This window comes from Zalophus californianus, chromosome 5 (genome assembly GCF_009762305.2).
Source record: "Zalophus californianus isolate mZalCal1 chromosome 5, mZalCal1.pri.v2, whole genome shotgun sequence".
In the NCBI taxonomy this organism is placed as follows: Eukaryota; Metazoa; Chordata; class Mammalia; order Carnivora; family Otariidae; genus Zalophus; species Zalophus californianus.
In genome coordinates this window covers 52,184,518-52,472,875 of record NC_045599.1, presented here as the reverse complement: position 1 = coordinate 52,472,875, position 288,358 = coordinate 52,184,518, and the positions used below count along the sequence as shown (strand labels likewise).

General features: G+C 40.2%; 1 long non-coding RNA gene across 1 annotated transcript; it reads left to right on the top strand.

The window, feature by feature from the left end:
- The first annotated feature begins 103,512 nt into the window (after positions 1 to 103,512).
- Positions 103,513 to 276,550, top strand: LOC113929337. Its single transcript, XR_003522166.2, has 5 exons — positions 103,513 to 103,576; positions 184,858 to 185,035; positions 185,370 to 185,502; positions 267,920 to 268,056; positions 276,202 to 276,550. It is a non-coding gene; the product is annotated as an uncharacterized LOC113929337 (long non-coding RNA).
- Positions 276,551 to 288,358: the final 11,808 nt, after the last annotated feature.

Sequence of the window (288,358 nt, the reverse complement as noted above, 5' to 3'; positions counted from 1 at the left end):
CAGATCTTGGGCACCATCTCAATAAAGGGAAAGCTCTAGATACCACGATTTCTTTCCTTTCTACCCTTTGCTTATGCTGTTAGATACTTTGCTCCCCTTCTGGCATATTTTTATGGAATTACATCTAAAATTGGAAGACATTTAAAGAGTAATCATTCACCCTATTTGTGATTATACTGCACAGGTCCCTTTTTAGAAATCTGACAAATTTATTGTCTGCAGGGAAGACCTAAATTTAATCTCCAGTTTCCCAATTTGTAAACATTGCTTAGGTCTTTAGAGTTTTGCTTAGGTCTTTAGATTTATACCTAAACTCTTATTTCAACCTTTCTATGTGCTTATGACTGTAAGATTTCCCTGCTTTGAAATCAATAGCAGTTAAGTATGTATGGGCCAGACACTGATTGTCTATCTTAAGAATGCCTAATACTAACCCATGCTAGAGTTCATTCATGTGAAAACTGTGTTAGTGTAGTGCTTCCAAACTGATGATCTCAAGGAACGGTGCTGTTACATAAGCTGGACCATTGGTTCATGGAGAAGTCAAACAATAGTGATTGTTTTTCTACTTTTTTAGGAAAAGTAAATTAGTGAATGGAATATTTTCTCAATTAAAAAACTTCTTGCATTTGATTATATTGCTTTACTGGCAGTGAGGGCTGGCTGGTGAGTAAACTATGAATAAGTAGAGTAGAAAGCAAATACCTGAAAAGTAACTCCTTAAAATTTCAGTGTGTTATTATATCTTGAATGCAGAAATATAAAATATATTTCTAGCCATATTTTACTGCTAGTAAAATTGTTTATAATTTGTGTGGTGGAATTAAATGTATCAACATTACATGGTATTTTGCCATAACTCTATTACAGGTTTCCCCATGAATAAATTTGAGGATTACTGTAATCATAGTCGAATGCTCAATATGAGTTTTTGTCCAGTGAATTTCCTAAAAAAGTGATCTGAGTGCTTCCTATATGGCAGAAGCTGTGCTACATCTGGGTATATGTAGTGTAATGTGACTAAGAATCTCCTTAACGAGCCGACGATATTGATTATGCTTTCTTTCAAGCAGAGGATGGGAGTTAATCTACGTTTGATGCTGTTTATCTTAGTGGGGGAAAGATCAAGCAGTTCAAACCAATCAATTGTCATGAATGTGTTTACAGATACCCAGAGATGCTTTCAGGGGGCAAGATTTGAGAGGACAGCAGTCAACTCATTTCTCCTCCCCTCCTCTGGTTCTGTAGCCTAGTTGGGGGCCAGCACTCACTGCCCTTCTTGGAGTCTAGAGACCCAGATTCATTAAAAAGCTTTGCTGTCAATGATATGACCTTGGGAAAACACCTGGTCTTACCTTAAGTTCCTTTATCTGTATACTAAGAGATAGATCTTAAAGGTCTCTTCCAGCTTTAGGTTATATGGGATGACTTTTACTATCTAAAAGGGTGCTAACGTAGTAGGAAGCTGGAGGTGGGGTTGCTGTTGCTATTGTGACAGTTTTAGGGCCAAGGAACCAGGATTACCTAAGTCACTTACCACTTCTCCCCTCTCCAGTTTTCTATCTGAGGTTACTGTTTAAGAACAGTAGCTAAATGGATCTCAAAGTCCTGCCGTTTTAAGAGCTGACCAATGATTAGTCATCTCCAAAGTGTGGTTCTGGTAGAAGCTGAATAGGAGGATCCAGCTATGGCTTGAAGACTTACATGAGACTTCTACTTCCTCCTTTTTTTTTTTTTAAAGATTTTATTTATTTATTTGACAGAGAGAGACACAGCGAGAGAGGGAACACAAGCAGGGGGAATAGGAGAGGGAGAAGCAGTACTCTCGCCGAGCAGGGATCTTGATGCGGGGCTTGATCACGGGACCCTGGGACCATTTCCTGAGCCAAAGGCAGATGCTTAACGACTGAGCCACCCAGGAGCCCCAGCTTCCTCCTTGAAATTAAGATGACCATCACCTCTGTGGAGCAGGCCCTGACCTAACATACTTGCTGGTGAAGAGGGGGCCAAATAGAAAGAGAAAATCTCTTCAGATAGGCCTAGATGGGCAAGAGAGAGAGAGCTTAGGTCATGTTCCCAGAAGCAGACCCTGAGGCTAGGAGACAGGTCAAGTGATTGCTTCTGGAAGTGCCCCAGGCGGGGTGGTGGAGTGGGGGTACTGCAAGGGAGTGGGCAGAGAGAACAGGTAAGGTGAAGCTGAGCATGGGTTCCATTCCAGGAGAACTGCCGGATGCCAGTTGGGGGGGCTCCGAGTATAACTGACACCTCAGAATTCATTTCAGCTGAGGTGAGGGAGCTGGGTTTCACACTCCTGCACATCCCGTCACTGGGTAGGAGCTGGCCCAGGGTGGTGTGGGGGTGGTACACGAACTTCTGAGCACTTATGGCTCTAAGTATGTCCAGGTGAAGGGGCTCCTGGTTAGTCCTCTGAAGAAGGTGGCCGATTCCGCAGAAGCAACGCAGCACACAGAAGCTGGAGGGTGGTACACAGAAGTGGGAGGAGGGAACCTAGAGGATCCAGGTGGGGGTGCAGAGGAGCTCTCATAGCCCTTCCTCAGAGAACAACAGAGAAGAGGATGCCTTAGCTGGGCGCCCCACGTGACTTTCACTGGAAGTGAAAGGTCTTATGGCCCTGACCTTCCACTGCCTACTAGTGAAACATCCCCAGTGACTGCTCTGAGCTCTGACCTCCATGGAGGGGAGAGAAAGAAGGAAAGTAGGCAGAGGGTAGAAGCACGAGGAAGGGGAAGGGAAGAGCCCCTTCTCCAACAGCCATTTCTACCTTCCTCAGAGACTGGGTGTTAGCCTGCTCTGGAGAGCATAAAATCCTAACTAACGTAAGCTATTGTGAATCAGTGATTTGTCTAAATTACATAATTTTGGCAGAGCAGAGGTCAGATTTTGTGGCTGAAAGTTTAAGGATGTTTTCCTTGGATTATGTGATCTCCTTGTAGTTAGCCCAGTTCTTTGTAAATTAGGATAAGGAATATAAACCTCGTAGTGTTTTTTTTTTTTAAAGATTTTATTTGTTTATTTGTCAGAGTGAGAGAGAGAGAGCACAAGCAGGAAGAGTGGCAGGCAGAGGCAGAGGGAGAAGCAGGCTCTCTGCCTAGCAAGGAGCCTGATGTGGGACTCGATTCCAGGCCCCTGGGATCACGACCTGAGCCGAAGGCAGACGCCCAACCAACTGAGCCACCCAGGCGCTCCTGTAGTGGTTATTTTATGATTTGATTCTATAGCTCCTCCCACCCCTTTACCCCCCTCCCCCCGCCCAAGACTAAGGAGTCTCTCAAAAGCTTTAGGTTTCACTGCTTATGGTGTAATAGTTTTGCCAGACTATAAACAGCTGTATTTTTTTTTATTAATTCTGGCACCATGTGGTTTGGGACCGTTGAGCGTAAGAACCAGCACTATCCCACAGACTGGGTGACCAAGGCAGAAGATCTCTGGTTTATGACTGGTGGCAAGGGTGGGGTCATTAGTGACACTGGAATATATGACACAGAGACCACATTTCCTGAGCAAAACATTAGATCATATGGCCTGATGGTTATCAGGGCAATTGCGTAGAATATTTGAAATTGGAACTAACCTAGGGGTAGATATCATGTATAACATCCTTAAGTTGGTATTTATAAAACTTAAAAAAAAAACCCAACTAAAACCTATAGCAAGAAATAAATTTAGAAGAGGCAGGCTAGTATAGTGTTAAGACCATAGTCTCTAGGGCCAGATTGCCCAGGTCCAAATCCTGTCTCTGCCACTTGCTAGTTGGACCATCATGGGTGTGTTACTTAAATTCCCTGAGCCTTAGTTATTCAACTGTAAAACTGGGGTAAGAAATAGTTTCATCTCATCGGATGATCTTGAAGATTAAATGAGTCAATGCATGTAAATGCCCCTGGCTCAGTGCCTGGCCCATGGTAAGCATTAGGTGAGTGTTCGCTGGTAGTAACTTTGTATTTGACCCAGTACACATAAACTTCCACACACATAATATCTGAAGCAGAAATTGATTAGTGTAATATACTTTGATGTTTTCTATTTTATACTATTCTACTTTATTTCATTAAAAACATATAATTCACCATCTCTAATAGGGTTTGAATTACACTTTTAGCCGCAGTGTCTTATGGACCATTGTGAGCATCTCTCCAAGCAGCAGTACTACGAAATAGGGGACTTGGTTCAAATGTCTATGATATGATTTACTTTTCCTCCTTTGATAAATTAATTCACTCTCAAGATTTCTAGAATCAAAGGAGGAGGTAGACTAAGGCTTAAGGACTTGGCTTGGAACTTTGGGTATCTGAGAGCTGGAAAATGATGGGCCTCGGTTATTGGAACTTTGGATTGAGTAATTCTGAGGGACTTGAGGGGAGAGGAAGAAAGTTGAGACTTTCCAAGATTCCTGCTGTGTCCCTTGAACTCCTGCTCTCAGAAAGTACAGTTAATAATATCACTCTCCAGCCCCTCTGTCTCCTGTCCTTTCCTGAGGAAATACATTGTTGGCTGGACCTCAGTGAGTTGAAATAGCAGATAAATGAAGACCTTGTTCCTGTCCCCCCCACCCCCCAGGTAAATCATCTAAGTGCAAATAAATGCCTTTGCGTTTGTTGGGGTTGGGTGATTTGTTTCCAAGTGGGAAAGAGGTTATGCCTTCATTTGTGAAATATCTTTCTTCTCTCCTGATGATGATGAAAAGTGCATCTAGAGTTGATGTGAGGCCTATAAACCGAATTCATAAACAGTGCGAATCCACAATCAAATTATGTGCATCTTTAAAAATGGCCTCTCTTCCTATAATTGCCCTGATGCAATGCTGTAAACTTCTGACTTGAGGTATTAAACGGGTAAAAAGGAAACCACATCACACTAATTCAGACGTGTTGGAATGATTAAAAATGAATTTCTAATGAAGAGGTATGTCAGTAAAATCACAATTAAAATGGTGCTTCAAATGATCAGGACTTGCTTTTATTTTATATTTTGTGGCACAGTATTTCCCAGAAGGTTATGACTGCATATGGCAGAGATGGAAAATGGAGACATGAAAATGAGGTCATGTCCAAGTGGGTGAGAGGCGATCACCATCAGCAGCCAAGCCAAATCTGCTTCCTATGCAAATGATGGCCCAGGGGCTGGCAGGAGAGCCATTAAAGTCTTTGTTAAGCCCTGACTCACCGCCATCTGCTCTCAAGTCCCGCTGTCCTAAATGGGCAATGTTGTAACTAACATCTGGGGTAGAGATTTTCTTCAGTGCATTCTGATTTCAGATGGTCAAACAGGTTCTGTCTGATTAAATGATGGTTTAAAGCTTGTTCATTTTTTTCAATCATTTGCCCTCCCCACCTTGTTTTTATACCCAGTTTTAAAAAGTGTTGCCTAATAAACTTCTGTTTATTTTTCAAGGGAAAAGGATGACGTTTGGGATGGTGGTTATCAGAACTGAGGTAGGGAGTAGTACACAATTTCTGTTTCTTCTTGTTTCTGTCGTGAATCTAGAGATTCTCTCGGGATCCCTTGTGCATTCATTCACTCATTCACTCATTGTTGGTTTATTTAACAAATATTTATTGAGCGTCTACTTATGTGCCAGAGATTGTGATAGGACTTTGGAATCATTGGTGAACAGAATCGAAGAGGCACTGACCCCCATGAGGATATTCTAAGTGGGCACATGGAAAACATGATTACGTTTGGTTTTGCCAGAACTATGAACAAATGAAACCAAGTGATCTGAGAGACAAATTTGGTGGAGTTGAGATCATGGGTAGGGTAATGGCAGACTTAGTTTAGATGGGCTGGTCAGGACAGCTGTATGTCAGGTTACTAAAAGTCAATTAATTTAAAACCAGTTTGCTGAATAAATTGAGGGTTGCTGGAGTGGTGGGGGGTGGGAGAGATGGGGTGGCTGGGTGATAGACATTGGGGAGGGCATGTGCTATGGTGAGCATTGTGAATTGTGCAAGACTGTTGAATCACAGACCTATACCTCTGAAGAAAATAATACATTATATGTTTAAAAAAAAAAAAGATAGTAGGAAGGGAAAAATGAAGGGGGGAAGATTGGAGGGGGAGACGAACCATGAGAGACTATGGACCCTGAGAAACAAACTGAGGGTTCTAGAGGGGAGGGGGGGTGGGGGGATGAGTTAGCCTGGTGATGGGTATTAAGGAGGGCATGTACTGCATGGAGCACTGGGTGTTATACACAAACAGTGAATCATGGAACACTACATCAAAAACTAATGATGTAATGTATGGTGATTAACATAACATAATAAAATTAAAAAAAAACCAGTTTGCTGAAAGCTAATTCATTGCATGGCCAAATTCATCGAAGGACTAACTCACTAAGCTTATTTATGTCATCTATACTATTTAGTTTTGGTTTTCATTTTGATTTTCTACCAACATTTTAAGGACTTTCCAACTGTTTTTTCCCTAGTCAGGCTTAAGAGCTTGGGGAGTACAGAGGACCACAAAAAATACATTCATAAGGATATATTCTTGAATGGGAAGAATTTTTATAAATATATTTTTCATTAAGTTATCTTTATTCATAAGGATAATACATTTTTATGAACTCTTCACATTTAAGAGTATATACAAGAAGGGCGCCTGGGTGGCTCAGTTGGTTAAGTGACTGCCTTCGGCTCAGGTCATGATCCTGGAGTCCTGGGATCGAGTCCCACATGGGGCTCCCTGCTCAGCAGGGAGTCTGTTTCTCCCTCTGACCCTCTTCCCTCTCGTGCTCTCTATCTCTCATTCTCTCTCTCTCAAATAAATAAATAAAAATCTTTAAAAAAAAAGAATATATGCAAGAAGACACTATTTATAAGGAATATATTCATAAAAAGAATACTTTCTTTGAATATATTCAGAAAACAATGTATTTATGAGGCGAATATATTCATAAGAATACTTTCAACTTTCTTCTGCTTCAGCTTCTTGCTGTTGCTACTGGAGACTGAGAGACAGAATTAGAGGCAGAAGGGGGAAACTGAGGCACAGATGGAAAGGAACTTGTTTCCAGCTCAAGTGCTGGGGAGCTGGGGAAGAAAGAAAACATTTCTTAAGATGATATTATGAAAGCAAAATGAAAACCAATCAACTGAACTAGAAAGTTAAAAGACATCATTATCTTAGGCAAACTGATTATTTGGGGAAGGGGTCATTTAAGTAATTGGTATTTGGGGGATTAGTAGATTGTATGATTTATCACCTAAACTGGGATGCTTTTGAGAGTGAAAGGGGTACTGTTAATAATCATGCTGGGACAGTAGGTATAAATTAGAACTGTCCTGGGCAAATTGAGATGTAGGGTCATCCTATATCCCTGCCTTCTGGTCCAAACCGGTCTCTGGTGCCCATATTTGAGTAAGGTTGGGCATGCACAAACCCGAGGAACAGTCTGGATCTGCTTGGTTTTGCAATATGGCTACATGGCTGAATGTGAGATTGAATATGTGGATTGTTTTCAACATGAATACCATCTTCTGTTTGAAAGATCTAAAGCTGTTGGGTATTAGGATAAGTTTTAAGGAGAGCTGTGATTTCTTGGATGGCATCCATGGCAGTTATTACCTTTCAGTGGATGACTTCCAATTCTAGATCTTCTAGGCCAAGCTCCAAACTGAAATTTCCAAACACAAGCTGGACATCTCCCACAGGCACCTCAAATCCAACATGTCCCAAGTCGAACTCCTAGGAAGAGAATGTAGAGAGATTAAAAACCAGACCTTTGAGAAGGCTTTCTCGCTGCCATTTTTTCATGCTATGCTTAATTATATTTTGGACAACCTGAGAGGACTTTCTTCCTCCTCTTTAGTCCTCAATATCTGTCTTTTAGAGACCAGCTCAAATCTCATTTTTTGGTGGCATTGTCTTTATGAATCGCCACATTCCTCTCTCCCTTATCAAAATTACCAGTTGTTTATGATAGCAACCCAGGGTGGTCACAAGTAAGGCCCGTGGTTAGTACCATTTAGTTTGGAATGGCATTGTTTTCTAAGTGTTTCAGATGTGCCAGATTTTTTTTTTTTTTTAAGATTTTATTTATTTATTTGACAGAGAGAGAGACAGAGAGGGAACACAAGCTAGGGGAAGCGGGAGAGGGAGAAGCAGGCTTCCCGCTGAGCAGGGAGCCTGATGCGGGGCTCGATCCCAGGACCCTGGGATCATGACCTGAGCCGAAGGCAGACGCTTAACCGACTGAGCCACCCAGGCACCCCTGTGCCAGATATTTTTACCATAGCAGTTAGCACATCGCTAAGCAGATAACAGGGGATCATTTAATTCACACAATGAATATTTACTGAGGACAGTATTATACACCAGGTACTATTCTAGTTTCTGGAGATAGAGCAATCAACAAAAGAGAGGGTGTCATGGCCAGAAGCTTACATTTTAGTGGAGAAGATGGACAATGAAAAAACTAGGAACTCATTTTTAAGATGAGGAGAATTAGGCCATGAGAAATGAAGGGATGTGCCTAAGGAAATAAAGAATCTAGTGTAGGAACCAGGGCTTGAATTTGATGTGCCTTCTAGGACAGCATTATTTCCCAGCACACCAAACTAAGTGCTCTGCATAGCATTCTGGAGGAGGCTCTCCATGTGCTGCGTCCTAAGGGGGTGTTTGCCTGTCCTTCCGTAGCTGCATCTCTGGGTGTTCAAGAGGGAACCCAAGAGTCCCAGCTGCTTCTGGTAAGAAGATGATCCTTTGTCTTTCTGCACTTCCATCTGCAGGAGCTGAGAGAGAGGCTAGGAGCTGTGAGTTCTCCAGGTTACACCCCAGGAGCAGGAGTGATAGGGGTCCTAGAATTCTGTGGACTCCTGGTAAACCCCCTCAGTCCACCCTCCCCTCAACACTCAAATCTTCACCACTTTTTATCTTGAGACCCTCAGGACTAGTCTCATTGTGTACTTCATTGCAATTTCTATTAGTCACCTCGAGAAGTCCTGAACTGGACAAACATTGTATGATTCCACTTATCTGAGGTATCTAGAACAGTCAGATTCATAGAAGCAAAAGGTAGAAGGGTGGTCACCAGGAGCTGGGAGGATGGAGGTATGGGAGTTGTTTGATGGACAGTTTCCATTTTGCAAGATGAGAAGAATTTTGGAGGTTGGTTGGACAACAGTGTGAATGTCCTCAACACTACTGATCTGTACACTTAAAAATGGTAGATTTTATGTTATGTGTGTTTGCCACAATTAAAAAAATAAAATAAAAGAAATCTAGGACCCAAGCTCATCTTTCAGCCCCTAGTGGCTCATCCCCATTCGTGTGTATGACTGTAAAGCTACTCCTTCTTCCTACAGTCCTGACTTTTGCAGGAGTGCAAATGTCACTCATTTATTTGCCTGTCTTTCTCTCTCCCTTCAACTAGGATATTTGGTCCATTGGAGCAGAGAGTTCTGTTGGTTTCATTTACTGTTATAATCACAGCACCTGTAAGAGTGCCTGACACACAGTAGGTATCAGTACATATTTGTTGACTGTCTGCTGACTTCTTTGTGAATCTGCACAGGGGAATGAGCAACTTATTAGGGATGTAGCAAAAGAAAGGTAGAGAAAAGCAGTGGCAGTCACACTGCCATCTCTGCCTCTTCACGTAATTAGTCATTGCCACAGAAAATATCTTCGTGTGACATGTTTCATTAAAAAAAATAGAATTAACTATTTCAAAGCATTTTGTTTTGAATCATAGCTGGGGAAGGATGGGGGAATGCTTTTCTGTTTTATGAACCAGCCTATTTATTGCCACATGGAGTATTTCCTTTCGGGGCGGCAGGGTGCCTCTTCTGCCACCCAATTTTTTATTTAGTGACATTATTTCATGGCTGGTTTCCACCTTCATTTTTCACTAAAAATATATTACAGATTTTTTTCTTCATTCACCCCCTTGAACTATCACTCACTTGTCTTAAGGATGATGTTCTAATGCTTCGAAAATTGCTGCAATCATAGGTAATCCAAAGAATTCTACCTTATTAACAGCACAGCCAGGAGCTAATCAGAAGTCTTCATTTGCCCGACACAATTCACAGCCCGTGAGGGGTGATTGCTCCAACACTTGCCTTTTTCCTTTTTCTCTGCATTGTTTTTCACTCTGAATTCATTTGGTAACCACTACTCTTTGGATCTTTTCCCTTGAGCTTTCTTGCTGCATCTACACACACATGTGTTTGGACTATTTTGTGTGGCTGGACCATCTCTTTAATTAATTATCTGGTCACTTCTGTAAAAAACATTAAATCCTTTTTTTTTGATAACTTTGAACTATTTGATCGATTTGATGAATGAACTCAGTCCAAATGGTTTCAACAGCCATCAGTGGTGACTTGCTATCTGTCTCAAAGAAGCTGACCTTTTTTCCCCAGCCTTCATTTTCTTTTTATTCAATGCCTTCTCTTTCTGTTAGTTTTAAAGTGATCTCAGAGCTTCTTTTGAGGTATCGGCTTTTCTTGAATACCGGAGCAGCTTATTTGCCTTAGATCGCATTATAGACTGTTATTGCTTCTTATTGCTTGAGGGGACAGCAAGGGTTTTCTTGTTTCTAGACCTCTGTCTAGTAGAAATGAATGTGGTAAAACAAAAAAAGTATGTGTTTATTAATATATGCTATATACATGTATGTCCATAAAACTTAAGGCTTATTTATTTATTTATTTTTGTATCCTTAACTCCAGGTGTTTTGATATAATCAAGTCTGGGTCAATGGTCCAGTTGGTCTTACATAATTTACTGTTGGTAAATTTTTTTTCTCACTTTCTTTTTAAAAACTGGGTATACATGGTAATAAGAGACCTGCTATAATCTTTTTCCCAACCCCCATCCTACTCTAGCCTTTATATTAGTTATCAGTAATTACAAGTCACAGTGTGGTATCACTTCAGAGTTTGAATTTGGAAATTTTGGCAATCCTTCACATGACCTCAAATCAGTGATGGGGGTGTTCATGGCTGTTTTTTGCTTCGGTTTCTTACACCTTCCCTCTCCTACCCCCACTTCCTGCTTCCCATGCAGAGACACAGATATGCAAAATGCATGCCACATATATATTTTCTCGGTGTTTCTAAGCACTTCTTTCATATGGAATATGTGTTGTACACTGTATTATTATACATCATATCATAGTAATACCTCAAGAGGCTGGCATAAAGTGTTTGGATGATTTTTGTTTTGGTTAACTTGATTTGAGTAACACACTTTTTTGTTCGAAATGGAAAATTTCTCAAATAAAGTCTATACTCTATATCCTAGTAATTGTAATATATAAAATATAACCAAACCTTTTCTTAATGAGGTAGGTCATCCATTAAAGAATGTTAGTGGGTTGTATAGGCAGGTGCTTTCAGAGCTGGGTTTTGATTCAGTCAGAATTCTTGGTTGTAAGCAACAGTTAATGGACTTTGGTTTATTAGGGACAGAGGGCACTCAAACTGGAGACATTCAGTTTTGGGGCTAAGCTTCTAGAAATGATACCCAAATATAGGCCAAAGACCTGGTTCTATAAGGGAAGTCCTATCCCTGCAGCCACTGACTACTTGGAAGCATAGTTTTAAATGCAGCTTCTCTGCTGGCAGCTTCCCCTTACAGCCCCTGCTGTGGCCACTAGTATGAGAGAGGGTGAAGGAAAGGAGAAGGGCAGAGAGAGAGAATTTCTGCAGCATTCAGTGTCAGTGTGCTTTCTGTACCAAGACTGGTGTGATGTTATCAAACTTGGCTTCATGGATGCACCCTTGTGGTGAGGGGATAGCTAACATTTTCAGCTCCTCTAGGGGGAGACTGTCTACCCTCCACCCAAACTCATAAAGTGAAAGGAGTTCATATAGGGAAGCCAAGATGACCATCGGATGCCCACTTTAGGTTAAATATATAATATTCCGGGGCAATTCCTGGCACTCACTTCTTTGCCTATGTCCTGATACGAGCACAGTTCCTTGTTTCAGGCAAGTGGGAAACAGCCTGTGCAATTGCAAGTGGAATCTCATTGCCCTTCTGTGGGGTCAGAATCAGAATCTCTGAGGGTTTTTTTTTTTTTGTCTTCAGTAAAGTTCTTTAATATTTTTATCTTTGAAGTTTGACTTCTTTGACAATGTTAAAAACATCTTATTTTAGCATCCAGAGCTATTTTACCTTTATGGGCTCCCCCCCCCCCCCCCCCACCGCCATCTTGTAGAATTTCAGGATTTTTACTCCTAGTAGTCTATTAAAGACAGGTGGTGGTGTTTCAACTGCCGACATAATTGGGCATCCTGTGTTCTCTATTTCCTTAGTGCCAGGTAATTGTGAAATTTGTTCTGGATATAGGTTGATTCAGGTTTACCATTGTCTAGTTCTGAAGAAGTTGGGATAAAAATTCATTGTGTGAATGTGGATGGTTGTCTCAGTTTACTTTTGTGTGGTTGGAAGTGATCCTGCTATAGCTGGACTCCTGGGTACTGGGAGAGGGGTCGAGATGGTAGAGAAAGAGGAAAGGCAGAAATGGGGCAGGCATCCTGACTCCAGGGCACTGGCACTGTGGCCATGTTTCTTACTTCCAAAAGGATCATCCAGAAATCCGACCACCTATGCTCTTGACCTTTAAGCATTGTCAGTATTTATTGCACCTGCCCATCAGCTATTTTTGTGATTTTTATTTTTTAAATTTATTAAATTTATTTTTAAATTTTATTTGAGAGAGAGCGAGAGTGAGCGAGAGAGAGAGAGCACATGAGCAGGAGCAAAGGGAGAGGGAGAAGCAGACTCCCCGCTGAGCAGGGAGCCTGATGTGGTGCTCAGTCCCAGGACTCTGGGATCATGACCTGAGCTGAAGGCAGACGCTTAACCGACTGAGCCACCCAGGCGCCCTATTTTTATGATTTTTAGAAGCACTGGTAGTAGATATTGATGAGAAGGAAGAGAATGTTCAAAAGTATGATCTAAAATTATAATGCTGTATTTTAATGAAATTTGGTTCAGATCCAGGTTTTACCAATAACTGTGTGAACTTGGGCACATTATAATCAACCTCTCTGACCTCCAATGTCTTTCTCTGCAAAGTGCGATAAGGCTTGTTTTGTATAGCCTTTGAAGATTAAATGAGGTAAATAGGTAAGTTGCCAGTTATAGAGAAAGTATTCAGTAAATGTTGGGTCCCTTCTCTGGAGTTTATTCATGTATGCTGACCCTATCCCCCCCTTGTGATGACTTTAATATCTGCTTACAGTATGGCTGATGGAGAGTAGTGTCAATCCAGAGTTTGACAGCTTCTCACTCCTATGTAAGTCCAGTGTCACTCCTGGAATCACAGTGAACTTTCTAACTTTTTTTCTGCATAACTTGATGGGGTTAGGAAATCATGGCTATTTTGGAAACATTCCAGCATAGAAGCTATATACCAGAAAAATGAAATTCTAGCAAAACACCTCCTCCAAGGAATAATTCTGTTGTTGGAGGACTACCATGTATATTTTGCTTTATGTCGTATTTCTTAAAATGGATTTATTTATTTATTTCTAAGTAATGCAATAATTTAAAAGAAAGCACCATCTTGGCTTATATTTCCCCCCAAAGACGATAGCTTTCTTCATTAGGATGCCTAATTAAAAAGTAGCATTTGTGCTTCTTCTGCCAACCTTCCAAAAAATTCACTGCTGGGCAGAGGAAGAAGTTGATAAATAAAAGTAATTTGTTCATAAAATTTATAAGCTGCTGCAAATAAGGGCCCAGGAAGAAAGTGCCAAGTCAGCTTGAAATGGGAGATGATAATCACAACAGCAAATGTATAAATGTATTATGGTAAGGATAAATCAACTGGCAAGGCTCGATGTGAATAATACGGAAAAAACAACTACGTGGAGAAATGTCAAATGAAGGATTGTCTTTACTTGTGAAGAATCTATTTAAATTTTAAGTCCAGCGCAGGATTTCTGCTTCCCCAAACCTTAAGGGCTTCTACTGACTAACAGCAGCCCCAGCACCCGCAACAATAAACCTTTTATTTTCCTCCTAGTGCCTAAGAGTTCTGGGTCTAAGAGACAGAGTCTTTCAGTGGACTGTGTCTTTAAGTGCAGATTTAACCCTAAAAGAAGGGTTCCTGCAAGCTCTGTTTGGGGCAGGAGATGTATATCATCCAGCGGACAGAAGTTTGCTTCTTAACTGGCCTTTGCCGTCAAGAGCATTTGTAGAGCATTTTAGTCTTGACCTCCTAAATAATGTTTCATTGAACAAGCATGACTCTATAACCATAAAATAACTTTAGTATTATTATTTTCTTCCTTGTCCCTTTCCATTTATTGCGTGGAGCTAGTTCTTCCCTGCGCCCAGAGGAAAGATAAAATTTACTGTACACTGTAGCTACTATCTGGCCACTCAACAGTCGGTCATCCTGGTAGTATGTCCAGGCCAGTGCGGTCTTAGAATGCGTATATTTCATTAAAGGTTAGTGCTTTTCCTCCTCCTCCAGCTCAGGCCTTCTGAAGGCTGGCCATAAGCACTGGGCGAAAGGGGATCTGGTCAGTTTCTTTTCTTTTCCCTCAAGGTGCATCATACCCCCCTTCCCTCATTTTGAGAGAAAGGCCACTATTTCAGATCACCTTCACCGTAGTAGGTAGGAGGGGCTGGGGAGACAGGGATGCAGCCAGGAAAGATGTCCCCTTTCCTACTGCTGTCATCACATGGCAGCTGACTCCACAGGTGGGCTGACTTGATTGTGGGGCACATTGATGTATTATCTGCGTATTCTCACCTCTGGGGAGTTGTCACTTGCAATCCATCACCAAATCTGTTAGTTCTGTCTTCAAAAAATAGGCCACATCTAACCATTTTGTATCTTGTCCACTGCACCCCATGCTCCAAGCCACCACCAGTTCTATCCTGGATTTTTGCAGTGGCCTTCTCTTAGCTGGTTTTCCTGCTTCTGCCTGTGTGTTTCTTACATATAGTAGTGAGAGGGATCCTTTAACATATCGTTCAGATTATGTTATTCCTTTGTTCAAACCATCTGGTGGTTCCTATCTCACTCAAAGGCCTTTGACATACTACATGGTCGTCCCTTCCCCAACTGTACTTTTTGGGCCTCATCTTCCACCAGTTGCCTCACTTTTCCAGAACACTGCAGATGTGACTCCACCTCAGGGCCTTTGCATTTGCTGTTCCCTCTACCCATGATGATTTCCCTCAGATACCCACATAGTTTACTCCCTCATCTCCTTAAAATCTTTGTGCAAATGTCTCTTTCTTAGTAAACATTTCACTGATTGTTTCATTGAAATCTGCAAACCCTCCTTCCCCTGAGCACCCTCCCAATTTCTCCCAGGCTTTATTTTTCTCCATAATGATTTTTTTTTTTACCAACTATATATTTTACTTATATATACTTTTTTCTTCCTTTACTATAAACTTAACAAAGGCAGGATTTTTATCAGTTTGTTCCCAGTTGTATCCCTATCATGTAGAACAGTGCTTGGCATGTAGTAGGTGCTCCATAATATTTTTGAAACAATGAATGAATGATTGTTTACACTTACCATGTTTTATTGTAACTCACGTGTTCACACGACTCTGTCTCTCTTTAGGCTCTTGAGAGTAAGGTCGAGGTCTTAGTCATTTTGTTCCCTGCGGATCTAGCTTAATGCCTGGCAGAGGATAAGTTCTCAACAAGTATTTCTTGATTAAATTAAAGAATGACTGAATCAAGGGAGACTGTTGGAGAGGGTGGAAAAAAGAAACGGAGGAGTCAACTCTCATGGAAGATTGGGAAGGAGAAAGTTACAAGGTAAAGTAAAATGGTCAAATATTCAAGGGAGAAGAAGTGATGAAATTTGGGATGGGAAGAGGCTGGGGCATTGGAGGTAGGGTAGGGTTGCCAGGCCAGTTGAAGAAGGATGAGGGGTGCGGTGGAGGTGACCGAGCAGAGAACGCCCCGGAGAAATTTGTGAGGGGACTGCATGGAATTCAGCCTGAGGGGAAGTTGGTTGGGGGAATATATGTGTGTATATTAGCCAAGGGAGGATTGAAGATGTCTGTAATGTCCAGTGGAGAAAGAGACTAAAGATTCAGCAGAGAGGGGATAGATGTTGCCGCAGATTTGGGAGAGGGCAGAAGGAGGTGGGACTGAGGACAGGAGAAGACCCAGTCCTGGGAAGAAGTAACCTTATAACTTCTCTGAGGAAGGGGGAATCACTGGTCCTGGCTTGGATACACAGGTGTGGAGGGAGGGAGGGAGGAAGCTACCTACCTACCTATTTATTTATCTTTATCATTTATCTTTCTATTTGCCTCCTCATCTATCCATCTGTTCATCCATCTATCCATCTTTCCACCTGTCTATCTATTGAATATTCCATTTTTCTTAGAACCCAGCCTAATTTTCCTCATCCTTCTGATGGCTTGTCCCCATTGATGCAGGGCGGGGGGTGGGGGGCAGACTGTGGCATTCTGAGGTGAAGCTAGGGAATAGAGAACTTTTTCAAGGTATGTGCAGCCCCCACGGCAAATGAGGGGTTTTGAATTACCCTACCCTGTACAATGATTTCTCTGGTCTGAAGATCACTTTGAGGTCAGATAGATACAGTGCAAGATAAAAAACAACAGCTTACTAATATTTAGAATGCTATACTTTTCAAAGTACTTAAAATCCAAAATCTTCCAGCTAATTGCTAATTTCTACTTAGTTCTCTGCAGACTTGGCAAGATGATTGTAGGTAAATAATTCCTACCTTTCCCTATAATATCCAGCAAAAGAATTGAGAAATGCTTTCTTCTTCTTCTTTTTTTAAATTTTTTATTGTTATGTTAATCATCATACATTACATCATTAGTTCTTGATGTAGTGTTCCATGATTCATTGTTTCTGCATAACACCCAGTGCTCCACGCAGAACGTGCCCTCCTTAATACCCATCACCAGGCTAACCCATCCCCCCACCCCCTCCCCTCTAGAACCCTCAGTTTGTTTTTCAGAGTCCATCGTCTCTCATGGTTCATCTCCCCCTCCGACTTACTCCCCTTCATTCTTCCCCTCCTGCTATCTTCTTCTTTTTCTTTTTTCTTAACATATCTTGCATTATTTGTTTCAGAAGTACAGATCTGTGATTCAACAGTCTTGCACAATTCACAGCATTCACCATGAGAAATGCTTTCTTCTTCTAATAATAATTACCACTTCTATTTATGAACAATGGAAGGGAACAAAATAGAGTAAATGGAAGAAATGAAAAAATAAATCCACCCTGCCTTGACACTCTGTCCAGTTAATGAACCCTACAGAGGAACCACATTAACACTGCCACCCTTTTTAATGATGGAATAACTCAATATGTGCACTCATTCGGGACATTTATAGATTATTAATTACCCACACACGGTATTCAAGCTATGAATGTAATTACCCAGAGACTCTCTTTCCTCCTTCGCCCAGTATCTTGACTTGTTTCCCGAATCCCCCTCGGGTGTGTGGAGCCCCAGACATACTCTGCGCTCCTTGGAATCATTTTGGCAGTCCACCCCAGTCTCTGCTTGGATTGACCTGGCGGATATCATGTGCTAGGTGCCTGCTTTGAAGTATTGATTCTCAGGGCAAAGGTGTTAGGATGATTATGACACCCCCAGTCACACTCATGTTCATAGAGGGGACATGGGAAGCAGATTACGGGGACTGATTTATTTCGGAGACTTAGGGGACATTCTTGTTGCCCTTGCCTCTGAATCTGTGCTTAAAGACAGTTTGAAAATAACGAGGGCTGTTAACTAGAGAAAGAGACATGCTGAGCAGATGGTCCATCAGAGGCCAGGAGCCTAAACTGATGGTAAACCCAGGTGGAGATTTGGAAACAGAGGTTTCCTTGGGGAAATTATTTTGTGTTCCCAGATGTGCAATAGTTATTTCAGTAGCAATAAGGGTGACCTTAAAGAGGGGCCGATTTCTGATGTGACTCAAGCCTCAGGCTTGTGGAGATTTACAAAACAAGATTTTCACAGGGCTGATAGAATTTTTGCCCAATCCCAGTGGCCTGGCCTTGGATGCTTCTTGAGGAGCCCACTGAGATGGGTCATGGACTTTAGCTTCACTGGGGTGGAGGGAACACAGGGTCCCTCTCTCTCCCCCAGATATACTATTATTATTATTATACTATTATTATTTTTTCTGATTGTAACATAATATGTGCTGACTATAAAATGCTAAAACTTTTAGACATAAGTGAAATTGAAAGCGAAATTCTCCTTAATTCAATACTGTAGACATAACCATTGTTAGAATTTGTTGTATACCTTTCTAGAAGTTTTCTATACATCTATAAGCACATGTGTCAGCACATATATGTCTTTTAGATAAATAAAATAATATCAAACCTACTTTTCTATAAAAATTTTTAACAAAATATTTCATGGATATCTTTTTTTGCAAATACATATAAATTTTCTTGTTCTTTTCCAGTGCTTAAGAGTCTGTGGTTATATGGCTATAGTACAATTTATTTAATTGGTCATTTAAATGTAATTAAAAATTTTTTATAAGTCATGCTGCAAAAAGAAATTGTGTACATTAGTTTTTGTCCATTTGTTTATTTCTTTTGGGTAGATTCTACAAGCTTAACAGCTAGTGTCAACAGGAATACTTACTGGTCTATATTGTCTCATTTGGTACCTCCCTAAAGTTGAACTGATTTATACTTCACCAGTGAGTATTTATGCTTTCACCAACTTTGAATATTATAAGTCTCTTTAATCTTTGCTAATCTTAAGGTGGGACATGATAGATCATTGTTATTTTAATTTATGTTTCTTTGATTACTAAGCAGGGTGAATAACTTTTCATATGTTTTTTAGCAATTTGTGTTTCTTCTTTTGAAATTGCCCTGTTCATGAGTCTTCACTTATTTTGGAGGAAGGTGACAACACTTGTCTTGTTTTTAACTGATGAGGAAGAAGTCTTCAGAAAAGAGAGATACTAACATTTTTACTGCTCTACATGATACGTATTTTCTTCACAAAATATATTTTATTGCTGCTTTTATTTATAATTGTTTTTTAAACTAAGAATGTAATAAAGGTTCACTCATTGTATTTAGCTGTTAGGTCCCTTTAGTTTCTTTTTAATAGAGAACAGTCACTCAAAATTTGTTTCCAGATAATATTCACTTATTGAAAGACGGTTATTGATGTTTTATTAAAATGTTCTGTATCATATTACATAAGTACTTCTATTCTTAGTTTACCAATGGATTTAACCTGAAATGAATATAGAATTTTATCAACTGCATTTATTAAAATGATAATTTGGTCTTTTATTTTAGTCTATTAATCTAATGAATGAGACTAATAGATTTTCTAATGTTGATCCATCCTTGAATTCCTGAAATAAATCCTAGTTAGAGATTCTATGTTGTTCTTTTAATGTGTTGTTCGTTCTATTTGTTAATAGTATTTTTAGGTGTGTGTGTGTGTGTGTGTGTGTGTGTGCATGTGTTTGTGTAGGTATGTATATATGTGCCTGTATATATATTTTCGTAAGTAAATTTGACTTACAGTTTACTTCTTTTTTCCATTATCTTGGTCATTTTTTTTTAAGATTTTATTTATTTATTTGACAGAGAGAGACACAGTGAGAGAGGGAACACAGACAGGGAGAGTGGGAGAGGGAGAGGCAGGCTTCCTGCGGAGCAGGGAGGCCGATGTGGGACTCGATCCCAGGACCCTGGGATCATGACCTGAGCCGAAGGCAGACACTTAACGACTGAGCCACCCAGGTGTCCCTATCTTGGTCATTTTTGATATCAGAATTATATTAGCCTTGAGAAATGGGTTCTTTAAAGCTTTATAGAACTTTCTTAAGCCAACATTTGGAACTTTTTGGCAGAGTTGTATTTGCTAATTATTCCAATTTCTGTTCTTTTAAAAATAATTCAAGTAGTTTCTTAGAAAAATTGTTTATCTTTATTTGGCTTCCACATTATTGGTGTAAGGTTATAAGTAGCATTATTTTATTAAAAATAGTCTCTTCTCTATCTGTAGTTATATTTAATTTTTCATTGCTGGTGTCATATATGTGTTCTCAAACCTTTTTTCCTTTTACCAGACTTGTAAAACATCTTTTAAAACTGGTCTTAGTTTTACTCGACCGTTCTAGTTGTTCTAAACTTTCTAATTCATTGGTTTCCTTTGTTTATTTTGTTGTTCTTTTTCTAGCTTCTGAGTCTAATGTTCCAAAAATATTTATTCTAGACATTTCTTGTTTTAGGAAAAAACTTATTTAAGGATATAATTTTCTCCTGAGTAAGGTTTGGCTACATCCCATAGAATTTTCCATGTAGTGTTTCAACATATGTTAGTTTCCAAGTAATTTATAAGTTAAGTTTTTATTTATTCCTTGACATGAGAGTTATTTAGGAGAGTGAGGTTTTAGATTTAATTACATTTTAATCAGTGAGTTGGTCCTATAAGAGTTCTTTTAGAAACTTATTGAGAAATTTTTTATGGCTTATTAAATGATATTTCTATATATTTTAAATGAATGTTCCATGGGCATTTGAAAGTAAAGTGACCTCTTCCCTTTTTAGAGAGATCATGATTTTCTATGAAGTAAGGCTTGTGATATGTATTATTCACATCTTTGTATATTTATTTTTTGTCATCTTGACATGACAAATTTTGGGAATGGTTTGTTAACCTTTCCCACTATACCTATGGGTTTGGCATTTTTTTTTTCCTATTTCTAACACTTTTTTTACTTTTTGGAGAAAGTATAGTAAAAAGGTTAAGACCCCTGATGCTGGTTCATCTGCCTGGTTTGAATATCAGCCCCACCCTCACAAGCTGACAGACTTTGACAGGTTGCCTCAACTGTAAAATCACATCACCTGCTTTATTGGGCTCCTGGGAAGATTATATAAATTACTGTGTGTAAAGAGCTTAGAACTGTGCCTGACGTATTGTGAGAGCTCTGTTACTCTTTAATGTATCTGCCGCCATGATTATTGAGAGTGAAAAGTTTCACAGTTGCTATATATTTTGATGTATCTATTAGTTATTGATATAAAACAGCTTTCTTTGTCCCATATAGAGCTTTTTGCCTTGAATTCTGTATGAGCTAATGTTGATATTACTGTAGTGCTTTCTTTTTGTTTGTATTTGTCTGGTCTGTCTTTGGGCATCTGCATATTTTCAACCTTTCTATTACTTTGTAGCATTATTCGTGTTTGATGTATCTCTTGTAAACAGCATACAGTTGGAGCTTTCTTTAATTTCTTTAATTTTTAAAGATTTTCAGTTTGAAAGTTGTTATCTTTTAATAATGGAACTTAACCTATTAACAGTTGTTGGGATTATGGATATTACTGGTATTCCAGTCACCTTTATGTTTATTGTTGGGTATGCTTCTAGATTTCTTGTCAAGTTTGGATTGTTGTCCTGGGGGCCTTCTGGTGCTGGTAGCTAAGTTTAGATCTTTCTAGGCTGGTGTGGCTAGAAAAATGTCTGCTTCTCCTGCCTCAAAGCAGGAAAAACCAGAAGGTAGTCAGGGGACATAGCATCTGTGGTCACACTCCTTTTGGTATGGTATTTCAGATGATGTGAGGTTTCTTATAGGTGTCATTTAGTGAGTATGTCATAGAAGCCGGGTACTTTTATAGCAATGGCAATATATCTCTGTCTCTGTCTCTTATCTCTGTCTCTGTCTCTTCACTTAACTCTCACTACCACCCCATGATGCATTATTTTATTTATAGAGAGGGAGACTAATTAAAGAAAGTAGGGAGTGTTACTGAGGAGTTAAGGAATAAATGATTTATAATGTGTAAACTTAATCCCTTTCTCACTATCCATGCAAGGGATATGGAGAGGCTAACACTTGGGTCTTGGATTGGCTTTCATTGAGTTTCCAACCAAACAGGCTGCCAGTGCTGCGGCCGATGGCGGGGCTTCTTATTCCGCTTCACCCATTTTTCATACTAGTTTAAGTTTCTACTCTACATTGATTGTTCTGGACTGGATAATCCAGAGACTAGTCATTTTTTTTTCCCTGCTAGAGGAAAGAAAAGTGCTAGGTGCCACATCCTGTTTGTCTTTTTTCAGGAACTGGGTCTGATGTTGGTGGGATCTGTGCTTGCTGGTCTCACAGGATCCTGGAAAAGAGAAGGCTCATGTTTTATCCATCCTTTATCTTCAGTGTCCACAAGAATGCCTGGTCCATAGTAGGTGCTGTTTCCTAAAATGACCTGAGAAGATGGAAAGTTATTTGACATTAACATTTGAATTATGAGGTTTTCAAAGAAAGGACCATAGGATACAAATGTGTTCTCTTCAAATTATGCCTTTTATAACTTCTACACTACTGTGTATAATGCAATAAGAATACAGTGTGTTTATAAGTCTTTCAAGAGCTTACTCTGGACAAAAGCAGTGCATGCTTTCAGTAGGAAAAGGTCTGAGTTACCCCTGGAGGGTGGAATGACATTGACATATGAATGACTGTTTGCATTGGTGATGCAAGTGAGGACATCCAACTAATAAAAGTGCTCCTGAGCCAGCTGCTGGGGAGACATATAGCCCTGATCTCAAAGGGATTCCAGAGTTGAAAAAAAAAAAAAAAGGCTACCCAAACGAAAACTCCCAGCTTACATCAGGGAAATACTGCTGTAGAGCTTTAATGAGATCCCTAGGTGAATCGGTTTTTTATACGGGCCTGTTTGACTTCCAAAGATATCTGGCTAGACCTTGATTGATTGTCAGGCTTTTTAAGTAGCATTGATTTTTACTGCTGCAACACTGAGATGATGAGGTCATTGTATTTTGCCACGTTATTGAAGTTCTTGTTAAAGCGACCTGGAGGTTATAAGCGCATCTAGCCACTGGCTCCTTGCTTGTGCTAAATTCGAGAGATGGGAAAGTTGAGGTAAGTAAAATGATAAAGGCAAAAAGATCCTCCTCTCGGATGAGGAGGGTATTTCAGAGTTTTATGAATTATAATAATACTTGGTAGCTATTAATCATAGATGATCATTTCTTTTCATTATTAGCTCTCATTTATCGAGTATGTAAGTACATAGGCCCAGGGACTGTCATAAGCATGAGCCTTTTATCCTGACTGCGCTTCCATGAGGTAGGTGTTTTTATGTCCACTGTGTAGACGGGGAAGCTGAGAGTCAGACAGGTAGGGTTGGTTTCTCCGGGTGAACTAGTCAATAGAAGAGTCAGGTTTTAGATAAGTTGTGTCTCACTCCAAAGCCCATGATTTTAAGTGCTGCTTTTCTATACGAAGGGCGTGTGAGTAGTTAGAAATTCCCTTTGGGTAAGATCAGAGAGCAGAAGTTGAGGCTGCTGCCTAAGCGATGACCCCTCTCTCCCGTGTGGACCGAGATCCTGGGAAAAATGAAAATCACCCAGTGCCTTAGGACACACCAGCCTGACTTTCCCCTCTTGCACCAGGCGACCACCTGAACTCCCTTCTGCTTGAGGAAGGCCATGGCTCTGAAGGGGCATACGAGGGCTTTGCACATTTTGGGATTCCTCCAGCTATCATATATTGATCAGTGGCTGCCAGGAGCTTTAATCCGATTAGAGTCTGTAAAACTGGCTTCCATCTCTGGCGCCTGACTCAGGTTTCAGAGCGAGGGGAAAAAGTATGACATCACCCCTGCTTACATCTGTGCTGGGTGGCAAATGAAATTACATGATGGATTTGAGGACCATTAAAGTCAATGTTGATCCTTATTATTATTAAGAGTACTTTCAAATTTATTGCACCATGGGGCAGGCTCAAAAGCATCATTTTTCATAGGTGTGTTCATTGCTCTGGATTTCAGCGTACAACTCCGTGGGATGTGGAGAATGCTAGCAGCACAGAGAATCAATTCTGAAATCTGCAGGATGAAAGTGCATGTAGCTTTTTTGCTGGAGGGAGAAGGTTCTGGGATTTTTCCATAATGAGGCATCGCCATGACCTCGGATTGAAAAAGCCTAAAATGAGACAAGACATGTTTGTCAAAGAAATAAGAAGTACCACTGTTGCTATTAGCATAAGCACTAGTATTTTTTTAAAAAAGTTTAAATGGTTAATGTGCAAAAAGAGTGCTCAGTTTAGGTTGCCAACAATTTACTGAACATAGATACTGAGCTAGCCGCAGAGATCCACCATACTAAGGGGAAAGACATGCCTGTTTCATTCATTGGTATATCTCCAGGGCCCAGCTAAATGTCAGACATGGAGAAATTATTCTCTCTTCAAAACAAACCAACTACATATATTGTATAACATACGGATCTTAACTGTGCAACTCACTGAATTTATACACATACACATGGCCACACTCAGCTGTGGACATGACCCAAATTAAGATATAGAACATTTCCCATAGGCTAGACGGCTCTCTTTTGCCCTCTCTTGTTCTCCCAACTGAGATAACCACTATTTTGACTTCTATATCCACAGATTAGTTTTGTCTGTAACTAACAGACCTTATATAAGTTCATTTAAGTTGAATCTTCCTATCAATGGAATCATACACTATGTTATCTTTTCATCTGGCTGCTTTTGCTTATCTCTGTGGCTGTGAGATTCATCCATGTTGCTGCAGGTAAGAGTATGTAAAACTAGTTTGTTCTTTTTTTATTGCGGTGCAGTACTCCATTGCATAACTATTTCACCATTTATTTATTCCTCTATGATGGATGTTTGAATTGTTTCCAATTTTTCGCTATTATAAACAAAGCCAATGTGAACATTCTTGTACATGTCTTTTGATTGACTTTTAGGCATATACGTAGAACTGGAACTGCTGGGTCATTTAAAATATTTTTGAGTTGTTGAAGGGAGCCATGGTCACTTATCCCATGTGTTCTGAGTGAAAAATAATTCAGTAATAGCAAAGAATTAAATTAGAATATATACAAACCACTCATTATTTACTTAATATAATGACAATATGAACTTTAACGTGGTTTTAGGTATAAAACGATGCCCAAAAAGTTGGTAATCTAGTAATTTTATTACATCAAACTCAATATTATATTGCAGGTTATATAGTATAAATTCATAGTTAGCATATTAGTTCATTAAAAAAAATTGTTGAGAGCTCATTGTATGCTAAGCATGTTCTAGGTATTGAGGCTGTAGTCGAGAACTCACAGATAAGGAGAGGCTTCTGCCCTTAGGAAGTTTTAAGTTCCAGTGGAGAAGATAGATAATAGATACCAAACCAATAAATATGAGCTATCAAGCATCACCAGTGAAACATACAATGTGAACAAATTTTGGAGAGGATTACCAATAACATCTGCATTAGCAACACATTTATGGATGATTTGTATTTGAACTGCATTTATATATATATATATATATTATGTGTGTGTGTGTGTGTGTGTGTATATATATCTATATATATATATAACCATTTATAAATGGTTATTGGAAAACTAGAGGCCACAAGTCCTATTCATGTGCCTAGGAATAATAAAATAATAATAGCTAATTATATGGTCTAAGTACTTTACATGGATTACCTCATTTAATCTTCTCAGTTCACAATGATGTAGGTACTATTCTACATTTTAATGGTGAGGAAACTGAGCCAAAAGGTTGCACAGCTTACACAAAGTGACACAGCTAGTGTGTGGTGATATTGAGACAAAAACCAGGCAACTGACTCGAGAGCCCATACTCTCAGTGCCTACTCTACCCTATCCTTGTCCTCCACGTGGACAAATACGCATGACTATACACTGTAAGGTTATCCAGTGACGTGTAATAAACTACACTGATAAAGATATTACACTAATGGTAATTTAGAAGGTAAAAGCAAAACTCGAATAGCAGTGATTGAAAACCATGACCGATTGAAGATCTCATCACTGATAGATTATTCACAAATTGTCTTTCCTGAAGACTACTGAAATTCTGTCTCGTAGGCTCATGCCCAATACAAGTTTTGCAGTATTTCCAAGAGAGTAGCTGCCAGGCTTAACAGAATACTGCATTAAAGATTCAGTAAACTCTATTCATACATTCAACTTAGAAACTACTGCTAATTCACTTCGGAGGTTATTAGGAAGTAACATTCGGTTGTAGGTAAAAGTAAAAGCTAATGGGAAGTGTGTCATTTGCTCTCAGTCTGAAAGAAAGACTTGCATTTCTGGGTCTGTTGATGGCAATTGGAAGGGCTCTCTAGGGGACCAAGGTCTACTCTGAGAATCACTGACCAAAGCGAAAGTACACAAAGAACATTTCTACGCAACATGCTGAGTGCTATGGCTAGCGGTGTGTGTTAGGCTTCAGTGGGGCCTAATAAATAGCTCCCCTGTTTCCCTCTAGAGTTCTGAAGCAATTAAGAGATAATCAAGAAATAAGATAGAGATAAAAATATCACTGTTGTTACCAATTAAACTGATAGTGGGGAACTCTGGAATGGGACAGATTTATGTCCCCGGACCCAGGTGGCACCGGATAGACAGGTCTTTCCAGTAGTGACAGTGTGGCCCATACGGTGCCAGGAAAGCTGGAGGAATTACCTGTTCTTTGTGGGCAGTGTGTGTCCCGCTCCCACTCCAAGCTGCTCCATCTCCCACGGGAGGAGGAAGTGGGAGTATAGAGAAGCCCACGCTGTCATTATAGCAGAACTCCATTACATGGAAGGAAGCATCGGACTTGGGGAAGAAGCTCTACCTGTCCCCATAAAATACATTTGGTATATATACTACGGGGGTACCAAGAAAGGGTGCACCTAACCAGGAATAGGAGAAAGCACTCTCAGGAAGATAACTTGGGCTGAGTCTTGTAGGAAAACCAGGAGCTAGCAAGGTGGAGGTTGGAAGGGATGATGCTTTAGATCAAGCTTCAGCCTGCAGACCAAATCTGGTCCGTTGCCTGTTTTTCGAAATAAGGATTTACTGAAACACAGCCACACCCATTCATTTGCGTGTTGCCTATGCATTTGTGCTATAATGGCACAGTCACGCAAGGACAGAGACCATACGGCCCCCAAAGCCTAAAATATTTACTACTGGGCCCTTTACAGAGAAAGCTCGCCAACCTCTGCTTTACGCAGTGGGGAATGGTCGGGGCAAATGAAGGAGGATGGTCGTGTGCTGGGGACATGGCGCTGGGCACTGTGAGTGGTTTGATGACCTTGGGACATGAAGAGGAGGAGTGTGGAGGGGTGGGAGGATGGAGTCAAGTGGTGAACGATACTCGATACGCCCATGTTCCGCAGGGCAGTGTCGTAGCCGACCATGAGAAGAAGGCTGGAAGAAGTGATTACACAGATGGATCCCTGGTTCTCTAGAACTTTACAGACTCTAGAGAGAGCAGTGATGCAGGCAGTCAGGTTAGCCGTGTCAGTTATATGCAGAAAAATGGGCAAGTATTTAACAAATAGAGACTTTAAATTCATAAAGAATTTGCATTCTATACGCCAAAAGACACGTTAGAAGGAGCTGTGACAGTAACATGTTTAGAAAGGGTGAAATCAGTCATTTCTTTTTGAGTGGTTTGGGGGAGGGCTCAGAGAAGAGGCAAGCTAGACACAGGGAATGGGAAGGCTGGGTTAGGAGGGGGGCGAAGTATCCTGTCCAGGGATGCAATTTAGGGTCAGAATGGAAGACTGATTGAAGCCAATCTGAGTGTCTTTGCCTGGGAGAATGAGTTGGGATGTGGAACTAGGAGTGGAGCTTTGCATAGAGAGGGGTCCAGATCTTGGGGTCCAATCTTTTCTTTTTGAAATAAGATGTTCTCCACCTCCAGTTGTTAGGGTTAAGAAATTATTAGTGTATGAGCATGCCTCTCTGTCCCTACTTTTTCTCCTCCCACACAGGATTATTTTTACTTTTTGGCTTCTGGGATTTGAGTTATGCTGCTTAGGATAATAGAAAAATGCTGAATTAGAAGGAATAGGAGGTCAGAGTTGAGAAGAAGTAAAAGTACTTGGGGAGGGCAGAGTGACCGGAGAATATATCTGGGCAGGTAGGGGAAGAACGGAGAAAGATCATAGACAGTTTCTTGGGCAGGGCTTGAGGACAAGAAGATTTGGGGAGTTTAGAGAAACAAGGAAAGAGTCCCTGGGGCTGCTCTGAGCAGCTGTAGAAGGTAAATAAAACAGTGGGGATGATGTATTGAAGGTGTGCTATCAATTCTAAAATGGGTTCCATCTGATGTTTTTCAACGGGCTCCATAAAGATTAAGACTGTTGCCGCTTAATTCTTGGCTGCCGAACAGTTGTTTAAATATGTCACTGTGCAGACACTAGACCAAATAAGATTAATTCTTCTTCCTAAATAATTCTTTAAAAAATTTTTAGTTTCATTCATACAGATTGATCAAAGTATAATTGACATACAAAAAACTCACATAAAGTGGTCAATTTTGTGTGTTTTGACGTGTATACACCTGCGAAGCCATCACCATAACCAAGATGGTGAACATATCATCCCTCTCAAAAGTTTTCTCACATCCTTTTGTAATCCTTCCTATTCCACTGTCTGCAGGCAACCACTCATCTGCCTTCTGTCATATAGATTAGTTAGCATTTTCTAGAATTTTATGTAAATGGAATCATACAGTATCTACTCTCTTTTTGGGGGAGAAAAGTTCTGGCTCCTTTCACTCAGATTAATTATTTTGTTTTTGTTTTTAAAGATTTTTATTTATTTATTTGAGATAGAGAATGAGAGAGAGAGAGAGAGAGAGAGCGCGCGCGCGCACATGAGGGGGGGAGGGGCAGAGGGAAAAGCAGACTCCCTGCTGAGCAGGGAGCCCGATGCAGGACTCGATCCTGGGACTCCAGGATTGTGACCTGAGCCGAAGGCAGTTGCTTAACCAACTAAGCCACCCAGGCGCCCCCAGATTAATTATTTTGAAATGTATTCTTGTTTTTGCATGTACTAATGTTCATTCTTTTTTACTGCGGAGTGGTACTCCATTTATATGGCTATCCCACAGAGTGTTTACTTACCTGCTGATGGATATTTGAGTGGTTTCCAGTTTTTGGCTATTGCAGTGAAACTGCTATAAACATTTGTGTTCGTGTCTTTGCATGGACATGCTTTTAGTTCTATTGGACAAATACTTGGAAATGTAATGGCTAGATCACACAGTAGGTATATGTTTACTTAAGAAACTGCTAAAATGTTTTCCAAAGCAATTGTACCATTTTCCATTCCCACCAAAAATAGTCCAGTTTCCCCACATCCTCATTACCACCTGATTTGCTCAGTCTTTTTAATTTCAGCTATTTAAATAAGTATGTAGTAGCATCTCATTACGGTTTAATTTTTCATTTCCTTAATGATTAATGATGTTGAACATCTTTTCAGGTGCTTATTTGCCATCCGTATCTCTTTGGTGAAGGATTTGCTCAAATCTTTTGACCATTTTATACTGAGTTGTTTTAATTCCTATTGATTTTAAGAGTTATTTATATATTCTTTATATTAGATATTTATACAAGTTCTTTATCAGGTATTCGATTTATAAATATTTTCTTTCAGTCTATGGCCTGTCTTTTAATTACCCTAAGAGTGTATTTCAAAGAGCAGATGTCTTTAATTTTGAGGAAGTTCCATTTATCGATTTTCTTTTTCTTCTGTGGATTGTGCTTTTGGTGTTATGTCTAAGGAATATCTAACCCAAGACCACAAAGATTTTATCATACGTTTTCTTCTAGAAGTTTTATAGTTTTAGGTTTAGTTTCATATTGTTTTAGGTCTACGAACCATTCTGAGTTAACTATTGTGTAAGTGTGAAGCATGGATTAAAGTTCTACCCCTTCTTCTCCTTCTCCTCCTCCTTCTTTGCATATTGCAATACAATTATTTCAGCACCATTTGTTGCAAAGATTATTCTTTTTCCTCTGTGTTACCTTTTCACCTTTTTCAGAAATCCATATATCTATATGTCTGTTCCTGGAATCTTTATTCTGTTCCATTGATCTGTTTGTCTACTTTTACACCAATATCCTAGCTTCTTGATTATTGTGGCTTTATAAGAAGTTTTGAGATGAGGTGTGGTTAGTCCTCCAAATTCGGGTTTCTTTTTGGGTCACGGTTCTTTTGGTTCTTCTGTCCTTAGCATTTTCGTCTGAATTTTAAAATCAGTTGGCTAATTTTTTTGGTTTTCGATTGGAGGTGCATTGACTCTCTAGATCAATTAGGAGAGAATTAGCATCTTAACAATATTGAGTCTTCCAACTCATGAATATGATTTTAATTAGGTCTTTTGAAATTGGTCTCAGCAATGTTCTGTTAATTTACCACATTACATTTAGGAGCTTTTTTTTTTTATCTGAGTAACTTTTAATGAGCAAAATGAACAGGCACATGTCTATAGGTGAAAGATAAGCTACAGAATTGGTCTGAAGTTGGCTTTTTAAAAAGATTTTATTTTTAAGTAATCTTTACACCTAACAGGGGGCTTGAAATTACATCCCTTGAGATCAAGAGTCACATGCTCTCCCAACTGAGCCAGTCAGGTGCCCCTGAAGTTGGCTTTTTAGGATGGTTATGGATGTTCTCCATGTGCTCTGGGAAAGGCTCTGTGGTGCTTCTTCCAAAACATACGGTCTTTTGTAGAGAATGGGCCGGAGTAAAATCATAATGAGTGATTACTCCCAGACAGGGGTCAGGGGAAGTACATTCAAGGTACTCTGTTGTAGGTAAGAATAATGAGGATTTGAATAGACAAGAAAAGTATGTCCAAAGCCATTCCTCACATACCAGATGGAGGTAGGTCTGCAGGAGATGGCATGCCACCCTTGTAAATGGTCATAGGAATGAGTGAGGGAAAAGACTTCTACATGACAGCAGTGTTTCTTGTCTCCTATGATGAGAACATTTTTTTGAACCAACCCTGAGGGAAAGGGCTGAAGTGGGAAGAGTGTTGGCTATTTCTACGTGATAGCAAATATCTGGATGATAGCTGGATATTTTAGCATTTGGAAGTTTATTTCCATTCCTGCATTACTGCTCTCAGGTGGATTAGATAAATGGTGGAGGTGAATTTGTCTGGTTTTAGGTGATTCTTTCTTTCTTTTTTTATAGATTTTTATTTATTTATTTGAGAGAGAGAGTGAGAGAGAGAGCCCAAGAGGGGGTAGGGTCAGAGGGAGAAGCAGACTCCCCGCTGAGCAGGGAGCCCGATGTGGGACTCGATTCCGGGACTCCGGGATCATGACTTGAGCCAAAGGCAGTCGCTTAACCAACTGAGCCACCCAGGCACCCTAGGTGCTTATTTCATGTCACAGGCACAATTGCTGTAAAATAAAAAACAGCTTGTAGATTGGTTCTGGCAAAAGGAGGATTGAAACGAGTCAAATAGGACTCGAGTGTATTTTTTTTGTGGGAGTTTGACGATATTGTCTGCAGTGAGAAGTAACTCTGGCTTGGGAAAGGAGATGTACAGATAAGACCTACATCAAGTTGATCTGGGCACTCAGTTTTAAATAAGACTTGGTGGGACTCACCAAATGATTGTTGTTCTATATCTGTTCTCTAGAGTCCCTTTGTGCCAAGGGGATTCTTTGGGGATACTGTAAGGGCAAAGAGGATGGGTAAGCCAAGTGGGCAGAGATGTAGACTCTCCATCTTCCTCCATCCTACCCCTAACTTCCCCATTCAACCAAAGAACATTCTCCTCCTTTTAGAAAAAAAAGTCTGCAGGGCACCTGGGTGGCTCAGTTGGTTAAGTGACTGCCTTTGGCTCAGGTCATGATCCTGGAGTCCTGGGATCGAGTCCCGCATCGGGCTCCCTGCTCAGCAGGGAGTCTGCTTCTCCCTCTGACCCTCCCCCGTCTCATGCTCTCTCTCTGTCTCATTTTTTCTCTCTCAAATAAATTAAAAAAAGAAAGAAAAAAAGTCTGTATTATGTATTAGGATTCCACATCAAAAGTTGTTTTCTAAAGGTGTGTGTGTATGTGTGTGTGTGTCTGTCTGAAAACCACTGGAGTAGACTAGATCAGTGACAGTGATCAATGATGAATGCCTTCCTCAGAAATAAGGAGAAAAATGCCACAGAAAACGTGTGCTCTTTTTTTAAAAAAATATTTTATTTATTTGTTTGACAGAGAGATAGAACCAGAGAGATCCTGAGGCAGGACTCCATCCCAGGACCCTGGGATCACGACCTGAGCCAAAGGCAGACACGTAACGGACTGAGTCACCCAGGTGCCCCAAAACGTGTGCTCTTTGCCAAAATTGAAGGGAGTCACTCCCTTCCTCGTAGGAGGTTCTGCTAAAGTGATAAGTTATTGATAGCTCAATGTTAGGGTTGCCATAGATTGCATGGGACATACTTATGCTAAAAATTATTCCCTGTTTACCTGAAATGTAAATTTAATTGAATACCCTGTATTTTTATTTTCTAAATCTGGCAGTCGTAATCAGTGCATACTTCATCACAAAGTAGTGAATGGATCCAATGTAATAATTTTCTTAAAGACTTACCAAAAAATTCTCACATCTTGGCTACATACATCACAATACATTAATCCTTTGACCTGCCATGCACAGCTTTCCCGGCAGCCAGAAGTTTTTCCTTGCTGCAATATGGATAAGGGAACAGGTGTCGTCAGTGTTTTTAGGACAGAAGGGCCTCACTCTCCCCCAGGACATTGAAGACAAATTCATCCAAATTCTGCCATTGAACTGATTTTTCCATTTTTTTGGTTTTTGTTCTTAAGTATCTTTCCGTCTTTGAAATTTCAAGTTGCAATTTTTAATCAGAATATTGAAGGTGTCTTGTAGTATTTAATCAATATCATATGCTTTTTCCTCAATGAGATAACTTTAAAAATTATTTCTGTTGTCTTTGTCACTTTTTCTTTGCAAACCTCGGTTCATTTTGCATGTTATCTTGCCAAGAACTTGGTTAATGCTGCTAAAAACAGTTTGCTCTGCTTCTGTATCCTTGCCTTCTCTTAAATGGCCATTAGAGAGAGATCTGAGCTTATCAGAGAACCCCCTGGTTAGCTGCACTGGCATCTTAGATGTCTTTTGCTTGTCTTTCTCATTTAAATATCATTACAATAAATACCATTATGAGAAAGCTTTGTAGACAATAAAATTAAATCCATGTTTTATGGATTTTCATTATATGAATGGTTAATAGCTACTTTTCAGTATGCAGTAAGTACTGTATGTTTATTATCATATTCAATTCTCATAACCCTATCAGATAGATGTTATATCTTTATTTTCTAGAAGTGGAGATTAAGACACAGAGAAACAAAGCAACTTGCCCAAGGTCACACAGCTGGAAATTTGTAGAGCTAGGATATGGGCCTGTATCTCTGTCTAATTTCAAAATGATTACTTATGGTTGTATTATACTCTGCATACTGGGCTTTGTTGTTGTGGCTTTAGTCAATTATGTGCAATAATAATTTGATAGCGTGACTGTCCAGATTACAGTCACTCAAATAATAAGAGAAATTGATTGTGTGCTTCCTGCTTTGTGAATGAGAAAAGTTAGCTGAGCTCTTCCTAGTAGGTTTGTTCTTCCGGTAGAAGTGGTTTTTCTTCAGTAATTCATATTCTTTGCTTAGAAGAACTAGCCGTCTAATTGGGTGCCATCACCCATATTCCAAATAATTAATTACAAAAAAACACATACGACAAAAGCCCAGCAATCTAATGAGTGAACAGGGGGTATATATGTGTTTTTGCATTCCTGACATTTCTTTCCCCTGCTGGGTTTAATTCCCTTTGCTTGTGGATTTGTTAAGCGGAAGCTGGATGTTGGCATTCTTTCTTCTCCCGATCCCTCAACCTGGAACCTGGTTTCTAGCAATGTGTTAATTTTAGCACCAATTTAGTTAGTTAAAATAATTGGCAAGTTCCTTGAGTTCATCACAATGGGAGTGTACCTATTTTTAACTGTCTAAAACTTAATGTGGTGGTGCTATTTTTACTCAGAAAATAATTCTTCCTAAGTTATTTCTGAATTTTTTCTCCATAAAGGAGATCCATTTAACCATTTCTGATTCATAGTGAAGAGGAGGTCTCTGAGAAATGAAATAATCTGTAAGGGCTTTCCCAGAAAGGCTTCAGCTGAGTGTCAGGGCCTGCTGCAGTCATTCTGTCCTTGGCAACAAAAATGGTTCAACCTGTAACATCTGTAGCTCTCAGCCCTGCATTCCACTTTAGCCAGTTGTTGCCCTTTATAGCATGAAGGGCATAATCATCACTACTTGGCACATGAGCAGACTCTGTCCCTCTTCAGGATGCGCCCCTCATGAGAAAGTTTGCTCAACTGCTGACTTGGTTTGCCTCTACTTCTCTCCTTTTACACACTCCACGCTGGGATGGCCTAGTGAGTGATGTCTAGGAAAGACCCACGAGGTGTCCCACCTCTCCTACTCAACCACCACACAGTGACAGGGCTCCTTGTTCTCTGGGGTGCTTTCTTTGACCCCTTCACCATTCTTCTTGCTGGAGTGGCTTCTTTAAAAGGCCTCTGGTTGCTGAGGTTGGTGAACAGGCTGCTGCTTCCCTAAGCAGGAAGGAGAGGCTCATTGACATTCTACCAGTGAATTGTCCTTCAGTTGTTGTTGAAGGAGAGTAAGAGACACTATCTGTGGAGAGTCTAAGTGAAAGTGCAAATGTGATGTTTAGAAAGGGCAACGCAAGTTTGAACTTGGACTCAGTCCTGGGTACTCTTCTCTGTCTGCCCTACCATCTTGTCCTATGACTCAAAATGCCACCTCTGTGCAGATGACCCCATTCTCTTCTGAACTCCACACCTCTGCGTCCAGCTGCCTGCAGGACATCCCACTTCTGTTTGTTAGAGGCACATCTCTACTGGCATTTCAAAAAGACTCTTGACTTTTCTCCCCAGAGCTGTTCTTCTCTCATTCTTCTTTCTTGGTAAATGTCTACTTCAACTTTCAGTTACTTAGGCCAGAAACCTGGGCCTCAACTGTAGGTTCCTTCTTTTTCTCACATTTCACATCCGGTCAATCCTCAAATCCTGTCAGCGGTACTGTCACAATATGTTCAGGATCTGACTGACCACTTTTCATTGCCTCATGTCTATCACGCTAGTCCAAACTGCCCCCCTCTCTTTCCTAGAAGATTCTACTAGCTCCCTCCTTGCTTCTTCCCTTGCTCCGCCAAGTCTCTTCTCCACATACTAGCTGTACTGATAGTTTAAAAACATAGATTATAGTCCTCTTCTGTTGAAGCCCTTCAGTAATTTTCCATCTTAAAATACTACATGAAGTGCTTCCCAACCCCCAAATCTGTCGTCTCATTGCCAGCCTCTTGACCCTTGTTCCCCATCCAGGGCACTCACAACAGCCTTCTCCCCTGGAATGTGCCAAGGACACGCTGCTCTGCTTCCTGCATCTGCTTGGAACACTTGTTGTAGGGACCCACGTGGCTCCTTCTTCCCTTTACGTCTCTGCTCAAACATTATCTTATAAGAAAGTCTTCCCTGACCTAGAGAAGATGCTCCCCTCGTCTACTACAGGGTTTTACATTTGTTTGTTTGTTTTGTTTACTCTGTATCCCCATTACCTGCCACAAGGTAGACACCCAGTAAATATCTGCATTTGTTAAGTACAAATAACTTTATTAGTTCCCAGGCAAGATGAGAGTTTTGTTGTTTTTCCTTGAGTGTCTTTGATTTACTTTGGGGTTCCAATACCACCTTGATTAGTATCTTGTGTGATCATGGGAAGATCACATATTCTGATTTCTTCGTTTGCAAAATTCCTGGTTGGGCTATGTGGGGTGTAAGGCGAGTTTAGCTACATTTAGTTGGTTTTGTACACGTGTGATCTCTCTCAAGATCCAGCAATAGCGTATTGGGATTGGGGTTTCTTCTGTGGTCCTATACCTGTGTCTGAAATGATGGCAACAGCCCATTCTTCCACGATTTCTATTCGCTTTCTAAGTCTGTTCTCCTTTTTGCCATGACGCAGATTATGCACTGGTGCTGTTATGACACAGAGCGTACAGGAGTTGTGAGACTTGCCAGACACCAGTTAATAGTAACAGATCATCAAAGTGTACATATAATTTACATCCAAAAGTCAGAGGGGCCTCAAGATATTCTGTAAAATAATCTGACCTCACTCATCTATATTCTGCTATGCTTTCTCAAGTGGTAGAGAAATGGCAGAGCATGGTGGGAATTATGTGTAATCCAGTGAATGCCTTTGGGGAATGTCTTGTATGTGAATGTCACTGATTTTTTGTAGTGGAAAAACAAGTTTCAGAACCCCTGGAGTTGCAGTGCTTGTGATATAGAGGTAAGAGAGGTCTCTGCTTTCACAGATTTTATGGTCTAGATGAAAAGACAGGACATATTTGTACTGTAAAAATGTGCATAAGAAAGCGAGTTAGTATGTATATGTGCCAGATGTGTGGTGCAGTGTGTTTTAGGGCTTTAGGGTGGCATCCTCTGGGCCAGACTGTTTGTGGGGATTGGTTCATAAGAGAGGGTAGATTTGAACTATGTCATGAGGAGTCTTCTCCCCTCAAGGAGCAGCTCTACAAGATGCTCTCCCTCCCCACTTCCCGTAGCCGATGGTGATAACAGCTTGGTTCCTGTACTATTCCTTGTGGTCCTGCTTCATTCACACCGTCATAAATAAACTCTCTGCATTATTCTAGTTCAGGTGGGTCATCTCTTTCCTGGTGAGATCCTGACTGATACAGTCAGATAACAAATTTTCCTTTTAATGGGAACAGATGAGACCTTCAGATTATGGCTGTTTTCTTCAGCGATATGCAGCCTTACAGAAAGATAAGCTCGCTATCTGCACCAAAGGAGGAGGAGTACTATTTCTAAATCCCTAACCTGCTGCTTCAAGTCTCTGGACTTAGGCACCCTGTTTGTCCTTGTTGATGCAGGTGCTACCTTGGATGAATTACGGAGGAATTTGTCCTTGGTATCCTGAGTAAGTAGGTCGACCATATAATTTATTTTCCAAAGTGGAACACTTTTGAGAGTACAAGGGTGTGCTCTAAATAACTACTCAGGGACAATAGTTGTAAACCAGGATTGTTGGAGGCAAACATGACTGAATCGTCATTCTACAGATAAAGGGTTGTAATCGGCTTTCCTTAATCTGAAGTCACAATTCTGCTCCAGAGAAAATAAAGAGGACCCCTTCTGCTTGCTAGAGTGGCCTTCTGGTCATCTTCAGGGGCCCTATTCTGGCCTGCAGGGAAGAGCCATTTGTTGTTCATCCCGGTTGTTGAGCGAAGAGGCCAGCTCGGGAACTCAGGACCATTTGGATGATGGAAGATTCACACTGCTGGGCAGAGGCCAGGTGGCAGTATGGGTAATATCTGAGCTCTTCCTAGCATTGCTTCTGATAGGGAATTAAGGTCATGTGACACTTTTTGAGAGGTCTGTCTCTCAGTGTCTTCAAATTCTATGTCATTGTGATCAAAAGAATTGAAGCATGGTCTGGCAGGCAAGAAAATGATTCTAAGTCTGGCAGACGCACAGTAGATGAGAAGGATGCAGATCCTCAGCGAGAAGGGCAAGAGCACTTCAATCGGGACTAGGCTTGTAAGCAAAGGCTAACCACCAGGGTGCTAGCTGCAGCACAAAGCGGATTACAGACCTGAACCACATCCCCAATGCACCCGTGGGTTTTCAGGGCAAGGCTTATTTACAGGGACACATTTTCTTCATAAACCTTTCATCGACTAAAACTGTGAAGAGATGCTTCAAAGCATCAGACTTCCCCAGTAGCCTGGTGTGTGCGTAGAAGCTGATGCTCCTCATTTGGCTTTCTGCTCTTAGCTCGGATGCAGTATTTGGGATTATCTAGCCAATTACCACACTTGTTCTCTGTCTGCCTCTCAAGGGATTTCCCGTTAGACTCTCTAATAGAAACATTTTGTTTTCCCTAGAAGAGCAGTTTGGTCACCCTTTGGGTAACCATCTCTTGCAATCTGTGCCAGAGTTTGTGTTTACTTCCACAGCGTGAACATACCCTTTTCTTCTCATTGTCTCAGTACTTGGTGTTCTTGCTGGTAATATATGGAGAGCACCTTGCATCATGCTTTCCAGTCTGGTGATCATTGTTTCTGTTTTTTGAAAAACAGAGGTGTTTCTTACAGTGGATAATTCTTCATGTGCATTCATAAATTTGTATATGTGTATTTTAATTTTGTGAAAGAGCAGGAAGCTATTGTGGTTTGTTGGAAAACCTCTTCCAGGATTAAGTGATGGTCTTATAACATCAAATCAGAAGCTTCTAGCATTTGGGGCCCATTTATTATTTATTATGACTCAGATTGACACTTAGCTGAGTTGGGATTTCAAGTATGCAACATAGATAATGGTTAATTACCTCAGCAATAAATTATGCCTAGAATTCTAATAGCTGCCATAAGGTGAATCACTGTGGTTGAGATTATAGGCCTAGTGGCTTGGCTCTTCCTAAGTATGGTTGACTTACAGAGGCTAGATAGGAGAGCACATGCTTTTAGTTCCATCATGCACTATTTGTGAGGCCTACCTTTGGAGGTAGTACGCGGATCAAGACTAAATTGAACACAATCACCTGTACGTAAATTGGTATCTCTTTGATTTTCTGTCAATTACCACTGCAGACTTTGTTTTTGACTGTCTTCCTACATTTAGAAAGCTTCCCAGGGCGCCTTTATTTATTTATTTATTTGTCTGTGTTTCTGGACCCTTCACTGAAATATTCCTGCAGGTGAACCTTTGGCTAGCTGCCTGCCCTCAGCCAACAAAAGCATTAGTTTGCCTCCGTAAGCCTTGTAATTCACTCTAAGGTGCAAAGACAGCTTGTTGCTTCTTTCCTGGTCACAATAACAAAGCCTCCCTGTGCAGTCTCTTCTCTTAGCTCAAATGAAAAGAGGAACTCAAGAACTTTCCAAGGCACTCTACTACAGCTCACTCAGGAAGATCCTTCACTATTCGGAACATATTTCCTATGGCCATCAGACTTATTCATCTTCTATTTGACTCTTTTGGAAACTGATGTGGTTTCTAGCAAAGACCTGGGTGTGGCCTTCCAAAGGAAGATCAGGAATTCATTGGAAAGAACCTTAAATGCTCCATGTGAATAACCTCTGACCCACTTCATGTGTTCATTCATTAATTCATTTGTTCATTCTTAAAGCATTTATGAAGTGTTTGCTAAGTACCAGACACTACTTGGTGCTACAAAAATTGAGATGACTGATGCTACCTTTTTTTTCCTTCCCTTTTGCTGATGTAATGGTATACTCAGAAAACCTAGTAGGCTCTAGTAAAAACTCACAAGAATTAATACAGTTTTTGTAAGTGACTGGATTCAATAATAAATGAAAGCAAAGCTTTTTTCCGCCCCCTCTGCACTAATAATAACACCTAGGAATGGAAGTGGGAAAAGTATTTCACTCAAAATAGTGACATAAAATTACAAAATATTTAAAAAGATTACAAACTATTTATAAATACATTTGGCATGAAAAGTAAAGGACCTATGTGAAGAAATATGAAATAAATCTGAACAAATAGAAGTGTATAACCACATTCTTGGATGGGGAGAAATTATATCCTAAAATGTCAAATCATCCCAAATGATTATATGAATTTAGTATAATTTCAGTAGACTCTCAACCCATTTTTAACTGAATAAAAACATGTCAAATTTCATATAGAAAAGTAAATGTCCAAGAAATGGTAAGAAAAGTATGAAAAAGAATGGTTAAAAGGGATACTTTTCTTATTAGATATCAGTACATTTGACAAAACTACCATATTAAAAATCAATATGGTATTGGCAAAGAATAAATTAATCAGTAGACTAGAATAGAGAATCACGAATATATTCTGGCATATGTGAAAAATTACCATATGATAAAGCTGGTACTTCAATTCAGGAGGAAAGGAATGATTCATTTAACAGATAGTGCTGATATAGCTATCCTTCTAGAAAAAAATAAAGTTGGACCTTATAACACAAAGTATGCAAATATAAATTCCAGATGGCCTGAAGATTTCAATAAACAATAAAATGTCATCATTTTAGAAGACAACCTAAGAGATTATGTGCAACCAAGGAATAAAAGAGACCTCTATAACCAATTCCAGAAACCCTGAGACCATGTTATATACCATTGTAGATGATTTAAATACAAAAAACTACAAACACAGTCAGGAGAAATATGATAGATTTGGAAGAAGTATTTGCAATAAGCATAACAAAGGGTAATTATTTATGATGTGCAAGTAGGGTTGAGAATCAATGAGAAGAAAAACGAATGACCTCCCCTCAACATTTGATCAAGAATATGAATAGGCAACTCACAGAAGAGCAAAATCTAAGTCTAGTTAATTAATCAGTGAAAAATGCTCAAATTTACTAGTGGTTGCAGAGAAGAAAATTAAGGTTGAGTTTAAGTTTAAGTATCTTACCCTTCAGACTGGCAGAAGTTAAAAAGAGCAATAATATTGGCAATAATATTGTTGCAAAGTAGGCAGGGAGAAGGGGTTCTCAAACTCTGCTGGTGGAAATGTGAGTTGTTACAGGCTTTCTGGAAGCATCCTGACAGCACCTATGAAAATTAAAAAAAAAATGTATATGTATATAAGTGTGCCTTTTCAACCACCAGTCCAGGTACGGGGGATCTTATGGATGATTAGCATCGAGATATAGGTAAAAAATGTTGATTGCAGTATCATTCATATTGCTGCAAGCAGAAGAAAACAGAAAACAAACTGAATGGACATCAAAGGGGAAATGTTCAATTTATACTGATATATCTCCACTGGGAAATATCACACAGCTATTAAACATATTTAGAGCTAACCAGGTTGATTTTGGGAGGGATGGCTATGAAGTATAAAGTAGGAAGAACAAGATTCAGAGAGGTTTACCTAACATGGAGAATTTGGAGTGAGTCGTAGGGATGAGGATGGAAGGTGCGGAAGAGAAGAGGCAGGCAAGGAAGGAGAATACCATGCACAAAGACCATCCATGGGATGTGTGCTTGGTATGTGTGTAGAAGGAATTGGAAAAAAATGTAGCTTTTGATCTGCATGAACTGACTTGCTGGTAGGCACTTTGGAATTTCAGGCTTTGGAGATGGAGTAGTTCCACATGAGGACAAGGAACAAGATGTGGCCATGGTCCAGGGTCACTAAAGGGATGCAGAAGTGGAAGCCCGTGGACGCCAGGAGGTGAAGAAAGGCACTGAGCCTCACCATCTGTGTGGATGTTAGAAGCTGCCTGGGGTGGAAGCCTGATCTGAGCCAGAGCTGAGATTGTGAGTCAGATAGAGGGCAGATTTGGAGGGGCCTGAAGCTGATGCTATTCTTCAAGAGAATGGGAATCATGAATACTAAATTAAGTATAAGAGAACATTTATTTAGAACGAGAAAAGAATCATAACCAATTACGTATTTGAAAAAGCTGACAAATAGCACAAATAGCAAAAATACATTCCTGGCTCATAATCTTGGCCTCTTCATAGGACACCAATTTAGTAAAATCCTTTTCATAGAGGGAATAGAAAGGTAACTCATTTTTTGTTTTTTTTTTTGTAGCAGGGTCGAAGTTTTTAAAAAAATTATTGATAGATTAGAAAAGTATTTTTTTTCAGTGTTACAACTTATTAGGTTCATATCACATAAATTTTTAGAGTTGTTATCCAATTTGGAAAAATCTCTGTCAAGGAGAAAACTTGTGTTTTGATGAGGATCAATGATATCTGAGTCCTCTACTTATCTTTTAGTAGATCTGATGGTGAGAAGAATTGTCCGTAGATTAGCTTTTGGTACTGTACATTTCAAACTTGGCTTCTTCTGGACTACCCAACACACTCCTGGTCCTGAAATACATGTTTATTTTGAGGTGAAATCTCTTACCCTGTACCTATATGTTGCTCAGGGGCTAGCTGAGTGCTCCTGGAAGGCTTTGCTCTATCAGGATGCTAGCAATCACATAACTGACACAGGAGTGACTGAGAACCATCTAAATCCATTTTATCCTTGTCCTAAACACAGATGAAACATATCCTCAACTCAGCTTTCTCTTAGCTGGATCCCCCACATGCTCATGACCGATCTAATGCCTTCCCATACAGAAAGGAAAATTGGAGTGAAGAAAGACAGCAATCTTAACCATTTTGGTTAAAATAGCTGTTTTACAAATTTTACAAAAAAACCTCTGACCTTCTAGGGCCTTGGAACTTAAGCTTCATTAGTTTACTATTATGTTATATTCCCTCTTTTATTGGCAACCTGCTTGGTATTCTATTGGATATATTTTTTTAAAATTTTATTTATTTATTTGACAGAGAGAGACACAGCAAGAGAGGGAACACAAGCAGCGGGGAGTGGGAGAGGGAGAAGCAGGCTTCCCGCCGAGCAGGGAGCCCAGTGCGGGGCTCCATCCCAGGACACTGGGATCCTGACCTGAGCCGAAGGCAGACGCTTAATGACTAAGCCACCCAGGCGCCCCTCTGCTGGATATAGTATTAAACTCACTTTAAGTCTCTGTGTGTGTGAGTGAGAGAGAGAGAGAGAGAGGGAGAATATGTGTATGTTTATAGCATTTCTTATTTTCTTGCAATTTTTTTTTTTTTTTGGTCACACCATAGCACAGGTCCAAATAAGTCAGTCTTGCTTTTCTGGCTTCAGATCATTTTTTTTTAAACCCTGGAATCCCAATACAGGAACATTAAACACTATGACTGCAGTAATTTTAGAGTCAATGTCCTGAAAATGAGAAATTCAGATGAAATGATGTACTGCACAACATCATTTCCAGCCCCCTGCACTACTACTGAAGCTTTGCATACATTTTCCTCCTTCATTTTCATACATATTATATTTACCATCAATCTTGTGGCAAGTTGCAGAACAGGGAGATTGGGTGACATGGTTCTCTGATGGGGAGATCAATCCATAAATGGTCCTTTCCTGCTCAGGGTGAAAAAACTTGAGAACACAGCATTGCTGCTCATGGTTCTTTCTTTTAACCCCACTAGGAACTTCAATCCTGCTAACAGTAGCAAAACAGTCAGCCAAAGGTCGGAAGAGAAAAAACTAATCAAAAGGAAAGAAGAAAAACCACAAGAAGTGATTGTGTGGTCACTTGGGGATAATTTTTGATGAGTTTGAATATAAATGTAAGAATCCCGGAAATGTCAAAAGAAGGCCTTGGATAAAGCGCTCAAAGCCTGATTTATCTGTGGGAAAAATATTTTTATTTATTAGTGGCCTATTTTTTAAAATTTTCCTGCTCCTTATAAGGTTTTTGTCCCCTGCACAGAAGGGTTTAATGCAACTGGTTTTGAAAGAGTTCCCATTTTGAAATTCGAAGGCTTATACTTCAGACCCAGGCTTTTCCTTTCTGTTCCTCCTTTCCAAGAGATGTCATTGTCCTTCTGCCCAAACACTGCATTACCCAGAAGAGAAGTGTGTGTCCATGTGTGCCTGTGTGTGTGTTTAAGCCCACTCTTATCATGCTTTGGAGTAGAATGCATTGCAAACACACACACATGGTTTTGACATTACTGGTTTAACCACACTGCAATTGCAATAATAAAAAGCAGAATGGGCAGAAGCCCAGGGCCTCTGGGTGTGTTTTCCAGAATGGATTACAAAAATTGGTGGGAAAGCAATAGCTTCATGTACAGAGAAGGGTTTGGAAATATGGGCATTGAGTGCTTTCTGGGAAGAAATCTAAACCAGATGGAGGAACCCCAAATTAAGGGTGATGATCAAAGGCAAGAAGTAGCTGTTTCTTAGAAGCAGTGGGGGGAATGGGTCAATTCTCTGTTACCTAGTTGTCAAGATAATAGTGTGGGAGGAAGGGTGGTGCAGTGCAGACATCATATTTGGGGCTGTGAGGTCCAAGTTAATGCACCTCTTCAGATGTGCCTGGCTCTACCCTCTGGGCCCATGCTACTTGCTCAGCAGAAACCATTGGCCACTACCTTTCCCTATCTCTTAACACTGTCAGCTCTCCTAGCCTTCCCAGGGCGATGGCCCTGCTTGTGCTTGGCTCCACTATGCTTACTAGGCAGGAATTGCAGGAACCCCACCCTCTTGGCTTTCTACCATGTCCATGCTTGGAAGACTTGTTGGAAGGTGACATGGGACCTGACTATCCCAGGGGCTGACTCCCAGAAGTATAGAGGGGTTCTTTGACCAGTGAAGTACAGGAGACAGAAAGGAACTGGCAGATAATTTCTGCTCCCTCTCTCCCCCACAAGACTATGTTGAGCTGCAGGGTTCCATATGGTCTTTCTGGAGAAGTCCTGCATGAGGAAGAAACCAGCTTTATTTTCTTGTGAGGCCAGCTCAGTAATAGACTATCTTATATTTGTTTTTCTTCCCTTCTTGCCTCCTTTCAGGAACTACTTGTTGATTATTTTAAATATTGTGCCATTAATTTAGGTGTGAGACATCTATATGGTAGTTTAAATAGAACACCATAGGGAATGATCAGATTGGTTATAAATAGTTACAGTTTTTTTTTTTTAAGCGAGAGTCGGGGTGGGGAGCTGCAGAGGGAGAGGCGGAGAGAGAATCCCTAGCAGGCTCTGTGCCTGGCTTGGAGCCTGACGTGGGGCTTGATCTCACGACCTCGAGATCATGAACCGAGCTGAAATCAGGAGTCGGATGCTCAACTGGCTGAGCCACCCAGGCTCCCCTAAATAGTTATATTTTAAGGTAAGAGATCACTCTGAAATTTTCAGCCACTACGTTGTACAATAATTGGTATAATTTGCTAATAAAACACTTGAACATATTCGTTTAATAATATCAAGGCAAACTTGATAATAATAGAGCTTTTGTAATTACTTTATTGAACATTCTGAACTTGGTAGAAATACAAACACAATGGTTTGCTTTTCCCAATTACTGCTATCAAATATGTGCTGTTGAATCTCCTTGTATTAGTTTTCTATTGCTATGTTACAAATGACCACAATCTTATTGGCTTAAAACAACACTCATTTATTTTATCATTGTTTCTTTAGGTCAGAAGTCAGGCATGGCCTACCTGGATTCTCTGCTTAGGGTCTTGTGCTTAAGGAATGGGATTCCTGGGCACTTATCTAGAGGATCTTGGAAGAGCCCACTTTCATGTTCATTCAGGCTGTTGGCAAGATAACCTTGTGGTTGTAGGCCTGAGGTCCCATCTCCCTGGCTGTCAGCTTGGGACTGCTCTCATCTTCTCAGTTCCTTTCCAGGGGCCTTCTCCCAGGCTTTCCCCAGGCCCTTACACAACTGTGAAGCTGGTGGCAGGGACCCCTACTTTGGATTCTCATCACCTTGAAATCTGAGTAAATCTGAGTTTAGATCTATTGGATGGGTACAAGCAACACCATTCAAATCCATCTACATGCTGCAGTATTCACTTAACCCATGAGAAACTCATACCAACTGGTGGGAGAGTAGATGGTTCACAGGCTACCCATTTTTGGGGGGTTTCCCAAATCTTTGTAGTTTTCTTCTCCTGATGCTAAAATGGGTATTGAAGCCTGATCAGTACGTCTGCTGCATAAACAGATTTCCTACTGGGATATAGGATTGCCAATCCACCCTTATAGCTAGCACCCCCAGTCTCTGTGAACGGGTCTGTTAATGGATTCTGTAGGTGGGTGAATGGATGTAGGAGTACCCCTGTGTCAGTCCAGGTCCAGAGAAGCAGATGCCAAGATGGGATGAGATGTATTTCCTTTTAGGTCTTTTTTCCCCTATACAGTTTTGTAATCTGCTCCTCCCTCTCCCCAACACCATGGCATAAAAACTTCTAAATTTTCTTAAAAAATAACTTTTTTTGTGATTGTAAAAGTAGTACTGGTTCAATGTAGAAAGTTTGTAACACAACCTTTGATTCCACAGTGGAATGATAATCACTAGCAATGTTGTATTTCCTTCTAAAATATATATATACAAACTAACTTAAAGTAATTCTACTTCTATTTTACATCCTTTCTTTTCACTTAATATATTATGAGTGTGTTTTCATGTTACTAATCTTAAAGGTACAATTTAAATAATTGCATAATTTTCTATAGTATGGATTGTTCCATTGTATATTTAGATGTCTAATTTTTCACCATTATAGATAATTCTGTGGCACGCATATTTCTCCACCTTATTATTTTCTTAGGGTAGATGGTTGGAAGTAGGGTTACTAAGTCAAAGGTAATACTTATTTTGAAGGGCTTTGAAAGGTATGTTGCCAAACTGCTTTCCAGAAATGTACCAATTTACACTCCTATCACAGTGAATGAGGTAATTTTCTCTCCTTAAATCCCCTCCCTTCTTATCTTGGTCTCAACTTCCTGGTAGTTTCTCTCAGGTACTTCTCTCAGGAAGGTCTCTTCCTTTATTAATGTGAGGACGTCATGAACTTGTTTTGAGGGAGATCATTTTCAGTGAGAAAAGATTTAGCTTCACCTACCATCTTTAGCATCACCTCCAGCAATTGCCTTTGATATATGTGTAATTCAGTTTCTCATCCCTGAATTTAGAAGCTACCCAGAAGCACCTCAATTTTCCTTTGCATCTATAGAACAGACAGACATGAATACACCCATGTCTGGCTTGCTCTAACCATAGGAGGCTTTTCAGCTTTTAATTTTTTTGCTTTCTTAGAAGAAATCTTTTTCTGTCTTATGCTTCATAGATAGCCTCTGGCTACTTTGTTCCAGCAACTGACTTCTTTAGAGATTGGTTCTGACACAGAATTTAAAGGGACAGTATCTTTTCTAACACAGTAGATAATTGAACACAAAATTGACTTCATTATGTTCGTAGTTGCAACATGTCTGGCTAGGCTTAAAGGTTTAGTCTCTGACTACAGGGTAGAATTTTCTCCTGTGAGAAACTAGCTCATGTATTGCCCAAGCTTTGGATTCATTGGCATCTGTTCTAACCAACAGAAAGCACTAGCTTTGCCTGGAAAAAACATTCACGGTTTTCTGTGAGATTTGGTTCTATACCTGGGCTTTCCAGACTTGGGTCAGTGAATCATGGTAGGGGTGGCAGTGGAAACTCTTGTGAGCAGGAGGCAGATGTCAGTGCAACAGTCTAAATCACCCTCCACTGAAGTCTCATGCCCACCAAGAGAGGCACTTGGGCTTTCCAGACTATCCAGGCCACATAACCAGAGCTCTTGATTCTGGACCCAGCTTCTCTGTGACGTCAGAGCTTTTCTGTTTTTCCACAGGCCTTCCTTTGCTTCCATAAGGCAGAGGGAAAAACAGTTTGTTGGAGATTTTAATCTCAAGTTGCTATTTGTCTGATACCCCAGGCTGAGAATGCTTTGCACCGCATTATAATTAGCTGAGTAACACTTCGGTTCTTTATAACTGAGGCTACGGAGCTCATTTTGGGAGCAAGAGTCACTTTGCTTATGACTGTAGCGATGGATCTCACAAGTGGTGGGTAGCTCAGAGAGGACCATGGCAGGGGTGGGCTTTAGTCCATCCTGCTCACTGTGGTAGACCACTGGACCTATACCCACTCTCATATTCCATGGGATGGACTCTCACCCCTGTTTGTTCTCTTGTGAGCACCTGACTGACACAGCTGGTCTCAGACGCACATCCATGTTGCTTATAAGGATATGTTCAAATAACCAATCTGTGGTTTGGAGATGTAATTAATTCTATAAAACAACCTATCTCCTGCTCTTTGCACCATGGCTTTCTGTGAGTTAAGAATGTTTAGAAGACCTTGCCCTTGTGACAAGACTGTAATGTCATCTGGGAAAAATCTGCAGAGCCTGGCTAGACCATCCTCTGTTTTGCTTATGTTAATTAGGCTGGAGGAGAAGGTAAAAGGGAACTTCTTTCTTTTGGCCCCCAAAAAGAGTAGGTTTGGACCTAATGTTTGCTAGGTAAGAGGCAGGGGAAAAGTTTAGGGCAAGGAGCCATAAGCCTTGAGTCAGGGCCCTTAGGACTTCTAGTTCTATTTTGAGTCTGCTCTGCATAAGTCAATACAGGCAAAACAGCAGGAGGGATAAATAAGGGCCCAGAGAACCCCAGCAGTGTGCATAGCCGGTAGGGACTATTTGCTTTCAAGACTGAAACAATTATTATTTTCAGTTTCTCTACTCCCCTCCCCTCTCTTTTTTTTTCAAGTTAATTAGGACAAAACTCACTTCAAAATCACCTGAATAAACACCAGTGGTAAGGCCTCTGGTGAAACAAGCCTGTGGGTAGCTGGATTGTAATTAGAAACAAAACGACTCTAATAGGAGGGAAAAGAAGAAAAAGTTGAAATTTGGAATGGGGCAAAGTTTGGATCAGAGGATAATGCTCTGGTGGATATCAGATTGGATAATACAGAAAAGAGGACAGAGGGAAAGAAAGAAAATGTTTAAAAATAAATTAACTGCAGTCACATACAGATCCTTCAGCAAAATTGGAAGCAGCCTAGACCAAGACAGCATAACACAACTCTAAATTAATAGACTATATTCCACTTAATGGCTGTGCAAGCCAGGGAAGCAATACAATGGTGAGTCATTTAAAATGAAGTATTTTTTTTTTTTTGAAACAAAGGAAGGAGAACAAAAGAAAGACTAATATGAAGATAAAAGTTTAAATATGTAGATCCAAAGTCCAGAGGAGACGAGAAGCATTCAAAAGCAGGACAAAATGAACAGTGAGAAACGAGAAGATTATACTTAACAAAGAAATGGGGTTTGGTTTGTTCTATTTTAGGCTTCACAAAGGAACGTAAAAGACAAATGCTAGGAAAAGACGTGATTCTATGGAAGAAAAAAGATGAAAACCAACATGACCCAAATGAAAATAAATGGAAGTAAAGATCATTTCTCAAACAATACCTTCACATCACAGTTGAAAGGGGAAGTGGAAAGAGACAGAAAACTGGTAATTATTGCCAAGAGACTTAAAACATCTATCTAGGCCATGATTATTGTTAAATTTGCAAATAATCTCATGTATACATTTTTGTTATAATTGTAATGATACAGTCAAAGGAAAGGTCCCCTGTTAGCCCCACCCAATCTCACTTTTCTTCCCCCCAAATTTCCTAGAAAATGTAAGAGAGATAACAAATCTAAGTTATCATGATTTTCTCAATAAGAAAAATGTATTCTAGCTACTCTTTGCTACTCTTATTATGCTCACTTTTGATCATCAGGCAACTTTGCTTGAAGTATAAAATTTCTAGTATTTCTATTTCCCTTCTGATTTTTGTGGTGCTAAAATGTTCTTGAAATTAAAATGTTCCACCCCCTCCCACTCTTCAAATCCCCATCTGTTCTTTTCTGAGCACAAGACCCACACAGCTGGTCTCAGAAATGGTCACATCCATGTTGATTTAAGAATATGTTCAAATAAGCAATTTGCAGTTTGGGGATTTAATTCCACAAAACACCTAAAAAGTGCCAGGTAGTATTTCTAGGAGCTGGAGGGACAAAGATAAATAAGACAGGGTCCCAGGCTTTAAGAAAATCTTGGCATAGCACTAGAGAAAACTCATCATATTTTAATCCAGCAGAAGCTGGAATTGAAGTGGTTAATGTCTAAGCCCCAGAGTCATCCAGATCTGGGTTTGAATCCCAGCTCTGCTACCTATTATCTGTGTGGCTTTTAGAAATTGATGATATTAATACTTAAGGTTTTTGTTATGCTTTGCCTTTTCATACCATTCTACCCACATTTTATGGCAACAGATTCTATCCCTTTGGACACAGAGATAGACACAAGATAGATCAATCCTAGGGTTTATTACTCCTGGCCACAGTGATTGGTTCAGGGTTGGGCACATGATCTAATCGAGGCCAATCAGAGTCCTTCCCTGAGAATTTTTTTAAATTTTGGAGCTACAAGGGTAGAACTTTTTTTCCAATGATGAGGCTGTAAGAATGTAATTTTAAAGGTGTCATTATTAGTGTTGTGGGAACAGAAAATAAAGCAACTAAAATATTATTCTATTATGTGCCATTTGAAATAATAAAAAAATCAATATGTGTATTATACATATATTGTATGCACATTATATATGTATGTATTATATAAATATAATAATCCCAATTTTCTGCCTCTTTTTAAAGGTAAATCACAATCCTGAATTTTGTAGTTGTCATTCCTTTGTTTTCAATATAGTTTTATCACAAGTATATATACACCTAAAAGTTTATTACTCGGTATTATTTGTTTTTGAACTTTATAAAAGTGATGATATACTGTATGTCATTTACTTCATCCTGCTAGATAGACAAAAATTAGAAAATCTGACGATTTCAAGTAATCGGTGAAGTTTGAAGTAATGGGCACTCATATATCTCCTATTAGAATGTAAACTGGCACAAGCCCTGGCGTTATCTTGTGAAGCTGAATGTGACTGTAGTCTAAGACTCTGCAATTCCACTTCGGGGTATAGACTCCAGAAAAATGTTTGCGTGTGTGCTCTAGCAGACATGTATAAGGATTTATCGAACCTCTGTTCATAACAGAATATAATTAAAGAAATAAAGGAACTCAAACAAATGATTATTTATGGGAGCATAGGTGGAGAAATTGTGGTGCCTTCACATGGCAGAGAACAGTTATGCAGGAGTGAATATGAATGAACTGCAGGTACACGCAACAATGGGGATGGATCTTAGAAGCAATAATGAATGACAATAAAACCACTTTAAGGAGAGAGTTGGGCTCTGTGAAGAGTTCCAGATGCCATCCTCCTGGTCCTCAGTTCGATGACTGGCCTTGACAAGATCCCACTTTCAGGCTGTGGTAGAAGCAGGGAGCCAAGGCAGTGAGGTTGAGATTACCCTTTGTCTGGACTTGGGCTGCGTTGCTTCAGGGATCAAGGAGTAGACAGTGAGGAATCTTTCTTCTGCTCCAGGGTCAGAAACCTGTGACAAGTTCTCTGCAGGTCTTATCTGGGTAGTCTGTATGGCCTGATCCAAGAGGCTTTTCATGACTGACTTGCTGTCATTGATGTCATCTTTGAGGTAAGTTAATGTGGTTTCTGACAGTTTCTGGTATTAGCCCCAGCTACTGGGTCCTCCCTCTGGGGCCTTAGTAGTAAACTAGTCATTTTGGGCTTTTCCCTGGAAGATGGCATAAACAACTTCTTTTGAGATCGTAGGTGCTATACAAAGGCAGCTTATACTTCATTTTCTATATAACATTTCATCAAGAATCATTGTTTTACATTTTAACATCTCTAAAAATAAGGGTGTCTTAAAATTGACAGCTTCTTTAAAATGACCAAAGGTAACATTTTTTTCTTTCTTGATGATACAGATAAAATGGAGGTGAATCTCACAATCAATGGAATTTTAGTCTTGATTAATTAGGGTATGTTCACCCAATACAATCTACTTTTGCACTTTCTTTTTTTTTTTTTTTAAAGATTTATTTATTTATTTATTTGACAGAGACACAGCGAGAGAGGGAACACAAGCAGAGAGAGTGGGAGAGGGAGAAGCAGTACTCTCGCCGAGCAGGGAGCCCCATGAGGGGTTCTATCCCAGGACCCTGGGATCATGACCTGAACCGAAGGCAGATGCTTAATGACTGAGCCACCCAGGCACCCCTAATTTTGCTCTTTTTCAAAATAACATTTTTTGTACGTAATGATCTGCATGCCAAAATAATATTCACTCAACAGTACTAAATAAACATGGAGTCATTTAAATAGCTCTCTAGTGGCCAGTGGCAGGGAAAAGGAAGATCTTCATTAACTCTCTCCAGTGTAGCCCCCAGCAACCAGGAAGAAGCACTGCTAAATGAGGGGTGGGGGAGAGATTGAGAGAGATGGAGATGATAGAGATATAGAGATAGAGAAAAAGAGACAGAGAGGGAAAGAGAGAGAGCACGAGGGCGCAAGTGAGAGAATGTGCAAGCCCTTCCCTGATTTCTGGTCACTTTCCAGTCCCTCTAGAAGTCTGATTGTATATCTTGTCCTGAGTTTCTTTATGTGTAATAATAAATCCCCCTTTTCTTGGTTCCAGCAAGTTTCTCTTTCCCATAACCAAAGGATCTCTAATTAAGATGAGCACTCAGCTCCATACCCTGTATTTAATGACTGCTCCATGAGTGCTTATTGTTTTATTAGTGTGCTGAAAGATTTATTGAGGTCCACCTAAAGTACTTTAAGAATAGAAAGGGAAAGAAGACCAAGTTGGTTATTGAGTCCCAACTGGGGAAATTGGTCTTAAAGAAGGGTGGGTGATATTTGGGCAAGTGGAAGTGGGAAGCCAAAGACTATATACAGGGCAGATGGTCAGTAAAGACAAGGGGAGGGGTTCTTTGAGGAGATAAGAACTTGGGAGGTGGGATATTAATGTGAGTCTTGGAGGAGATGCTGGGCCTCTTTGGAAGGACCTTGTATGCTGTGTGATGGGATTTGTGCTCTATTCGGAAAGGCTTGGCGAGGAAGCAGTAGGGACCAAAACACGCCATTTTTTGTTTGTTTGTTTCAACGTAATCACTCATATACCCATATGTAAGATGAAGTGGTGAGAAATGGAACTGTATCAGAAGGCTGTGGTAAAATTGGGTGAGAAGAAATGAAGGTGAAGTGAGGTATCATTATTCTTCTGTGTGACATTAGATGGTGCGCACACAGGAGTGCGCTTGTGCTGGCCTGTGTGAGCCGTCTCATGCTGACTATCTTTAAAAAAAAAAAAAGAATGTGCCACCAGCCTCACCTTCTCCGCAGGAGCTGCTTGATTAGCAGCTGAGTTGTATCCTTTGACATCTTCCTTCAACCCTCTTCCTGTTTGTCTACTACATGGTCTTGCCCTGTTTCCTCCGCACTCCCAGGCTCTTTTATCCAAAGTCAAACAGTAGACTTTCTTTTTCTCCCTGGTGGCTTTGCACATGGATGAGACCATTTCAGACATTTTGTGTGTATGTGTGTGCACACGTTCACATCCCTCCCCCAGGCCCCAAGTAATTTAGGAAGAGCCTAAAACTAACAATTTACACAGGCTGAGTTTGGACCTTTTCCCTTTACTATGGCATTTTGACAGCAAGAAAAATGACACTAGGATAGCACTTATTGATTCACAAAAGGCCTTCCTTGTGAATTTAGATACAGATCCATCTGTGCAGTCTAGAGATATCTATGTCTATTTGGGAGGTAAAAAGCTATAGTGTTATAGATGTTGTCACTGAAATTGACCCTAAAGAGAGATTTTTGCTTTCCCAGTGGATAGTGCAGAAGTAATCCATAAACATTTGGCTCAATAAATATTCTTATGAATTATATTGAGGATGATATTTTACATTTGGGGGAATTATTCTTATATATTGAAAGTAAGGGAAAAATAAATTGGGAGTGCAGATTTTCCTTAACTTACGATGGGGTTGTGTCCTGACAAATGCATTGAAAGGTGAAAATATCTTAAGTTGAAATGCATTTAATACACCTGACCTCCCCAACGTCATAGCTTAATCTGTCTGCCTTAAATGTGCTCAGAACACTTAGATTAGCCTACAGTTGGGCAAATCATCCAACACAAAACCCATTTTATAATAAAGTGTTGAATCTCATGTAATTTATTGAATACTGTGTTGAATGTGGGGAACAGAACAGTTGTTAGTGTATGGCTTATTTACCCGCATGCTTGCGTGGCTGACTTGAGAGCTGACTGGGAGCTGATGGGAGCTGTGGCTTGCTGTCAGTGCCCAGCTTCACGAAGAGAGAGGATTGTACCAAATACAGGAAAAGATCAAAATTCAAAATTGGAAGTACAGTTTCTACTGAACGCTTACGGCTTTCACACCATTGTAAAGTTGAAAATTGTGAGCTAAATCATCATAAGTCAGGGACTGTCCTTAAACTGCTAATTTCTGGCCATGTGGTCATTTTAATCCTGCAGTAAAAACAGAGATGGGGCGAGCGAGTGCTTCTTTATGAGGATGAGCTGGCTACTTAATGTTCTCCATCTGGGAAGATGAAACTGGAGTAGGATATGATAAAAGATGTATAGTGTCATGAAGGGAAAGAATCAGGTGAATAACAATTCAGAAGAGTAAGGAACATATGCTAATGGTAGTTTAAAGACAAAAGAAAGTGTAAAAGTTTTGCACATTCATAGTAAAATACTGAAATTCTTCATTCTAAGAAGTACTTAGGTCACAGCATGGTAGTAGTCAAGAAGGGCTCAGAAAAACTCAAGGATATATGGTCTACAGTGGGTATATTTAAAAATATACCCACGCTGTTTTAAATCACAAAAATGACATATGTCTATTGGAGAAAAATAGAAAAATCATATATACAAAATTTTTAAAAATTAAAAAAACCCTATAATCTCTTAGAATAACTACTGATATTTTGGTGAGTTGCTTTGATACTTTTTTTTCTGTTTATTTATTTAATTTATCCAAGTGGACTCAAACTACGTATGCTGTCGTGCAGTTTGCTTTTTCAACAGACATGGAAGCTGCAAGACTCCTTATGAGCTAACCACAGAAGCTCTGTGGTTCTGTTGGTCAGGCAAGTTGCTAAGGTCAGCCCAGATTCAAATGGAAGGGAATTAGGCTCCACTTCCTAATGAGAGGAATAGCAAAGAATTTGGAGTCATCTTTAATCTATCGCTGTTGTTGGCTTATTGTTTTTAAAATATGTTGCTGATTTGATTTGCTAATATTTCTTAAAATATTTGCATGAGCATTCCTAAGTGATGTTGGTCTATAGATTTCTGTGCTGTATTTGCCAGATTTTTCGTGCCAGGGTTATACTAGTTGGTTTTTAAAATTGAATTGGAAAATTTTGATCTTTTTTCCTAGTCTCTTTAACAGATTAAATAGCATTAGAATGTCCTTTATGATTTGACAATTTCTCAGTGGTATTTTTAGTATCTTTGATGGTGTTAGCTTATTTATATTTCTTATCTCTTCTTGAGTCAATTTTGTTATTTTATATTTTCCTAGTAAAAAACGTCACAACGATTTTTTTGGTCAAATATTTGTCACAACTTTCCCTGTTTTCCAGGGTTGACATAGATCTTTTCTCCCTCATTTTAAGTTTCTTTGGCTATTTTAGTGGGAATATAGGAAAGAAGGGAAGTTAATGCATGGGTTCAAACTGGCATCTTATGAATGTTCTTATATTATAGTCCTTTTTTTGAGGTAGGAATATCTTAGCATATGCCTGTAGTGTTGTTATCATAAGCAGAGCATTAGGCAGAATGATCCATAAATCTGCCTTCTGTGGCATTTAAAATTTGTGTTTTGAACTAAAACTAAATGGGTGTTAAATATGATCTTATACTGTACTCATCGAGATGCCAAGACTGTCCCTACTCAAGTAGTGAGGGCTTTCATCCAGCTGTGTCAGCTCACAACAGAGAGAAGGATGACTCCTAGATAACTGAACTCACACATCCGACTACTGAGCATCAAGACCAATAGGAAGACCGCGAGGATCACATGGATTGTGGGATCATTACTGGTTAATTTTCACTAATGCGCTCCCAGTGTGAATCTACGTGTTCTGTGTATGTGCTTGTGCAAGGCTCAGAAATTCCTTTTGGGCAGGATGATTAGATTGTGGGTAAGGTAAGCAACATAGGCAACTAGGAGAAGAGATGCAGGTGACTGGCCATTGGTACAGTCTCACTCGTAGCATGAGTTTCCCATTCTTGGGAACATTTTCTAATAAGGGAATGTGCTCCCTCGCTTTAACACCAAGAGGAGATAATAGAACTCTGGATAAGCCCGACCAGAAGCAAATGGGTGGGTGGATCAGTCATCATGAAGACTTTGAGTTTGTGCTTCAAGGACAGGTTACAGAAACCATCGATTCTGGTAAAGCATTTCACTGTTGAGAAAGTAAATTTTACTTAAAAAGAAGTTATGGGTAGACCATGCAAAATGAGACCCAGAAATAATTGGAGAGGCAGCAGAAGAAAGATGAGAGAGTTTGAATGAGTCCTGAAAGCCCAAAGGCTAAGAATACCAGGATAATTTAAAAATACAGGGCAGATTTGAAAACACATGTAGCTGCAGGGAGGGTTGGCCCAAGAACAGAAACAGAGAAAAATCATAGGAAATGGAAAAGAGGGGAAATGGAAGAGAACGAAGATGTTACCCTTACAGGAATGCAGACGCACGTGGAAAGATGCCAAACAAGCCAGGCGAGTAAGTGCTCTGGATGGAATTTAGTGTATGTCTCTGAGGAATGAAAGCAAAACCCACCACTACGCTAGCAATAGAGGGTGGGAAGACTACCGAAACGCAGGGGGAGGACAATGTGGGTTTCGACGGGAGGTGATATATTGTATGCAGAGGCACTTGGGCATCCAGCATAACAATTAGACATTTGATCTAGAGAATATGAGTGCAAAGGGCAGAAGAAGGAAAAGAATGTCTGGCCACTCTATATATAAACCAGTAAGTCTGAGCTCAATTTTTCTTTGTCTCCTCTGGTTACTGTTTGCGCCTTTGTTGACATGCAAAACATTTCCACAAGGTGATTTGGGACATTTTAATGAAATGAGGCTCAGGGTAGAAAACAGAAGACTTTGAGAGGATTTTATGATATTTGATAGTTGCTTTATAATATCAAAACAGATTTGTTTCTTTTTTTGGTTGTTTCTGTGTGCTTTGCAGAATCAATCTCATGGTTTCATAACTTCACACCTTGGGCACCTCTGAATTTTGGGCTTCCATGCAAGTAATTTAAGCAAGAGCTTTATTGTCTCTTCTTGGAGCAGCCTGGGATCCCCTTTGAGGAACTACGTCTTCCAAGAACTCGGCCGACCACATAGTCCTACGCCTAATGTTTTGGGGAAAAGATTTGGTTTGTAGCTGCATATTTGTGTTTTTGTTCCAGCGGAGTTAGAATTTGCCCTGCCAGGAGTAAATACTCGTCCTTTGGGTTTGCCTTTTCGGTGAACAGAAAAGGGGTACAAGAATCTTTTACCATTCTGCCTGCAATTCCATCTCCCTCCTCTCTATCAAATACAATACAATAAAAAAAATATGATAAACGCTACCACTTAATATGGTAAGTGAGGTTCAAACTGACACAAGGAAAGAAAAATATCTTTAAGTTAAGGAAACTCATAAACTAAATTACTGATTTTTGTGGTGACCCGTTGTCTGCTGGGACAAGACAGTTCTCTGGGAAGAAAAGTGTGAAGAGGTGGGAAGGAAAAAAAAAGATGGAAGAGTATCTTCTTAGTCATTTAACAAATATTTCGAGACATTAAACTGTGTTCTAGATACTTTTCACAGTGACATTTTTGGGCTCCTCAACTAGAGTAAAAGTTTTCGGAGAAAAGGGATCATGTCCTTTCAGTTTCTTAACGCCAGCCACACAAAGTCAAATGGCTAAATTCAAAAAATCTTATTCTTTAACTTCATGACAGCCTTTGAGTATGTTGAACAGTTTTCTTTTCAGATATTCTCTTTTTCTGTCTCCTCTGTGGCCACTGCTGTGGTTGGGCTGTCACCTTCTCTCATCTGGTGTCCCACCTGTAGTCCTATGTCCCCACTCCTCCCTTCTCATCCCTCACATGGCCATCAAAGTTAGCTTTGATTAATCCACATTCCTGCTTAAAAACTGGTGACAGCTCCCCATGACTGACAGGAAATTTACACAAATCCTTTGTCTTATATCCAACTACAAACCCAGTGGATGGAGGATGATCAGTTCTGCCCTTCCAGTTGGGCCCAGTTGCATTTCTCCTCCCCAGAACCTTCTCTACAGTCACACAAGACAACGTGTGGCTGTCCAAGTGCTTCTTGTTACTGACTTGGGTTGGGGAAAGAGACGAGAGTGGTGAAGACCCGAATATCCTTTGTAATGGAGAACAGATGAAAGATAGAAAACCAAAGGGTCTTTCTCCACGAAGGCGATCTCAGATGTCTGGGCCAAGTGGGTTACCATGCTGCAAATAACTCTTACTTGCGTGTGGTGACCATAGTGGAGATGGTCCATGGCTTGAGAGCAGAGGGGAGGGCATTGTTTGTGTTCAGCATGTTTGCTGTGTTGTTTCGAGGTGAAACAGAGGTGATTGTTGGATATGGGGGGGGGCCAGAAGGATGAAAGTGCAAAGGAAGTGACAAATGCCCCCATTTGTCTGAACTTAACTCTGAACCACGCTGATCGCAGGAATCAAGTTTCCTGGAGAACAGGTTCATGGGTTAAAGAGCGGCTTCTGAGAGACTATTTTTGGCTACTATTGTGGATGCTGTTACTCCTAGAGTGCCTCTGTATGTATCATAACCCATGGTGACCGTATGCTTTCCAGGTTAGCACATGTCAAGGTGGTAAGTTATAATATTTACTTGGGGAGATATGCCCACTGTAGCTATGGAGTACAACGAAGATGATTCTTAAATGACCAGTCTATGGGATGCCTTATGGGGCAGGCAATTAAGGAAAAATTAACATGTTGAATAAAAGCAGGGCAAAGCATGGAGAGTCTAAATTAATTAGAGTCTGATTTCTACTGCTCTACCTTCTCTTCCTTGGAGCAGTTTAGTAAATTTTGTCTTTTTATTAATAAGAGAGTGGGCCAGTTTTGGAGCTGAACCAATAAGGTGTAGATGTGGGCTAGCTTTGAAATCCAGGACATGAAATTTTGAATTTTTATGATTAAATTGCTGTAGAGAATGAGCCGTCAAGTCTGTATGTAATCTTGAGTTTAAAAAGGCTATGATACTTCCCATTGTTACCATTAGTATTTGGACACACCTTCTTTTTTGGAGCCATACACAGTGCTCACTCTTCAGATTCCTTGTAATACAAGCAGAAGCCAAAACCCAGACTGTTTGACAGAGTCTCCAAAATCACGTAGGATAGATGCTATAATCATTAGTGCCTCCCCACACCCTCCCCACCCCCCGCCAAAGGTGCTGTTGCCTCTATATCCTCCTGTACATCCAGTTTCAAACACCTGCTCCCCCAGCTCCACCAGAATGGGGACCACTAGTCTTGTAGATTTTCCTACAAGTTTGTTGTCCTCAGTGCAAAGGACAACAAACTTCAGAATAATGGGGCTTCCCTTTACCCTTTCCTTTCTAAATAGGTAACCATGCAAATGTTCCACATAAAGTGGGTATATCAGGGTGCTCATGATTTCCTTTTGAGCAGGAAGAGCATAAAATGCAAGCCCGGTGTGATTCAAGTCTGACATGTACCAGTGAAGAGGGCTAGGATGCTTGTGTCTGTGCTCTCAGTGTCACAATCTGTGTCCTTGCAGAAGTCAGGCTTCTACTTGTCTTTGTGCTCCCTTTCAACCTGTGGACACTGTTGTCCCCGCGTTGGCTGGCATCTGGGAGGGCTCAGATGTATCTCTGTCATGGGATATCTCAGCTGCTTGAGTGTGTAACACAGGGTACTTTATGTCTTTACCTGCCCTCCCAGGTTCTTTTTCCCCACTTCACCTTGTTTTGTGCCCCAAGAGGCTGACCTGTGTGGGCTGCATCAGTGAGCTACTGTGCCCTCAGCTTCTAGTTGGGCTTGGCAGTGGGGGCTCTGGCAGCAGATGGAAACGAGAGAGGAGAAAGAGGTCCGGATATGCACTTCCTTGGCCCTCTAGCTGTGTGCTCCTGGTGTGCTGGCTTTCTCCCTCAGCCGAAGATCTCAGCTCTGGTCAACCCCACACAGCTTCATCTCTGGATTCTGCCGTTCAGGGGGTAACAGTGTCCTACCATTCTTGGTTCTGAGGTTGCAACCGTCTGTTGTGGTTTGTCCTACCCTCTGTCCATATCTTTGTCAATAGTCCCTTAATGAAACTCCTCAAATTACCCAATTTGAGTGTGTTGTCTGTTTCCTGCTGGGACCCTAACTGATGCTGGGGGTTATTCTTGAATCAATCATGTGGTAGAAGGGTCCTGAAGGACTTCATCTATGACCCCTAGGGCCTGGCTTAAGCAGTGTAGAGTGCACAGATGTTGAGTTGCACCGGGATCCTACAGGTGGGAGGGAAACCCACTGTGTGTGAATTCTGTTGCTGCTTTCTGAGATGCTGCCTAGGGTACCAGCTCCCTTGTCTGGGGGGCAGTTGCACCACAGCTCTGGATTTTATTTGCCATCTGGGAGGAAGGAGGAAGGCAGCCTTCTCCATTAATGCTGCTGGCACAGAAGGAGGCTTCTGAGTCAACAAGTGAGAAGAGACCATTCTGAAGCACCGCCTGGTCTCTGGTGCCACTGGTTTGTCTCTCCTCTGGCACTGGCAGCCCAGGTCCATCCTGGTATCAAGCATCAGCCAGGGGAGCTGCCCTGAAGCCTAGCGCCTGGTGCCTCCCTCCTGCAGTCTCCTTTTGCATCCCTGGCCCGTTGCAAAGCAGAGCCCCATTAGCAAGTGAAATGTCATCATTTCAAACAGGCTCTGCAGTCTGCCAAGTCTGGGTGAAATTACAAAGAAATCTTAGTGTCCTATGACTCCTTTGGGCCTCCTCTCAGAGCATTCAGGGAATTCTTACGTGGCTAGAGCAGGACTCACTTTCTCCCCGCTTGCTAGCAGGTGGCCATCTGCAGCCGCGATGCCTTTCTACCAGTGCGCCTGCCTGGCCAAACCTAGTGAAGTCCCAAGATGCTGGGTTCTCCTTTATCCACTGCTGATTTAGGCTAATTGGTCGCTGTTTGGGGTTTAATCGATTCCTCGCTTGCATTTTTCCCCTAGTCACAGGTTCCCTGAGGGAAGCCTTCCCCTCCACTCGCCGTTTCTTGGTGAGCTCACTGGGAAAAAAAACCCAGGGACTGCTCCAAATGGAGTTGAAAGAGGTCAGGGTCACTATCTCTGCCCAAAACAGCAAAGCTAACTTGATCGAATTCGGGGAGCGCAGGAGCAGGAGTAAGGATGATGCAACTCGAGTTGAGTTCTCTGGCAAAGAAATAGTAAACAGCAAAAACAGTCATTTCAGAGGGCAAACTGGTTGCCTCTCTAATAAAGCATGGTTCGCGATGGAAAATAACTCAGAAGAAAGTAGGGAGCAAATGGATTTAGTTGCTATGGGAACGCAGTTGGAAAAAAACACGAAATATGTAAATACTGTAATTTGGTATTTTAATATACTTCTCTTCCATGAAGAAAATTCCCTGACAACTAAAACTAACAACTCATTCCTCTGCTATACACAGCATTGATTGACAGAGGCTGGGCAAGTGGGTTTCCGAATTCAATGTGCCCCTAGGAGCAAATTCATCTACATTCTCAGGCATGAAAACCAAACATCTGGAGCAGTGGTTCTCAACTCTGGCTGCACATTAGAATTTTTCAGGGAACTTTCAAAAACTTGGCCACACCCAGGCTGATTAAATCCCGTTCCCTGGGAGAGGGGGCTGGGCAGTGATTTTTTTTTTTTTTTAAAAGATCCCCAGTCTTTTCTAATGGGCAGCCGGTGTGGTGGACCACTGACCTAAAAATCCTGATTTGGTCGACTTGGTGAAAACAGATCACTTTTTTGGCTCTATGCCTTTACTAGATTTTATTTCACTGGATTTTTGGTGATTTGGGTATTTGAATACTAATAATGGGAAGTGATTAGCAGTCGTCACTCTTCCATTATTAGTGTTACTAGTTTCACCGTAATAGATTAGTGCTCCTCTTATTGTTTAGAGCAAACATGTGATACCATATTACAAATCATTATCATTTAACCATAATAATAATGATTAATTGCTGTTATTTTAAAAAGTATAAATTGATAATAATTTGGGAGGTTTAGTTGTTGCTCTAAATGTTGTGATCAATCTATATTTTAACAATTACCATCATAAATTATCATTAGCTATAGAATAAATCAATAGAAAGCACTTATATAGACATCATTGTTTAACTTGCTTAATAATAGTCCACACTAGAGTTGGTAAGTGGCGTAATTTCTGTGTAGCATTTTGCTAGCTGAGGAAAATGTTACACACAAAAGGCATGTAATTTTCATTAATTTATGTGTTGTAACCAAAGCACACTTGAGCACATAATTCCAAAATTTCAATCTTTTCTTATTGCCTCACTCCTGTTTGTTTGTTTGTTTGTTTTTAGCTCTAACATGAAGTCTCAATCCTTCTCTGGGATTAAAGGAACATTCTCCAGGAACAAAACTATAAATTAAACCAGAGTTTACTGGTATCTAAGAGAATTTGAATGTGTAGGGAAGGAGGGTTCATGAAAAGTTAATATTTATAGAAAGCAAGAATGAGTTGTGAAAATCTCACCTTGTTGTACAAGTTAAATTCAGGTGGTCAGAAGTCTAAGAGGTTACTTGGGATTCCAACCTATGGAAAGCTTGCTTGCTTTTGAAACATTCTTTTTATCTTTAACATTATCATTATTATGTCCACCCTTGGAGGCCAGCACTTGTATCCAGTCTAACACCAGGTTTCATTGTTGATCCACACTGTTGGGTCTCCTGGAGACAGGCACAGCCAAGGGGTTCCTCCTGCATCATTTTTTTCTGATAGTCTTTGAGGTGACCTCCTCTGACCCTCCAGACCAGGTTAGGTTCTCTATTCTGTTATCTGCTCCCACAGCACCATCAAAAAAAAAAAATCATCTTTCTAGCCCCTAGCACAAGTAATTAGTTCATAATTACTTATTTAATGCCAGCATTTCCCAAGCTCCATGAGGGTAGGAAACAATAGTCTTCATCCTTTTATTCCAAATAGCACAGTCCTTGGCATATATTAGACATTTAGTAAATATTGACTAATGACTGATTTTTTTTCCTCCCCAGCCTATTAATTAAAGCTGACCTATTTCAGATGCTTAGCAATAATTTTTATTAAAAACAAACTTGTTATGGAAATTTTCAAACACACTTAAAAGTAGAGATTTTATAAAGAACCCTTATAAATTTGTCTTGAGCTTTAACAATTACCACATTTTGCCTATCTTGCTTAAATTTTTTTCTAATTGAAATGGATAATTTTTAGATTTTCAGTTTCAGCTTTGAAACCTATTTAGTTTAGAAGTCATCACTCCTGTTCTTACAAGAAAAAACCGACCAGAGTGAATATCAGTGACTTCTCTCATACCCACCACAGGAATGAAGTTGCCAGGCAAATCACCACCCTGAAAGCTGGAGAGACAGGTGGATCCAAACAGCCACACCTGAGAACTATATATGTGGAGTAGAAGCTGCTGGAAATTTTGGTAATTAAGTGGTAATTGATGAATTACTGGAAGCTGAGTGTGGGCTAGCCTGAGAGTGAGAAACTCCTAGTGCTGCAGTCTTAGGGAGACTCTCACACTTTTGTGGGTTTTACCTTCAGGAATACCACCAGGTTCTCATGGTGAAGATCCAAGAAAAATCCTTCATGGCTTTGGCAGAAGGAGGGGGGCGGGAGTGACCATTGTGATATGCCAAGAGTATGTCCTCTAACACAGGCCTACTCTCCATGGGAAAATACTTTGCCAAAGCCTTATCTCCTTGGGGAAAAGACATTCTTTTTTCCTCCAGCTCCCTCCAGCCATCCTTTCTGGAGGGAGAGTGGAGGGAAGCTAGAAGAATTTGTGAAGGTCACAATCCAGAGACACAGGCCCATTAACAGATGGGATTTAATCATATGATGATAGGATGCTATTTTTCTCTCACGCTTTGCCACAAGGCTTTCCAAAGGCAAGAACAAAATAGCGTGAAGAGACAGAGCAAGCATCAGGACCAGACTCAGATATGACACAGGTGTTGGAATCATCAGGTACAGATTTTAAAGTAATAACCATGATTTATAAGTTAAGAGCTCTAATGGAAAAAGTACAAAGCATGCAAAAACATGTGAATAATGTAAGCAGAAAAAGGAAAATTCTAGGAGAGGATTAAAGGAAACGGTAGAAATAAAAAAAAACACTGTAGCAGAGATGAAGAAAGTCTTTGATGGCCTCTTTAGTATACTGGACACAACCAAAGAAAGAATCATTGAGCTTGAAGATAGGTCAACAAAAACTTCCCAAACTGAAATGCAAATTAAGAAAGAATGGAAAAAGCTGCCACAAGAAATAGGACTGATCACCTGGAAATTGTAGGCATAATTTCAAAAGGTGTAACATAAGTATAATTGGAATCAGAAGAAATAATGTCCAAGAACTTTCCAAACTTAATGACAGGCATCAAAGAACAGATCCAGGAAGCTCAGAAAACACCAAGCAGGAAAAATACCTGCTTGACATATCATATTCAAACTGCAGAACATCAAAGAGAAAGATAACATCTTAAAAGAAGCCAGAAGAAAAAACATCTTGTTTGAGAGGAATAAGGATAAGAAAGAACTACATGAACTTCTCATCAGTAACTATGGAAGCAAGAAGAGAGTGGAATGAAATATCTAAAGTGTAAACAACAGCCCTACCAACCTAGAGTTCTATATGCACTGAAATTATCCTTCAAAAGTGAAGAAGAAATAAAGATATCTTTTGTTTAAAAAAAAAACTAAAGAAATTTATCACCACCAGATCTTTGTAAGAAGTGTTAAAAGAAGTTCTTCAAGTAGAAAGAAAATGAAAAAATGAGAAACTCAGCTCTTTATAAAGGAAGAGTGTTGGAAAAGGAATAAAGAATATTTTTTACTTATCTTATTCTTAGTGGATCTAAAAGATACCCATTTATTTAAAAAATTAACAGCAACAGTGTATTGGGTGATTATAGCATGTGGATAAATGAAATGAATGATAGCACTGTCTTAAGAGATAGGAGGGATGAATTAGGGATACTCTATATAAGTTACCTGCGTACCTATATGCATGGGAACAATTTGAATTTGAAATTATAAATACTATTTATAGCAGCAAAAAATGAGTAGGCATAAATCCAATAAAATATATAGGAACTATATTCAGAACACAATAAAACTAATTAAAAAACAAAGATCTAAATAAATGGAGAGATAGTCTGTGTTCATGGAAGATTCAATATTGTGAAGACATCAGTTTTTTCCAGTTTGATTTATAGATTAAAAATAATTTCAATCAAAATCCCAGCAAGTTATTTTGTAAATATTAACAAACTGATTCTAAAGTTTATATGGAATCGCCAACACAATACTGAAGAATAGACACAATGGAACAGACAAGAGCCCAGAAATAGATCAATACAAATATAATCAACTGATCTTCAATAAAGAAACAAAGGCAATTTAATGTAGAAAATATAGTATTTGCAACAGATGGTGTTGGAACAATTGGATGTCCATATGTAAAGCCATGAAGCTACACACAGATCTTATACCTTTCACAAAAATTAACTCAAAATGTGTCATAGACCTAAGTTTAAATTGCAGTGCTATAAAACTTCTGGAAGAAAAATGTGAGAAAAATCTAGGTAACCTTGTGTTTGGTTCATAGTTTTTAGCTACAACACAAAGCACAATCCATGAAAGAAAAGAAATGGCAAATTGAACTTCATTAAAATCAGCAATTCTGCTTTTTGAAAGATGCTAGTAAGAGAATGAAAAGATAAGCCATAGATTGGCAGAAAATATTTACAAAACCCATATCTTATAAAGGACTTGTATCTGAAATATGCAAAACTCTTAAAACTCAACAGTAAGAAAACAATCTAATTAAAAAAAATGGAAGTAAGATCTGAACACATACTTTACCAAAAAAGTTGTATAGATTTCAAGCCGATAGAAGGTGCTAAATATCATTTGTTATTAGGAAATTGTAAATTAAAACAACACTGAGATACCATCCCACACCTATTAGAATGGTCAAAATCTAAAAAACTAACAATACCAGTTGCTGACAAGGATGTAGAGCACAAGGAACTCTTATTCATTGCAAAATGATATAGCCACTTTGGAAATGAGAATGACAATTTCCATACAAATTTAATTATAGTTTGCCATTGTATCCAACAAGCATGCTTGTAGGTATTCACCGAAATCATTTAAACCTTATGCCCTCAAAAAAACCCGCGCATGAATGTTTATAACAGCTTTATTCACAATTGCCCCAAATTGGAAATAACCAAGGTGTCCTTCAGAAGGTGAATGGGTTATATTCATACAATGGAATATTATTCAGTGATTAAAAGCAATGAGCTATCAAGTTCTGAAAAGATGTGTATGAATTGTAATGTATATTGCTAATGAAATAAGTCAGTCTGAAAAGGCTATATACTGTATGATTCCAATTACATGATATTCTGGAAAAGGCAAAACTATAGCGTTGGTAAAAACATCAGTGGTGGCCAGGGCTTTAGTGGTGGGAGGGTTGAATAGGTGCATCATAGAGGAATTCTTTTAGGGTGATCCAGCTGTTCATAGGTTACTGTGATACTGGATACATGACAATATGCATTTGTCAAAACCTATAGAACTTTAGAGTACAAAGAGTGAACCTTAATGTAGTCAAATAAAAAAAATAATTTAGGACTACAGGAGATCCTAGGATGGAACAGAGAATGTGACAAAACAATCTAGCTACACTACAAATGTATGAGAGAACCTCACTGAATGGGGTGGAGGAGAAGGTGCTGACGTAAGTAAGTTTGGAAATGGTGCCGTCTGTGGGACTAAAGGCAAATGAAAATGTACATAAGCATTGTATTTAGTTTAAGAAACTTTCCCATGAGAGCATGAATTAACAATTTTGATACTGCTGTAATATATACTGGAATTACATGATTAAGTAAATGGATGGTGGATGGTGGGAGCCAGGTTTCTCAGTGTTGGAGTGGTGGCTACAGGTAAGCAAGGAGAGAACGTTAGACTGGTCCTTATAGGAGGAGATTTGGAGATACCAGTATGAACTCATAGCCTAACATATATTAGGCTAATACAGATACAGATGAATGTGTAGAAATATTTATAGATAAATAATTGTATACCTGCATTACTATATGCACATGTATTTCCTTGCTGTCCGCTGAGGCTGGAAGCATTACCCCTGTAGCAAGCTGTGCATCTTGCTTGTAACATTATTCTTCGATTCTCCACAAAAAGAAGTGAAGAAATAGCTGATTCTAGGAGTGGTTGCAGGATACACACAAGATGATCCTGGAGCATCTTGTAGTACCAGCAAGTAAGGACATTAAAAAAAAAATCCAACCCCCATGCCCCAAATCCCCCCACAATAAGCAGGGTATGTAAAGAGGACATAGGAGACAATGGACAATGCTTCCAATGGCAAAAGCTGGAACAATTTGAGAAACAAGATAAATAAAATATTTTTGGATCATACCCCAAAATATGAAATAAATATCCATGAGCTCATACTGATATAAATAAATATTGAATATATAAATAAATGGGAGAGAGTGGAAATTTTCCATGTAGAAGAATTCCAAATAATTTATGTAGGTACTCTGTCCTCAAGGTGGGTGAGCCTAACTCCCCACTTAAGTGTGAGCTGTGCATTCCAAAAAGTACAGTATAAAAAGGGAGAATAAGTAGTAATTCCACAGTGGAGAGATCTGACAGATATGACCTAAGCCAGGTGATCAAGATTAACATAAACAGTGATAAGTCCTGTTGATAGCAGTCACCCTTGATATGATGTGATTAAAATGGTACTTTATCTGTGGAGTCTTCCTCCTAAGAACGTATCAGTACAGTCTATGAGACAGATTTCAAGTGAAGGACATTCTATGAAATACCTACTAGGACTCTGCAAAGCTGTTAACGTTATCAAAACCAAGGAAAATCTGAAAAACTGTCACAGCTAAGAGGAGCCTAAGGAGATATGACTATTAGATATAATGTATCTTAGATGGGATCCTAGAACAGAAAAAGGACATTAGGTAAAAACTAAGGAAATCTGAATAAAGTATGAACTTTAGTTAATAATAATAATAATGTATAGTATTGTAAAATTATGTATGAATATTGTATATATCAATGTTGGTTCACTGATTGTAACAAATGTACCATACTAATGTACGGTGTTAATAATAGGGAAAACTTGGTGTAGGGTATATGGAACTATCTTTACAAGCTTTGTTCTGTCAATTTAAAACTGTTCTAAAACAGTTTATTTTTTTTAAAGATAAATTTTTGGAAATGTCTTCGAGGGTAAATGGTAATTCAGCCCCATAGCCACTGTCTAACTTACGCTGGAGCCTGAGGGGAGGCACTTTACCTGCAGGAAAAGAGTATGTACTGAAAGGTTTCAGAGCCCATGGCATATTATTCAGGTTCTTGATGTTCACATGAAATGAAATGGCCTCCTTATTGCCTCTGCCATCTGCACTCAGTGGTATTGAACTGGGGTGAAGCCACCATGTTGGGAGTGTTTTGATTTTGTTACAATAATTGGAGGATGCACAACTGGCACTTAGTGGGCAGGAAATAGTAAATGTTTAATGTCCTGAAATGTGTAGAACAGCCTCATACAGTGAAGAATTGTCTCACATCCTGCATGATTTTCTAAAGTGTCTTCATCTTTTAATATACACTGAATTTTGAGGAATGTCATATAATGTAAATCCAAGGAGACTGTATCTTGTTTTGTCCAAGAGTTGTTCACCTCTTTGGAAAAATTATATCTCTGAATGTAATGTGGCTTTTGATATTTGAGTCATAGAATGCTTGTAAAAAAAACTTTTGCTTTTATGGTGTTTTACATATAAGTAGAGTAACAGTACAATTTATTATCCATACCGGACACTTTTGAGTGTAGAAGGGGGTGCTCTTAATAGTTACGCAAGGAAATGGGCATAGACCAGGATTATACCAGAAAACTGGGTCATACATGCGAACCTGGGAAATATAGTTTTAGAGTTCTAGCTTCACAGTATAGGAAGATATACTAAAGCAAGATTAGAATAGTTGTTAAGTGGGAAAATCCACATATCATTTATCGATATATTTGTCTGATCTATCATTCACTAAGAGAGGTATATACAGTTTCCCTCTATAATAGTGAAATTGTCAATTCTTGTCGTTTCTTTAGCTTTTGCCTTATATCCTTAAAGCCCTACTTCTTAGGGGCTTATGGGTTCAGAGTGTTATACCTTCCGAGTGAATAATAATTTTTTTTTTGCCTTAAAATGAATTTTGTCTGATAAGAATATCTCAGCTTTCTTTTAATTAGTATTTACTTGGCATATTTCCTCTTTTACTTTCACCATTTCTGTATTCTTATTCTTTATTGTTTTCTGTTTCTTATAGTTAGCATACAGCTGGATTAAAAAATGACCATCTTTTCTTCTAATTGGAGAGCTTAATCTGTTTACGTTATAGCATGATTCCCGTTTGATTTGGGTTTGTTTTTTATCTTATTGCATGCTTTCCTCCCATGTTGTCAATGTTTATTTCCTTTTGTGTTGATCAAGACCAGTAGTTTGGAAATTATATACTTTATTTCAATTGCTTTAATGGTTGCCCTAGAAATTTTAACAGATATATTTAATAGTGTCTAAAGATAATTACTATCTTTATTCCCCTTATGTATGAGAAATCAAATGCCATAACTTCAGTCTTCTTTTCTTTATTTTATTATAAATTGTTGTTGCCATGACTTATTGTTTTAGTTCTACGTTGATCTTTTAGCCTCTCAATGACCATAATTGTTATTATTTATATAGTCAAAGTTTATTTATGTTTACTTTATGTTTACTAACATTTATTTTGTTCTCCAGTCCTTCTTGCATCTAAGACCTACTTTTTAGGATGATTTTCTTTTCTCTTTTAAAGATTTTGTTTATTTATTTGAGAGAGTGAGAGTGCAAGCAGGAGCAGGGGGAAGAAGGGGCAGAGGGAGACGCAGACTCCCTGCAGCAGGGAGTCTGATGTGGGGCTCGATCCCAGGACTCTGAGATCATGCCCTGAGCTGAAGGCAGATGCTTAACCAACTGAGCCACCTGGGCGCTCCAGTATAATTTTCTTTTTTAAATGCATCTTTTAGAAGTTTCTTTAGTGAATTTCTGCTAGTAGCATACTCTTTTAGTTTTGATGCTTTTTGAAAATATCTTTATTTCACTCTTGGTCTTTAAAGTAAATTTCATTTGGTAGAGAATACTAGTTTGACATTTATTTTCTTTCAGCACTTTAAGGTTATCATTTTTACTGGTTTCTGGCTTATATTGTTGCAATTGAGAAATCAGCTGTCAGTCTGATTTAAATTATTTATGGATAATCTTTTTCCTCTCTGCTTGTTTTAAAGATCTCTTTGCTTTTGATGTTTACAGATTCACTATAATGAGTCAAGCCTTGTTTTTTTTTTTTTCTTTTTTTTCTTTCTTATATTCATTGGGCTTTACTGTGCTACTTGAATCTGTTGATTTTTCCCTGGAAAAACAATCATATTGCTTCTGCCTCATTCTGTTGTCTCTTTTTAGAATTCAGATTAGACATATGTTGGACCTTCTCATTCTATCCTCCATTATCTTTTAACCTCTTGCAATATTTTCATCTCTGTATTTCCACGTTGTATTTTGTGTATTTTTCCAACCTATTTTTTAAATATACTCCTTTTTCCATTTTATATAGTTTCATTCATCAACCAAATTTATAATTTCCATTCTTGCATTCTTTTATTTGCTGGGATTCTACTTTGGTATTTTTCCAGTCTAAATTATTGGTTTTGATAAGCTTTCTTTTTCCTTTGTCATATTCTCAAAAACGAAAAATTTCTTTAAACACATTTGTTGTACTTATTTGGTATTTTGTGTGTGATAATTATGATATCTGAGATCTATATGGTTCTGATTCAGCAATTTTTTCTTTCTTCTAATTCTTGATCATGGTAGCTTATTTCCTTGTATGTTTGATGATTTTTGATTTTGAGCTGATGTTTCTGGAAACTTTGTGATAAATCCTGAGGCTTAAACTTAAAGTGTGTTCCTCCAGAGAGGATGTGCTTTGGTTTTGTATAACTAACTAAAGACCATTTAAAATGAAGATTTCAACTTAAGTTTTTCAGCCTACATATGTAGTGTGAATATTTTTTCAAAGAATGTGAACTTGTGTTTCGGGATTTATTGGGGAAGTAATTTTTTCCCTGTTCCATCCAGAATCTAGTTTGAATCACACAATATCTTTTTGGTATACCAACTTCTGTCATTCTTTTCTTTATTCTGAGGACTACCCTTTTGGAATCCTGACTTTATGCAGTGATCCCAGATCTGACCTCTAACCCAGCACAAGCCCAGCCTTACCCATTTGTCCCCAGGCTCTAAGCTGTCAGGAACTGGCAATCTCCCCCAGGATTCTAGCACTTGCTTTCCCTATGTATCTGAACTGTTTTATGTGCCTCGTGCAGAAACCTTTGTTGATTTGAATTGCATGAGAGAGACATGAGATTTTTTTTCCCCATATAACTTTCTAAAGTGTAACAGGGGAAGGAAAGCCTATAGGAAGGGATTCAGGTCAGTATAAGGAAGACTGCTCAAATAAAGTGAGCTGTTTCATGAGGTAGTGAGCTTCCTGGTCCCCAGAAGGATTCAAGGATAGGCTAGACAATCCCTTACTGGGGATATGGTAAAGGGGACTTAGGTATGGAGGGATGCACTGGATTGGGCAAGTGTGCTGCTATCCTCTCTTTCTATGCTTGATGCTGGTTTGCATGCCAGAACCAAAGCTATGATACACTCAGGAAGAAGACTCTTTTGGCTGGCCATCTGAAAGTTTAAAATAATGGCTTGCCAGGTCTGCTGTCTGCCTGTAAATGGCTCTTGGACACCTGGCAGCAGAGCTGTCTGGGCCTGACAGGCTTTGCCAGAGCATGCGATGCCTGGGCTGTGTGCATCTACTGTTCACGTGGCCACATCTCTGGGCTCAGTCAGGTGGCCATGGTTTGTGCTGGTCACGGTGATGTCCAGGGGGAGGTGGACTGGGGGGTAGGATGAGTGAGCAACTGGTGTTAGAAGAAGTCTAGACAGGAAAGTATCCTTATACCCACAGGAACATTTGTTTAAAATAGCTCTTTCCCCAAATATTCTTCTGATGGCACCAGGCCCGTCTGTGCTGTGGTTTAAGATCATTTGGCAACTCTCATTCTTGCAATCAGAGAACGGCTTCTGGGGCTATAAAATCATCAGTGAGCTAAGCCAATTAGCTCAGCCAGGAGAGGATTATACGCACCAGCTCTGGTAGCAGGGCTACTTGACACGAGCTGATTTTACAAAGTTTCAGTGTTTTTGTTTGCCCTGTTTTCTCCCAGGGCAGTCATAGTTCAACTGGGACTAGGCCCCGGCAGGTGATGCCTTTGGGTGCTTTTTTCATTGCCAGTGGAGAAACGGGGTGAGAAGTTTCACACTCTCACGCTTGGGGTAGTAAGGACAGAAGGACTGTCCTGCAAACATGGGCAATCTGTTTCTATGAAGAGAGTAGTAAAATGTCCCTTTCCCAGTCGGAGGGGGAATTGGATGCTTCTGCAGAACTCAGTCATGAGGGACTAGAATGGGGTCGATCAAGAGTGATGGGGGTCCTGTGGGCACTAGATGGAACCCAGGCTGATAATGAGGTTAAAGCCAAGGGGACTGTTCTGTGTTAGTATAAATTAGCTTTCCAGGTTACATGTGGGATTGTGGATAGATAATATAGTGTTACTCTGGCAAGCAAAGCATAGGTGAATTTGAGAAGCAAGAGCTCAGTTTGTAATTGAATCTTCCCTTTGATCCCCCACCCCCAATAGTTTCTTTTTTTGTTTTGGTCCATGTTATGATAGAGCCTTGAGCTGTGCACAGGAAAAAAAAAGATAAAAATAAAAGAGTATTGGGGTGCCTGGGTGGCTCAGTCGGTTAAACATCTGACTCTTGGTTTCTGCTCAGGTCATGACCTCAGGGTCATGGGATTAAGTCCCATGTCAGGCTCTGTGCTCAGCGTGGAATCTGAGATTCTCTCTCTCCCTCTGCTCCTCCCCCTGCTCATGCGCTCTCTTTCTCTCTCTCACACACGTAAATAAAATCTTTAAAATAAAGTGAAAATAGTATAGAAAAGTCCACCCACCTAGAGAAAACTACTGATAACATTTTGATGCATATTCTTCCAGATCCTTTTGTACATATATATGTGTAGTGCTTCTTTTTACAGAAATGGAACCATGCTCTTGTGTTATCTGCTTTTCCTACTTCTTATATGATTCAATCAGCAGATATTTAATGAGTGTTACTATATGCCTCGCCCTGTTCTAGACATTAGGAGTAACTTGATGCACAAAACAAAGCCCTTGCCCTCATGGAGCTTATGTTCTAGTAAGCATTCTGTAGTGAGCATCTTTTCATATCCATGGATCCATTTATGGAACAACATTTTGGGGAGCTACATAGTATTCCATGTTATAGATAGGCTTTAATCTATTTTTATACTATTGTTGGAAATTCAGACGGTTTGCAACTTTTTGACATGATAAACAATGACTTGAACATTCTTATAGCTAATATATGTATATATCCTTATGAGAAATAAAGGCTGTAGTGAAAAACTAATTAAGACTAAATGTTCCCTCAGGTAGAGGGAATAAATGTGCACTCCCTGGCTGTGACTTGCAGGCAATTAGTCCCAAAGACACTTGAGCCCAGAAGGTATTGCTGACAGACTTGGCTGACTGTGTGGCTTGGGTTGAGGCAGGTGAGTCTGTGTGGATGTCTTTCAGCTGACCCAGATGGACTGCCTGGCAGTGCTAGGACCCCTAGATTAATTAAGGACATATATGAATTTCAGGAGTCTTTAGAGGCCCAGCTATGCTCATTGTGGTTTTAAAAGATAAAGGTGTGCTGCTCCATGTGATAAGCTAGTGATATGTTAGCAACCCAAAGAAGGGGCTTCCACAAATGAGTTGGGTACAGCCTGCATCTGGGCCTAGACAGCAGGGTGTGCAGAAGGACCAACTTTCATGGAGGTCTTTTTTTTTTTTTTTTTTTGTACTGAGCCCTCGTGAGCAGAATGGGAGATGAAGCAATGAGAGGGAGTGGATCATAGGAACTAAGGATTTCTTTCACCGGGCTCCCTTACTTAGTAGATAGGTATTCATGGGCTTTAGATTATCCACATGCTTCCATAGTATGCTCTTAAGCTCACTGAAGGGAGGGTGTCCATCTCTTTGTTGAATAGCTGGCTGCTGTCCTATAAAAAAAGCCCAAAATACAGGAATAATTTTTTTTAAAGATTTTATTTATTTATTTGAGAGAAAGAATGAGAGAGAGAGCACATGAGAGGGGGGAGGGTCAGAGGGAGAAGCAGACTCCCTGCCGAGCAGGGAGCCCGACGCGGGCCTCGATCCCGGGACTCCAGGATCATGACCTGAGCCGAAGGCAGCCGCCTAACCAACTGAGCCACCCAGGTGCCCCCAAAATACAGGAATAATTTTAAATCTTTCCTCTGTTATACCCCTTCTCTTCACCAAATTCTGTGTAATCTCCCAGACAAAATCTCTTGAATCTGTTGTTCATGCCCCAGTTATCTCTCCCTTGAACAACTGCATGAGCTCTCAGGTGTGTCCTCGTTCCCACTGCCCTCCCATCCGTTTCCCACACACTGACCTAAGTTATCTTATTGACATGAACTTTGCTCTCATCACCACCAAGTAAAGAACTTGAATGGCTTCCTGTTACCTGCAGGGTGAAATCCAAACTCTTGAGAGACCGACAGGCTGTCTCAGCAGCCCTAGGCTACCTGACCAGTTGCGTCCCCAGCCACACCTCACACCTGTTTTCCAGTCATGAACCACATGCAGCGACGTGGGGGTGACATGTTCCTTCTGGCCCCTATATCCTTGCACACACTCTTCCCTTCTGCTAGGGCTTTTTTCCCTCTTTTGTTCCTCGGTGTATTCCTGTTCCTCTCAAGGCACCCTCTTCATTGTGACCCCACTCTGTTGTGTCCGTCTTTGTATTCTAACCTGTCATGCTGCTCATTCACTTGTCTACTTGGCTATATCGTTTCCTGGACTGTGAACTATTGAAGATGAGGACGGGATCTTACTCATTTTTGTATCTCCTGTCCCACAGCAGGGCTCCACATGTGTTTGTTGCTGAAGGTGGGAGGAGCTGGTACAATCTGGACTGCAAAATGCTTTCTTTGATGTAGATCTAACCAGATAGAATGTGTTCCCAGGACTTAGTTCTGACTTAAATTTTCAAACATCTTTTTTTTTTTAAAGATTTTATTTATTTATTTGACAGAGAGAGACACAGCGAGAGAGGGAACACAAGCAGGGGGAGAGGGAGAGGGAGAAGCAGGCCTCCCGCTGAGCAGGGAGCCCAATGCAGGGCTCGATCCCAGGACCCTGGGATCCTGACCTGAGCCGAAGGCAGACGCTTAATGACTGAGCCGCCCAGGAGCCCTTCAGACATCTTTTTAAAGATTTTTATTCTAAAGGCAATTAATTTTGTTACATAAAGGATGTTTATTAGATAGGGTGGTTGGTTCTTAGGCAGGCTCTCTCAGACACATAATTTGATGCTGCAAGCACACATATACTGGTTTTTCAACTAGTAAGTGATGAGTTCAAACACAGGGACTCTCGGACTCTAGAGTGTGCTCCTGGCTTCTATACTCTAATGCCTGGGGGTGCTGGTATTTTGGGTCCAAGAGAGGGAGTTGTAAATGGAGACAAAGGGAAATGTGGAAAAGAAAAAACCCAAAAAGCCCCCGCATGACCACCCGCGTGTTTATATAAAAGTTAAAAAACAGGCAATTCCTTTCTCTTTCAAAGTCTCAGTTTCCATATTTGTCACATGTGAGTAATAATATTCTCCTTATAAGACAGTGGTAAAGACTGATAGGATAATGTGTTATGTGTAGTAAATGCCTAAAAAGCTCACACACACACACACACACACACACATATATATATATATATATATATATTTTTTTTTTTTTTAGAATTCCTGGCTTTCTGTTCTCTGTGCTTAGGAATCTGTGAGTGGGCCCTAACAGAAATCTTTGCGGAGGAAAACTCACGACTGTTTGTGATTTCAATAGGCCACTATTGAATACTCCTTCAGCAGTTTCTGAAGATCTCCACACCCCTTATGCCCTGTCACTCCCCTTATTTCCTCCATGAAATCCCACAGTCAGATTTTACCTAAAGCCATGTTTGCAGATAAGATCTGTGAGCTGATAACCCTTGCTAGAGTTAACACGTTAAAACTTTTACTTTATACCTCCATGGGATTGAGTTTTGGGTTCCTCCTGGAAGAGGGTTTTTTTCTTGAGTAGGCGACCCTAAGGCTGGGTTTGGGGAAGAAGTATCTGGTGAGGAAAAGACTGGAGAAAGGAAATAATAGAATGAGAGATTCTGCAGAAAACTACACTGGATATAGATGTATCATCCAGGGTTGGCTACTTTCTTCTTCCTGATACCTGTTCACGATTGTCTCTTGAACTGTTTCTTTAATATTTTAGCTCAATCCTTTGATATAATTCTATTGGTCAATTTATGACTCTGGTAGTATGTAGAGAGGAGGTATGTCGGGGAAAGGATGAGGAAGAAAGGCCCTTATCCCGAATACACATTCTGGAGATGAATTGCTGAGCTCACTGGTCGTTGTGGGTCAGGGCACAGCCCAAGGGCAGAACTGATGGAAGATAAAGTGACTTCACAGTGTGGGGGATATGGTTGGTTGAGAACTTCACTTTCCTCAGCTGCTTTTTTTCATTTAAAAATTGTGGTAAAATATACAAAACATAAAATTTACCATTTTTAAAACATATGGGTCAGTGGTGTTAAGTACATTCATGTTGTTGTTCAACCAACACCACCTTCCATGTCTAGACTTTTTTCATTTTCCCTCTTTACTCTTGAAACAATAATTTCCCACCCCTCCCATTTCCCCCAACCCAGCCCCTGGCGACCACCATTCTATTATCTGCCTCTACGAATGTGACTACTTTAGGTATGCCATCTAGGTGGAATCATACAGTCTTTGTCCTTTCGTGACCGGCTTATTTCACTTAGCATTATGTCTTCTAGATTCATCCATGTGGTAGCCCCCAGCTGCTTTTAGAAACTGCTTTGGAAACAGGAAAAGGAACAAATTGACCACTGGCAAGCGGGCCTCAGGCCCTAGGTCTGAGTTCAGAAAGGGGTCTCTGGATGACCGTTTCCCTTTCAAGGAGATTGGTGCTGGCCTTGTTAGCATTTCTTGGATACTCAGGAAAAAAATCTGCTGACCATTCTCGTTGCCTGCTGCCTTCCCCTTTTCAGGGGCCATTAAAATCCAAAGCAGCCAAGTCTTCCCACTCAAAAGCCTCTGCAGGCTTGGCAGTGAGGCTGGGCACTGTTGGTAGCCAGGACAGACTCTGCTCCTGTTTAGGAACTAGGCCACAATTTACCACGTTTGGTTCCAATTCACATTTTGGAATGGCCTTTCCCTGCCTCTAGCGGCTCCTGCCCCACCATACAATGAGTGACTTCTGTGGTGGGCTGTAGGGAGACTGTCACTTTCTGTGCTGGTCACGCTGACAGCCACGTGGGGGGATTGGCAGAACCCGCCAGTGACTGCCAGTCTCCTGGACTGTTGCCTTGTCTACTGCTTGGAAGTCTTGTCATGTCTGATATGGCAGGGTCTGGTTTCTAGAGGAAAGGTTCCTCTGGGATTTGGATGAAATCTGGGCTGTCTTGTCCTATCCCCAGAAAAATCTGAGCAAGCAGCAAATGTAATTAATACTTGGTGAATCATGCCCACTGCAGGGTTATCTCCTGACAGCCCAATGTTCTGAATGGGTAGAACACATGATGTCCGTTGGGTGCTGGCCATGCTTGCTAATGAAGAATTCACTTTACTTATTTTAGCCTTGGGGTTAGTCAAGGATAGAAGCCTGGAAATAAGGTAGTGCCCTAAAAGCTGCCCCCTGCATCTCTGATTGCTTTTCTTCCTCCTCCCCCAGGGGATTCCTCTCAATTCTAACTTGCTTTGATATATTTTAACTTCTGAGTAAGACAATTCTTAACATTTTTTTAAATTAAAGGATAACACATATGAAAAGAGTACACAGATCATAAGCAAACAGCTTAATGAATTTTCCCATGTAGAACCCACATAACATATAGATCAAGACATAGAATATTCTCAGCGCCCCAGAAACCTCCTCCTGTCCCCTTCTCAGGAAGGGAAACCACTACCTGACTTTTAATATCCAAATTAGTCTTGCCTGTTTTTTGAATTTGAACTTTGCCTGCTTTTGAAATCACCAGTGTGCTACATTTTTGTGTCTGGCTCGTTTTACTTAACATCATGCCTGTGAGATTCATCTGTGTTCTTGTATATAGTTGTAGCTCATTCATTCTCATTGCTGTATAGAATTCCACAATTCATTTGTCCATTCTATCAGCTCTGTGCTGAGCCATATTGGAGCCCATGACAAAGGGAAAATTCAGTAATAGAGATCCTACCTCTCTCTCTCTCTTTTTTTTTTAAGATTGTATTTGCTTGTTTGTTTTTTAATTCATTTATATAGAGAGCACTAGCAGGGGAAGGGGCAGAGGGAGAGAGAGGATCTCAAGCAGACTCCCCGCTGAGCAGGGAGCCCGATGCAGGGCTTGATCCCAGGACCCTGAGATTGTGACCTGAGCCTAACTCAAGAATCGGGTGTTCAACCAACTGAGCCACTCAGGTGCCCCATTTTGTATTAATTTTGATTGAAAAAAGATTGCATTAAAATATTGTTTATCTTGACTATGAGCTTTTTTGGCATCCCTTTAAATTTTGCTCCTGAGGTGAATGCTTCACTGACCTCACTCTGGTCCCAGCCCTGTCTGCTATCGATGGACATAGCAGACTATGAATAATGTTGGCAACTATGAATTTCTTGGCAACTATGAATAGTGTTGCTCTATTCCTGGACATGTTTCAGGGTAAACATATGTACGCATTTCTGTTAAGTATATACCTAGGAGAGAAATTTCTATAGGCAACTTTTTTTTTGATGGGAGGATTGAATGGAGGGCCAGGGGGCCTTTGTTTTCCCTTCCACACACCAGCTTTTCCTTGCAAAGTTGTTTTGAGAATGTATTCAGCCTTAGTACGTATGTAAGGCTGAATGTGTCAGTACATGGGGTTGAGTGTTGGCAAGAGAGGATAAGCATGAGGCATTGGCATGTGCATCCATCAGAGTGGAGGAAGCCAGAGAACCTATGATGTGTGAGTATTTTGGAGAGCACAGTGCGGGCCCCTTCCTAGGGAGAGTCCCTCAGAAAGAAGGTTCCCTGAGGCTAATTGGTTAAGTTTTGGTCTCAGTTAGCTAGTTCCAAGCCTTAAATTGGGTATCTTTCCATTTTGTCATATTTTCTACAAGTTACTGTTTCTTGAAAGTTTGAGAGAACTTACTAATAAACCATTTTTAGAAATGTAATCATTGAATATACATCTTTAAACATTTTCCCATGGATATTGGCCTATTCGTATTTTCTGCTTTTTTGTGAGATGACTTTTTTGCAGAAAAGGTCCATTTCATTAAGATTTTCAAATGTGTTAGTACATTAATTTCTTCCCCCTTAAAAACATTCTTCTCTCTGATATTATAGTCCTTTTTTTCATTCTGATGATTGTGTGTGTGTGTGTGTGTGTGTGTGTGTGTGTGTCTATGGAGTTTTTTCCCCCCTTATTCGTGAGTTAATAAAGGATATTAATCCTTTGCAAGTATTTCTCAGGGTTTTTGTTATTTTTAAAAATATGTTTTTGACCAACAAAATATAGAACTTTTATTTGATGAAGGGTTTTAATTTTTTCCTTTGTGACTACTTCCACTGTGTTTTGAAATTCTATCCCATTTCAACATTAATATTTATTTTAAAATTTTCTAATATTTTTATTGTTTTATACTTAATTATTTGGAAGTTTCTTCATCTAAGGTAAGTATTTAACTAGTTTTTCCACCAAGACACTGGCCATCTTTAACATTATTACTATTTTTTACATTCCATACTTTTTCTATTGGTTTATATAATTCCTTTATTATATACTACATCTTACATATACAGGTATTTATGATTTAATGCAGTATATGTGTTCCTGAAAGACCTCTCAATCTACAAAATGGTGCACTAAAAATAAAAGGATTTATAAGGAAAATCGGTTTAGAGGCTAGCCACTAAAAGCCTAGGCTACTTCATAACAATATCATTATAATTATCATAAAAATTCTAGCATAGTTAAACCAAGCTGGCATTTGTATCCATTGTCATGGGCTGTATCCATCACTGTTCAGCTGTAAACCTCAGGGCTTTTGAGACACATGTCTTTGGGATATTTACTACAATAGAGACAAATTTTATCAAAATTAAAATCTGATAAAGGGTATAGCCTTGAAAAATCAGTATTATTGCTTCTTTTTTAAACACAAGGGAAATTACATTGAGTTTTTGCAGCCTCACCAAAATTGTGGTGTTGAAGACATGATAGTTCTGGAAGCCATTAAAGCAACCAAGAATCTCAATAAAAGAAGACATTTCTGCCGAATTTTCAACTGTTTTCTTATGTTCTATGTATATTACTAAGACTTTCCCCTTTGCAATTTGTTTTATCTGAAGATGTCTATTTTATTGTCCTCCTTACTCTAACGACCAGCTCCTAAATTTTTGAGTTGTACTGATCTTCTCTTTTGTTGGTTCTTTGATTACTGTTCTTTACCTTCATTTTAGTTTATTTATTAGGTGGCTGTGGCATTTAAAACATTTTAAATTACTCATCTTAATGCTTAATTCATTTATTTTCAAGCTGTTTTGTTTAATTAGTATTATACTTAAGGCTGTGGATTTGCCTTTGAGCACAGCTTTGGCTATAATAATTTTTGATATTTAGTATTCTCACTATTTAAAAAATAGTCATGCTCTCCCATTTTGACTTTATATTACTTAGGAAAGTTTTTTTTTTCTTTTTTTTTCAATTTGTAAGTGTATAATGGCATTTTACATTGAATTTTTTGGTTCATTTTGGGCATTACTGCTTTCTAGATTTTATGGAGTTAGTCTTTGTATGCTAATTATGCCTTCATTTTATTAAGCAAAATTGGACAAAAAATTTGAGCAAATCTTTACTTTTATGTATGCTTACAAAAGCATAGAATGTATTCCAGAACTGTCCTACTGAGGCATGAACAAATTATCCAGCCATTCCTAACTCACTGGTTGAGGATCAGTCCTGGGCATTAACACCCTGACTGATGGGTGGAGCACCATCCCCTGGCCTACATATGCCTGTACATGGGGAGATGCAGGAAACTGTTGGGATATATGGGGACAGTCCTTAGAAGGCCGAGGGCATATTGTAAAGGTACTGATGGGGTCTTGTAGGCTTCCCAGTGGTCCTCAAGGTTAAGTAAGAGGCAGTGGTTGGAAGTGGCAGCAAAGAGGTAGGACTTTCCAGACAAAATGGACAGAATGTACAAAGGTTCTGGGGTAAAAAGAAAGTATGATAAATTCAGTAACTTATGATGAAGCTTTTAAATGTGAATGGGTGTTTGTGGGACAGAGAGGGCAAAGGGGAGAGTGTTTAGAGAGAGGTTGGGGAGCGGGCACAGGCCAGGATATAAAAGTTTTATCTGCCACATTAGCCATTTTGAACTTCATTCTGATGGCAAAAGGGAATAGCTGAAGAGTTTGTAAATCTAATCATATCACTCTTCTATTTAATTTTTAGGAAGATTACTCTGAATGCCATGTGGAAAATAGATTGGAGGGTGGGAAGATTAACATCATGAAAGCCACTTAGGAGAATGTGGAAGTAACCCAGGTGAGAAATGATGATGGCTAAACTCAGGTAGTGCTAGGCAGGATGGAGAGAAGTGCTCAGTAGACATAATGAACAGCGCTTGGATGGGAATGGAGAGGTGGAAGGTGGGGGAAGGCAGAATATGAATGGACAGGATGATGAAGGAGAGAAGAAAATAAGGAATATGATTTCCAAGTGTCTGACTTGGGGATCTGTCATTCCTTAGGATGGGAATATAGTAGGATGATAGATGTGGGAGTTTTGGACATTTTAAGATTGAGGGATCAGTAGATGATTCAAGGGGGTGATATTTAATAAACAATAGGATCAAAAGGTCTTGAGTTATTTTGATAGATCTGAGCTGCAAGTTTAGATTTAGGGGTGGTCAGCCTAAAGACAATAGTTGAAACAATAAGATCGAGTGTGATGGCCCTGGGAGAATATATAGAATGAGATTTATGAGAGGAACAGGAAAAAAGCTGTGGAAACATGAATCCTACCAGGGCTGCCATTTAAAGTGTGTATTGCTTTTTCATCTGGCCATGAATGAACCTCCTGTCTCCTGTCAGAAAATGGCACACAGAAAGGCGGGTGGCAAGCTGCATGCACGTGCGTGCCTGAGGCCAGGTTTTCCTGATTAAAGCTCTCCTTGGGTTTGCGGTGTTGCATCTGTGGCTTTCCTTGGCATGACCTTTTATTTTGAGAGAACGTTTTTGGAGTGACTGATCTTTTCTTCTCGTTTCTCCTCTAGTTCAGCCTTATGCTGTAATATTTATATTGGCCACTTGCCTTTCTTTTACCAGTTGGGACTAGTTGTATCCCCATAACCATCTTTCCCCCTCTGTTTTAGAGAAATAAAAAGTGAAAAAGCCAGGTTTAAAGCAGAGAGTTTGCCAAAGATGTGTCTTTCTTTTGCTGACACGAGAGAGAAAGCGTACCTATGACAGATCAGCCCATTTCTAAATCTCCTTGCACCTTGGCCGTCTTGGCTATGGGGGAGTGAGGATGGCTCCCTGCCCCCACTTGTGCTTCAGTAATACCATTTTAGCCCTTCTCTTTGGTCAGTGAAATTCATTTTCCAACATGAACTGCAAATCGTGAATTATTAATAGCCTCCCCAAGGTATTCCACTGGCTTAATCTGGTCCTGCCCTGTGTAAATTTGTTTTGATTCTTCTCATTTAGAAGAAACTTTTGCCATCATTGAGACCAATACATATTTGCATTAATGCATGGATCTCTTTCCCAACACATCCTAAGCTGCTCATTCAATCTTTAGAGGAGACTGCTTGTTGAAAATCCTCCATTTTCCCCTGACTATGCTTTTGTTTTGTACTTCAGAGTCATGCAGAGTAATTCTCATGCCTACTCCAAAAGACAGGCTTTCAAATATCTAAATTCAAATATTTAAACTCCTTTATGGTGGTGCCCTCCCATTTTCCCTCCCCTTTCCTCCCTCAAATTACCCTGCTCTTCTCTCCTACAAGATTTACATGCGGCATGTGCAACTTAGTCACTGTCTTTTTGGAGTTAATCAAACCAATTTTAAGTCTTTCCATTTAAGTTCTACAATTTAAGGGGGAATTTAATAAGTTAAAGTGATCACACTTAAAACTCTATTTGGGGCACCACATTTCTATGAATGTAGCATGAGATCGATTTGTTTTATTTGCAACCGATTCACACTCTTGCCTTATATTCTGTTGCCTATCAAATAAAACTTCATATTCATGAGAACTACCATCTTCCTTATCCAGCAGTTGTGTGGAGGACCTTTTATTTCTTCTAGCTAAGTGACATCTTGCTAGACCTAGCCCATTGTTTCAGTTTGTTTATCCTTTTTTGAATCTTGATTCTGTCCCACAAACCATTAGCAATTAACCTCAGGATCTTTTCATATGCACACTTGCACATTATTTCCTCTTTCAAATCATTCGTTACAATAGAAGCTGTTTAGAAAAATGCCAAGGAAGGAAAACAGCAGCAAATTGCCAGACGTCTTTGTCTACATTGACATTCCTCTATTAGTCAATACACTTTGGTTAATATATAACTTAGCTAAAGCTTAGTTAGGTTAGGTTGCATTAATAAACAACCCTGAAATCTTAGTACCTTCCGACAAGAAGAGTTTATTCCTCACTCACAATTTATGCTGACTATTGTTCAGCCCCGTGGCTCTGCTCCATTTGTCTTCATTTGCAAGGCCAGGAAGAAGGAGAAGTACCAATCTGTGATATACTTTTTCATGTCAAAGGGAGAAAAAGAGATATTGCTAATCCACACACAGTGGTTCTTAAAGCTACTGCTCCAGTGTGGATGTGCCACATTCCCTCACATGCTATTGGCCAGAGCAAGTCACATGACCAAGCCCAACATCAATAGGATGAGGGTACGTACTCCTTTTATAGGAATGTTCTAGAAATATGGCAATGAGTGGCAGTGAATAATTAGAAATAATTAACAATCATTTGGTAAAAATATTTAATACTTATGTCAGTTCCAAAATGTTTTTTTAATCTTTTTTCTTTTTCCCTTCCTTCCTTCCTTCCTTCCTTCCTTCCTTCCTTCCTTCCTTCCTTCCTTCCTTTCTTTTTTCTTTCTTTCTTTCTTTCTTTCTTTCTTTCTTTCTTTCTTTCTTTCTTTCTTTCTTTCTTTCTTTCTTTCTTTCTTTCCTTCTTTCTTTCTTTCTTTCCTTTCTCTTTCTCTTTCTCTTTCTCTTTCTTTCTTTCTTTCTTTCTTTCTTTCTTTCTTTCTTTCTTTCTTTCTCTCTCTCTCTCTCTTTCTTTCTTTCTTTCTTTTTTCTTTCTTTCTTCCTTTCTTTCTTTCTCTCTCTCTCTCTCTTTCTAAAGATTTTATATTTTTGACAGAGAGAGAGAGAGCACAGTAGGGAGGGGCAGAGGGAGAGGGAGAGAGAGTCTCAAGCAGATTCCCCACTGAGTGAGGAGCCGACATGGGGCTGAATCTCACGACCCTGGGATTCTGGGTTGACCTGAGCCGAAACCAAGAGTTAGTTGCTTAACCGACTGAGCCCCCCAGGCACCTCTGATAGATGTTTCTAAGGGCTAAGATGGGAATTGGCTCATACGTATCTCTCCCACTCACATCCCATTAGCCTGTATTATCATCTGGACCCATGAGAGCTGGAAATTAAGCAGAGCACTAGATATTTACTGAACATTAATAGTCTCTGTCACAAAGTTAAAATTATTATCACCCCCGTTTTTGTAGATGAGAAAACTGAGGTGGAGAAAATTTAATGACTGTCCCTTGGGCACCTCTATAGTAGTGAAATAGATGGAATTTGAACCTAGACAGTCAGGTTTCAGGTCTGGCTCTTAGCAACTGACCTAGACTGCCTCTCATCTTTTATCATAATTAGCTAGGTTATGATATATTGACTATGCTGGCATCCTGCCACATTTATCCATTTTATCAAAAACATCATAAAAAGCTTTTAGACTCTTCTATTGAAATCCTGATACACTGGAAATACCGTGATCGTAATCCTATGAAAAAAACATGCAATAAACCTGGTACAGCAGGATTAATTATCAGTGATTACTGTTTCTGTTTGTTTGTTTGTTTGTTTCCTGAGAGATTGGTACTTGTGGACCCCAAAGGTCCACAAGGACAGGGGTCAATGGATATCTCTGAGGAAACTAGAAGATCAGATTTCCCACCTGTACCCCAATGCCCTACTCTACTTGTCTCACATCTTGGTTCTATAAATGACCCAGGGATCGTGGAGTAATCTCAGGAAGCACTGAAGTTAAATTTTTCCATTAGCCTGGAAGTGAAGGCTCAGACTGAGAAATTCAGGAATTGTGAAAAATCAAGAAAGTTAAATTTCTGGAGTTTGTGGACTGAGATGAATAGCTATTACATACAAAAAAAATATCTGGAATATTGCCCATGTGGTGCTCAAATCCACCATTCTCATGTTTGTGGATTCTCTTTCTTTTCTGTGCTTAAAAATGGCACTGGCTTATCCAACACCCCTCCTGTGGTTTTCTGTGGATCATCACTAATTACTGATTATGACCCAGCCATTTCATCTGCAGATTTTCACAAAGAAGTATGTGGTGTGTCAGAGCCAGGGTACGTAACTGTTCTGTCTATCTAGGTAATATCTCATGACTCTTCATTTACTGTGGGTTTTAATTCCTTCTTGGTCACCATTTCCAGATGATCTGTTTTGATAAGTTGGAAGCAAAATTGAAGCTGAAGAGTCATGGTTTCTGACTGTCCTTCATTATCCCAGCAATAATCTCAGCTTTAGCCTAAAGAGTAGTCATCCTAGAAGTTAGATATGAGCTTGCATGCCCAAAATCTTGTGGAGCCAGTGTGATGGTGTTCTTTATTTGAGGATCTGAGGATCTTCCAGGGATAGAATTAACAGAAGTAAGAGGGACATGACAGTGGAGGCCAGGAAGTTGGTCCAAGGAGAATGGGCCAGTTATCAAAAGGAGAGGAGATTCTGAGCATGGTTCCCATGTGTCATTACAGTTGTCCTCTGGCCTAGCTCTCCCCCCAAATTGTGCCCACACCCAGGGTGAGAAGGCTGTCACAAAAGCAAGCAAAGCTGAAAGGGTCATTTCTTAGTAGCTCTTGTGGGCCTTTGAGAGTGTAAGCTCTGAGCACGGATGTTGTCAGCAGTAGAGATGTTGACAGAAGTGATGGTTTTTTAAGCAACATCAGTCACTGCTGCCTCTGGTTCTGACCATGACGGAGAAGTCTCTGCAGAGAACCAGAGCAGGAAAAGAGAAAAATGGCAGTTACAGCAGTGAATACTGGATAACTTTGGGTCATATGAAAGGAACTTCCCGGGGGCATGTGTGTCTGTTAGCTGTCCTGCACAATGGGTGGGGTTGAAGCCAGAGAAAGAGTGTGTCCATTATTACTATCCTATTGTATTCCCATGTGTGCATGTGCTGGGAAATACAAGTTATATTAGTTTTAATCCATTTGCCTCAAATAACATATACACCTTTCTTGAGCTTCTCAGTGTAAACATGAGGAAAATGGTTCTTTTCCTTGTCCTTCCATACAGTGCAGGCCTCAGGTCACTTTGGGTTCCACTTCCTGACCAGAGACTGGAGCCTCTTTGCCAGTCTTTCTTATTCATCTTTGGGTGTGTCTTCCACCTTCTGAATGATCTCTGATGGCCCCAGTGTATTAGCAAGTTCCTTTTGTACCCATATTGTCCTTGGAAGTCATCTTTTTTTTTTATTTTACATTTTTTAAATTTTATTATGTTCATCACCATACATTACATCCTTAGTTTTTGATGTAGTGTTCCATGATTCATTGTTTGCATATAACACCCAGTGCTCCACGCAGAACGTGCCCTCTTTAATACCCATCACCAGGCTAACCCATCCCCCCACCTCCCTCCCCTCTAGAACCCTCAGTTTGTTTCTCAGAGTCCATCGTCTCCCATGGTTTGTCTCCCCCTCCGATTTACCCCCCTTCATTCTTCCCCTCCTGCTATCTTCTTCTTCTTCTTCTTTTTTTTTTTTTTTAACGTATAACGTATTATTTGTTTCAGGGGTACAGGTCTGTGATTCAACAGTCTTGCACAATTCACAGCGCTCACCATAGCACATACCCTCCCCAATGTCTATCACCCAGCCACCCCATCCCATCATCTTTTTTCCCTTTTTTTCTCTCTCAGGCTGTGAACTTGATTTTCTTGCTCCATCTTCTTTTTTTAAAATTTACCATTGAAGTATAATTGATATACAATGTTGTATTAGTTTCAGGTGTATAACATGTTGATTCAAAAATTCTGTACATTACTCTGTGCTCACCACGATAAATCTAGTCACCCTCTGTCACCATACAGCGTTATAAAAATATTACTGACTCTATTCCCTATGCTGTACCTTTCATCTCTGTGACTTATGTATTTATTTATTTTAGAGGGAGAGAGAGAGAGACAGAGCGAGAGCATGAGAGGGAGGGGCAGAGGGAGAGGAAGAGAGACTCCCAAGGAGACTCCCTACTGAGTGCAGAGCCTGATGTAAGGCTCAGTCTCGTGACTCGGAGATCACAACCTGAGCCAAAATCAAGACACTTAAGTGACTGCGCCACCCAGGTGCCCCATCTGTGACTTATTTATTTTATAACTAGAAATGTGTACTTCTTAATCCCCTTCACTTACTTCACTCTACCCACCCACAACCATTAGTTCGTTCTCTGTATTTATGAGTCTGTTTGCTTTTTTGTTTTTTTGTTTGTTTTGTTTTTTAGATTCCTCCTATAAGTGAGACCATATGGTATTTGTCTTTCTCTGCCTCACTTATTTCACTTATATTGCTCCATCTTTTAAAAGAATTAACTTTTAAAATGTTTCCCTCTAATTATGAAAGAATTAACTTTACATTGTAGAAAATGTGAAAGTAGAGAGAATCATAAATAAGGAAAAATTACCATAATGCCCAGAGATAATTAGTGTTAACACTTTGATGTCTTTTTAGGCATTTTTCTATGCATAGCTATACAAAGAGTAGATATGTGTGTGTGTGTGTGTGTGTGTGTGTGTGTGTGTGTATGTAAATACATGCCTATAGTGACAAAATTGGTATCACACCACACAGGACATTTTGTATACTTTAACCTGCCAATATATCATGATTCTTTTTCCATGGCATTTATTCTTCCAAAAAATTATTCTTAATGATTACACATGTTTTAAACTTTTGATTCGTATGGTTAATTTGCTTTCTGAAAAGGAGATGATAATGCATACTCTCTCCAGTCATCTTTAACATTACCGGTTTTCCTGCATTCTTACTAACACAACAATTTTTAAAATTTCTGCTAATTGTCTAGGTAAAACCTGGAGCCCTATTGTTATAATTTGCATTCCTTCCATCACTAGTAACACTGAACATTTTTCCTGTCTGTGACTATTTTTATTTTTCTGTCCCAAGTTGGTTGTTTGTGTCTTGTCATGCATTTGTAATGGTCCTGTTGGAATTTAATTTTTCAGACATTTCCTAATCCTCTTGCTCTCTCTTCTCTACCAAGAATCTCAGACAATGTGATCATGCTGGTATCTTCTTATCTGAGGATTTGGAAATCTGCCTTCCTAAAGCCTGTGGCACATATCTGACTGTACCTAGCCACTGCCTCCCTGACAATCACACAGTTAAGTGGCCTGGCCACTTCCCTTAAGTTTAATGTGCCTCCTGACTGATCATGTCAGAGTGGTTTGCCCCACGCTCAATGTCACAGTTAGTGTGGGGTTGACATCATTGTCCCAGCAATGCCAGTAACCTGAATAAAGGAGAGGAAGGGAAAAATCCTTGAAGGAGGGTGGATGTGGGGCAGTGGGCTACATCTCAGCAGAGTACAGGAAAGATCATAATTGGTGACCCTTTGGGTGTATACGGGGTCACGCACAGAGTCCTAAGGATGTATTTGCAGACAGTCAGCTGAGTCAGGCCTCTGTTAAGTTGAACATGGTACTGTGCTTCAGGGAATTTTGATCAGAGACCAGAATCTTATTCCAGAGGTGAGGAATCATAAATAAGGAAAAATTACCATAATGCCCAGAGATAATTAGTGTTAACACTTTAATGTCTTTTTAGACATTTTTCTATGCATAGCTATAAAAAAGAGTAGATATGTGTGTGTGTCTGTGTGTGTGTGTGTGTGTGCGTGTGTGTGTATGTGTATGTAAATATATGCCTATAGTGACAAAATTGGTATCACACCACACAGGACATTTTGTATACTTTAACCTGATAGAGTTCAGAGCTTTGGTCATGATGAAAAGTTAGTCCAGGAAAGATGGTGGACAAAGAACAGGACCTGGATCCTGGGTTAGAAATAGGGCATCCTGGCAGACTAAGGTGGGGCTGGGTCTCTTCCTGTAAGCAGCCAGGAACGTGTTGAAAAAAAGTTCTTCTTAGTAAGCTAGGAAGCCATGATCTGTCATGTTGAAGGGGCAATGGTGGGGGAAGGCTGAGTCTGAGAGGAGGAACACCATAAGGTTAGAAGTTGGCTGGAATTGAATGGAGTGGGGACTAAGAGCAAGAAAGTCCTTTTGAACTTGCACCATCCTCCCCACTGCCATGGACTCCCTCCTCACTGACCTAGCCCCATCGCTTACTCCTGTCTCACCGTCTACTGTGCCCTCTAAACCTGATTTTATTTTAAATGAACTTTTCTAAATCCTAGACTTCTTACAGAACATTCTCTTCACCTTTTTCTTTAACTGAAATTTATTCTTCCCTAGAACCCGCTTCCTCAGTGGCCCTTTTGAGGAAATACTTTATATTCCACACATCAGTAGGCCAGGGGACGTGTTTGTGTTTCTTCATGTCCCACGAAACCATTTCTCTTGGATCTTCATGCAAAAGTCTCTTTTCCTTTGAAATTTATGTGGTCTAGCTATGCTGCTTCCCCTGCTCCTTGTCATGAATGTTGGCTTAGCCAACATTTATGAGGGTTTTGGAACCTAGCTGATAGGTTTATTTTTCATTCCATTTCCTGATTGACTTTAATTTCCATTTCCACCAGAAATTATTTAGCCTCTTTGACTCTCATGACCTTCACCTCTACTGTACTTAAGGTGCCCACTCTCGTGGTCTTTTCTACTTCTGTTGCCAGGGTACCGAGTGCTGCTGGAGAGAATTGCACAATTTTGCAGTTGGTCCGACTCAAGGTGTCTGACATTAACCAGGCCTCACCTCGGCTCGTCAGTCTTTCCACTTGCCCCTGGTCAGCTTTCTCTCCCACATCCTATAATGGCTATTTCAAGTCCTCTCATCTCCTCAAGCTGTCTGCTCTAAGCCTTCCACCTTCTATCTAAAGAAGATAGAAGGTGGAAGGGAATTTTCTATCTCAGAGGGAACACTGGGGTCATCAGTTGTGACCTTACTCATTCTCTCATTCTTCTCTTTCCTTTCTCACCTGTGAACTTATCCTTTACTCTAGTATCCAAATAAGGTGTTCCTCTGAACATCTGTTCTCCTGTTTAAAGGCAATTCTCCCTCAGTGCTTTATATCACACATTCTCTTCTTTTCCCTGGAGTTGGTCCATACATTATCCTCATTCCATTCTGTATCTTTATTCTTTCTCTCTGTGTTTTCTTGGTACATAAATAAATACCTGCCTCTTTCTTCTTAAACATCCCTCTCTGCATACCACAACTTCTTACTTCCCAGCCAAATGTTTTTAAGCTATTGTCCCTGTTAGCTTGACTTCCTCATCCTCCTTTGCTCCTCAGATCTCTGCAATCTGGCTTCCTACCACAGTATTCTATGGAAGCATCTCTTACAGAGATTACCAGTGATCCAGTTAGCAAATTCACTGGGTACTTTCTGAACTTAGATTACAGGCTTTCTTCCGTATTTGACAGCGTATTGGTCATTCCTTTTTCTTGATGTTTTTTCCTTTGGTTTCCATCACATCACTCTCTCAGCTCTCTTTGTACTTTCTGGACCATCATTATCCTTTATTCTATCCTGAGGAATTTTCTTTCAGATGCTCCCAAAGTTTTTGTGCTTATTCTTCTTTTGCCATTCTACTCACTTTATTTATTTATTTTTAAAGATTTTATTTATTTGAGAGAGAGACACACACACACACACACAACATGAGTCGGGGGAGAGGCTGAGGGAGAGGGAAAAGCAGGCTCTCCGCTGAGCAGGGAGCCCGATGTGGGGCTCGATTCCAGGACCCTGGGATCATGACCTGAGCCGAAGGCAGACGCTTAACCATATGAGCCACCCAGGCACCCCTTGTTTTTAGTTTTTATGTGCATGAAATGACCATTTATTTCTTATAGTAAAAGGAAGTGAGACTTTCTGTGCCTGATGAAGTCCCCCTCTGCTTTATTGAAGGGAGAGGAAAAGGTAAAATGAGGTGTCTGTAAGCTGTAGTTTTGATTATTCTATAGAGATAGTTCCCTTTTTGTTTCCACCAGAGTGGCAGTTTGTTTTTACTATTGTCTACGTCTTGTTCTACATCATGTAGTTGTGAGAAGCCTAGGTTCCTTGTCCTTAGCAGGTGGCTTCATTTCTATAATCAGTGGTTCTCAAATGTTAGAACGTAAAATAGTCACCTGAGAAGGGTTTTTGGTTTGTTTGTTTATTTTTGTTTTTGTAGAGTAACGGACCCAATCCATGAAATTCTAGGCTTCACGTGGGGCTTAGAAATCTGTGTTTTCAGAAGCTTCCAAGGTATTCGTGATGAAAGTGGTTCTTAGACCACATTTTGAGAGACACTATTCTCTAGCATGTTGGAGCTGCCAATGGCTCTTTGCCACCTTCCGCTATGGAAGATCTCTATCACTGAAAGACCCATTTAATTGAGATGCCAGTGTATTTTGGGGCTTGATCCTGTAAGATTTGCATGTGTAAATAATACTGGTGACCATATTTACATGTGTCCAAAATAGCCTTCTATTGAGCTATGTTTTTCTTATAGGAGACCCAGTTTGACTCCTTGGAGATGGAATTATTTACAAATTTTCAATGAATTGACTGCTAAAGACAAAACCATAGTTCTTAACTTGTTCACTGGGAGAATGGAACAGTGCTGTTTGGATTTTGAGCACAAGCAAACTATTATTTTCCCATTCCATTGTAGAAGAGCAACACAGAAATGTAGACGTTTTCCTTGCTGAGTGATTTCAGCCTAGGTTTCAAAGGCGTATTCCTCAGAACAGGCAGATGATTGGTTAATCAATAACAGGTGCTTGCTTATTCTGTGATTTGCTCTTCTAAGGCCAGTGCCATATATTATTAGTATCCTGGCCAAGACAGTGTTTATATTTCTCCCTCTCTTCCTCTGAACCTTTGTGTCTAAAAGGTTTTTCCTGCTTGCCAGTGGTAGAACTTATATCTAAAAACAAAGGAATTATTCACAACTTCTTGTATTTTTGCGGGTTTTACAGGCAAGAACTTTACAAATGCCGAAGAACTCACTAACAACAACAACATTAAGGCAGGCAATGCTCATAAACTTTACATAACCTCCCCAATGACAACACAGCGAGCCGTTAATCAGCCTCTGAGATTTCACTGTTTCTTTTTAGTTGCTTCTCTCTCCTTCTCCAAATGTAATAAGACCTTCCTTGCGACTACTTCTCATGACTTTGCTGATATTCAAATGACAACCAGTCACTTCTTTTGTTTAGTAATTGTGAATAATTCTGAACTTCACCAGGGATGTTCAAAGTGGGGCTGCATGGCTCCAGAATGTCTTCTGTTTTCTGCCTCCAGCAAAGACCTTTCAAGGGTCAGCAGGAGGGGACTGCAGGAGATAAATGTGCAATAGCGTAGATTAGTGAGGCTTCCCATTCATTATAGGATTTCCCATTAGTGATGTTTCAGGCAATGTAGAATTGAAAGGTCGAACATGATTGTTGTTTGAAGCATGTAATTAGGAGCCAGGCAGGAGTTGTATGTGTGTGACTCTGGTCAAGGGAATATACTGCCCTAGAATAGCCTAGTGGTTGAGAGAACAGAGTTTGGAGTGGAAAAAAAGGATGGGTTTCCTATCTTAGCTCTGCCATTTATTAGCAGGAAACTTCGAGCACACTGTTGAAGTGCTCTGAAAAAGCTACAAAGCGGGGTTAGCAATTCTTATAGCCACCCTATGAGAGAGAAATATTATCAGTCTCCTCTGGCAAGGAGTTGTTGTGAGGGTCAACAGCAACCAGCAGCTAACACTCTTGTATTCATATTTTCATCCAACAAATTTGTAGCAGCCCACCACTGTGCTAGGGGCTGGAACCGGAGCAGTGAGCATGAAAAAGAAAATCACCAGCCCCCTGGAGTTTACATGCTAGTTGGGGCGAAACAGACCATACACGAACTAATATTCAAGGTAATTACAAATTGTGATTTATGTTATAAAGGGATGAACCAGCTGATGTGGCAGACATGGAACAGAGCAGGAAGGTCCATGTAACCTGTTCGGCAGCCTGAGCTTGGAACAAAGGCTGAGAATACCTGGGGAGCTGAGAATACCACGTCTGATAGAGCATCCCCTATGCTGAGTCCTTAGAGCAGTCTCCTAGTTCTCACAAACCCCTGTGAGGCAGGTAGAATTAGTAGCAGGGTCTCAAGGATCGGCTGTATCACTGCTGCTCTTCTTGCTGATGTTTAAACCCATAGAGAACGAGAGGTGGAAAAGATCTGAAAAAACATGGAATCCAGTGACTTCCCAAGTGTTCTCCTTGGGGAGGGATGGTGGTCCATCGGAGGTGCCTCAGCAGTTTCTGAGGGGGGTACTGACGGTCATGACCTTCATTGGGCAATGGTGGGGGCGGGGTCAAGTTCTGGGCTACTTAGTTTCATTTTAACCAGAAAGATTTTGATACAGTTTGTATTATTGGACTTTGGTGTAATATTATTTTTAAAAAGCCGTCTGTTGCCTAAGGAAAAAAAATGTTTAAAAAACCCCCACCAGTTAGTTGTATTCCCTCTTTTAGATGTAAGGAAACTGGTCTGGGAAAGAAAGGTAACTTATCTGAGGTCATTCAGATATTTCAATGATGAAGGAGGGATTTGAACTCTACAGATTTCCAGTTTGGTGTCCCTTTTGCTGTACAGCATGAGCCAAATAAGAGCTTGTACCTCAAACCTAGACCCCCCTCTTAAACCATTCAGTGACCGAGAGGCCTAAATCTCTAGTTTAAACTTAAACCAAACCTTTGTTGAAATTTCTTCACTCCTTAAAAATGTAATTTTCACTTTTGCACTGAGCCCATCTGGGAATAAATGTGTCGAAAGACTCTCAGAAAAGCTGTTCTCACTGTACATATTTCTTTCTATCTAGAAATTCCAGAAGGACTTGCCATATAGTGTATCTCAGGAGAAAACTGTTAAGATATATTTTCTGGCTATATTCAGCTGACTTCACCCATCTCCCCTCCAGAGAGCTTGGAGAAGACTGAGAAGCACTGAGGTCTGTTCCAGAACTTACTTCAGGTCTGTTTGAGGCATAGAAGTCACTCATATGGAAGGATTCTCTGTTTGGTATTTTATTCCTAAAGTCACCATTCCTGAGCTTATTTGTTCATCTTGACAAATGATGCACACCTGCAGGCCTCCAGGACCACCAGCCCAGGCCATTTCCAAATCATGCCACAAGGAGTACATGCAAGAAACAGAAAATAGACACAAGAGGCAACACTTAAGCTTATAGTTCCAAGTGGAAGTAAGCACATCTGAGAAATGGATTAGGAGTGGAAACATACAAATTGTAGGGAGAGTAGAAGCTTTAGTTTAGAAGTTGTATTGATACCAATTTCCTCTATAGCATAGCCTTTGCTGAAGGCGGAATTTTTTCAAGAGTTCAGATTTTCCTTTGCTTTCCTCAGTCTTTCCTAGTTACAACCACTTGAACCATCTTTTAAAAAAAGTCCCTCTTTGTGGTGTTTGGTTACACCCTTCAAATGCTCCTTGGTATTTATTTCTTCCTTCACGCGTCATTTGGCCAAGTTCTGCATATTTAATTCTTTTACTTTTCCCCATAAATGAATATTTCTGGCCCTTTGATCCTCCTGTTTCCATTCAGGAACAAACTGAACTGAGCTATTGATGGGCTGAGGCCTCCTTCCCTTCAGATGATGGGAGGAGTGAGGGCAGGTACTTAGGTCACTGCTTATGCCAGTACAAGTGCATAGATTTTCTTATTGCAAGACACAGAGGAAGCTGTGGTTTTGAAAGTTATTTGGACGGAGTAATGAGAGATTTGCATGGGGAAGCAAGGAGCGACAGAAAGTTATATCAAAGGCTTGGCTCCTCATATGGGGCCTTCTGGAATTTCCTTGCTTTGGAATCTCTCCCTATTCCAAATAGGACTGGATAAATAGATCTTGAAAATCACATAGCCTGTGCTTGTTTACTCTGGCTGCTTTGATTTGATCACTTGGATATTGGAAGTATGGTGGGATTTGGTGTGGGTCACTGTCAGAGCATGGTTTGATCTTCTCCCTTCATGGGAGCATCAGAAGGACTAGTGAATCCATCCTGGTGAAGGGCATTCAAAGTACAAGTGCAAAGGCACACCTTGATGATTCTCATTTAGATTTGGTCTTTCAAGTGTATGTTCACATGAAAAACCCATACTTCTCTTTTATTACTGTAGCTGAATTGGGTGTATTTATGGAAGCACACTGTTTATTGAGAATCTTGGAGCTCACAGATACAGGGTCTAATTCAGGAATTCTTCTGGGGCATTAGGATAGATGATAAATGCAATTTCCCTACTTAATTACAATGGAGGATTTTCAGCATGAGTAAACAAAGTCTTGTTGTTGAAGGAGCTGAGTGGGAGCGCCTGGGTGGCCTAAGTGACGCTTGATTTCGGCTCAGGTCATAATCTCAGGGTCTTGACATGGAGCCCAGCATTGGGCTGTGCACTGAGCTTGGAGCCTGCTTAAGATTCTCTCTCTCCCTTCCCCCTGATTGAGGGCTTGTGTGTTCTCTCGCTCTCTTTAAAAAAAAAAAAAAAAAAAGAGCTGAGGTATACAGACAAATGCTGCTTATTGCTGGAACAGCAGCAGTGTGGACTTGACCTGGGTCTCTGGGCTGCTGTGCTGTGGAAAGTTCTTAGTGTGCTGATTGGAGTGGGGAGTGAGACTATGTCAGCTTTTCCTTCTACTGTCAAGTGTTGTGATGTAGCAAGGCCTGGACCAAGGTTAAAGGAGAACATTTAGGAGTAGAACAAAGAGTCACACCAGACCGAGGCAAATAAAGGAAGACTCAGGAACCAGAATCTCTTATCAACCAGAGATAACCAGTTTTAAGTCCAGAGATTTTTTTTTTTCCATCTGGAATATTTTCTGTGTTTTCTCTGGTCTTCTTCCTGGGGATTAAGTTGAGGCCAGAACTATTTAAGGAAGATGGGGAGAACTCCTGGGCCATTGTGGGATTTTATTCCAAAATGTCTAACATGAGGAAGGTATGTTTAGTTGACATAGCCTTGGTTTCCTCCCTGTGTTCATTCATTCTGTAAGCTTCTGGGCAAGTATGTGCTGATATGCTCTCTGTAACTGTTACACACGAATGTGCATGTCTCCTCAGCCTGTCTCTTCTGTAGTTGTGGTCACGCTCTTTCACTTTTACACTTTTTGGGTATTCATTCATTCACTCATTCATCTATTCAATCAGTCAACAGATATTGACTGGGCACCTAATATGTGCTTGGGAAAGATTCTAGCAAAGGCAGGTGTGACCAGTCTCTAGGCCTTTACAATCCAGGAAGTGGAGGCCTAGCTCTTGAATGGTCCCTTTCAAGTCTGTTCTCTAGGGTTTGGGGTGGGGTTGTACGTGCACAGGGCATTGGTAACTATCTCCAAAGAAATCCTCTCTCCTGACTCCCCAACTTAAACTTCTTAAATGGGCTAGAGGTAGGTTTAGGGGCCAATCCCCACCTCCTTGTAAGTCTTGCAAGAATGGTCCAGCATCTTTAAAATTATGGTTTTGTTTTTTGGGGGACTCTTCCGAAAGTCTGAGGCAGCAGGAAGAGAGGAAGAGTTGCAGTCAGCATGAGCCCTGGTTGTGACTCTGTGGTGCTAGAGAGGTCAGGGGGTAGCTTTCAAAGAGAACAAAGAAGGAAGAGAGCCGGGAGGGACAGGGACATGGCAAAAGGGCATAAAGGTGAGAGACTCAGTCACAAGGGCCACCAAATCCTAAGTGAAACTGGATGCTGTTTTATTACTTTTCTTTTCTGTACATTCTTTATCTTGCCCTATCCCATGTGGGTCAAGTAACTTCCCTTTCCATTGGCTCTTCTGGTAGTGTCTTCCACGTGCCTCTCAGGGCACAAGAGCCTTTCTTCAGGCTCCAAGAAGATGCCTGCCCTCTCCATGGGCAGCCTGACATGGAGGCAGGCTGTGCAAGTCAAGCCCAGATGTCGTGGCTTGTCTCTTGTGGATCTTTGGGCAAGTCACTTAGTATTTCTGACCCTCAGTTTTTCATCTGTAACAAAGGGCATGATAAAGAGGCCCACTGAGCATGGTGACTGGGAAAATTAAATAAATAATGCAAGTGAAGGCATGTGTTAAAAGTTCTACACAAATGTTAGGTTTCCCCCCGCTTTTTTATTCTACTATGTCATTTCCAACATAATTTGTGTGTGCATTGTCATGTATTTACCTCATTAAATGGGAGATGGTCAACTATCATCCTCAAAGTAATTTTCCTTTCATCTCCTCCAACCACAATTCCCTCTTTCTCTCAGAGTTTGAATAAATTCATGTGCTGGTCTTTGGCGATACATCACAAGTTCCCGAAGAGATGGGCCCGCCTTTGCCATATTCAGCTGAGTGCCTTGCCAGTTGTTGAGAACGTGCCCCTCCCCCCAGCACCCCCCTCCCCCCCACTCAGTATCTCTGCATACAAGAAATAGAATTGATTGGAAGCCACCGTGGGACAGTCACTTCAGTGAGGCCCAGGGCCTGGGAGCCTCTATGCTAGGATTTGCTTCCCCAGACCATTTGGATTTGGTTTTTGCCCTCAGGCCCTTCTGTTGTCAGGAGGATATACATGAACAAACAGAAAACAGACATGTGAGAAGGTGCCAATGAGGGACACTGAAGAGGTGCCAACACTGGTATCATGAAGGCCAGGCTCTGAATTGGCCTCGAAACAGAATCAAAACATAGCCCTTGGTCTTTTCAGGGCCACAGCTGTTTTGGATCCGAAAAACTCTCAGTATGCGTAATGGATAATGGAAACTCTTCCATGCTTGCCTGTTCGGGGAAAGAAAACACTTTTCCATGTTATGTCTTAATGGACATTGTTATCAGCTCTGTACATGCAAGGAAATCAACTGCTAAGATCAGGGCTGACTGGATATGGCCCTATAAGAGGAGATTGATGTCTTAGCACAGGAATTTTTTAGTGTTGTAGTGGAAAATGCCTGGTGAGTCTGTTACCTATGACCGGCAAGCTATACATGGTGAAGATTGTTTAATCATGTGGGGTTTTTCAGCTCTGGGTTGATTTCTTCACAAAGGATAGGGTTTGTAACTTGTTTGTTGGGGTCCTCACTTGTGCCTAGCATGGCCCCCAAATGGTAGTAGTTGCTCAATAAGTATCTTTGGAATCAAGTAGAGAAAAGAAGTGTTAACGACATTAATTAGTAATAAATATTAATGAAACAGAGGAAAGTTCGAGAAAAATCCAGAATGTTAAAAAACTTTTTTTTTCTTTTCTTCCCCCCACTAGATTAGTGCAATTGGATGCATTTTACCAAAATTGCTTCTGCCCTGGGGCTTGGAAAAAGCAGATGAAATTTTATTAGACCAACGGGAATAGGCATTTTCTGTTTGAAGTAGAGTTGGGTAAACAGTCAACTGAGAGGTGGTGAGCCCAAGCAGCCAGCTGGGAGGGAAGGACATTAAGGCAGATGAGGCCTAGACAGGAGCATTGTTTTTGACTTGGCTGGGGCTCCAGAGTGGTCTCAACAGGTCTTATTTCCATGGGAGTAGCTGGCAAGTGTTTCCGTCCCAGCAGCAGCTTGTGGCCTGTGTCGGCTTGGGTGCAGGTAGAAGGAAAAAACAAGGTCAGGTTAAAATGGCGCTGGTGGGCAAGGTCTTGGTGGCCAGGATCGTGGTGGCCTGGCCTATTCGAACCTTCTCCCCAGTATTATGTTGATGTGGATTAAGGGAGGGGAAAGGACAACAAACTGTTTTCTTTCCTGAGGTTAGGGATAGTGAGGAGTTTAAGGAGGCTCTTCATCGCTGCTCAAGGGTAACCCAGTTTCGAAGGGAATTAACGCCAAATAACATCACTGTCCATTAAAAGCAGGACCCCAAAGACAACAAGCAAACAAAAAAATATGTGAGGAAAGGACAAAACAAAACAAGAAAGTCAAGAAAAAAAAATTCAGCCCCCCTTCCTTCCAACTTTCTAAAACTGCTTCTGTTTCTGAGGGAACACACAGATTCCCACAACGTCTGTTCACTTGGAGGAGAAGGGAAACCAGCCCAGAGGTCTGAGCCCGCCAGGCATCAAGTAAAGGCTGGAAGTCCATGAGCAAGGGCTGGATGTGGCCCGTGCTTGCCTTCAGCCTGTATCTCCCCAGGCCAGTTTTGATTTCTGTTCCAAAGTACATGGGTCTTTACGTGTCATATTTCATTGTTGAGATCCAAGCGCCACATTTAAAATTTAGGCATATCTGTTGAAATAATACTCCAGCTAGAGTGAGAAGAAGAAAGCTGGGCTGTTTGCTTGGGAGCACTCACCCTTTTCTCACTGAATAGCAAAAATTCTAGGAGACCATGCAGGATTAGCAAGGGCTGTCCTTGGCAGGGGTGGGGTAGATTTAATGGAAAAGCGTAATATAATGGAAAGGAATGTGGGCTTTGGAGTCAGGCCTGGGTTCAAATCTCAGCTCTATCCCTTACTTAGGGAGGGATAGCAGGCTAGTTACTTGCCTTATTGTGTTCTAAATTCCCTTAATGGTAAAATGGGTTATAATTACCTCATGGCATTGTTGTGAAATTAATGTAAGTAAGCATTTAGGAAGCGCCTAGAATGTATAAGTGTTGGGCTTGCTATGCCCTTGCTACTGTGTTGGTTAAAAATGATATAATGACATATTTGCATAGAATTATAAATACATAAGGGAAGACAGAGAGGAAAGAGTGACTAGACCCTTTGCAGGTGGCAGCCCCGAGTGGCCAGAGTAGATCTTTTGAAGGGCTCTCCCTCCTTTGCCACACTCTTACTCTCATCCGCCAAATCCAAATTCTCCTTCAGGCTCCCTGGAATCACACAAATGGCACCACAGTGGCAATAATGGCCCAAAGAGTTCTGCCCTGCAGAGGCCTAGTAAGTGGACTTTTTGCTACCCAGGCACCCATGACCTCTTCTGAAGGTCAAGGAGACTTAGTTGCTCTTCTTCTTGGTCTGAGAAGAGGGACACTGGGAGAGCAGGCATCACCAGTCCTGTCCTTCACCCACAGATGTGATAGGACAGAAGCCCAAGGTCACCCCTGCTGCTTCAAAAAAAAAGATGGAGGGGCGCCTGGGTGGCTCAGTTGGTTGAGTGTCTGACTCTTGGTTTCAGCGCAGGTCATGATTTCAGGGTTGTGGGATCAAGCCCCACACTGGGCTCTGTGCTCGGCATGGAGTCTGCTTATCCCTCTCCCTCTGCTCCACCACCCCAAATGAATAAATAAAATCTTAAAAGAAATGGAACCTTGCTAGAGTCTGAGACAACTAGTATGATTTCCCTCAAGCCAAGTTTAATCAAAAATTTCCATGGCCAAGTGACTCTCTGCCAGGACATTATGCCAAGGACATTCCATATGTGAGATCTCATCCTTATAAAGGTCTTGCGAGGTCATAATCACTCCCATTTTGCAGCTGAGGAAATCAAGTCTCAAGCTAGAAAGTGGCAGATCCAAAACTTGCACTTAAAAGTATCCAGTGAAGCCCTACTGAGTGCCCCAGAATTATCCTTTCTCATTTCTTTTCGTGAAATATTCCCATCTTCTCAAAGCTCCTATTTCAGCTAGCTATTCTAACTAAAAGGTGGCTGACGGCCACTTCTTAGCCAAGTGATAAAGACTGTAAATCACAAGTCAATCCCCTCACTGCAACTCTAGACAAGGGCCTTGGAGGAAGCTAGAAGGTGACCCAAGAAAGTGAATCTCAAACGGTGGGATTTCACTGATTGTGGAAAAGAATGGGAGGGGGCAGAGTGTAATATTGAGCTGTAGTTTCTTCCTGCTGCCCATTTAATATGCAGTTGTAGTGCTGTAACTTGCCTATTTGTAAGGTCATTCTGAATTCCTAGAATTATTCAAACATGAGTGTAGCTCATTTAGTTTCTGATCCTGTTTTTCAAGTATCTTAGCAAGAAGTCGCCTTTACTTGTTCCACTTTAGAGTTGACAGGGAGCTTTGCTCTCACTTGATCTTCCTGCACTCCATTCCACAAGCAGGCCAACTGAGAATGTATGCTCAGACATGGCCTCTGGTTCTTGGGGTACAGGATCCTTGATGTCTTGCCCTCTCTTCCACCTCCATCCACTGATGTGAATTATCATCCAGGTGTTACACTGTGAGAATCAGAAGGTATGGCAGATAGAAGACAAGTTTTTCAGGAGCAAAACGGTTAGGGTTTTGCTCAGGGATTAGACAGGGTACAGGATTTGGTTAATGCAGGGAGTACCCACCGGGGCCAGTCAGAACCCACAGTAGGGCTTTTAGCAGAGAAGCCTGAAGCTAGGGAATTGGTTAAACATGTTTTAGAAAAAGCAAAAAGGGAGCACCGAGGTAACACAGAGGTAAGAATTGCATGAAGCAGCGGCCAATCCCAGGGCTGGGGAACAAAGGGAAGGGGTGAGGTTGATCCGAACCCTGAGCCTCGGAGGAGGTCTCCCTGAGCTGGGACTCAGACCTCTGAGGAGGGGGCTACCACCAGCTACAGATACCTCAGCAGCTCAGGGCTGAGGCTCTGGGGCTGGGAGGGATAAGACTGCTTCTGAATGGGGCACAAAGAGGCAGGAGATTGGAACCAGGTGCCCCCTTCTGGGATGAGGGGCCAGCCAATGTTGGGTTGATGCTAACAGGAACAAGAAGCTAATAGGAAAGAGAGTGTGGCATCTCCTGACTTCTACCTTGCAGTTTCCTTCTAGTGCCCCCTATTGGTAGAGTTGAATATAGAGCCACTGGCAAAGGACAAATGGGGTTGGCAGTGCTCCAGCCCCAGCATCATTGAGCAGAATCTAAGGGGCTAAACTGGGTTTTGGAGCTGAGAAACAATGTCTAAAAGACTGGCACATGGGGCGAATAATTATGTATGGTCGCCAGTAAATCACTAACTTAAAGGAGCTTCACACATGGTGTTTGAAGAGTAAGAGACTGTCTAGTGCAGTGTTGCTACCTCCATGTATCTGGGTACTTTCACTGTTGTGAATATTAACCATGGTGTGTGTGTGTGCATGTGTGTGTGTGTGTTTAAGGATTAGGAAGGGGTCTTGGCCTTTTTCACGTCTGCAGGAGTCCACTCCATCATGCTGGGAATAAACACTATCACTCTCCTCTGAATTAATGAGACTCCAAAATAAATGTTTTCCTTTAGATTACACCTTGTAATTTATGATTCAGCCCCAGAAAAGAAACTTTAGTGTATTGGGAAATGGGAAAAGAAGAGGGTGTACTCAAAAAACTTAATGGGGGCCAGAGCTGGAAGGATTTGGAATAAGGACAAACCCAATTGCCAGTAAACCTCAGCTAAGCTTCATGTCTCCAAATCTTAGAGGCAAGCTAATGGCTTACAGTTTTCTAGTCTTGCTTACATAGTTCCAGGAAGACAGGCAGCTCACAGCCCAGAAAGCTTAGTAACTGAACTTTACATAACACCTGGGAACATAAGAGAATATGTGTGGGGAAGTGATGATGGGGCCATTTGCAGGTTGAAGTTAGCGCCTGGAAATTGTTCATCACCTGCTCAGCAGGCAGAACCACTGGAAACTAAATTGATGGTGATTATGCAAGAGAGGTAAATGGGAGCAGAATAAACACCACGTGAAAGGCATTATGACTGTTGAATGAATTAAAACTGTGGGGCAACTTCGTGTTCCTTGCCTGGGTCTTGTTCAGCTCTCCCTCATCAAACCCTGGTTAAATGGGAGCCCACCACAAGAAGAACAAAGTGTAAAATTGCAAGTGCACTGTTTGATACACTCCCACATGGCACCAAAATAGATAAGTGTTGATCTCATCAACAACATTATCTGCTGGCTGTGTTGTCCCCTGGTATCGAAAATTATCACCAATAGAGGGAAATCAGAGTAGCCAAAAAGTTTTCCAAAGAGTACACTGTTCATCTCATTCTGTCTGAGGGATTCCTGTTGGCAGCACCTAAGGGTTAAAATAGGTGAAGTCATAATGAAATTCATTTAACAGAAAGACTAAAGAGCTTGGGCTCTGGAGTCAGATGAACCTGGTTTCATTCTCTTTTTCCCTGCACTTACTGTGTGTCTGTGATCTTGAGCAAATGACTTATCTAAACCTCAGTGTCTTCATCTCTAAAGTGGGGATCATTCTGTTCCTTCTCTTGCAGTGCATTTGTGAATGCCAAATGAGATGATGCAAATAACATGTTCAACAGAGTTCTTGGCGCGAAGTAAGTGCTCAAGAGATGTTGCTGTTCTATAATTATTATTATTGCTATTAATATTAGTACTCAATGAAAACTTACTATATACTAAGTGGAAGGCTCTACAGATAGATGAATTAGACCTAGTCTCTGCTGCTAGAGAGCTTGCAACCTCCTGCAAAAAGGTGTTTGAGAGCCTTTATTGAGGGAAAATGGCCCAGCTCAGGTGGTGGTGTGGGGATTGGCCCTGGGAGATTTTCATGTAAGACAAACAGCAGGGTATGGGGAAGGAGAACTGTGGATGTAAGGAGAAGGCTGAAAGCAGGGAGGGAGCCTGTGTGTGCAAGGGCTGACTGGGAGTGACCGAGGAAGTAGGAAGAGCTGATTTAGAGAGAACATGCTCTTCCTCTACCTTTGGCTCCCAGTCTTAGGAACCCACAGGACTGGATGAGTGTAAGGGACGTTCTGCCTCTAACTCCTGACTTGGATAAATGGTGCAGTGCTATTGAGCAAACGACAGGGGCCCTGTTAGATGTCATTATGAAATGTGGTGAATTTGTGTCATATTGACAACCCTCTTGCTGTTAAATGGCTATCCACTTGTTACTGAAATTGATGATCGAGGAAAAAGTGTGAGATGGGTTGATTGCAAAATTGTTGGAAAGACCACGACCGGCAGAAACTACTCAATCCTTGGGTTAGGAATGAGCAGGTGGGCCTCCTCTGGGCCTGTCAGCAGACCTTGCTAGGTTCCTTATTGCTCATGACAAATAGGCTCTCAGTATCTCCCGTGAAGAGAAACAGGGTGGCCTGGTTCTAAAAGGCCCCTTGAAAGATTTAAATGTGCTGCCTTGTAGGAGATGAAGGGTGGCGGGACCCTGAAGGCCACAGAGGAAACAGTTGCATGCTGCCAAGATTTAATACACATACAGGTTATTTTGGGGACCATCTAGACCTTCCCTGATAAAAGGAAATAAAGAATCTGTCAATTAAAAGAGTTATTATTTTTTCCGTCCTGCGACAGAATATTAAATCTCAGTTAACATATGTGTTTACCTGAATGGGTTTCTGTGCAATTGCTAGTGTTCAGCTCTCAGCACTCCCTTATCTTTAGTGAGTCCCTTGCAAATTTTGTGAGAACTTTTAGGGTTGATAGGCAATCACTATTCTCTTCCATGTTACTACAGAAATTTGATAAGCCACCGGATTTAAAAACCCCATGAAATGCCACCCCAGCAAAAGGGAGACCATGGCTTTTGGGGTATACATTTTCTTTTTTGTACACATTTTTTTTTCTTACATGGAGGCTGCTATTTTGGGTTGACATGTGCAAACAGACGAAAAAAAGCTTAATCTTAGGTTTAAAAAAAAAAAGCCACTAAATGGTTTATATTTTAGTGAGCCAGTAAAATCCAGAAGTTTTCCTTCTGGATAAAAACTCTTTCCACATAGCATATATTTCCAGAAATAAAAAAATTGGATCATTTTCCTTGTGTTCTCTCTAAATTGGTTTGGCTCTTGGAAAAGGAGTGGCATTTGTGAGGTTTATAGTAAATTCATTCATGGGACACTGGAGCCTGCTGTAAGATATCCTGGAGTCCATGCCATGAGGAAGCTATGGATGAAATACCTTATAATTCAGTCATTTTCAGATCTCATTTTAGTGCTGTGGTGACCAAAGCCCACTGAAGGGAGTTCATTAAGAGGCTTTTATAAACATATATGCTCCAGTGGCAGGTTTGCCCACAAAATGGAGAGATGCATCACAGAAAGTCAAGTTCTAGGATGACATTAAAATTCATTCAGCACATCACACAATTTTATCAAATATTTCCATTGGCCCTGTTTTGGATAACTTTGGATTCATTTATTTATTTATGGTGTAATTAGGCTTAATTGCAAATGTTTAAATACTAATTAAAAATTTAAAAAATTGTTTCCAGAAAGCAGTAGTTGATCTAAAAGAGGATGCTATCTCTAACATTAAGGAAAATGACTATGTTGGCTAGAACATCAAAAATTCACCCACTGCCAAGTATGCCTGGCTTAGAGCAGAGCTTTTTTAGGAAACTTACTGTCTCTGACTCTTCTGATCTGATCATCTTCTCTCTCCTTTTTCTCCTCAAATGTCCTTTCTCTCCTGTCTAGAATGCCCTGTTGTGTCTCTCCTGAGGGTCTGGGTCCCTGGACTTGTCTGTTTAAGTTAGTTTATTTTCCCTCAAATTTCTTCTGCTTAAAATCCTTTATTATGATAATCTGCTTCTCCATTGTTGGTCTATAAAAGTTGTGTTCCTTGGTATTGATGAGGGAGGGGATGGGCCTAGGTTGGACTTGGGAATGTAAAGATATGGATATGATAATAACAAAATCATGGTTATGACTACTACTTATTACTTCATTAATAGCAGCTTTATGGCAGCATTTGGGCAATGGCAACTGAAAATACTCTGTATGTACATCAGTAGTGGGAATGATGAATATATTGGGGTGCACTTATACTGTGGAATGTGGTATGCTATTAAAATTAAAAGTTAGATATACATGTATTGACTAGAAAAGATGGCCAGATTTTTTTAGTTTTTTTTTGAAGGTAAATTTCAACATCATGTGTGTAGTATATATTAGAGTAAAAGAAAAGAAGATATCTTTAAATATGCATTTTTGTTTTATGAATTTGTATAAGTGCAGAGAATGGTGTGAAAATATGCACACCACCCTTCATATTGGCAACATCTGGGAATGAATAGAGGGCTGAGAGGAAGATTATGAACTTAAAAACTCATCTCTGTATTTTTTACTGGTTACAATAAGTGTGTAATTTTGTAATTAAAAATCCAATCAGGTTTAAGATGAAATCTAATATTTAACGAGTTCTTCCTATGGGCAATCACTTCACTAGACTAATAGATTCTAAGAATCCTGATAACTCTATAGGTAGGTATTGATGCAGTTTCTACCTTATAGGTGAGGAAATTGAAGGCTAGAGAAGTGCCCTGTCCAAGTTCACTGAGTGACAGAAGATAATTTGTCATATAGCCACATGTCTGGAAACTGGAGATCTTCTGAGGAGAGTTTAGGGGAAAGCATCAACAGACATGAAATTTTAATTTTCTCTTTAAAAATTTTAAAAATTATTTTAAATAAATGAAATTTTATTTTTAAATAAAAATTTATTTAAAATTTTATTAAAAATTTAAAGAAAATAAATAAAATACAATTTTAATTTAAAAATGTTTATTTCTTACTAATGCATAATTGATGTACAGTATCCTATTAGTTTCAGGTATATATCATAGTGATTTGATATTTATGTATATTATAAAACAATACCCATAAGTCTAGTTACCATCTGTCACCATACAAAGTTATAGAATATTACTGACTACATTTCCTATGCTGTATATTACTTCCCCATGACTTTTTTATTGTATAGCTGAAAGTTAGCTTCCATGTGGAGTATCCATACAAAAGAATGTTATTAGGCACTAAAAAGGACTACAGTACTGATACCATGGTACAACATGGTTCAAGCTTGAAAACATTATTCTAAGTGAAGGAGGTCAGACACAAGGACACAGGAGACCACATGTTATATGATTGCATATATCTGAAATGCCCAGAATGAGCAAATCTATGGAGACAGAAAGTAGACTTATGGCTACCTAGGCCCCAGGGGACAAGGGATCTGGGAATGACTGCAAATGGGTAGAGTTTCTTTTTGCAGGGACAGAAATGTTCTAAAATTAAATTGTGGGAATGGTTGCACAACCCTGTGAATATACTAAAACCCATTGAATTGCACACTTTAAGTGGTTGAATTGGATTGTATGTGAGTTACATCTCAATAAAGTTATTATAAAAAATAGCTCCCTTTATAAACATCTTTTAATGGACAGAACATTCTTGTAGACCCTTCTGCCTAGACTGTCCTGGGTTCTCTTGGCAGAGGACAAGACTCATTTATAATCTGATTTATAAATCAGATTGCTCTGATTTATAGACGTTCAAGGAAACCTGCAAGAAAATGGTAATAGAACAAATGCTCCCAAGGTCTTAATTTTTTTTTTTTTTTTTTTTGTGGCTTTGGTGTCATGTTCAAGAAGCTTGCATAGATCTCTCTACTTCCTTATAATGATCTCCTCAGTAGCCTCTTTTTAAGTCAAAGGCTGCTTCAATTTTGATGAGGTTGTCAAATCCCACCTGGAGTTTTAAGAAGTCCTGGCTCTGGGGTTTATCATTATTTCTTCTTTCAGCCAGATTTTTTTGCCCAACAACTTCAAACAAATTCAATTTCTCAGTTACTGTCTTTTAAGCTTGTCATTCTTTTCACTTACTCTTTCCTCTATACAGGTTCAGTTGTGAGTTTTCAGTTGCCCAAACACTATTAACAACAGCTATTTTATTTTATTAGTAAAATAGTTATAACTACAATGGCTTTTAAAAATTAAAAATAAATTACTACTAGCAACAGGTTAAAATTACTCTCAGAAACTTTCTGTTATGTCTGTTATCATAGTCACTCTTACCATTTGGGTAACAACTCACAGTGCCACTACTGAGATGACTGGAAAAAATAAAAACCTTAATATGCTAATGAGGATGACTTGTCAAAAAGTCCAACGAATATTTATTGAGTGTAGATTATGTTTAGGACACTGGAATTTTTATGGGAGATAGAAAAAACCTGTTGGGGAGATCAGGCTTGCAAGACTATAAGGTTGAGAAACAATGGAAGAGTTAGCAATAAATACCCCCAATGCTAGAATTATTTTTTTTAATTTTTAAATTTTTAAATATTTGTTTATTTTAAAGATTTTATTTATTTATTTGACAGAGAGAGACAGCCAGAGAGAGAACACAAGCAGGATAAGTGGGAGAGAGAGAAGCAGGCCTCCCGCCGAGCAGGGAGCCCGATGTGGGGCTCGATCCCAGGATCCTGGGATCGTGACCTGAGCCGAAGGCAGACACTAAATGACTGAGTCACCCAGGCTCCCCCCTAATGCTAGAATTGTTAATTGTTCTAAGTATAAAAGGGGCCTTTGTTAATTCATTTACGAAACAACTGTTTATTCAGCACCCCTGTTTAAAATTTTTATTTTAATTTATTTTAAATTTAATTTAATTTTATTATGTTATGTTAGTCACCATACAATACATCATTAGTTTTTGACGTAGTGTTCCATGATTCATCGTTTTCGTATAACACCCAGTGCTCCATGCAGTACGTGCCCTCCTTAATACCCATCACCGGGCTAACCCATCCCCCCACCCCCCTCCCCTCTAAAACCGTCAGTTTGTTTCTTGGAGTCCATAGTCTCTCATGGTTCGTCTCCCCCTCCAATATCCCCCCTTTCATTTTTCCCTTCCTTCTCCTAATGTCCTCCCTGCTATTCCTTATGTTCCACAAATAAGTGAAGCCATATGATAATTGACTTTTTCTGCTTGACTTAATTCACTTAGCATAATCTCCTCCAGTCCCATCCATGTTGATGTAAAAGTTGGGTATTCATCCTTTCTGATGGCTGAGTAATATTCCATTGTATATATGGACTACATCTTCTTTATCCATTCATCTGTTGAAGGGCATCTTGGCTCTTTCCACAGTTTGGCTATTGCAGACATTGCTGTTATGAACATTGGGGTGCATATGGCCCTTCTTTTCACTACATCTGTGTCTTTGGGGTAAATACCCACTAGTGCAATTGCTGGGTTCAGCATTTCTTTTATGCAAGCTCTTAGGGGTGAAGCTGATCCTTTGTGGGGTTGGAAGCTTGATGAGGGTGCCCTCTCTCTCCTTTTCCAGGAAGTAGCATGGAAAACTTCTAAGCCTCAGTGGGTTTCCAGTCCATGAGAGGACAGGCATGGGTGCAGTGACTCCACTATGACTCTACTCCAGTCCCTTAGACCCAGGCATGAGGTCTCCTGCCCTGGGCCCTGCCTTTCAAAGACCCCATATTAGCTGCCTCTGTGGAGGGAGGAGCCAGTGGGGCCATGGGGAGGTGCCCACCCAGCATCCACACCATCTTGCTCTAGACACTGTGAGTACTGGGGCCCTGGACTTCCCTGCCCAGATGGCTCAAGTCAGCTTCCAGGACCTGTGCAGGTCTCTAGCCTGGGTCCATCTATGCTGCTGGTGTGAGCATCTCTGGGCAAGAGAAGGAGGGGCGGTGTCAAAGGGCAGCTCTTTGTAAGTAAGTGAATGTGGACAGAGCTTGGAAGTGCAGGTTGGGGTGCTTATAAGCATGTGTATAAGGTGCGTCGTGATATAAGAAAAGAAGGGGAGTGGGCCACAGGCCAGAAGCTGACTCTTCCCACCCACCTGGTTCTGCACTAGAACTTGGAGGAGTTAGAGAATTTTAAATTTATAGAATTTAAAATTAGTGTTATGATAGAGGGAGGAGCAACACCTTATGATGAGGCAGCTTCATAGGAGGGCTGACATTTGCCTTGGGCTTTGAAAGATCTGTTTAATCAGTATTTTCCAGCACTTACATTGCAGTAGGCACGTTCCTAGGCACTGAGATACCTAGAGAGATCTGCTTTGTCCTTGCCAGCAGGGAATGTGCAATCTAATAAAGGATTGAGATTTGGAAACAAAAACTGCCATGAAGTAAGTTAGGCCCCAAAGTGGAGATTCTACAGCATGTACTGGGGACATATAGCTCTTCCTGGGAGGTAATCTGTCAAGGCTTCACAGAAGTCTTTGATTTGCATCCAGATTTGGGTCTTTGATTTGGTTCCAGAAGACTGAGTAGGAGTTTTCAAGTAGATAGGAGGATAACTGAAAACCATTCTGGGCAGAAGAGAATAGCATCCCTTTCTGGTGTGGTATGATTGAGGAACTGCACATAGTTTGGGATGGGTTATAGTGTAGTCTTTCTCTATGGAGAGAGTGATCAATGATATTTGTTCTTCAGTGTATTAAGCAGCTACTTTGGTCAGGCACTAAGAGGTCTAGACTAAGCCTGGGTAGAGGTTAGAGAGGATGGATGGTTTGATATTTGATATCGTTTGATATGATAAAGCGTTTGCAATTTATCCAGAACGCTATGGGAACTATTATAGTTATTTAAGTAAGAAACTAGAGGAAAGACAAGATAGGAGACTACTGCAATGGTCCAGGCAAAAGTTGAGGATGGCAGTGTCAATGGGGGCTAGGAGGGGAGGGAAGATAATACACATGACTTATCCAGTTGATATAGTAAAAAGAGGAAAGGCTAGAATTAGTATTTTCAGGTTGTAAGGACCAGCATTGTGTGTGGTGATGGCTATTTATTAGGCTAGGATGAACAACGTATTTAGTTAGAGCGAGAATGGTGAGTATTAGATTCTGTTTTGGATATACTGAGTCACTGAGGTCAGATAACCATATAGAAATGTCTAATGGGCATTTGGAACTATGAATCCAAACTCAGATAAGAATTGTGAACTAAGTATGTAGATTTGTGAACATAGACACAATAGAAAAAAACCCTACGGGACTAGATGGAATTGTGCATTTATTAAATACCCAGTGCATACCAGGAATTATATGAGGTTCTGGGGGTATGCCAGTTAAATAAGGTACTATTTCTTTTAAGTATCTTATGGTTTATGTGGAATTCAGAGGGTTGGATAGAGCCAAAATTATATTCTGTAGGGAAGGATGAATCTTAAATAAGTGTTTTATTTTTTGTTTGTTTTCCAGATTCAAAGAAGTTGGATATATAAAGAGAAAGGAGGATTTTATGAGCTAGAGAAGAATGTTTAGATGGAATGACTATTAATACTGGTAGGATAGATGGTGGTGTTTAGAGAAGGGGGCATCAGGTTTTATCATTTAGGACATGGAGCTAAGGCCCTGTGTGAACCGTGGGAATGGCTGCTGATGGGCTGAGCGAGAGGGAGTGATGGTCCCAGAAGGCTTAGGAACTGTGAGATCAGGAGTTGGGTGACCCAAAGTCCTAGAAGATGGCACAGGTTGTGGTGCATTCATCCTCACTGGATATCATTGGAGAGCCCCTGGAGGTGAATGGGAGATGACGTCAAGGAAAGGTAGAGGTGGCAAAGCTAATAACCTCCATGAGTTTCCAAGGCAGAGTGGGTTTCATTTAAGGCAGGAAGGATCAGTGATGACTTGGGAAGAAGCTTACATTACTATTTGTTTTCATAGTATCTGTTGGAGATGGTTATATGGACTTGGGGTTAACATTCCATAATGTGATTCCATGGTGATGAGGACATTTGTTTGCCAAGGAAATTGCATAGGGATTGGTGGAAAGAATTGGGAAGTAGGTCAACTTTAGTGGCTAGGTCATTGGACAGGAGACTCAGAGCAATATTGGGAGAGGGTTTGGCAATGGCCTTGAATTTCAGGTGGTGACAGGTAAGGAGGAATGCATAGTTTCATCCTGGTTCTGAAACATTCAGAACACTGGCACAAAGTGATAAAACACAAATATAGCATTTTGGAATGGGATTTTGTGTTGAAATTTTTCAGTGATAAAACTCAGGTAATGGAGTGCCATTGTTGCCACAAGTCTGTTTCTCTTGCTTGTCTGTGTGAATCTGGGTAGAACCCCCTTGAAAATAAATGCTATTTTGGGAATGTTGAGGGTATCATTTTCTCCTCTCCATCCAAAAGGACATAGAGCATTCCAGGAAGAGGGATTGCCAGAAGTGCAAGCATAGAGATGTGAAAGTGTGTGGGAGTTTGGGAATTGATGAGACACAGGGCTCAGAGATTGAAGAGATGAAGAGTGAAACTGAAGGAGGTAGAGGGTTCTGGAAGGGCCTTGAATGTCACGCAGAGGAATTGGTTTTATTCTGCAGTAAAAGAGGACTGACATGAACAGCAGTTCTGTGGTTTGTAAATGTAGAGAAATGGGAACAATGTAAGGGTGGGACAGCCAAGAATAGACAGAGCTGTCAAGAGGCCAGTCGATGCTATTGGCCGCTCAATAATGAAGAACACATGGTACTTGCCTTTGAGGTGATTTTAAACTAGTCAAATGGAACAAAGAGTATAACTAGTTACAAGGTAGAATGTGATAATGTGAAAAGAGAGATTTAAAATACCATCCTGATCAGAGGAAGGGGATCAGGAAATTCTTCATGAAGGAGGTGGCCTATGGTCTACACATGACGGGGAGGCAGGGTTTTGATTTGTGGTAATGAAAGGCGGAAAGAAGGTATTTTGGCCCAAAGTATAGAATGTATTTGAGGGAAGAAAGACAGGTCCATTTAGTTCGTAGCAGGCATTCTTTTTTTTTAAGATTTTATTTATTTATTTGACAGAGAGAGACACAGCGAGAGAGGGAACACAAGCAGGGGGGAGTGGGAGAGGGAGAAGCAGGCTACCCACCAAGCTGGGAGCCCGATGCGGGGCTCGATCCCAGGGCTTTGGGATCATGACCTGAGTCGAAGGCAGACGCTTAATGACTGAGCCACCTAGGTGCCCCTGTAGCAGGCATTCTTTACTGTTTTTTGTGCCATCGATCTGTGTGACAGTCTGGTGAAGTCTATGGCCTCCTTAGTATAATATTTTATAAGTATAAATTAAAATAATAAGATTGCAAAGGAAAACAATTGTATTAAAGTCATCAATAAAGTAAATACATTTGTATTTAGTAATATATACATTTTATATAGCAATAGTAATAGTAATATATAGTATAATATATACATTTTATTAACAATATAATAAATAAGCTCTAGCAGCAATCTAATAATGACTATAATTCCAAGTTGATGAGCTTAGGTGATATTTTGGGATATCTGCAACAACTGCAATGTGATATGAGAATATCTGAGATCTCAATTGTTGACAAAAATTACTGGTGCTGCTAATAAATACTGGTGGTTTGGTGCCTACAGTCATAGTTGAAGAAAGTACAAAGTTTGAGTGATTATTGAAAATAAAGATGAATGTCTTCCCCATACAAGTTCATATACTCTGTAAATTCTATCCATAGATACCTGGGGAATCATGGTCCCCAGTTAAGAACTCCTATAGAAAATGGGATTCAGCAAAGTAATACACCACAGTGTTGTTCTAAGTTGTGAGTTCTTCCAGGACTTTAAGATAGTATTTGATTTACAAGATCAAGATTTATTCAACACCTCATTCAAGGACCATGCTTACTGAGTAAACCAAGAACACCCACGATGTTGCAGTTTTTTAGGCCACCGATATGTTTTGCCCTCTGTTGCCTAAGAAGACCTCTTGACTATATTTGCAGAACGCGGAGAGTGATCTTCCCAAATTTGCAGAAGGGCATCAAGTGCAAGGTGTAGAACAGAGGTCTGAGTAGCCTACGCAGAGAGTGGCACAGTGTGGTCTTTGTCTTCCAAACCTGGGGGAGGAGGTGGAGAATAGGAGAGATGCTGCTTGTTGTCCTGGACCAAGGGGCTAGTCCTTGACTTTTTTGTTTGGCGCTGCTTAGCTATTTGTTAGTTGGAAAAATCTTAGTAAAACACAAATGGAGCAGTTAGATGGACAGATGGAAGGACAAAATAAGCAGAAGGAAAAAGTGAGCCGGGCATTGGAAAGGCTTTTTTGGTGGAAGGTGTGTCCAAAGGCCCCAGTCTTCAGCAATGAGATTTTCCTCTGTGCCTGGGGCTCAGTGTGGATGGCTGTCTTTTGGTTTTGGAATATGACAAAAGCTGCGGATATGGCTGCTTACTTTAGAGACAAATAAGGGCCCCTTTGTTTTCAGCCAAGTGGGAACAAAAGGGCTTTACGTACGTGGCTTTAGTCATAGCCTGACCACACAGAACGGGAAACCCTGGACACTGGGAGCTCCTGAGACACAGAGAAAACAGACCTTTTTAGCCTTCTACTTCATCCTTTCTTCCCTGGGCAGTGTGAGTCGACAGCAATGTGGTCAGCATTGTGCTCGTGAAATTCACTCTTTATTCACTTTATGACTGCTGTTCCTTGTACCTCCTGGCCCCTGGGGACACCTAGCATGGCTTTGATTTCAAAGGCCTCAGGGCATCCCAGATAGGCTGCTTCATGGTTCTTGTCATCCCCCATATGATGCCCATGCTCACAAATAATGTCAATTGTACCAATCACTGCACAAAGGATTGATTCTCTCTGCAAAGGCAGTATGGAAACATCTGATGTTGTAGCCAGCCATCTGGCTACCTTTGGGGACTGAACATGCATATTAATTTAATCTTTTGTTTATTACCTAGTTCCCTCTCAAACATGTAGGTGGTGTTAATTGCAATGTATGTTAAGCAGCCTCCCCACTGCAATCCATCCTTTCAATCCCAATCGTTGGGCAATTACTGCTACTAATATACTTCTAGTTGAGTGTACCAACAAGCAGGGTGGACTGCCTGTGCCTGTTTCTCTTGGAGGATGATCAGTCAGTCAGCTTTTCTGGCTCTTTATGATGTAAAGAGGAACTATATTATTAAAATGTTTAATTTTCTAAAGTGAAGAAATTCAAAAGGAGTTTCTTGGGAAAGTGGAGTGCATTGAAGGAATAGTACCGTCTGCAACTCATTTACATAAAAGGTATAAAAGATTTGGGTAGGTCAGATTTTCACTGGACTTATAGCCAAAATAAAGTCCTAAGACAGATAGTTTGGCCTGTCTTAAATGGATTCTAGTCACTAGTTTGCAACATCAGTACACTCAAAGACCACATGGCCCATAAATATCCTTTTTCTGCTTGCCAAGGAAATGAACAAGCCAGACCGACAATCTAGTCTTGACAGGGGCACCTGTGTTATATTGACTTCTCCTTTTTCTTCTTCTAATAACACATGAACTACCAACTACAAAGGAAAGTAGCATCTGATTCTACAAAGCAGGAAGTCAAGGAGAGAGATAGTGGCTGGTTAACCAGATCACCATATACTCTACATTGGTCCCTAATTCCTCTTTCAACCAGGACAGGAAGTTGTCCCTGCAAATCCGAGGTAGAAAGATTTTTCCATCTCAGAAAGTGACTTGGAAGAAGGTACAGAGATAGGAATGGAAAAGAAATATAAAGAAGCAAAATTTTAGGGTAAAACTCATATGTGATATTCTTTCATGATTTTTCTTTAACTGACCTTTCAATGATATGTGATAGAGAAATCTATTTGTAATTCCCAATCCTAATCTTTCAGGGTATAGAGTTGGGCAAGAGTAGAAAAAGCTTATGACCCAGAATGGGAAGGGAAAAGAAAATGGGAAAATTTAGGGATTTTTAGAACTCCTTAAGGAACATACAGTTTGAATCTCTCCCAGAACCAACATTTTGAAAAATAATCAGAGCTTTAAGCTTAGCATCTTTTTTTTTTAAAGAAAATAAAAGAAAATATATATACACAAATACATCTTCTATTTTATTTGTTTGTAATGTCACAAAGATAGGTAGCTGGGTAGCCATTTGTCTTTCCATGGGTCTGCAGTCAATGCAAATTTCTGGGTCTCAGAAATAAAACACTGCTTTTCTTATCCTTACTCTCTGTGTCATGCAGGCTACACTGAGACATACATACTTTGAGTGGCTTAAAGGGAAACCAGGCTGGCAAAAATGTAATCTGTTGACTTAACATTGTTTTCATGTTTTGTAAGGACAAATTGAGTAAAAAAACCTAAGACAAGTAATATACAAACATGGATTCACTCTCTACAACAGGGATTGCTGGAGATGACTTTTTTATTTTTTAAGATTTTATTTATTTGACAGAGAGAGCATAAGCAGAGGGAGAGAGAGGGAGAAGCAGGCTCCCTGCTGAGCAAAAAGCCCGATGTGGGACTTGATCCCAGGACCCTGGGATCATGACCCAGGCCGAAGGCAGCTGCTTAACCAACTGAGCCACCCAGGTGTCCCTGGAGATGACTTTTAGAATAAAGATGTAGATTGATTATTTAACAATTTTTGGCTATTTTACATTTTGTTCCTAAATCCCCTAAATTGTGACTTGCTAATAATTTTTATCAGATTAGTTTGGAAATTAAAACTATTCATTTTTTTCTTTTTTTTTTGCCAAGTAGAAAATCTGAAGCATGTAGCATGTTATATTGCAAATAATGGACATCTAATAAATGCTTGTTGCATAAATGTCAAGCTCAGCACTGAAATCTTGTGACTTTCTCCTGATTCTGGGCATGTTTATAAGCACACCATATATTTTTAATAATAATTACCTTTCTCACAAAGTGCATTCACATATATTCCTTATAGCATTATTATTATTTCTTTTTACTGAGAAGACCCCTTTCAATATTTCTTATAGGGCTGGTTTGGTGTTCGCAATTCTTTTAGTTTTTATTTGTCCTGGAAGCTTTTTATCTCTCCTTCTATTTTCAGTGACAGCCTAGCTGGATATAGTATTCTTGGCTGCATATTTTTCTCATTTAGTGCTCTGAATATATCATGCCAGTCCTTTCTGGCCTGCCAGGTCTCTGTGGATAGGTCTGCTGCCAGTCTAACATTTCTGCCATTGTAGGTTACAGACCTCTTGTCCCGAGCTGCTTTCAGGATTTTCTCTTTGTCTCTGAGACTTGTGAATTTTACTATTAGATGTCGGGGTGTTGACCTATTTTTATTGATTTTGATGGGGGTTCTCTGTGCCTCCTGGATTTTGATGCCTGTTTCCTTCCCCACATTAGGGAAGCTCTCTGCTATAATTTGCTCCAATATACCTTCTGCCCTCCTCTCTCTTTCTTCTTCTTCTGGGATCCCAATTATTCTAATATTGTTTCATCTTATGGTATCACTTACCTCTCGAATTCTCCCCTTGTGATCCAGTAGTTGTTTATCTCTCTTTTTCTCAGTTTTTTAATTCTCCATCATTTGGTCTTCTATATCACTAATTCTCTCTTCTGCCTAATTTATCCTAGCAATTAGAGCCTCCATTTTTGATTGTACCTCATTAATAGCCTTTTTGATTTCAACTTGGTTAGATTTTAGTTCCTTTATTTCTCAAGAAAGGGATTCTCTAGTATCTTCTATGCTTTTTCCAAGCCCAGCTAGTATCTTTATAATTATCATTCTGAGCTCTGGTTCCGACATCTTACTAATGTCTGTATTGATTAGGTCCCTGGCAGTCGGTACTGCCTCTTGTTCTTTTTTTTTGAGGTGAATTTTTCTGTTTTGTCATTTTGTCCAGAGAAGAATAGTTGAATGAGAGAACAAAATGCTAAAAGGGTAACAATGACCCTAGAAAAATATGCACTAAACAAATCAGAAGAGATCCAAAACCCGGGGGAAAAGAAAGGGGAAAAAAAAAAGAATATAATCAGGCTGGTGAACAGAACAGAGCCACACACTAGATTTTGGGTGTATTTTGGTATGTTAGAAGAAACTGGCTTCCAAAATTTTAAAGAAAGAAAAACTTATATATATACAAAAATAAGGTAAATATGATGAAGGGATGGAATATGACTGTAAAAGTGAAAATTAAAAAAGATTTTAAAAAGGAATTGATAAAATAATATGTTGGTTGAAAAGGAAAGAAGAAAAATTCAAAAAAAAAAGAAAAAGAAAAAACAAAGAGAATTAAAAAAATTAACTTTGAAAGACTAAAGAATCATGGGAAAAAAGCCATGAATTCTCTGTGCTATATTCCCCTAGTGTTGGAGTTTGCCGTTCTCATTGATCTGTAAACTTGGTGTTGGCTGGATGTTCTTGTGGATCTTTTGGGGGAGGGGCCTGTTGCAGTGATTCTCAAATGTCTTTGGCCGGAGGTGGAATTGCCCCACCCTTGCTGGGTCCAGGCTAAGTAATCTGCTTGGGTTTGCTCTCGGGAGCTTTTGTTCCCTGCAAGCTTTCCACACAGCTTTGGAGGATGAGAGTGAAAATGGTGGCCTCCCAATTTCCACCCCAGAGGAGCCAAGAACTTGGGCCCCACTCTTCAGTGGGCCCCAGAGAAAAGCAGTCAGTCTCTCCTGTCTTCCCGGTCTCCGGCCACACTCTGTGCTCACCCGGCCTGTGACTGAGCGTGTCTATCTCTGGCACCCGACTCAGTGTGGAGTCTCCAAACCCAGCAGATCCTCGTGGTGCCTCCCGCACTGCTCCTCCTGGGGGAGAAAGGGGAGTCTCCCTGGCTCTGCTGCTTGTTGGGTCCCTGCTGGAAGAGCAGTGGCCCAACTGTGCCGTGGATCATGGTTTATGGCAACCTCAAGCTGAGAGCCCACTCTCCTGCTCTGTCTTTGCAGCCGGCTTCCCCACTCCCATACCTGGGAGCTCTGCCACACTCAGGCGCCCTGGTCTTTCTGTGACCGCAAGGGTCCTGAGACCATACTATCCCAGCGAGTGTTCCATCCCCTGCTTAGCCACTGGAGCGATATCCCTCAGTGGAGCAGACTTCTAAAAGTTTCGATTTTGTGCTCCACTGCTCTATCACTTGCCGGTAGCTGGCTGGCAGAGGCTCCCTCCCCCTGTGGTCTATCTTCCCAAATATCGCCTCGGATTCACTTCTCTGCAAGTCCGACCTTCCAGAAAGTGGTTGCTTTTCTGTTCATAGAATTACTGCTATTCTTTTCTTTGATCTCCTTTTGAGTTTGTTGGTGTTCAGAATGGTTTGATACCTATCTAGCCAAATTCCTGGGACCAGATGAAATTTAGGTCTCCTACTCCTCAGCCATCTTGCTCCTCCCCCCTATTTTTTTCTTTTAGAGTAGGATACTGGGATTCATAAGGTTTCAGTGGCTTATACTTTTAAATTATTTTTTTGTCCATCATTTCATCATGAAAATTTCAAGCCATTTCTAATGTTCTTCTTTCTCTTCTGATGATCCAAGTTTCCATCAAGACTGAAGAACTTCCTTCTGAATGGTTTTGGATGCATTGTCAGTGTTGAGCTATCTTGGTGACAATCCTGGACATTGGTGAAATTGGAGGATGAGAGTATTTAAGCTTAAAAGAACTTTGAAAGAAGTAGTGGTCAGGAAATTATACAACTCTGTGTATAACATTTCTTATCATACAGGGCTACTGTGGTAAATTCTGTATTCTGTTTGTCTGAAAATGTCTTTATTTTACTTTTTTTTTTACTTTCATTTTTGAAGGATATTTTCACTGAATCTAAAATTCTGGGTTTAGAATTATTTTTTTTTTAGAACTTTAAATATGTTGTTCTTCTGTTTTCTGGTTTGTTTGTGATGAGAAGCTAACTATCATTTGAATCATTCTTTCCCTATATGTAATGATTTTTCTAGATATTTTTCTTTATCTTTGTATTTTTAGCAGTTTATGATGTGTTCAGTCACGGTTTTATATTTGTATTCATTCTGCTTGGGGTTCATTAAGCTTCTTGAACTTGTAAATTTATGTCTTTCACTGAATTTGTGGAATTTTTGGCTCTTAATTTTTAAACATTTTTCTGTTCATTCTCTCTTTCCTGTCCTCTAGAACTCCAGTTGTGGTAACTTTTACTTTGATATTTTCCCATAACTCTTCATTCATTTTTTCCCCCCAATCTTTTCTTTGCTTTTACATTAGAGAATTTCGCTGGTGTATTTCTAAATTCACTGATTCTTTTCTCTATGTCACCTCCATCCTGTTATCAAGGTGAATTTTTTTATTTTAACCCAGTAAAATTAGGTAAATTTTTTTTTTTCACCCAGTGGGAAAAAAATTTTTTTTTTGTTACCTGGTGAAACTTTTTTCCCCAGATATTTTATTTTTCATTTTTAGAATTTTTATGTGGATTTCTAAAAATAGTTACTGGTTATCTGTTGACCTGCCTTTCTTTTCATCTATGAAAAGCATACTCTTCTTTCTGTCAATGAGCATAGTTAAAATAGATCCTTTAACACATCTGGGCCATCTCATGGTTGGTTTCTTGAGATTGTCTTTTCTCTTGAGAATGGCTTGCTTTTTCTATATGTGGAGTATATCACTTATTCTGCTATTGTTTTTGACTTGTTCTGTTGTTATAGGTGAAAATATGAATATGAAAATTAAAGTTTTTTTTAATTCTTTTTTTAAAGATTTTATTTATTTGAGATAGCATGAGCTGAGGGCGGGGGAGGAGCAGCAGAGGGAGAGGGAGAAGCAGGAGGCTCCCTGCTGAGTAGGGAGTCTGAACCCTGAGATCATGACCTGAGCCGAAGGCAGACGCTCAACCAACTGAGCCACCCAGGTGCCACTGAAAGTTTAATCATAGTCTCTCCAAGACCTTTCAAAAGATGGGAACCAGTGTAATTGAAGTAGAAGTTCCGGTGTGAATGCACCTTTCCATAAATAGGCTGACCTATTATGTAGGAAATGTAGTTTCTGGAATTTACATTTTGACTTTGTGTCTAGTATATGATACAAGTTTCTTCTCCTTTGGAAAAAAGCTAAGTCAAAAATTTTTTTTTGTTGTTTTATTCTCATGGTGATATTCAGACTCATTTATTCAAAGCATAAATAGTACTCTGTACGTTCCATTGGCTAAACTGGTTATTATAGTGTTATTCTTTAAGGATAGAAATGACTGCTTTCTCCAGTAATTTTGTGCCCTACACATAGTAGGTATTTAGACAGGATATGTTTAACTTGTATCTAGTAGGATGGAAAAAATCCTAAATAGTGTTCTTTGGCAATATATTACTTTCGTTTGAGAGTTTATTGAATTCATTTCCCTCAAGTTTTTTGGTTTTAGGATAATTAAATATTGATAGACATGTTATGACAAGTAATATTGCTCCTTTATTTAATGGTCTTTTTTATTTAGTGTAAAGATGGAAGACTTTTAAAAAAATATTCTCAGTCACTTTCCAAGTGAGGGGGAAAAACCCCTAAAACTTTATATAAACTAATAAAATCCTTCTAATTCAAAATGCCACTTGAAATGGAAACTGTTAAACTTAGATAAGGATATTGGGAAATAGTATTCATGCCATCAGTGCCTACCAAGTTGAACTGTGTGGTTTCAGATGCATTATTAGCATTGAGCTATCTTAGTGACATCCTAGATATTGGTGAAATTGGGGGATGAGGATACTTAAGCTTAAAAGAACTTTGAGAGAAGTGATGGACAGGAAATTAGACAACTCTGTGTATGAAAGCTCTTTTTCTCTTTGGTTTCAGCCCACTAAATTGGATATTTTTGGGGAAAATATTTGCTTTGTAATCTGTATAAAAGAGCTGTGATGTGCCCTGGGTGTTATATGTAACTAATGAATCATTGAACACTACATCAAAAAATAATGATGTACTATATAGTGGCTAACTAACTGAACACAATAAAAAAAAAAGAGTTTATACTTTTCATTGCTGTGACTGTCATTTTCATATTTATAAATCAATGAGCAATATTACATTTCCCCCTATTCAACTAAATGTTCTTCCTTCTGTCTAAATAAGGGTATGATTGGACATTGACAGAATCTGGTGGTTTGCATTTGCATTATGGTGCTGTGGAAATCTCAAGGCTGCCTAATTACATTTTCAGTCTACACTAGCCACTGTCACCCTCCCCTCTCCTTTCCCTTATTCCCACTCACTACCTTATAGTTACTTAGGTACAAGGAGTTGCTAGCTTTTTGGAAGCAAGAGCTGAACTTTAGTCATCTTATCCTAAGGCCTAGCTCAGGACCTGGTACAGGGTAATGATTGTTATAAATAAATAAATAAATCACCACAGTTGTGAAAGAAACAACAGTTGATATTTTCATTGTCGTTGACCAAATGAGTGAACTGATGTAAAAAGTAATGATATATGGGATCTTCCTTAACAAGATTGTGTAACTCACTGGGGGGAGTCTTACCCAGGATCGAGGATTGGAAACCCCATGCCAGGCACCAGCAACCTAAGCATTGTACTTCTCAGGCTGCTGTCAGTCTGAGACTGGTCATATCCTTCATAGATACCAATAAACATAAGCTAACACATATTACTCTTGAGACTTGGATTACTCAGTGTAATTCTATGCATAAATTAAATTCTCCAAATGTTTGCAAGATTGAGAGGAAGAAATGAAAACTCTTCTGGTGTTAATGAAGTATGACAAAGAAATATGTTTATGTATAATGGTCAGTCTGCCTGTCTGTTGTTTGGTCTGCCTAGAGTAGCAAGCCTGATTGTGATTTGGCTAAATTGAATCTAAGACTAAACCTTTTAGCGCTGTGTGTGGAATGTCAGCAGGGGTGAATTTTTCAGAATTATTCATGAAAAAAATCACATCATATTCAGCATTCTAGAACAAAAGGAACAAAATTATCAAGCAAGAATTACTGCTATCTTTATAATCTGCCAACGTCTTTAAGCAACACTATAGCAAATGTGTGAAGTAGGTCTAAAATTATTGACATTAACACCAAAGAAATGGTGAAGTAGGCATTAATAATCTTTAAATAACATCAGGACATTTGTAGAGAGGGCAGAAACTTGTTTCCTGAGCTCTGCCTTTATGTTTGGCCAGGAACCCCCTTCTGATTGACCTGCTTTTGAAGCAGTAGTTTCTTACTGAGGTTGTGGTCTGTACTGATGGCAGTTGCTTCACAATCCTTGAAAAATAATGTCCACTGTGAAAATGGAGCTGCCATAAAAAAAGAATGTGTTGATCTTTATTTCTAATGGAGATACAAAGGACTAAAGAGAATGAATTAGGGATGGGGGTGGTAAATGGAACACCCCCAAGATAAGTCCATCTTAGAAGGAGAGAGAGAGAGGAAAAAATGATGATCAGAATTATAGAATTGTGGAATTTTAGAGCTAGGAAATACCTGAGATTTGGATTGGTATAAATATGGGCAGTAGAATTGTTAGACTTTCAAAATTCTCTGGTAATGAGGATCAATTAGATATTAGAACTTCACTCTGAGGTATATGTAAATCTGAGTCTCTATCCTGAAACATCTAGTCATGTTTGGAAAAGTGTTCTAGAGGATTTGTGCTATACTTTTAGTTACACTACTTTGGGACAGTTCATAAAGTAAAAAGAAAACCCTATTACACCTTTATTATAGGGCCAACTCATCCCTAATTCGTCAATAACCTTTGGATCTCAGAGCAAGTTAATTGATGCTGACATCTTGTTCTAGGCAATGAAAAACAACACTAAAACAAGAGTGAACATGGAACAATGAATAGGGGCAGTAAACCTAAGGTCTTAAAAATGACTTTCAGGAAGTCTCCGGGAAGTTATGTAATTATCTACTTCTACTAGTTCACACAGAAGAAACTATGAATAAGCCACATTTCTAAAGCACACATCTGTATGTTCTATTCTAAACCTCAATCTTCTCATCTTTTGAACTTGCTCTTGTTATGTGTTCCTAATGATTCTTACATGAATGGGGTAGTTTTTCTGTACTCCTCCCCACCATTCATTTCACATATCTCATTAGGAATTACAATATCAAGTTGAAGTCAGATGTCTGTCTTTTCCCTTTTTATCTATTTTGAGGTATTACCTTACCCTAAGACCCAAGTGGTTACTTGGAATACAGCATTTTGCATTTTAGTGCTGGGTATCATACCCAGCATTTTACCAAATAGCTCTAAATAGCCATGGTGTCATTATAAAATCCATTGGTTTAACTTCCTGTTGTGTGACTAACTCCTAAGAAGGGATTGCATTTTGATGTATGGACTTTAAGTCATCTATGACTTTTGTGAGAAGTTTTTCAAAAAATTTTTGGTCCGTTTCCATGTGGTCTGCTCTCAGAGTACCAAGAGTTCAAGGCTTGAGTTTTGTATTGGGAGTTGTCATTAACCTGAATATGTGTGGGGAAATTTTTCTCCATGAAAATATTCCTCAGTTCTTTTCACTTAAATACGTCAATTGAGGAAGACAGTGGCATGAGTAAAAGATAGATGTGGACAGGTAACTTGTAATGAGAAACTTAGGTTAAGTGTGGACCCCCCCCAGGCACACCTTTGCTCAGTGGTTCCCCTCAGGAGGTGTGTCCTGTTATGGATAAAGCTGAATTGCATTTCTCTACTTGACCCAAACACTGATGCTGTGCCTCATATTCTGCCAAGGTAGCTGCATACTACTTGGCAGCAAGAAAACCTAGCCCTTCTCTGAAAGTCAAGTGCAATTCTCTAATGTGTCAAATGGCAGTAATTGCAGGCTCTCCTGGAGGAATCAGAAAGTCTTTATCTGAATGTGGGTGTTGGACCTGGCCTCAGGCACAGTGAAAACCCAGACGCTTACAGCCAGGAGGGACCATGAAGAGCTAGGGTTGTGACGTGTGTGTGGAGATTTGGCTTTGGCTATAGTCTGTTTGGACTGATTTAACATTGGGACAGAAAAAACACTCAATTTCTTCCCACCTTGGTCTCATTTTTTTGTACATATATTTCTCTCTTCCTTAAGGAGAATTCTTCTCCAGGGCTAATTTAAGCAACACCAAGTGCACTGAGCATAATTCTTTATTCTAAAGCAAAGCTCTTCAATTGAAGAATGGCTCATTTAACTTCTGAATACCCTTTTGTACCTGTATTTGCTAAACTTATCTAATTACTATGAAGGCTTTTAGTATGAATCCTTCTTGGGCAGATGAAAGGCTTGTGGAAACAGCCAAAGCTGGCTTGACATTTTTGCTTCCCCTGTTTAAACAGGATAACCTTCCAATCTGTGGAGTTGAAATTCATGATACGGCATTAACTTTTCTGAACAGAGTAGGGTAGGGATGGTGCTTAAAAAAAATTTTTTTTTAATGCCAACTAACTGCTATGCAGCTGGACCAGGAAGCTTCCTGGTAGTATAATGGTCCTGAGGAGAAATGTGGTCACTGATCAATAAAACCCCAATGTGGGGAAAATAACAGGAGGCCAGTTATAATATTGGGAATGCTCTTTTCAGTTCTTTCTCATGTCTTCTAAGTCTATATGTTTGTGTGTGGCAGCTCTCTATTTTCTCACACAAAAGTTCAGTAAGAGTAACTGTTCTCACTAATTGCTGATGGGCCAAATTGCTGGTGCTCACAAGGAGATTCTGGTGACAGATAATTAAGTATCTAAGTAGTTGAAAGTGTCAGGAGAGAAAAATGACATCTTCACCTAACCAGGTTCATTTTTTAAACTGTATTAGTTGGAATTGTTCTTTTTACCCTTGTTCACATCAATGAGAAAAATCTAGAGAAACTGAAAAGAAAATTTCCCTTGACTCCAGACTTCCTTTGCCCTTGACTTAGTTCTTAGATAAAAAGGGTGCAGAGATGCTCTGGGGAAGCTACCAGTGCAGGAATCCCTAAGACTTTTTCTCTCTAGGACTGCCCATAGCCTCTGCTGAGCAGTTTTTTTCATAATAAGTGGTGCTTTCTTAGGCCACTTCTTTTATGCAGTGGAAGTGGTGATTAGGGGGATGTATGTACTCTGGAACAGTGAAGGAACACACTAACAATGCAGTCCTCAAAAATTCAGAATAAATAAAATGACTTGGTGGGGGTGCTATGGGAGTTTTAGATTTAAAGGGAATCCTTCTGTGATTTTTTTTTTAGTAAAATATTGAATCTTTTTTTGAAGCAAATTATCACATCCCAATTTATACTGTTTAAATCTGGAGTGCCACATGGAGATTTGACTTTAACTGGAACATGCCTTCATTAAGCTTGTTCAAGCCAATTCCTCTCCTTCCCTGGTTAGAAAGGAAACTCCATGAAAGCAAAGTCCTTGCTGTTTTATGGACTTCACTGATGCTTGAGAACACATCGTAGGTACCCTCTAAATATTTGTTGAATCAATGGGACAAGTGGGGAGCCAGACACAGAGCTAATATTCTAAAATGTGATCAAAGAAATAACATCCAGAATTCCTTGTTAGTGCTAATTTTTAAAAGAGACCTCTTTGGGTTAAAATGAAAGAATTTGGTTGGAGATCTTAACATAAGAGCTGAGTACGAATTTTACCTTAATGTAATTTCTCTAGATCAGTGGAATCCTTTATACATTTATGTAGGCCACAAACAGTATCTACACAGAGAACTGGCCTGTGGCTGGCTACCTGGGGATGTTGGATCACTCATTCTGGTTGGCTTCCTTTTTCTGTGTCAGGACATGGTTGTAAATTCATGCACAGGTCATGAACTGTCAGCATGTGCATTTATAGCACTTCTCGTTCCATGCCATGACCTTTCCTTGAGAAAGTTTAAATGGGAACTGATATGGGGTAGGGGTGGGTGGAACACCATTAAATGGAAACATAGTCCTGCCATATCTGTTACTTACAGTAAAGCTGGGGATGCACGCCCCCATAACATGACTTTCTTGTTCATGTTATATTTGGGGAAAACCAGAGCCACATGTTTGAGTGGCACCTTCTGAGCTCCTGTTTCCAAATTCAAACTGAGCTGACACGTGGTATACATGATTTCAACTCAGGAGCAGATTTCACTTAATCCACAGGGCATCTGAGTTACATGAGTACAAAATGAGAAACAGACGTGGCTGCAGGTGCTTTTTGCCTGCTGTTGTATAACTAACTCAAAGGTGTCTTTGATTTCAATAAGAAATTTGGCAGGGAGCTTGTCCATAAAGCAGTTAAATTGCATTGGTTTTTGGTAAAAGGGCTTCTCTCTCCTCTCACCTCACTCTTACCACACACGTTCAAACACACATATAATTCCCATTAGAAAGAGCAGAATGACTGTGTTAAAAATAAAATTTAAATTAAAGGCCAACCTCAGTAACCTGTAAATTTTCCATTTTCCCTGTAAATGGTCATTGGTTTTCTTGCTCTGGATAGCCTGATGTTAAATAGGTAATAATTACTCAATAGTCCGGAATGGTTCCAAATCTATCGTGTAAATAATATGGCTTTTAAATATATTAATGAATAAATATTTAACCAAAAAACCAAAGCAACTTCAAAGAAGTCAGTCAACTCCAACGGGGACATAACACATTTTAAAAAAATTGCCTAAATAAGGATTTGTTCAATAGACCATAACCATCTATGGCTCAGTAAAGAGTGTGCTACCTTTGTGCTTGGAAATATTTCTAGCAAAATCCTCATTTCCTGGACCAAAGTTCTATGTGATGATACGAAACTCTGCCCTGTTGTTGCCTCATAGCCTGTGACCTTGGGAAAGACTCTTCTTGTGTTCTCGAGCTTTAGCATTTAGAAGGTGCTCAGTAAATGTTTAATAGTGATATTGATGAAGAAGGCTCAGTTTGGGGTTTGGGTGGGCTAAATATCATTCACAGCAATGTGGCCTATTTTGGCTATCTGTGGGAAGCTGAGAAATCTGTTTCACCTTTTTAGCATAGACTTGTTGACCTTGGGCAAGACACATTATGTCTCTGGCCTTCAGTTTCCTTGTCTGCAAAATGGGGGGATGGTTTGTTTGACCTCCAAGGTCCCCACCCCCTACCCCAGTTATAATTTAGGGTATGATTCTGTGGGAAGTTTGGGTTTTCCTGTGTGCATTAAGAATTTTATACAGAGTAATCTGCAACAACTTAAATTTTTCCATAGCTTAAAGCTGCTACGCTTATTATAGATACTTTTCTGACTTAGATACCCTGAATCAACTTTGTCTAAGTTTGGTTTCACCAGTTGCGCACTGCACAACTCCAGGGGGCACCATTCACATAGACTATGAAGTGAATGGCACCCCACCCCCCCCAAGTTATGCAACGTTGCTCTTCTGCCTTAAATATACAATATATTTTCTTTCTGGCTAGTGAACAGATTCATGTTGTTAGATTTTTTTTTTTAACGCCTATGTTTGTTGGAATTCTGCCAACTTCTTCCTTCTGACTCCTTTTCCAAGAAGATGTTCTGCCTGATTCTCTTTGCAAGCCTTGATTAGAATGAAACCAACATCTAGTTTAAAAGGTAATCATTCTCGGTCAGATGGGCTCTCAGAAAAGATCCAGGATTGGGACACCAATTTTTTGCCTCCTTTCTGGCATTGTGCATGTAGAGTAGGACAGTATCAGATGGCAATAGAACATAGGTTTTTGGCAGCTTGGGAGGTAGGTAGCTTTTATATTTTGTATGTTTTCAGTATAAAAAGGAGTCAGCATAGATTTTTGTTTTTTGAAACTCTGCCCAGTGATTTCGCTAATGGGACTTTTCTGTCTTGCATTGTGAAGAGAGTTTGATCTTGAACCAGGGATGATCCCATTCCTAAGAGGGCTTCAGCTTGGTGGCCTGGGGAAGGCACAAGTAGAATAATTGCTTCTCTGCTGCTGCACTCAAAAGAGGGAAAGATCACTGGGTTTGCTCAAGCCCGTCCTCTCCCTTGTGGGGAGCAGAACTGGACTCTTTAAAAAAACATTATTGCTTAAAAATAACAAGTAGGACCTGAAGTTGTTTTCAGCTAATGGGTAAAAACTAGCTCTTTCTTACTGAAGGCAAATTAATATTTAAAGCCTGGATTCTGGGCTTCAAAATGTTCTTACTAACTTACTGGAGTTTTTACCACCTGCTACTCATGAGAGTTCCTTTTTGCCAACTGTATTCCCCTCTTAGAACGTGCTTTACTTTGCTGGCAGGACTTCCAGCTCTAGACATGTAGCTCTAGGGTGTGCCGTGTGCAGAAGACACAGTTGATTTCCCCCTGCCTGTTCAGACCGTTTAACTCGAATGATGAGAGTATGTGGGGTTGAAAGTTAGACCTGTCTTACAAGCCGGCTGTATACACAAACTTCTAAGAAGTGAGTAGGCCAGTGCCTAGTGGTCCACATCATCATTGCAATACTTATTCCAAAGCATGGAGACAGAATTCTGACTAGTTAATCTCTTCTGACATTTACATGTTGCCCTTGACTAATGTATCAGTAATAATAATGGAATTTTATAACCCCAGCAACGATACCTTTTATTGAGACCCTGTTTTGTATGGGCCACTTTGGATACATTATCACTAATCCCTACCCAGACCTGAGAGGTCCTGACATTATTATCCTACTTTATAGAAGAAGATGTTGAATCTCAGAGAGGGAGAAGGCATTTGATCAAGGCAGGGTCAGGCTTCAAGGCCAAGAGTAGAGCCTGCCTCCATCCTTCAAGCCATGTTGTGATCCCATCCCTCATCCCAGTTGGAAATGCAAGCTTTCCTGCCACCTTCTCCCATGTGACCTCTTCTTGGCCCAGCCCCATTCTCTAGTCTCAGGCCATTTTGTAGGTATGCTGTTGGCCTCTTCCAATCGCCTTGAGGATTCTTCCTTCTTTCCACAAGGTTCCTTTCCTTGGCCTCTTTCTGGTTATGTGATCTTGAGAAAGTTACTTAGTTCTCTGGCCTGAAGTTTCCTCATCTATGGAATGTATACAGAATTGTATATATCTCATTATAGGTTTTTTCAAGGCTTAAATGTGATAAAGTCTGGGACACCTTTAGCACAGTGCTCGACACATAGTAGGGCCCCAGGCACTCAAATCTCGTAGAACTGGTGCCACATACATTCCAATGCCTGCCACTTAGTGTCTCCCCCGCTGTACTACCGCCCCTCTGCACTGCTCATGCACTAATTCACATTTTCATGACTTAGTGCTTCCGTGTATTGCAGCTGGTCCTCACTTTTCCTTTTACAATCTATCCCACACACTTCAGAAAAATTAACTTTACCAAAGCAAAGCTCTGATCACATCACTTTTCTTCTCTGAAACCTTTGATGACATCCACCTGACCATTAACTTAGGCAAACATCGTGTGGTAACATCCTATCTGAAATGTCAAGATGTGTCTCTTCTTACTGCCTAAATGGACCCTCACTAGATTCAAGTTTATCCTAGAGCTATGATCACATCTTCCCTGCCATGTCTTCTTTCCATGGAAGCTGCCACACCCACAGCCCTTGCTGAGTGACACATATGAGCACAGCTGGTTGGATCGGAGTCAGGCTCCTGATCTGAAGGCTGCCAATTCGTGAACTCTTTAGTGATCTATAATGTCTGACCCAGTTCTAAAAGATGGACTGGTCCAGTTAGATTTTGTCTTGGCAATATCAAATAAAACCTAGGAAGAATTGTTCAGCTGACAGAAGGAACCGAAACCAAAAAATCATGAGAAAGACCTGTGGGAACATGCAAAACTAAAGCCATGTAAATACAGATGAAATAAAGGGGAAGCAGAAATGATAAGCAAATAAAGTTAGCATGATTTAGCACATGTTGACCCTCAATAAATATTTGATGAAGGAATGAATATAAGTGCCATTTGGAACAGGAGAGGAAGAAGCAGATATACAGAGTGTATTTTAATAGTGTTAATGGCAGACCAAATGGAGGACCCCCTAAAGGGAGCTCTTCAGGTCCACATTGGATCCAGACCCTCCTTCAGTTTTGGTCTCTGTGAGGCTCACGCCCTACCATGGTTTATGTTTTTGGATTTCAGAGACATTGTCCTTTGTCACTCCATATGTGTCCCCACAAAAATTTCCTTACTTGAACTGGCCTGAGTTGATTTCTGTTTCTAATAAGCCAAAAGGCAGGAATGAAACACCACTGGAATGGGAAAAGCATAGATTCTACTAATGGCTCTACTGCTGTTTCTTAGCATCCGTTAGTCTGTGTGTATTAATTGAGTGCCTGTTCTGGGGTGCGTGGGTGGCTCAGGTGGTTAGGCCTCTGCCTTGGGCTCAGGTCGTTGATCTCAGGGTCTTGGGATCGAGCCCAGCATCGGGCTCCCAGCTCAGTGGGAAGCTTGCTTCTCCCTCTCCCTCTGCTTGCCACTCCCCTTGCTTGTATTCTCTCTCTGCATCAAATAAATAAATAAAATCTTAAAAAAAATTGAATTCCTGATCCGAGTCTGGCATTTTTCGGGAGTAGGGGATATGGTGGTGACCAAGAAAATCTGCTCTCTAGATGTTTACATTCTGTAAGGGTGATAGGCAGTAAGCAGGCAGACCAAAGAGTGAAATAATTTCAGCTACAGATAAGTGCTGTGAAGAACAGGGGAATGTCAGGGAGAGTGACTGTGGGGCTGCTCTAGCCAGTGATTGGCTTTCTAAGCTGAGACCTAACAGAGGACAGAGGAGAAAGTGGTAACCATGTAAAGGTCTGTGGGGAGAACAATCTGAGCAGAAGGAATTACAGAGCAGAGAGAGAGAGCCAGGAATGTGAACAGTCTATTCAGGGAACAAAGATGGCCAGTCTGACTGGATTGAGTGAAAAAGGAGCGGAGGGAGCAGGAGGTGGGGATGGGTTGGGAGGGTTGGATTGCATGAAAGCATGGGGAGGAGTTTAGGCTTCATTTTAAGTGGAAAGGGGTATGAGATGATGTGTTTATGCATTAGAAAATGATTCTGATTACTATTTTAGTATATCTACTGGAAAGGGAAAGAGTACAAGGAGGGAGGACAATTCAGAGCTATTAAAATAAAATAAGCAGGAGTTGACTATAGGGTCAACTAGGGCCATAGTTGTGGACGTTATGGAAAAGAGAAAAGAGTTGAATTAGTGTTTTATTTTTGGAGATTGAGCTAGTACCTCCATTTAGGATGAATGCTGACTTAGATATGGGGTATATGAGAGGAGCACTGAAGGATCATGGCCAGGTTTTGGACCCGAGCAACTCTGGGGTGCTGGTACAATACCCTGAGCTGGAGAAAGTGTCGGGCAGGGAGATAGGATGGGGGAGGTTTGTGGTAGAAATGCAACAGTGTGGTGGAGAGGTCTGGACTGAGAGCTGCTAACATGCAGTGGCAGTTAAACTCGTAAGACTGGGTGAGCTTTCTTGAGAGAAAAAATGTGGGATAAAGAGAAGAGGAGGGCCACAGACAGAGTGCTGGGCATTCTGGCTGACCTCAGGCTGGTCACTTCGTGGTTTTGGATCTTAATTTCCTCTTAACATGAGGGACATGGACTAGATCTCTAAGCTGCCCCCTCGCACTGTAACATTCCTAGGCTCTATAGTGGAAACAAGGATGAATACATAGATCATCTGAATTTGAACTTAAAAATTACATATTGTTAAAGGCAAACACATTTGACAATGGCTTCTCTAGCCAAACAGCATCCTGCCATAAGGTCAGGCTCACTTGGTTGTGAGAAGCTGATTATTATTATGTTCTTTGCTCAGGCAACGGCATGAAAAAGTTACTTACGGCAAGTCACTAGTTTTGTGCTGAAATCAGTTATTGAGTGTGGGGGGCAAAGGTTGCCGTTCTAAAGTGGAGACTCTTCCCACCTGTTACCTTGGGGTCTCAGCTGCCTAATTATTTGCATATTATCTGTGTTTCATAAAGGGAGTCTGCCCAGCAAGAACAGCTTGTGCTGACTGTAGCACCATTTGTTGATCTGGCTTGTTGGCCTGTGCTGAACAAATGCCAAAGAACTAGCAGCAGAGGAATTCCAGTTCAAAGGTATCTGTTATGAGGAGCAGAGTTGCTGATAGGATGCGTGCCTTCTTGCTTCTCCACAGAGAGAGCTCTAGCTCTGGCTTTGTGATCTGCGAGTGGCGTATGGACACCAGCTTAAATGGACATAGAGCACAACTTGGGTTGAGGAGTGAGGGTGAGAGGAGCAATTAATCTTGGAACTGGTGCAAAAACTAATAACACCAGGCCCTGACACTCTGCAATTACTCAAAGAGCCCAAAGCACTCCATAAACATGGAATCATTTATTCATGTCTCCCAATTTTTCCTGCAAGACAGCTCAGCGTTGTCTTCCCTTCCTCCTACTTCTGTGACTGGGCGGGCGGGGTGGGGGGCACACTGAATCACAGAGCTTAACTTACCTCCAATTCCACCGCACATTGGTTACCATTTACAGGATATGAACGTCTCAGGGCAAGTGTTGTCAGCTACCTTGCTCAGTATTTCCCAATCTACTAAAAATTGTCCCAGTTACCTAGAAGACTTGGTGGAACTTGGTAGATAGGCAAAAAGCATTTATGAGCTACAAAATTGTTCGGCTGTCAGCCTGATTTTCCACCCTAGCTAAGACTTACTGGAGTCGCTTACATGGCTAAGTTGGAGTTACATGACAGGTGACTTCTAGCATTGTGCTAACGATGAAAACTGTAAGGCATTTCTTTTTTCAGGATCCATATGATTTCCATTTCAACATGATGTAGCCCACTGATCCTCTTACCAAAAAAATCTGGGACCCACTCCTGACCAGTTAAGTCAGACTATCTGGGGATGGGACTTGGTCCCCCACCGTCTTTAAAAGTTTCCCGGTTGGCTCTCCTGTGCGGCCAGGGCTGACAACCATAGCTGGAGAAGAACGGACATGGATTCTCCACTTGTTTGCTGCAAGCATGCCAGGCAACTTCTCTGTACTTCGTTTTCCTCATAAATTGAAGATAATAATACTTACCGCATGGGGTTGTTGGCAAGATTGAGTGCAATTAAGTAAAACAAAGTACCTTATGGTGGGTACATAGGGTTTACTCAGAAAAGTCAACTCCCTGCTTTCCTTTACCTCGGCCATTGTGGAAACAGTTTCCAGCTGTAGTGTGACCAGAATGTTTTTTGTTTTTTAAATTGAGGTATAATTGACATATGACATTGTATTAATTTCAGGGGTACAACATAATGATTTGATATTTTATATATTATGAAATGATCCCCACAATAAGTGTAGTTAAACAGATTTCTGTAATAGGATAGAAATTCTATATGCCATTGTCAGTTAAAACACTAGAACACAAGGGGACCCAAACCTCTAGCTTTGGTTTACTTGAAATTAGTAAAGCCAAGTGGGTAGTTGGTATTGCCAGGAAGTCTCAGGTTTAGCTATTGTAAAAGGCAGGTTCTTTTGTTTCTAACTGGTTCTTGATTGTCCATTTCATGAAGCAGAAGCCAGGATGAAAGCCCACAGCAGAAGGGATGTGCCCTCTCCTAGATGGACGGGGCCAGTAGGGTACGTACGTCCCTGGAGGGCTCACTGACGAGGGTGGTCCAGGGCGGGTGAAGGGGAAATGATGGCTCTTGTCTTCTCCGAAGCTGGGTCTGAACAGAGGCAGAACTCTGTCCAGGAGGTAGTAAAATCTTACTCCAGCCTGACTTTTCCTTTGCTTAACTTTATTCCCGCCTCTTAATGATTCTGGTGCTCGTACCTTTCCCTTCCTGGTCAGAAGAGAACTGCCCAGACTCCCAGGGCCTGAGGAACTCAGCTGTCTCTACTTGATAACAAGGCTCTGCCTGGCTGGAAATAAAGCAGAGCCAGTGAAATAGCATTTCCATAAAACCAACTATCTTCCATTCAAAGGCATATAGCCATTTAGGCTTCGTCTAGGGGAAGAACAGAAACATTGCTGTCCAGTGCAGATGAACAGGCTGCTTTGGGCTCCAGGCCCTCCTCAGCCTCATCTGGGATGAACAGAAAGTTGGGGCCCCTGCCCTGCTTTCCTGACCAGGCTGGGGGCCCGGGAGAGGCTATACCTCCATGACCCTCTCCTCACAGACGGGAGCAGCAGGCACAGAAATGGGAAGCCTGCCTTGGGTTGTGTTAGTGAGGGTCACTGTGTTCCACACGTGATCCTAATACAGTTCCCTCCTGCACCCGCTGTGTGTGTGTGTGGGGGGGCAAGTGGATTTAGTTTTGGCAGGAGCCATGGCACTGTCATGGTTTTACTTGGAGATCCTAGAGTTCTGCACGGGTTCCGGGATCATGCCTCAAGTAGCAAGGCACAGCTATAGTCAAGCTCTTCAAGCTGTCTACCAAGTGCAATGCTAAGGCAATTCCCCATCCCTCCATCCCTCCATCCCTCCATCCCTCCATCCCTCCATCCCTCCATCCCTCCATCCCTCCATCTATCCCTCCATCCATCCCTCCATCCCTCCATCCCTCCATCCCTCCATCCATCCATCCATCCCTCCATCCCTCCATCCCTCCATCCCTCCATCTATCCCTCCATCCATCCCTCCATCCCTCCATCCCTCCATCTATCCCTCCACCTATCCCTCCATCCCTCACTCCATCCTTCCCGCCAACCCTCCAGCATGTATTGGGCATCTGCTATGTGCCTGGCACTGCTGAAGATCCATGGATGGGAAGACACAGCACTGCTGTCAAAGATCTCAGGGTTGTTGAGAGAGACTAACCATAGGCAGATGCTGGTTGGTTAGTGGACTACCATCTGGTGAGATAAGAATGATCACAGTTAGGAACAGGGTATGTTGCGATTCTGAATTTTTTGGCTGGAGCCCTGGGTCAGGGTGGGGGGAAAGGCGCACTTCTGAGGATTTTCCCCGAGGCTAATCAATGCCCTGGGACAACTGACTCACCTCAGGGACCAGTTGCTTTGAGAGGGACCCAGTGGGGGCTTGGAGGGTTGGGGCTTGTGGCAACTCCTGGGTGGAGGACTGCTGTTGTCCACCTGTCCTCCCAGGGAAGGGCTGGAGTGACAGCAGAAGGTTGCTGTCTTGTGTCTCATTACCCAGGCTGCCCTCCCAGGGAAAAAGCCAGAAGACTCACCCATGCCATTTTACTATTTTGAAAAGAGAGAGGCTAGAAGTGCAGGGACGATGGCGGAGGCTGCTTTCAGGGTTATATTTAGAGACTGACTCCTACATTCAAATGGAATCCTAAGCAGCCTTTCAGGTGGGTGGAGCAGTTGCTTGGCTGGGCAGTCTTTCTTCAGATACTGGGAACAAGACCTAAACCTTGGTCAAGGAGGATCTTTAGTTTGTCAGCAGAAGGAAATGCAAGAAGGTATACTTTCTGAGCTTAAATAAGCCCCCAGCCTCCACTCCAGCTGGAGCAGATTAAAATTTGTGGCCCCTTGGCATTTCCTGAGGAAACAGAATATTTTTCTTTCTCCCCAAAATGACAGGTTTCTGGTTCTGTAATGAGGCATTAAGATTTGAGAATGAAGAAAGATGGACTTAAAATTCATTTTGATTGAAGCCAAACTTGGTCTGATGCCTATTTACAATGACCTTAGATAATTTTTCCTCATTACTCAGTGTATTATGTTTGCATGGTGTAGGGGTTCTGGAAAAAAAAATTACTTGCTCAAGATATGACTGAGATATGGTCACTTGTCATTGTAGTTTGGGCTAGTTCAACTTCTCTCGAGTATAGAAATACAGATGGGGATGGGTACGAGATGAGAGGCAAAGTAAGGTGAGAGCCTGCATTCCACTTTCCTCTTGTAAGGGGGCTCCAGAGTGATCCAGCACCCCTTTTTCCTCCTGTTACCTGGGCCCTTGTTCCTCTTTGGTCTGAAGACTCGTGGCTCATGCAGTCCCATTACCCATCCCCTCATGCACATCTTCACTGATCAGCACCAAGCAGAAAAATTAATTTATGTTGTTTGTGTGTGGCTGCTCCTCTTGTCCTTGGCAGAGATTCTCTGGGAGAAAATGCAGAGAGGGGAATGCTTCCTTAGAACCACCATCTCATTTAGTGAACAGCCCCCGCCAGGGATCTGTGCAACCCCACACTCCTTCCTTAAAGTCATCTTGTGAGAGTTTCTAGTTGTTGTACCCTAAAAGCAATTTTGCTGTTAACATAAGAGCCCCCAATGTATTCTGTATTCTGTTATGTAGAAGTCGGACAACCTATATCAAGAAACAAAGATAACATGAAAGCCAAATATTTCTGGCACATGGCTGGTCACAAATGCCTTGTTTCTCTCCATGTCCCTAGTTCCTGTCTTCTGTCCCACCAGTTAAACAGAATTCATCTGCTTTTCCTCGACAGAGCTAGTGCTGCCAACACCATTTCTTCCACATTGAATTATTTATTCATTCAACAAACATTTAAACCAATACTTCCTATGTATCAGGGATATGAGGATGGAAGAGATCTGGCTCTGTTTTCAAGAAGCCTCTAGTCTCTTGGAAATACACACATGCAGAACTGGTATATCTTGCAGGGGCTGGTGTGGGTGCTGGCGTAGGTGTATACAACATGGTGGTAACAAGGAGTGAAGTGAGTATGAGTTGCTGGGAATATGGGAGCCAGGGAGGTTACCCTGAGGATTAAGGAATAACGAGGGGTTTTCTAGAAAGATGAGAGAGAACAGAAGGAACAGTATGTACGAGGGCTTAGAGCCACAAAAGAGGATGGCAATTTCTGGGACTGGTGAGTAGCTACATGTGGCTGGAGCCTAGGTTCCATGGGGGAAATGGCACATGGGGTTTGGCCTCTAGAGCCCCTGGGCTTGCTTAGGAAGCTGAGGAATTTCAGAGAGATTTTGACTGATGTACATAGACTGATAGAAGAGTTGACATCCTCCTACTACTCTGTAGTAGATGCTGTAGAGTGTCCCCTGATCCTGGGCACTTGCTCTCCCAACCCCCAACTCCAACAAGCTGTTGGGTGTATTATTGCCTGTGGATGTCTCACAGCTGAGTCCTTCCCAGAAAAGTGGCTGAAGAGTGCTGCTTGTATAAGACCCCGAGGGCACATAAAGGCTTAGCTTCAGCTTGGGACCGCTCGGAAGGGGCATCCCGGGCCCATGGGGATCCACTGACACCTTTGTTGTGACCACATCATAGCTCAGCTCCTCCTTTTCCTAATTTTACTTCCTTTCCTCCCTGCCTGCCAAAGTCCGAAGAGCCCCATTCGGTGAGCCACCTGCTGACAGATCCCCATTTCAGAGTCTGGTTGCAGGGATCTCAGACTGCAACATTCTTCACCCATTTGGGTGAAGTGAGTTAGTGGCTTCTCTCTCCTCTCTTGGGTCACCCTCCAAGTCTTCATGGCAGAACAGTGGTTGGGACTTTGGCACACCATGTTTTGCAAAGCTTCTGATTCTTATTGTACCCCAAAATCTTTCTCTGGGCACTTAGATTTTTTTATTTTTATTTTTTAAATTCCAATATAATTAACATACAGGGTTGTATTAGTCTCAGGTGTACAACATAGTGATTCAACAATTCTCTGCATCATTCCTCAGTGCTTATCAAGGCAAGTCTACTCTAAATCCTCTTTACCTGTTTTACCTAGCCCCCTCCCCAGGCTCTTTTGAAGACGTGTGAAAGCACAGGTGGACTTTCACTGACCACCCCTTTGTTCCAGTGTATGGCAAGAACGTATGGAGGCTCTTCCCACATGAAAAAGAGAACCTTTGCTGCAGTGACCAGTCAGATCTATGGCTTTGTGGGATTCCGCTGGGAAATTGTGACCTGGTTTATTTGCTTAGCATCTTTCTTTGCTTTTAACCAATTCAAAGGGAATATCTGACTTCATATTTACAAAAGGTCATACAACTTAGAATTTAAAAAAAATAGGCAGTAAATGCATATAACACAAAATTCATAGATTTAAAAAAATTTTTTGGAGTCAGTAATAAATGCATATAGCAAAATATTCAAAAGGTACATAATGGTATAATGTCACTATGTTACTTTTTTCCTTCTCTAACCCTCTCTCCTTATCTCTTACCCTGCACCCCAGACAACCGCTGAGAGTAGTTTCTTTGCACCTTGTAAAGGTAAGAGATTTATCTCTTCCATTCTCTTAGGTGAATTGATCTCCATTGACAGGTCCTTAATATGTAAAGGCTGGGAACCAGGTGTGTTGTATAATTGAACTATTCTATTTCTCAGGCTGTATCTAATTTATAGATTTTCAGTGTTGGAGGGGTCATTAATAGATGCTTAGTTTGAGAAACCTTTCCTAATTTCCCTCAGGAAAACTTTAACCACTTTGGGATGCTATGCCTTTGTATTTACATCTCAAGACATACTTTCCTTTTCCATGTTAACCATAGCTTTTATCTTTTAATTATAAAATCATATCACTTCACATCAGGCAATGTAGATAACCCATACCTATACTACCACCATCCAGAGTAAACACCTATACCTTGCTATACATGCTTCTAGAACTTTCTCTCTGTGTGTCTATGTACATTTATATACATATTCTTTTAAGAAGTAATGTCACACTCTAATAACAGTTTTTCAGCTTATTCTAGTACACACTGTGAATATCTTTCCATTTCAATAAATCATTTCAACATTTATATTAATTAGAGCAACCTAGCTGCTGTTATAAATAGACCTGATCATGTGATGGATGCCCACAGTAGAAGTTTATTTCTTGCTCTTGTACCAGACCTGAACATGAATAGGCCACAAGGGCAGCTTTCCTTTAAGTGGGCAATCAGGGACTCAGGCTGCCTGAGGCCTTGCCATTTCAACCCGTGACTTCTGGGGTTTGGTGATCTTGGCATTTTAACCAACCAGACAGAGGAAAGGGCATGCAGGATCTCACAGGTGCATCATTGGAAGTGGTGCACATCATTTCCATCCACTTTTTATTGACTAGGACTCAGGCACATGGCCTCACTTAACAGTAGAGGAGGTTGGGAAGCATACCTGGCTGTGTAGTCAGGAATAAGAGGAGGAATTTGGTGAAAAGCTGTCAGCCACTGTCACATATTTATTAATATAGCTTGTCTGTGGTCTCATCCCTACAACACTTTGCATAGTAATTGCTGCTGCTCAATAGGTATTTGCTTTCTAGTCCTATTGTTCAGGTTTAATGAGAATATAGTATTTTTGTTAAGGAGTAAGCAAGAGACACTTCTCAGTTCATGAAGGAAATATGAAGTAGAAACCTGCCACCTGAGAAGGAAAAGCCTCAAGGGAAAGGCAGGGTACTTAGCCTGGACTGGGAATAGAGGTGAAGAGAATACAAACTTTCTGGAAGTTAAGAAGGATCCTGACCAAAAATAGTCTGCATTTGCATTGTTAGGGAAACTGTATTTTTTTTGGGGGGGGTGCAAAGCTGGATAAAGCATATCTCTATAACCTTAATGGATCTGAATTGTAATCCTTGATGTTTTTTGTAGTCTGTATATTCATACATGCTTACCTTTGCAGAGGTTTTGTGTTGCTGTTCCTGAGAAGACGGATCGGAAGATGCATTGTTGAGGGCTTACTCTGAGAAGTAGGGAAGGCTTGCAGCCTAGAAAATGCCATAAGCCCCCAGGGGACCAGCAGTGGAGCTCTGGGGTGGTACCCAGAGAGCAACTGGTTAGGACAGCTGGTATCCTGGCATTGCTGGTAGACAGCAGGATCAGAACTTTCCTTGATAAAATAGATGTCAATTTTTCCATGTATTAGGTGATCTTGATAGTGATTCTGGGCAGGTGGGGACAAGGGGAGCTATGCCAATTCTCCACATGCCCTCTGTCCAGGAGAGCCTGGAAGGTTCATAGTATTTTGTTGCCCTTCTGCTAACCTCCAAAGTATAGTGACTGGTGCCAAGGCAGCTGGCAAAGACAGCTGAAGCTGGGCTCCGAATTCCCTCCTCACCTCAAGCCTGGGTTTACTGTCATGTCAGGAGCCAGTGAGTTCGGTGCATGAGCTCCCATTCTGCCTTGACCACCCATGCCCTTCATCTTTATTTTGGGAGATCCATTAGGGAATGGTTGATTTCTCACTGTGTAATCTGATCTCCCCCAATATATACTTAATTCTTAGAAACTACCTTGATTCAGGGCTAGGTTTCCTCTTCCCTGTAAGAGGGTGGAAGAGCTCCTCTCCTAGATGTTCATTGCTAGTGGCTGTTCTGTTACAAGACCAAGAGCACAATGGCTCTGTTCTGTAGTTGGCCTGGTCAGGGAGTGGACTGAGGACTTCTGGGCATCCTAAAAGCCTTTTATTTTTTTTTGGTAGGATTGGTCACAACTGTCTGGGACATATAGGGCAATGGGGGGTTAGGGAGAAGTAACACTTCGCCCCCTCCCCCACTGTGTCTTCAGAGCTGGTGGCTAGCCAGCCAATATCTTGAGGCAGGTATATATCCTTTAGGACTTAGGAATCTACCTTCTTGCCTCCTGCAAAGGGAAAGGGGGTTGGTTGAGCCAGGTAATTTCATTATTGGATAGAAGTTCTGGTCATTTAATATTTTACAACTTACGCGAAATCAGCTTAATATGTGGGAGGCTACTTGCTTTTTCAGTGGAATGTTTAAATGGTGCAGCAGTTACTTCGGCTGCAGTAAAAGCTTGGAATGAGTCAGGTAAAGAGTATATATAGTTTCCTTTCAGTATTCCAAGTGGCCCATGTAGTTATTAAGATTTAAAGCATTTTGGCCTTCAGATCATAAAATTCTTAGAGCTAGGGGGGTGGGTGGAGATGAAGGGACAAAAGAAAGGAAGGAGAATGGTAAGAGGATTCTTGTAAATGTCCTTAGCTGTTAAATAACACTATTTTATAGAGCACCCTCCATCTGAAAGCCTTGGAGCCCTTCGTGGGATCATACCATCAATCCTCATACCATCCCCTCTAGGAGAAAAGAGGCAAATAGCAATGGACATAAAATAAGAAAGAACAAGAGGTGCTAAAGATGGAGATTTTAGTTGATTGTCACCAGGAAGTTTCTCCATCACACGTGTGGGGCCAGGTGTTCCATTTCCTTTTCGAATGTTCAACTGTTCACATGGCCTTGCTCTGAGCTCAGTAAAGGATGAAGGCTGCCATCTTGCTTTATGGTCCATTGACAGTGGGGAGAAGGCACTAGAAAAGAACATGAAAAATCATTGAGGGTAGGAGTAGGAGCAAGGCTCTTGGGCTGGGCCAAATGATAGCTTTACTTGCCTCTATTTTAATTATGAAGTTGTTTGGACGTGGCTACCATTTGAGAGCCACAAACAGCAACTGAGAGCATAAACATAAACATATTCACTATTAAAAAAATCAGTGGAAAAAAATGCAGCAAGGGTGGGTGGGGGAAGGAGATATCATAACCTCTCTTATAACCCCTCCCCCAGCACTTACTCCCATCTAGTGAATCTCATTAGTTGCTGTATAAGGAGGGAATTGTAATTGAGTCATGGTTGAATGTATCCCATTTCCTTTCAGTATTTAGAGACTTTTTTTTTTTTCATAATTATGCTCTTGTGATAAGAGAGGTACTGGGATTCTCTGGGGTTTGGGAATATCTTTGCTTTATCCTGAAAGCACCTGTCTATTCCCTCTGTGCAATGGTTTCTAATCCTGCCTGGGATGGAGAGATACAAAATGGGCTTCTAATTTCATGGTTGAAGTGAGAAGAGATAATATCAGCTCAGTTCCCCGCATAAAAAATTATTTCTAATACAAACCTTCTAGAAGTTTCCTTTTGTGGCCACAACATGGTCAGGAGGATAAGCATGTATGTGCATGTAGTTTTCATCCATATATATTTATAAACATATCATGAGAAGAAATTCTTTTCTTAACCCAAGAACTAAGGCAGGGTGCTCTCTGTTATCAATGTGAGCATGCAAGGTGATTTTTTCCAAGCATTTGTAAAATGCCTTAAGATAGAATCATGACAAGTGTCAGGTATATCTGCTTTGATATGGGGACTGATATTTCAGGCACCCCTAACCACTGCTAACAGTGGTTATCTCAAGATGATTGTCCCTGCACAGGCTCCACACATGGATCATTGGCATTTGCTGCAGTGTGATCTAAAAGGAGCTAGGAGAGGAGAGGGTTAAAGAAAATAAATGGGGTCCGATGTGAACATCTTTCCCCTTTTTCAGCTTTTTAGAAGATAAATGTTTCAGATTTCAATCTGTGGTTCCCAGCAGTTCTTTGGGAACACTGCAGTCGGCCCACAAAAAATCACTACTGCTGAGCCAACCCTAGATAATGCGTCTCAGCAGGGATGACATAATGTGCTAAAAGAAGACTATGATGTAATGCCCATCTCAGAAATCAGAGCCAATTTCCGTTACAAAGCCTTGGAGTGTAGCAGGAGGTAATGAGCTAGCATAAATTGTGCAGCACAGAAAACTTCTAGGTCTGATATTACAATCTGCATGTTTAAAGGCCAAAAAAAAAAAAAAAGAAGAAGAAATAAGAAATAAAATAGAGTTCCTAGATCTGCTGGGCTCAAGAGCACCTGCTCAGCGAGAAGCTCTGCTCCCTTCCAATGTGGACAGACTGCTGCCCCGGGCTGCCCGGATCACCTTGGCCCATGTGGGAGATAGTTGTCTGGGTCCATAATCTGCAACAAGGTGGTGATGTAATGCCTAATGCTAAATTTGTTTCAGCAGATACTGTTTGAGAAGCGGGCGTGGTATTTGAAGGAGATCGTGCCTTCCCTGGAATGTGGGGGTAACTAGGCTAGAAATGCCTAGCAGGAAGTTGGGGGTGAGGAGCATTGAGCAAAGTCAGATTCACCTTGAAAACTTTACCAGGTGCAACGTGCTGTGGCTTGGAGAAGTACACGTATGGGGGTGTCTCAAGCACCCAGATAACCGATCTCTGCAGCCTCATCTTAATTAATGATGCATCCCAGCCTCCTGGGGTGTAGCCTGCCCGGCAACCAGAGTCCAGCTCTTTGTTGTGCTTCCTATAAATGATGAAAACAGTTATAAATTCATCTAAGTGATGATCCCGAGTCTCAGAGAACAAGGAAAGGAAAGCACGATCTTTGATTTAAAAAGCGTTCCACCCCATACCCGCTACAATTTTCTATTTTCGCTCATTCTTTCCTTCATTTTATTTTTAATTGCTCTGAGTGTTTGCATGAGGAACACATTTCTATTTCGTTTGCCTTCTCTGTTTTCTGTTGCTTATCCCTCAGTGGGGGCTTGATCCTGTAACCCACCCTGCATACCCCAGCTCCCTCTGGATGGAACAGCAGTGCTTTTGTGTCACTTCTTGCTGCAGATTGGGCCTTCAGCACCACAGACCTAGGTAGTGACAGCACTGGCAGAGAAGTGCTGGCTTCACAAATGGAGTGCTGTCTTTAAATAGGGAATGAACATCGGGAGCAGATGAAATTTTTCTGGTATAAGAAAATGAGAGAAATAAAACAGAAAACATGACATTTGGCTAAAGAAGAATTGCTCCTGTGACATGCAAACTGAAATGGGCATTGCTTTCTAGACTTTTCCGTGAAGTGCTAGCAAGTCTTTTAAGTGTATGCTTCCCTGCTGAAAAGACAGGCAGTGGCCCAGCCACCGGTGGTCATTTGCAGACTGTCATGGGTCAGATAGTAATCCTACTAATGATCATTTTTATCCAGTGTTTTTAGTGTACAGTAGGAGCTGTCCTAAACTCCTTGCATTAATTATCTCATTAAATTCTTAACAGAACCCACCCATGGGTTAGGTGCTGGTATTATTACATCCATTTTACAGAGGAGGAAACTGAGGCTCAGAGGGTTTCAGTAATTCACCAGTTTCATAGGTAGCATTTGGCCCACCTGGCGCTGGCATCCCTCCTATCATTAGGATTCTGCAGTCCACAGGCTCCATCGCTGTGCAGCACTGATGCTCAGATGACATTGGGTTTAGGTAGAGATGGTTCCTGTCTTCAGGGTGAGGGATCCCACGGGGCAGATGAATTCTTTACATTAATATTTGCACAAAGCAAAGGATTGTTGCCTTTTATCTTTTGATCTGCATCACTGGGCCCGATGCTGGGCATATACCAAGTGCTCACTAAATGTTTGCTAAAGGTGTGTGTGTGTGGGGAGGGGGTGGGAGTTGGTCAGGCCAAAGAATGAGTGCATGAAAGAACAAAATCCAAATCAGATCGAGGGCTGTCTGAGAAGGACGTCAGAGAAGAGAATCAGGTTGCTTCTCGTTTCTCAGAGAAAACCGCCTGAAGAAGATGGTCAACAATGTGCCCGCATTAGCACCTAAGTAAGACCAAAGGGCTAGTATTATTTGTCACCAAATCTTTTAGCATCTGACTAGGTGATTGAGGCTGCCCAGTGGATAAGTGGTAGAGAAATGTTATGTGCAGATTGTACTCTTAACTGAGGACTCTCCATAAGTGGGTTCTTACCGGTTCTGTAATGTCCATTTTTAAAAGGAATCTCTGATATAAAAACAAATGGGAATAGGAGCATAATCTAACACATAGGAAGGACAAGGTAAAGCGGACTATTGATTCAGACAGTCTGTAAGAGACCTTCTTCTTCTTTATATTCAGCAGCCGTGGGTCTACCGCTATATAGTTTCTGTTGTTTTTATACAACAGAAAAGAAATGATGAGACTTCTTTGCTCTTCTTTAGTTTGAGATATGTGATATCTCATGTCTGTTTGTTTATTCGGGTCTTTCTAGACTATAAAAAAGACATAGAAGGAAGAATACCATTAAAAAAAAATCTCGCAAATATCCTTAACCTACAAAAATAATTCAATCAACAAACATTGGGCAACAATGAGACCATCTCAGTGGTAGGTTCAAAATATCATGCTTTCAGGTATCCATTTGATATGGCAGAATTTTGTTTTCATCACAAGTATCCTAGGAAATGGTCTTTGGCCTTCACACCAATTTATTCCTGCCCTTTCTGCATCCTGAATGTCTTGTGAATCTGCTTCTTTTCCATTCTCACTGTGTGCTCTTTTCCTCTCATTTAGGTCATTGTAAGGAGCTGATCCCTTCCTCTAGCGTCTCTCGCACCAGATCACTGTAGCCCAATTAATTTGCCTAAAGCCCAGCCCTCTGAAAAATTTTCCATGTCTGTCTGTAACCAAAAGAATTTAGACCAAGCTTTCTAGGTCGTTCTTTTAGATACTCTGCAGTTTGGCTTCCAACAATATTTTCCAGCTGTGTATCTCTCTTCATTTATCTATCCTATGCTTTGGCCAAATCAGTCCACTTGCTGTTTCCCAAACAGATCTTTTGTTCTTGTGGCTTTGTGCCATTTCCTTTCTTTTCCAGGAAGCCCACTCTTCAGTGTCTTCTTACTGTTTAAGTCTTTTGGGTCCTTCAAGCTCCAGCTCAAGATGCTACCTCTTCAATGAAGATTTCTGGCTCCTGCCACCTGGTGATGATATACGGCTTTTCTGGAATCCCATAATATTCAGGTCAAATCTCTCAGGGCACCTATCTGTTTCTTCCCTGTGTTGTAATTGTTAGTGTGAAATGTCACAGTCTTAGAATTCTGCAGCCAAGAGGAATATTTTTCTTCCCTGTCTTGTTAAATTGTAAATTTCTAGAGGCAAGACTATGTCTTCTTCATATTCATATCCCTTAGAATGTGCAGCAGAGTTCTTAGCACATGGCAGATGTTCAGTGGATGTATGTCAAATGAATGGGATGAAAATTTAGAATCCCCAGTTGCAATATTAATCATTGAGGCATATGCAGTCCCAAAGCTAGAAAAATGGGGCTCACTTAGATATCCTTGTGTTTCTGCCACTTTTTGTCCCTTGGATATGGGGAACCACAGAATTCCACTGAGACTTGCTAATATCTGGTTTATCCGAGGAGGCCAAAGAGAACACAAAAATTGGTTGGGAAGGAAAGAGTGATGACAAGGAGATGACAGGAAGATACTGACTAATTGACCTCGTTTTTCTCATCTGATTTTTTTTCACCCTTTGCTTGTCTCTTTTCGACCCTCCTTGTCTTCCTTCTGTTCTCCAGGTATTTGACCCACGGTAAGGACCAGGGGTGATTGATAAAGTTTAGAAAGATAATATTAGATTACTTGCTCCGTAGAAATTTTCTGGTCTGCTGGATTACTATGTCCGTTGAGAAAATTTAAGTCCTGCTTTCCATTCTATAAAATGAAAGGGTGATAAAAGATTAGCTCTGTTTCTATATCATATAGCATCAGAATTTGTTGAAATCTAGTAAGAGGCAGTACTAAAGACATTTTCCCTGTCGGTTGGGCTGTTGAGTTCTTGAGTGGAATATTGACATTTTCTTTGCTACAGATAGCTTTATGGAGCATATACAGAGCAGAAGCACACACTGCACCAAATAAAATCCATTCATGTTAAGCCTTGAGAAGGTGGAAAGGATTTGAGTTGATTGGTACAAAAACTCATAGGGCTAAAGAAATTCTCTGTAATGAATATTAGGGCAATTAAATGCCCCTGTAAAATCTAACAAAGTAGATAAAAGAGTGTATATTATTGTGGAGAAACTAATATTAACCAGAGGGATAGCTAAGTGTAATGATGCCTCTTCTGGAAGCTGGCGTAGGCACACATTTCTCTGAATCCAAGACAAATGGATACTTTTCTGGTCCGTGTTCAAGCACCTGTTAAAAGACCTGTCAGTGAGCCTCTACCCCTGAATAGCTATGATGCAGATCCACCTCTGACATCCTTAAAGCATTTCCTTTGACTGAAGATCACAACCTCAGCCTATCCAGGTTGACTTGAAGCTAGCCATTTCCTGCCCAAACCAAAATAACTATGAGCTAAGCCAAAGATTAAGACAGTTTGAATGGATCAGTACAAAAGACGATAATGAGACAAGGATCATCAAGATGTTGTTGCATCCACTGATGGTTCCCAAGGTCTCCTGTCCATGTTGGGTAAATAGGAAGGAGAGAAGAGACCTCCCGGGAGATGTATGTGTATCATGAACAGTCCCTTGTGACTACTTATTGACACCCTCCTTCCAGGAATGAACTCACCAGCTGACTTCAAAAGGAGCTCAGCCCACGCCTCCCATTGACCACAGGCTTGTCACCAACACCTTATGGTTAGCTGAATCAAAAGCTTCCGACAGGTCTAAAATTAGCCTGGCTAAACATATCATTAAGGAGTTAGGGAGGAGTGTGAATGACCTTTCTCAGCCCTGGTCTCCCAGATCCAGTCAGCTGTGGGGGCTCACAGGAGTGCTAAATTGGACTTTTAGGTTCTTGAAATAAATGACCCTTTAGATTGATTTTTTTAATTGCCTGAAGGTAGATACTTTTAGAAAGTTTGGAAGCATTCTGTTCATCTATTTTGAATCATTTGAGTATAAAAATGTGGCATTTTCACACTTTGGGATATTCAAGTCCCCTATTCCTTTTTTTAAAGTCTCTAATATTTTTTTAAACCTTTCAAATTAGTTTATTTAAAGGCCAAATTTGATTTCCTCAGTTTCTGAGGTAAGAATGTAACTTTACCAGCTTCGAGGGAAAAGAAAATCATGGTAGCTCATTGTAAAGAAGTTATAAATATACGGGAATACTATTCTAAGCATTATATTTCTGGTTGGAATTTAAATACCCATGAAGAAGAGTGACAAGGCAGGGCCTGTGTTTTTACTCCTTTACACCAACCTTTAATGGCAAATTAAAGTAAAAGATTTATTCTCTTTATCTTTGTTACTCAAGGAACTCAAGGACACCCTTATCCTCCATTTCTTTCCAAGTTCCAAGTGCAAAAGACCCAGGGGAAGAAAATGAAGATGACATGGTGCCATTTCTGAACTCTTGGTTGACATGAGCCAGACTGTTTCAATTTCTTTACTTTCCAGCCCAATTATTTTGAAATTCATTTCTCTTCTCACTAAGCCAGCACGTCCCAATGTATGTTTCCTAGAACACCGAGTCCGTAGGATGTTAATAGATGTGACTTGAAAAAAGAGTTTTGAGTTAAACAGATTTCTTTACTGCTGGTCTTCTTTCTCAGATTCCCTAGTGTGTGATGTGAATCTCCAAAAAGGGAATATGGTATGTAGTATTTCTGATGCCTATGTGTCCTGGATGAACCTACTTTCTCTCTCTCTGTCTCTGTCTCTCTCCCTATCTGTCTCTGTCTCTCTCCCTCTCTGCCCCACTCTGCCCTTTTCTCTGTTTATTAAACCAAGTAGCTAGAAGACTGATGTTTTCAGGAGCACAATCTGGGAAGTAATAGAGGATGGTATTTGTAATTTCAAAAGCGTAATTCTCTTTCAGTTGACTGAGCGGCTCATTTTCCTGAGTAGTGATTATCTAGAGGTATGTCCCACCTTTCCTACCACTGGGCGGTGGCCCTGGACAGTCATTTGTCTTCTCTGGGCCTCTATCCCTTTGTCTGTAAAATGAGAGCCTGGGCCAGATGGTCTTTTAGACCATTACCGTGCCTCCTCCCCAAATTCCTGCATGGTTCCACAACTGCTTGGACCAGGTAGGGGTAGAATTGCGTTATCTTTTCAGGTGTGGGTGATGTACTTTTGGCTTCTTGTTTTTCACATATTGCCAAAGAGTCATTAGTGTCGGAGAATAAGCCTAAGACATTTCAGGCTAAAAGAAATTCTTAAACAAAGGGCAGGCATCTGAAAATAGGAGCCTGGTTAGAAAGTAGCTCCTCAGCCAGAATTTTAATATAGGCCTCACAGCACAGCTAAGGTCATTTTTATGATTTTTAATTAAAGTGTGTCTGTGCTGATGTTGTAATTATAAACAGGCTCTGTCAAGTCAAGGAGTGTTTGCCCTTCAATCATTGTATTTCAAGGCACTGAAAGCCCACTTTTGACAAGTGAAAAATGTCTTTAGTTTGGAATTCTGTGACAGGAGGATGTAGCTTTTATAGTTAAGTGTCATATTCTCTCTGGTTCTTTCTACCTCAAACGCAGAGGCTGCTACAAACATTTGAAGAGTGCTGCCCATGTTCTATCTAGACTCTAAATCCCACTGGGCTCTAGTTTCCTGGTCTGTGAAGTGAGAACCTCAATTATACTGTCTCTGGAAGCACACCTCCAAAGGCTTCTCTATTCTTCTCTTGATCAAAATGTACCTGGCCCTGGGCCTTGCACTCAGTCTCCCAAGCTAGGAGTCTACCATGATGTCGCAGTAGGTTAAGTGTTCGTGGCTGAGAGCCTCATTGCTTTCTTGGGGACATGGCTCTCGTTCCCTCACTCTTGTACACACACTGCTACAGCAGTGTTTCGGTGGCATTCTTCCTTGATATCAGTATAGAGAAGTGAGGGGGAAGCCTCATTATTGACACTCTGTCCCCACGTTGGCTCAAACGAGAAGCACAGAATCAGAGCAGTGAATAACACACCTGTGTGTGCATAGAGGCATGGTGGGGAAGATCCTCCTCCCCAGCAGAAAATCATTACGTGACTGTCTCGAGTCTACAAGTTGTTCTCTAGGCCTGTAAAGGCAGGCTTTGCTGTGCGAGGCTCTCCTATTGCCCCCTTCTCATAAATCAACTCACCTTCTCCAACTTTCGCCAGTGTAGATGATAGACCATGTGATTGGCCCTCCTCAGTTCTCCCAGCCAAAACTGACTGGATGAGGAGGAGGCATCTGATCCTGGAAGAATCATTCTGTAGACTGAGTTGATCAATGATATGTCCTCTCTCAAGAATTTGAACTGTGAGACTTAGATTAACTGTGCTTGAAATCATCTAGACAAACCTGGCAACACTGAACCAGCATACCCCGGTGGCCATATGTGGTCGAGGCTGGGTAGCTGCTGCTCTCCTTATAGGGCCCCATGTTCGTCTCCATTCCATCCCGCCCCCACCTGTCCTCATGTACCTGACCTGTCCGAGGATCACCTTCCCATGTAGTAGCCTTTGCGCCTTATCTTAAAGCCTCATCTCAATTATGCTTTTGCCTGAGCTTCCTCTTTCTAAACTTTGAGCTGAGAAATTCTTACAGGAATGACCTAGCTGTTGGTTTCTTCCCTATCCACGTGGAAGTTTGTCTATTTACCTATTAGTACAGGATGCACGAACAAGTGGGTGGATTTTTGTCCTATTTGGAGAGTACATGCAAATGGACTGAGTTAAAATATAGTCTGTGTGACATCCTTGAAATTCACCTTGACTTGCACTTGAGTTGTTTTGGGCAGTTGGCTCTGGCTGTGCCAAGTGAGGTTGAGGTAGTTTGGGAACTACAGGAGACCTGGTGGCTAAGCCTTTCTCTGCAGGAGTCTACGGGGGTGTGTGTGTGTGTGTGTGTGTGTGTGTGTGTGTGTGTGTGTGTGTGTGTGTGTGTGTGTGTGTGTGTGTGTGTGTGTGTGTGTGTGTGTGTGTGTGTGTGTGTGTGTGTGTGTGTGTGTGTGTGTGTGTGTGTGTGTGTGTGTGTGTGTGTGTGTGTGTGTGTGTGTGTGTGTGTGTGTGTGTCCCATCTCTGCCTGCTTGCTCCCAGGGGTGGTTTGGTGTTCTGCGGAAAATACTGAATTTCTTTTGGATTAAAGTGGTGTTGAAGGAGAAAATTAAAGAGAGGAGAGGTGGCTTCCTGCGTTTAGTCCCTGAGAAGCTAGGATCTTCCAAAGCAAGAGGGTAGTGAGACTGATTCACTGATGCGTACAGTTTGAAAGAAGGCTTCTGCCGAGGAACACAAGAGACTGAGCCACATGGGACTGAGATGTCGTCCTGGGGGCGGCATGATATCCTGAGGGACCAAGGGGCGGGCCATGTGGCTAGATGTGCTGGCTACAGTGTCCCACCAGGGATCTGGGATCATGTTTGGGTTCAACATTGTTTTTTTTTTTTCTCCATCATGTTTCTCAGCAACTGTGGAAAGCAAATGCTCAGGCATATGGGCTGCTGTCAGTGATAACAAATGTATTGTATATTCTTTTTTCTAAATTCTGGAAACTGCATTACCACATGGCTGGATATAAAATAACCCCACCCTTGTTTTAGATTGTTATGTGGTGTTTGTTTGTTTGTTTATTTGAGAGAGAGGGGGGCAGGGAGGAGGGGCAGAAGGAGAGGGGAGAGAGAATCTTAACTGATACTGGGCTCAATCTCACAACCCTGAGATCATGACCTGAGCTGAAATCGAGAGTCGGTTGCTTAACCGACTGAGCCACCCAGGTGCCCCTGTTAAATGGGGGTTTTAAAAGATGATGACGATACATTTCTAAGAAATTAGAATTTGGGGTAGAAACTTGATGGTGTATCCTGCAGCAATTTCGAAGACATTTTGCAACTTTTCTGTTGGTGTGCTCCACCATTCGATTCTGCAATTAGTTGAATGTTGTTTTAAACATCATGAATTACAAACTTCATCAGGTGAAGGGCAGTGGAAGTGGTTAGAAGTGTTCCTTGTAAAAGTCTGTTTAGTTTGTATGAACATTTAAAACTTATGGATCTGCCTTTATTATTGTGTATATGAAAATAACATTCTTAATAAAGTGACAGTATGACTTAATATACTAGTAATACTCTTTTAAATCACATACGGTAGGCATTATTGACATCTGTGTTTTACTGATGGTAATCAAAGAGATTAATTGACTTGCTCTAAATGGTGGGGGAGTGAGAATTCAAGCCCAAGTCTTTCCCTACAGTTCCTCACATAATTCTGTGCACTGCCCGGTGGTTTTTATCTTTATAGTTTATTCTTGGTGAAAAATTAACCTGTAATAGTAAACAAAACAAAGCAAAACAATTTAAGTATCTAAGAGGAAAAGTACATTGGCCAACTCTTGTGCCCTACCTCCTACCATTTTCTCTAGTCACTACCATGGAAACCAGCTATGCCATTTATCTCCCTCTTTGTGTCTTCAGGATTTTCTGACTTGGCAATACAGGACAGCTGTAGGAACCTACTAGGCCGTTTTCACACATGAACTCAGAATTAACACCTCTGGCAATTCTTTTTTTTTTTAAATTTTTTATTGTTATGTTAATCACCATACATTACATCATTAGTTTTTGATGTAGTGTTCCATGATTCATTGTTTGTGCATAACACCCAGTGCTCCACGCAGAATGTGCCCTCTTTAATACCCATCACCAGGCTAACCCATCCCCCCACCCCCTCCCCTCTAGAACCCTCAGTTTGTTTTTCAGAGTCCATCGTCTCTCATGGTTTGTCTCCCCCTCCGACTCACTCCCCTTCATTCTTCCCCTCCTGCTATCTTCTTCTTTTTTTTTTCTTAACATATATTGCATTATTTGTTTCAGAAGTACAGATCTGTGATTCAACAGTCTTGCACAATTCACAGCACTCACCATAGCACATACCCTCCCCAATGTCTATCACCCAGCCACCCCATCCCTCCCACCCCCCACCACTCCAGCAACCCTCAGTTTGTTTCCTAGATTAAGAATTCCTCCTATCAGTGAGGTCAGATGATACATGTCTTTCTCTGATTGACTTATTTCACTCAGCATAACACCCTCCAGTTCCATCGTTGCAAATGGCAAGATCTCATTCCTTTTGATGGCTGCATAATATTCTATTGTGTATATATATACCACATCTTCTTTATCCATTCATCTGTCGATGGACATCTTGGCTCTTTCCACAGTTTGGCTATTGTGGACATTGCTGCTATAAACATTGGGGTGCACGTACCCCTTCGGATCCCTACATTTGTATCTTTGTGGTAAATACCCAGTAACACCTCTGGCAATTCTTGACCAATGGAGGATGGCAGCTGGTTAATAAATGCCCCCTTCCTGGGTTCCTTCTCCTATACACCTCTGCAGTGTACTTTGCATTAATTTTTCCTCCTTTCCTGTTTTGCTCTTTTTTTTTTTAAGATTTTATTTATTTATCTGAGAGAGAGAGAGAATGAGAGAGAGACCACGAGAGGAGAGAGGGTCAGAGGCAGAAGCAGACTCCCTGCTGAGCAGGGAGCCCGATGTGGGACTCTATCCTGGGGCTCCAGGGTCATGACCTGAGCCGAAGGCAGCCGCTTAACTGACTGAGCCACCCAGGTGCCCCTGTTTCACTCTTATTAGCTGTCAACTTTCCTGGATTTATCTCTGTAAATTAATGACCCACAGGTGAGCCTTTATCTCATGGTTCTGTTTCCTGGGGGAAAACCCAAGCTAAGTCAAAAGGTTTCTGTAAACCAGTTTCAAGACCGCTGACTAACTATAGTGGGCATTGTTGCTTCTGTCACTCAGTATTCACTCTTTCTTCTTAAGATAACCACAGCTTGAATTCCTCTTTTTTTTTTTTTTAACTCCGTCCACGTGGCTTTGGTGTACCTGATTCCATCCCCTGAGAAGTCTAGGTTTGGAGGTGAACGTGTGACCCGACCAGATACTCTGAGACTTTTGCTGGGATTAGGACTCTGAGTCCTGTGCCCTGGGCTGGGCCCCTGAGAGGATGAGAGGTCTATACTGCCAATGCCCTTGTGTGGGTCTGGAGACCAGGGAAAGAAGGACTAATTGAAAGGAAAAAACAAAAAAGCCATGTCCTGATTATAGTATTTGAGTCCTGAATCCATCTGTTCACCAAATCAGATTTACCCCTGAACTTTTAGTTTGTTTAAGCCCAGAATTGCCTAATGGCCAAGCTGTTTACTTGCAATGAAAGTATCTTACCCATTCTCCAAATCTTCAGGTTATCTAGGTTTGGGCCTTTCCTACAGCTAGCAGACTTTGGGACACATCTCAGTTTCCATGACACAAGTACTCTCCCAACAACAGGATTAAGGAAATTACCATGGGGAGATAGATTCCCCCCCCCCCGCCCACCCCATCCCCATCCATCCAATCAGACTGAAATGTTCTGGGTGAAATAATTTGTGGCACAGTTTCAATTTTCCCTCCTAGAGGAACAGCGGATTTTCAATATCTCTACTAATGAGATCATGGGAGGTGTGGCTAATATGGAGCAATTTCTGCCTTGGTGAAAGGGGTGGGTTAGCTGTGTAGTGATGGCTTTGGTATGACTCACTTCTCCCGGAGCCCCAGTGTCCTCTTTCACTTTCTAGAATTGCTGTTTTGGAGGAGTGCTCTGGACTGAGCTCTATACTGAGTGTATACTGGGACACTGCATGCATAGGTGTCTCTCGCTCTATCTTTTCCCATACTTTGTGCCTCAGATTTCACCTTCTTGTTCTTATGTATGCTTATTGGGCTTTTCCAAATTCATGGCCTTCCTCCCTAATCTGAATCAGTATTTTCTGCAAACCTGTGTCTTCTGAGAAAAGATAACTCAGATTTAGAAGAGTTTTAGCAGAGAGACCTTTTCATTGAAGGGTGGTAGCTCATTGCCCTCCCCCTCTGCTTCTGCTTCTAGATGCCAGTGCATTCATAACCTACCTAGGGTGTGAAACACCTAAAGGCTTCCTAGGCCCTAGAGTAAGAGCTTCATTCCAGTTTCAAGATCGCCCAATGGGATGCCTGGGTGGCTCAATTGGTTAGGCGTCTGCCTTTGGCTCAGGTCATGATACCAGGGCCCTAGGATCGAGTCCTGCATGGGGCTCTTTGCTTGGCAGGGAGCCTGCTTCTCCCGCTGCCTGCTGCTCCCCCTGCTTGTGCTCTCTCTCGCTCTGACAAATAAATAAAATCTTAAAAAAAAAAAAAAGATCACCCAAGTGATTGAACATCTCAGAGGGAGCTACTAGAACTTGTTTGGTTTCTAAACTGCCTCAGACTCTACATCAAAGTATCTCTGTCTCCTTAAAGGATCAGTAAATCCATAAGCTCATCTCATCTGTTAACCATTCTCAAAACCTTTTCTCCATAGGCTGAACACTTTGTTGTTTTCTTAGTTCTCTGAGGTGTAGAAAGCCAAAGTAGAGGCACCAGAGTCACTGTGAGACAAATACAAGGGCCTAGAGCAGGCCTGCAGATGGATGTCCTGAAATGAAAGGAGATGGATGACCACAGAAAGGTTTGCTTCTCTTGGTGGGCTCCCTGAACAATGCCTTCTTCCTGGGGACCAGATCTACTAGTATCCATCCAATCATGTTCTCACTTTTGGTTCTGTCTCTTGAAGACAATGCTTTCCTTTGAGAAAGACCTCTTTATCTCTGGCATCAGGGTTTCTGTTATATTTGCCAAGGGACCCTGTGTCTCAGTCTTAAGTACTGAGCGTGCTTATATGTTCCTTTGAATTATTGTTAATTTTTACTTCTAGATAAAGAAGTATCATGTTGCTGGTTAAGCTCTAGATATAGCCACCCTGCTTTTGCCTGTTGGTATAAATTCGGTAACCTTTCAGCCAAAAGAATGGGGTCCTAATAAGAAAGAAGATAACCGAGCAACAGGAGGAAGGAGGAGGGCACTCCTGGTTATACTGGTAGCCTTGGACTGACTCAAGCCTTCAATTGGCTTCTCTCAGGCCATTGACGAGAATCCTGCTCTAACTAGGACTGCCTTTGGGGTCTGCAAATGGAACTTGTTAAGATTTCTTACACCTACTTTATATAAACAAATAAAATTATGCGATTATTACAAAAACGTCTGTGCCAGCTCCATCAGCCACCCCTTAGGCATTTATAGATCAAAGGTCTAGAGAGTGCACATCTGATGTCACAGAGCTAAGCAAGCTATCTTGACCTGGCCAGTTTTAGGGATTTCTTAGATACCCTGATGCACGATTGCAATGTTTATCACCAAGTCCTCCAATGGGCTTCTCATTAAAAGTTAATGAACAGCTTCTCTGTGCAAGGCACTGTCCTTACCACACCAAGACAGTACAAAGAAAGGTAAGAAAGCGTTCCTGCCTTTGACACAGCTATATATAATCTTGACTGGGAAGCCAGGGCACAAAACAGAGAAAATTAAACAATGAAATAAATGTTTTGTAGGAACCCAAGACTGCGGTCCCAGAGATGTTACAAGGCAGTTTGTCATTATTAACTGGGTTTACTGAATACCATTAACTTTTTCTATGAAAAGTAACATCCGTAGTTGTTTTACATAACTTTTGTATTCATCACCACCCAAACACAGATGTAGATTTTATTTCTGATGATGAATACCCTGCGATTTATTTTGCAGCTAAAGCATAGAAACAAAGATGCTGTTGTTATTTTATTTACCAAAACTAACAGTTGATGGAACTAAGATTGGATATTTTTATGGCCCAGGAAAAACTCTGAGCCACCAAGAGGACACTGTTACATGTCTCCAGAAGTCAAATAAGCAGCATGCAGTGACAAAAAAAAAATTAAAAATTAAAAAAATAAATAAAAGACTCAGAAGGACTAGGTTCCCATCTAAGTCCTAACTATCTATGAGCAATGTGACCTTGGGCAATTTATTTAATCTCTCTAATGTTCTGGTTACACACTGATGAAGCAGAGGAATGATGTCTCTTGTGCAGGGATTTTGAGGGGATAGATGATTTCATGCACATAATGTACCTAACACAATATGTGAAACCAGTAGGCAACCCATAATGACAACTTTTATACTGATGTAACTATACACATCTGAATTGTCTCTTGTCAGATCATTTTGAATCTTCATGTGGAGTGACCAGGAATTATGACATATGTTGAGGGCCCCAGGTAACATGCTGGGCTGTATGTTGACTGGAGGTTATAGAGTTTTAAGTGCCAGATATATTACCATAATCGTTCAAGAGGACTTTATTGGACTCAGTACATTTTTAAAAATCTAGAATTTGTTTTTACTAATTGGCAGTTGGTAATTCACAATTGGTAAGAACATTTTCTATAATTTTTTTTTTTTTTACAAACAAGACCCATGATGATGGAAACTATTAATATAGTTGATATTGTTGGTAACACTGAATAAGAACTATGTTTGGGGGCGCCTGGGTGGCTCAGTTGGTTAAGCAACTGCCTTCGGCTCAGGTCATGATCCTGGAGTCCTGGGATCGAGTCCCGCATCGGGCTCCCTGCTTAGCAGGGAGTCCACTTCTCCCTCTCCCGCTCCCCCCTCTTGTGCTCTCTCTCTCTCTCATTCTCTCTCTCAAATAAATAAATAAAAAACCTAAAAAAAAAAAGAACTATGTTTGGTCACAGAAAAACTTGTCTGTATCATAAGGAAGTAACACAAAAGTATTTAGAGGAAACAGTGGTTTAAATTTCTGGTTGCCAGGATCACTGGCATTTATATTACACAGCATAGATGCCTTTGTACCAGGAAATTGTTAGGATACTGCTATGGGCTGAATTGTGTCCACCCCCCTGCCCCGCAACCAGGTGCCAAATTCATAGATCTAAGTTCTTAGGCCCAGTACCTCAGAATGTGGCTGTACTTAGGGACAGGGTCTTTTAAAGAGGTGATTATGGTAAAATGAGGTCATATGGGTGGTCCCTAATCCAGCACGACTGGTGTCCTTATGAGGAAAGGAAATGTGGACACAGGTACAGAGAGAAAATGACCTGAAGACCTGGGGAGAAGACAGCTATCTGCAAGCCAAAGAGAGAGATCTCCGGAGAAGCCAACCCTGCTGACACTTTGATATCAGACTTACAGCCTACAGAATAGTGAGAAAATGAACTTCCTCTGTTTAAGCCACCCAGTCTGTGGCTTTGTTATGGTAGCTCTAAACAAACAAACACAGATACCAAGGTAGTCCTAAAGAATTGGGAGCTTGTACCCTACGACCCAGCAATTGCACTATTGGGTATTTACCCCAAAGATACAAATGTAGTGATCCAAAGGGGCACATATACCCCAATGTTTGTAGCAGCAATGTCCACAATAGCCAAACTATGGTAACAGCCCAGATGTCCATCAGCAGATGAATGGATAAAGAAGATGAGGTGTATATATATATATATATATATATATATATATATACATATACAATGGAATATTATGCAACCATCAAAAAATGAAATCTTGCCATTTGCATTGATGTGAATGGAACTAGAGGGTATTATGCTAAGCAAAATAAGTCAATCAGAGAAAGACAAGTATCATATGATCTCACTGATGTGAGGAATTTGAGAAACAAGACAGAGGATCATAGGGAAAGGGAGGGGAAAATGAAACAAGATGAAACCAGAGAGAGAGAGACAAACCGTAAGAGACTCTTAATCTCAGGAAACAAACTGAGGGTTGCTGGAGTGGTGGGGGTGGGAGGGATGGGCTGGCTGGTGATAGACATTGGGGAGGGTATGTGCTATGGTGAGCGCTGTGAATTGTGTAAGACGGACGAATCACAGACCTGTACCCCTGAAACAAATAATACATTATACGTTAACAAAAAAAAAAAAAGAATTGGGAGCTCATAACTTGAGGCCAGGATCATTCTACCCTAGATCTGGCCACTGGTTTTCTCAAAGGAAAATAAAAGGGAGCTTGGGAGTAAGGGATTCTCTGTACCAGTTACTTGGGCTGCTGAGCCACACCCAAATGTGATATGCAATATGGAAGTCTGAGAAAAGAGTACAAACTGTTTGAATTGATATAATTTAAAATGTGTGAAAAAACAGCCAGACTAGCTGAGTGAATGAGAACTTGCCATTAAGATAAAGGTTGAAACCCTTTACCATTCAAAATTTGACTTGTAATCAACTGTATAGAAATGGGATTAAAGGTTCTTAAGGTGTGTAGCTAGGAAGATCTGAATTTGAACTTAATCTCTCTATACCTCTGTTTTCTCCTGTGCAAAAAGGGGTGCTTCATATGGTTGCTATAAGGATTAAGCGAGTTAATAATGAGTTATTGTGTACATATACAATAAATATAAGTGGTTAGTATTATTTATGTCAATATTAAAAGACAAAGTTGATTAAACAGTAACTTGCTGATGAGGAAGAAATCCATGTTTTGCAGGCAAATTCTGTGGAGGAACTCACGCTCGCCTGCAATAGTTTGCACGAAGGGTACCAAAGGCCATGGATGTGATGTGACATTATTTTCTAATTACTGTGATGGCTAATGCAGAGGCCCCCGGTGGTTCTAGAGTCTCACCTATAATAGTGATGAATTTTCTTACCATGAAATATCCTCATTGCTTAAAACTGTTCCCTAAGGGGAGCTGGGTGGGCTTCTTTGTACCAGGGTGGGGTGTGGTTAATCACGGTGTTCTTTATTGATTCTTTTGAACTGTGGGTGGCTTTCTTTTCTAGGTTCCTGAATGTGTATGTTAAAGGAAGTAGGATATGGTTAGTGACTTATTTTTAGATTTCGTATAACTCTTAGCTTTGCCTCTGTTATAATTCCAGACGCCATTGCTTCCTTGGTTACCACTGCTTCACTAGCTCCTTTTAAACACTTTGTGGTAAACCAGTTGAGGCTGGTTGAAGTGGAGGCTGAAGAAAACAAAGCATGCAAAGCTAAGGCTAAGAAATGTATTTCTTTCACAGACCTTAGAGAGAAGTAGTGACTCAGACCTGGTGAGCACATCACTGCTCAGGACTTCTTAAAATAGGAACATTCTTCCCCCTGCAGCTGTAGGGATTAGTGCTGTGGCCTGGGGGTTCCTGAAATGAGTGCCTCCCGGACTTCTCCAGGGCACAGCGTGGGCCCTGTACCTTCCTGGAGGAGGGTGGGGCCTCTCAGTCCCCATGGACACCCTTCCTGCCACCTGCCCTAGTTGAGCTCCTCAGAAAGGAGAGTAGGACAGATTGCGGGGGAGGTGGAGAAAAGAAAGTAGGGTTCCTAGGCAACAAGGCACCTGGGAGAAGCCCTATGGCAGCTCCATGTAACTCCAGGGGAGGCGACTTTAGTAGGGGAAGATTTCCTCTCTGTAGTTCCACGTATGGTTCGTGGTCATTCTTCCTAAGTCATCAAAGCCCTTCTGAGGCAGATCCTGCCTGAAATGTTATGTTCCTTCTCCCAAATATTGTTTGAAATTAAGAGCCTGAAACTATAAGCAATTTTCCTTCTAGCTTTCTCTTCCCAGAGTGGAAGGCTTTAGACAGCTCCTTTGGTAGAAATGTTCATGGAAATGTTGGGGCTCTTTCCAAACCAAGATGATAATAAAGACTTTAAAAATTTTTTTTTCTGGGGGTGCTGACTAGTGGCCAGAAACCTGGAAAGCAGTAATGCCAAAGGGGAGTGGGGCTGCTAGTGGACAGCCACCGAGCAGCCAGAATGCAGTGAGAGGAGGCAGCATGAAAGGCCAGGCCTATTCTGGGACATATACCTTGAGTCACAGTGTAACAGAGACCAGAGGTGACAGCTGGTCTCTCGGCTCCTTAGTGAGCAAGCATCTGGAATATCACTCTGATTTTGTAAAGCTCAGTTTAGGAACACAAAACCTTAGGGAATTTGGAAAAGGGCAAGGAGAAGGAGTAGCTGTAGGTGAGGAGGGCTCAGGGAATCTGATCAGAGGAAAGATTAAAGAAACTAAATGTGGGCAGCTAGTAGGGGCATGGTAATAGTCTAATTCCTGACACCCTAGAAAGCAAGAATTATTTGTAAAAGGAGAGGGTATAATCAGAAGATAAGAGATGAGCATTGAAAGGCTGAATAGCACAAGAAAATGCTCTGGGCAATTGTATTAGCTTGCACAACAGGACCACCACTTCCCAAGGAAATCAAATTGTGTGTGTGTGTGTGTGTGTGTGTGTGTGTGTGTGTGTGTGTGTGTGTCACGCGCGCAGGCGCGCACGCACACCATTACTTGAGATATATGATAGTAGATTTTCAGTACAATGATACTGTAAGCTTCTCTGCCAGAGACCATGGTATCACAAAGTGACCTAATGGTCACCTGACCTCCAAACTTGGCAACAAGTGTCCTCATGCAACTTCTAGAACCTAGACACTTAGCAAATTAAACTCAAAATGCTCCTGTGAAATGCAGGCTGCTCGCAATAGATTTTGATTTGATTTTTACAGTCCATTCTGCAATAGGAAAAGGATTCTACCAAGATTGAGATATAGAGGGCTTAGATCTTACATGGAGGAGACATGGTCCTTCCATGGTGGATGCAGGGAGGCCCAGAGTGTAGTAAAGGGCAAGGGCCATGCTCTGGCAAAGAACCCATCAATAACTTTGATATGTGAATCCCAGAGGACACTGTGACATATCTGGTTCCTATTACAGGATTGGGGATCTGGTTCTGTTTAGAAATTCATGCAAAAAGTACAGTGTCTGTACAAGCAGAGGTTTTGATTCAGATGGAAATAAGCCTACGTTTTCTTAATTCCAGTTTCAGAAACAAAAGTGTGCTGCTAGGTTTGGAGGACAGCTGGGAAAAGCCTCTGGACTTGGATCCATGTAAGCCTTCTCAGACGTGAGGGGCCTATGAGGGTCCAGATATTTTTGCTCTCTATTTTTATTTATAAATAAGTCCTACCTCCCAGGTGCTGGAAAGCTAATCCAGGCTGACAGATTTCCTTACTTGACTGCCTTGGCTTTCAATGGCCAGTGTCACTCCTATTAATAGTAAACTCTATATTCTTAAAGAGCTTTTCTGTCTGCTCTGCCAGTCCTGGAGCAGACATTGGTAAGAAAGATCAAGCTGGGGTTAGGCTGGAGGAAGACAGAAGCAATTAAGCAGAGGGGACAGAGAGGCACCAAAAGAAGGAAAGCCAGGAATTTCTTGAGCAAAATTAACCTTAAGCTGACTTTGAAACTTTCTTTGATACATTCTTCTAGCAATTGGTTTTAAGGTCGACATAATACAAGATTAAGGAGTTGAAGAGGACCCATGCGTAGATGGAAAGTGATTCTAATGAGCAGATTAGTTGGCTTCTTGGAGAAAGGGACTCAAAGGATGATCTTGTTGAATGAGCTTCTTTTCTGGCTCCCTTTTTCTTAAGCAAATATAAAAATAGTGTTTTTAAAACAGCAATATGTATCTTTTAGCTAGTCTCTTCCTTTGGTTTTCAAAGTGCATTGCATATTTTGAGACAAATTCCAGTCGATTTTGGTGCTTTTGTGTCCTGCTTATTTATCCTCCTGTGGTCCAAGGTCTCAAGCAAAGACAGCATAGTGCCCCCAAACACTTTAGAAGTAAAACCTTTATTAATGGAATTATGGGGAAATAGAATTTATGCTTAACTCTTAGTTAAACATAAAACCCCTTTTGCTTTAATCCTTGATGTTGAAATCCTTTTTAAGATGTTTACATTTGCTTTTATGTCTGTGCACAGTACATGGAAATGATCTAATCTTGCTCTGATGATTCAGCATCTTGTAGCCCCTCCATTCTAAATATGTTTTATTGTAGGGATAAGGGGTACAGAAGATCAGAATGAGTCTAAGCCTTGGCCCCAAAGACTCCTTTATCTAATTGTGTTTGAATCCTGGGACAGACTCGCATTCCTGGTTCAGTTCTAAGTACCTGCAGACTCCAGCCCCAAACACTGCCACTTCTTTAGCAGGTCCAGAATGAATTTTTGCTTCCATGTGATCTCCTCCGAGGAGGATTATGAAGCCCCAGGAATGAAGACTGGGGGAAGAGCTGTGTCTCCAAATAAGACAGAATCATCACAGAACTGCTCTCCTCAGGCATGGCTCAGTGCCACATCACTTTTGGGCCTGAGGCCATGTGCTCCTGAGTTTCTGTCTTTTTTTTTTTTTTTTTAAAGATTTTATTTATTTTTAATTGACAGAGAGAGAGAGACAGAGAGAGAGGGAACAGAAGCAGGGGGAGTGGGAGAGGGAGAAGCAGGCTTCCCGCCGAGCAGGGAGCCCGATGCAGGGCTCGATCCCAGGACCCTGGGATCATGACCTGAGCTGAAGGCAGTCGCTTAACCAACTGAGCCACCCAGGCGCCCCCTGAGTTTCTGTCTTGACATGCAGGAGACCTGGATGGGCCCTTGAAGCCCATGGAGACTCCTAGCTCCTTCCCTACACGAACAGCTGAGGAAGGTGTAAATGTATTCGTTTACGTGGGGTAGAGGAGTCACGCTGCTGGCTCTCCTGGTGCCCCCTTTGAGTTCAAGGAAAAATGCCAGGTGGGAAGACATAAATATCTCGCCCAAAGACAATTTTTGAAAATCTCCTCTTTCTCACCCTTTCCATCCTGGTTGCCAGAGTAGTGGGCGATGTGGATCACATGGGAAGGACGAGCAAATGGTAGTAGGTCAGGGCTGCTAATTGTCTTGGCCTCTTTTGCTTGTTGTGACAACGAGGGAAGAGCCAACTGATCAAAACTTCTGCGCATCCTCTTTTAGCTGCAGGATTTACCACATTTTTGAAGTAAATGGCCAAAGGAAGTAGAGCTGTGTCAAGGACAAGAGGATTTAGCCAAGGGAGCCCCGTGGTTTCTTGCTTGTCATGAATGATGTATAAAATGAGGTAATGCAACCAAAATTAAGTGAGAGCTGCAGAGTCACTTTCCACACAGCTGGGAGTGAAGCTTTTTGATGACTGTATGATTTTTTAAAATGTCCTGGAACATCAGAAGGCCTGAATTCCAAAATCCCATTACTTTGCAACTTTATTTCACAGGTATATCTGGGCTTCAGGGAGGTGGTGCTGTCTCCAAGGGGGGAATGCCACCAATATTTTGACATTGGGACGTCTGGAAAAGCCTTTCCTCCAGTTGTTCCTCCCTTCCCACTTGTGGTCTTAGTCTTCTGGCCTAGAGAATCAGCATAATTGCTATCGGAAACGTCGGGGAAGGGAAGAGAGGCTTAAGAAATGAAAATCTGAAATGGAGCAGTATGTCCAGAGGGAACTAATAGGCTCAAGCAGAGTTTACAGAAAGAGCCCCATCCATGATACTCTCAGGAACAGGACTGTTTCCTGCTTTGAGCTTTCCTTTACTTGAGGCTCTATTTCTGATGTTTACTATGGGCTCCACTTTTCTGACTCACGGACTTTCCTTCTGAGGAAAGGAGTCAGGGAGATATGGGTTAGCCACCTCTTCCGGCTATATAGCCTTGGCCCTGGTCTGCAAACGGAGAAGGAACATCTGCCACAAAAAGTGGTTTTGAGGGTTATTGTAATGTCGGTGGCCAACAAATATAAATTCTCTCCTTGCCTCCGTTCTCCCATTCTGTTTTTTCTTTTCCTGTTGACTTTCTTCATTAAACATGCTAGTAGATGTTTACCTTGAGGCAGATAAAGCTTTTGCTTCTAAAGTGGGCCGTGGGCCTGCTCTTTTTGGAAACTCTGCTTTAGTCAATTAGTTGTTTTGTGAGGAAAGTATTCTGAGGGTTGAGAGAGAGAGGGAGAGAGAGAGAGAAACACTACTTAGGGAATCATTTTGGGTGCATGCAAGGATTGAGAAAGGGGTAAGAAAGAGGACATTTTATCCACCATGGGTAAAAATGGAACAAGGTTCGGATAGTACACTTTTTTCTAAAGATGTCTTGAGCATTAGCAAGATGCTGCTTGAAAGAGAGGAAAAAAAAATCTTCCATGGACCTGTGCCTGTTTGACCTTGAATTTTATTTTGCCTACATTATTTGGAAAACCCCAAGCTAAGAAATTTTTATAAAAAGAGCTATTGTCTGAGATTCCTGGCAGAAACAAACATAAAACTGATATGGTAGGATGACCCCTTAATCTGGATCTCTCAGGATTCCCACATATAAATACCTGCTGAAGATGAGCTCCTGATACATAGTTGCAAAATACACAAGAAAGCAAACTACCGTGAGTGTGCATTACTAGACATAAAAAAAAACATTAGAATTACACCATTTCCAATAATTTAAAATAGTAGAGCCTTGAGTAGAAACTATGACAATGATGTTTTAAATGATTAAAGACATAAAGTAGGGAATGTAAAATAAAAGAAAATAACAAGTGGTTATAAAAAGTAATTGTAAAAAAAGGAAAGCAGATTTTGAAAGAACTTACTAAAAACTTCTGGAAGGGAATGTTACTGAATGCAACTGTAGTGAGAACTAGTAAATTGGAAAGTAGATCTCATAAAATTATCCAGAAACTAGCACTGAGAGATAAATTGACAGGAAATATATAAGACAGTTGAAAATACATGTAGAAATAGAATTAAAGGTTTCTATATGTCAATCATAGTTAATCGTAGAAAAAATAAAGGGAATACTTGAAGAGATAATGATTAAGAGTTTTCCAGAGTTAAAAGTAAACTCAAATCCTCATATTTGGGAAGCACAATAAATCTCAAGCAGATTAAGTACAAAAGACACTAGACTTACTGAAATAAAATCTCAGAACTCATAAGACAAAGAAAGAAGAAATCTTAGGAACAATAAAGAAGAAACAGTATATTATTTATAAGAACCACAACAGATTATTCAATAGCAAAAAGAAAAATAATATTTTCAAAGTGCCAAGATAAAATTTGTATTACACCCTCACCCTTGAATGATAATTTGGCTTACCATAGAATTTTTCATTGACATATTAAATGCAGAAATCAGGACTGAGTTGCAAGAAGGAATGATGAACACATGGGACAAATTTAACTTAGTATTTACTATAAAATAACAATGTCAGCAATGGCATGATTTAGAGGTAGAAAGACAAGGGAAAATTAAAAGCTGTACAAAATTAATATATAAGACAGAAAGACACTGATTAGATTTAAATTGTTATAAATACTTGTTTTGGAGGAAGATAGAGCTATTGATTAAATTTAGACTTCATTAAAATAAGTATGTATATTGAAACTTTAAGGGTAACCACTAAAAAACCAGAAATTAAATATATAACTTCTAAACCAGGAGAGAATGGCAAGCAATAAAGAAAATTCATTTAAGTCCAGTAAAAGCCAAAATAAGAGATAAATATACCTTAGGGTAAATAGGAAACACAACATAAGTGGTAGTAATAAACTCAAATATGTCAGTAATTAAAACAAATATAAATGGACTAAACTCTCCTGTTTAAAAAATCAAGAGTATCATGCTGGATTGAAAATAAAAACAAAACAAAAACCAAAGACATAGCTAAACCATAAAGACCCCCAGAGTTAAAGATAAAAAAGCGTGGCAACAGACATAACAGACAAATTTTAACCATGGGAAAGCTGATATAGCTAAAATAATATACAAAGTGGTATTTAACTAATAGAGATAAAGATGAGTCTTAAATAAGGATAAAAGAAACAGTATGCCAGAAAGATTCAAATTCCTTTCAAGGACTCATGGGCCATTTAAAAAAGAAAACAACTAATGTATCATTACATGGAAAGGCTTAGTAGAAATAGTAAATACCAAAAAGAGCGTATACACACTAAGTTCTCCAACTATAGTGGGGTTAAATGTGAGAAAACAGTAAGTAAAAATTCTTTTTAAAACATAATATTTCTGGAAATTAAAAGTAACTATTTCTAAGTAAATCATGGGTCAAATAATGAATAACAATGGAAATATATTTATAATTAAACAGTTAGGAAAATGTCATAAATAAGAGTAGTGTGATAAAGCTAGAATGTTATTTAGTGTGTAATTTGCAGCCTTAGCTGCTTTCACTAGAAGTGAAGAAAACCAGGGGCCCCCTGGGTGGCATAGTCTGTTAAGTGTCTGATTCTTGGTTTCGCCTCAGGTCATGATCTCAGGGTCATGAGATGGAGCCACATGTTGCGCTTCCTGCTCAGCAGGGAGTATGCTTGAAACTCTCTCCCCCTTTCCCTCTGCCCCCCCACTCTGCGCCCTCTCTTTCTCTCTCTAAAATAAATAAATAATAAATCTTAAAAAAAAAGAAGAAGTGAAGAAAGTCAGGACTTAATTAAGAATCTAGTAAAAGAACAGAGTAATTCAAAAGAATTAAAAGAAAGGAAGATACGAGGTTGGGAGTATAAAGTAATAAAATAAAAAGCTAAAAATGAGGAAGTTTCAACAAAATTCGAAAACTGACTTGTGCTTCTTTATGCATTCTGCTCCTAGGAGGGTAGAATGGTTTACCTAATCAGTAAATTTGAGAGGAATACTGAGCTTACTCATATCAGCTCTGCTCTTCTTTCAGACCAAACCTGTCTGGAGTCAGGGTAAGTTTTCCTCTGCTCCTTCATGCTCCTCCATGCCATAGATCTCAACCAGGCAGCCCTTTGGGGGGAATTCTGCTTCCTGAGTCAGGAAATCAGTCTAATTCTGGCTCTCATATTAAGCTACAATCTCCAGACCAGGCATTATAAGTAACAAAGGTACTTACTTCTTTGATTTCTCAATTTGTTCATAACCTGGGCAGGAAAGAGGGAAAATACAAAATCTTTTTAGGAATGAATAAAGAAACATTGGTAAGATATAGTAGATATTAAAAAATAAAGAGGATACTATGCTTATCCAAATGCCAACAAACTTAAACAGAAACTGTGTGTTTGTTTCATCCCACTAGTGAGTTTGTATATCCAGTTGCAGCAAGTACAGAAAAATGCAAGTTTACCAAAAACTGACTCAAGAAGAAACAGATCAGTAGTTATAATCATTTAAAAAATTCAGTATTTCATAAAAATCTACACATATGCATGTGCATGTATACACACACGCTCATTTCAAACTCTTAATTTACAGGTAAGTTCTAGCAAACATTCAGTCTTAAACAAATGTTTCAGATAATAAAAAGAGTGCTCTCCAACTCATTTTATGAGACTGGTGTAACTGATAGAAAAACAGATAAACTTGATATTAAAAACAGAAAAAGTCAATATGAAAAAAATTTGCAGACAAATATTCACAAATAAATGTAGGGTCAAAAATCATAAATAAAATATAAGCAAGTCAGAATCCAGCTATATCTTTATGGGTTTTATATATGTATACTTGTGTGCATGTGCACACATGTATGTGTGTATGTGTAAACCCAGTAGGGCTTCTTAAGTAACCTAAAGACGGTTTAACAACAGAACCGTTTGTAATGTAATTTAGCGTATTGACTGAAGAGGAAATATACAATCATTTAAATCAAAGCAGGAAAAACACTTAAAAAATTCAATATATTTTCATGATAAATTCTTAGTAAAATGGAAAGGTGGGGAATATTTGATAAAAGATGATCTACCAACATTTTAGAGCAAATATCCTCTTTGGTATTCTCTTCAAAGAGGATTAAGACAAGAATGCCTGTCATCACGGCATCTGTTTATCAATGTACTGCAGGTTCTAGTCAGTGATGCTAGACAAGAAAAAGAAATGAAGTGATATAAGCATCGGAAAAGAAGAAAACACTTTTACTTGTGTGTGTGTGTGTGTGTGTGTGTGTGTGTGTGTGTGTTTGTGTTTAGACAATGTATATATCTAAGAGAAACTGTCAAATAATTCAAATAATAAAGTTTTTGGAGAGAAGATTCTTGTAGGTTGGGCTCCAGGGAAGCTGACTCTGACCTGGCAGTCAGCACATAGTTTATTGGATTGTGTTCTTAATATCTGCACCCGTGGAAGGGATGGGTGAGAAGCAGGATTGTACAAAGGGAGAAGTTGAACTGTGATGCAGTCCTAAAGAAGGCCCCAGACAACCCCCTGGGAAGATCTGAAGCTGCTGACTCCCTTTAGAATTATTCCAGGTTAGGGTGGAGAGGCCAGGGCTTTATATTTCCAAGTTGACCAGTTACCCAGTGTACAATGCCCTGGGAAGTGATGTGGCTCTGGGTTTGGCAGCTCTTTTGGCCAATACCCTTCTTTAAGAGGGCTTGTGGTTGAGGTCTAACTGCTAGCATTACTTCCTGCACCGAAGGGGATAAGTTCTTTAGTCCTAAAGGGGGACCCAGGAGGCACGGGGATCTACCTCATTTATTTAAGTTTTGGGAGCCATTCCTTCAGGATCTCAGTGGGAGTCTTTACCTTGGGGGAGGGGGAAACTTACAGGAAGAAGATGAACAGGACAGAGTATGGCTCCCATTGGAGCAGCTGGTCTTGGGGCCACCACTGATACTCATTGATTACAGCTTTACTATGCATTCTAGATGTCCGCTCCTCTTACATAGCACCTCTGCTAGTCTCAGTGGCAGACCTGCTGGGTGACCCAGATCCTCATTTCTGACAGGTCTGATACTCTGGCCATGTGTCCTTTTTTTAGGCCAGGGTTGCTGCAACTGTCCAATTACCATCACAATTGGGCAAGATATTACCAAGAGGCACATCACTTAGAAGCCAAATATAGTCTTCCCTGCTGACATTATGTAGTAGCAACTTACCTTCTCCTGATAATTAGCATTAACACCCCCCCCCCCCACCATTTCAGAACCTGCTATTCATTATGATAATTCCATCTCCTTGGCTTCTAACTGTTAAGTGCTGCCATCTGGCCTCTGTAATTTCGGAGTCCGGTATCCCCACTGCTATCAGTGAGGCCAGTTCTGTAACGGCTTTCTGCTACTGTCATCCTGGCCTGCAGAGGGGAGCTACCACTAAACTTCAGGAGGCTAGTGGTCTTCTCACCAGTGCATTTTTTATTGCTCTGGGCCCTCGTATGGAGAATTTTCATCCTGTGGATTTTTCAGTCTTACATGGTAAGTCCACTCTTCTATGCCTACTTATCTAGGCCTTTTTACTATTTCTTTGACTTTCTGCCTTGGTAATTTAGGCATTTCTGCGTTCACTTAGTGTGGGCTAGAGTCAAACAAACGTTTTCTATAAAGGGCCAGAGAGTAAATATTTTAGGGTTTGTGAGCCACAAACAGCCTTGCTTGCCTATCTTTGTTTATTTTTTATAGCGCTTTAAAAACAGAAAAAACATTCTTAGCTTTCAGGCTGTACAAAAATAAGGCACTGGGATTGTAGTTTGCGAAGCCCTGGACCATAGCTTTTTCACGCATCTGGGAGCCTTCCTAGGAGGGTGTTTGCGTAATCTCTCAACATCTATAATGAGGACCCATGTTAAATTCCGTGTCCTGCCACAGTGCCCCTAAATTAATAAACTCTCCCTTCTTCCACTTTATATTCTGCCTCCACTGAACCAGCATCCTCAGAATCCAGTCTAGTGCGTCGTCCCATGGCCCTTGTTGGGACAGGTTTTCTGGGTCCTGCACCTCCCTTTTGGCAATTTCTTCTTCTTTCTTTATCAGGCTCAACCCATCCGGGTTGGGTTAACCTTTATTATTGTCCTAATGACCAGGAGGGGTGGTGGAGGCTGATCCCAAGAGGGAGGAGTGTTATCTTGCAGCAGAGAGGCTTCTTTGAGAAGAAAAGACTTCTTTCTGAGACACTTCTTCTCTGCATCTCTGTAGATGCAAGTAAGAGGGAAAGAATAGGTGTTAGGAGTGAGGGGTGGGCCACTTGTGCAAGCTCTGATGGTTCTGGGGGATGTAAGAAATTAAAGAGTTTCAGGTGCATCACCCCAGGTATCCTCATTCATTCTCTCCCAGTCAGGGCTCTGAACTTACATGGCTGCCCAACCAGTAGGCACTGAGAGATTCATCTTCTTTGGAATTCTGCTCCTCGTAAGGTTAAGTCCTTCTTTACATTTTCCTTAGGCTGCAAGATACGAGACTTACTTCACAAGATCCTTGGACTTTTACATTTAGTTTTTAATTAATAATTAATTTCCATTAGTCTTCCTATGTATTTTTCAAATGATTAATAAATCTTAGCTATAGTCACCCAGTTTCACTGTCCCTGTAGTTATTAGTTGCCCCATGTTTTTCTTTTAAAGATTTGTTTATTTATTTTAGAGAGAAAGAGAGTGAGAGAACGTATGAGCAGGAGGGGCAGAGGCAGAGGGAGAGAGAACCTCAAGCAGACTCCACCCTGAGCACAGAGCCTGATGCAGGGCTCGATCTTGCAGCTCTGAGATCACGACCTGAGCCAAAACCAAGAGTTGGATGCTTAACTGACTGCACCACCTAGGCACTCCCCAGCCCCCTGTCTGTCAAATGCCTGATCAGTCACATTCTCCTGTGCATCCTCTTTGACCAGAATACCCTCTCAGTTTACCACAGATAAGTTTTAACAATTTCATCTCTACCTCGTGCCAGTGATGGGTCCTCATCACCAGTCAGGCCGAAGATGACCCAACTGCAAAATCTCATCTTAGCATCTGCTTTCATGGACTGTCTCAGGTTCTGTTCTCCAGGAAGCAGACTCTGAGGTAGAGGTGAATATGCAGAAAGCATGCTTTTGAGGTTGATACCTATAGACAGGCCAGGAAGGAAGCAGGACTGAATAGAGGAGGAGACGGGGTGGGATGTGGTCTCAGTGAAGACCTTGGCAGGGAAACTCCAGAACTGGGATGGCCCTTCCGAGTTGTCCCAAGCTGACGTGAGGAAGGTGAGTCTTTATTCTCTGTTAATTGGTCTTTGCTGATTAACGAGTTCCCTAGGAAAGGGGTGTGAGGTAAGGTAGACACTCCTAAAGAGGGCCAACTGCTGGAGAGAGTAGCATATCCCACTGCTTGGCAAAGAAGCCCTTCTGACTTAGAGGGACAGCTGGGTGGTACGTCACAGCATCTACTTCTAAGATCTTTACATATTGGCCCCAAAGGTAGAAAATGTCAAAGTTAGAAAACATAATTTAAGTAACAATACCTTTTCAAAAAGTAACAAAAACTTTTAAGGTGTCTGGGAATAAAGTTAACAAATATTCAAGCCACTTTAAGAAAAAATTATAAGAATTTATTAAATTTTATTAGGGATGCCTGGGTGGCTCAGTTGGTTAAGTGGCTGACTCTTGGTTTCAGCTCAGGTCATGATCTCGGGGTCCTGGGACTGAGCCTTGCATGGGACTCTGCACTCAGTGGGGAGTCTGCTTGAGGATTCTCTCTCTCTGTCCCTCTCTGTCTGCCCCTCCCTCTGCTCATTCCCTCTCTCTCTCTCTCTCTCTCTTTAAAATAGATAAATAAAATCTAAAAAAAGTAGACTTAAGTAAATAGTTATATTATGTCTATGGATGGCAAGATTCAATATTTTAAAGACGTTAGTGCTCTGTAAGTTAACATAAAATTCAAAATCCCAACAGCTTTTGTTAATATTTGATCTTGTCCTAAGATTTATATGGAAAAACAAATGGCCAACAATAGTGTAAACAATTTTATTTAATTAATTTATTTATTAAGATTTTATTTGCGAGAGAGAGAACGAGAGACAGAGAGCATGAGAGGGAGGAGGGTCAGAGGGAGAAGCAGACTCCCTGCTGAGCAGGGAGCCCGATGTGGGACTTGATCCCGGGACTCCAGGATCATGACCTGAGCCGAAGGCAGTCGCTTAACCAACTGAGCCACCCAGGAGCCCAGTGCAAACAATTTTAAAAGTAGAACAAGGGCAGGAAGACTTGCCCTACTGGCTAAAGTAATTAAGATAGATGGCAGTGCCATAGGAATATATAGATAGACCAGTGCAATCTAATAGAGATTTGACACTTGTTTGAATAATTACTGAATATATGATAGTTGTAGCACTGTAAATTAGTGGGAAAACAACAGACTTTTAAATAAATGGTACAATTGATTATTTCTATGGGAAAAGAAAACTGTGTATCTGTCTCATTCTATGTATACAAGTTTGATTCCAAGTAGATTGGGTATGTATAAATTATAAAACTTTAAAACTTTTACAACAAAATACACAAGAATACTTTTATGACTTTGAGGTAGGGAAAGATTTCTTAAACAAAGCATGAAAACTACATGTTACAAGGGAAAATACTGATAACTTCGACTCCTTGAAAGGTTTTATAAACAGAGACAACATAACTAAATGTCAGATCATAATATTAGATGAGATATCTGCAATTATGTAACTGATAGAGGAATAATATCTGGAACATTTAAAGAGCTTCCAGAAAACAATAAGAAAAATATAAGTGAACATGTAAGTAGGCAAAAGATAAGAACAGGCAATTATGAGAAGCTAAACATGAATGGCTAATATATGTTTGAAAAATTTCTCACCCTTCCCAGAGATCCTGGAGAAGTTAATTAAAACCACAGTGAAATAGTTTTTCATGCCCATTAGGTTTGTAAAAACTGTTAAGTCTGCAAATTCCAGTGTTGGGAAGGATTTGGGACAAGGCAATACGCATACTCTGCTAGTGGGTTTGTGAAGTGGGAGTGTACATTGGGATAGCCACTTTGGAAAGCAATTTGGTAACATCAAATAAAATTTCAAATGAACTTAATTTTCACCCAAGGAATTCTCTACCACCCTAGAGAAGTTTTTTCACATGTGGATATGAATGTTCAATTTAGTATCATTTGTAATGGATGGAAATTGGAAACAGCCTTAATTTCCATTCACTAGAGAATGGGTGAGTTGAAGTAGATTCATAGAAGGACATACTATACTGAAGTTAAAGTGATCTAGAGCCACATGTTTCAGTGTGGATGAACTTAAAAAGTAAAATATTAAACCAAAAATTAAAAAGAAAAACAGCTGCAGAATATTTATGGTACACTGCAACATATTGTTTATGAATATATACATTTTGCATTTATGTATTTCATATATGTAATCTGATTACATATTGCATATATATTTAAATATACAAATTATATGTACTATATAATATATTATAAAATATCATGAAAATGTGAGTGAAAGTGAGAAACACCAAATTAAAGATAATAATCTTTCTGCAGAGAGGCGTGTAGGAAGAATAATGGTATTGAGAAGGGGTCTGTCATCATATCTGTATTAATTTTTTTTCCCTTTAGAGACCCTGAAGCTCTAAAGATAGAAAGCAAAATTTAAGCTTTGACAAAGCTGAGCAGTGCATACATGAATTTTTGTTGTGTTTTAAAATTTTCTATACTTTTTGGTATGTTTGAATTACATCAAGATTGAATTAGAAAATTAAGGAGTTTAAATGGACTGTCTAAGGAAAAATCTATTATTGTCATTTGATGAAAATGAATGCTGCAAATCCTTGTTTCTGACCAGTGAAACCCCACTTTCACAGACCACGGTATCTAACTCGATAAGCTCCATCTCGGACTCAGCAGGGGCTCTGAAAGAGAATAGCTAGGTGAACATGAGTAAATCAAATGTGCAAAGAGTAATCAGATGGGATATCTTTGGTCTTTCTTTGCTGGGGACGCTGAGGTTGGGATTGGGGAAAGAATGTTGGTTCAGGAAGAAGCTCTGCTTAGGAACTTCTGAAGAGATCCAGCCTCTTGCACTATACCTCATCTGAGACCTCTTAAGTTTCTGCCTTCAGGATCGGGCTTCCTGAGTTTCCTGTGATGCCCCCTGCTTCCTACGTCTTTTTGGGCTCATTAACTCACTGCTCTAGGCATCCTGGTCAAGAGCGGTGAAGGTGTGGTGTCTCAAGCTTTCCTGGTTAGGCAAAGCCTATGGAAGCAGCAAAACGGATCATATCCCCTAGTGGGTTCAGTGGAAACAGAAAGATTGGGCTGTGCTGGGAACATTGGTGATCAGAGCCATGTGTAGGGAGAACTTGGAGGGTTAGAGTTAGAGGAGACCTTAGAGACCATCTGGCTAAGCTTTTATGTGTGTGTGTTCAGACTTTTTATTGTAATAGAGTAGATGAAACAAGTGGTCATGACACTGCTCTGGTTAAAGCTAGTGGGAGGACCCCAATGACAAGTCACTGGTGCTCCTGCTTCTTGCTCTCTCCCCTGATAGCCCCTGCTAAGGCTCTAGGAAGCACATGGTGTAAAACCCTGTTCATGTCCAAAACCCTTCACTAGACAGATGAAGATGTTGATCTCCAGTTGGGATGCTGTGATTGCTCAAGCTCATACTCATTTGGTGGAGGTAGAGACCCTCCACTCCTGACAGTACACTTCCTACTGCACCCTTCAAGCACTTTCTTGATTTTCTTAGAATGGAGTCAGTATAAGCAGACTATAGTGATTTTTTTTCTCCCTTCATTTATTTATTTATTTTTTATATTCCAGATTTTTAAAAAAGATAGTTTTGAGTGTTGCATACCAAGACATGATACTATCATCCTGCTATGTTACAACTTACTTCATCATTTCACTGAGCTCCATGTGAAGAAATCAGAGTTAGTCCTTAAGTGTTATGGTGATGGAGGAGGGGAGAGGGATCCAGCCTAATTCCACGTGAGGGAGCTAGGAAATAAATATTAAGAGAGAGAATATCTCACTATGCCTGTTGTCCCCAAACAGCTGTCTCCTAAACTCCACTTGTTAAGGTAATAATTTGGTTTATCGAGCTGTACTTTTAAAATGCTAATAACATCTTCCCTCTAGGTCAAACCCATTGATCACTCACACCATAAAGTGAATATTAATAAGATTTCTACATGCTACGCACTATGCTTAGTGTTTCACTTGCATTATCTTATATAACCCACATAATAATAGTGTGAGGTAAATACAACTGTTTCTTCACTTACCTAAGGATAAATGGAGGTTTATAGAGGTTAAATATTTCACCCCAAAGCACACAGCTAATGAATGGCAGAGTCAAGATCTGAGTCCCTGCTCTTAGTGGCTGTGCTATCCTGCAATGGACAGTCGGGTTTCATACCCAACTACTCAGTTAGAGAATGGGTGTTTCATTGGTGTATGGAAGAAGGGTTAATTAATTATAGAGTAGGTGGGCATGGTTGGTGGTGCTTTCCTCTCCATTTTACAACCCGGCTTAAGTTACTTCTGTATGGATTTAGATTAGAGATTCCCAATAATAAATAAAGTAAAAAAGAAATATAACCAAACTACAAGAACCAAAAACTGCACTTAAAGAGTTTCTGTAAAACATTTATATAAATGAGAGCATCATTTTTTGGGGAGCTATATGCTATCAGCCCAGATTTCCTATTGCATTTTCAGATTTTAAGTTCCTAAAATCAGCTTTTAGTGAGAAGGGACTGTGAAGGACATTTAAGTAATATAAAGTTAATTAATGATAACTATTTCACAAAGAGGTAAACTGGATATTTGAAATAATTAGATACTTAAAAAACCTCTTTTTGCAAATGGTGTCAGTCTTCACATCATTCAAATTCATTTGCAAGAAATAGAATACTAAATTCAAACTGGCTTAAACAATAGGGATATTAAGCCTTACAGTACTCAGTTCTGAAGTCGAGTGGGCTTTATGTTTGATTCAGTGAGTCACAAAATATCATCGAAGGGCCAGATTCTCTCTGTCTCTTCATTCTGCTGTTTTAAGCTTTGGCTTCATTCTCAGGTTGGTTTTTCTTGTGCCACAAAATGGCTGCCATTTGGGGCAAGCCTCCTTATTCCCTTACAGTGAGGAAGAGAAAACTGGCTTCTTGTTGCTCTCTCTTCAGAACCAAGAAAAGCATTCCCAGAAACCTCTTCTCTTTTTCACCGGCCAGGATCAAAGGTCACATGACCATTTCTTAGACAATCTCAGCAAAATGGGTTGAGATTACACATAATCAGCCAGGTCCAGCTCTTTAAATGAGGACATTCCCTCAGACACCAGTGCTTTTTCTGACACTCAGAAAAGTGCAATGTATGTTACAGAGGCAACCACAATCCCCAGTGTAGAATTTGCCTGTACCAGATGGGTGCCATGATTCATTTACATATTCAAGAGACATGTATTAAATATCTGCCATCTGCTCAGAACCAAGAGATTCTAAAGAAAAGTTATACATGAATCCATTTTTCTATTAGGTGACAAAAATGACAAACCGTGGCTCATGCCCCTGCTGCTTTTTCCTCCCTACCCTTTGGTGTAAGCACTCAGTAAAAACCTCAACCCAGCCAAAGATTGAACTAAAGATGAAAACTGAGGCTGAGCCCAAATTGATGGCTCCAAAACAAGGAAACTGACCAAATTCAGTCAACCATTTAGTTACTAACCAATTATTTTATTATATACAATCCTTTAAAATAATTAATCTTTTTTTTTACACAGACCAATTTCCCTTTATCAGGTGATAGATTACACTGACATACCCTTTAATTCTTGAGAGCACTGGGTATATATCTCCATCCCCCACAACTCATCAGTTTGATAGCTAGCAACTTTACTCTTGGGCTTACTATATTACATATTTAAATCTTTTGAAGGGGTAGGTTAAGGGCTCAAAAATTCTTATATGCAAAGCTCAGAGTGCTCTAGATTGGCCAAACAATTGCATTTGTAAATGTGAAATACCTTCAGGAGCACTTCCCTTGAAAGTGAATGAGATATGGGTGCTTGGAACAAGTTATGAGTTGTCTTATCTTGTGGTATAGCAAATTTTGAAGTTGGTCAAATATGCAGTTTTTACTCTCCCCCCACTTTTTTTCTAACAGCCCAGTTAACTGTACCTGCCTCTTTATTAACCACAGAAAAGCAAAAACCTAGCAACATGAAATTAAATTTTTCTGTGCTTTGGCACCAGTATGCCCACGGAGAATGCTAAAGACATGTGGAAGATTTAATGCTTAGGGAGAGCAAAAGATTATTTGCTTCTGCCCCAGCAACAGAGCTATTCTAAGAGCTCTGATTGCTTAAGAGAGGCAGGGCACAGGCATGGCCTCTTTTTCTGTCTCTTGCTTAGACTTTTAAATTCTTACTTGTTTATTTATTTGTTGAAGAGATTATAGCATAGTCTAGAGCAGTGGTTTTTCTGAGTTTGTTCTTCTGAGTAACTCCTAGACTGACCCCTAATAGTATTTGTATTTTTAAAGACAGAATAATCTATACTTTTGCTTTTGACATTATTTAATCATTTAACTGTTAGTTCATAAAACCCAAGAAGCATCCTGTTCTCATTTTGGAAAGCGTTTTGATGGTGGAAGTGAACAGAGAGAGCTGAGGAGTGGAGGGACAAGGGAGTAGGTGGCCTGAGGATTATTTTCCAACATGGGACTTGGACTTGCTGCAGTCCTACAGTCATATGTTTTTTAGAGCTCAGCCTTTCACCTTCAAATGACTCTACATCTTATGACTTTTCTTTCTCACAGGGATTAGACAGCAACTCTCCAAACTTTTCTACACTGCCCCACGTGGTTTTTAGCATGGAAACCTTTATCCCAGTCTAAGTGTGAGCCCACCTATGTCAGAATGTTTCATCTACAGAGCTGGACACCTGCTACTCTGGAACCTTAAAAATACTCTGAATACTCTGAAAAATGAAATTAATGGCCAGTTGGGACAGGAAAATGTGAGGCCTTCTGGTTCTGTCTACTTCCAACTTGTCTGCATGACTGATTTTTTTTTTTTTTAAACATCAAGGACTTGGTGAGTTGTCTTGGTAAGTTGTAGACATTTTCTCTCCATTGTTGTTCAGTCCAGGAAAAGGAGTATCATCCACCCTTTATTTAGATTAGATACATAGGAGCAATCCTTATTGTTTCCCTTTTTGTTATTCCTCGCATCTAATTCATTCTGAAATCCTGTGGATTTCCTTACAGAGCACACATAGAGTGTATCAACTTCATCTCTGAAGTCAGCATCCTAGTCCAGGCCATCACCATGTCAAATCCTCAAGAATTTTCAGTCTTGTCTCCTTGGCTCAACCTTGGCTCAACCTTTGCTTGTCTATGATGTATTCTTCACCTTGAGGCCAGAATTTTCTTTTAAAAATGCAAATTAGAGTATGCCAGTCCCCTTCATAAAACTGTCTCTGGTTTCTCAGTACTCTGAATAAAATCCAACTCCTAACTACCATCTCCTAAACCCCTTGTTGATCTAGCTTCTGTACGCTCCTCCAACTTCTCTATTGCCTTCCAATGCTGTGCCTGCAATTGTTACCTTCATTTCTTTTCTATGCTTGGAGAGTTTCTCCTTCACTTCTTGCATGATCTTAGCTTAAATGTCACCTCCCCCAGAGGCATCCCCTGATTACCCTCCCAACCTGGTGTGAAAGTTACTACGGAATGGGTAGCTTAACATCCATTCAAACTCTCTTTCCCTATGCTGAGAATACAAAACTAAAATTCACATTTCCTAGGCCTTCTAGGAGCTTGGATCCTAGAAATGATATAGTTTCTGTGAACAAAATGCAGGACATCCATTTTGTGGCTCACAGGGTCTCCATTTGATGGCACCAAGCATCATTTTGCTGGCATGGATGGTGGCTGGAGTGTTGTGATTCTGGAGAAAGCAGTTCTAGCTATAACTGCAACATGAAGTAGCAAAAGGCAGCTTCCTGATTCAGGAACAACACTACTTTAATTGCATTGGGGGCTGGAATGTTTCTACAGTCAGCAGGGGCATAACACCTTCCTAATATACCAGCTTCTTCTAACAGGTTGTGCAGAGGTTGGGGATTGTTCTTGAGAGGTTAGTCTAGAGCCTGCTCCTCGAGCCCTTTTAACAATTTTATAAGTCACTGAGTTCCCTATATAGAATCCTTTTCTGCTTAAAGTAGCTAGAGTGGATTCTGTTGTTTGCAATAAAGTCTAGACCAATACAAGTGCCTAGGATAGGTTACTCTGTAGCTCATCTTTGATTTTTTTTTATTCATCCCAATTCTAATTTAAATTATACTGTTCATGTAGTGTCTCTCTCCATTACAATATAAACTTTATGAGGATAGGACTTTGATTCACTGCTCTGTCGCCAGCACCTAGGACAGTTCTTGATGCATGGGAGGTGTTCCATAAATGTTTGTTGCATGAATGAATGAGCCCTAACTTTTGCAGAGGTTACTCCACACCATGCCCAGGCTATCTTAACAGCAGGGGGTTTGCTCCGCAGTTACAGTCTTTCGTTTGACTCACCGTTTGTTTCTGGTCCAGCTCCAATTTAGATCTTTTGACTCAGCAATGGAAACATGCATTCCTGATGATGATCACAGAGTGAGTCCTTGAATTCTCTAAAAACTCTGCATCAGGAAGCTTCTGCTAAATGGTGCCTCGCACTGCTATCGACGGAGCATGGCTCAGCCAGAGTTCACTATCAGTGTGTCAGGCAGTAGGGCAGAGAATGAACAAGGAGGGCTGGCCATTGCAGGCCCTTTTTGCTTGAAAGACTATTTCACAAACAGTGGCAAGTCTGGGCACTCTCCTTCTGAAAGACTGCCCAAGATCAGCCTACCCATTCTGGCTGTGGATCCTCTCTTTCCCATAACCCAACATGCTTTTCCTCTTTTGAAAAATGTTCACAAGTCTGCAGCATGCCCGTGCTAATTTAATACTCTATTTGTATTTGCTCTAAGAGCCCTTCCTTTCTCTTTGTCTGTTTCCAAATGAAGCCAATGTCCAGAAATGCTTGTAGTCTCTTTGCTTTGTTTTTAACACACTGAGAAGTTAGGTTCTCAGCATAAAATGTTAAATAATGAGAGTATTTGCCTAAAATAATCTATGCCTCATTCATTTTTTTTATCATAGCGCTAGGTGCAGGGTCTGGTACATAATGGGTACTCAGTAAATGCTTGAAGAATGATTGAACGCAGCATGTCCAATTTATCAAACAAACAAAACAAAGAATGATTGAATGAATGAATCATCTTAGTTTTGTGCTTTTTCAAAGCTGGCGAAAGGTTAACGTATGCAGAGAAGACTTAGTATATGAGAAAAGAATCCCACATATGACTTCGATTCTATTCAAATGTGTTCCTGCTGTTAGGCAGGATTTCATTAACATGTTCTCTACATCATGCCTGCTGAATATCATTGCAGTATTTAGTTGACAAGTGCCATTCACAAGCCACATCCCTGAACCTGAGAGGGTACCCTGCCATGTGGGGCTTTCTCTTCTCGGTCCTGACACACGTCCGATGGCAAATGTCAAACGTTCTTTTTTTAGGAATCCTGTACAGAATGATGTGCTTCTTCAAGGTCAGGGCAGGCACCCACTCGACTTTGCATTCATGAGCAAGAATGCTGGTGACAGGTAACCTTCAGAGAGGGAGGCTGTCATGGGCAGAAGGGTGAAGGCTGGGGATTGAATCCTGAAAAAGTCACATCTGCTGGCTAGCAAGAGCCGGAGCTCACGTCAGAGCAGGTGGCGACTAGCTGGCACCGGAGGGCTCGTGGTTACTGATTAAGCTGGGCAAGGCATTTTAAAAGCGAAGAGCACTCCCTGAGTTGAGATTAGGCAGACTCTTGCAGGCTTTCACAGCGGGGAGAGGAGTGGTGGGGGGGGTGGGGGAGGGAGGAAAAGGGTGAGGTCAGGAAAAGGACAGGGAGTGAGTATGCCCTTGGCTTGGCAGGGGGGAGAAGTCTCGCCGGGGTGGGCAGGCCCTGCGTTCTGTCTCTGGAGCTGCCAGAGACAGGTACTATCTATCTCTGGGGCAGAAATTCCTGTCCTTGAGATTGAGACACTTCGCGGGTTTGCCAGTTGTCTCGAAGGGCACTGTGAAATTTTCAAACCCAAATGGTTTCTACAGCTCTTGACTCATAGGTATATTACACAGCTATCTTCGAGTCCCTTTTGAAGGCTGTTTCCACTCTCAAGATGCCTGGCCATAGCTGCTGAAGTTGCTATTATTTTCACTTGCTTACTATAAAATAAGCCTCAAGTTATATGGTTTGCAGATACCATATAACTATTAAATTGCATCCTCACAAGCTGGTGAGATGGGTGTATTTATCCTCATTTTGTACATCGAGTGCCTGAGGCTCAGAGAGGCTGAACAACTTGTCCCATGTCACAGAGCTGCAAGGTGACAGAGGCGACTCCCCAAAATGAAAGCACTTCTGCCCGTCTAGGGGAATGAGTCCCTAAATAATGGTGCTTTGCCAACTGCAGAAGATTTTAATAGATATTTGGCCCTAGGCATGCTATTTTTCTGTCCTTGGGAACTAACTTTACATTATTGCTCTTGTGTCCCTCAAACAGTTTATTAACTACAGAACAAACTACGTTTTTTTCCAGACACAAATGAATGAAGCAAAACATGGATTGAGCATAGGATGGGTAGCAAACACAGGAGTGGGCAACTGGCTTGTGAAATATGAATGGAGGAGAGCCAAAAGCTGCTGTCTCCCTCTCTTCCCCTCTCCGATGCCAACCTACCCTGTGGCCTGAAGTTCCCCCAAACAGAACCACTCATTTAGAGGAATGTTCTGACAGTCTCTACAAAAAATGTTGGTTTGTTCCCTGTGAGGACTAATGCATTGATGATGGAGATATATATATACATATATATATATATATATATATTTTTTTTTTTTTTTTTTTGATCATAGTATTCAAGCTTCACTTGTATATATTGGTTTCTCTCGTTGGATTATCTCAACCCACTGCAAGGCAAACATTTCCTCTCAGCATGGATTAGTTTATCAGAATAGACAGCCCCGAGCAAACCCCTCAGGGCATGGAGCACAGGATAGTTAAGTTTTGATGCTAAGAAAGATGATGAGGAGAAGTTGTCAGAAAAGGTCAGGAGCTTTAGACCATTTCCCTTGAGGGTGGATCCTGAAAGAAGCTAAAGCAGCCAGCCACAGCATGAAGGTTTCATACCCCAGGACATAAAGCTGAAACCATGGCCAGTTGTGAAGCTAAAATGTGAGGAGTATTTATATATAGAGGGTATCCCTCAGACAGCTTGGAATATTTAGATTTTTTTTTTAAGGTAAGATTTATCAATGTACCACCTGATAGTTATATTTTATCAGAGAAGTAAACCATATCTTTTAACTGTGTCACCTTAGCAGTCCTAGAAGGAGTTTAGAGGAGGTGTGGGGAGAGAGAATGAGACATGGGAAGAGGTGATATGACAGTGATGAACACATTTCTCCCACAGAGAACAGGATAGGGCCATCTCCCATCACCAGCTTTTCCTCCCATGATCTTTCCCTGGAAGATCAGAGATCCCAGGTGGGCTTGGAGAGGCACGCAGAGACACTTGGCCACAGCGTGAGCTGTGCAGGCTCACCCACTACCCTGGGAGATGGGCCCGCGCATGGTCACCCAATGGGAAATCTGACCCATTCCATTCCTCCCAACCTGGAAAACTTCTGGCCCTTTCCTACATGTTTCCCCTGATCTTTTCTGCTGCTAACATTCAAACCAATCTTTACAACTCTTTCAGAGCCTATTGTTCCCTTAGGAGTAGTGCCAGTGAGGGCAGGGTAGCAAAGCCGTTACCCTCCAACCAGTCACAGGACCCTTCCACTGATGTTTCCTCCCTATGTGCTGGTAAAGGCAATGCTTGCCCCTGGCAGATTTGTCAATTCGGCCAAGTCTTGTTTTCATATTCTCTGCTCCTCCTGCTCCATTTCAAGCCAGCCAAGCATCTAGTGCCCTCATTCCCTTCCTCCCATCCCGTCACTCCTACCTTTCATGTTTTCTGGTCCTAGACAACCCCTTCTCCTTTCCTTTTTAGCTTATTTCTCCAAAGTTACCTGACCTGGGTCTCGTTCTCTTTGTGGGTGATACTGGGTTGTCCAGATACGTGCATATTTATCAACATATTAGCCAACATCTAATGTCTAGAATGTCACTTCTTCCTGATCAGGACACCCTAAAACACTGTGGTATTATTGGTCTTTATCTATATAAGAAAGTCTTCTAAGGAGTAACTCTAAGGGGAAACTCAAGAACTAACACCAACCAAAAGGGGAGACATCTCAGTCCCTGGTCCCTTCCTCAGGGGTGTCAGCTGCTCCTTCTGTGTCTGTGTGGGATGCGCCCTGGGGTGGAGGTCTGGAAGTCTAGCTTGTGCTTGATTTAGGACTCTAAAACAGTCTTGGCAACTGGCTGTCAACCTCCCTAGAGTCTCGAGCGTCTCCCTCGACAAAGTCAGGGTTGATAGTGAGAGCGCGATCTCCTCTCTCTAGGTGGTGTCCTGAGAGAAGAGTGCGAAGTTGTTGCCAAGTTGCAACACAGAGCACGTGGGGAAAGGCTTACTGAAAGATTTGGATGAAATTCTTCGAGAAGTGGGTCAGAAGGTTGAGATGGAGTCCTTGGCTGAGTCCAGTGCTGAAGAGTGAACTTCTTGCGATGTGTTAGAAAAAAAAGGCCTAAGTGAAGTATTCATGGGCACTAGATGTTTTCCACCCTAACAAAATACCCACGTCTGGCAAGTTTGGGAGGTGATTGCTGCCAGCCATTGTCCATTTCTGTGATGCTGTCTTAAGGCATCTTATTGTGCGGTGCAGGTTTTCAGGCTGGGAGAGCATGGGGGCGAGACAGAGTTACAACTGTGTGGAGCATGCCTGTTTCCAGATGTTGGCCTGAATAAATCCTGACCACTAGCCTTGTTCCAGAAGCCACCTAGAATTGGATTTGGTAATATTTACAGGCAGGACAGAGTGTCCCAGGAGAAATTCAATGACACTAAATTGCTCATGAGGGCATCTTAACTTTTCTGTTTTCTCAGAGCCTGGGGGTATGAGTGCCTCACATTCTGGCCGCTACTTTGGTTTATTTGGAAATGTGCCTTTTTGAAGACCTGAGATTTCATCTCTGCAGAGTCTTCACATGGACCCCATAGCCCATTCCCTAAAGCCCAGAGTAAAATCAGGCCTCATTCTCAGCAACTAGGCTCGAAATCTTGACCAGGGCAGGTTTTGGATTGAGCCATAAACTGTCAAGTGTGAAAAAAACCTGAAGTGTTTTGCTTGGTAAAAGATGAGCGTAATTCACTTCTTCTTCTTTTTTTTTTCAGGCTTCTATTGAGCTCTCCTGTCTGTATGCCATGACAAGACAGAGCGAGAAAGCATTGATAAATTGATGAAACCATTGTGTGTCTTCTCATTCGCTTGACTGTGTTACTCCGTGGGACCCCACTGTGGGTTCTGTGTCTGTACATCATGCACCACGAGCAGCAGAGGCAGGGCCAGCTGGTGAGGCTTCTACTGTCCAACTGCTTGTGGTCATGTTTTCTTAAGCAGCTGTTTGGGGGAAACTATTAATGCTAAGTTCCTTGCATGGAGATGGAAACGGAGAGGAATCAGCCCCATCCATCATCCCTGGGGTAGACTTTCTGTGCCAGGGAGGCAATCCCATACTGGGAAAATCTGCTTCCCTTTGTTCTCAATGTTGATGATTCTGACAGTTACCTATTTTTATTTCCTTTACCATTTTTAGGGGGGTGCTCTTTTGGACCTACCGGTTTCCTTAGGGAGGGAATCTCTTTAGGATATTTACACATCTTTATTATCTGGTCTTTTTAATCAGGAGGAGGTAGCTTGCTGAAGGCAGTCTTGCTGTGAGAACAGGAGGAGCAGCTGTTGAAAGAAGAAGAGAGAGATTGAAACTGGAAGTTTTGGTGATAAAATTGGATTGAGAGAGAGGCCAGTGATGGATTAAGGTATGAGTGAATATTCAAAACCAGAATGTCTGGATCTGCAAATTAGGATTGTGCTCGTGAGTCTTTTTTTAGGTACGTACCACCCCAGTGCTGGTTACAACATGGGCCCTTGATAGTGGCTGATTCACTGGTAACATATGCGTTCTGCACGGAGCCAAGCCCCAAATTTCTGCTCCTGTTTTTTGTTTCTTTTCATTTTATTCATGTTCATGCTCAAAAAAGCTTAGAAGAATGGGAGATGAGACATCATCACTTTTGGAAGTCATGATTTTTCTAGCAGAGTCAAGGGTGTTAACCCCCATCTCTCTACTTCCAGAGCTTAATTGTATAATAATTAATGAAGACCTCTTGTTCTGGGCAGGGAAGAAGCTATGCAGGTTAGAGGAGTAGACATTCTAGTTTCTTTCATGGAGGGTGAATGGCACAGACATGCAGAGGAAGGTCTTTTTCCCATGGAGACCCATATTTACCAGCCTGATGAGAGCCAGGCACATTGGTCTGGGATGGATGGAAGAAGAGTAGAGAGGCTTTAGCCAAAAAGTCACAGACTTACCTGCTTCCTTGGCAAAACTTGGTCCCTCAGCTTCCCCTCTGCCCGTAGAGCAAAACAAGCTTACAATAAAAGCTTTGGCAGAAATAAGTGTTCAGCTTGGGGGGGGGGGGGTGTCTATCTTAATGTGCAGGGTCTTGATCTTTCTCTTTCTTTCTTTCTTTCTTTCTTTCTTTCTTTCTTTCTTTCTTTTAATTGCAAAGGTATTTCAACACTGGCATTAATGAATATTTTGAAAGACTCGAAATATTATAGATAGTGCCTTCCTTTAGTGTTCTTTTTAGTGCTGTTGTATGTTTTCCAAAGTCTTTGTAACTGGTATGTATACTTTAAAAAGATTGCAAAAATGAATCCTTATAAACCCTCAGGCTACTGCATCCATTTCCATTTTAAGGTATTTTCTCTTTCGGTGTTTGTTAATTTTGTGCCATTTTGGCATGCTTTCAGAAGTAATTTATTGAGATGAATTTGTATAACATAACATCAAGTGTTTTAAAGTGAACAGTCAGTAGCGTTTGGTACACTTACAGTGTTGGACATCTATCTAATTCTAAAACATTTCCATCTTAATTTAAATGAGATGGTAATCTGTATTAATGGGTAAAACTTCTTACCCATTCAACAGTTTTTCTACATTTCTCTGCATGTTGCCTTTCCCACAGCCCCTGTCAACAACTTGCCCGCATTTTGTCTCTATGGATCTATCTATTCTGAATATTTCATATAAATGGAATTATGTGACTTTCTTTCACTTAGCGTGCTGTTTTTTTAGAGGTCCATTCATGCTTTAGTGCTTGTCAATACTTTTTCCTCTTTATGGCTGAATAATATTCCATTTTATGGATATACCAAACTACTTAATCTATTCATCTGTTGATGAGCATTTGGGCTATTTCGACATTTTGGCTTTTGTGAAGATGTATGTGCATGTTCTTATTTGTCTGGTTTTAGTTCTTTTGGGTGTATATCTAGTTTATACTGGTGTTAACATAATTGCTGGGTTATATGGTGAGTTTATGTTTTGCTTTTTGAGGAGCTGCCAGACAGTTCTGTACAGTGGCTAAAACATTGTGCCTTCCAGCCAACAGCATGCAAGGGGTTCAATTTCTCCATATCCTCTCCAGCCCAGCACTTTTCATTTCTCTTTGACATACTTTTAACCACTGTGAGCATGTCATTTTATGCAATTGGCTATTAAGTTTCAAAATTTATATTAACCTCTAGCACTTGTGTGTACTGGTGCATTTGACATTATCTGGGTTGCCAGTTCAGAAAAACTTTGTTTCGTTATCTCAGTTTTGTTCTCGGGTCATCTAATTCATCCCCGTGACTTTACCTCTGATAATATTTGAGCACAGTGTTTATTGTTGGAACAGATTTTCTTGCATCTTAGAGCAAACTCTGTCTTAGACATGTTGGCCCCTGGCCTATTTTTTGGTTACATGAGTTTTTGAAGCCTAATATTCAAAGCAGAGCTCTTTCCTGAAAGCCAAGTAGGGATGCTCGCATTTGGCTTCTGTGAAAGTTCTGTGGAACATAGGAATAATGTATGACACAGGAGACTGAACAAGACGGGAGATGCCTTGCATTGTGTACTTTTCTTCAGCTTCACCCACATTCCCACACTTCAGCCTCGCCCCTGGCATGAGGATGAGGAGCAGTGAGACTGTCCAGCTAGGCCAGCAGGGTTTGGGGAACAGAAAGAAGGGCAAGGATGGCCTTGTACCTATAGGACTGGACAGGACAAAAGGTAAGAATGATTTCCTTAAGCTGGATTTGCCTGCTCTAACTCAGATGGTGAATTCAACAATCAGGGAAAAATGACAGAAGGTGAAGTGCAGGGTTTCTCAACCTTGGTACTGTTGACATTTTGTGCTGGGTAATTCTGTGTTGTGGGAAGCAATCTTGTGCAGTGTAGGATGTTCAGTAGCCTCCCTGGCCTCTACCCACCAGATGCCAGCAGGGCTCTCCACCACCCCCTGCCCTGTCTAGACATTGCCAACCGTCCCTGTGGGGCACAAAGACTCCCAGTTGAGAACTACTGGGCAAAGTGAATATTAAATTTTTCACTTATCAGTTAGCATTATTATTTAAAAGTTAGTATTTATTGAGGCCTAACACTGGGCCAGGTGCTATACTCAGCATTTCCTTCATTTATTCCTCAGCAAATATGTGAATGTTTATTCTGCTGGGAACTGAATCCATTATGTGGACTAAGCTCTGGTGAAGTCCCGCCCCCATGGAGCTTCCATTCCAGTGCAGAGATGAACATCACACAAACCTGGGATTGCAACCGTGACAAGTAATATGGAAGGACAGGCCTTCAGGGACTGTGATGAGAGCAGTTTTCGAGGGGCCCCTGTACACCAGGCTTTGTGCTGAGACCGTCCCATGTATGAAGTCATGTGGCCCTTACAACAGTGTAGGTTAGAGTCACTGGCACTCACACCCGTCTTGCAGGAGGAAACTGAGCCTTAGGTGGGCAAAGTCGGACAGACGGTAAGGGGTAGAGTTTGGGTTTTGAGCCTGCTGTGTTGTCTTCGGAGCCTGAGCTTCTAACCACCATTCGAGATAAGGTGAAGTGAGAGCTGTGGAATGGATAGACTGACGGAAGAGGGAAAGGCAGAGTGCTTCAAGGCAGAGGCACAGCCAAGGACAGAGAGCAGAGGACAGCAAAAAAGGCCCCGGGGGGGAGGGGCAAGCCGGAGTGGGGAGGAGGCTGTGGTGGTGTCAGTGGTGGGGGACAAGAGATTCATCGTCACCTAGAAAGCCATGGCGGGGTGGGTGGTGGGCTGAAGGGGCTCTCTAGGGGGAGGGGACACTCAGGTGTGCCCTCACTGCCGTGTTTAATATTTACAGCCACCCAATGAGGAAAGAGCAAAAGCCTTTCACTGACAAAATGGAACTCAGGGAGCCAAATGCTTGGTGAAGGTCATAAAATGAAAATGTGGCAGAGCTGGCCTTATACTCAGCTTGTCCCATTTGAAACCCATTCTCTTCACCAGCACACTGTGCAGCACTGTGCTGTCCTGGGGCAGTGGGGCACAGCCGGGTCACTGTGCACGCCTCCCTCATGATAGCCAGTGAGATGGCTCTGAGGTCTGGAAATGCTGTCCCCGTGCCTTTGGATCACTGTGTGTTAATGCAGACTCGGTTCCCTGCGTCTCCACAGTTGTTTTCTAACTTTGGAATTTTCTAGTTGCGGTTGATTGTCTTTCATGACAATTCACCCTTTCGCCCCGGCCACCCCTTGGTCCTGCCATTCTGCCCTGGGACACTGTACATGTGGCCTGTGATAAGAATCGCTCCATTCAGAGTAGCTGGCAGGTAGATGTCCTACTTGCTCAAACATGCGTGAAGGTCTCCACTCCCCGCGGCTCATGGCCGTGGCGCCTGGAACTCTTTGGCTGGCCTTCTTCTGTTCTTTTGGAGATAGTATGGTACACTTCAAGCTAGTGTTCATTTAAATATTAATACGCAGTTGCCCAGTCTCTCCTGTGGTATTACCCCATTCTGTGGGGGGTTAGGCTGAGCTAGCCTCCCTGCTCCCTTGCATCACACATATTGGCAGCACCGACCCTTGCAGCTGAGCCGGATCCTTGCCTTTTCACCAACCCAAATGCTCTGCCGTGTGAACCCAAACGAAATGAGCCCCTTCATCTTGCACACGGATAATTAAACTTCAAACACTGTTTATCTCAGTCCCCAAATCCTCAGAATGCAGAAGCAAATTAATTTTAAATCTATATCTGCTTTAAATAGTAATTGTTTAATCAACAGGCTTGATGTTTAATTATATTCTTTGTTCGTACTCCCCGCAGGCTTGAATAGACCACATAATTCCTGGGTTGCTTTCATTTCTGTAATTAGATCATGTGACAGATCCGTACTATATTACGGGTACTGTAGTCACTTCTCTCCCACCACCCTGTAAATGCTAAAATGGTTTCTCATGAATACTTAGATTAGAACAGCTCAGCTTAACATGGAGCTGTGAGTGTTTTGCTTAAATCCTTTACTCTTCTTTCACCTAATAGTTGGCTCGGGAGCAAGCGATTTTTACTGGTGCCTGCGATATTGTGCTGACTGTTTTCCGAGTTGAGCTCCTGTTTTCCTGAAAGAAAACCTTTCCTGACCACATAGAAACACACTGTATGGACACCTTGAAGTCGGTTTTATCCTTAGAGAAATGATATTTTAAGGTTCAAATGGAATAAAAAAATAGTCCACTGGGCTTTTCTTTTCTGACCATCTGGGGCTTCATGGAGAAAGTGGAAGTAATTTTCCACATTAGAAAGAGTCGTTTTGTCTCCAAGAATTTATTTTGCTTGTCTGGATTCATCCGCTAAAAATGAGAGCTGGACCTTAGATAATTAGGTCAACGTTGAAATCTATTCTCTAATTGGAATTTGTTTGTCCCACACAATATGCCTGATTTTCTATGGGTCTGTGCTAGAAATATGATTGTTCAGCCAATCTGGCTCTTTTTACTTCCTTTATCATTCATATCCTCCATCTCGTTATCATTTGGCTTTTATTTCTCAGAGTTCTTGCAGTTCTTAATTTTTTCTCGTTTTTGTTCATGAGGTACACAGAATTTGGTAAGGCATAGCGAGTGTGGCCTAATCGATGCCGTGTAAGTTGGGGGAAGCGCTTACAAGTTGGAGAGAACATCATTTTTTGGTTGATTTAAAAAAACTATAGGGTGTCTATAGCTAAAGCTCAAAATAACTAGGCTCTTTTCCTCCATCCTATTTCAAAGTTACATCCAAGTTTGTACTGTCACGTCCCTCAGTCTTCAGCTTTATTCATTTCTTATTTACTTTCCTACCCATGGAATAGCTGTGTTTTTGATTACTTTCCCTTACCTATATTTGTACATTTTTCAGGCAGTATCTCATTTTGTTATTTTGATCCAGCTATGCATTTTTATGAGTTTCACCACCATATCCTACCCGTATTTCTGTAACTGCCAGTATTTTTTTTTTTTTTTTGGATGGTTTCACCATCCTTTTGGGTATTTGCAACACTTCCCAATTATATCTGTGGAATTAATTTCTGCATTTGTTATTCACCTTTCCAGATCATCCATGCAAATGCTAAATTAAATGTGACATGCTCATAGATACCACTACATTCACAGATTAGTAATTATCCTGTGTTAATGGATCTGGGATAGTTTTTGGTTGGAGAATTCTGACCCTGATTTCTCTCCTACTCTCACTTGGGAGATCAATCCTTATGTAGATTTTATTTGTATATTTTCCAAGATGTAGAAATCCATGTAATCATGTGGGATAATCTGAGATACATTTCGATTCAGATGTAATGTCAGTTAAGTTCTAGTTGGGAAATAGAAACACTTTTGGTCTTTTTGATAGAGAGAATATAGTACAGGGAACTGGTCTTGTCACTCAAAACAGAGAAGCCAAAGAGGACGGGGTATAGCAGCCCAGAGGCTGGCCGTGGCAGGAAGCTGCTCTCACCCTGAGCTGGGTGGACTGCAGAGGGAAGAGGTGTTACCAGAGCCCAGAGTTCGAGCTGCTGGTTGGAGCTGGGAGCACAGAGGGTAGGATGGCCTGTTGGAGCTGGTGGCTCCCAGGAGAAATAGCATCGCCTAAGATGCCACCCTGGGTGGGGAGAGGAAAGGATAAACCTCTCAGTTTCCTTCTTCCTTTTAGCCTCCCATTGGCTGATCCTATCTGGAAGCCAGTCCCCAAATACACAGGTTAGAGCAAGGGGAAGTGCAGAAATGGATCTGAGAGCAGAGTCAAACGACCAACGCAGATGTGGTCAGATGTGCTGTGAAATCTGGTATGTGTATTACAGTGAGCTTGCCACTTCATCACTCACCATCACCTGCCTCTCTCATCCATTCTGGACACACCCTCAGCCTGGTCTTCCTAAAATACCATTTCTGCCTTTGCACGAGGATTCTTACTTCCTGCCACACCAAGCCTGAACTTGTCAGGACTTTCCAAATCTTCTGGTTCTGCTAACTCAGACCCAGATTTAGCTCACCTTCATCCTGGCCCAATTCTTTGCTGGAGGGAAGGAAGGTGAAAAGGTAAAGCAATATTGGTTCATTGCCTATTAGGCGACAGACACTAACCTGGGAAGTTGGTATACCTTCTCTTATTACATAATTCTCAGAGCTGTCTCTCCATTTCAGGTGGTTTAGTGAGGCTCAGCAAGGGAAGGTAATTGCTCCAAGGTGATGTAGTCTGGCTGAAATTGGAGCTGGGTCCATCTGACAGCAAGTTTTGTTTCCACTAGGCCACATCATCTTCCTGGTTTGATTAATGCTCAGAGAACATAAGTGATTTACTGAAGTTCCCATGGTTGCTAAGTGCTACCTGGCAACTCAATACATCTGTTTTGCATTTAGAGTTCCCTCGCAGTCATGTTTTAGCAAGATCTTACCACTCATCCTTAGTTCAAGTCCTACTTTCTCCATGTTATTTCCCCCTGTCTGGGAAGCAAGCTCTCCTTTCTTTGAACTTTTACCACATTTACACCACTTAAATAATATAAAGTCTTGAGTCTCTAAGTGCTTCATATAAGGAACATAAATTCTGGAGTCAAGATATAAATAGTAGCTACAATAATTTCTTATTTATTTCCTCTATCTATAGAATCCCATTCTAGTGACATAGTTAACAATGATCACTACCAAACTGCGTTCGGAAATTTAGACAGAGAATTTAGACAATTTAGAGAATTCCGTATTTCTTAGTGGGGATTTTAAAGCTTACATGTGCATAAGAATCACATGGGGATAGTGTTAAAATGCACATTTTGACTCAGTAGGCCGGGTGGGAGGCTTGGGGTTCTGATGATGTTGCTAGTCCAAGAACCACACTTTGGGTATTGAGTCTAGAACACAGATTTACACATCAGAGTCAGGGACAACCTACTGAGGGCCTTCATCGCAATGGACATGATGAACTGACAGCTACATATGCTCATATCTAGGGAAATGGGACAAATGGCTGGTCAAATTTAAGGGTCCTAGTGTTGGAAGATGAGAAGCCAAGAATAAATATATATTAGTGAGCATAAATTCAGTGGGGACAGGGCTGGCACAATGTGTCATATGGGTAAAGATTTGCTTTCCTTGAAAACATTATGGTCTATTGCTGTTTTAACATTTTATTTGAGGGAGGGTGGCTGCAAGAAATGCAAGGAATGATGGCCTCTGGTGTGTTCCTGAAAGGGATGAAGAGAAGGCTGTTCTCAGGCTCAGCTCTGATTTTGTGATCTCCAAAGAGGAGTGGGAAGGTGTTCTTCTGGATCTTGGTTTAGGGATGTAGTGGGAGAGGACTTTGATTTGCTATGATGGCCTGAGTTTTTGATCTCTTTTGCCAAGTTCTAGCTAGATGGTAGAGCAGACGATATCACTCCTAAGAGAGGAAGGAGGGTAACTGGTGATGTATATGTACATACGGTATACACATACACCCCTGCCATGTGCTTTTCTGGTGCAGGAAACTGATGGATGGGATTTAGAAGAGGCTCCCCACTCAGCTGCCTCTCCTGACTTTGTGTTTGAGTCTTGAGTCAGTTGGAAATTTCACTGGGGGCAGATGTGCTGGTCCTCCAGGGTCATGGGGTGAAACTGCCCTGAGGACATTGTTGATTGGTTCTTGGGAATTCCTGGAGAAGAATGGGAAGATAGACTCTTCTTCATTCTCTACCACCTCTTTCTTGGGTCTTAGGAAAGAGTGCTGAGGTGCCTCCTTGGTGGCTAGAATCAAACTGAATATTTTAATAGTGATCGAAGAAGTTTACCTGAGGTATTGGCCAATATCAATCTTCCTTCCATTTTCAAAAATCAATACCGTATTTCCTATGATTCAATCTTCTCATCTCTCTCCCAAATCCCTGTTACTGATAAAAAAAAAAAATCATTGCTGTCTTTGTCAAACATTTATCTATGATCCATACCATCTGCTATAGATTTTTCAGTTTTATTTTAGGATTTTAATGAAGTTTTTATTTGTTCATTTCATATCTCTTATACTAACCATTACTTCTAGGACTTAGCTCAGATTTCCTCAAACCATCTGGAAGAGGATTGGATCAATCTCATGTACATTGCTGATTTTGGAAGTGGATCAGGAAATTTTTTTTGAAGATTTATACAATTTTCCCTCATTGGTCATGCTCCAGAATGTGTTTGCCCATTGCTATAATTTTATTTGCGATGTGGTCTTCCTTAGCTACCAAATACTAGGAATTTTTATTGGCCCCGATATTTTTGAGTGGTCATGTTTGAAAAACACTGGGGTGAAGGAGTGGGTCAGAAAGAGATATTCATGTAGAAATAAATATTAATTATAAAATATTACCGCTCTCTTCTCCTATTTCCTGTTAACTTTTAGGAATTTCTGATTTGAATTTAGCAAAATACAAAGTGCTTCTTTACTCTCTTTTAGAAAAGGCTGTAAGCTCCACTAGTGTCAAGATAATATATTTTCATCTATGTATTTAGCACTTGGCACTTTAAGTGCTCACTAAATACTGATAAATGAATCAATAAATGACTTTATCTGATTAGCCTATATTGTCCAGGGATAGAAGCTTTGAATTCTGCAAAGGACTGAGTAGGGGGTGTAGGCTAATCTTTTCCTTCATTGAATAATGTTCATTTTCCCTAAAGTTAATATTTTTGAAACATATATAGAAACACAGACCTGATATGTAATTTCTGTTTCAAGTGAAATATCTCACCTCGGAAGGTGGTTGGAACTGAAGAGGGAGACACATGGGATGGCAGAAATGATGCAGGCTTCGCAGGTAGACAGAAGTGGGTTTGAGTGCTGGCCTTACACTTTCCAGTGATGGGACCCTGAGCATGTTACTAGTGCTCTGAGTCTATAAAGTGCAGATATTAATAAAGTACAAATGAGGTAACATATAGGGTCTGAATAAGGCCTTCAAGGCCTTGCCTGACTTGGCCTTTATGTGCCCTACCATTCTTCCCCTGCTCTCTGAATTTCATCTAAATTGCCTTCTTGAACTTTTTCAAAAACTCTAAGTTCCTACCCACTCACCTCAAGGCCTTTGCACATGTGGTTCCCTTCGCTGTCCCTACTTTCTTTCTAATTAGTTCTTATTCATGCTTCAGAGGTCAGCCAGAGCATCATTTTCTTAAGGAAGCCCTCCCTGAGATCCCCAGGAAGGTGCCCGCCTGAACTTTGTCTTACCATGATTGTTGTTACATAATAATTGTGTAATTAGTTGTTCAATTACCCCTACCCTTTCTACCTGTGAGAACGTAAGTCCCGTGAGGGCAGACACCATGACTATCTTATTCATCTTGGTATCTGCAGTGTTTAGCAGAGTGCCTGGCACAAAGTAGCTTAATAAATATTGTTGGATGAATGGGTAAGTGAATGACAAGTAGTTAATAAAAGCAGAACACTAACTAGGTGCACAATAATTTCCATTTCCATCTCAGCCTCCCAAATGCCTTCTTTTAGGAGGCTTTGTGTGGGAGAGTAAAAAAATAAAAGGGTTCATGTTGGGAATCATGACCTCCTTCAGCTGTCTGAAAATTTGTCCCATGGCCATTCCTCTAAGTCCGTGATTCTCAAGCCTCACCTTGTACTAGGATTATCTGGGAAGCTTTTTAAAACTGCAGGTAACTAATCATGTATTATATGCTGGCTAACAAAACCTAATAAAAATAAATAAAAATAAAATGAATAAAAAATTAAAAAAAACCCTGCAGGTAAAATTTCAGTCATTGTAGGGGAGGTCCCGCACATCAGCATTTTAGAGTGCTTTCTAAGTGATTGCCATGTGTAGCCAGGGGTGAAAAGCACTGTGTTAGGTAAGGAATTATTTTGTAAAATCTTGTTAAAATTCAAGAATGGTTTTGTCTGTATCAGTCGTTGTCTGTCTGTTGCAGTGGGTCACACACCTTAGCATCTACCAGCACTTGTGTACTGACTGAGCAGGTTGGCTTTCAGGGAACGGGAGGTGGGACAGAGTGATCATCAGACTGGTAAGTCATCAGGTATCAGTAAATGTCCTGAATGTGTACCAGTCCACGATGGGCATAATCAGGTGGAAATCTGCAAAGGCAAACTTCATCTTCTCAATGTTGCCACTATCCAGGCTTTGTGCTGTTACCCCAGACTTCATGTTATTTCTGTGGAGTTGAGTCGCACTGGGCTAGTTCTGGATGTGCCTCTTCCTAGATGAGACAGTGCTGGAAGGGGTTTCCAGTGTGGGAACAGCTTCAAGCACATGTCTCCTGGAAGGTGCTATAGAGGAGAGTGGTCGAAGTGTGCTATGTAACAGGATTTTGGAAGCCACTTGGCAAAAATGATGGGAAGACCAAATAAACTTTGGCTTCAAAGAATGAGTCTGTAGTCTTATTAAATAATGAAAAAAAGGAAAATATAAAAAATGGAATAATAATTTGGAACGGAAAAAGCTCCCTGCTATAGCAGAAATGCTAAATCTCTATTAAAACAGGGGTTGGCAGACTGTGGCCAGTAGTCCACATCCTGCCTGTTGTCTGTGTTTGTATGACTTATGAGCTAAGAATGGTTTTATATTTTCAAATGGTTGAAAAATAATAAAAAAAAGAATAATATTTCATCACCCATGAAAATGACATGAAATTCAAATATCAGTGTTCATAAATAAAATGGCACTGGGACATAGCCATGCTCATTCTTTTATGCATCGCCTCTGGCTACTTTGTTCTCTAACGGCAGGGTTGAGCAGTGGTGACAGAGGCGGTGTAGCCCACGAAGCCTAAATTACTGACTCTCTGGACCTCTGCAGAGAAAGTTTGCTGACTCCTCTGCTAAAGGATCAGAAGAGGAACTAGCTAGAAGGCTTCACCATGGCTGTACGGAGGCGAGAGAAACGAGAGAGGAGGATGCAGATATCTTTGTAATGATTGTTTGCTAAGTGCCAGGCACATTTAATCCTCTCAGCACCCCATAAGGTAGAGTCATGGTCCCAGCAAAGCACACATGCCCACTCAAATTAAGATAATTGGAAGAGAGTTTAATAAATACACTATTTCCAAAGTGAAGGCAGGTGTAGGGATCCGTGAGCGATAGTGTGTTAGCTCCAGGCTATTAACAAAGGAGATGTTACCACCTCTGGGCCTGGAGGGTTGAGGGGAAGGGGTGGGGGGAGTTTCCAGAATCCAGAAGGACAGACTTATGTGTCTAGGGCTGCCTGGACAGCAGCCGTGACCTTCAGTTGAAGGACACAGCCAGTCAGATAGGATCCCAAAGGAAGTGAGCCCGTGGCATCAACACCTTACCTTCATCCTTCTCCCTTCCTGCAACCTCCTGCAGCAGAGTTTTCAGGTGGTCCTTTGGCTGCCACTTGAATATGGGGACCAACCACAGTCTTGTGGTCATTTTCCTTTCCACTGAGAGATCTCTCTTGTGACTAGAAAGTTCTCCTTTAGATTGGACCAAACCAGGAGGTCACATATACTAATTAAAAAAAACAAAGATAGATAGATAGAGAGGCAGACATCTGAAGCCTTGAGTGTTCTTTACCCACTGTATGTCTTTCTTTTGAGTTACTAGGAAGATTTCTCCGTATCTGTTTTTCTTTCTGTGCCCACTTGGAGTCCTTTTCTGCATTCAGGTATATGACAGTTACTTCTCATAGCCTCCTTCGTCATTCAAAGTCACAGCCTTTCACAGAAGGAACTCAGGGTACAAGTTTGGGTTCATTTTTCTTCTTGTTAAAGATTGGACTCTTAAAAGGCCTGGAAGGGGTATTACTGCGTCTTTAGGCGGCTGCTCAGTGCCGTGTGAATCAGTGAAGTGGGTTGTCATCAATGAGGTGCTGTCTGTGTCTTGGCAGGCTTTGGACCGTGTCTCACACACATTCTAGGAAGAAGGCTCACCTTGTGAATGGCCGCATCAGTCATCAGATCTGCCTTTGCATGCCGTGGTGGGAAGCCATGCCGGTCACTCTTCTATGCTGGGTGTGGTGACAAGATGCCAAACTTGCTGGTGCTTATGAGTTCTTGTTTTGTACCATGGAGCATAGGATGTGGTTTCTTTTTCAGAATAAATCCAGAACTTGATGACCCTCTGTGCACCCTGATGATGACAACAGTGATGATAACAAAACTGTGTTAAGGGCTTAATCCTTGGTACGCTAGGAATAGTTCTCAACATTTGCCATTTGTCTCCAATGAACCCTTTCTTTGTTTTTATATTTTTAAATCATTTTATGAGTAATTGCAGAAATAAAATCAGAAATATTATAAAAAAACTTTATTAGCAATTTTAATGAAAACTTAAACATAGAAAATGCCAATTTTTAATTCCACGTTTTCCTGGTTTAGAAGGTATGTGTAACTAAAATGGGCAACTTCCTCTGATTGTCATTAACTGGTCATCAACTGTCACGTTTGATTCTGGAACATATCCATCTTGTAAATATGGATTCCAGATTTCAAATGCATCTCTAAAAGGGTTAGTTTATCATGACTTCTGATTTTATCTTCTTAAAGTCACATCATCAAAATATAGTACCAAAAAAAAGATTTATTTATTTATTTTAGAGAGAGGACGTGAAAGCAGCGAGGGGCAGAGGGAGAGAGAGAGAGAGACAAGCAGACTCCACGCTGAGTGCAGAGCCCAAGCAGGGCTTGATGTCAGGAACCTGAGATCATGACCTGAGCCAAAATCAAGAGTCAGATGTTCAACCGACGGAGCTGCCCAGGTGCCCCAAGATATAGTACGTTTGAAAACTTCGATGGCTCATAATTTTGTTTGAGAGGACAGCCATCTTTGCTCCATAATTGCAAAACCTTTCAGATTTATAAACACCAGTGAGAATGAACACTCAGTAGAATTTTGTTTTTTACATTATGTATTTTCTTTCATCCACCTTTTTATATATACCTGCCTTTTCCTCCTATGACCCATATTAAACAAATTTTGGTGTACAATCATCATAAAAGATAAAACAACATTGTCACACATCTTTTTAGCAAAATAGGATGGCCCAGGTTCTGATCACAAAACACTGCATGATAAAGTTCTTATTGAGCGACTAACTCATTGGGAACACAATATTTCCTTTTTGTCCCTTAGAAATAAGTGTCTACTCATTGATTCTAGAGTTTGAGGAAATTCATCTAGGAAGTCATCATCTGAAGACTCAGAATCTGAGATTTTAGTTATATGAAATTTCTTTGCATTAAGCTTCTGATTTGTTTAGTAATTGTGAAACATTCTCCTCTGTAAACTTCCTTATTTCTACTATTATGGGTAGAAAAGAAAAATTATGAATTCTCATCTATGTTCACTGAATGATTAAAAAAACTACACGGGGGGGGGGCGTATCTCCTGTCTTTCTTAATCCTCGAAAGACACTGCAATACTTGAGGTACAAGAGCAGGAAGGCTGAGGGGTGCTGTAATCATGATGGTTTCATTATTGTATCACTTTTTAGGCAATTCCATTTTTTTTTAAATTTCACATAATTTTAGCATTTTTAAAGGAAAGTTGAGAATAATTGGTGAGTAATCTCTGATAATGCCTAAGGTGATGAACTACAAAATATTTTAAGATATAGGAAAAATGAAATTGCTAAGATTCTATTATATATTTTAAAATTTATAAAAATTCAAGATAGAATGATTTTTAATTCTATTTTTTTAAAAGCAGAATTTCTCCTTATTCTTTGAAAGAGTTCTGAGAAAGGGAAAAAGCAATGAAATATTAATCCCTCCAAATAGAACTGCTCAAAAATGAAATTCAGAGTTGAAATGGAGCCCCATGATCCCTGATGTTATTCCTACAGTTAACATGTGTTGGATACCATGCCAAGAAATTTATGAACAGGACCAAAACCAGCTAATGGATCAAAAAAATAAGAGTTTCAGTTTGGGATAATGACAAAGTTCTGAAGATGGGTGCTGGTGATGGTTGCACAACAATGGGAATGTACTTAACACCCCTGATTTGTACACTTAAAAATGGTGAAAATGGTAGATTTTATAGTATGTATATTTTACCACAATAAAAATAACAGTAGTATTTACTTAAAAGTCTTTGAATAGTATACATGAGAATTCTCTTTCCATCACCCATCTCGCAGAAAACAAGTCCTTAGTCAGTCATCACAATTACATGAGTTAAAACGATCCCTCTTCAAGGGGATGGGAGAGACTAAGTAACTCACCTAAGATCACAACTGGTAAGTGGCAGAGTGAGAGTGCAAGTCCAGTGGAAAGACCCCGGAGCCTCACACTTAACCACTACACTTTCTACCAGCTCTTGTGAGAGGTGGCATGTCAGGGTCTTGCCATGGTCCAGTGGTGCTGAGGCTTCATTCGCCTCTCTCTGCATGTACTCCACTTCCTCTTTCCCATTTCTTTGTACAGTCTGGGATTCCCTATCTACCTCTTGAGAATCTCCTATGATTTTTTCGAGACTCTTAAAAAAAATCTTTACATGTAAAACCACATGCATTTTTGGCCAAAATAGCTCCTGACACTCTCAGAAGAGAAGATAAGGATGCTCATGCCTGGAAGGACAAAGGAAAACAGCCCCTCATCTCCAGCCATTCTGTGCTTTGACTGGACTTGGCTCTGTTGCCTCCTTCATACTCTGCTTAGAATGGCTCCCAGACTTTCCACCCTTCCTATTTGCCACTCATTTGCCAGGTGGTAGAAATTCTGATTTGCAACAACTCCATAGATGTCAAGCCCAATTTGATTTTATTATGTTTTTGAGGAAGGTAATATGTGATTAGCTGGAGGTTAGTAGAATTGTTTCCTGCAAATTGGGTGCTGAATTCTAAATATATATACCGTCTAAATACCTTTACAAATGAAATACACAGTTAAGCATTATTATTCTATTACAATAAAAATCACATTGATGTGAATAAACAGAGAGTATGTGCAGGCAGCAGAATAATGTCCATTACTTGAGTGGAAAATATTATTATTCATAGTTCAAAGATAAATTTATTTTAGGGTAAGAGTTTAATTGGGGTAAAGAACTCAGTGTGTCTTGGAGCTGTAGTTCCTACCATGACCAGCTGAGGGCAGTATTTCTGGTGAGAATGACTGCCTAGATTCCATTCATGATGTGTGGTGAAGGGTCATTTTGAGTAATTAGGAGAAAGAGTATCTCTAGCACTCAGAGGGCCCAGTTTGGGTGCACGGTGACAGAAAGCATCCACATAGTCTACTTACTGTGTTTCGTAAAGTGGTCTTAGGACCACCTTTCCAAGTATAGGCTGGAGACACAGATTCCAGGGCCCCACCCATGGCTTGCTGAGTCAGAAATTCCTCGGGTGGTTCTTTTTATGTAAAGCCTGAAAATCATTGTTCTATTAGTATCTCTTCAAATGGAATGGAGGAGTGGAAGGCGATAGAAAGAACCAGACCAGGATTAAATATCAGGATTTATGGGCTTATTATAGTGCCATGTAGGGTCCGATGTGGGATCCAAGAAATAGGAGTGCATGAAGAGCATTCAAATGAAGAAACCTCTCAAGAGACTGTTAATTTGCTAGCCTGGTTGGGAATACAAAAAAGTGAAGTAGGGTTGAGGCAGATAGGAGCCATGAGTTTGCAGGATTGGGAACTTGAGAGGTCTGAGGCAGGAAAGGCACTTGGTGGGGGACAGTGGACCTCACCATCAGGAGGGTTCAGGGATGCATCAGAGGGCAGGACTTTATAAGCTGGGGCTAAGTGCTCTATTGTCATCACAATGAGCCTTTGTCTATCTGTCCTTGGCTTGAAGGTTAAACTGGCAAATCCCATTTCCCATCACACCTCTTTCTTGTGTTAGGTAAGTAGTTGTAGTCTCAGAAGGTCTGTTACAAACCCAACACCCAAGTTTCAGACATGGGAAGCCTTGCGGTATCAGAGGCCTCTTCAGGGCTCATAGAACAGACTTGCTTCATGGGGCTGATCAAGGTGAAACCCAACCACCTGACATCCTGGCTCACGTGGGGAAGATCATTTCAAGTAGCTGGATCGTGTGAGCAAAGCAAATAACAAGGTGAGAAAAGAACCAAGCTGTTGAAAATCACTAGCGTGTGCGCGTGTGCATGTATGTGTGCGCACTTGCGTGAGCCTGCAAATTACAGAGAAGGCAGCCTACTGAAGACTGTGTGAGTTTGGGGATTATTTTGAAGGCAGTGGGGAAGCATGGGAGCGTTTTCAGCTGGAGAGTAATATGATCAGATTTGTTTTTAGCCTAAGAAGTACTGTAGCTTAGCAGGTTATTTTGATCATACCAGTGACAAGAGAATCAGTAGTGGGGCAAGTACTTGCTCTCTCATTTGCTGCTCAGATTAAAAAAATACACATTTTGAGGAATTTGATGGTGCTTAGCCCTCTAAGTCACATGCCTGGGTTTGGCCTCCCTCATTCTTCTTGTTCCCTACTATTCACCTTTTCTGATGTCTTTTGTAAAGGAAAGAAAGATACTTCCTCTAATTCCAAGTAGGAAACGGGAAGCAATGTTCTTGGAATGGATTTACGTTTTAGAATTTTCTCACGTAGTCTTTCAAAATTTGAAAACAGTTATTATGAAAGGGATGCAAATGTTAATGGCTTTTTTTAAATTTAAAGATTGTATTTATTTATTTACTTGGGAGAGAGAGAGTGTGTGCAAGTGGCAGGGGCTCATTCTGAAGGGGGCTCGGATCCAATGCAGGCTTGATCCGACCAGGGGCTCCATCCCACAACCCTGAGATCATGACCTGAGTGGAAATCAAGAGTCAGTCGCTCAAGCAACTGAGCCACCCAGGGCCCCTGTTAATGGCTTTAAACACGTTTGTTGAGGGGCGCCTGGGTGGCTCAGTTGGTTAAGCATCTGCCTTCGGCTCAGGTCATGATCCCAGTGTCCTGGGACCGAGTCCCACATCGGGCTCCCTGCTCAGTGGGGAACCTGCTTCTCCCTCTCCCTCTGCCCCTCCCCATCTTGTGCTCTCTGGCTCTGTCAAATAAATACATAAAATCTTAAAAAAGAATAAACACCTTTGTTGAAACTGCTTATTTTTACAAAAAGAAACACAAGAAAAGCCAGAAACTAATGAAATTAGTTATCTACAGGGGTGAATGGAACCAAATGCAAGAGGTAGTAGGGACCTCTCTTGAGTATACCTCTTGATTTGGTTTTGACTTATAGGCTGTTAATGGTTTACATGGCTAAAAAATAAAATTAAATAAAAATAAAAGATGGAAAAAAGATAGATATTAAATTCAACCAGAAAAAGAATGTAACTTTATATCAAATAAATGAAAATCACACATTAGAAAAAATATTCAAGTGACATCTAAGCATAGTATTCTGACTGTGTATTCCCAGCATGATATTTCCTAAGAACAAAAATTGCAAAGAAATCGTGAACTTTACTTAAGCTGTTGGTAATGGCAATGATGTAGCAGTATTGAAAATGTGTGCATTGCAGGACTGAACAAACAGGTAAAAGTACTGGGTTTGCTGGGAACTTGGGTTCTCAGTACGGGAGAGAGATTTAAATATGGACTGGAGGTGATGGTTCTTGCCTGAATTATTACTATGATGGTTATAAAATGGTAATTCACTAATTTCCTTCCTCACTTATTATTCTTCTGCAATGAAGAGCTTCCCTGTTTCCTTCTTGTCACTTTTATTCTTTTCGTATTCTTTCCCCCCGCAATGTCTTATATAGCCATGTCTCTCATTAGCCATTTTGATGTTCAAATTATATCCATTTTCCTAGTGGGAATCCCTTCAAGCTAGATCTGATGTCCTCTTGACATATCTCCATTATATTAATACATTTTTTTTTGAAAATAATGAGTCTATACTGATACTGTGAAGATCAAATCAGTCCCACAAAACCAAACCAAAACAAAGCAAAAAGGAGACCAAAGTAAAGAGACATGTCAACTAAATGCAATGCGAGAACCTTGATTAAATCCTGGAGATACAGCTATATCAGTATCTGTATTTTATATTTTATATATAATTTAGATTATATTAAATACAACTTAAGTATATATATATACACATACACATTTAAATCAGCTACATAAGACTTTACAGGGACAACTGGAGAGCTAAGTGAAGGACTGTATATTAGATAATAGCGTTGTATCAATGTTAAATTTCTTTTTTTTTTTAAAGATTTTATTTAATTGAGAGGGAGAGCACAAGCGCAGAGTGGGGGGGAAGTGGGGAGGGGTAGAGACAAGCAGACTCCCCGCTGAGCAGGGAGCACAATGTGGGGTTTGATCCCCAGATGGAATCATGACCTGAGCTCACTTAACCAACTGAGCCACCCAGGCGCCCTTCAGTGTTAAATTTCTTGAATAAGGTAACTGTACTGTGGAAATGAAGAGAATCTTTTAGTTCTTTTGAGATACATGTGTGCAGGGATGGAAATGTCATGAAGTCGCATAGGTAAAGCACCTCATTCTCAAATGGTTAAATGATAATATGTATATATATGTTACAGAAAGGTAAAGCAAATACGAGACAGTGGGAACCAGTGGTGAATCTAGGTAAAGCAGTGTTTGTTTTACTTTTCTTATAATTTTTCTTAAGTTAGAAATGTTTCCAAATAAAGAGTTGCAGAGGAGGGAAAACATGTTGGGTTGAATGAGAAAGGCCATGGAAAGTAGGACTAGGGTTGAGCTGACAACTTTCAACATCTTCAGGGCATCCTGGAGGGGTTCCAGAAGGCAGAACTGTGTGGGAAGGTGGTTAGAAGCAAATGGCGGAAAACAACATCTGGGGCAGCATTGATTTAGGATGTGCAAGCTGTGGTATTTTAATGGTGCAGCTATTGGCTTTAAACACACATATAACATCCTTTCATTTCACATCCATATTTCACACACAAAAACGGCGGTCATATTCCAACTCTGTCCTGGTCCCACTCACTTAGTGGGAGGTGCATTGATGGGCTTGTCTGATACATGGGTTTTATTCTAAAGCCCCTCTCATGAGTGATTTCAATTCTTGCTTGTTAATCTTGCCATGGAATCACAATTAAATGATTGTGGGAGAGCACATTTAAGATATCCAATGATCCAACGTGGCTTATTTTCTGTCAAGTGTGACTTTGTTGTTTTTATCTGATGCCTACCACACAGCTTCACACAAAATGGGTTTGCTTCACTGCCTCCCCTCCCCCTCCCCAGCTCCTGATACAGATTTGTATTCCTGGAATCCTGCTCTTATTTGATGAGTTTTAGGAGGCCTCAATTCTTGTTTTGTCCCCAGGAGTAAAGCAGTGACTGCTTTAAACTGATAACGATACGATTTTGCTGCCCTATAGACAGTCATTTAAACTCTGATATGTGGCCACTGCCTTGAAATTCAAGCAATGGAAATGACATCATTATCAGCCGACTCTTTATGATGAAAAATGACCCACATTAGGAAACAATCTGAACCCAAGGAAACTTCGGTGATCAATCATCACAATTATAATGTGCTGGTCTTTTATGTAAATCCAACCCACAGTGAAGCTGGGTTTGGGTGGAGGAGTTGGGGGAGGAGAAATCCTGTGGAAAAGAACATTAGTACAATACAATTAAGCAAAAGGGAAAGCTCCAGATAATATATGTTTCTCAGGGGACCATTTCATGCCTTAGGGACCTTGACAGATCTAGGCGGAGAGGGTTGCATCATCATCATTAAAAGCATTTGTTAAATGCCCAGAGCTACACAGAAATGGGCTGGGCTTTGTGCTGCATGAAGTTAGTTGGAACAAGCTAAGGTCCTCCCTCCAGGAACTGGAGCCCTGGATGGGCTACTTAGTTGATGGGCAGGGGACAGAGGCTCCCCTTGCTGCAGGGAGGCCGTTAAGATCGCAAGAGGATAATGTTCCATCTGGTGGGGGCCGGGGTGCCTGGATTCCCTCAGTCTACTTCACTCCCTTCCGACTAGTCCTTTTCAGCACTGTATGGCCAGTGACAGGCTTATGGTGATCTGAGTATGAGGTAGAAAGGAAGCGGATTGTCACTGTCCACCTGCAAGATGGCAGACTGCAGAGAGCACAAGCTGTGAGCCTTTGGTGATGCATCTTGCCTCTATCTGTGGGCACATATGATTGCTCCTGGCCAGCATCACCTGGCCACTCATGGTCTCTAGCGTTTGTGTGTTGTCTAGTTCCTTTTTCTGAAATCTAGTAAAGGTGGGAGTATGTGTGATTGTCTGAGGAGATGTAAGGGAGGTGAAGAGGGACAGAGAGATAATTGATGTGGCTGTGCTGGTCCCAGGAAATTGAAGAGAACAGACTTATCAAGCTGTCTCTAAGTTGCCTGTGCCCTTGGATACATGAAAAGCACAAGGAAGTAAAAGTTTAGCTTCAATATCCTTCACCAAAGACTCCAGAGCCCGTAGGCCTGTGGGCCCCCGGCCTGGTGGCCAGGTAACCCTGGGCTGGTGAGTGCCGCCAGCAGTATCGCCACATCTTGGCCCCAATCTGTGAATATCGGGTCCCTGTCAACCCTACTTTTTCTGGAAAGAACTTCGTGGTATCATCTCTTCCATACTTCCTGACTCGACCTACAAAACCTGTCACATGTGCTCTTCTTATCCTAAAATCAACGTGAAGTTATGAGGCCCTGGTCTACTTCCTCCTCTATTCTTTACTACTCTCCTGCACATTATAAAAAACCTTTTCTACCTGCAGACCAAGAATTTCTGAGATTCCCTCCTAGGAATCTGTTCCTTGTAGCTAAAGTTTTGCCATCCTATGGAATAAAAATGCTCCTGTTGGACAGTGCATTAAATCCTTGGGTAGATTTGTGGATGGTGGACCCTTTTCCACATGGCAGCTGAAGGCAGTTTTCACTAGGGTGAAGGGAGGAGCAGCCCAGAGCAGAGACACTGCCCCAGCAGGGCAGGCAGGTTGGAGCCTCCGGGAGAGGGAAAGAAGGTGGGCCCAGTGCCTGGGAAGGCAGAAATCAAATCCGAGAGGATTCTACATTTACTCAGACTCAGGTGCTGTTCTAAGCCGTTACACCAATTGTGCCATTTAACCCCACAGCAACCTCACATGGACAGAGTTGGGATTCAAACCTTAGCAGCCCAACTTGTAACCCCTGCCATTCACCATCACACTGCACCAGAAAGAGGAGCACCTGTGGGGAAGAAGCCTACTAAACCTCCTGGAAAGCGCTTCAGATGGCAGTCATCCCATCCTGCCTCTAAGTCCAAGGTACCTTAGTTATCTGTGGTTGTAGGAGAGATGTGTGTCATGGTGACAGCAGGAGGCCGCACCCTGTCTGGAAGAACCAATGGCTTGCCAGCAGAGGCCTCCCTCTGTGCTGGTGGGGTCAACTCCAGAGCAGCCATGGGAATCTTACTGTTTGCAGAAGCCAGGAACCCTCCCTGGGTGGCCTTTGGACTTGTAGCAACTTCCTAATCTAACCCCCCATGGCAAGTTAAATACCAGCCACTGCCCAGCTGATTTGTCTATGGACATTAATGAGATCAAATCTTGGGATCTTGGACGTCACTGGGCATGCTCCAGTTGGCCTCAGTTGTAGTCCAGGGGCTGCTTACAGAGAGCTCCATCAGTTAAGTTAGCTCAGGGAGGGCGTTGTGTTGAGCATTCTCTCACCATGGGGAGGGCAGGGCTGTATTTTCTGCATGGGAAAGAACCTCTTTTATTCTGGGCTAAAAATGAGGAAAAAAACCCACTTTGGAACATACCCTGAAAAAGATAGTCTCCCTGTGCTCCCTACAGTGACAGAGTCAAGGAGCTGGGCTCCTTTGGAAACTCTGTGTGGAGGCTCTGGCTCACCCTGAATGTCCCCGTCTACCTCCACAGACTCAGGTCTGGTTGGGACAGGGCTCTGTGGGACATTTTGAAATAACTATTTCATAGCTCTGGTTTAAATCATGCTTTCTCTGAGAAATAGTCCATACGTAGTTACCAAGAGTCATTAGTCGCCGTTAGTCTTCATTTTCCAATGGTGGGAAAGGGGAGAGGGAGCAAACATCACTGGATCCATTTTGTCTGTCTTTGTAGCACTGCTCTTTGGACCAGCTCAGGTCTTTCTTCCCCACTTAGCCTAGGGGCAGCAAGACATGGGGATTCAGCAAGTATTGTGTTTGAAAGGGTAGAAATAATTTATTGTGGCTGGTAGAACAGCAGCTAATCTACCTTTGTAAAATCCCCATTCATTTCTACCTTTGGTGAGATTTATTTTATGTCTGAGGTCTATGGGACATGCTATCGTTAAAATTACCATGGTATGTACATTTACCTGGCTCACAAAGTAAATCACTCCTCATCTCAGTCTGCTTCCTAAAGCTCACCAGTGAGGGCCCTCCAGAAATTCTTGGACTCTGTTTCTTTCCACAGAGTCCTTTCGCCTCTGGCACAGATTCATGACTAGATTTTAAAAACCAGAGACTTTTCACACTCCATTTAACTTGTGCCCTTCTTCAGAGCTTGTGCGTTGGGCATGTTTCTAACTAGTGCCAGGTGGTGATTGTGGTAGGGGTTGGGGTGCGGAGAACAAACTGAGTGGGTGTAGTGCTAGAGACACTGGTGTCAGGAGACCTGGGATCAAGAAAGAACTCAGCCAGGTTATTAGCTGAGCGACTTTACTTACACTCGGGAGTATCAGCTTCTTACTGTGGAGATAACAATCTCCACCTTTGGGAAGGCTCAGGTTAAGATAAGGTTTGGGGAAGTGCATTGGGAACTAGAAAATCTTATACACAGGCGAAGGGTGGCTCCTGGACTTAAGTTGGATCAAATAGTTCTTGAAAGAAGACAGTCTAAGTCTGGAGCTTTGTTGAACAGATATTCCTTATTGATTTTTCTCCTAACAGGATTTAATCTATACTCTGTTGTGTCTACTTTTTAAAAAGAAGCATGTTGAAGAGACTTTTGCTTTAAACTCTTTTGGGCAGGGGCCTGCACCTTGCTGTGGCCGATGTAGAAACTGGCCCTAGCCAGAGAATCCCCTGTGTAGTCCAAGGAATAGCTGTGTGTCCTTGGAAGGGGGTTCCTGCCTGACGGCCATGGTGCACCCCTTACTTTACCCCCCAAATCCCACCTCTGCCAGGCCTTTGAGCTACCTCATCAGTGGGCCAAAATCTGTAAGGGCTGAGGGCTGTGGTTACATCTGTGCTTAGAGTCTGCAGGCCTTTCAGAAAGAGAGGTGGTTTGACATTTGGAGAATTATAATTTCTACCACTTACTGTTTACTGCATGCCAGGTGCTGAACTAAGCACTTTACATGCATTAACCCATTAAATCTTCACAATAGCCCTGTGAAGCAGGAACTTAGCATCCTCATTTTAGAGATAAGGAAACGGAGCTTAGAGAGTTTTTGGTCAATTGTCCTAAGTCAACAGTTAATTTAGTGCAGATCAGGAGTCCCACGTGGGTCTGTCTGACTCCAAAGGCTGCTCTTAAGTGGAATGCTTCTCCAGTGCCTAGCTGGCCTGAGACTGGACACAGCAGTTAGAGCCTCAGATCACACAGCAAGATCAAACTCAGCCCTGGGGAGTGTCCTCCTCTTGCTAAAGGAAAGAAGGGCATGTGACTTCCATTTGTGGCCCTGATGTACCAAACCTGACATCAGTCCCAATCTGAAAATGCTCACAGGTCAACTTAGCAGGTGTGTGGCTGAACCTTTTCTTCAAAGTCGTTTATTTATTAAACACGGCCATTTAAAACATTTCTTTTTCAAATAGCTTCCCCCACATTTTTTGGGCAGTTTAAAGGGGTAGGGTGAGCTACACAGATCATTACAACTCTTCCTTTGACTTCTTTGATTCTGACTTCTCACTGTTTATAATTTGTAAGTTAATGTCTAAAGAAGGAAAGGAAGAAAGAAAGAGAGAAAGACAGGTAGGCAGAAAGAAAGAATGAATGAACAAATGAACAAAAGAAAAGAAGGGAAAAGGTTTATTCAAGAGAGGTAAGTAGCAGGAGAGAAGGAGTAGGAAAGCTGAATCCAAAGTAGCATGAAACCAAAGACTTTTATGTCTTCTCCACCCACCCAATACCGTCCCATAAATCTTTACATTATATTCCGCTAAATGTGTCAGAAATGCAACCGTGCTTGCAAATAATTGTGGCCATTGAATGAATCTCCCCTGGCATATCCACTGGAGCTCAAAATAACCCGTGTAACCAAAGAGTAAATCAGTGACTGGACATCCAGTGCCAAGCATAATCTCAAGCAACATTTAACTAGGTTCAATATTTATTTCCCAGCCTTGAGTCACTTTGAAATGATCTGGACTCAGTTCAGACAGGACCAGCCCTAATTTTATAGTGCTCTTGGAACCCTTCCAGCAGCATGAGGGCTCAGATGTCAGGGAGTTCCAGAAAAATGAGATCCCTCACAGATTTCACATTTAAGGCACCCTCCTTCCAATATTTTGTAACGTGTGAGCCTTTTGACTGAAGATACACACTTTTGAGAGGGCTTTGAGCACCTCTCAGAAGCATGCCTCATCCGTACCCCATCTCCCACATCATCCATAAGGATGAGGCAGGTAAAGTTAACCTGGTTAACAGCTTGCATAAATAAAATCTCTGAATATCCACATGTGGGAAAAGAGTAGGCCTTAATTTATTACCCTTTTCCCAAACAAATGACATTTTCCACATGACTAAGAAGGACAGATTTGGGAAGCTTCAAGACGTGTTAAAACAGCAGATAACACTGCTCCAAGTTTAACAGATATAGGGACACATCAAATAAATAACAGCTAATTCTCAAGCTTTTGCATCTCAAATGCTCAATCAATAGAAAACCAAGCAATTTTAGTGTACATCAGAGATAAATCTCAAGATGGCAGGATTGACTTTTAGCTCCCTGTTAAAGGGTATCGAACTGACATTGAGTGACCTTCCACTTAGCCAAAACATTTATTATAAAAGTCTGACACGGTTAAGTGAAATGATTGATACCAGCCCATTTTGCTCTGAAATGCAGCCTTTCACCTTTCTTAGTTGGGAAAAGAGTAAAGGACCTCACCCATAAAATTAAACATTTTCCTTTTCTTTATTTCTCCTTAATCTATAGATGATTAATGTCTTGCTTCAGAATAACCATGTGCATTCTGGAGTCTGAGATAGCTAGGTTCATATCCTAGGAAAATCATTACCAGCTTTTGAGCCAATTTTTAAGCTCTAAAGAGCAGTTTCCTTATCTATAGAATTGGGAGGGTTGGAATTAGATACTGTACTTAAAGCAATTAGTAAACTGCCCAGGCTCATATTCAAATTCTAGTTTTATTATTGTTGTAATATTATTATTGTTATTATTTATGTTGACTCCTGACTTCATGATTCCATAGGTTATTATGCTATTAGCAGAGGTAACAACTATAGTAATAATTATTGATACATTTGTTGATACCTCCTAGGTACCAGGCACTGTCCTTAATGCTTTTAATTCATTTTCTCATTTAATTCTTGAAAATGGGTAGGTGCTATTATTATCTCTGAGATTCAGGGAAATGAGTGACATTGCTTAAGATCAGACAGTTGGTCAGAATCCAAACACACTACGTTAACCTGGCCTCCCTGCCTAAGTCACATAGATTATTGCTTTTTGTGCTGTTATACTCTTAGAGGAACAGAAAAATTTAATAATCTGGGGGAAGTCACTTTCTCTGGACCTTAGGTCTTCTGTCTGTCAAATGAAAAACATTGGTAATGGATTGTATCAGATATTTTAGGATTCCAGGACTCTAATAGTATCAGCTGTTGTCAAGGGAAACAGCTGATAAAATGTGTAAATGGGTTTTATAAATGTTGGAAAAGGAGGCTATGTACATGTATGGCAAGTTCTGCATGGTCACTCCTTCCAGTCAAGCTGGAAGGAGGAACGGTTTTATATTTTCCGTAATGGCTTAATTCCCTCTCCTTCGGCTATCCTTTCAGACTCTGCGATGGAGTAAGCTGTCCGCTCACCCAGACGTGCCCATCCACAGTGTACATGGTCAGTCTAGCAGAACCTAGTACAATCCTTCATTCCGCTGAATCTCAGCCTTGATTCCTCTGAGACACTTCACAACGACCCCTTCTTCCCAAATCCTAAAATATATTCTCCTGCCATTCTGGGAATAATGTTGTGATTAAAAATGTATTTATATTTGGTCCTCACACTTCACTGTGGACATAAAATAAAACCACTGATCGCTGTTGTTGCAGGGTTAGAGTGTTTAAAATATTTCACATCCTGGCCACAAGCTAAGCAGTTTCCAGATATAGCTTGTTTTGAGGCTTGGTCTTCCAGGGTGGGGAAGGTGGGCAAAGGTAGGAAGAAGTGGATGGAGGACGGAAGGGTCTGGAGGTGATGGAGGGAAGTCTGAGCCTCAACTTCGACTGGACCCAAGTCCTGGGCATTTCATTTCCTGACGACCTGCTGGGGTCTAGTGCTGAGACAGAGACACAGTGTCCTAGCTCTGAGCCCTCATTCACCTCTTCAACACAGCAGTCTTCTTGTCCTGGCCTCCCAAACCACTGTTTCTTCTGGTCGTGTGAAGGACATGCAGAGATATTGTATATGCTGACGTGGCTTTTCAGAAGGAGCCAGGATGCCACATTTTGGCCTTCCACTCTTTTGGGTTCACACTAAGGAAATGGTGAGAGAGAGAAAAAAATCTGCCTTTAGTTCCTATGCTTGTCTTTTTATGAGGTGTTTATGTACCCTACCCTGTCAGGAAGTTCATTTGATTTCCCCAGTAACTTTGATCAAACCAGAGATCATTGCAGGGAAATTAGCAATAGTTAAATAACTAATTGACTCTAAGGAGATGAATCGGTTAAGTGGCTAAATTAGAGAAAAAGTTTTTTAAATGTGTTTGCTTTAATTGACCTTAATGTATAGACACAGATCAAGTTAGGACTCAGGCAGATGCACGAAGAGGGACTCCAGTTGGCCATCTCATGCCTTCTGCCAATGTGAGGAATATAAACAGAAAATCTCAATTGGGCGAAACTGTTTAGGAATGAGAGAAGAGGACATGAATTTATGGTGTGTTTTATGAAGTATTCTTTCAACATCACATATCAGAAACTAAGAAAACTTTTAATTTGAAAGTATCTAGCTTGATGGTTTACACCTACCCATTAAAGGTCAGTCGAAAGTCACTCATGGTTGGCATTTTCCATGAGAGGATTGGAGTTTGGTTGTTAAGTGTGATTTGCTGTCCTTTAAATATTATTTACCAAAAAAGTAACCCAGTATCTCAGGGAAAATGTACAAAGGAAATCCAAATCTTGATTTTCTTCTGAGGTCTCCCTAACTGGAGTTCAAGTCTTGTTGGAGATTTTACCAAACCTGTTTTTCAGGGATTTGAAATCTCTCATAAAAATTAACTGCAGCTTTTATGCAAGTTAAAAACAGAATTCATGCGGTTCTTTTTAAATCTTGCAAGTCTTTAAAAGAAGGACTAATAAAAATATACCTTCCAAATGGCTTTTCCTGTGGCTGTGCAGCCTGTTTAAGGACCCATTACAGTTCAGCAGCTCATCTTACCCCTGTCTCCCCCCTCCCTCCAAAGCAGCACAAAGTATTTCTGGTTTTACTCGGAGCCCTCAAAGGAAAATGCCAGCCATTATTTATTTATTTTTTTCCTTACTGAAGATTGAATTAAGAGCTCAGGAAAGGTATATGGTAACTTCACAGTGTAGAGCTTGAATTCCTGGGTGGATCACCACAGGACTGAGGTCTCACCTACCCTGTGCTCAAGACCAGTTCATGTTGTCCTTGGAGCCTAGAGCCTAGAACATCAATCTCATCCTTCCAGGCTTTGGAGACCAGGCTACTACACAGCCCAACCCTGTTTCTTTTGTGCCCCAGTAACAAAAGGAGGATATGGTTCCAAGGTCATATATCATATACCTGTCCAGGGTCTGTCTGGCCTAATGGGAAGATGAGAAAATACCCATATGGTTGCAAGCTACTTTATTCTCAAGGAAGGGAAGGAGAAACCTCCGTGACTCTCTGCGGACAATAGCCTCTTTGGACTCTGCTTAGTACAACCTCTGTGCTTTTGTCTTGTCTTAGAGTGATGTCAACAGGCCCCACCCTCTGCAGCATTATGGGAATGCACCAAGATTAGTTCTTTGGTAGAAGGAGAGATTATATTATAGAAAATGCAAAGATTCTTTCATTCACTTATTTATTCATTTTAACATACAGTAAACATGTACCATGCCCAGTGTACCATTCCAGTTAGTGAAGTTAGGAGCCAAAAGATATAAGCCTTGTTCTCATGGAGCTGAACCTCCAGATGGGGTGAAGCACACAATTATAGCACAGAGTATACAGTAAGTAAGTCAGTGCTAGGACAGGGTGTTGGGTGCAGAGAAGCAGCATCTAACCCAAGGTGGGGAGAACTTTATGGAAGGCTTCCTGGAGGGTGTAACTCATGGGTGAGGTTTGAGGAACAGATACAATGGACAGTCCTAGCATAATAATTATAATGAACAATTCATTTCCGGAGAAATGAGATTTTGATAACTCTAATTTAGTCTCAAAGGACTAAAAGCCTTTTTGGATGTAGCTTGGTGGCTCTCCCTTCTAGCTGTTTCCTTGAGGAAGGAGCCATTTTATTCCCTAGTACCCACTGTGGTCTCTATAGGGCTTTATCTTGCTGATGATCAAAACCCAAAATATTAGATTACAACTTTGCCAAGCTTGGATTCCTGTCCCCACCCCCTATTATTTCTAGATGTAGGACTAACCTGGTCACTGCTTCTTGGCAAGGCCACAGTCTGGCGTAATGAAGGATTTCATTGGAGATGCCTCTCCAGAAGGCGACTCTCTTCATGACCTGTTTTGAGCATCGTGCTTTAACTGTGCCATGACTGTATTTTCCACAGAATAAGAATGAAGTAGTATATGGTATCAGGAGGGTCCCTTCTTTCAAAGCCAAGACAGAAACCTCAATGATGTTGCCTTCTAGATAGGGCAAAGCTTCTTTAGTCCGAAAGAGAGGAATCGGACAGCCTCACCTCTCTGTGACTCAGCTGAGAGCCTAGTAACTAGCAAGTGACACAAGCCCACATCGTTTTCTCCAAAGGGTGGCCCAGGTCCCCTTGAGTCCTGATACTTTCTTCCTAATTTTTTTTTTTTAAGATTTTATTTATTTATTTGACAGAGAGAGACACAGCAAGAGAGGGAACACAAGCAGGGGGAGTGGGAGAGGGAGAGAAGCAGGCTTCCCACGGAGCAGGGAGCCCGACGCAGGGCTCGATAACGACTGAGCCACCCAGGCGCCCGTCTTCCTGATTTTCAAGGCTTGGTTGTCTTGTTTCCTGGCCCCTGGAATGTTAGAGAATCAAGCAGAGAAAGGAGAGGGGATGAAAGTATTGGCTTCTAGGGTGGCCTGAAGAGGCTGCAGCCAGTGTGCTGACAGTAATATACTGGGAAAAGGAGACCCATGGGAAGTGGAGATATGAGAATTTACAAAGTAAGGAAGTTTTGGCCAAGTGGGCTGGGGTGAAAATTTGGTGTGAACTATGGCTTTTTCTCTCTTCAGTGAGTCTTGTATTCTTCTTTGCTGACATTTTGTCCACTTAAAAAAATGCATTTAGTATATTCTTAATTTATAACTGACATGAAAATTGTGGTAATTTGTGATAGTAAAGGATTTTCTCCAGTCACTTTATAAGTCATTACAAAGGTATTGCTCTCCTTGATGAGAAACGAGGTGGAACCCTTTTCTTTTAAGTACTCGTAAAGGAGAGCAGTGTGGCTCAGTGGATGAGCAGCAGATTGTGTATCAGGAACCTATACTGTTTCTGGCTTTGTTTCCTGTAACTCAGAAAATAATTCTCTCCTCCCATTCTTTTTGCTTTAAAATGTGGCTAGTTGCCCTCTCAGAAACATCTGAATGAAACACATTTGTAATGGAGGTATGTGTGCGGGGAGGTTTTTAGGAACTTACTATATATTTACCTGACACTTGGGAAAGGAAGCTCGGGCCATCAGTGAATCTCAGGTGACCTCTAGAAGGTAACTGGAGAATGAGGGAGGTGTGGAGACTGAGGCACAGCAAGGTCAAGTAACCCGGCTGATGAACGTGTATGCCATTCACATTTGTTGACCCGCCCTTAATTTTTATGCGTACTCTTAATTTTATTTATTACATGTTAAAATTTTTCTCTTGACATTGCATTTGAAATTATTTTATGGCTAAGGCTTTGAAGGTTTATAATGCAGTAGCCTCCTAATGGCAGGGCAATCAGAAAGACTTTCATTTGGCACTGGTTCCCAATGATCTAACTAAGCCATTTAAAACTTTGCATGGGAGCCCAGAAAAATGCTTAAGTTCTGTCCTGGAGCTGATTGGCTGAAGTGACCTTGGCCCCTCAGGGAAATGTTAGGAACAATGACTGCCACATCCAACTCTGCTTTTGTGGCAGAGAGGGTACCTGCTGGGGATTTCTCTGGCACTGCATCTGTGCCAGGTTTCACATTGCCTCACTTATTACTGAGGGGTTGAGAGAACCGTAGTGAGCCCAAGCATGATGATTTACTGACTATCTGGGAGCTCTTTCCACACATCGCCACCACCTGTCCTCCCCCCTTCATGCCCCGTAATCTAACAAGATCATTCTTTTTTTTTTTTTTTTAAAGATTTTATTTATTTATTTAACAGAGAGAGACACAGCGAGAGAGGGAACACAAGCTGGGGGGTGGGTGGGAGAGGGAGAAGCAGGCTTCCCGCAGAGCAGGGAGCCCGATATGGGGCTCCATCCCAGGACCCTGGGACCATGACCTTAGCCGAAGGCAGACGCTTAATGACTGAGCCACACAGGTGCCCCTAACAAGATCATTCTTATAAAGCCCTTTGAGAACTTTGAAAAAATATGCAAATCCATTTGTTCTATATCCATTCTATATCCACTCACAAATATTGGGCACCTACTAAGAGCCAAGCCCCATGCCAGACAAAATGGCGAGTATACACACATGTAACACATGATCCCTACTCACCAAAGGAGTAAATGCCGTCATGTAGATGAGGCATAAGCACAGAGAATAAGATATAAAATAAGAGAGAAAGTGTTCAATGCAAGTATATTGTGAGATAGCTCAGAGAATGGAGTATGGACTATGGGGAAGAAGATGGATGTTACTGATGACAGAAGTGGGTTAAACTCTCATCCCTGCTACTTACTAGCTCTATAACCACAGTGTCCTCAAATGTAAAATAGATGAGGATAGCTGCGAAAATTAAATAGTATGTATGAACTGCGTTGCCTAGGCCCTAGTATGTAGTGAATACTCAATACATATCTACATATCTACATAAATACTACTGTTAGAGAAGTCTCCCCTTACCTGTAGGGGTTATAGTCCCAGACCCTTGGTGGATAGTACCAAAGCCTATATGTATGATTTTTTCTTATAGATACATACGTATGATAAAGTTTAATTCGTGAATTAGGCACAGTAAGAGATTGACAACAATAATTAATAACAGAATAGGACAATTATAAAAATATACTGTAATAAAAGTTATGTGAATGTGATCTCTCTCTCAGTGTCTTACTGTGCTGTGAGGTGAATGTGCTGTAGGCATTCTGACATAGCATTAGGCTACTACTGACGTTCTGATGATATGTCAGGAGGAGGATCATCTCCTTCAGGACCCTGGTGGACCACAGGTAACTGAAACTGTGGAAAGCAAAATTGTGAATAAGGGGAGACTGCTGTATTATTATTGTTGTTGTTGTTATTATTTAGATTATAAGAGCTATAAATTTCAGAGAAGGAGGAGCTCACAGCAGGCTGCGATGAAAGGAAAGGGCCTATAAACCAGGAAGAAGTGGGTCCTTGAAGAATGAGTTCAAATTAGACTAGGACAGAGTGAGGAGATGGACCCAGGCAGGAGAGCAAGGGTCTGGAGGCAGCAACAAATGGGCTTTCTGGGAGAATTCACTGGAAGGGCCTGTGAGGGGGGCCATGGGAGATGAGGTGCAGGCAGATTTTGGCACGTGGAAAGCCTCCCTTTCCTCAACCAGATGGCCCCCACTGGCCTTGGTCTGCTTTCCCCCACCCAACCAACACCCAGCAGGGGGAGAACGGGGCTGTGGGCTTTTGGAACGTTCTTCACACAGTCATTGCTGGCCACACCTTAGCAGGTGAGGACCTCCTACTCCATTGTCGGTAACCCCGTGACTAATAATTGAGAATCTTGTTGTTGCTTTCATTGTTGTTGCGGGAAGTGGAGACACCAGATATGTTAACCGAGAAGAAAGAGTCGGCGGGTAAAAAAAAAAGCCCCGGAAATAAAACAGCATCTGTGATTTTCTTATGGATTTTCCCCTCTCCTTCCACAGGCCCCTGTAAAGTCCTGCTTACTTATGACTTTGGAAGTCTTAACATTAGAAAACCATCTCCTCTGGGGCACCTGGGTGGCTCAGTAGGTTAAGCGTCCAACTCTTGGTTTTGGTTCGTGATCTTAGCGTCTTGGGATCAAGCCCCATGTCAGGCTCTATGCTTAGTGGGCTCTGCTCGAGATTCTCTTCCTCTCCCTACCCCTCTACCCTTCTCCCTGCTTACACACTCTCTCTCTCTCTCACAAATAAATAAATAAAATCTTAAAAAAAAAAAAAAAGAAAATCATCTCCTTCCCACAAAGGGTCTCAGCAATGTTGTTGATACATGTTTGTTAGGGTATTTTCAGTTTGGCATCCATTACAGTTGTCTTTTTTTGCTGTTTCTTACTAATTACATATAGTGGTGAATTTCCCCTAGCCCCAGAAAGCCCAAAAGACATTAGGTGTCTCCATTACCATTCACAGACCTGCTTAGCTGAATGTGAAGAAGGCTGCTACAGCCAAACTGCTATTTTGAAAGAATGATTATGTGTCCCTTGGGAATTTTCTGAAGTGTGTTTCTTGATAGCTTCATGGAGAAGAGAAGCAATAGTACATTTCCCATCCAAATAGGTATGCAAAGCTCATTGCAAATGAGTTTCTGAAGTTAGGGGTCAATAATAGTTGGTACCTGGGCCATCTGTCTAGTGCTTTTCTTGAAATAGGGTAATGGAAATAGCTCAGTTCCTAATGTGCATGCTTAGCAGCCCCTCCCTCATTTATTTTATTTAATTTTTTAAATTTTTATTTTTTTAAATTTTATTTTATTATGTTATGTTAATCACCATACATTACATCATTAGTTTTTGATGTAGTGTTCCATGATTCATTGTTTGCGTATAACACCCAGTGCTCCATGCAATACCCATCACCAGGCTAACCCATCCCCCCACCCCCTCCCTCGTTTATTTTAAAAAGGAATTAGTGTAGCCTTTGGTAGTGTCACTGTGACTCCTTAGGTCACAGAGAATCAGCCTGCAAAATCCATGGATTGCAAACTCATTGTATATTAGCGACAAACTGGAGAGACCAAGCTATTTGGTGCAAGAATGTTATTGTATTCCCTCCTACCCTCACGATTCATGTTGTGCAAACAGAGAAAATAGGATGTCATTTACCTACTGATCTCTTGGGACGAGGAAGCGCTGTCCAAGAAGAACATGTAGGGGATTGTTTCAATTTTAAATTTGTAAGTTGGTATTATTTAATTTATGTCTTCTATTTTTAAAATAATTGTTTCCTTTGTAACATTGGCTTCAGGCACAATGACAAAGAATGAACATTTTCTAATAAATAAGATGTTAAATAGCAGCAGTGATTCAACTAATTGTTTTAAATACAGAAACATGGTGTTCTTGGTCTTTCCCAGGGAGGGGGTAACGAAAATGAATGGCCCCCAAACTTGATGTCCATTTGAGAGGTGTGGGGATTCTGTATCATTATTAAAAAAACCAGTGCCATAACCTGAATAGACTTCTTAGGGACTCAGAGTAAACCAACCCCAAACGAGTCAGCAAAGCTATGATTAGGAACGAGGCAGCCTTCTCTATTAGGAATGTGTTAATATTTATTGTGCTATGGGGGTTGGGTTTTTTGCAGGGACTCTACTTGTAGCAAAAATGATAGGAACTCTGTCTCTCTCTGTCAAATAAATAAAATCTTAAAAAAAAAAATGATAGGAAAACCTTTAGGCAGAGGCTTGGGAAGAAGACTACAGTCCTACTTTACCAGCACCGTCCAAGAAATGAAAAGAAGGTATTACTCTCTCACGTGTGATTTAGAGCAACATCTGTCACAGCAGACCAGCATCCTGTTTGCCAAAGGATTTGTGGTGAAAGAAGTCCCAAGGAGAGACCCACCTTGGTCTGTTTCTCTAATTTGTCAGGTCCTGGTGTTGAATTTATAATCTCCTTGGGTCCCCACTTTTTTCCTCTCTTTCTGATTATTTTTTCTCTTGGGGTTTATTTTCTGTTTCCATGTTATAGCAAGCCTCACGTTGTTTCTCCTGTTATTTCTGTGGCTTCTGTCAGTTTCTGATCAGAACACATCAACTTAAGACTAAAACTTAAGTCCCACATCTACAAGTTAGTGTGTCTATACACAAAATATAAAGATAACATTGTGCTGTAAGTAGGAAAGGGGCCCTGGATCCCAGTTACAAAAAGAAAATGGGTCCCCTGCTACAAAGACAGTGATCTATTAAAAACCCATCAGCAGTAATAATTGGTGCAACTCTTGGAAAACAATTAGATGATGTCTGTCACATTGGAAATTGCACATAACTTTTGACTCAACAATTCCACTGTTAGGAATTTATCTTATTGATATAGGCTTGCAATACATAAAGACATACACAGGAATTTGATCGAACATTGTTTGAATAAAAATAAAAATGAAAACAACCTAAATATCTTAGAAAATAGGACTGGATAAATAAAATATGAAACATTTTTACAGTATTATTTAGTAGTTAAAATGAAATAGAGCTATTTAGGCCTGATATGGAAAAATAGTGTGGATTAGGTGAATCTGAAAGTTTCAGAACTTTTCACATAAAATGATTTCATGTATGTTAAAAAGAACAGTGTAATATTACACTGTAATTTAAAGTATGAAATAAATATTTATGAGGCCATATGATATAAAGAATTAAAAGAGACATTAATGAAAAAACTAGTGAAATCTGAATATGGTCTATAGTTCAGTTTATGGTAATAGTAATATATCATTGATAATTTGTTAGTTTTGACAAATGTACTGCGCCTATGGAAAATATTAACAATTCCTGGTTGGAATTCTCTGTAAGTTTTCTGTAAATTTAAAATTATTTTGTTTAAAAGTTTATCTTAAAAAGGCAAGGGAGGGGTTTGAGAACATATAATAAACATATAAACACATAAATAGAAATTTTTGGAATGGTATCCAAGTAACTCTTAAAACCATTTGCCATTGGGAAGTAGGATTGGGGCATGGGGGTGGGGCATGGGAAATGACCGAGAGAGAGGGAGAGGAGGGTGAAAGTAGGAATTTTACCTTTTCATTTTTATCCCTCTTCAGTATTTGATTTTTTCCCTCCTGTTTGACATTTATAAACCCACCATGTTTATCAAACGACTTTTATCCCTCAGCTTACTCTCAGCTTATCTTTCTGAAACAAAAGAGGAGACACTTCATCTAACTCTTGTGCTGGGGAACGTCTTAGGGCCTATAGCTCTGTGCAATTGTATTAGCTTAATTCAGTGTTTATGCCTGCCATATGATGAATCTTCTACCATACATCTTACATTCTAAGGTTTGAGTGTCTCTTCAGATTGTAACTTGTCATAACATTAGTCATAGGGGACCAATTCTTTAAATCAACAGTCCTTCTTGCTTGAGATCTATTTTAGTCAAAAACACTTATGTGATATCCCTAGTCCCTTTTTTAAAAAAAAAAATGCATTTTGCATTTACGTTGCCATACCCAACTCAGTGTAGTAATAACAGAAAAGTTTTCATTCCACACTGACATCATCTTGAGATCATGGATTGGTTCAGCAGAGAACTTCCCAGAGAGAATCACTTCCATTTAATTGTGTAGGCTGAGGAGAGAATGATTATGTCAATTAGAGAAGATTGAACCTTCAGCTATACAGAAAACAGTAAAATAGATCATGAAAGTGAAAGCCAGTTGATATAATTTAGTTTGTAAATAGAAGTCAATCTGAGACAACCTTTCCTACCTCCTTTCAAGAGGCAATTAAGATTATGATGTTCAGAATGTATGTGTTGGGGTCAAGAATTTTTGAGGATGTGTAATGAGGAAACAGGTGCATAGACCTTGCCTAGTGATTGGGCTTGGAGAGGGGGTAAAGAGGACTTAGAAGGAAGGGAATAAGATATGTCCCACTTCTATGAGGAGTAATTATATGTTAATGGAGATAGTTTGAATGTAGAAGAGTATCTTTGTGTCTGGCTAAAATCAGTGAATTGTGTACTATGTTCTGAAGGAAAAAGTTTAAAAAGTTCACAGAAGCTATTTTCTTAAACGGACTTGTGGAGATTTGTCAAGTTTTCTTCATAAATCCGTTGTTTTGTTTTGATTTTTCATTTAGACTAAACTTTTTTGTTTCTTGGTTTCTTTATATTTAAAGTACATCTCTTTTCCCCTAAGGTCAGGAACATGGCAGGGATGTCCACTATCACCACTGCTATTCAACATAGTACTAGAAGTCCTAGCCTTAGCAATCAGACAACAAAAAGAAATAAAAGGCATCTGAATCAGCAAAGAAGAAGTCAAATTCTCATTTTTTGCAGATGATATGACACTTTATATGGAAAACCCAAAAGGCTCCACCCCAAAACTGCTAGAACTCATACAGGAATTCAGTAAAGTGGCAGGATATAAAATCAATGCACAGAAATCAGTGGCATTTCTATACACCAACAGGACAGAAGAAAGAGAAATTAAGGAGTCGATCCCATTTACAATTACACCCAAAACGATCAGATACCTAGGAATAAATCTAACCAAAGAGGCAAAGGATCTGTACTCAGAAAAGTATAGAATACTCATGAAAGAAACTGAGGAAGACACAAAGAAATGGAAAAACATTCCATGCTCATGGATTGAAGAACAAATATTGTGAAGATGTCAATGCTACCTAGAGCAATCTACACATTTAATGCAAACCCTATCAAAATACCATCAACTTTTTTGCAAAGAAATGGAACAAATTATCCTAAAATTTGTATGGAACCAGAAAAGACCCCAAATAACCAGAGGAATGTTGAAAAAGAAAAAGCTGGCGGCATCACAATTCCGGACTTCCAGCTCTGTTACAAAGCTGTCATCTTCAAGACAGTATGGTACTGGCACAAAAACAGACACATCGATCCATGGAACAGAATCGAGAGCCCAGAAATGGACCCTCAACTCTATGGTTAACTAATCTTCGACAAAGCAAGAAAGAATGTCCAATGGAAAAAAGACAGTCTCTTCAACAAATCGTGTTGGGAAAATTGGACAGCCACACGCAGAAGAATGAAACTGGACCATTTCCTTACACCACACACAAAAATAGACTCAAAATGGATGAAAGACCTAAATGTGAGACAGGAATCCATCAAAATCCTAGAGGAGAGCACAGGCAGCAACTTCTTCGACCTCAGCCGCAGCAACTTTTTCCTAGAAACATTGCCAAAGGCAAGGGAAGCAAGGGCAAAAATGAACTTTTGGGACTTCATCAAGATAAAAAGCTTGTGCACAGCAAAGGAAATAGTTAACAAAACCAAAAGACAGCCGACAGAATGGCAGAAGATATTTGCAAATGACATATCAGATAAAGGGCTAGTATCCAAAATCTGTAAAGAACTTATCAAACTCAACACCCAAAGGACAAATAATCCAATCAAGAAATGGGCAGAACACATGAACAGACATTTTTCCAAAGAAGACATCCAAATGGCCAACAGACACATGAAAAAGTGCTCAACATGGCTCGGCATCAGGGAAATCCAAATCAAAACCTCAATGAGATACCACCTCACACCAGTCAGAATGGCTAAAATTAACAAGTCAGGAACCGACAGATGTTGGCAGGGATGTGGAGAAAGGGGAACCCTCCTACACTGTTGGTGGGAATGCAAGCTGGTGCAACCACTCTGGAAAACAGTATGGAGGATCCTCAAAAAGTTGAAAATAGAGCTACCCTACGACCCAGCAATTACACTACTGGGTATTTACCACAAAGATAGAAATGTAGGGATCCAAAGGGGTACGTGCACCCCAATGTTTATAGCAGCAATGTCCACGATAACCAAACTATGGAAAGAGCCAAGATGTCCATCAACAGAGGAACGGATAAAGAAGATGTGGTGTGTATATATATACACACAATGGAATATTATGGAGCCATCAAAGAAAACGTCCGAAATCTTGCCATTTGCAGTGATGTGGTGGAACTAGAGGGTATTATGCTAAATGAAATAAGTCAATCAGAGAAAGACAAGTATCATATGATCTCACTGATATGAGGAATTCTTAATCTCAGGAAACAAACTGAGGGTTGCTGGGGTGGTGGGAGGTGGGAGTGATGGGGTGCCTGGGTTATAGACATTGGGGAGGGTATGTGCTATGGTGAGTGCTGTGAATTGTGTAAGACTGATGAATCACCTGTACCTCTGAAACAAATAATACATTATATGTTAAAAAAAAAAGTAGGAAGGGAAAAATGAAGGGGGGGAATCAGAGGGGGAGACGAACCATGAGAGACTGTGGACTCTGAGAAGCAAACTGAGGGTTCTAGAGGGGAGGGGGGGCGGGGGGATGTGTTAGCCTGGTGATGGGTATTAAGGAGGGCATGTATTGAATGGAGCACTGAGTGTTATATGCAAACAATGAATCATGGAACACTACATCAAAAACTAATGATGTAATGTATAGTGACTAACATAACATAATAAAATAAAATTAAAAAAAATAAAGTACATCTCTAGTAACTGTGTCTTTTTAAAAATACCTATTCGGACAATCTCTCTTTAGTCCATAAGCAATTAATAAAATTATTGCTATGGTTGGATGTAGGTCTACCATTTTATTATTTTTGTGTTGTCTTTCTGTTCTCTTTTTCTCTTCTTTTGAAATATTTGAATTGTTTTTAAAAATGTGCTTATAATTACCTGTTGTATTTTCAGATGTACCTCTTCACATTGTTTTTAGTGTCATTCTAAAGTTTATGATACACATACTTAACTTTTCACATTCTACTACATAGAGTTAATATTGTACAACTTCATGTAAAATGTGAAAATTTTACAACTATGTGGGAGAAGATATTTGCAAATGACATATCAGATAAAAGGTTAGTGTCCAAAATCTATAAAGAACTTATCAAACTCAACACCCAAAGGACAAATAATCCAGTCAAGAAATGGGCAGAAGACATGAACAGACATTTCTGCAAAGAAGACATCCAAATGACCAACAGACACATGAAAAAGTGCTCAACATCACTCTGCCTCAGGGAAATACAAATCAAAACCACTATGAGATACCAGCTCACACCAGTCAGAAGGGCTAAAATTAACAAGTCAGGAAATGACAGCTGTTGTCGAGGATGTGGAGAAAGGGGAACCCTCCTACACAGTTGGTGGGAATGCAAGCTGGTGCAGCCACTCTGGAAAACAGTTTGGAGGTTCCTCAAAAAGTTGAAAATAGAGCTACCCTACGACCCAGCAATTGTACTACTGGGTATTTTCCCCAAAGATACAAATGTAGTGATCCGAAGGGGCACATGCACCCCAATGTTTATAGCAGCAGTGTCCACAATAGCCAAACTATGGAAAGAGCCAAGATGCCTATCAACAGATGAATGGATAAAGAAGATGTGGTATATATATACAGTGGAATATTACTCAGGCAACAACAAAAAAATGAAATCTTGCCATTTGCAACGATGTGGATGGAACTAGAGGGTATTATGGTAAGTGAAATAAGTCAATCAGAGAAAGACAAGTATCATATGATCTCACTGATATGAGGAATTTGAGAAGGCAGAGGATCATAGGAGAAGAGAGGAAAAAATGAAACAAGATGAAACCAAAGAGGGAGACAAACTATAAGAGCCTCTTAATCTCAGGAAACAAACTGAGGGTTGCTGGAGTGGAGGGGGGTGGGAGGGATGGGGTGGCTGGGTGATGAACACTGGGGAGGGTATGTGTTGTGGTGAGTGCTGTGAATTGTGTAAGACTGATGAATCACAGACCTGTACCCCTGAAACAAATAATACATTATATGTTAATAATAAAAACATAAAAAATGAAAAAAAAAACAACTATGTGAGTCCATTCTACCACCCTATCCTGTGTGCTATAATTATCACATGTATTATATCAATATAACTTATGACCCCTAATAGACAATATTATATTTTTTGGTAAGCACTTATGAATTTGAAATGAAGGGGGAAAGTTTATATTTACTCAGCTATTTACCATTTTTGATGTTTTACAATTCTTAATGTACACTTGAGTTTTCATTTGGTATCATTTCCTTTCAGCCTGTGGTTTCCTTTACCTTTTCAGCATATCAACTGACAATAAATTCTTAGTTTTATTTTATATGAAAATGTCTTTCTCTTCATCCTTGAAAAATATTTTCACTGGATACTGAATTCAGGATTAATAGTTTTTTCACTGTCCCACCCCCACCTGTCCTTGAAAAAAAGTCCCACTCTCTTCCAGCTGCCATAATTTCTAATGAGAAGTCATTCAGTTTGAATCATCGTTCCCATGTGTTGTATGTTTTTATCTTACTGTCTTCAGGATTTTTTCTTTATCTTTGGTTTTCAGCAATTTGACTATAATAGTACTGAGCATAGTTTTCCTGTTTGGAGCTCACTGAGCTTTTTGGATCTGTGAATTTAAGTCTTAACAGCAAATTTGTAGTATTTTCAGTCATTATAGCTTTAAATATTTTTAATGCACATTTTGTCTCTCCTCATGGAATTCCAATTACACACATATTAGGCCTTTTTAAAAAATTATTCTATGGGTCCATGGGCTTATGAGGATCTGTTTCATTTTTTTCCAGTCTTATTTCCCTCCGTCTTTTAGTTGGATTTTTTTTCTATTTTCTTCAAGCTTACTGACTTTTCTGTATTTTCCATTGTATTATTAGGCACTTTCAGTGAATTTTTAATTTTAGATAAAGTGTTTTTCGGTTTTAGTGTTTCTTTATAGTTTTAAAAAGTTTCTGTTTATCAGAAGATATTTACTGCCTTTTCATTTATTTTGAGGATATTTTGAGGGTAGTTTATTTGGTCAGAAATTTTGAATCATGCCCTGAACATTATGAATGACTGGGAGTAGATATTCCTAATTCTGTTATAGTTTTTGTTTTGTTTCAGCAGGCAAATAAATTGGTGACTCAAGCTACAAATGCTGTCTCTTTTGTGGTGGCTCAACCTTCAGTTTAGTGTTGTTTTGTTTTTTTTGCTGAACTGTTTGGAGTCTTCCATATGCATGTGTGATTCATGGGTCATTCAGATACGTGGAAAGAGTGTATCTAAAAAACTGGAGGCCCTCCCTCTTTGGATCACTCCTTTCTGGAATTTCCTTCTCATTTTCTTGTTGCTGTGGTTGCCCCCACTTCTGTCTTTTTGTCCTTTTTCCCCCTAAAATGTGACTTTTCTATTAGAGATATAGTCACCCTGTGTGACACTGACTTCAATGTGACTTCAAGTAGAAAGCATGGAAATTGTTAACTCACCCAGAATCAATCCCTTTTCTCAAATCTCAGCTTTTACCCAGAATTTACCTGCTTGAGTTCACTTGGGAACCTTTGGATATTTGATTTGTGTTTGTCTAATTTATCCATGCTTTATAGTTATCTGTTTGTTGCTACAGTCTGGTCTGAGATTTCTTGGTCATACTGAAAGTGGAAATAGTTTAAAATAAAGCCATTTTTTCCTCTTTAATAAAGTGGAAAAGTGTAATCTGCTCATTACCCATGGGAGTTCAAAATTTGGGGCTAAGAGTATAGTGGGAATAAGATAGAAACTCAGTTAAGTTCCACTGTGGTTTCCACTTTTAAAAAATCACCACAAAACTATGTAAACAGACTAAACATAAATAAAAAAAATTTTAAAAATGCTCCAGACATAATTCTTCAACTCATTAGCAATATTTGAGGGGCTTCATCTGAAGTCTGCGATGTGACATTCAAGAATAGGAGATGTGTTTAAAGGTTCTGAAAAGTAGGTACCGGTCCACTGATGTTCTCTAAGACTTTAAGTGGGTCTTCCAGGAATTTGAAACCCTCAAAGCTCTTCTCAGATGAAGTTATCTAAACTCTATAGAGTAGACAAAGTCATACTAATGTATGTAAATTCAATAATGGCAGTGGGAAATGATTATCTGTGGAGGTATGTCAGATGCCCCAATAAGTGTTTGTAGAAAGAATACAAGAACCACTGGTTTAAATTTTTATATGAAGAGAAAGTATGAACAGAAAAGTTATTATATATAGTTGAAAAGTTCTATGTGGAGTTAATTCTGCATGCACAATGTCTGAATCAGAAGGAGGAGGAACATTTAAAAAAAAATGAAAGCTGAATTTCTTGATCTTTTCTGAAATGTAGAATCTTCAGGATCCATTTTCTGTCTCTACCTGTTTTTATTGCTGGCTGTCCAGTGAAAGGACAAGAATCTGAGAGGCTGAAAGAGAGGGAAGCTGTACAGGGATGGGGATCATTTCCAGACTCTGGCCCACAGCTCAAAAGCAATTCATTAAGCTTTGACAAGTATGAAATTTAGTTGCTGGTGATGTGTGAAACTAAATTATTGAAGCTTGAATGTCTTTATAGCCAATGAGCTTGGAGGAGGAAAATTAGATCGGGGTGTGTTCATGAGCTGAACCAAGCTGGGTTACTGGTTTACGCATCTCTGCTGATGGTGTACTTGCTGTTGGTGAGGACGTGGCAATCTGTGAAAAGGTCTTTGAAAAGCTCCAGGGAAGCTCTGTGTTTTGTTCCTAGAGGAAGTCCCCAAGCAAACAAACTTGGAGGGTCTGGAGTTTTATTGGGAACCAGGGATTTGCCATGGCTCAAAGAAGCTTTTGGAATTGCTCATTATGGAGGCTCCCCTTGAAAGGCCTCCATATTTTTATTCAGCTTGATGTTTTAGTTGGCCTGGGGTCACTTTGGCTAGAGTATTTCTGCCTTTTCTTTAGGTTGTTTCTGGAGGACAAAGTCACTCTTTGAGTTCCCTTTACAGAGGACTCAGGTAGCCTCCAGGCTATATTGGGCCCGTCAAACCTCCCAATACTTTCCTTCCTTTTGGAGGGGAGATAGTCAGAATGGCCAAAGATTAGTTTACTGCTCTTGAGAAGGTATTTACCTGAACCAGTGAGTGATTTGCTGCTTACATTAAAACGATTTTGTAGAAATTTCCCGAGGAGGGCACCTTCTCAATTATTTGTCTCTCACCTTTTTATAATTTCTGATCCTCTAGACTTTACCCATCATCCAACACTATGTTGCCATATGATTTTGTGACCACTAGGTTTCAGGTCTCTGTAGCAATGTGGTTGCTGATTGAGACATTGGGTTACTCTGGCAGAGATGGAGACATCACTGGTCATAGCTAGATACCAAAGACATCCAAGCACTCTCTTTTAATGGCTATTATACTTTTCTCTTTAATCTCTTCCAGCCTGAACTGTTGGATTTCTACCACTTCTCTAGACTCTAACCTTGGGATTTTGGAATTTTACCCTGGAATTTCAAATTTCCCATTTCTGCCTACTGCTATGTTTACCTTGTACCAGAACCTATCCTGTATGTTCCTCACTCCAGACTTCAGCACTGATTTCTAATTTTGGTCTTCCCAGAGAGAGGGTTTCAACAGGAAATCTTTCTTTCTCCATACCAATGAGCTTTGATGAAATAAATTGTTCACAGCTATTCTGGGAAGACAGTTATCTTAAATGGAAAGAAAGGAAACATGGCAATTTGTTCTAGAACATTATGGGTTAAAAAAACTATAAGAAGTTTCTTGGAGTTGGAGTGCAGTAAAAACAATGACAAACACTGCTATGGGAATGTGGATTGGTACAAGTTTTCTGAAGGGCAATATGGAAAAATATTTGAGGAACCTTAAAAATCTACATATTCTCCTTCTAGAAATTTTATCCAAATAAAATAAGATGCACTAAATATTTGTTTAAACTGATTCCATTATGAGTAATTAACATAACACAAGGGCTCCAAATGGGAATTAGATAAATACAGTTAATCCTTGAACAACACGGTTTGAACTATGCAGGTCCACTCATATGCAAATTTTCTTCAATCAATACAGTACTATAAATGTATTTTCCTTATGATTTTCTTAACATTTTCTTTTCTCTAGCTTACTTTTTTTTTTATAAGAATACAGTATATAATGTGTAACACATACAAAACGTGTTAGTGAACTGTGTTATCATTGAGGCTTCTGGTCAATAACAGGCTATCGGTAGTTAAGTTTTTGGGGAATTGGAATTATACAGGGATTTTTGATTGTACAGGGGGTCAAAGCCCCTAACCCCCATGTTGTTCAAGGGTCACCTGTACTAAGTTGAAACATACGAAATTACTGATAGTTGATAAATATTGACCTACAAAACACCTTTTTGTATGGTTCATGCTAATAAATTGTGGGATGTTCACATGACAGACTTCTATGCAGGTACTGAAAAATCATATTTTTAAAAAAATATTTAATGCTCATAAAGAATATTATATATCACAGTAGGATATAAAAATAAGTATATAGTATGATCTCCATTTTATTTTATTAGAATACATGTTTATATGTATATACGTACATACATGATTAGAAAAATGACTAGAGGAAAACATTCATGTTAATATCATTTCTCTGGATGATTGGATTTTTCATTTTTTGTCTTACTGTTTTATACTTTCCTGTCTTCCCCAAATATGTGTGGTTATAATAATACTAGTATTCTGTAGTTCCTCCAGAAGTCATATAACAAGCATTTATAGTAAGCATGTTATGGCATACTCTTCAAAATGATTTGAATGAATTCACAGTAATATCTTCAATAGAATTCCATCAATTATTTAAATATCCCTCAATGGAAAGTTTTAGGTTGATCTTTTCTTCCTCCCTCCCTCCCTCCTTCCCTCTCTTCCTCCCTCCCTCCCTTCTTTTTTATGTAAATAACTCAAGACTCCCTTTCCCATATTTTGGGGTATTTCCTTAACATATATTCCCAGAAGTAAAATCTCTGTTAGTCATGGAAGGGGGCAGGGAGAGAATGAACTGGAAGCTGAATGTTACCCGTATACTTTTTGAGAACCCCACCTCTGAACCCCATCAGCCTTTTGAAGTGCTGGAAAGACACTGGTCTAACATTGTTTCTTGTTGTTAATGGAAACATTATCATTTTCCACAGTTCTGATTCCAAGGCAGCACCATTTAAAAAGCTCAGTTCAGGTGGAACAGCTTAGTGTTTACATTCCTGCTTAACCTAGGAGAGAAACCTCACAAAATCAGATAAAAATGGTGCCAATCTGTCGGCAGCATAACTTCCCAGTTTTCATTATTTCTCTTTGCTCAGGTGACGTTTGTATACCTTTGGCTGCCCAGTGCTTGCCTGGCATAAACTCACCTGGCGGCCCATGGCTAAGGGGGTCAGAGGAAGACCGTGTAAGTGCTGGGCTACCCGGAGCCCTTTGATGTGTGAGCAGCACCTCACGGTGCTGAGGATCGGTGTGAGGAAAGAGGATTTGTATTCTCCACCCACAAGTAAATCATGCATTGGAGGAATACTGTTTCTTCCTTCAGAAAGCTTTGGTGCCTGGACACATGACTTTAAACTGGTATCTTCTCTTGTTTTTATTTGAACACAGAAGGGTATAAGGCAGTCAGAGGACACAGAAGGGCAACATCCCATAGCCTTCATGATATCCATCCCTCCGACCTGGATGCCCTCATATGAATGCGTATCTGCTAAGGGCCTGACACAGCTGGGGGGTTAGGCCAAGCCAGCTGCAGGAGAACCTGGGGGTGTGGGAGCTTTCTTCCGGGGACAGTAACAACTGTATTGCAAAGCCCAGGAGAAATCAGCTACTGTCTGCTGGTTTGTTCACAAGCTTTTGTTGAGCTTTTGCTATGTATCAGATGATGTTAGGCCCGAAAGTAGCAGATGAATAAAACATGCTTCCTGTTTTGCAGCTCACATGATTGGATAAGACATGCAAGTAAATGGATCATTGATAACCCGAGAGATGGGAACACAAGATGAGTAAAGAGAGTGTTGTAGGGGACACAGAGGGGATGCGCTAGAATTGGGGATGTTTCCAGGGGAGGTGAGATTTGAGTCAGCTGTTAAAGGATGAGTGGTAGCTGCTGCCAGGTGGTTGAAGAAGGGGAAGAACATACGCTTTACGGAGCGGCAGCGGAAACTGCAATGCCAGTGTTGGAGAGGCTCCTTGTTGAGCTCTGGACAAACACACATTTGCTGACCCCTGTATTATGCCAACTGCCTTTGCAGCGGTTGACAGTGGGCCGTGGCTGCCTTGCTGGTAACCTCTGGATAAAGGAGAACTACCTGCAAGAAATAACACTGCACGCGTCCAAGTCCAGTGGCCAGCTGTGTGCTTCTTTTCTCTTTTGGGTCTTTTCTTTGTTTTTGGAGTTTTTAGATGACAGTAACATGATTAGCTGCTTCTAATTGTGAAACTGACTCATACTTATCATTAAAATTTCAAACAGTACATGAAAATGTAAGAAAGAAAGAAAGCATTACCTCAAATCCTTCAGTGTGGGATTGTTGGTGTTAACATTTGGCAAGCATCCTTCCACACACCCTTCTATATACCCTCACTGAAACACTGCTGTAGAAATGTCATGCAAATCACTTTAGCAGACATCTCCTGTGCCGGGGCTGTGCAAGAAATTTGGCGTACGGCCATGAACACAACTATGATAGGGCGCCTGCCTAGAAGAGTTCCCCTTCAGTTTTAACTTAGGGTGGACTCTGGAAAGAACTGATTACAAAATCTCATGTGGACCAGAAGGCTTTCCCGTTATAGGGCCTTTGCACAAGCTTGTTTCTGCAAGCTTGTGCAAAGGCCCTATCCTAGGGACAGATAACTGTGTCAATGGACATAATTGTACAATATATTTAATGGAAGTATTTTTTCTCTTGAATGGAAAAATCATTGATCCATTTTTATTTTTAACTAATATTAATAGATTTTGATTATTTGAAAGTGTTTTTTCTATTATGAACAGTTATGTAACAAACATTCTTTATATACATCTTGACCATTTATCTTAGGATAAATTCCTAAAAATAGAATTACTAGATCAAATGATATGCATATTAAACTTTTGATAGGTGTTGCAAAATACACACTGCCATTCTGTGAGGTTCCATCAGCACTTTGTAAAGTACCATTTTCCTGTATCCTACCAACACTAGAAATCCTCAGTTTATAAAACCTTTGACCATCTGATGAAATTTCAGGTTTTTTTTTTTTTAACTTCTTCACATTTCAGTTTAATTTACTTTTATTTGTTACTAGTTCATTTTTCATCCATTTATTCATTGTCTTCTTTTCTGAACATTGTATTCATATCTTATACCAGTTCTTTTTTTTTTTTAACCCCCATTACAGTCCTAGTCTTTCTCATACTAATGATTTACAAGTGGTCCTCATATATCAAGGGCACTAACACTTTGACGGCTGTACTTATTGCCGATACTTTTTCCACATATCATTTGACATTTTATTTCTCATGTCGTGTTTTTGTCATAGAGAGGTGAAACAACAACACAATAATGTAGTCAATATCGAATCACCTTTTCTTCTGTGGTTTTGTATTTTTATGAAATTCCTTTCATCCATTTCTGACCATACTGACTCATTGTTTGTGCCTGACTGAATTTGAGGCTTGAACGAAAGCCAGATGGCTAAGAATTCATTCTAGTAAGACAGAGGCTGTGTCGGTAAAAACGCGAAAACATCAAGAAAATGTGTCTGAGATCATTTCTGCCCTCTTTCCCCGCTGATTGTGGGTCCCCACGCTGTGGTTCCTGAACAATCTGAGAGCAGACTTGGGTAAGATGGCCTTTCCACAAACACACGAAATGAAGAAAACCATCCCTTCTCTGTGAAGAATGTCCTCTCCCAGTCCCAGTGTGGACTGGGCAGTACCAAGGGCTGAACCGAGCCTAAGTAACAGAGACAATGGAAGCAAATGGATGTAGAAGATAAAATCCATGCTGAAGAGCTGATATGAAATAGCCATCGTTTGTTAAGTGCCTACTCTGTGTCCTCCAGTGTCTCACAGGATACATAATCTTGTCCTCATTTTACATATCTTAAAAACTAACCGACAAATAAGGCTTACAGAGGTGAAATGTTTGATCCAAGGGCATATAGCTAATAAATAGAAGAACTGGGATTTGAACTCTGTTCTGAGCTGATTCAAAAGCTAGTGTTATTAAGTATTCATTAGGCATTGTGCTAAGTGCTTTAGATACACTAGCTCTTTTCATGTGGCAGCGATCATTTGAGGTAAGCATTTCTATTTTAAAGATGAGAACAATGAAGCCTAGAGCAGCTAAGTAGCATACCCATGATCATACAGCTAAGAGGTTGCAGAATCAGGGACTGAACCAAAACATGTTGTCTTTTCTTTCATTTTACATTTTATTTTTAATTTTTTTATTGTTATGTTAATCACCATACATTATATCATTAGTTTTTGATGTAGTGTTCCATGATTCATTGTATGTGCATAACACCCAGTGCTCCACGCAGAATGTGCCCTCTTTAATACCCATCACCAGGCTAACCCATCCCCCCACCCCCTCCCCTCTAGAACCCTCAGTTTGTTTTTCAGAGTCCATCATCTCTCATGGTTCGTCTCCCCCTCCGACTTACTCCCGTTCATTCTTCCCCTCCTGCTATCTTCTTCGTTTTCTTTTTTCTTAACATATGTTGCATTATTTGTTTCAGAAGTACAGATCTGTGATTCAACAGTCTTACACAATTCACAGCACTCACCATAGCACATATCCTCCCCAATGCCTCCCACCCCCCACCACTCCAGCAACACTCAGTTTGTGTCCTGAGATTAAGAATTCCTCATATCAGTGAGGTCATATGATACATGTCTTTCTCTGATTGACTTATTTCACTCAGGATAACACCCTCCAGTTCCATCCACATCATTGCAAAAGGCAAGGTCTCATTCCTTTTGATGGCTGCATAATATTCCATTGTGTATATATACCACCTCTTCTTTATCCATTCATCTGTCGATGGACATCTTGGCTCTTTCCACAGTTTGGCTATTGTGGACATTGCTGCTATAAACATTGGGGAGCACGTACCCCTTCAGATCCCTACATTTGTATCTTTGTGGTAAATACCCAATAGTGCAATTGCCAGATCATATGGTAGCTCTATTTTCAACTTTTTGAGGAACCTCCATACTGTTTTCCAGAGTGGTTGCACCAACTTGCATTCCCACCAACAGTGTAGGAGGGTTCCCCTTTCTCCGCATCCCCGCCAACATCTGTCGTTTCCTGACTTGTTCATTTTAGCCATTCTGACTGGTGTGAGGTGGTATCTCATGGAGGTTTGGATTTGGATTTCCCTGATGCCGAGCCATGTTGAGCACTTTTTCATGTGTCTGTTGGCCATTTGGATGTCTTCTTTGGAAAAATGTCTGTTCGTGTCTTCTGCCCATTTCTTGATTGGATTATTTGTTCTTTGGGTGTTGAGTTTGATAAGTTCTTTATAGATTTTGGATACTAGCCCTTTATCTGATATGTCATTTGCAAATATCTTCTGCCATTCTGTCGGCTGTCTTTTGGTTTTGTGGACTGTTTCTTTTGCTGTGCAAAAGCATTTTATCTTGATGAAATCCCAATAGTTCATTTTTGCCCTTGCTTCCCTTGCCTTTGGCGATGTTTCTAGGAAGAAGTTGCTGAGGCTGAGGTCGAAGAGGTTGCTACCTGTGTTCTCCTTTAGGATTTTGATGGACTCCTGTTTCACGTTTAGGTCTTTCAACCATTTGGAGTCTATTTTTGTGTGTGCTGTAAGGAAATGGCCCAGTTTCATTCTTCTGCATGTGGCTGTCCAATTTTCCCAACACCATTTGTGGAAGAGACTGTCTTTTTGCCATTGGACATTTTTTCCTGCTTTGTCAAAGATGAGTTGACCATAGAGTTGAGGGTCCATTTCTGGGCTCTCGATTCTGTTCCATTGATCGATGTGTCTGTTTTTGTGCCAGTACCATACTGTCTTGATGATGACAGCTTTGTAACAGAGCTGGAAGTCCGGAATTGTGATGCCACCAGCTTTGCTTTTCTTTTTCAACATTCCTCTGGCTATTCGGGGTCTCTTCTGGTTCCATACAAATTTTAGGATTATTTGTTCCATTTCTTTGAAAAAAGTGAATGGTATTTTGATGGGGGTTGCATTGAATGTGTAGATTGCTCTAGGTAGCATTGACATCTTCACAATGTTGGTTCTCCCAATCCATGAGCATGGAACGTTTTTCCATTTCTTTGTGTCTTCTTCAATTTCTTTCATGAGTATTTTATAGTTTTCTGAGTACAGATCCTTTGCCTCTTTGGTTAAATTTATTCCTAGGTATCTTATGGTTTTGGGTGCAGTTGTAAATGGGATCGACCCCTTGATTTGTCTCTCTTCTGTCTTGTTGTTGGTGTATAGGAATGCCACTGATTTCTGGGCATTGATTTTATATCCTGCTACTTTACTGAATTCCTGTATGAGTTCTAGCAGTTTTGGGGTGGAGTCTTTTGGGTTTTCCACATACAGTATCATATCATCTGCAAAGAGTGAGAGTTTGACTTCCTCTTTGCCGATTTGGATGCCTTTGATTTCTTTTTGTTGTCTGATTGCTGTGGCTAGGACTTCTAATACTATGTTGAATAGCAGTGGTGAGAGTGGACATCCCTGCCGCGTTCCTGACCTTAGGGGAAAAGCTCTCAGCTTTTCCCCATTGAGAATGATATTCGCTGTAGGTTTTTCATAGATGGCTTTTATGATATTGAGGTAGGTACCCTCTATCCCTATACTCTGAAGAGTTTTGATCAAGAAAGGATGCTGTACTTTGTCACATGCTTTTTCTGCATCTATTGAGAGGATCATATGATTCTTGTTCTTTCTTTTGTTAATGTATTGTATCACATTGATTGATTTGCGGATGTTGAACCAACCTTGCATCCCAGGGATAAATCCCACTTGGTCATGGTGAATAATCCTTTTAATGTCCTGTTGGATCCTATTGGCTAGAATTTTGGTGAGGATTTTTGCATCCATGTTCATCAAGGATATTGGTCTGTAATTCTCCTTTTTGATGGGGTCTCTGTCTGGTTTGGGGATCAAGGTAATGGTGGCCTCATAAAATGAGTTTGGAAGTTTTCCTTCCATTTCTATTTTTTGGAACAGTTTCAGGAGAATAGGTAATAATTCTTCTTTAAATGTCTGATAGAATTCCCCTGGGAAGCCATCTGGCCCTGGGCTTTTGTTTGTTGGGAGATTTTTGATGACTGCTTCAATTTCCTTAGTGGTTATAGGTCTGTTCAGGTGTTCTATTTCTTCCTGGTTCAATTTTGGTAGTTGATACATCTCTAGGAATGCACCCATTTCTTCCAGGTTATCGAATTTGCTGGCACAGAGTTGCTCATGATATGTTCTTATAATTGTTTGTATTTCTTTGGTGTTGGTTGTGATGTCTCCTCTTTCATTCATGATTTTGTTGATTTGGGTCATTTCTCTTTTCTTTTTGATCAGTCTGGCCAGGGGTTTATCAATCTTGTTAAATCTTTCCAAGAACCAGCTCCTAGTTTCGTTGATCTGTTCTACTGTTCTTTTGGCTTCTATTTCATTGATTTCTGCTCTGATCTTTATGATTTCTCTTCTCCTGCTGGGTTTAGGCTTTATTTGCTGTTCTTTCTCCAGCTCCTTTAGGTGTAGGGTTAGGTTGTGTATTTGAGACCTTTCTTGTTTCTTGAGAAAGGCTTGTATTGCTATATGCTTTCCTCTCAGGACTGCCTTTGCTGTATCCCAAAGATTTTGAACAGTTGTGTTTTCCTTTTCATTGGTTTCCATGAATTTTTTTAATTCTTCTTTTATTTCCTGGGTGACCCATTCATTCTTTAGTAGGATGCTCTTTAGCCTCCATGTATTTGAGTTTTTTCTGACTTTCCTCTTGCGATTGAGTTCTAGTTTCAAAGCACCGTAGTCTGAAAATATGCAGGGAATAATCCCAATCTTTTGGTACCGGTTGAGACCTGATTTGTGACCTAGGATGTGATCAATTCTGGAGGATGTTCCATGGGCACTAGAGAAGAATGTGTATTCCGCTGCTTTGGGATGGAATGTTCTGAATACGTCTGTGAAGTCCATTTGGTCCAGTGTGTCATTTAAAGTCTTCATTTCCTTGTTGATCTTTTGCTTAGATGATCTGTCCATTTCAGTCAGGGGGGTGTTAAAGTCCCCCACTATTACTGTATTGTTGTCAATGTGTTTCTTTGCTTTTGTTATTAATTGCCTTATATAATGGGCTGCTCCCATGTTAGGGGCATAGATATTTACAATTGTTAGATCTTCCTGTTGGCTAGACCCTTTAAGTAGGATATAGTGTCCTTCTTCATGTCTTATTACAGTCTTTGATTTAAAATCTAATTTTTCTGATATAAGGATTGCCACCCCAGCTTTCTTTTGGTGTCCATTAGCATGGTAAATTGTTTTCCACCCCCTCACTTTCAATCTGGGGGTGTCTTTGGGTCTAAAATGAGTCTCCTGCAGACAGCATATCGATGGGTCTTGTTTTTTAATCTAATCTGATAGCCTGTGTCTTTTGACTGGGGCATTGAGCCCATTTACATTCAGGGTAACTATTGAAAGATATGCATTTAGTGCCATTATCTTGCCTGTAAGGTTACTGTTACTGTATATTGTCTGTGTTCCTTTCTGATCTATGCTGCTTTTAGGCTCTCTCTTTGCTTAGAGGACCCCTTTCAATATTTCTTGGAGGGCTGGTTTCGTGTTTGCAAATTCCTTTAGTTTTTATTTGTCCTGGAAGCTTTTTATCTCTCCTTCTATTTTCAATGACAGCCTAGCTGGATATAGTATTCTTGGCTGCATATTTTTCTCGTTTAGTGCTCTGAAGATCTCATGCCAGTCCTTTCTGGCCTGCCAGGTCTCTGTGGATAGGTCTGTTGCCAATCTAATGTTTCTACCATTGTAGGTTACATATCTCTTCTCCCGAGCTGCTTTCAGGATTTTTTCTCTTTGTCTTGAGACTCGTTAGTTTTACTATTAGATATCGGGGTGTTGACCTATTTTTATTGATTTTGAGAGGGGTTCTCTGTGCCTCCTGGATTTTGATGCCTGTTTCCTCCCCCACATTAGGGAAGTTTTCTGCTATAATTTGCTCCAATATACCTTCTGCCCCTCTCTCTCTTTCTTCTTCTTCTGGGATCCCAATTATTCTAATGTTGTTTTGTCTTATCGTATCGCTTATCTCTCGAATTCTGCCCTCATGATCCTTTAGTTGTTTCTCTCTCTTTTTCTCAGCCTCTTTATTTTCATCATTGGGTCTTCTGTATCGCTGATTCTCTCTTCTGCCTCATGTATCCTAGCAGTTAGTGCCCCCATTTTTGATTGCACCTCATTAATAGCTTTTTTGATTTCGACTTGGTTAGATTTTAGTTCTTTTATTTCTCCAGAAAGGGTTTCTCTAATAACTTCCATGCTTTTCTCAAGCCCAGCTAGTATCTTTAAAGTTATGATTCTCAACTCTAGGTCTGACATCGAACTAATGTCCGTATTGAGTAGGTCCCTGGCTGATGGTACTACCTCTTGTTCTTTTTGCTGAGGTGATTTTTTTCGTCTTGTCATTTTGTCCAGAGGAGAACAGATGAATGAAAGAACAAAATGCTTATAGGTTAACAACGTCCGCAGGAAATATACTCTATACAAATCAGAAAAGACCTGAAACCAGGGGGAAAGAAAGGGAAAGAAAGAAAAAAGAAAGAGAAAAAAACCCCCAAAACAAAAACAGAGCAATACAAAAAAAAAAAAAAAAACAGAATATGATCAAATATGATCAGGCTAGTGCATAGATCAGTGCCACACACTAGATTTTGGGCGTATTTTGGTCTCTTAGAAAAAAGTGCCTCCTAAAATTTTAAAGGAAGAAAGACTTATATATGTACAAAATAAGGGTTGATACAATGAAGGGATGGAAATGACTGTAAAGATGAAAATTATAAAAGATTTTATAAAAGGAATTGATAAGATAAGTTGTTTGAAAAAAGAAAGAAGAAGATTTTAAAAGAAAGAGAAAAAAAAAGGGAGAGAATGTGATCAGGCAGAAGACTAGAACAAAGCCATACACTAGTTATTTAGGGTATATTTTGATCTGTTAGAAGAAACTGTATCTCAAAATTTTAAAGAGAGAACAACTTATATATATATAAGTTATATATATATATATATATGCCAATATATATATATATATATATGCCAAAAATAAGGGTAACTACTATGAAGGGATAAAATATGACTCTAAAAATGAAAAATAAAAAATGTTTTTTTACAAAGGGATTGATAAGATGTTGGTTGAAAAGGGAAAAAGAAAAATAAAAACAGTTAAAAAAATTAACTTTGAAAAACTAATGAATTATGGTAAAAAAAGCCATGAATTCTATGTGCGGTATTCCCCTAGCGCTGGAGTTCTCCTGTTCTCCTTGATGGGTAAACTTGATTTTGGCTTGCTGGCTGTTCCTGCTGATCTTGTGGGGGAGGGGCCTGTTGCCGTGGTTCCCAAATGTCTTTGCCGGAGGCGGAATTGCCCCGCCCTTGTCGGTCCGGGCTAAGCAAGCTGCTCGGGTGTGCTCTCAGGAGCTTTTGTTCCCTGCAAGCTCTGGTACAGCTTTGGAGGACCAGGGTGAAAATGGTGGCCTCCCAATCTCCACCCGGAGGAGCTGAGAACTTGGGGCCCCGCTCCTCAGTGTGCCCCCTGAGAAAAGCAGTCACTCCTGTCTCCCCGGTCTCCGGCCGCACTCCGTGCTCACCCGGCCTGTGACCCGAGCATTTCTATCTCTGGCACCTGACCCCGTGTGGAGTCTCCAAACCCAGCAGATCCCTGTGGTGTGCTCCCGCGCCGCTCCTCCCCGGGGGAGGAAGGGAGTCTCCCCGGATCTGCCGCTTGTTGGGTCCCTGCTGGAGGAGAAGTGGCCCGACTGTCACTGATCAAAGTTTATGGCAACCCCAAGCTGAGAGCCCGCGCCTTGGCTCTGTCTCTGCCGCTGGCTTCCCTGCTCTGATACCTGGGAGCTCTGCCACACGCAGGTACCCCTGGTCTTTCTGTGACCCCGAGGGTCCTGAGACCACACTGTCCCGCGAGGGTTCCACCCCCCGCTTAGCCACTGGAGCGACGTCCCTCAGCGGAGCTCACTTCTAAAAGTTCTGATTTTGTGCTCCGTGTCTCTATCACTTGCCAGAAGTGGCCGCCGGAGGCCCCCTCCCCCGCCGTCTATCCTCCCGAATATCGCCTCAGATTCACTTCTCCGCACGTCCTACCTTCCAGAAAGTGGTTGCTTCTCTGTTCAGAGAGTTGTTGCTACTCTCTTCTTCGATCTCCTGTTGAGTTTGTAGGTGTTCAGAATGGTTTGATCCCTATTCAGCTGAATTCCTGAGACCAGACGAAATACAGGTCTCCTACTCCTCCACCATCTTGCTCCCAGTACATTTTATTTTTGAAAGACAACTTTATTATTTATATTTATGAAATTCTTATGCTTATTAAAATTTCAAGTAATACATGAAACAAATCCTTGTCGTTTCCATTACTCCATTCTGCTTGCTCCCAATATGTGTTCTGAATTAAGCAGTCATCCTTGGGATAACTTAGCACCCTATTCCCACCCCTATGCTTTGAAGGTTGTGTCCCTGTCTGTTATCTTCATGAAAATATATTTTTTTGGTAACTACTAAATGGGGAAAGGGAATAATTTATATAATTACCAGGCAATATTGGTGTTTTCAAGTGTGACCACAGTATCTGGAAAAAGTTAATAAGTGAGTGATTGTTTAATTACTTAAGTACTAATGATTTTCCAGGAATTGAACCATTTGGTTTTGCACCTGAACATTTTCTATTAAGTCAGTTGGAAATAACCGGTGAGACATCAGAGTGGTGAGCTCCGGAGGTCATTGCATTGGGGTCGTCATTATTGATTCCACCATGGGGTTCCACTAAAACATCTATTGAGATATTGACCAATTATTTTAATGCATCCTCTCTTTTATTAGGCATGAGTAACACACTAGGTTATCAACATAAAATGTGCTTTCCAAATCTTGCTCCCCAAGGTGGAACTTTTTCTCTGATATGCTTATATTTCCTTTCCTTTTGACCTTACTGGAAAATATTTCCCCCAAACTAGGTGATTAAATTTGAGTATATAAATGAGGAACATTAGATTTCAGAAAACCTTTTGATGCATAGAGATCATTTGTATTTGGACATTTTCCCACTCCTTTTCCCCAACACGCACACAAAGAGACAATCCAAACCACCCCCACAATTTCTCCCTCTCCTCAACTAATTGGTTTTGGGATATACAGCAAGCACCGAGACATGAATAATTCAATGAGAGTTATTAGAAACAAAGGTGAGATCATTTTTTTTTCCTGGATACAAAGAAAATGTTTCTTACCCTCAGAATTAGGCCTTTTAGCAGGTGTCAGAATCACCTGGAGGGCTTGTTAAAACACAGGTTCCTGGATCTCATCCCCATATCCTCTGATTCAGGGATTTGCATTCCTTACAAGTTCCCTGTGCTGCTGATTGCACAGGTTTTAAAACATGGCCACAGATTCTTCTACACTTCTCCTTCCCTTTGAGCTTTCCTCTATCTCTTCTCCTCTATCAACTCCATATTCAGTTAGCCAATAAAACCTGTAGATTTTACCCTTTAAATGTTTCTCACACTTGATGATTTCTGTGCACTACCACAGGCCTACCCTCTTCATCTCCCAACTGACCTATTGTGATCATCTCTTTATTCTTCTCCACGTCTCTAATATTGCCCCTGCCTTAAATCCATCTACCACTCTGTGTAGACAGTGTAATTGTCTAATACTAAAATCAATTTCTTCTTGTCTTTCTTTCCTATAAAGTTCTCCTTTGTCTTTTAAAACTCACTTCAGAAGTTATCTCCTCAAGGAAGCCTTCCTTGAAACCCCTCCTGGGCTCAATGGTTCTCTTCTGTCTCACATATTCCTCAGTGTATACTTTTAACTTAGTTTATTTTCCATTTATCGAACTTGTGTGTGGTGGTTTCTTCTATTAGAACGTAAGTTGCTTCAGGCAGAAATTCTAGCTTACTCATCCTACCACAACCACCCAAGATAGGAACATAATAGTTGCTTAATACATGGGAGACTGTCTAAGCAGTAACACTAGATTGGGCAGTGATGACATACTGAGCCAAATGCCATTCATTTGTTCAACAAATAGTACTGAGCACTGTTATAGGCTGAATTGTATGCCTTCCACCCCATTCAAATGTTGAAGTCCTAACTCCCAGTATTTCAGAATGTGATTGTATTTGGAGATAGAGTCTTTAAAGAGGTAATTAATTGAAAAGGAGGCCTATAGGGTGGGCCCTAATCCAGTAGGACTAGTGTCCTTATAAGAAGAAGAGATTAAGACACAGACACAAGTAGAGAAGGCTATCTACAAACTAAGGATAGAGGTCTCAAAAGAGACTAACCCTGCCAATGCCTTGATCTCAGACTTCTAGCTTTCAGAATGGTAGAAAATAAATCTGTTAAGTCACCCAAACTTTACTACTTGGTTATGGCAGCCCTAGCAGATACAAGTACTTATTATGAATTAGGTGTTATTCCAGGTCCTGGGGAGATTTAGATGAATCCCAAACACAGGGTCCCTGCCCCCATGGAGCTTGCAATCTACTGGGTGTTTCTTAGATGCAAATGATTGTTCAATTCAACAGAATAAATGGGCTCTGCATGCACAAGCATGGATGTGCAATGATGACACAACCAAATACTGATCTCCAGGAATTTATGACATAACTGCAGAGACAATGCTTAACATGCATATTCAAGTGAAGAGACAGTTCAAGACTACTTAAGACTGAGGACAAAAAATGCCCTTAGGAGTGCCAAACTGGGGAGGGATTATTTAGGATAAAGTATTTGGGGAGATCACCTAAACAGACCTCCAGGAAGTAGAATTTCAGATAGGCAGGGCTTAGACTGAGAGAAATGGAGCCTATATTCAGGGAAAAGGGCAACATGAGCAAAGATACAGAAGTGGTTAGCCTGATGCTTTCAGTGGTAGAGTGTATGCTTAGCAAATCATCTGTCGGAGAATAAGGAGAGTTACTAATAATTGCCACTGTATCTCTGTATTTTCTCTTTGCCAAACACTGTTCTAAATGCTTTATAAATATTGCCTCATTTAATCTTTTAGGCAAAGCTATAAATAGATAGTATTATTTTCATTTTATAAGTTAAAGCCCAAGACCAGTGCAGTAAAATAATTATCTATGGCTATTACAGGTCATTTGTTAAAAGAATAAATGAAAGAGATGACACCTAACAGTAATTGGTAAGGAAAGAATGTGGTATCTTTTCGAAGAATCACTAAAATGAAAATAATTGAAAGCTTACTCTGGTGGCCATTTGTAGAGTGATGTGGGTCAGTAGTTCTCAAACTGGGCCGTATGTTAGAATCATCTGGAGAATTTTAAAAATTCCCACTGCCCACACTGTAACCGAGTACACAAGATCTTTATCAGAAATCTGTTCCCCCAAATCCTTCCTCCCTGTCTACTCCTCTCCCCCGATCCACACACACTCCAAATCTATTCCCTCCATCTTTTCAATTTTTTTTGCAGTTATTTTTGTTTTATTTTGCTTATTTCTCCATATCAGACTAACTGTCTTAAAAATGTGGTGCCCAATAGGAGCTTTCCTCTTGTAGCAAATCTATGGAGTACTGCCTATCTCTTCATTAGTAGGACCAGATTAAGAAGAAGCAAGTCATAAACTTTCTTTAACTTTTCCCTGAGACTTTTTCTTTCTTTTCTTTTTTTTTTCTTTTCTTCTCTCCTTTCCCTTTCCTTTTCTTTCCTTTCTTCCATCTATCCATCCATTTAACTTTGGCACTTGTAGGACAGGGTAACTCTGGTATATATTGTAAATATTTAATCCTCTTCTTAGTTTATTTATGTGTTTGCATAGTTATTCCATCTCCTATATCTATTGTAACCTTCCTTTTGTTTGTCTGCTTGTTTTTGCTCCTTTTACCTACCAAATCCCCCAAGTGGTAAGAAGCACACCTGTTTTATTTACCCTGAACACCAAGTAGCACAAAGCAGCTTCACAGGTAGTAGTAAATATTTTTTCAAGAAAGATGTCAATAGTCCTTTCTACCAAAAGAAAGGTTAAGGACCCGTGTAGCCCAGCTAAGCATATTAGCTCTAGCTTCAGTGTAAATTTTAAATTATGATGGGAAACACAGCTGGCAGGGTGCAGGCTGTATGTTTTCTTCTGCCCACCAAGACTGGACACGATGAGCTGTTCTGTAGTCACAGGAGGGGCATGGGTACACAGGTAGGCTTAGAGAGCGCCTTGGTCTGGCTTGCAACACAGTGACTCTGCCTGAATGACTCCCCTTCACTCCATTTCTGTTTTCCCACAAGCGACGCCATCAAACCTCTTAAACAGCAGTTCTCAGATTCATTACCTCAGGAGCTCATGCAGCCTGAAAATATAAATAGGGCCAAGAAAACTTTAGATAAATTAATGGAAGGCAGGTCTGTTGATTGGTGGTTTTGAAGGGAAAGGGAAGTTAAGGATGTGAATTATCACTACCTCTAATATCCCCCAGAGTAGCCCTCCCTTACCAAATGTCTGCTTGGGCCTATCCTCAGAGATGGCCAGACTGCATTTCTTTTGTGCTTCAGGGGTACAGAAATACAGTGAAGTCACCAATTCTACATGTTTCTGGGACATAATTTCAGACTAAGACATATGGGAGCAAATGATGCTGCCCTACATGTCACCACCGAATCCCTAACAAGGAGTGGAGATTTCAGAAAATCTCATAGGTGTCTCTTGTTCTGATAGTCCTTAAGTTTTATTGTGTTTTGTTGGCTTACAACAGCAGAAATTTATTTTCTCCTAGTTCTGGAAGCCAGAAGTCTGGAATCAGTCTCCTTGGAAAGAAATTAAAGTGTGAGCAGGGCTGCATTCCTTCAGGAGGCATGAGGGTGGAATCAGTGCCCTGTCTCTGCGTTTCTGGTGGCTGCCAGCATTCTTTAGCTTGTGGCCACATCACTGTGATCTTTGCTCCTATTCTCAATTTTCTTCTCCTCTGTGTGTCTGATCTCCCTCTGCCTTTCTCTTATAAACTCTTGGGATGGTACTTAGCATCCACCAAGATAATCCAGAATAATCTTGTCATCTCAAAACCTTTAATTTAAGCACACCTGTGGAAACTTTGTCACTCAAGGTAACTCACAGGTTCCAGAGATTAGGGCCAGGGATTAAGACAACTTAATCTAGAGGTTATGGTAAAAATTTATTTCTCTCATAAAAGAATCCTGGAGATAGGCAACCCAGGGTTGGTAAGGCAGTTGTACAATGTCAGCAGAGTGATAGTTCTGAAGTAATTGGCCAAATATATTATGAAGTAAATTTCTAATCAGAGCTGTACAAAGGCCTAATAAAGTGTTGAGCAAGGATTCTGTGGTTGATTCTATTAAATTCAATAAGAAAAGAACCAGGAGAACCCCAGGGGGCATTTTGAAGGAAATGCCTCTATTTCTGTGGCTAAGATGCCCATCCAAAGGGACTCTTTATTTAAGAAGGGTGGAGACACAGCTTGCTATCATGTCACTTCACTACTACCTTTCTGGGAAAGTGGAGAGGGCAGTTTAGAATTTCTTTTACAATGTGTTGACTTTAGGTCTCCTTATTTTACTTTTCAGAAATGTTCCAGACATTGTAAATAACGTATGCAGGATGAAAGATGACAGGTCAGTTTTCTGCCAAATCAAGAATGAGAAACTGGGGGACGTTTGTGCGGGAAAATTCCACTTAGCCCGAGCAGCCAGGGTCTAGGGGAAGCTGACATTTCAGAGACGTTGAATACAAACAGCGTTTTCCTGGTGCTGTTAATCACGTGGACACAGAAAGAGCAGGCTAAAGAAACTCAACCAAAAACAGACAATAGCAACTTCCTGTCACTTTGAAAAATAACAAAGACCACAACCAACTATGGGATGAAACTCCGGCAGTAACAACAGACAAAAGAGAGGAAGTACGCCTTTGAGACTTGAGATTCCAAATGGCAGTAACCACTTGTCAAGAATTATTGTGTGACCACTGACCACAAACTATTTCCTTGCCCATCTAACAGTGAAAGCCAAAGAGCATGAGGGCACCAGGGATTCTTCCTGTGTGAAAGGTGGGGTTGCAATGCTCAAATGCTCCCGAGGCCTGAACTCCATCACTAAAGTCGAAAAGCATTATTTTCTTAGCAACTGACTTTCCAGTGGGTGGAGGGCCACAGGCTGCTTTGTTGGGAGCAAACATCTACAACTCTGTCTTTAGTTAAGTGGAGAACAGTTTTGTTTTAGAAAAACAAAATGCTCATACTTTAAGGAAATCAGCTCCAAATCAGAAATGGCAAATATCATTAGGGTATTCAATTTAATATATTGGCTGTGAATGCTAATATGATTGAACAAATGTGGGATGGGCTCTAAAATATACATTTTGCTCTAAATTTTCATGATCTGGTTCACTGTTTTATTTGAGTGAGTCAGGGGACTCTATGAGTTTCATGCATCCTAAGCACCCCTAAAGCAGGGGTGTGCCCCCTGGCAGGCAACGCCTGCTGAGGCATTAAAATAAGTTACTGGCTCTTCTTGCTGCCAAATATGAGATGATTTTTCCCTAGATGTGGGATAAGCAGTGATAAAACTGCCCAATTTGAGCTTTTAATTCTGAATAAAAAGTGAAAACTACTTAATCGTGAGGTAACACAGCATCTTAATAGTGGATCTGGACAATTTTATAAAAAAGACCCTATGGCATAATGGAAAAGAGAGAACTTGATGCCATTGTTGGTAATTATGGGCCAGAGGGGAAAGTAGTGAATAGGCTGAAGGATGCTAAATGTCAAGTTTAGGGAAGATAGTTATTGTTTTGAATTATATTTATCTTTAAGGTTTTTCTCTTTATAATTTCTTTTGAAGCTGGTAACATCAATTTAAACTCATATACAAGCAAAATTTTATGAAATCCAGCTCTGATAACATCCCCTATATTTATTTTTATGCATGCTAGGAAGGGATAAGGTGGGGGATGGAAGTTGCTTATGCTTAGATCCCAAGTTCAGCAAGACAATCTAGTTAAGGTCGACTGAAATTGTACAAGTTCACATGGATTTCCCTGATTTATTTTTATGTATAACTGCTTTGTCAAGGTTGACATAGAACTGCACATATTTAAAAGTGTGCAATTTTGATACATTCTGACATATATACTCATGAAACTATCAATTATAATCATGATAGTGAACATGGCCATCACCCCCAGAAATTTGGGTCTCTTTATAATTCCTCCCTCTTTCCCTTCCACCCCCTATCTCCAGATAATGACTGTTTTGTCATTATGGATTAGTTTGTATTTTCTAGAATCTTATATAAATGGAATCATATAATATGAATTCTGTTTTGCCTGGCTTTTTTCCCTCAGCATAACAGTTTTAAAATTCACCCGTACTGTTGTATGCATTTTTAAAAATTAATTAATTCCTTTCTATTCCAGGCAGTATGACATTGTGTGAATACACCAAAATTTGTTTATCCCTTTTTATTGCAGATAGTATTCCACTGTATGGATATACCAAAATTTATCTGTCCACCTGTTAATAGACATTTGGGTTGTTTCCAGTTTTTAGCAATTACAAATAAAGATTTTAAGGGCATTCATGTAAAAATCATTGCATGGACATAGTTTCCTTTTTCTTTTTTCTTTTCTCATGGGTATTTGTATTTACCTGAATGGAATAGCTGGGTTGTATGGTAGGTACATGTTTAATTTTTAAATTTTGATGTTATGGTTCCCTTTCATTGAATTCAGAATATTTTAAAATTTCTCTTGAGAATTCTTTGGCTCATGGGTTATTTAGAGGTATGATGTTTGATTTCCAAATATTTGTGAATTTTCCAGATACCATTCTGGTTTTGATTTCTAGCTTAATTTTACTAAGTTCAGAAAATATGTGGTATAATTTCTATTCTTTTGAATTTGTTAAGGCTTGTTTTATGGCACAGAATATGGTCTATCTTGATGAATATTTATGTGCACTTGATAAGAGTGTGTATTTTGCTGTTGTTGGATGGAGGATCTATAAATGTCAGGTTAAGTGTTTTGGTTGTGTTGGTAGGCTCTTCTATATCTCTACTTATTTTCTGTCCATTTTTCCTATCAGGGATTGAAAGACAGTGTTGAAACTTCAGATATAATTGTAGATTTGTGTATTTATCCTTTATTTAAATTCCTGTTCTTAAGTAGATACACATTTAGGATTGTTACATCTTAGTGGTGAATTGGCCCCTTTATCGTTATTTATTGTCCCACTTTATCCACTGCACTATTTCTCATTCTTTTTTTTTTTTAAAGATTTTATTTATTTATTTGACAGCGAGAGACCCAGCGAGAGAGGGAACACAAGCAGGGGGAGTGGGAGAGGGAGAAGCAGGCTTCCCGCGGAGCAGGGAGCCTGATGCGGGGCTTGATCCCAGGTTCCTGGGATCACGACCTGAGCCAAAGGCAGACACTTAATGACTGAGCCACCCAGGTGCCCCAATATTTCTTATTCTTAAGTCTTTTTCTTCTTGATATCAATATAGCTTTTCTGGCTTTCTTTTTATTAGTGTTTGCATGCTATATCTATTTCCATTTTTTTTTTTACTTTTTATAAAAAAGTTAATAAAGTTGATAAATTGTAGTTTATTGACAAGTTAATTTAGAGATGATTTTTTTCTAGATAGCATATAGTTGGGTCTTATTTTTATTTTTATCTAATTGGATAATCTCTGTCTTTTCACTGATGTGTTTAGATAGTATATATTTAATGTAACTGAGCACAGTCTACCTTCAAGTAACGATATACTGCCTCACATATAAGATTAGAACTTTACAATAATATATTTCTAATTTTCACCTTGTGGCCTGCATGCTGTAGTTGTCAAACCTTTTACTTCTATGTGTATTATAAATCCCACACTGCATCATTATTATTTTTGCTTTAAATCAGGGATTGGCAAACTAAGGTCCAGTAGCCAAACCAGCCTGCCACCTGTTTTGGTAAATGAAGTTTTACTGTATCATAGCCATACCAATTCATTTACATACTTCTTAATGGGTGCTTTCATGATGGAACTGCAGAGCTGAGTAGTGCCACAAAGACTCTATGGCCCACAATGCCTAAAATATGTACTCTCTGACCCTTTCCAGAAAAAGTTCGCCATTCCCTGTTTTGAATGGCTAATTATCTTTTATTTTTATTTTTATTTTTTTTAAAGATTTTATTTATTTATTTGAGAGAGAGAGAGAATGAGAGATAGAAAGCACTAGAGGGAAGGGGGTCAGAGGGAGAAGCAGACTCCCTGCTGAGCAGGAAGCCCGATGTGGGACTCGATCCAGGGACTCCAGGATCATGACCTGAGCCGAAGGCAGTCGCTTAACCAACTGAGCCACCCAGGCGCCTGAATGGCTAATTATCTTTTAAAGTTAGTCCTACAACAAATAAATGATAAGGGATGCCTGGGTGGCTCAGTCGGTTAAGCGTCTGCCTTCAGCTCAGGTCATGATCCCAGGATCCTGGGATCGAGTCCCATATCAGGCTCCCTGATGCTTCTCCCTCTTCTCCCTCTGCCTGCCGCTCTCCCTGCTTGTGCACGCTCTTTCTCTCTGACAAATAAAATCTTAAAGAAAAATAAATTTAAAAAAATAAATGATAAATATTTACCCTGTAGTTACCATTTGTGATGTTATTTTTTCTTTTATATTGATACATATTTCTATCTGGTATCATTTTCCCTGTAATCGAAAGGTTTCTTTTAACATTCCTTTTTGTGCAGGTTTGATGGTGATGGTAACTTTCAACTGTTGTATATCTAAAAAAATCTTTATTTAACCTTCATTTAAAATAGATATTTTTGTCAGGTGGAGAATTCTATGTTGATAATAATTTTTTATTACTTTAAAGGTGTTGCTCCACTGTTTTCTTATTTGTGTTGTGTTTGATGAGAAATATGCTTTCATGCTTTGTTCTTCTGTACATGTTATGATCTTTTTTTTGTGGCTGCTTTTAAGATTTTCTTTTTATCACTGTATTTGGGAAATTTGATTATGATTATGAAATCTGAATTATGTTATGAAATTTGTAAGATAGTTTTCCTCATATTTCTTATGCTTGGGGGTTGGTTGAGCTTCTTGGATCTGTGGATTTATAGTTTTAAACAAATTTGGAAGTTTCTCAGCCATTATTTATTACATTGGTTCTGTTCTTCTTTGAGGATTCCAATTATATATATGTTGGGCACTTGAAGTTGCCCACATCTCGTGAATGTTTTGTTTGTTTATTTTTATTTTTTTTCCTCTGTGTGTTTTGTTTTGGATAGTGTCTATTACTGTCTTCCAGTTCACTAATATTTTCTTCTGCAATATCTAATATGACATCAATTCCACATAGTGTATTTTTCATCTCTAAAAGATCATTGTGTGTCTTTTAAAAATAATATATATATTCCACATTTCTACTTATCATGGTCAGTTTTCCCTGTAGCATTTTTGTCATATGGAATATAGATGTGATAACTATGGTAAGATCTTTGTCCATAATTCTGTCATTTCTGTCAGTTCTGAGTTCGTGTTGATGGTTTAATTTATCTTTTCATTATAGGTCAGACATTCCTGCTGATTTGCATGCTTGGTAATTTTTTTTATTAGATACCAGACATTGTGATTTTTACCTTTTTGGCTGATATATATATATATATATATATATATATATATATATATATATATATATATTTTTTTTTTTTTTTTTTTTTTTTTTTTTGGTGTTCTATAGGTATTCTAGAGTTTTGTTTTGGGATATAGTTAAATAACCTGAAAATAGTTTGGTGTTTTTAGGTCTTGCTTGTAAACTTTGTTAATCTGGATCGGGGAAGCAGTTAGTGGAGTGCTATTTTTACCACAGCTAAAGGAAGACCCTTCTGAGTACTTCCATTTGGCAGAATCCTGATGGCTTCCATGTTTTTGACCTCTGGTGTTACTCCTGTTATGATGTTACAGTACATGGGAAAAGAGATTTTGCAGATATAATTGTTACTAATAAGTTGAATTTACGATAGAGAGTTGATCCAGACCTACCTTAAATGAGATTTTTAAAAGCAGATACTTGTTTCTAAATGGTTGCAGAAGAATAGGTCAAATATTCTAAGCACAAGGGTGATTTGATGTGTCATATGTGTCATTACTGGCTTGAAAATGTAAGGGGGTCATGTGGAAAGGATCTGTGAGTGGACTCTAAGAACTGAGAGCAATCCCTGGCCAACAGCCAGAAGGAAAATGGGGACCTCAGTCTTACAACTGCAAGTAACAAAATTCTGCCAATAACCAGAATGAACTTGGAAACAGATTGTTCCCCAGAGCCTCCAGGTAAGAGCCTAGCCCAACTATGTCTTGATTTTGGCTTTATGATACCCTAAGCGGAGAACCCAGTCAAGCCTGCCTGGGCTTTTGATCTATGTAACTAAAATAATAAATGGGTGTTTTCAAGCTTCTCAATTTGTGGTTAATTATTACACAGTAATAGAAAACTAATATAGTAGCCTCTCCAATATCCTGCAAATTATGAGGTTTTCCATTTCTGGCCAGTGGAAACAGGCACTATTCCCTGCTCCATGTATGCTCTAAGTTTTGTTCCCTCTAATCAGTCTCCTATGGTTCTTTCCCTGCCATCTGATGGTTACCTTACAGTCCTGTGCTGATCAGTGCTCAGGTGAATCCTCCAGGGGGTCCTTCTGCAGATCTCATATTCTCTTTCTGAACATCTGTTTCCTTGCTGGCACTCTGCCCTGCAAACTTTTGGCTCCCTACACTCCCAGCTCTGTCAACTCGGGGAGAATGTCAGGCTCTACCTCGGTACCTTCTCCTGGTGCTGCAGCCTGGAAACTCTGCCCAGGAACTAAGTCAGTGATTAGGGCTTACTGAATTTGTTTAACGTTTCTCAGGGGTCATTGTCATTGGTTGCCTCGTGTCCTATGTCTTGAAAGCCATTGTTTCATATATTTTTGTCTAGGTTTTGACTGCTTCAGGAGTGCAGGTAAATTCATTTTCTAGTACTTGATCTTGATCAGAAGCAAAGGTCCTCAGTTAAATACACTTAGGGTCAGGCTGTTTAAATCCAAGTTTGGGGGCTAAAAGTCTCAAAAATGCCAACTCTGCAGATGGTGGGGTATCAGCCTCCTCTATGTTTATAGATTGAAGATATCATGTTAATTATAGCAATCTACCAATACTTTTTATGTAGATGGAGATGAAAATATCAAAACAGAAAGTCTAGAACAGTCAACTGAGTTCTGAAAGAGAAGTACGATAGATTATCTGAAATTGTTGTTTTCTTGACAGTTTGATTTGCCTATCCCACTTTAGGAATCAGGTTGATTTGATTTCCAGTTTCAAGAGCAGGGATCCGCAGTGATCTGATCTCCCTCTATGTTAACTGAATCCTTTCTCCTTAGAGTGATATCAACTCTTAGTGTAGAAAGGGATTCCTCAGTCTTGGCATCACCAGCCACCCTTCAGATTCTTTAGAAGGCACTTCCTTGGATGGTCTATATCATTCTCTTCTTTACTCACAAGTTTCTGCAGCCAGGTGACACAGGGTCTGGAGGTGAGTATGAGAAAGTGAAATGGTTGCTGTGAAACTGTCCTGATGGTTGAAACATATGAGCAGCTTTAGGGGCCTTATTTTCTATCAGGGTAATGAGCAGCTTCCTCCCTTGTACCAGGGAGAGGCTTCGAGTCCTTGCTCTACCTGGGCTGCTGCTTTCTTCAGCTCACCTGCAGTGCAGCCTGCTAAAGCCAGGTCTGTATATGTGCTTGGGGCAGGAGAGATTCTTGTGTATTTGCTTTGAAGCAAAAACAAAACAAAACAAAACAAAAACAAACTACTAATGTTTTCCTTAAGTAACACTGCTCTTCTCACATAGAAACAAATGCTTTCAAAAGGAATAGCTTTTATGAAACTGGACAAATCATATAACTTTACACTTAGGATGGAGTTACAGAGGCCAGAGCCATAGCATTCAAATGTATAAAGGGTAAGAGAACCATGTCGATTGTGAAATAAGTTTGTTAAATCTAAATATGTACTTTAAAGTGTGGTTATCAAACTTTCATGTGCATGTAAATCACGTGGGAAACTTATTAAAATGCAGATTCTGATTCCATAGGTCTGGTGTGAGGCCTGAGAGTCTCCATTTCTCACAAGGTTCCAAGTGATGCCTATGCTGCTAGTTTGGGGACCACACATTGAGTAGCAAGGTTCTGAAAGCATATATTCAGGAAAAATATATGAGAAATAACAGTTATAATTGGTTTTCATTTATTTATTCAGCACCTAAAGGCCTATCATGTATAATAAACTATACTCAGTGATTTGGGAAAAAGGGAGAATCAGAATAAAGCCTCCTTGGTGCACCTGGGTGGCTCAGTCAGTTAAATGTCTGCCTTCAGCTCAGGTCATGATCCCAGGTTCCTAGGATCAAGCCCCATGTCAGGCTCCATGCTCAGCGGGGAGTTTGCTTCTTCCTCTCCCTCTGCCCTACTCTCCTCCCTGCTTGTACTCTCTCGTGCTTTCTCTCTCCCAAATTAATAAATAAGATCTTTAAAAAGGAAGAATAAAGTCTCCTCTTATAGAAGGAGTTTGAAATGTATATAAAACATTAGCCTGTAAGTAGTATAGTACAGTACCTAGTGGTTAAAAATTCCTGGGCTTGAATCCTAGTCTGTGAAAAAAAATTTTTTTAAAGCTTTTATGTATTTGTTTGAGAGAGAGTATGTGTGTGTGAGAGAGAGAGAGATCACAAGCAGGGGGAAGGGTAGAGGGAGAAGCAGACTGCCCGCGGAGCAGGGAACCTGACATGGGACTTGATCCCAAAACCCTGGGATCATGACCTGAGCTGAAGGCAGATGCTTAACCGACTGAGCCACCCAGGCACCCAGTCTGTGAAAAATTAATCAAATTACTTAACCATTATACAGTTCAATTCTCTCATTTGTGAGATGAAAAAAATAGAAGTAGTGATAGCACCTACAGCTTAGGCATGTTTGAGGGTTAAATGAGTTGATGCATATAAGGATACTTAGAATAGTGACTGGCACATTGAAAGGACCAAAAAGCGCCTTTATAGTATAAGCTGAAAGGTGAGAAAAGTCATAAAAGGGATTTAGATAAAATATAAATTTCAGTCCCAGCCAATGGTCAGTGACCATTTTTTTCCAATCCCACATCTGGAAATCGAGGTTTTTTGTTCTGCCAAATGCCAGGCAGATAGATGTAAAGGAAATCAGTTTTCCCTGCTGTATAAGGAGAAGATGGGGAAGGAATTTGAGAGAAAAGATGTGAAAAAGTTACCATCAATGTTGCTTTGTATTTCTGATTTTTCCTTCTTTTCTTCCATAAACCTGGAAGAATTGGATTTGAACTTTGGCTCTGCTGCTTATTACCTGAAATAATGATACATTTCTTAATCTGCTATGCCTCAGTGGCCTTATTTGTAGAATGGGGACAACAGTGTCTGTGTGATGGTGTAGTTGTGAAAATTAAAAGCACAAATGTGGTAGGTTGAATAATGGCCCCCCAAAGATATCTAAATCCTCATCCCTGGAAAGGGTGCATGCTATCTTAGATGGCAAGAGACTTTGCAGATGTGATTAAGAATTTTGAGATAGAGGGGCATCTGGGTGGCTCAGTCGGTAGAGCATCCAACTCTTGGTTTTGGCTCAGGTCATGATCCTCATGGGTCGTGAGATCAAGCCCTGAGTTGGGCTCCACGCTCAGCTTGAAGGTTCTCTCCCTCTGCCCTCCCCCCCCACCCTCTTTCTCTTTCTCTCTAAAATAAATAAATCTTTTGCAAAAAAGAATTTAAGAGATAGAGAAATTATTTTGGATTATCTGGGTGGACCCAATGCAATTATAAGTACCCTTATAAAAGGGAGGCAGAACAAGATTTGACACAGAAAAAGGCAGCATGACCACTGAATCCAAGATGCCGCGTGGCTGGCTTTGATGATGGTAGAAGGGGTCATGAGCCAAGGAATACAGCAGTACAGCTCTAGAAGATAGAAAAGTCAATAAAACAGATTCTCCTCTAGAGCCAGCTGAGGTACAGGGGGAGTAAGGCTGACACCTTGGTTTTGCCGCAGTGAAACTGATTTCAGACTTCTGACCTCCAAAACTGTAAGAGAGTAAATGTGCATTGTTTGAAGCCACAAGCGTTGTGGTGATTTGTTACAGCTGTCACAGGAAACAAATACAAAAATTATGAAAAGCAGCCATGGAGCACTTCCCAAATGTTATTTTTCATCCCTTCTCTAATTAGAGAGCCATCACCAGCTTAAAAAATCTTTAAGGCCCCATTGACAATCTTAGTTTTCCCTGAAGAAGTCTAAAGCCATAAAATATACCCTCTTAGTCTGTTAAGATTACATTGTAAATGAAGCAGTCCTCATGGTTCTCCAAAAGGATATTAAGAAATCTGGGGACTCTACCTCTCTGGGAAAGAAGTCAGAAGACTAGGTGACTAGATGTACCAAGTGAAAACACTTGTGGCTTTCACTTTGCCCCAGCAGGGTATTTGTCTTGTGGTCTGAATCAAGTCATCTGGATCCTGCCAGAAACTTTAGAAGCTTCAGAACACAAAGATCTAGTTATTTCGGAAGAGAACTTCAGAAGGGAGGAAAAAGGAAGGGATAATGATCTGTGAAGTGATTGAAAAGCATTGCTTATGTGTCCTTTCAAGTTTCAATTTGAAGTCTAAAACACATTTTGTAGTTCCATTTCTCTAAGTTGATGTTGACAAACTTTTTGTGTTTGAGTCAAAGAGAAAGTTTTGTGAAAAAGTTAATTTTTAAAATTCTTGATATAAACCAATCACTAGTTCAGTCATACAATGTTAAACTCATGGTCCCTTAAATCTCCAAGAAAAATGTTCAAAAATCTTAGTTATTCCATTAATTATAAAATAAAAGGATCTTTTCTTCCCTCCCTGCACACTCCTTCCCCATCCTTAGGTGCAGGAACACACCCAGACCAGTGTGACCCTTAAGGAGAACAAATAGAGGCAAGTCAGGAGTCAACACCAGTCTTCATGTGTCCTCACACTACCTACTCCCTTTGATCTTCCATACTCCTCTAGCTGATTTTCTTAAAGAGATGATCTGAGTTCCTAGCACAAAGGTTTGTGATTATTCATTCAAGTATTTTTGAGACTCTACCATGTTGCCATGTTAGCCTTAGGTAACACCTAATTAGACACATTAGTTTTGTCAAGATTTAATAGAGAGTTCAAAGCCTCCATAAAAACATGGCATATGATAACCATTTTAGTTAGCCTGGCAAGTAGCCTGAGCACCCTTTGAAAACTCTATCCTTTAATTTGCAGGGCCAGAAGTTGGTCCTTAAATGAGATATTTATGGCAGCATTTAGGAAAATGTAACGTGCTATGTTAGATAATTGTTATGATAATTGCAACAACTACATCCCACCAGAAAATAATCTGTACAGTGGAGGTTCATGTAATCAAGTAAGGCTTCTCTCTAAAAGGATTCTTCCTGTATCCAAAAAAGGATTCAGACTGTTCCCGACTTCTGGCCTCCATGTGGAAAAGAAGAATCTTACTTGTGTTGACTCTGCACTGAGTGCTCCCTCCTTAGTGCATCCTTGCATACCTTACAGTAAGTTCGAGTCAGGACTCCCATATGCAGTATCACATAAACCAGGTGATACAAATGGCACGTTTTACCGTTCTTCCTTCTCTCTTCTACGTTTTTCTCTTTTATTCTCTCCAGCCAGCTCTTTTGTTCCCAGGTCACCAATCCCCCAGTTCTAATCCCTCATTTTAAGGGTCACAACTTATACTACTCAACACTGCCATGAATCAGGAAGGGGAAAAATGCTGTTTTGAGTATTGTACAGGGTGTCATGAAGTTCATGCATAAAAGCACATCCCTACGTTACAGTTTAGAGAGGGAAACTAGGGCAAAATCGAGGAGGCCCTTGTGTGCTAAGTGAAGGCATTTCAACTTCATCCTGAAATTAGAAGTTGTTTTTTGAAGAGATTTCAAATAGATGATTGTGCAACTAGATATGCATTCGAGATAGATTATTCTAAGCATAGTGCAGAAGACAGATGAACCTTCTACAAGGTTGTAGGTTGGGTGGGGTGAGGTGGTCAGTATGATGAGGGCAGGCTTGGGGGCAGACAGGTTCATGAGGAAGGTATTGCAGTGGTGTAGGCAAACAGTGATCAGACTCTGAATTAAAATAATTACAAGGGGGAATGGAGTGAAAGGAATTGGAGGATAATTGATGGCATTAACATGACAACATCTATAGGAAATACATGAAAAGTACACGAAAGTGGGAGTCGAGGAATCAAACAGAAGAATCAGACAGAAGATGAGAGAGCTGGGTCAAAAAAACCTTCCACATTTCTCCAGATGGAAATAATAGTTCTTCTAGACTAAGTTGTTATTGTCTATACTTCATTATGGCCCTTATAATATTCTACTTTACGTCTTGTTTTTTATTAATGTACCCTACTCTGCTACTGAGTGGTGAATTTCTAGGGCACAGTGACTGTTGTTTGTTTTGAGGTTACACTCCTGAAATGTCTAATTCTGTGCCCTAGGATAAATAAGCACTAAGTGTGGTGAAAGAATGGATTAAATTTTATAGTACACTATAGTTTGTGAAGCACTTTTAAGTGTATAAATCATTAGATACTTGCAACATCTTTGGGAAAGGAAGGTATGGCAGTTATTATTCCCATTTTTCAGATGAGAAAACCTATGGTCAGAAATATTAATATAATATAGCTAGTAATGGCAGAGCTAGGTTCATACATCTGGTCCAGCATCTACTATTCACCTACACTGGTTTTCATAAATGTCTCAGTGTCTTCACTCACAGCTGTTTATTCTTAATAAATAAGGTAGCAGATTTTCTGGCCATTACCATATTAACTACCACAAAAATAAAAGATGGAAAGGAATGGAATGGGCTGTGGAAGACAAACCCACTGAATGATAGGGTGCTCAGCAACATTCGACATCATTTTCTTCCTTCCAGACTCTCTCCCATGTGTAGGCACTGGAAGTCTGGAAGCTCTATTTCCTTTTACTAGAAGGGTTTAGGTTTTGATTTTACTAATGAGAGGCACTCGCACAAAATGTAGAATGTGAAAAGGGAGAGGCCATTTTCTAGACACAGTTTGGGAGGGTGTATGATTTTCCCAAGGATTTCCAGATAACCCCTGAGAGTCATCTGCCCTTGTACTATAGTTAGCTCAGGTCATGGGTAACAGTCTCCTATGAAGTCTTCATTTCCTGAGTTATTAAATGCTAGCAGTGGTATCCCTGATCTTTATACCACCTAGCATTTCCAATGCTTGCATAAGCTGATAAATCCTTATATTAAATTCCTTTGTGCTTTAAATATCTACCGTGGTTCTGTTTTCCTGATTCATGCACCATACAAAGAAAATACAAGTGTTACAGGGCACCCGGGTGGCTCAGTTGGTTAAGCGTATGCCTTTGGCTTAGGTCATTATCCCAGGGTCCTGGGATCTAGCCCCACATCAGGCTCCCTGCTCAGGGGGGAGTCTACTTTTCCTTCTCCTCCCTGTGCATGCTCTCTCTCACTATCTCTGTCACTCTGTCTCTCTCTCAAATAAATAAATAAAATCTTAAAAAAAAAAAGTGTTGCAAGCTGAGATCATGTAGTTGAGTGGCAAATAGCCCTGTTGGCCTCATCCACCTTTATAGCATTCTTGCAATAGTCACTTATGTGAGAATACAGAGGAGTGGGTCATAGATTGACAAACACTTCTACTCAGAGTGGTTTTAACACAGACTTCCAGTGGCTTGATGCTGGGGCTTGATACTTAGGACATTTAGTTTCCCAGAAAACTTGGCTCTTTGGGTGAGCCCATTCCCCTAAAACACTGGCAAGAACCTGAAGTTTTACCATGGGTAGAATGGAATTTCATAATGGCCATGTGCAGGAATGAAAGATTGCTAAACTTGAGATTTCATGTATAGTCATGTTCAGATGGGTTGCTGATAGATGGATTAAAAAAAAGATTTTTCCAGTAACCCATGGATTGATGGAAAGATATTCAAATAGACTGGCATTAGAGTACTAAAAATTTCCATGCATTCCTTTGGGATTTTTTTTTTAAATAAGTAAAATGAAGTTCTTAATGCCTAGGAAAAATATCCAACAATATGGCCTTACCTTACATCAATACTGTTATTGTCGTTTGCTTTTCGGAATTCTTCTGGTCAATGCAGATAATAAAAGCCCCTTGTCAGCCATCCAGCTATGGTGATGACCTTTCTCTCAAATGATCATTTCCTATTCATTTGCTGCTTTGTGCTAATTTTCTAGGCTAGACAGCATAGTTGCAAACACAGAATACACTGGCTTTGGTTCAGTTCTTAATATCTTGGTGAGGGAGGAGGGGAGAAGCTCACCTTTTTCTCAGGTCACTGGATTGCTGCCTTTTATGGTGTTGGACAGGCTGAGTTAATCAGTAACTATTGGGCATTTCCACTGCTCTCCTAAGGCACGTAGGCAATTTTGGTGTTGCAGAAACTTATTTCCCCACAAATATATTTGACACTGAATCAAACCTTGATGAGCCAAATTTCGTTTTTCCAAACTCTAGGGATGGGTAAACCTAGCTTTGTGTTCAAAACTATTTTTCAAATGTCCTGGGTTTGGCCAAAACCAAATATACTTTGCCAAACATTTTACTTAATTTAATAATAAAAAAAAAAACCCATCTGTATTATAATGAAAATTTAGTCCATATGTTTGATTCACTTTTTGCACTCAATCCATCAAAATATTTTGTAAGAGTTATCTGAAGTCCAAGAGGCCTTCTATGCCATAAAAAAAAAAAAAAATGAAGCCAGTGTAAGCCTTTCTACCCCCACCCCAATTTTGTGTTTTTCCCTGCTATTATGGAAGTTCTGTTTTTCCAGTCTCTGTCTGACTCAAGCCTCCATCTGTACTCTTTCTCTGACTCCCGTTCCACACCATATCCACCCTGGTCTGATCACTAGTTGAAGTGGCTCATAAAGACCTTATCCATTTTGCTTTCCGGTGTTTCCTGAAGAAGGAAATAAGTGAAAGAGGGGGAAAGACAAAGAAAAAAAACCCTAGCTTTTCCCTTGAGGGGGAACCTAGTTACATAAACTTAAGCTATAATGACATGTATCTTCTTTGACCCTGGCGTTGAATGACAAACCATGCACCACATTGATGTGGGTGCATTCAGTGTTGAAGAGGGACAAGAGAGATGATCAAATTTCCCCTATGATCGGTAGGGGTAGCCCCAACAGAGAATTTTTGGGGGAAAAAGAAGACCAAACACTTGAAAGCTGGCTAGTTTCTAGTCATTTAAATTTTAAGATGGATCTGAACAGGAAGATACTTAGTTGGTGGATTGGAAAAGAGACTGTAGGTTTGATATATGAAAATACTTTGCAGACTAGCAATGCTTCCCCGGGCAACTGGCAATCCAGTGGTGGCTGAGGATGTGGAGGGCAGGCACAGTGAGGGAGGGTCAGAAAGGGAGGTTGGTAGTCATGGCTGCTCTTTTCAATGAGGTAATCCGTCCTCGGCACTGCACCGCTGCCCCTGTGCTTACTGCCAGGAGCCAAAGAGCTCCAGATGCAGTTGATCTCATAGATCAGAACAGAACTGGCTTGGACAGCCTGTTCTTTACCAGTGATTAGGACATAGCATATTTTTCTTCCCCCCTCCCCTTCAGCCCTATCTTAGTCTCTTGGCTGAAGGTTCTTTTGTCTTTGGATTAATCTAGGGTTAATCTAAGTTTACTCACTTGCTGCAAGCCATGAGCTGGCAAGGTAGAGACAGTCTTCAAATAGCTCGGGAACCGTGTCGTCATCGTCCATGGGTTCCCTGACTGGTTTAACCGCTGTCCATACTGGACTCCAAGTAACCGGAAGAAACTGGGCACAGGGCTTAGTAGGATTAAGTCGGAGATTAGTTGTGCTTTTTATCTAAGGTGAAATTCTCATTTCGATCTCAACCTGCTAGGAGGCCTCTTGACACTTTACTTTTATCATAGAGAGCATCTAACGGAAGAATCATGGGACACGAAAGGAATTTCAGAAGCCTGCTCTTCTATGCCTCTGCCTCCAGTAAAGACTGCACTCAAAATATCCCCTCAACAGAGAGCGCCTTCTTCTTTAAACCCTCTCTAGAGACACCCACAAACTCTGCCAATGTGTTCTGTAGCTCTCTAATGTAAGGCAATTCCCTAATGAAGCTGATTATGAGATTTGGGGAGTGGAAGTGGGTACACAGTGGGATACTTCTGTCTCCCAAAGAAACTAAGAAGTAAACAGCAAGAGCTGAAAACGATGCTGCGGTCTGCAAGTCAGGAGAACCATGTCCTTACTGGACCTAGAAACAAATTCTGGTTTGACTCTGAGTTAGTGACATAACCTGTTTTGGCCTTAGTTTCCTCATCGGCATAATGAAGAAGATCCCTCAAGCTGTAAGATCCTTTACAGCTCGGGTACCTGGGTGGCTCAGTTGGTTGAGCAACGGCCTTTGGCTCAGGTCATGATCCTGGAGTCCCGGGATCGAGTCCCGCATCTGGCTCCCTCCCAGCGCTAAGATCTTTCTAGCTTGTGATTTAATTCTCTTGGGAAATAATTCGCAAGGCTCAGAAGGAAAATTTAATTAGTTCCCACTGGTTATTTAACCTCCGCTTCAGAATTCCTTACTCACACACACGCAGCAATAGACCCACCAAGCCAGGACATACACTTTTCTTTTTTTGCTACATCCCAGTTTCATGCTTAGAATTACTAAAAGAGGTTCCTAAACTTGCTACCACCAAAGACAAACATTGGTGCTTTGGAAACCAGGGTAAAGAGCCTGAGAATCTGAGTGTCCTCATGTGGAGCAATTGTATGATATGTGAGTCTGTGGCAAGCCTTTATCCACAGACTTCCAGCTTGCTCATAATGGGCCCTCATTATCAAGGGGGTTAGGCACTCCATGTTCTTTCTCACTATATTCCCCATCCCTTCTATTTTGTTTCTCTATAACTAAGGAACTTCTAATAGACTCTAGATTCCAAGGGAAAAGATAATAAACAGAAAAGACATGGTTTTTAAGTAAGGAAAATCCCCAGCGTTTTAGGATTATTGATTTTAATGTTTTAGTGATATTACTACGGCTTGGCAGCCTTTACTCAAGAAAAGAGAGAGTTCCCACCTGGGCCTGGGTAATGCTGAGCAAGCCACTTACAAAGCAGTTTTGAAGTTATGAACGGAAAGTATAGGTATGGTGTAATTTGATGCTGAGAAATAAGAATTGAAGACTTGAAACTTGGGCCACACTAACAATTTAGATTCTCCATTGTAAGTGGAATGACATAAGCACGAACGACATACATCCATGAACTTCTAAGAAAATCCCCTCGCTCTTCTCAAAGACTGAGAGGGAGACGAACAGCACAGGGAGGAGATCAAATGAGAGAGGATTACAAAGCAGAGGTGCACAGGTGCTTGTTTGTGTTATTTCAATGTGCTCACGCCATCTTCGCGTTTGTTACCTCCAAGTGGACCGAACCAGGCCTGACTGGGCAAACAGTGACCTGTGTCGAGGCCACACATTGCCAGGAAGCCTTCATTGCAAGAAGCTGCTTTGTGTCTTTCAGACGAGACACATTTGAAGATGTGCTTTTTTAAAGCTTGCTGCCATTATTTAGCAAATTACTGAGACCCCTTAAAAAAAATCCCAGTTGATAGGTTTCAAAAAGAAAATATATTCCTTGCTTTCTTGTCTCTTCTTGCTGCTGATATTAAACTGTGCTACCTCGTTGTATCACCACCTGATTTAAGACTGATTTTCAAAAGCCCTTCAACACTGCAAAAAAATCCTACATCCTCTAGGAGCTGTGACAATTGTCATTATACTACTAATAATCCTAACAGCATTTAGTGAACGCTTGCTGGGTGCCAGGCCCTGTGCTGAGTACTTTTTGCAGGTTTTCTCATTTAACCTTCACAAAAGTCCAGTGAAAACTATTACATCGCCATGTGGCTGTGAGGAAACGTAGGCTCAAAGATGTTAGGTAACTTGCACAAAGTGAATTAGCACCTTTGAGGTTGTTCAAAAGAAAATGTCTCAGACTCTGAAGGAAATTCCAAAAGTATTTTCCAGTCAACTTTAGACAATAGAATCATTGTGGGAATGTTTATAGCTTTGTGGGTGTCTTCTGTAAAGGAAGCAATAGTTGTTTGGATACATAAATATTGGAACTTTTGTTGAAACTCAGGATCATGAGATTATATAGTCTCACTCCTTAAGTTTCTTCCCTTTTGATGTTTTCCCCCCAGAACCTAGCATATTATTTTAAAGAGAGTGGAGTTGGTGTTTCTTGTCCAATAATATGCAAGCCAAGTCTTTAAGGATTAAGTTTTAGTGACAGTTGTGGCAGCATGAATGGTCATCTTTCTCTCAAATTACAATTTACAATAATAAAAATAAATATCTTAGAGGAAACATTTCTTGGTCCAGTGGGTGAAGAGAAAGGTGCCTTCAGTTCCTGACAGAGTGGGGTTGGTAGAGGTCAGTAGCAGGAAGGAGCAGAGCTTGCCGGCCAAGCCTGCATCCTGCTGAATGATTATTTCCCCCACCGGTTCTTCCCAGACCAGCTTTCTTGGTCTGCTGCTGGGCTGGGCCTCCTCTGCCTAGTGCAATGTCTTGCACACGTATACACTAGGTATTTACTCGATGATACAGTGATTCATCTGTTTTTTTTTTTTTTTAAGGCCATGTAAATGCCCAAACTTTAAGTTAATTTGAAGTAGACTTGAAAATCATTTCAGTGACTGCTGTGTTCCAGACTATTCTGGACTTAATACCTTTGAAGGCTCATCCTCCCAGGTCATACACAATCCCCAACTATCAAACTCCAGCCTCCTAAAAAACCTATAAACTCATCTATTTTGTTGGTTGCTTTATGAAATGACTGGAAACAAACTAATACCCATTGCTTCTCTTTTTATTCTTTATTTAATAGAAAAACTTTGTATTTTTAATTTTGCTAAGACCCCCTCAATCTATTATTCCAAGCCTGGGGAATACAGACCCTAGGGATTTGAAATTCAAAAATGGAAATTGCTACCTATTTGCAATATTCCAAACAGAAAGAAAATCTTATATTTACTAAGACTATACAGGGTAACATTGTTTTTGGCCCGAAAGTTAAATAAATTTTTTTTAATTTTTTTTCTTTAATTTTTATTGTTATGTTAATCACCATACATTACATCATTAGTTTTTGATGCAGTGTTCCATGATTCATTGTTTGTTCATAACACCCAGTGCTCCATGCAGAACGTGCCCTCCTCAATACCCATCACCAGGCTAACCCATCCCCCTACCCTCCTCCCCTCTAGAACCCTCAGTTTGTTTTCCAGAGTCCATCATCTCTCATGGTTCGTCTCCCCCTCTGACTTACTCCCCTTCATTCTTCCTCTCCTGTTATCTTCTTCTTTTTCTTTTTTCTTAAAATATGTTGCGTTATTTGTTTCAGAAGTACAGATCTGTGATTCAACAGTCTTACACAATTCACAGCGCTCACCGTAGCACATACCCTCCCCAATGTCTATCACCCAGCCACCCCATCCCTCCCACCCCCAACCACTCCAGTAACACTCAGTTTGTGTCCTGAGATTAAGAATTCCTCATATCAGTGAGGTCATATGATACATGTCTTTCTCTGATTGACTTATTTCACTCAGCATAACACCCTCCAGTTCCATCCATGTCGTTGCAAATGGCAAGATCTCATTCCTTTTGATGGCTGCATAATATTCCATTGTGTATATATACCACATCTTCTTTATCCACTCATCTGTCGATGGACATCTTGGCTCTTTCCACAGTTTGGCTATTGTGGACATTGCTGCTATAAACATTGGGGTGCACGTACCCCTTCGGGTCGAAAGTTAAATAAATTTTGATTGGATATTACATGTCTTGATTATTAAAAATGAACTAATTAGTCAGCTATTACTTAAAAATGTCAGTTTTTTTTTATTAAAGACTTGAATGTGAGGCCTGAAATCATAAAAATCATAGAAGAGAACATAAGCAGTAATCTCTCTGACATTGGCTGTAGCAACATTTTTCTAGATAGGTCTCCTCTGGCAAGTGAAACAAAAGCAAAAATAAACTTTTGGGACCATATCAAAATAAAAGGCTTTTGCATAGTGAAGGAAACCATCAATAAAACAAAAAGGCAACCTACTGCATGGGAGAACATATTTGCAAATGATATGTTTGATAACAGGTTACTATCCAAAATACGTAAGGAACTTACACTACTCAACACCAAAAAACAATCTGATTAAAAAATGGGCAGAGGACCTGAATAGACATTTTCCCAAAGAAGGTATACAGATGGCCAACAGACACATGAAAAGATGCTCAACATCACTAGTCATTAGGGAAATGCAAATCACAACCACAATGAGATGTCATTTAACACCTGTCAGAGTGGCTACAATCAAAAAGATAACAATGAACAAGTGTTGGCAAGGATGTGAAAAACCTGGAACCCTCGTGCACTGTTGGTGGGAATGTAAATTGGTGCAACCACTGTGGAAAACAGTATGCAGTTTCCTCAAAAAAATTAAAAGTAGAACTACCATATGATCCAGTAGCTCCACAATTGGGTATATACCCCCCAAAAATGAAAATACTAACTCAAAAAGATATATGTACCTTTATGTTTATTGCAACATTATTTGCAAGAGCCGAGATATAGAAACAACCTAAGCATCCCTCAGTAGACAAATGGGTAAGGAGGTTGTGGTGTATATATACGATGGACTATTACACAGCCATTAAAAAAGGATGAGCTCATGCCATTTGGAACAACATGGATGGTTCTAGAGGTTATTATGCTAAGTGAAATAAGTCAGATTGACAAATCCTAATACCATAGATTTCACTTATATGTGGAATCTAAAAAAAACCCAAACAAATGGATAAACAAATAAAAAGCTGAATCAGACCTATTAGTTCAGAGACCAAACTGGTGGTTGCCAGAGGGGAAGAGAGAGTGAGAGGATGGGTGAAATGGGTGAAAGGGAGAGGGAGATACAGGCTTCCAGTTATGGAATGAAAAGTCATGGAAATAAAAGGCACAGCAAAAGGAATACAGTCAATGATATTGTAATAGTGTCGTATGGTGAGATATTGTAGCTCCCCTTGTGGTGAGCAGAGCATAGTGTATAAACTTGTCAGATCTCTATGTTGTACACTTGAAACCAATCTAACATTGTGTGTCAACTATACTCAGATTAATTTTTTTAATTTCAAATTTTTTGTAATATAGGATTCCTGGGGGACAATACAATTGGTCCATGGAGTTTAAAATGTTGCTTGGCACATAGTAGTGACTTGATAAAATTATATCAAGTGAAGAAATAAGCTTTGCTTTTAAATCAGTATTCTTGACCTTTTAAAATGCAATGGAATTTTTTTTTTTCAAACAGCATCTTAGTTTGAACACAAATTCTGCAACGGAGAAAAGTGGACTGGCTTTCATTAAAGTTGGGTGTGTGTGAAGGTGACAGAGCTCCAGAGTTCTGCTGTCTGTCCCTCTTTGACCTCATGGAACATACATTTTCAGGTAACTATATGGAATCTAAGGCTTCATATAATGTAGTTTTTAAAAAATTTTTATTTTAATTCAATTAATTAACATATAATATGTTATTGGTTTCAGAGGTACAGGTCTGTGATTCATCAGTCTTATATAATACCCAGTGCTCATTACGTCACATGCCCTCCTTAATGTCCATCACCCAGTTACCCCATCCCTCCCACCCCCCTTCCCTCTAGCAACCCACAGTTAGTTTCCTATGATTAAGAGTCTCCTATGGTTCGTCTCCCTCTCTGGTTTCATCTTGTTTTATTTTTTCATCTCTTCCCCTATGATCCTCTGTTTTGTTTCTTAAATTCCACATATGAGTGAGATCATATGATAATTGTCCTTCTCTGATTGACTTATTTCACTTAACATAATACCCTCTAGTTCCATCCACGTCATTGCAAATGACAAGATTTCATTTTTTGATGGCTGCATAATATTCCATTATATATATATAACCACGTCTTCTTTATCCATTCATCTGTTGATGGGCATCTGGGCTCTTTCCATAGTCTGGCTGTTCTGGACATTGCTGCTATAAAGATTGCAATACAAGTGCCATTAAATATACTTTTAAAATGAGTGCTCTAAACCATCCCATCCCGTCACAAATCTCTACTCTTCACCTGACTCCTACATCCATTTCAATCTCAGCTATTTGGTTTGAGCAAAATTAATTTTTGTTATGTAGATAGACAATGGTAACAGTAAAGAGAAAAAGTCTTGTACTAGTTTGCTTGGGCTCCCATAACAAAGTATCACAAACTAGAAGTCAAAGATGAAGCTGTTGGCAGTGTTAGTTCATTGTGAGACATGAGAGAGAGAAGTGTTTCCCTGTCTGTCCTAGCTTTTGGTGGTCAGCTGGCAGTCTTTGGTGTTCCTTGGCTTGCAGAAGCACTGCCCCATCTCTGTCTTCATCTTCACATAGCATCCTCTGTGTGTGTCTCCAAATTTCCCCTTTATATAAGGGGACATAGTCATATTAGATTTGGGTATACTCTAATGAGCTTGTTTGACCTTTTTACCTCGGTAAAAATCCAACCTCCAAATAAGCTCACATTCTGAGATACTGGGGGGTTAGGACCTCAACATACGAATTTTTGGACGACATGATTCAACCCATAACAGATATTTTAGACAATGTGCAGGAGTCAGAGGATATAAGTGAGATTCATGGTTTTCTTCACTGGTCAAGGATTAGAACTCAGAGAAGCCTAATAAATGAGTATCAAAATGAACTAAGTAGTAGGAATTACAAGAGGCAATTGTAAATACGGTTAAGAATACAGGCTGTGAGGCCAGACTGCCTGGATTCTATTTCTGACTCGCTAGCTGGGTGATCTTGGGTAAGTCATCTCATTTCCTTGTACTTCAGTTTTCCCATCTCTGAAATGAGGATGATAACAGCACGTGCCTTATAGGGCTGTTGTGAATATTCAATGAGTTAATACATGTTAAGCACTTAGGGCCAGGCTCAAGGTAAACACTTTATTAAGCTTAAATGATTTGTTCTAGTTCATTTAAAAATGATTGTATAGCAATAGAACTATACCACAGCCATGCTACCTAGAGTGTACTTATACTTAGGGAAGGCCAGGGATGGTCTACCTTGCTTTGTTTAGTCTTTTTTTAAATGTGGATCAAATCCTCTTTTGTTTTTTTAAAGATTTTATTTATTTATTTGAGAGAGAGAGAATGAGAGCGAGCACGAGAGGGAAGAGGGTCAGAGGGAGAAGCAGACTGACTCCCTGCTGAGCGGGGAGCCCGATGCGGGACTCCATCCCAGGACTCCGGGATCATGACCTGAGCCGCAGGCAGTCGCTCAACCAACTGCACCACCCAGGCGCCCGCCTTGTTTAGTCTTTATACAATGTTGTAATTGACAAATTAGGCGGAGTGTCACAAATGCATTCCTAATATGGAGGGCAATGTGGGGAGCAGACATCCACCTTCTTTCCTCTGTGAAAGAGGTGTCATGAGAAGCTCATCATGGTGGTGGGAGACTCTTAAATTCCTTTCATTTCCTAAACTAATTGCCTCTCTACCACCTCGCTGAGGCCAAATGAGGATCCCAGTTTGACAGAACAAGACTAGCTCTAAGTTTCTTCACATGGAGCCAAAGACCAGAATGAAGAGACTGGCTCGTATGGCAGTGGAGGGGGAAGGTGTTCAATGAACAGGGTGGGTTGGGCTTTACAATAACCCAAGAGTGACATAATGACACGTAACTGAAGTTCTCTCCATGTCTTCACTAAGAAAGGAATTGACTATTTGGATGTTTAAGGTGGGAAACTGTCATGAGCAAAGAATTTTCTCATGGCAGGGCAGGGTGGGGGAGATTTAAAAACACCGTAATTTTACCTTTTGTATGACAACTCTTGTTAATTGGGTATCTTAGTGTGCATGATATTTTAAATATTTTAATTATAGAATAAGCATTTTCCTATTTAGTTTTTTCACTGTATTTTTCGTGACCACATAGAATCCTTCAAATGATGCATTGTAATTTAGTTAACTGTTCCCTTATTAGAAATTTGGATTGTTTTTATTTTTTTCATAATTACAAATAATGCTGTGATGAACATCTTGGTAAGTAAACCTTTTTCTGTATTTTGGATCGTTTCCATAGGACAGGTTCCCAGAAGTGAAATTACTGGATCAAAAAGTAACTTCATTTCTCTGCTTCTTCATACATATTGCCAAATTGCTTTCCTAAAGGGCTGCATCAATAATAATCATAGCAGCTATAGATGAAAGTGCAATTATTACTATATGTCTCCAGCAGTGGATTTTGTATCATTTTTATTTTGATATTTTTCCAGTAAAGTGGTAAATTAATTTATTTTTAATTTGGATTCTATTGCCAGTGAGATTGACCATCTTTCTAAATTTTTTCTAGTTTTTTCCTATCATGAACGGTCCTTCCTTTGTCCATTGAGGAATATTGCTGTCTCTCTTAATAATTTAAGTTCTTTTTTATGTTAAAGATATTAACCTTGTGTACATTAAATATGTTACAAATAATTTCTTTAGTCTGTGACTTCTTTTAACATACTTGTTTGTTTTTTATTTATGTGTGGTCATTTAGGATTTAGTAGTAAGCCTGTTGAACTTTCCCTTTTGAAATATCTTTATTGTGTCTAAGCTTGCAAAGCCATCCTCTCTTCAGATGTTTGTGGGCTATCTGATTCCACTTTTTTTCTATGACAATTTACTCTTTAATCCATCTGGAATTTATTTTGGTTATGCTATAAGAAAGGGTTTTTTTTTCCTCACTGATTTGAAGTGATTCTTAATTTAATTCTAATTCTTAATTAGAATTCTCTTTTGGAGAAAGTAACTTTAAGGTGAAGAACTTAATTTAAGAGTACCTAGTAGGAAGTCACTAGGAACAGTGAGATGAGATCTTAGCTGGTTGGAAGAAGTGAAGTAGAGATTTGAGGCAGTAAAGAAATTGGGGTGGGGGCAGGGCTGTGAAACTAACGGATGAATTTTGGTTGAAAGTAGGAAAGTGAACAAAGAAATTACTTTGAGCTATATTTATCTGCAGAATGCCAATATGCCTAGAAAGTTTAGTGAAGATGTTCTATAAGATCAAAGAGTCAACAGCATTATCATTCTTCAGTGATATATATATATATTTTTACTGTGAATTAATAGCAAGTTCTAAAATAATAATGGAGAAAATTAGGAGAATATTCATCTATTCTTTCACTCATATAATGTTTATTGAACACGTGCATGTGCCAAGGCTAACTGCAGAGCTTATAATGTGAGCAAAACCAATGAGATTGACTAGGGCTATACCTCTACATATGAAATCTCTCAGCAAAAGACTTCATACTCAAAACATTCAAGATCCTGCCAGTGTGGCCCCAGCTTGCTCCAGTTACATTGCCCATTCTTCTCCTAAGTATATCATATATTTTAATCACACGAGACTCAGTTATTTTCTGAGCACTTCTAGTATTTTGGCCTCTGACCTTTTATTTACAGTGCTCCCTTCTCTTTAAATACTCTGTACCCCATATTTCCAGGTAGGAGGTCTTGAGTGCCACTCCTGAAACAGATCTGATCTCTTCTTCCTGCTTTTGCCTTTTTATGGAACTTTGCCCCTCTGGATGGTACATACTTGGATTTTAGCTGATTATCTTTCTTTCCCCTCATTTCTTCCTTATTAAACTCTGAGTTCCCAAGAGTGAAATAAGAGCTTCTTCCATTTTTCTAATTCTTATAGTTCCAAAGATGGTACTATGTGACAAGTTTTGGCCCATGGGACATGAATGGAAGTGATAGGTATCCCTAGAAGAATGTGTGTTCCAGATGGTACATCTGCAGAATGAGTGTCCATCAATGTGGGTCCCTGAGTGGATATTGGAACACATGCCCTTGCTGACATATGTTGGAATGGTAGTTTAAGCAAGAAAAAAACTTTCATTATTTTAAGCAAGTAATATTTTAGAATTGTTACTGAAGCATACTTTAGCACTGGAGAAGGAAATTTTTTTTCTGTAAAGAATTAGATAGTAAATATTTTCCACGAAGGAAGGCATCCATGGACAGTTCATAAACAAATGAATGTAGCTCTGTCCCAATAAAACTTAATTTATAAAAATAGGCAGTAATCTGGATTTGGCCCATGGATGTAATTTGTCAATACTTGGTCTATCATATCCTGAACATACATCTCCACACATCTTTCTCTTTGCCCTAAAAGCTCATTAAAATGCTTGGTGGGAGGGGGGTGCATGAGAAACATTTGCCATTAAATTCATGAACAAAATAAGGAAGTTCACACACCATACTGTAATTTAATGCCCACTGTTCCAGAAGTCTGAACTGATGCAACTGAACAGGAGAAAAAAATCCAAAAAGTCCAACTGTAAAATTATTATAAAAAATAACAAATTCAGAAAGATGTTTGCACATAAAGTTAACATAACAAAGTCAACAGTCTTTCCTATAGACTGAATGTTTATGTCCCTCCAAAATTAGTACATTGAAACCTAATTACCAATGTGACAGAATTTTGAGGTGGGATTTTTGGGGAGGTGCTTAGGTCATGAGGGTGGAGTCCTCATGAATGGAATTAGTACCCTTGTAAAAGAGACCCCAGAGAGCTCCCTCACCTCTTGCACCTTGTGAGGATACAGAAAAGACATCTGTCCATGAATCAGGAAGCTCTCACCAGACACTGAATCTGCTGGTGCTTTGATCTTGGACTTACCAGCCTCCAGAACTGTGAGAAATGTTTCTGCAGTTTATAACCCACCCAATCTATAGTAACAGTCCAAACAGATTAAGACATTCTCTATATGCAAATAGTAATCTCTTAGAAGTTATAATGAGAAAAGTATAATTTATAACAAAACCAAAAATAGTAAAATATTTAGCAGGAAGTGCACTTAGAAATGTTTAAGATTGATGGAAAGAAAATTTTGAAAATCTAGAGACTGATAAGAAGGAAAGCTTGAATAGAATGGAAAAAGATACCTTGTTTATGCATAGGAAGGCTCATTAGGGTAAAGATAACAATTTTTACCTAAATTAATCTATTAATTCTATTCATACCAATAAAAAGGGAAAGGATATGTAAATTTGATCTTTTGAGTTGGCAATAAATTCATTTAGTTGCTAACACAAATCTAAAAGTTAATAATTATTCTTCTCATTCTGTGCCTAACTCCTATAGCCCCCCCATACCAACATAACCTCTATTTTTCATTTTTAATGTATCTTCCACCATTTTTTGTAAAATATAAGCAAATATGAATATGTATTCATATTCAGCTCTTCTAATCCCAAAGTTATCATGCTTATACTGTTTTGTACCTTATTCTTTTTACTTACTATATCCTGGAAATACTTTAATATCAATATATAGCTCCTAAATACACACACATATATACACATGTATATATACACATATATATGTATATATATATACATGGCTTCTAAATTTTTTTAAGCTTCGTAATTTTTTTTTTTTTAAGATTTTATTTATTTATTTGTCAGGGAGAGAGTGAGCACAAGCATGGGGAGTGACAGGCAGAGAGAGAAGCAGGCTCCCAGCTGAGCAGGGAGCCCCATGCGGGACTCGATCCCAGGACCCTGGGATCATGACCTGAGCCGAAGGCAGACGCTTAACCAACTGAGCCACTCAGGCATCCTCCTTCATAGTGTTCTTTTAATGGATGTGCTATTACTTATTTAACCAGTCATCCTTACACCTGGGTAGTTTTTTCTATTACAGTGTCATAAAAATAATACTGAATACAACATTTTCACACATATAGATATATGTGTAGGATAATTCTCCTATGCCAGATTGCTGGGTCAAGGTGTATATACATTTATACACTTTTGTACTTTTTGATGTTGCCAAAACAAAGTCTTTTTAAACATTTTGATTTTTTTGTCAATCTGCTATGTGAAAAAACTGCATCTCAGTGTAGTTATAATTCCTCTTATATTGGAAATCTTCTCATGTTAAGTGTTGTTTGTATTTCATATTCTGTGAACTTCTATTCATATAATTTGCCCATTTTTTTCTATTTTATTGTTGGTTATTTTCTCATCAGTTTCTAAGAGCTCTTTAAACAGAAAAATTGGCCCTTTGTGATAGAAATTGTAAATATTGGGGCGCCTGGGTGGCTCAGTTCGTTAAGCGACTGCCTTCGGCTCAGGTCATGATCCTGGAGTCTTGGGATCGAGTCCCACGTCGGGCTCCCTGCTCAGCGGGGAGTCTGCTTCTCCCTCTGTGACCCTCTTCCCTCTTGTGCTATCTCTCATTCTCTCTCTCTCAAATAAATAATAAAAATAAATAAAATCTTTAAAAAAAAAGAAATTGTAAATATTTTTTCCTAGTTCATTTTTTAACCCTGTTCATGATAATTTTGCCATTCAAAAGTTCTTTTAAATATAGTTACCTTTACATGTCCTTTTTTAAAAAAAAGATTTATTTATTTATTTTAGAGAGAGACCGTGCAAGGAGGCGGGCAGAAAGAAAGGGAGAGAGAGAATCCCAAGCAGAATCCCCACTGAGCATGGGGCCCCATGTTGGGGCTCCATCTCACCACTCTGAGATCACAACTTCAGCTGAAACCAAAAGTCAGCTGCTTAACCCATTGTGCCACCCAGGCACCCCACTTGTCCTTTTTAAATGGCTTTTAGAATATGTCATAAGCTCGAAGGCCATTCCCATTTTAAAATTCAAAAGAAATTCACATGCTTTTTTCTAGGATTTTTATGGTTTAATTTTGCATTTAAGTCTTTGATCCATTCAGATTATAGTCTATTAAATTATGACTACTTGATGTAACATTTTTTTAACACAGCTACTCTGTTCTCCTAACACCATTAATTTGAAATGTCATTTTTATCATATACTAAATTTCCATATTGATTTAGGCTATTTCTCTTTCTATTCTGTTCCATTGGTCTATATATTCATTGCTGGTATCATGCAATATGAATTACCATAGCACCATGCCAGTTTGAATTATTGTAGCTTTATAATGTATCTTAATATTCATTTGGGCTTGTTACCCCTTTATTGCTCCTCCTACCCAGAGTTTTATGGTATATTTCTATTATTTTTTCACAAGAGATTTAAAATCTATCTAGTTTCAAATGAGAAAGTGTTTGCCTGTTATAATAAAAATATGTTGTTATGTTATAAATTAATGTTTTAGCATTGTTATAAAATAACATGACATTCTAATTATCTTTTTATCTCAGAAAACAGTGTGCCTTTTTATTAGTTCAAATCTTCCTATGTGCCTCTCAGGAGTTTTAAATTTTTCTTCTTTTTTTTCCCATGAATTTTTGAAAATTTTTGTTTTATTTTCTATTTTGTTGTGATAATTATTATTGCAAATGTTTTGTTGTATTTGTTTTTTTTCCAATATGTCTTCTAACTGATTTGTGTACATATCTGTATGGTGACTAACATAACATAATAAAATAAAATTAAATTAAAAAAATTAATTTATATATTTTAACGTAATGAATTTTCTAATTGTTTAAAGTAGTTTTTGATTCATTTGATTCTCTTAGGGTTTCCAAGTACATAATTTTACCTCCTTGTGTACAATTTTTATACCACTTTTTCTTTTCTCTTAGATTATTGCCCTAGTGGTTACAATGGACAAGAGTGTATTATTTCTGATCGTAATGGAAATGCATCTACTGTTTTCCTACTGAACATGCCATGGCTTTGGAACTGAAATACATATTCTATAGTGTTTAGGCAGTCTTCACCAATTGTTACTTTAGAGGAATTTTGTTTGAAATTGTATACTTAGAAACTCATGGGAATTACTGAATAAGAGAGCAGTTAGGGTTCCAAAATTAATAAACAGACTCATGGAGCAAGATGGCGGAGGAGAAGGAGACGTAAATTTCGTCTGGTCCCAGGAATTCAGCTAGATAGTACCATTCAGAACACCTACAAACTCAACAGGAGATCAAAGAAAAGAATAACAGCAACTCTCTGAACAGAAAAGTGACTACTTTCTGGAAGGTAGGACTTGCGGAGAAGTGAATCCGAGGTGATATTTGGGAAGATCGACTGTGGGGGGAGGGAGCCTTCGTCAGCCAGCTACTGGCACATAATAGAGCAGCGGAGCACAAAATTGGAACTTTTAAGAAGTCGGCTCTGCTGAGGGATGTCACTCCAGTGGTTAAGCGGGGGGTGGCACCCTCGCTGGGACAGTGTGCTCTCAGGACCCTCGGGGTCACAGAAAGACCAGGGGTCCCTGAGGGAGGCAGAACTCCCAGGTATCGGAGTGGGGAAGTGAGCTGCAGAGACGGAGCCGAGGAGCGGGTTCTCAGCTCGGGGTTGCCATAAAACATGATCTGCAGCACAGTTGGGCCACTGCTCTTCCAGCAGCTCTTCCGCAGCAGATCTGGGGAGATTCCTCTGCCTCCCCCAGGAGGAACAGCGCGGTGCACACTGCAGGACTCTGCTGGGTTTGGAGACTCCAAACAGGGTTGGGTGCCAGAGATAGAAATGCTTGGTCACAGGCCAGGTGAGCATGGAGTGCGGCTGGAAACCAGGGAGACAGGAGTGATTGACTGCTTTTCTCTGGGGGCACACTGAGGAGTGGGGCTCCGAGCTCTCGGCTCCTCTGGGGTGGAGTTTGGGAGGCTGCCATTTTCACTCTTGTCCTCCAAAGCTGTATAGAAAACTTGCAGGGAACAAAAGCTCCTGAGAGCAAACCTGAGCAGATTACTTAGCCTGGCCCTGGCAAGGGTGGTGTAATTCCGCCTCTGACAAAGACATTTGAGAACCACTGCAACAGGGCCCTCCCCCAGAAGATCAGCAAGAACAGCCAGCCAAAACCAAGTTTACCGATCAATGAGAATGGCAGAACTCCAGCACTAGGGGAATACTGCACATAGAATTCATGGCTTTTTCCCCATGATTCTTTAGTTTTTCAAAGTTAATTTTTTTTAGTTTTCTTTATTTTTCTGTTTTTTAGTTGAATTTTTCTTCCTTTTTTAACCAACATCTTTTCAATTCCTTTTTAAAAATCTTTTTTAATTTTTCATTTTTACAGTCATAGCTCTTCATTGTATTTAACCTTATTTTTTGTATATATATGTTTTTCTTTCTTTAAATTTTTGGGATATGGTTTCTTCTAACAGACCAAAATATACCCTAAATCTAGTGTATGACGTTGTCCTGGTCTCCCATCTGATCACATTCTCTTTTTTAAAATTTTTTTTCATTCTTTTTTCAACCAACTTCTATCTTATCAATTCCTTTTTTAAAGTCTTCTTTAATTTTCATCTTTACAGTCATATTCCATCCCTTCATTGTATTTACCCTTATTTTTGTATATATATTTAAGTTTTTCTTTCTTTAAAATTTTGGGAGACAGTTTCTTCTAACAGACCAAAATACACCCAAAATCTAGTGTGTGGCTCTGTTATATTCACCAGCCTGATCATATTCTTTTTTGTTTTTCTCCCTTTCTTCCTCCCCACTTGCCCCGGTTTTGGGTTTTTTCTGATTTGTTTAGTGTATATTTTTCTGTGGTTGTTGTTACCTTTTTAGCATATTTTTAGCATTTTGTTCTCTCATTCATCTGTTCTCCTCAGGACAAAATGACAAGATGGAAAAACTCACTTCAAAAAAAAGAACAAGAGGCAGTACCGACTGCCAGGGACCTAATCAATACAGACATTAGTAAGATGTCAGAACTAGAGTTCAGAATGATGATTATAAAGATACTAGCTGGGCTTGAAAAAAGCATAGAAGATACTAGAGAATCCCTTTCTGGAGAACTAAAAGAACTAAAATCTAAACAAGTTGAAAGCAAAAAGGCTATTAATGAGGTGCAATAAAAAAATGGAGGCTCTAACTGCTAAGGATAAATGAGGCAGAGGAGAGAATTAGTGATATAGAAGACCAAATGATGGAGAATAAAGAAGCTGGAAAAAGAGAGATAAACAACTACTGGATCACGAGGGGAGAATTCCAGAGATAAGTGATACCATAAAGCGAAACATTAGATTAATTGGGATCCCAGAAGAAGAAAGAGAGAGAAGGGCAGAAGGTATATTGGAGCAAATTATAGCAGAGAACTTCCCTAATTTGGGGAAGAAACAGGCATCAAAATCCAGGAGGCACAGAGAACCTACCTCAAAATCAATAAAAATAGGTCAACACCCCGATATCTAATAGTAAAACTCACAAGTCTCAGAGACAAAGAGAAAATCCTGAAAGCAGCTCGGGACAAGAGGTCTATAACCTACAATGGTAGAAACATTAGACTGGCAGCAGACCTATCCACAGAGACCTGGCAGGCCAGAAAGGACTGGCATGATATATTCAGAGCACTAAATGAGAAAAATATGCAGCCAAGAATACTATATCCAGCTAGGCTGTCATTGAAAATAGAAGGAGAGAGAAAAAGCTTCCAGGACAAACAAAAACTAAAAGAATTTGCAAACACCAAACCAGCCCTACAAGAAATATTGAAAGGGGTCCTCTAAGCAAAGAGAGAGCCTAAAAGTAACAGACCAGAAAGGAACAGAGACAATATACAGTAACAGTCACCTTACAGGCAATACAATGGCACTAAATTCATATCTTTCAATAGTTTCCCTGAACGTAAATGGGCTAAATGCCCCAATCAAAAGACACAGGGTATCAGATTGGATAAAAAAACAAGACCCATCAATATGCTTTCTGTAAGAGACTCATTTTAGATGCAAAGACACCTCCAGATTTAAAGTGAGGGGGTGGAAAACAATTTACCATGCTAATGGACACCAAAAGAAAGCTGGGGTGGCAATCCTTATATCAGACAAATTAGATTTTAAACCAACGACTATAATAAGAGATGGGGAAGGACACTACATCATACTTAAAGGGTCTATCCAACAAGAAGATCTAACAGTTGTAAATATCTATGCCCCTAACATGGGAGCAGCCAGTTATATAATCCAGTTATAACAAAATCAAAGAAATACATTGACAGCAATGTAATAATTGTAGGGGACTTTAACACGTCCCTCACTGAAATGGACAGATCATCTAAGCAAAAGATCAACAAGGAAATAAAGGCTTTAAATGACACACTGGACCAGATGGACTTCACAGATATATTCAGAACATTCCATCCCAGAGCAACAGAATACACGTTCTTCTCTAGTGCACATGGAACATTCTACAGAATAGATCACATCCTGGGTCACAGATCAGGTCTCAATCAGTGCCAAAAGATTGGGATCATTGCCTGCATATTTTCGGACCACAATGCTTGAAACTAGAACTCAATCACAAGAGGAAAGTTGGAAAGAACTCAAATACATGGAGACTAAAAAGTGTCGTACTAAACAATGAATGGGTCAACCAGGAAATTTAAGAAGAATTAAAAAAATTCATGGAAACAAATGAAAATGAAAACACAACTGTTCAAAATCTTTGGGATGCAGCAAAGGTGGTCCTAAGAAGAAAGTATATAGCAATACAAGCTGTTCTCAAGAAACGAGAAAGGTCTCAAATACACAACCTAACCCTACACCTAAAGGAGCTGGAGAAAGAACAGCAAATAAAGCCTAAACCCAGCAGGGGAAGAGAAATAATAAAGATCAGAGCAGAAATCAATGAAATAGAAACCAAAAGAACGGTAGAACAGATCAACGAAACTAGGAGCTGGTTCTTGGAAAGAATTAACAAGATTGATAAACCCCTGGCCAGACTTACTAAAAAGAAAAGAGAAAGGACACAGATAAATAAAATCATGAATGAAAGAGGAGAGATCACAACCAACACCAAGAAATATAAACAATTATAAGAACATATTATGAGCAACTATATGTCAGCAAATTAGATAATCTTTAAGAAATGGATGCATTCCTAGAGATGTATAAACTACCAAAACTGAACCAGGAAGAAATAGAAAACCTGAACTGACCTATAACCACTAAGGAAATTGAAGCAGTAATAAAAAATCTCCGAACAAACAAGAGCCCAGGGCCAGATGGCTTCCCAGGGGAATTCTACCAAATATTTAAAGAAGAATTAATACCTATTCTTCTGAAGCTGTTTCAAAGAATAGAAATGGAAGGAAGACTTCCAAACTCATTTTATGAGGCCAGCATTATCTTGATCCCAAAACCAGACAAAGACTCCATCAAAAAGGAGAACTACAGACTAATATCCCTGATGAACATGGATGCAAAAATTCTCACCAAAATACTAGCCAATAGGATCCAACAGTACATTACAAGTGGGATTTATTCCTGGGCTGCAAGTTTGGTTCAACATCTGCAAATCAATCAGTGTGATCCAATACATTAATAAAAGAAAGAACAAGAACCATATGATCCTCTCAATTGATGCAGAAAAAGCATTTGGCAAAGTATAGCATCCTTTCTTGATCAAAACTCTTCACAGTGTAGGGATAGAGGGTACATAGGGTACATACCTCAATATCATAAAAACCATCTATGAAAAACCCACAGTGAATATCATACTCAAAGACGAAAAACAGAGCTTTTCCCCTAAGGTCAGGATCACTGCAGGGATGTCCACTATCACACTGCTGTTCAACATAGTACTAGATATGTTCAACATATCTAGCCTCAGCAATCAGACAATAAAAAGAAATAAAAGGCATCCAAATTGACAAAGAAGAAGTGAAATTCTCACTTTTTGCAGATATGATACTTTATGTGGAAAACCCGAAAGACTCCACCCCAAAACTGCTAGAACTCATACAGGAATTCAGTAAAGTGGCAGGATATAAAATCAATGCACAGAAATCACTTGCATTTCTATACACCAACAAGTCAGAAGAAAGACAAATTAAGGAGTCAGTCCCATTTACAATTGTACCCAAAATCCAAAATACCTAGGAATAAATCTAACCAAAGAAATAAATAATCTGTACTCAGAAAACTATAGAATACTCATGAAAGAAATTAAGGAAGACACAAAGAAATGGAAAAACGTTCCATGCTCATGGATTGGAAAAACAAATATGTGAAAATGTCTATGCTACCTAGAGCAATCTACACATTTAATGCAATCCCTATCAAAATATCATCAACTTTTTTCAAAGAAATGGAACAAATAATCCTAAAATGTGTATCAAGGGAGACAAACCATAAGAACAAATAATCCTAAAATGTGTATGCAAGGAGACAAACCATAAGGAAACAAACTGAGGGTTGCTGGAATGGAGGGGGTGGGAGGGATGGGGTGGCTGGGTGATGGACATTGGGGAGGGTAGGTAGTATGGTGAGTGCTGTGAATTGTGTAAGACTGATGAATTACAGACCTGTACCCTTGAAACAAATAATACATTATATGTAAATAAAAAAATTAAAAAAAATTAATAAACAGATATCAGCAGGTCACATAATAAAACACACTTTAAAAAAGCATAAGAGGGGCGCCTAGGTGACTCAGTCATTAAGCGTCTGCCTTCGGCTCAGGTCATGGTCCTGTGGTCCTGGGATCGAGCCCCGCATCGGACTCTCTGCTCCACGGGAAGCCTGCTTCTCCCTCTCCCACTCCCCCTCGCTGTGTCTCTCTCTGTCAAATAAATAAAAGCGAAAACCAAAAATAAAATAATGACAGCACTAAAGCTAAGCATATCTAACATATTAATAAATATAAGTTGAATTTGATGTGTCTGTTTAGCAAACAAAGAAAATCCAACTTTTCAAATTGAATTACATAGGAAAACCCAATCTGATGTTGTATACAGGAGAAACACCTAAAATAAAGCTGTAAGATGTTTGAAAATAGAAGGGTAAACAAAAAGATACCATAGTAGAGCAAACTAAAGACAAATAAAATGCTTGGCCCTGATATCAATTTCCAGTAAGGTAAAATATAGGGACCCAAATAATTTCAAAGAATGCTATTGAATGTTGAGGAATGCAATTCATAAGGAAGATATTAGCTACAAATACCTATCTCTAATTAGCGCACCAGCAACATTAAGGAAGCAGAAGTAATAGGAAATACAGGCAAAAGGGACCAAAACAAGAGGAAAAAAATAAGTCAGTATAAAAAAGACCAATATAACATACATTGGTATAGAAAAGACTTACATGAAGAAACTCGTTTTTGGAAATACACCATCTTTTGGGTGATGGGTGTTAGGGTGGGCACTTGTCAAGTTGAGCACTGGGTGTCTTATGTAAGTGATGAATCACTGAATTCTACTCCTGAAACTAATATTGTGCTGTATGCTAATTAACTAGAATTTAAATAAAAAATTGAAGGAAAAAAAGGAACTATACCGTCTTTTTAAATGCCTATGAAAATCCATGAAAATTGACAAATACTAATCTCAGATTAACCAGATATTAATCTCAATAAATTCCCCAAGTTAGAAATATTATGGTCAATACTTTCTGATCACAACTCAATAAAACTGGAAATTAATATCTAAAAACATACTTACCTGTCTATTGATGTTTTTTAATAGAGTTGGGGCCTACAAGGTTTGTTTAGTGTGGTGAAATCCTTGTTTTCTATGAAGTCTATTTATAATTCTATCTACATCTTACTTCAACAGTTCCTGTGTTTAAAGAATTTCATCAAAGTGGTTTTGTGTGTGTGTGCTTAGTCAGTATTTGATGTGTGACAGAACTGCAAAGAACATTCTCTCTGATAAAATTGAAATGAGTATAGAATGATACTGTTATTATGAATGGAAAGAAATTACTGGGGACTTAATTTAGTTATTTCCTAGGGACGCTGAGCCTGCTTCCCCTATCTGATACTTTTGCCAATACCATCAAGTGCTTGCTCTTTAGTGGATGATGGAAAGTATGGAATGTGTGAGAAGGACACCAAGATAGACACATGTATTATGCTTATCTCTTTGTGATTTTATAGCCAGCTTAGAAGGCCTTAGATGTAGCAAAAACTTTGTTGGGGTTTCAAGAGTCTGCATTTTAAATTAAATACTTCCCAAATGAATGGAGGGTGTGATTTAATGTTATCAGATATATACATGTGTATATATAGAGATATTTACATATACATATATAAACATATGCATACATATGTGTGTATATATGTATATACATACACATAACATATATAATATATACCTATAACAAAATCATTACTTCCTTTTTATTTTCTTGGAATCATCCAAAACAACAAAGATAATGAAAAACAGAGACAAAAGCTTTATTGTCATTGAAACAAAAACGCATGTGAAACCCTAAATCATAAATAAGAGAAAGCACTGCCTCAAACAGTGAAAATCAAACAGAAGTGCAGGAAGACAGAGGATACTATGAACTATACATCTTACAAAAAGCTAGCAAACACACATCTTTAAAATAAGTAGTATGGGCTGAGGTATAAAATCAACACTCTTTTATTTGTATCAATGGAGATGGAATGAGCAGGTTGGCAGATGAAGTTCCCTGATTCCATGTGGAAAGAGGTTTTGAGAAGCTGAGAAGGAAGAATTGAAAGGAATTAAATAGACAAGCCATATTTACCAGAAGTGAAGGAGTATATTGGTGAGACTGGAGAGGAGCCACTCCCAAGTTACAAGGGGAGCAATGCAGTGTGATTTTTGTTATCTGGGAAGAAGTAAAGATTACACAGTCTCACTCATGTACACAGCCCTGTGCTGTGAGAATTATTTTATCTTGAAACAAAGTTGTAGACCATTTCCTAAAACAGACTTCAAGTAGCTGAATTACTCATTAAAAGGTGAACTACAACATCAATAATAAAGGAACCACCACAGGATCTATATAGAAATACTACAAGAAAAAAATGTGGAAACAAAAACCAAGGAAAACTATCAGGTAAGAAAAATATTTGTCACTAAAAGGGCATGGCATAGGTAAAAATTGTGATCCAGCATATTGCTGTCAAGTAGAGGAGAAATTATAGACTGGAAGACAAAGGAGAGCCCAAATATTGGATATTAAAGGCATAATTGGTGCCTCTAAAGTGGAAGACCAAAACCAAATATAATTCAAGAAAACTTTCAGGAGTAGAACCCAGAAATTTTAAGGACATGTCATGTCTCAGGGAGAAGTTGGCATAGAACAATAACACCAAAATGTCCTTATAAAGTTAGTAGGCCTAAAGCTAAAGGATATTGCGAGAACGAGGGAAAAGACGAAGTCACCTATAAGACAGAGAATGATCCTGGCCTCAGACTTCTTCACAGCAACATTCAGTTATGGAGTAATGTCTTCCAAGTACTGAAGGAAAGAATGTATTAGTCAAGGATATTATAATCAGACTAATTATCATTTACATAGAAACAACAAGAACAGCAACAACAAAATATTGCTTAACATGAAAAAGATGATGAAATTTTTTTCATATGAGCCCTTTTTGAAGATACTGGCAGAAGAAGACTTTTAGGCAACCAGTAAATAGGTGAATGAAGAAACAGAGATGAAAAGAAATGGAGATGATCAATAGAATATAAATATTATAAACCCTAGAAATGTAGAATTAATGTATATAAAAAATTGATGGGGAAGGGGATTAAAAGCTACAGATAGTGAAGTCATGCATGACTTTCTAAAACTAGGATCATTAATAACCTGACAAATAATAGAGATAGAATTATAAAGGTATAAAGGCAAACATTAAAAAAATAAGAAAAATTATTCATATCATTTAGTGGGAAAGAGGAACTTAATTATTTATAAGAGATCAAGTGGACAATAATAAGGAAAGAAGACCCAATTCTTGAATTAGATTATATTGATATATAAAATCTCTGTATTGTGAAGATTGAAGATAAACTCACTCTTTTCTATTCATGGAACATTTATAAAAATTGACCAAATTTCAAGCTATAAGGCAGAATTGAATACATTTCAAATGGTTGAAATAGTAAATGAAAAGTGGATACAACAGATATATAAACAGGTATAACAAAATACTAGAACAGATATAACAGCTGGTTCTATGGGGGAAAAATTTTTTAAAGACATATTAGTTGACCTAAATGAGAGAAAAAGGAAGAAGGCACAAGTACAAAATAAGAAGTGACACTAGTGAAACAGCCATATATACAGAAGAAAATAAAGGAATTACAAGGCTGTCTGTTTATTTATATTTATAAAACTAAATTTGAGAATCCAGATGCACTGTGTAATTTTCTAGAAAAGTATAAATTGCCAGAACTGATGAAAAGGAGATAAAAATGTCATCCCACCATTACCATAATAAAAATAGAGAAAACTCTTCAAGATAGCACCCCTCCTAAGAAACAGGGGGCTTGATGAATTCAGAGGAACATTCTACCAAACCTTTAAAGGATAGAGAACTACAATGCCATTTAAACTCTTCTTGACCACAGAATAAGAAGGTAAGCTTCCAAATCATTTTATAACAAGTATAGCTTTGATTTTTAGGATCCCACACTTACTGTGGTGAACATTTCATAATGTATATAATTGTCAAATCACTATGTTGTACCCCTGAAATTAATATTGTATATCAACTATATTTCAATAAAAAATTTACTCCCCAATTTACAATATTAATAGGTAAAATAAAACATAATATTACAACCTCCATAGAGGTTTAAAAAGCATTTAATAAAGTTCATTTCTTATTCCTGAATTTAAAAATCTTGCAAGAGGTAGAAAGAAGCCTATGTTTGCGTGTATATATATTTTGCTCAACCAGTATGATTCTAACTAGGAAAATATTAGAAACACTAAAACATTAAAATATTAGACACATTAAAATTAAGAATAAGACAAAGATGCCCTGTATTATCCGTATTATTTCATAAGTTCTAAGAAGTTCTAGCCCATGCAATTAGATAAAAGAAATATACGAGATTTATAAAGAAAATTGAAATGCTAGGACAAGACTTAAAGACTAGTAAAATAAAAAGACTTGCATAAATGAAAAGGCATGCTGTAATCTGTTTTGGATAGGAAGCATCAAAATCAGAAAGATGTCAATTTCCTGTAACCTATAAATTTTATATGATTCCAATAAAAACTATCAAAAGGATTTTTCTTGTGGAACAGTAAAGCTGTTGTTAAAGTTCAAATGGAAAATAAGCAAGGATAGCTAGGAAAAATTCTGATAAGGAAGATAAAAGGAAAGAGAAGCTAGCCTACTAGCTATTAGCTCTTGTTATAAAGCTATGATAAGTAGAACAATCTGTTACCATGACATGAATTGGCAGATCAGTAATACAAAATAGAAAGTGTAGAAATAGATCCAAGTCCTTATGGTTATGTAGTACATGATAAAGATGATACTTCAAATCAATGGAGAAAAGATGCATTACTCAATAAATGGTATTGGAACAATTGAGTGCCATCTGGAAAAAAATTGAGAACTTTGCATTTTACACTAGAGTATATTTCCTAATGATTGCAGGTTTGGACACAAAATATGAAACCATGAAAGTACCTAAGAAAACTCTGGTGAATTATTTTTAATGGGAAAGACCTAAATTTAACACAGAACCCAGAAGTCATGAAAGAGCAATAAATTAGACTGTATTAAAAATATTTTTGTAAAACGCATAATCCAAGTCAAAAGGTAAAGAGCACACTGGAAGAAATATTTGCATCTCACAACACATGTAAAGGATAATTTGCTTATATAGAAAGTGCTTCTACAAATAAATAAGTACATGTCTAAGACTATAATAGAAAAATAGACAAAGGTTACAAAAGTGGTTTACAGTAAAGGAAATGCAAATGATTCTGACAACTATGAGCCGACACAAAATCTTCCTCAAAACTATAGAAATATAAATTCAAGTAAATTAGATAATATTTTTACTTACATTCTCAAAGATCCACAAAATCAATAACTGTTCAAAATATTTTAAGTGAAAAAACCAAGGTGTATAGTATGCTACCATCTTTTTAGGTATGGAAAATAATGTATATAAGAATGTACCTACATATGCATAAATACATCTAAGAAAATATATAAGAAGTTGGTAATGTTAATCGCATCCGAGATTGGGAAATGAGCGTCACAGCTAGAAGGGAGACTTTTCAGTGTGCATTCTTTGTAAAAGCAGCCTGAATGATTTCCATACAGTAAACTGCATTTGTTGAAAGTGTACAACTCAGTAAATTTTCAGTTGCAAACACCCATGAAACTGCTGACACAATGAAAATAAAAAACATTTTAATCACCGCCAAAGATTTCTCGTGCTCATTTGCTATCCACTTTTGGCCTCAGGTAACAACTGGTCTGCTTAAATTTTGTAAATAATAGCTTTACTGAGATAAATCTACCTACCATATAATTTACTCATTTAAAGCATACGATTCAACAGTTCTGAGTATATTCAGAAAGTTGTGCAACCATTACCACAATCAATTTGGAGACTTTTCATTACCCCCAAAAGAAAACCTATACCCATTAGCAGTCACTCTCCATTTTGGCCCAACCTTGCAGCGATAGGAAACCACTACTTTCTGTCTCTATGGATTTGCTTATTCTGAACATTTCATATTAAGGAAATCATATGATATGTGGTATGTTTTCAGGGTTCATATGTTGTAGAATGTATCAATACTTCATTTCCTTTTATTGTTGAATAATATTCTGTTGTATTGATAACCAAACTTTCTTTATCCATTTATCAGTTAATAGATAGTCGGGTTGTTTTCAGTTTGGGGCTATTACGAATAATACTGCTATTTTATGAATATTCATGTACAAGTTTTTTGTGTGGACATATATTTTATTTCTTTTGGGCATATAACTGGGAGTGGAATCACTGATCTGTTTTGTCACTACAGATTGTATTTTCTAGACTTTTGT